Source organism: Ranitomeya variabilis, chromosome 2, assembly GCF_051348905.1.
Source record: "Ranitomeya variabilis isolate aRanVar5 chromosome 2, aRanVar5.hap1, whole genome shotgun sequence".
Classification (NCBI taxonomy): domain Eukaryota; kingdom Metazoa; phylum Chordata; class Amphibia; order Anura; family Dendrobatidae; genus Ranitomeya; species Ranitomeya variabilis.
In genome coordinates, this window is record NC_135233.1 from 602,400,245 (window position 1) to 602,688,602 (window position 288,358).

The window sequence follows — 288,358 nt, forward strand, 5'->3', positions numbered from 1 at the left end:
TTGAAATCAGAGCTAATCTGTTGTGCTCTTGTCCTCTGATCCTGGTTCCTGTTTTTCAATCTAAGTCTGCTTCTTTGCTTTTTGCTTTTGTTTTGTTTGGTATTTTTGTCCAGCTTGTTCCTATCTGTATCCTGACCTTTGCTGGAAGCTCTAGGGGGCTGGTGTTCTCCCCCCGGACCGTTAGTCGGTTCGGGGGTTCTTGAATCTCCAGCGTGGATTTTTATAGGGTTTTTGTTGACCAGATAAGTTATCTTGCTTTATTCTGCTATTAGTAAGCTGGTCTCTCTTTGCTGAACCTGGTTCATTTCTGTGTTTGTCATTTCCTCTTACCTCACCGTTATTATTTGTGGGGGGCTTGTATCTTGCTTTGGGGTCCCTTTCTCTGGAGGCAAGAGAGGTCTTTGTTTTCTTCTCCTAGGGGTAGTTAGATTCTCCGGCTGGCGCGAGTCATCTAGCGATCACCGTAGGCATGATCCCCGGCTACTTCTAGTGTTGGCGTTAGGAGTAGCTATTTGGTCAACCCAGTTACCACAGCCCTATGAGCTGGATTTTTGTATCTTGCAGACTTACACGTTCCTCTGAGACCCTGTCCACTGGGGTCATAACAGTATGCCAGGCCCGTATTAAATGTTTAATGCATTGCAGAAGTGGGATTATAAGAAAGAAAATTTTGAGGTTTTTTTTTCCCTCTCTCATTTTTTTTTTTTTCTTTTCCCCTTTACCTCAGAGTGGCTTAAGCTTGCTGCAGACATGAATGTCCAGACCTTGATTACAAGTGTGGACCAGCTTGCCGCTCGTGTGCAGGGTATACAAGATTATGTTACCAGAAATCCTAGGTCTGAACCCAAGATTCCGATTCCTGAACTGTTTTCAGGAGACCGATTTAAGTTTAGGAATTTCAGGAATAATTGTAAATTATTTTTGTCCCTGAAACCTTGTTCGTCTGGAGACTCTGCTCAACAAGTAAAAATTGTTATTTCATTCTTACGGGGTGACCCTCAGGATTGGGCTTTTTCGTTGGCGCCAGGAGATCCGGCATTGGCTGATATTGATGCGTTTTTTCTGGCGCTCGGTTTACTTTATGAGGAACCCAATCTTGAGATTCAGGCAGAGAAAGCCTTGCTGGCTATGTCTCAGGGCCAGGACGAGGCAGAGGTGTATTGCCAAAAATTTCGGAAATGGTCCGTGCTGACACATTGGAACGAGTGTGCACTGGCCGCTAATTTTAGAAATGGCCTTTCTGAGGCCATTAAGAATGTTATGGTGGGTTTTCCCATTCCCACAGGTCTGAATGATACCATGTCCCTGGCTATTCAAATTGACCGGCGGTTGCGGGAGCGCAAAACCGCAAATTCCCTCATGTTGTTGTCTGAACAGACACCTGATGTGATGCAATGTGATAGAAAAACCGCAAATTCCCTCATGGTGTTGTCTGAACGGACACCTGATTTGATGCAATGTGATAGAATCCTGACTAGAAATGAGAGGAAAATTCATACACGCCGGAATGGCTTGTGCTACTAATGTGGTGATTCTACACATGTTATCTCAGCATGCTCTAAACGTATATCTAAGGTTGTTAGTCCTGTCACCGTTGGTAATTTGCATCCTAAGTTTATTCTGTCTGTAACTTTGATTTGCTCACTGTCATCTTATCCTGTCATGGCGTTTGTAGATTCAGGTGCTGCCCTGAGTCTTATGGATCTCTCATTTGCTAAGCGCTGTGGTTTTATTCTTGAACCATTAGAAAATCCTATCCCTCTTAGGGGTATTGATGCTACGCCATTGGCAGAAAATAAGCCGCAGTATTGGACACAGGTTACCATGTGCATGACTCCTGAACACCGCGAGGTGATACGTTTTCTCGTTCTACATAAAATGCATGATTTGGTTGTTTTGGGGCTGCCATGGTTACAGACCCATAATCCAGTCCTTGACTGGAAGGCTATGTCAGTGTCTAGTTGGGGCTGTCGTGGTATTCATGAGGATTCCCTGCCTGTGTCTATTGCTTCTTCTACGCCTTCGGAAGTTCCGGAGTACTTGTCTGATTATCAGGATGTCTTTAGCGAGTCCAGGTCCAGTGCATTGCCTCCTCATAGGGAATGTGACTGTGCAATAGATTTGATTCCAGGCAGTAAGTTTCCTAAGGGAAGACTGTTTAATCTGTCGATACCTGAACATACCGCTATGCGTTCATATATCAAGGAGTCTCTGGAGAAAGGACACATCCGTCCGTCTTCTTCCCCTCTTGGTGCGGGATTCTTTTTTGTGGCTAAAAAGGACGGATCTTTGAGGCCTTGTATTGACTATCGGCTTTTAAATAAGATCACTGTCAAATTTCAGTATCCTTTGCCGCTGTTGTCTGACTTGTTTGCCCGGATTAAAGGTGCCAAGTGGTTTACCAAGATAGACCTTCGTGGTGCGTACAACCTTGTGCGCATTAAGCAAGGGGATGAATGGAAAACCGCATTCAATACGCCCGAAGGTCATTTTGAGTACTTGGTGATGCCTTTTGGGCTCTCTAATGCCCCTTCAGTTTTTCAGTCCTTTATGCATGACATTTTCCGGAACTATCTGGATAAATTTCTGATCGTTTATCTGGATGATATTCTGTTTTTTTCTGATAATTGGGACTCGCATGTGGAGCAGGTCAGGATGGTCTTTAAAATTTTGCGTGAAAATTCTTTGTTTGTCAAGGGCTCAAAGTGTCTTTTTGGTGTACAGAAGGTTCCCTTTTTGGGGTTCATTTTTTCCCCTTCTGCTGTGGAGATGGACCCAGTCAAGGTCCGAGCTATTCTTGATTGGACTCAGCCCTCGTCAGTTAAGAGTCTTCAGAAGTTCTTGGGTTTCGCTAACTTCTACCGTCGTTTTATCGCTAACTTTTCTAGCATTGTGAAACCTTTGACGGATATGACCAAGAAGGGCTCCGATGTGGTTAATTGGGCTCCTGCTGCCGTGGAGGCTTTCCAGGAGTTGAAACGTCGGTTTACTTCGGCGCCTGTTTTGTGCCAGCCTGATGTCTCGCTTCCCTTTCAAGTTGAGGTGGATGCTTCAGAGATTGGAGCAGGGGCCGTTTTGTCGCAGAGAGGCCCTGGTTGCTCTGTTATGAGACCTTGCGCCTTTTTCTCTAGGAAGTTTTCGCCTGCGGAGCGAAATTATGATGTGGGCAATCGGGAGTTGTTGGCCATGAAATGGGCATTTGAGGAGTGGCGTCATTGGCTCAAGGGTGCTAAGCATCGTGTGGTGGTCTTGACTGATCACAAAAATCTGATGTATCTCGAGTCTGCTAAACGCCTGAATCCTAGACAGGCCCGCTGGTCATTGTTTTTCTCCCGTTTTGACTTTGTTGTCTCGTATTTACCAGGTTCAAAGAATGTGAAGGCCGATGCTCTTTCCAGGAGCTTTGTGCCTGATGCTCCTGGAGTCGCTGAACCTGTTGGTATTCTTAAGGATGGTATTATCTTGTCAGCTATTTCTCCAGATCTGCGACGTGTGTTGCAGAGATTTCAGGCTGATAGGCCTGATTCTTGTCCACCTGACAGACTGTTTGTGCCTGATAAGTGGACCAGCAGAGTCATTTCCGAGGTTCATTCCTCGGTGTTGGCAGGTCACCCAGGAATTTTTGGCACCAGAGATCTGGTGGCCAGATCCTTTTGGTGGCCTTCCTTGTCTAGGGATGTGCGGTCATTTGTACAGTCCTGTGGGACTTGTGCTCGAGCTAAGCCTTGCTGTTCTCGTGCCAGCGGGTTGCTCTTGCCCTTGCCTGTCCCTAAGAGACCTTGGACACATATCTCCATGGATTTCATTTCTGATCTTCCGGTGTCTCAGGGCATGTCTGTTATCTGGGTGATATGTGATCGCTTCTCCAAGATGGTCCATTTGGTTCCTTTGCCTAAACTGCCTTCCTCTTCCGATCTGGTTCCTGTGTTTTTCCAGAACGTGGTTCGGTTGCACGGCATCCCTGAGAATATTGTGTCAGACAGAGGATCCCAGTTCGTTTCCAGATTCTGGCGATCCTTTTGTAGTAGGATGGGCATTGACTTGTCGTTTTCGTCTGCTTTCCATCCTCAGACTAATGGACAGACGGAGCGAACTAATCAGACTTTGGAGGCTTATTTGAGGTGTTTTGTCTCTGCTGATCAGGACGATTGGGTGACCTTCTTGCCGTTAGCTGAGTTTGCCCTTAATAATCGGGCTAGTTCCGCCACCTTGGTTTCGCCGTTTTTCTGCAACTCTGGTTTCCACCCTCGTTTTTCTTCGGGTCATGTGGAACCTTCTGACTGCCCTGGGGTGGATTCTGTGGTGGATAGGTTGCAGCGGATCTGGAATCTTGTGGTGGACAACTTGAAGTTGTCACAGGAGAGGGCTCAGCGCTTTGCCAACCGCCGCCGCGGTGTGGGTCCCCGACTACGTGTTGGGGATTTGGTGTGGCTTTCTTCCCGCTTTGTTCCTATGAAGGTTTCCTCTCCCAAATTTAAACCTCGTTTTATTGGTCCTTACAAGATATTGGAAATTCTTAATCCTGTGTCCTTTCGCCTGGATCTTCCTGTGTCGTTTGCTATCCACAACGTGTTTCATAGGTCCTTGTTGCGGCGGTACGTTGTGCCTGTGGTTCCTTCTGCTGAGCCTCCTGCTCCGGTGTTGGTTGAGGGCGAGTTGGAGTACGTGGTGGAGAAGATCTTGGATTCTCGTCTCTCCAGGCGGAGGCTTCAGTACCTGGTCAAGTGGAAGGGCTATGGTCAGGAAGATAATTCCTGGGTGGTCGCCTCTGATGTTCATGCGGCCGATTTAGTTCGTGCCTTTCACGCCGCTCATCCTGATCGCCCTGGTGGTCGTGGTGAGGGTTCGGTGACCCCTCACTAAGGGGGGGGTACTGTTGTGATTTTGCTTTTTGCTCCCTCTAGTGGTCATTAGTGATTTGACTCTGGAGCGTCTGTCTTTTCCTATATCCTCACCTGGGCCGTTAGTTCAGGGGCGTTGCTATATAAGCTCCCTGGACCTTCAGTTCAATGCCTGGCATCGTTGAAATCAGAGCTAATCTGTTGTGCTCTTGTCCTCTGATCCTGGTTCCTGTTTTTCAATCTAAGTCTGCTTCTTTGCTTTTTGCTTTTGTTTTGTTTGGTATTTTTGTCCAGCTTGTTCCTATCTGTATCCTGACCTTTGCTGGAAGCTCTAGGGGGCTGGTGTTCTCCCCCCGGACCGTTAGACGGTTCGGGGGTTCTTGTATATCCCCCATCCTGTCATATATGTCCCTTGCCCCATTCTGGTATGTTCCCGATCCTGGTATATGTCCCCGCAGTTCTTTAATGCATAGAAAAAAATAAACAATTCTCACCTTCCCTCCAATCCCCTGCCTTGCGGCATCCTCTTCTGAAGCCGGCTGTAATAATTATAGGGGATAACTCAGGAGACTCTTTGCGTGGAACAAGACAACTACAGGACACAGTTTTATAAGTGGTAAAGTCTATATTATCACACGGTGATTCAAACAGGTGCAGAGAGAAACTCAAGTCCACAACACTTGGTGCAAATAATAAACGCAGCTTAGCAGTCTATAGGAAACTTCAGAGGAATCAAGCAGAAAGTCTATGAAGCACAGTTATTCTTGAGGATACTTGACACGAATAAATCCTTGTCTTAGTCCAGACACAGATAGATATGTGTTGTGATTTTGCTTTTTGCTCCCTCTAGTGGTCATTAGTGATTTGACTCTGGAGCGTCTGTCTTTTCCTATATCCTCACCTGGGCCGTTAGTTCAGGGGCGTTGCTATATAAGCTCCCTGGACCTTCAGTTCAATGCCTGGCATCGTTGAAATCAGAGCTAATCTGTTGTGCTCTTGTCCTCTGATCCTGGTTCCTGTTTTTCAATCTAAGTCTGCTTCTTTGCTTTTTGCTTTTGTTTTGTTTGGTATTTTTGTCCAGCTTGTTCCTATCTGTATCCTGACCTTTGCTGGAAGCTCTAGGGGGCTGGTGTTCTCCCCCCGGACCGTTAGACGGTTCGGGGGTTCTTGAATCTCCAGCGTGGATTTTTATAGGGTTTTTGTTGACCAGATAAGTTATCTTGCTTTATTCTGCTATTAGTAAGCTGGCCTCTCTTTGCTGAACCTGGTTCATTTCTGTGTTTGTCATTTCCTCTTACCTCACCGTTATTATTTGTGGGGGGCTTGTATCTTGCTTTGGGGTCCCTTTCTCTGGAGGCAAGAGAGGTCTTTGTTTTCTTCTCCTAGGGGTAGTTAGATTCTCCGGCTGGCGCGAGTCATCTAGCGATCACCGTAGGCATGATCCCCGGCTACTTCTAGTGTTGGCGTTAGGAGTAGCTATTTGGTCAACCCAGTTACCACAGCCCTATGAGCTGGATTTTTGTATCTTGCAGACTTACACGTTCCTCTGAGACCCTGTCCACTGGGGTCATAACAGATATGCTTATTAGGCAGTTCAAATCATATCTTAGCTCAACCAGAGAGGCCTGGTTAATAGTCTCAGGTTATTGCAAAGCTGCAACAGCTTACATGTCCAGCAAGTGCAGATGGAAGTAAACACAAGCAGCAGATGAAGGAGGATTACTGGAAACTGGTGTATGCAGCAGGAACTCAGAGCAGAGTAGCAGGATCACCACACAGGTTCACAGGAGCAGGTATATAGCCAGGGAGTAATCAGAGGTCAGGAGCTGGATGCAAGGCAGAATACTCTAGACCAGACTGAAGACTGGGGTGGAGTTTTATAGCAGGAAGACACAGTGCACATGAGACCAAAGACGCCATCTTGGAAAAGGGCAGCAATGCACAAAAGGTAAAAAATGTTCAGAGTCCTGACACCGGCAGCTGACTTCAGAGTGCAAGCGGTGGGAGCTCATAACGTCACTGTATCTACAGTCACACACATGCCGGCTTCTGATTGGCTGTGTATTGCTGCGCACGGACCCGATGAGTCTCTGCACCGCAATACACTTCAGCTGAATGTACGTTCGAGGATGCACATATACTTGAAGTTTGCACTGGCGATGGCCAGCCTCTCGCCTGCATGGGTCAACGGCAGTAGCGTAGCTAATGGGGGGCAGAGGGTGCGGGCGCCCTGGGCCCCGCGTTCTGAGGTGGCCCACCCGGAGCTACGCTATCTACGCTATGTATTAGCGTGCACAGCGTGCCGATAGAGTTACATTCTGTGGCAGAGCAGGGAGACATGATCTCCCTGCTCTGCCGCAATGGGGCCCCTGAGCAGGCGGGGGGGCCGGTGCCAGCAGTGGGCCTCCTACCTGTCACTGCAGGGTCAACTGTATCGGCATCTAGCTGATACAGCTGACCGCATTGATGGGAGAAGGAGCGTTACGCTGCCTGTTGTGAATTCTGTTCTCGAACTCCCTCCTGTGGTCATGAATGGTACTTCGGCGAGTTCGGCCCATGGACTCCCTCTGGTGGCTGTGAGTGGAGCTGCTGGTTCTGAGGTTCCTTCCTCAGCTGACCTCGTTTGGTCCCACGCTGGCTGCTCTATTTAACTCCACTCAGATCGTTACTTGATGCCAGCTGTCAATGTTCTAGTACTGGTTCAGATCTCTCTTGGATCTTTCTGAGGACCTGTCTACTCCAGCGAAGCTAAGTCCCTGCTAGTTTATTTGCTTATCTTTGTTTTCTTGTCCAGCTTGCTATCATGATATTGCCTTGCTAGCTGGAAGCTCTGGGAGGCAGAGTGGCACCTCCGCACCGTGAGTCGGTGCGAACGGTCTTTTTGCACACTCTGCGTGGCTTTTTGTAGTGTTTTGTGCTGACCGCAAAGATACCTTTTCTATCCTCAGTCTGTTTAGTGAAGTCTGGCCTCCTTTGCTGAAACCTGTTTCATTCTTATGTTTGTGACTTTCATCTTAACTCACAGTCAATATTTGTGGGGGGCTGCCTTTTCCTTTGGGGAAATTTCTCTGAGGCAAGTTAGGCTTTATTTCCTATCTTAGGGGTAGTTAGCTCTTAGGCTGTGAAGAGGCGTCTAGGCAGAGTTAGGTACGCTCCACGGCTATTTCTAGTGTTTGTGTGATAGGATTAGGCTTGCGGTCAGCAGAGCTCCCACTTCCCAGAGCTCGTCCTGTGTGATAGTTTAACCATCAGGTCATTCCGGGTGCTCCTAACCACCAGGTCCATAACAGTACAGCTGGCCTCTAAAGTGTTAATGCATCTCAATAGAGGGATAAGAGAAGTTCTGAGACCATTTTTTTTTTCTGCAGTGTGTTTTGTCTTTCTTTTCCCCTTAATCTCTGGGTGGTTCAGGACACAGGTGTAGATATGGACATTCAAGGTCTGTCCTCTTGTATGGATCAACTCACTGCTAGGGTACAAAGCATTCAAGATTATGTAGTTCAGAATCCGATGTTAGAGCCTAGAATTCCAATTCCTGATTTGTTTTCTGGGGATAGATCTAAGTTCCTGAATTTCAAAAATAATTGTAGACTGTTTCTTGCTTTGAAACCCCGCTCCTTTGGTGACCCCATTCAACAAGTAAAAATCATTATTTCTTTGTTACGTGGCGACCCTCAAGACTGGGCATTTTCCCTTGCGCCAGGAGATCCTGCATTGCGGAATGTGGATGCGTTTTTTTCTGGCGCTTGGATTGCTTTATGATGAACCGAATTCAGTGGATCAGGCAGAGAAAATCTTGCTGGCTTTGTGTCAGGGTCAGGATGAAGCGGAGGTATATTGTCAGAAGTTTAGAAAGTGGTCTGTGCTTACTCAGTGGAATGAATGTGCCCTGGCAGCAATTTTCAGAAAGGGTCTTTCTGAAGCCCTTAAGGATGTTACGGTGGGATTTCCCACGCCTGCTGGTCTGAATGAGTCTATGTCCTTGGCCATTCAGATCGATCGACGCTTGCGTGAGCGCAAAGCTGTGCACCATTTGGCGGTATCTTCTGAGCAGAGGTCTGAGCCTATGCAATGTGATAGGACTTTGACCAGAGCTGAACGGCAAGAACACAGACGTCAGAATGGGCCGTGTTTTTACTGTGGTGACTCCACTCATGCTATCTCTGATTGTCCTAAGCGCACTAAGCGGTTCGCTAGGTCTGCCACCATTGGTACGGTACAGCCTAAAGTTCTTTTGTCCGTTACTCTGATTTGCTCTTTGTCATCCTATTCTGTTATGGCATTTGTGGATTCAGGCACTGCCCTGAATTTGATGGACTTGGAGTTTGCCAGGCGCTGTGGTTTTTTTCTTGGAGCCCTTGCAGTATCCTATTCCATTGAGAGGAATTGATGCTACGCCTTTGGCCAAGAATAAGCCTCAGTACTGGACTCAATTGACCAGGATATTCGCTGTCATGATCTCTGCAGGCAGAGATCATAGCAAGCCTATAGAGGGACAAGCTCTCGGAAGATGGAACTATACTGACCATGAACTAAGCCTGCCGCGCAACTAGAAATAGCCAGGTAGCATTTCCTATTTATTGCTAGATGCCCAGCTCTGGCCTAAGACCTAAATAGCTAGCAGAGGGAAATATAAGACCTGGCTCACCTCTAGAGAAATATTCCAAAGAAGACAGTAGCCCCCCACATATAATGACGGTGAGTTCAGATGAAACAACAAACGCAGCAGGAAAATAGTCTTAGCAAATTTGAGGTCCGCTTACTAGATAGCAGAAGACAGATAGTATACTTTCATGGTCAGCAGAAAAACACTAACAAAACACCATCCAGAGATTACCTTAAACTCTGGCATTAACTCATAACGCCAGAGTAGCAATCCCTGATCAACGAGAGCTTTCCAGACACAGTAACAAAACTTCAGCTGTGAACTGGAACAAATAGGCAAAACGAAACATGGACAAAAGTCCAACTTATCTAGTAGTTGTCAGAAGCAGGAACAAGCACTGAGAGGCATCAGATAACATTGTTGACCGGCAAGAAACCACCAGAGAAATGAGCTTAAATAGCGACACCCACTACTGATGGAACCAGGTGAAACAGGAAAGAGGATGACAAGTCCAATTCCACAAGCGGCCACCGGGGGAGCCCAGAATCCAAATTCACAACAGTACCCCCCCCTCAAGGAGGGGGCACCGAACCCTCACCAGATCCACCAGGGCGACCAGGATGAGCCCTATGGAAGGCACGAACAAGATCAGAAGCATGAACATCAGATGCATTGACCCAAGAATTATCCTCCTGGCCGTAACCCTTCCAGTTGACCAGATACTGGAGTCTCCGTCTGGAAACACGAGAGTCCAAAATTTTCTCCACAACGTACTCCAACTCACCCTCAACCAACACCGGAGCAGGAGGCTCAACTGAAGGTACAACAGGTACCTCATACCTGCGCAATAACGACCGATGAAAAACGTTATGAATGGAAAAGGACGCAGGGAGGTCCAAACGGAAAGAAACAGGATTAAGAATCTCCAATATTCTATAAGGGCCGATGAACCGAGGTTTAAACTTAGGAGAAGAGACCCTCATAGGGACAAAACGAGAAGACAACCACACCAAATCTCCAACACAAAGCCGAGAACCAACACGACGATGACGGTTGGCAAAACGCTGAGTCTTCTCCTGGGACAACTTCAAATTGTCCATAACCTGCCCCCAGATGTGATGCAATCTCTCCACCACCGCATCCATCCGAATTACAGAAAAACGGGGACACCAAGGTGGAAGAGCTGGCCCGATTATTGAGGGCGAACTCTGCCAATGGCAAAAAAGCAACCCAATCATCCTGGTCAGCAGAGACAAAACACCTCAGATATGTCTCCAGGGTCTGATTAGTCCGCTCGGTCTGGCCATTAGTCTGAGGGTGAAAAGCAGATGAAAAAGACAAATCTATGCCCATCCTAGCACAGAATGCCCGCCAAAATCTAGACACAAATTGGGTACCTCTGTCAGAAACAATATTCTCAGGAATACCGTGCAATCGGACAACATTCTGAAAAAACAGAGGAACCAACTCAGAAGAAGAAGGCAACTTGGGCAGAGGAACCAAATGGACCATTTTAGAGAAACGGTCACAGACCACCCAGATGACAGACATCTTCTGGGAAACAGGCAGATCTGAAATAAAATCCATCGAGATGTGTGTCCAAGGCCTCTTAGGAATAGGCAAGGGCAACAGCAGTCCGCTAGCCCGAGAACTACAAGACTTGGCCCGAGCACAAATGTCACATGACTGCACAAAGACTCGCACATCTCGTGACAGGGAAGGCCACCAGAAGGATCTTGCCACCAAATCCCTGGTACCAAAAATTCCGGGATGACCTGCCAATGCAGAAGAATGTACCTCAGAGATGACTCTACTGGTCCAATCATCCGGAACAAACAGTCTATCAGGCGGACAACGATCCGGTCTATCCGCCTGAAACTCTTGCAAGGACCGCCGCAGATCAGGAGAAACGGCCGACAAAATTACTCCCTCCCTAAGGATACCTGTGGGTTCAGCATTACCAGGAGAGTCCGGGTCAAAACTCCTAGAAAGGGCATCTGCCTTAACATTCTTAGAACCCGGTAGGTATGACACCACAAAATTAAAGCGAGAAAAAAATAAAGACCAGCGCGCCTGTCTAGGATTCAGGCGCCTGGCAGTCTCAAGATAAATCAAATTTTTGTGGTCAGTCAATACCACCACCTGATGCTTAGCCCCCTCTAGCCAATGGCGCCACTCCTCAAACGCCCACTTCATGGCCAAAAGCTCCCTATTCCCAACATCATAATTCCGCTCTGCGGGCGAAAATTTGCGAGAAAAGAAGGCACAAGGCCTAATGACGGAGCAGTCGGAACCTTTCTGCGACAACACTGCCCCAGCTCCGATCTCCGAAGCGTCAACCTCAACCTGAAAAGGCAGATTCACATCAGGCTGACGTAACACAGGGGCAGAGGCAAAACGGTGCTTAAGCTCCTGAAAGGCCCCTACAGCATGAGGGGACCAATTAGCAACATCAGCGCCATGTCTGGTCAAATCAGTCAGTGGTTTAACGACATCCGAAAAACCAGCAATAAATCGGCGGTAAAAGTTGGCAAAGCCCAAAAATCTCTGAAGACCCTTAAGAGAGGAGGGCTGAGTCCAGTCACAAATAGCTTGCACCTTGACGGGATCCATCTCAATGGAAGAGGGAGAAAAAATATACCCCAAAAAGGAAATTTTCTGGACCCCAAAAACGCACTTAGACCCCTTCACACATAAAGAATTAGACCGCAGAACCTGAAAAACTCTCCTGACCTGCTGGACATGAGAGTCCCAGTCATCAGAAAAAATCAGAATATCATCCAGATATATTATCATAAATTTATCCAGAAAATCGCGGAAAATATCATGCATAAAAGACTGGAAAACTGAAGGGGCATTAGAAAGACCAAAAGGCATGACCAAATACTCAAAGTGGCCCTCGGGCGTATTAAATGCGGTCTTCCACTCATCCCCCTGCCTGATCCGCACCAAATTATACGCCCCACGAAGATCAATTTTAGAGAACCACTTAGCACCCTCTATACGAGCAAACAAATCAGTAAGCAATGGCAATGGGTATTGGTACTTAACAGTGATCTTATTCAGAAGCCGATAATCAATACATGGTCTCAAAGAGCCGTCCTCTTTTGAGACAAAGAAAAACCCAGCTCCCAAGGGAGAAGAAGATGGACGAATATGTCCCTTTTCCAAAGACTCCTTTATATATTCCCGCATAGCAGCATGTTCCGGCACAGACAGATTAAACAAACGACCCTTTGGATATTTGCAACCCGGTATCAAATCTATGGCACAATCGCACTCACGGTGCGGAGGTAACGACCCAAGCTTGGGTTCGTCAAAGACGTCTTGATAATCAGAGAGGAACTCAGGGACTTCAGAGGGAATGGACGACGAAATAGAAACCAAAGGTAAGTCCCCATGAATACCCTTACATCCCCAGCTCAACACAGACATTGCTCTCCAGTCCAAGACTGGATTGTGAGACTGCAACCATGGCAATCCCAGTACCAAATCGTCATGTAAATTATACAGCACCAGGAAACGAATAATCTCCTGGTGATCCGGATTGATACGCATGGTTACTTGTGTCCAGTATTGTGGTTTATTATTAGCCAATGGGGTGGAGTCAATCCCCTTCAGAGGAATAAGAGTCTCCAAAGGCTCTAAATCAAAACCACAACGATTGGCAAAGGACCAATCCATAAGACTCAGAGCGGCGCCAGAGTCAACATAGGCGTCCGTAGCAATGGATGACAAAGAGCAAATCAGGGTTACAGACAAAATAAACTTAGACTGAATGGTGCCAATGGAAACAGACTTATCAAGCTTCTTTGTACGCCTAGAGCATGCTGATATAACATGAGTAGAATCCCCACAATAGAAGCACAATCCATTCTTCCGTCTAAAATTCTGTCGCTCGCTCCTGGACAGAATTCTATCACACTGTATACTTTCTGGCGTCTTTTCCATAGACACCGCCAGATGGTGCACAGGTTTGCGCTCCCGCAGACGCCTATCAATCTGAATAGCCATTGTCATGGACTCATTCAGACCTGCAGGCACAGGGAACCCCACCATAACATCCTTAACGGCATCAGAGAGACCTTCTCTGAAAGTTGCCGCCAAGGCGCACTCATTCCACTGAGTAAGCACAGACCATTTACGGAATTTTTGGCAGTAAACCTCAGCTTCGTCTTGCCCCTGAGATAGTGCCATCAAAGTTTTTTCTGCCTGAAGTTCCAAATGAGGTTCCTCATAAAGCAAGCCCAAGGCCAGAAAAAACGCATCCACATCGCGCAACGCAGGATCCCCTGCTGGCAATGAGAAGGCCCAATCTTGAGGGTCACCCCTGAGCAAGGAAATCACAATCCTAACCTGCTGAGCAGGGTCTCCAGCTGAACGAGACTTCAGGGACAAATAAAGCTTACAATTATTTCGGAAATTCTGGAAGCTAGCTCTATTCCCTGTGAAGAACTCCGGCAAAGGAATTCTCGGCTCAGATACTGGAGCATGTACCACAAAATCTTGTAAATTTTGTACTTTCGTGATGAGATTATTCAAACCCGCAGTTACACTCTGAAGATCCATTATTGTCAGGTGCACACAGAGCCATACAGAGATTAGGAGGAGAGAGAGAAAAAAAAAACTGCAGCAAGGCAAACTGGAGGAAAAAAAAAAAAAAAAAAAAATTCCAGCAGACTTCTTATAACTCTCCTTTCTCAACCTGGGTCTTTAACACTTTATTGGCCGGTCAAACTGTCATGATCTCTGCAGGCAGAGATCATAGCAAGCCTATAGAGGGACAAGCTCTCGGAAGATGGAACTATACTGACCATGAACTAAGCCTGCCGCGCAACTAGAAATAGCCAGGTAGCATTTCCTATTTATTGCTAGATGCCCAGCTCTGGCCTAAGACCTAAATAGCTAGCAGAGGGAAATATAAGACCTGGCTCACCTCTAGAGAAATATTCCAAAGAAGACAGTAGCCCCCCACATATAATGACGGTGAGTTCAGATGAAACAACAAACGCAGCAGGAAAATAGTCTTAGCAAATTTGAGGTCCGCTTACTAGATAGCAGAAGACAGATAGTATACTTTCATGGTCAGCAGAAAAACACTAACAAAACACCATCCAGAGATTACCTTAAACTCTGGCATTAACTCATAACGCCAGAGTAGCAATCCCTGATCAACGAGAGCTTTCCAGACACAGTAACAAAACTTCAGCTGTGAACTGGAACAAATAGGCAAAACGAAACATGGACAAAAGTCCAACTTATCTAGTAGTTGTCAGAAGCAGGAACAAGCACTGAGAGGCATCAGATAACATTGTTGACCGGCAAGAAACCACCAGAGAAATGAGCTTAAATAGCGACACCCACTACTGATGGAACCAGGTGAAACAGGAAAGAGGATGACAAGTCCAATTCCACAAGCGGCCACCGGGGGAGCCCAGAATCCAAATTCACAACAATTCGCTTTTTGGTGTTGCATAATCTGCATGATGTGGTCGTTTTGGGTTTGCCATGGCTACAGGTCCATAATCCAGTATTGGATTGGAAATCAATGTCTGTGTCCAGTTGGGGTTGTCAAGGGGTACATGGAGATGTTCCATTGTTGTCAATTTCGTCTTCCACTCCTTCTGAAGTCCCTGAGTTTTTGTCGGATTACCGGGATGTATTTGATGAGCCCAAGTCCAGTGCCCTACCTCCTCATAGGGACTGTGATTGTGCTATTAATTTGATTCCTGGTAGTAAGTTTCCTAAGGGCCGACTGTTCAATTTGTCTGTGCCAGAGCATGCCGCTATGCGGAGTTATATAAAGGAGTCCTTGGAGAAAGGGCATATTCGCCCGTCGTCGTCACCATTGGGAGCAGGGTTCTTTTTTGTGGCCAAGAAGGATGGTTCTCTGAGACCTTGTATAGATTACCGCCTTCTTAATAAAATCACGGTCAAATTTCAGTACCCTTTGCCGCTACTGTCTGATTTGTTTGCTCGGATTAAGGGGGCTAGTTGGTTCACCAAGATAGATCTTCGAGGCGCGTATAATCTTGTGCGTATTAAGCAGGGCGATGAATGGAAAACAGCATTTAATACGCCCGAGGGCCATTTTGAGTACCTGGTGATGCCATTCGGGCTTTCTAATGCTCCATCTGTGTTTCAGTCCTTTATGCATGACATCTTCCGAAAGTACCTGGATAGATTCATGATTGTATATTTGGATGATATTTTGGTCTTTTCGGATGATTGGGAGTCTCATGTGAAGCAGGTTAGAATGGTGTTCCAGGTCCTTCGTGCTAATTCCTTGTTTGTGAAAGGGTCTAAATGTCTCTTTGGAGTTCAGAAGGTTTCATTTTTGGGCTTCATTTTTTCCCCTTCTACTATCGAGATGGACCCTGTTAAAGTTCAGGCCATTTATGATTGGACTCAGCCTACTTCTGTGTAGAGCCTTCAGAAATTCCTGGGCTTTGCTAATTTTTACCGTCGCTTCATCGCTAATTTTTCGAGTGTTGTTAAACCATTGACTGATTTGACCAAGAAAGGTGCTGATGTGGTCAATTGGTCCTCTGCGGCCGTTGAGGCTTTTCAGGAGTTGAAGCGTCGTTTTTCTTCTGCCCCTGTGTTGTGTCAGCCAGATGTTTCGCTCCCGTTTCAGGTCGAGGTTGATGCTTCTGAGATTGGAGCAGGGGCTGTTTTATCTCAAAGAAGTTCTGATGGCTCGGTGATGAAACCATGTGCTTTCTTTTCTAGAAAGTTTTCGCCTGCTGAGCGCAATTATGATTTGGGCAATCGAGAGTTGTTAGCTATGAAGTGGGCATTTGAGGAGTGGCGACATTGGCTTGAAGGAGCCAAGCATCGCGTGGTGGTCTTAACGGATCACAAGAATCTGACTTATCTCGAGTCTGCCAAGCGGTTGAATCCTAGACAGGCTCGATGGTCGCTGTTTTTCTCCCGCTTCGATTTTGTGGTTTCATACCTTCCGGGTTCTAAGAATGTGAATGCTGATGTCCTTTCAAGGAGTTTCGTGCCTGATTCTCCGGGAATTCCTGAGCCGGTTGGTATTCTCAAAGAGGGGGTAATTTTGTCTGCCATCTCTCCTGATTTGCGGCGGGTGCTGCAGAAGTTTCAGGCTGATAGACCTGACCGTTGTCCAGCGGAGAAACTGTTTGTCCCTGATAGATGGACTAGTAGAGTTATCTCTGAGGTTCATTGTTCGGTGTTGGCTGGTCATCCTGGAATCTTTGGTACTAGAGATTTGGTGGCTAGATCCTTTTGGTGGCCGTCCTTGTCACGGGATGTGCGTTCTTTTGTGCAGTCCTGTGAGACTTGTGCTCGGGCTAAGCCCTGCTGTTCTCATGCCAGTGGGTTGCTTTTGCCCTTGCCGGTCCCGAAAAGGCCCTGGACGCATATTTCCATGGATTTTATTTCAGATCTCCCTGTCTCTCAAAGGATGTCGGTCATCTGGGTGGTTTGTGATCGCTTCTCTAAGATGGTCCATTTGGTACCCTTGCCTAAATTGCCTTCCTCCTCTGATTTGGTTCCATTATTTTTCCAGCATGTGGTTCGTTTGCATGGCATTCCGGAGAACATCGTGTCGGACAGAGGTTCCCAGTTTGTTTCAAGGTTTTGGCGGTCCTTTTGTGCTAAGATGGGCATTGATTTGTCTTTTTCTTCAGCTTTCCATCCTCAGACAAATGAACAAACCGAACGAACCAATCAGACTTTGGAGACATATCTGAGATGCTTTGTTTCTGCTGATCAGGATGATTGGGTGTCCTTCTTGCCTTTGGCTGAGTTCGCCCTTAATAATCGGGCCAGCTCGGCTACTTTGGTTTCGCCTTTTTTCTGTAATTCTGGTTTCCATCCTCGTTTTTCTTCAGGGCAGGTTGAGCCTTCGGACTGTCCTGGTGTAGATTCTGTGGTGGACAGGTTACAGCAAATTTGGACTCACGTAGTGGACAATTTGACATTGTCCCAGGAGAAGGCTCAACGTTTCGCTAACCGCCGTCGCTGTGTTGGTCCCCGACTTCGTGTTGGAGATTTGGTTTGGTTGTCATCTCGTTATGTTCCTATGAAGGTTTCTTCTCCTAAGTTTAAGCCTCGTTTCATTGGTCCTATAAGATTTCTGAGATTCTCAATCCTGTATCATTTCGTTTGGCCCTTCCAGCTTCTTTTGCCATCCATAATGTGTTCCATAGGTCGTTGTTGCGGAGATATGTGGCGCCTATGGTTCACTCCGTTGACCCTCCTGCCCCGGTGTTGGTTGAGGGGGAGTTGGAGTATGTGGTGGAGAAGATTTTAGATTCTCGTATTTCGAGACGGAAACTTCAGTACCTGGTCAAGTGGAAGGGTTATGGTCAGGAAGATAATTCCTGGGTTGTTGCCTCTGATGTTCATGCTGCCGATCTAGTTCGTGCCTTTCATTTGGCTCGTCCTGATCGGCCTGGGGGCTCTGGTGAGGGTTTGGTGACCCCTCCTCAAGGAGGGGGTACTGTTGTGAATTCTGTTCTCGAACTCCCTCCTGTGGTCATGAATGGTACTTCGGCGAGTTCGGCCCATGGACTCCCTCTGGTGGCTGTGAGTGGAGCTGCTGGTTCTGAGGTTCCTTCCTCAGCTGACCTCGTTTGGTCCCAGGCTGGCTGCTCTATTTAACTCCACTCAGATCGTTACTTGATGCCAGCTGTCAATGTTCTAGTACTGGTTCAGATCTCTCTTGGATCTTTCTGAGGACCTGTCTACTCCAGCGAAGCTAAGTCCCTGCTAGTTTATTTGCTTATCTTTGTTTTCTTGTCCAGCTTGCTATCATGATATTGCCTTTCTAGCTGGAAGCTCTGGGAGGCAGAGTGGCACCTCCGCACCGTGAGTCGGTGCGGGGGTCTTTTTGCACACTCTGCGTGGCTTTTTGTAGTGTTTTGTGCTGACCGCAAAGATACCTTTTCTATCCTCAGTCTGTTTAGTGAAGTCTGGCCTCCGTTGCTGAAACCTGTTTCATTCTTATGTTTGTGACTTTCATCTTAACTCACAGTCAATATTTGTGGGGGGCTGCCTTTTCCTTTGGGGAAATTTCTCTGAGGCAAGTTAGGCTTTATTTCCTATCTTAGGGGTAGTTAGCTCTTAGGCTGTGAAGAGGCATCTAGGCAGAGTTAGGTACGCTCCACGGCTATTTCTAGTGTTTGTGTGATAGGATTAGGCTTGCGGTCAGCAGAGCTCCCACTTCCCAGAGCTCGTCCTGTGTGATAGTTTAACCATCAGGTCATTCCGGGTGCTCCAAACCACAAGGTCCATAACAGCAGCCTCTCCCATCATCCCCCTACCAGCATCTGACGCAGACACTGACAGCGGGCGCGCTGACATCACTACCCGGCGCCCGCTGTCAGCAGATGATCAGGTCGGAGCAGCGGAGGAAGCAGGAGGAAGAGAGGTGAGTATTTTTTTTTTTAATGGAGCTGCATTACAATAGAGAGGTTGCCTATGGGGGCTGCATTATAATAGAGAGGCTGCCTATGGTGGGCTACATTATAATAGAGAGGCAGCCTATGGGGGGCTGCATTATAATAGAAAGGCTGCCTATGGGGACTGCAATTTAATATGCTGCCTTTGAGAGGGCACTGCTTTATAATAGAGAGGCTGCCTATGAGGGGCTGCATTATAATAGGCTGCCTATGAGAGGGGGCTGCATTATAATAGAGAAGCTGCCTGTGAGAGGGGGGCTGCATTATAATATATAGGTTGCCTGTGAGAGGGGGGCTGCATTGTAATAGAGAGGATTCCTATGAGAGGGCTACATTATATTACAGAGGCTGCCTATGAGAGGGGGGCTACATTATAATACAAAGGCTGCCTATGAGGGGCTGCATTATAATATATAGGCTGCATATGAGAGGGGGGCTGCATTATAATACAGAGGCTGCCAATGAGAGAATACAGAGGCTGCCTATGAGGGGCTGCATTATAATATATAGGCTGCATATGAGAGGGGGGCTACATTATATTACAGAGGCTGCCTATGAGAGGGGGGCTGCATTATAATACAAAGGCTGCCTATGAGGGGCTGCATTATAATATATAGGCTGCCTATGAGAGGTGGGCTGCATTATATTACAGAGGCTGCCTATGAGAGGGGGGCTGCATTATAATACAGAGGCTGCTTATGAGAGGGGGGCTGCATTACAATATATAGGCTGCCTATGAGGGGGGGCTACATTATATTACAGAGGCTGCTTATGAGAGGGGGGCTGCATTATAATATAGTATCTGCCTATAGTGAGTGCATTATACTATAGACTGTTCCCCGTTCCCCAACTCCGGTCCTCAAGAGCCACCAACAGGTCATTTCCTTAGTATTGCCCAGGTGATCATTGCATTACCTGCACAGGCAAGCATTCAATCACCTGTGCAATACTAAGGAAATCCTGAAGACATGACCTGTTGGTGGCTCTTGAGGACCGGAGTTGGGGAACACTGCGGGAGTGCATTATACTATAGACTGCCTATACAAAAACCGCAGCTGTGGTGGTATCGAATCCCGCGTTGTCCAGGTAAAATGTATATTATATATATTGTAACTACCTATGGAATATCAGTATAGTTACCTGTGACTCCAGCTTGTAGGATTGCATTTGCTGTATACACTATGAGCATGATTGTTATATTCCTCCTTACATCCGATGCCACTGCATGGGTGTGCACCCTTGCGTTTCCAAACGTGTGAAACGGCATGAGCCTTGTTTTCCCTATGTCTCCTATCCTGGCAATTTCTAATAAAGTTTTTTCATATTTATAAATACATAAATTTCTTGGGTGTATTTTTGATCGCGTTTTTGCTGCGGTTTTTGTATTTCAGAGTTGCGATTATCCCAAAATATCCTGTGATATTGCCCTTAATATAATGTAATATTCTCTAATGATATTCAATTAATTTGTTGTGGGCATGTGTCTTGTGAAGGTGTTATGGTATAGACTGCCTATGGGGAATGCATTATACTATATGAAGACCTATGGGGAGTGCACTATACTATATGGAGGCCTATGGGGAGTGCATAGTGCAGCGCCCCAGAGTCCTGGTCGTTGCAGTACTGTGGCTCCGCCACTAAGGGGAGCTATGGTGCGTCTGATGGCACTGAAGGAGTTCATCTGATCAGGTATCACAGACACCAATACATTTCACAGCCGGGCCTCCGGGGGGAGCTAAGGGTTCTATTCACTAGGCCACTCCCCACCATAGTGGGTAAACTGGGGGTCAGGCAGGAAGTTAGATCAGAAAGCTGACTGGGTTGGAACCAGGCAACACCTTGTGGCAGAGGGTGTTGTGGGGGAAGATACAGTAGGGTCTCTGTCAGGGGTGGGATCGTGACAGAGGCTTGGCAACTTGAACGAACGTAACGGGACCGTGCCTGCTCAGCATAGCGGCGGTGCCCAAGGAAGGACTAGAAGCGAGATAGATTGTGCTGAGTGAGAAACGAGATCACGCAAAAGGAGAAATACCAGTAGGGGTCGTGCTGTAAGACCGATGCAACATCCTACTGAGGCGCACTACCGGTGGCCGGAACGCCGAGGGAGTATTATAACATTCAGCTTCAAGCAATACTTCAAACAGCGGCAGGACAGTCAGTCTAAGGCGGGCTGTCTAACTTAAATCACCTATGCAGTCTTGGGGGGCAACTTGTGGAGAGGGGCTACTCTAGGGTCCCGGAAGAGCTCCGAGCCTACCCGTCAAACGGGTGCCGTCCCAACCAGAACACCAGGGAGGGACGGAGAATTAGCAGAACATCATCTAATTGAGTTGTGAGGGAACTTAAGACACAGACACAACAGTTGTGGGGACTTTCCGTAAGCACAGCAGGGAAGGACCGCAACACATAGCGCTAGAAGGAAGGCACCGATTTCCACCTGTGAAGAGAACTCTGGAGGTGCCATTGGACCGGCCGGACTTGCGCAGCCTGGTGAACCATATTCTGGACTGAGGACCCAGAGATCTTCAGTAAAGAGGTAAAGAGACTGCAACCTGGTGTCCTCCTTATTTACTGCACTGCACCACTACAGCCTCATCACCATCATCCGTTATACCTATTACACTGTGCACCCCACGGCAGGGTCACGGACCGGGCCTAGCCACCGTGACAACCCCAGAGCAGAGACTCAGAGGCCCGGCACCGGGTACCCCTCGGCCCTGCGGCAGTGGGGGCGCTACAATTATACTATAAATTCTGCCTATGGGGGCTGCATTATACTATATTGAGGACTATCTGGTGTATTATACTATATGGATGCTATCTAGGGGGGCAACATACAGTGTGGAGATTACAGTGAGTGGGCCATCATACAGTGTTGGAGCCATTAAATAGTTTGGGGGATATTAAGGGATAAGCATTATACTGTGTATAAGAGAGCATCCTACTGTGTATAGGGGAGCTGAACAGGGGGGAGACTCGGAACATTATGAAATCTAAAGTGGGCACTTATTGTTATAGGAGAACTCAGGTTACTGTGACTGTCAAAGGGGCACACAGGGCATTATTACTTTTTAGGGGACAAAATATGGGCACTGTTTTCTAGGACACTTCCACCCGGCATTACTATATGTTAGAGAGTTGCTTTAGAATTTAGAGGGCACAGAGAACGACACAGCAGGGGCAGTAATAGGGTCACATAGGGCAGCAGCGGCTCAGTATTGGGGTATCAGGGGCAGTAATAGGGACACATACGGCAGCAGCGGCTCAGTATAGGGGTATCAGGAGCAGTAATAGGGTCACATACTGCAACAGTGGCTCAGTATTGGGGTATCAGGGGCAGTAATAGGGACACATACGGCAGCAGCGGCTCAGTATTGGGATATCAGCAGGATGAGCAGTTTGTGCAGGTTGGGAATAGATGGTGATGGGGCTGGAATATGAGAAGTGAAACAGGTCTCTGTTGTATTCTCTGCAGCCGAGTCGTGGCTGGAAGAAGTTGTCATGTCGGTCTGGGCCAGATGGAAAAGACGGGAAAAGTGAACGATTCCATCAGGAAGAACGTCAGCGGTAAGTCATTATCTGTAACTATGCAGTAATCACTTATAAGTTCCGTAGGACTGGTATTATTTACCACTGACCATATGGCGGTAATATCAATGTTGCTCTTTGTATAGAGATTATTTTCAGCAACATCCCTGTCATCTGCTGAGGTTCTCCTCCACTATTAGGGTGCGTCACCCAGTTGTAATCAAGGTTATCTGGTTAGAGGCCCACTCAGAAGCTTCGCCCCCCTGAACCAAAACCCTAGCTACGCCTCTGGTCAGGGGCGGATTATAAGAGGGTCAATCTGGGCGGTAGCCCAGGGCCCAGTGGTGTGGGGGGGCCCTGGGCTACCGCACAGATTGCCCGCCTCCATTCAGGACATTACTGCCCGAGTGCCCCCGTGCCCTTACTGGCGTATCATTTATGGGCCCGGTGGGCAGAGAGAGGGGCCCCATCTCATCTGCTCACCAGGCCCCTACCGGCGCTGCGGCGGTTTCCTATTGATGTGCGGGCGCGCGCCCACACGTCAATAGTTAACAACAGCCGCCAGCCAATTGGAGGCTGGCAGCTGAAGTCGGCCGCATGCGCAGCGCACACGTCGCCGGCGTCTGACGTCATTGTCAGTCGCCGGCAAGTCCACGCTGCTGAAAGGAGCTTGCCGCTGGAGCGCCGGTCAGGTGAGGAGAACTCGTTTTGTTTTTTTGCGAACGGCAATCCGGGGGGCCCGGGGCAATATGCTGGACACACTGGGGCAGATTGCTGGAAACACTGGGGGCAAAACTGGAGACACTGGGGGCAATGCTGGAGACACTGGGGCAGATTGCTGGACACACTGGGGGCAACGCTGGAGGACACACTGGGGCAGATGATTGCTGGAGACACTGGGGCAATGCTGGAGACACTGGGGCAGATTGCTGGACACTGGGGGCAATGCTGGAGACACTGGGGGCAATGCTGGAGACACTGGGGCAGATTGCTGGACACACTGGGGGCAATGCTGGAGGACACACTGGGGCAGATGATTGCTGGAGACACTGGGGCAATGCTGGAGACACTGGGGCAGATTGCTGGACACTGGGGGCAATGCTGGAGACACTGGGGGCAATGCTGGAGACACTGGGGCAGATTGCTGGACACACTGGGGGCAATGCTGGAGACACTGGGGCAGATTGCTGGACACTGGGGGGCAATGCTGGAGACACTGGGGCAGATTGCTGGACACACTGGGGGCAATGCTGGAGACACTGGGGCAATGCTGGAGACACTGGGGTAGATTGCTGGACACTGGGGGCAATGCTGGAGACACTGGGGGCAATGCTGGAGACACTGGGGCTGATTGCTGGACACACTGGGGGCAATGCTGGAGGACACACTGGGGCAGATGATTGCTGGAGACACTGGGGCAATGCTGGAGACACTGGGACAGATTGCTGGACACACTGGGGGCAATGCTGGAGACACTGGGGCAATACTGGAGACACTGGGGCAGATTGCTGGACACTGGGGGCAATGCTGGAGACACTGGGGCAATGCTGGAGACACTGGGGCAGATTGCTGGACACACTGGGGGCAATGCTGGGCACACTGGGGCAGATTGCTGGACACACTGGGGGCAATGCTGGAGGACACACTGGGGCAGATGATTGCTGGACACACTGGGGCAGATTGCTGGACACACTGTCTGGGGGCAATGCTGGACACTCTGGGGCAATATGCTGGACATACTGGGGCAGATTGTTGAACACACTGTCTGGGGGCAATGCTGGACATAGGGGCTAATTAAGGGATATTATTACTGCAGTGATGTATTTATTTTATTTTTTGAGTATACTGTTTTAAATGGGGGGGCGGTCCTGTTACTGTGCAGAGTGACACTATGTCGCCTTTTTTTCTTCATGTGATGTAATGTAGAAGTTGGGAAAAATTAAGTAATGTGTTCTGCAAGCGGAGCTCGAGATAACTGTGTTATTTCCTGCAGAGACAAGTCCTGGCTGGAAGAAATGATGGCGGTCTGTGCTGGATGAAAGATGAAGGACTTAACCTAGAGACGTCACTGGTGAGTCAGTGTTACCTATACACTGACACTATACACTGTATACTATATACAGAGGTCCTGTGTACAATGTCACCAGTGATCACTGTATTACCTATACATTATATACAGAGCTCCTGTGTATAATACCACCAGTGATCTCTGTATTACCTCTACACAGACACTGCATACTAAGTACAGATCTCCTGTGAATACTGGCACTTATGGTGATAGTATTGTGTTGTTGTTTTTTTATTACTGATCAGTATTGTAGTATTCAGTCACTATGTGGTGGTAATATGTGGTCTGGAAATGGTGTTGCGGTATTTGTCCCTTGTATGTGCTATTTGGTCACCAAGTGGTGGTAATATGTGGTCTTGACATGGTGCGGTGGTATTTGTTCCTTGTATGTGATATTATTCGATCACTGTGGTTGTAATTTGTGGTCTGGTCATGGTGCGGTGGTATTTGTTCCTTGTATGTGATATTGTTAATTTTAAAAATTGAAAAATAAATCAAAATATAGCTAAATTGTATTGCATATTTTAACAAATATTTAATAAGTTACAGTAGAGTAGGGCCCGGCCATTTTTCTGGAATAATCTGGTTCAGGTATAACATGACCCCCCGTCACATGACCCCCCCGTCACATGACCCCCCGTCACATGACCCCCGTCACATGACCGGGGGGGGGGGCCACAGTGTCTGTACAGCCCGGGGCCCTGGCTACCCTTAATCCACCCCTGCCTCTGGTCCACGGTCGTTAATCCCCTGGGTGGAGCCCATAGTCATAAATAGGCAAGTCTCATCCGATTTAAAGAAAAGACTAGTGCATGCTGCGATTTTTTTCACACACAGATCGGGTCAGAAAAAAAGGCTCATTTGTACTGCTGCATTGAATAACATAGGTCCGTTTTTTTTACGGACAGCACCCGGACTGAAAATACGCTTACGTAAACAAGCCCTAACAGTGAATATGTGTGAGAAAAAAATCGGATGCCACAGTATGACAACTAATTTTTATGGATACATTAAAATTTTGTAGCATAGGGAACTGTAAATGATTCATAGCGACTGAGTAAAAAATAATGATTGCATACAAACAGCACACGATGAAAAGTGAGGACAAAATTCATCCCAATTTTCTTGATAAAAGTTGGACCGATTTTTTTTATATGCTTATGTGATCCTCGCCTCTAGGTAATAATTTGTTGTTTTCTGCGTGTCCCTCCTCTGGGAACCTCCACCATCTCCGAGAACAGCTCTCTAAAATACCCAGTTTATAAAGAGTGATGGGTGCGTATGTATGCCCCCGCTCCATTCATTCTCTATGAGACTGTTCGAGGTTAGTGTCGAAAATAGAGAGGTGCCGCACATTCACAGCCACTTCTTCATTCGAAAGGAGCATTTTCCATTCTTGGGAGCGGTCAGGATCCTGTGATAGGTGATAATGTGTCAAGCTCGGCTTCCATCTGTCCTCATCATCTGAACCTCATGTCTAAAGCCCCCCACACATAGTAGAAAGCTATCTCTCCTGAGTCCCCCATACACAGGACCAGTCAAGAGGTCTTAAGTTATCTATGAGAGATCCGCTACCAGACTTCTCTGACGTAAGAATGAAAGGATCGGTCATCAAAAATACAACATGACCGATCTCAAGCTCCTACGTTCTCTATGAGAGAGCCGCTGCCACACTCTTCTGACCTGAGAACGAAAGGATCGGTCATCAAAAATCCAACGTGACCAATCTTAAGGTCCTAAGTTCTTTATGAGAGATAAGCTGCCAGACTCCTCTGACGTAAGAATGAAAGGATCTGTCATTAAAAATACAACAAGATAAATCTCAAGGTCCTACGTTCTCTATGAGAGAGCCGCTGCCACAATCTTCTGACCTGAGAACGAAAGGATTGGTCATCTAAAAACCAGCATGACTGATCCCGAGATCCTACGTTCTCTATGAGAGAGCAGCTGCCAGATTCCTCTGACCTAAGAATGCAAGGATTGGTCATCAAAATCCAACGTGACAGATCCTGAGGTCCTACGTTCTCTATAAAAGAGCGGCTGCCAGACTCCTCCGACCTAAGAATACAAGGACCGGTCATCAAAAATCCAACATGACCAATCTCGAGGTCCTAAGCTCTCTATGAGAGATCCGCTGCCAGACTCCTCTGACCTAAGAACGAAAGGATCGGTCATCAAAAATACAACATGACTGATCTCAAGGTCCTACGTGTCATGTCGGACGCTGTTCAGACCAGGTCGTTCGACAGACAGCGGTAATTCCGCTTTTGACCACTATTTGCTCATTGGCGTCGACTAGATTTTATCTAGCTGTTCCGGGGTTAATTTACCTGATCCTCGGATTGGTAGCTGGGCCATGCCCATTGCCTTTAAATAGTTCTCCTGATCATTGGGCGTCGCCGATTATAGCTTCTGTCTTGTGCGTTGTTATTTCGGTCTGGAGTGGAGAGCTGGTTGTTGGAGATTCGTTGCTGGTGGTGTATTTTCCTTAGTCTTATTTACTCCTTCCTATATTTGTATTTATTTTGCCCTGCACATTTATAGTGTATTCCTGAGTGACTGCGGCGTGGTGTATATTTTTCCTTTATCCTTTTCTGTGCTAACTGTGGGTATTGGTGTATTACCTCTTCACTGGGTGGTGGGAGGAGGTTTCAGCCTAGGGTTGAAACAGGAGACAGGGTGAGGTTCGAGGCCTGGACATGCACACCATCAGTGTAAACTCCAGGTAGAGGGTCAGTCAGGATTTCCCTAGTCTGAGGGAAATTGCAGGGGCCCGGGTTATTAGTTCTCGCTCACCTAGTCTCCCCGTGACACTACGTTCTCTATGAGAGAGCCACTGCCACACTCTTCTGACCTGAGAATGAAAGGATCGGTCATCAAAAATCCAGCATGACCGATCTCGAGGTCCTACGTTCCCTATGAGAGAGCCACTGCCAGACTCCTCTGACCTAAGATCGAAAGGATCGGTCATCAAAAATTCAACGTGACCGATCCCGAGGTCCTACGTTCTCTATGAGAGAGCCACTGCCAGACTTTTCTGACCTAAGAACAAAAGGATCGGTCATAAAAAAATCCAGCATGACCGATCTCGAGGTCCTACGTTCTCTATGAGAGAGTTGCTGCCAGACTCCTCTGACCTAAGATCAAAAGGATCAGTCATCAAAAATTCAACGTGACTGATCCCGAGGTCCTACGTTCTCTATGAGAGAGCCACTGCCAGACTTTTCTGACCTAAGAACCAAAGGATCGGTCATAAAAAATCCAGCATGACCGATCTCGAGGTCCTTCGTTCTCTATGAGAGAGCTGCTGCCAGACCTTTCTGACCTAAGAATGAAAGGATCGGTCATCAAAAATCCAGCATGACCGATCTCGAGGTCCTACGTTCTCTATGAGAGAGCCGCTACCAGACTCCTCTGACCTAAGAACAAAAGGATCGGTCATCGAAAATTCAACGTGACCGATCCCGAGGTCCTATGTTCTCTATGAGATAGCCCCTGCCTGTCTCTTCTGACCTAAGAAAAAAAAACATGCAGAATTTTTCTAACCATTTGTTAAAAAAATTTGGTCCTTTTAAAAAAAATCTACGTAAGCTGATAACAAACCTGCAGAGAGAAGGAAAGTTTTTCCACCATGACCTTAGAAATACCTGTAAGTAATCTGATTTCTTTTACCAGTGTTTGTCGGTATCTCGGCATCTACTTTCCCGACTGTTCTTTTCACGTCGGAACAACTTGTTTACAATAATTTTTCTTAAATTTCCAATATCTCCGTCGCTTGTCCTTTGTCTTGATCACCCTGACATTTGTTAGGAACACAATTGTCAACAGGATCCAACCACCAGGGTAATTTTCTGAGCGTCTTTCCCCTGCATACTCCTCAAACAACCGTCATTTTCGAAAATAGTCTTATTAGACGGCGCTTTGCAATAAAGTGCCTGTATTCATTCATCTAGGAGAATGCCGCCCTGTCTGCTCTCCGATGTTCCTTCTATTCAAGATCTCCTGGAAGAACGCTCAGACGGTATTAGGGGCAAAATGCTCGATAAAAGCAAAAGAAAAATGCTTTCTAATTTGCTGCAAATGTTTACTTCTCTTAAAAATCAAAATAAGGGGGATTGATATGAAAACTTATTTTCGGAACAAAGTGCCATGGGAAAAAAAATATTCAAAGCAGCACATACCAGCGAAACTAGAGAACCATCTGTAGAAGGTATAATCGTGAGGAGGGCTGGCTTGGACTGACCGGCAGCAGAACAGGAGAATCCTCCGGTGGGCCCCTGTACAATAGTGTGCCACAACCCTCTTATATGAGCAGTACTTGGCACAGTGTCTTGAATGACAATGTAAAGACAAAGGCAACATCTTATTTATTTATTTAACAATCTACCGAGATCATTATAAAATACATTTGTGATTGAGAATAATGTCACATTTACTTGGAACTGAAAAATGGGGCCCTGGAGTTAGTTACTGGAGGGCCCTTAGCAGCCCAGTCCAACACTCAAGGAGGGTATGGTTGGCTAAATTAGATACTCCTTTTTGGGGAATTTGACTTTTGAAGAATTTTGGAACTTTTTATTCTGAATCACTTTTTGCTGAGTTTTGATTGGTCAGTGCCTTGTGTGAAGCAGATTCTATCAGGATCCACTTCAAAGAAACAACATACACTTATTTTTTTTGTTAGCCAGAAACAAAAGAGAAGATCAGCTCACCTGAACAATAAAGCAGTCCAATTTTACGGAGACATACAGTACCGCAAGATCCAAGGAGAAGCAATAATCCAGCAAAATGATCTTTAAAAATTCTCTTTTATTAGAACATTCATGTAGAAAAAAATCCATCCAACCCCATAGGAAAAGCAGACGGGTTTCAGACACAGTCTTTGGTTATTGCCTTTAACCACTTTATTTTATTGTACCAGGTGTTTTTCAAAACCTAGAAGTTCCTACAGTGAGTTTTTGGTGAGTTTTTGACGCTACAGATTTTCGTCGCTCCAAAAATGCAGCGCCATACGGTTCTTGCAAAGTGAATCGGATTTATAGAAATCTAATGCCCAACTTTTTGCATTGGAGACATTCTAGAAGGCCCCTTTGTATTAGCCAGAACAGGGACTTACTGCGCTCCCTGACACATCGATGGCCCGTGTAATGCCTCTCTTCACCTGTAGTGTTGCTAGTGAGCCTACTGCAGCAGGACAGACCCTTATTAAAGGCCCAGCAAGCAGCCCCTGATTATTGTGATCATTGAATTTCTAGGTTTTCTGTAGAGTTAGTTTCTAAATTAATGGTTATTCCAAATTTTGTTTTCCTTATAGTTTCCCCTTTAAAAGTAATATAATAGGATAATAGGATGCTTCACACAATATTCTTCCTGTCAAGACAACGAAAACAAAGTAATTTTTTTGAGACAAGTCTCTTAATCACAAATTATAACTATTATTGGAAGGGCAGAAATGGTTGGAGACGGCGATGCATTAGCACAGCGGAATATCTTCATTGTATTAATCTGTCTAATTTGCAGGAGATTAGACTTTCATGCAATTTAAATTATAATGTGTGTCCCAATCATTCTTAACGACTATGAAATGCCATTATATTTCACCCTTTTCTCTGATATGGGAGAGAATATTACAGACACTGAACGTGAAGGGTTGTATCCTGCTAAGATCTCTGCTCAAGACCGGACACAGAAGACGTCCCCGTGCAGGAACAATGTACGGGCCCTTTGCAGTCCAATCGCTCACTATAATCCCCAATTCCACCTGCTTTGGAGGTCGTTACCTCTTGGGCCCTTGGGTAGCTGCACAGGCTGCACCAATGGTGTGTCCGCCCCTGTACAGTCTTGATCGTTACAGTCTTTGAAGAGGTGCGGTGCTTGGAGGTTATTCTCACACTTGCCTGTTCCAGTTCCAGAACCAAACGTTGCATTATTTGCCCTTTCTGGCTGATCCTGTCTCTTCTTCAGCACTATGGGTTACAGCAGTAACCAAACACTCACCAATGACATCATTCACTTGGGTCTTTTAAAAAGTATTCTGGTAGTGTGTGTCGCTGCTGGTACATCATATTTCCGCTCTTCTACATCATAGTTCCGCTGTGCTACATCATCGTTCCACTCAGCTACATCATCGTTTCGCTCTCCCACATTATCGTTCCGCCCTGTTACATTATCTTTCCACTCTGCTACATCATAGTTCCGCCCTGCTACATCATAGTTCCGCCCTGCTACATCATAGTTCCGTCCTGCTACATCATCATTTCGCTCTGCTATATCACAGTTCTGCTCTGTTACATCATAGTTCCGCTTTGCTACCTCATGGTTCAATTCTTCTGCATCTTAGTTCAATTATTCTGCATCATAGTTCCACTCTGCTGCATCATACTTCCACTCTGCTACATCATAGTTCCATTCTGCTACATCATAGTTCCACTTTGCTACATCATACTTCCACGCTGCTACATCATAGTTCCACTCTGCTACATCATAGTTCCACGCTGCTACATCATAGTTCTATTCTACTATATTATAGTTTCCCTCTGAAATGTCATAGTTCCGCTATGCTGCATCTTAGATCAGCTCTGTTATGCTACATGATGGTTCCGCTCTGCAACATCATAGTTCCGCTCTTCTACATCATAGTTCCTCTCTTCTACATCATAGTTCCTCTTTGCTACCTCATAGTTAATTTCTTCTGCATCTTAGTTCAATTATTATGCATCACAGTTCCACTTTGCTGCATCATACTTCCACTCTGCCACATCATAGTTCCATTCTGCTACATCATAGTTCCATTCTGCTACATCATAGTTCCACTTTGCTACATCATACTTCCACGTGGCTACATCAGTTCTATTCTGCTACATGATAGTTTCGCTCTGCAACGTTATAGTTCCGCTCTGCTACATCATAGTTCTGCTCTACTATATCATAGTTCCGCTCTTCTACATCATAGTTCCACTCTGCTACATCATAGTTCCACTCTGCTACATCATAGTTCCACTCTGCTACATCAAAGTTTTACTTTGCTATACCAGCCCCATATTTCAGCACTTCTTGAAACCTTCTATATTGTAGTAACAACTCTGCCATTCATGGTTACAGCACTGCTACACCCTTATGACAACTCTGCTACATAATACTATCAACTGTGCTGCATCATAATGACAGCTCTGATCTATCGTACATTACCACTCTGCTACATCAGTTACCATGCTTCCAATTCTGCTACATTTGTTGCCTTAGTTCCACAGCCCTGCTACATCTGTTGCTGTGGTTCCAACTCTGCTACACCAGTTTTTCTTCTTCCAACTCTGCTACATCTGACACTGTTGTTCTAAGATACAGTACACTCGATTGATTACACTTGGAACAAACTCTAATGAAGTCCGATCAAAAAATTAAATCTCCTTTTCTCGTATGTTGAAAATATTGATGTGTGAATGAGGTCTTAGAGATAGCAGCAGGGAGAGGGATGTACACAGATCTCCTAATGTGGAGAGTAGACAAAGTATCTACAGTCTCAGAGAGGGCAGAAAGGATAGAATCTGTGCTGATATATGAGCTAATAAAGACAGCAACGCCCTGGAGACACACAGACATCACATCCAGCCTAAGGCCGGTTTCACACGTCAGTGGCTCCGGTACGTGAGGTGACAGTTTCCTCACGTACCGGAGACACTGACACACGTAGACCCATAAAAATCAATGCATCTGTTCAGATGTCATTGATTTTTTGCGGACCGTGTCTCCGTGTGCCAAACACGGAGACATGTCAGTGTTCGTGGGAGCGCACGTTTTACACGGACCCAATAGAGTCAATGGGTCCGCGTAAAACACGGACCTCACACGGACATTCTCCGTCTGGGGTCCGTGTGCGTGCAGGAGACAGCGCTACAGTAAGCGCTGTCCCCCCATGGTGCTGAAGCCGGTATTCATATCTTCCCTGCAGCAACGTTTGCTGTAGAGAAAATATGAAGAATAGTGTTTAAAATAAAGATCCATGTGTCCGCCGCCCCCCCACCCCCTGTGCGCCCCCCCGCTGGTCAGAAAATACTTACCCGCTCCCTCGCTCCTTCCTGGTCTGGCCGCGCCTCCTACTGTATGCGGTCACGTGGGGCCGATCATTTACAATCATGAATAGTCGGCTCCGCCCCTATGGGAGGTGGAGCCACATATTCATGACTGTAAATGATCGGGCCCACGTGACCGCATGCAGGAGAAGCTGCGGCCAGACCAGGAAGCAGCGAGGGAGTGGGTAAGTATTTTCTGACCAGCGGGGGGGCGCACAGGGGGTGGGGGGGGCGGCGGACACATGGATCTTTATTTTAAACACTATTCTTCATATTTTCTCTACAGCAAACGTTGCTGCAGGGAAGATATGAATCGCAGCTTCAGCACCATGCAGAGTGGGTACCACACGCTCCGTGTGGTACCCACTCGCCATACGGGCGGCACACGTGTGCCGCACGTATGGCCTCCGTGAGTTCCCAGGCACACGGACACGGATAACTCCGGTACCGATTTATTCCGGTACCGGAATTATCTGGACGTGTGGGACAGCCCTAAGAGAGATTTAACCCTCCGTCACATACAATATTCGGACTAACGAGTTCACATACAATGTGCCTGTCAGGCGCCTGCTGGAAAAATACCTATAATATCTAATGTTTGCAATTTCAGTGCTCTAAAAGTGATCAGTGACCTTCATAGGGATGTAATAAAAGAGACTACACATAATCAGTTGCAAAAAAAAACATTTACTTAACATAAAACTAATAACTATGAAATACAAACTTTTCAAAACTCCCGCCAAATAGTCTGAAGCAAGAGAAGGAATATGTTAGGGAACTACTGTATATGCCTGAGCAGCACACTTTCTTTTATAAAATCTCCCTTATTTCTATGAAATATCCTCACATTTTGTGCTATACATTCATAAAACAAGCTAAATAAACTATTGTGATGAATAAAAACATAAAATACCAACCTTACTGAATGTGACGTATTCACATACAATGAGCCTGAGAGATCTGTGCAGCTATATCCTCTCCCCTGAAGCTCTGAAATCCAACTGTGATATCAGGTTTCACAGACCTTCAAGAGACAGGAAACTACCTGGAGGGAGGGGCTTTCCTCACAATCTGGTGAGGAAGGAGAAATGAAAGTAAAAGAGAAGCGCCTGTCAGATCAGTTGTATGTGACGGAGGGTATAACAGAGCTATATGCCTATATATTGTCTCAGTTCAATAATAGATGGACAAATAAATCTAGAGGCATCAGTGTCCTCAAATGATAAGTGCCTATATATTGTATCGCATAAATCAGCAGACTTAAAGATGCAATAGAGCAGTCTGTATCAGTAATCGTATTTATAAAGCTCAGGAACATAGCGTCATTATATGTCCCAGAATGCCCACAAATAAGTGCCTATATATTCAACAAAAATAGAGTTAAATGGAGCAGAAAATCTGCATCTTAAAAATCATAATAGGCACACACTGCACTTCAAGTAGCTCAATAGTAAGCAGACAATAGAGATAATATACCACAGATAATTTAACTCTATGTGTCTCTCCCAGTAATATAGGCTGGATGTGAGGTCTGTGTGTCTCTCCCAGTAATATAGGCTGGATGTGAGGTCTGTGTGTCTCTCCCAGTATTATAGGCTGGATGTGAGGTCTATGTCTCTCCCAGTAATATAGGCCGGATGTGAGGTCTGTGTGTATCTCCCAGTAATATAGGCTGGATGTGAGCTCTGTGTGTCTCTCCCAGTAATATAGGCCGGATGTGAGGTCTGTGTCTCCCAGTAATATAGGCTGGATGTGAGATCTGTGTGTCTCTCCCAGTAATATAGGCTGGATGTGAGATCTGTGTGTCTCTCCCAGTAATATAGGCTGGATGTGAGCTCTGTGTGTCTCCCAGTAATATAGGCTGGATGTGAGGTCTGTGTGTATCTCCCAGTAATATAGGCTGGATGTGAGCTCTGTGTGTCTCTCCCAGTAATATAGGCTGGATGTGAGCTCTGTGTCTCCCAGTAATATAGGCTGGATGTGAGATCTGTGTGTCTCTCCCAGTAATATAGGCTGGATGTGAGATCTGTGTGTCTCCCAGTAATATAGGCTGGATGTGAGCTCTGTGTGTATCTCCCAGTAATATAGGCTGGATGTGAGCTCTGTGTGTCTCTCCCAGTAATATAGGCTAGATGTGAGGTCTGTGTGTATCTCCCAGTAATATAGGCTGGATGTGAGATCTGTGTGTCTCTCCCAGTAATATAGGCTGGATGTGAGATCTGTGTGTCTCTCCCAGTAATATAGGCTGGATGTGAGCTCTGTGTGTCTCCCAGTAATATAGGCTGGATGTGAGGTCTGTGTGTATCTCCCAGTAATATAGGCTGGATGTGAGCTCTGTGTGTCTCTCCCAGTAATATAGGCTGGATGTGAGCTCTGTGTCTCCCAGTAATATAGGCTGGATGTGAGATCTGTGTGTCTCTCCCAGTAATATAGGCTGGATGTGAGATCTGTGTGTCTCCCAGTAATATAGGCTGGATGTGAGCTCTGTGTGTATCTCCCAGTAATATAGGCTGGATGTGAGCTCTGTGTGTCTCTCCCAGTAATATAGGCTAGATGTGAGGTCTGTGTGTATCTCCCAGTAATATAGGCTGGATGTGAGGTCTGTGTGTCTCTCCCAGTAATATAGGCTGGATGTGAGCTCTGTGTGTCTCTCCCAGTAATATAGGCTAGATGTGAGGTCTGTGTGTCTCTCCCAGTAATATAGGCTGGATGTGAGATCTGTGTGTCTCTCCCAGTAATATAGGCTGGATGTGAGGTACAGTATATGTGTCTCTCCCAGTAATATAGGCTGGATGTGAGCTCTGTGTGTCTCTCCCAGTAATATAGGCTGGATGTGAGCTCTGTGTGTCTCTCCCAGTAATATAGGCTGGATGTGAGCTCTGTGTGTCTCTACTAGTAATATAGGCTGTGTGTGGTGTCTGTGTTTTACTCCCAGTTAAATAGGCTGGATGTGATGTCTGTTTGACTCCAGGGTGTTGCTGTCTTCATTAGCTCATATATCAGCAGATATGCTATCCTTTCTGCCCTCTCTCACACTGTAGATACTTTGTCCACTCACTGTATAATCTATAATTTGGGTCCTATTAGGAACACGTTAGGAATACTATTTTTTCATAACTCTCTGTGTATGCATATACTAGCTTCTGTCCTAAGAATTGAGACGTGCTGCTTTTATAATATTTTTTCTTTGAATTTTTCAAAATTCTTTTAACAGTATTTAATAAAAGATTTTTTTTTAGGGTTTTTTCTTTTTTTTGGTTGATATCTTAAGATATACCCTAGCAGAATCTTTTTAGTTTTTTTCCTGAGAGGCATAAAAGGCCTTGGATAAGACTGAAAACTGCAAATATAAGGATCTAAAATAAATGAAGGACTGAAGATTGCACTAAAAGAAGCTTAGTACAATTGGATTAGCTAAAAGTAACTACCGTACTAACATATGTAAAAATTATTTTTTCCATGTCAAAGATGTCCATTGCCTTTAAGACCAGGGTTCTACATCGATTCATCATGCTCCACAATCACACATGTGCATACCAGAAAAAAAAAACTATTGTCCGCAAGTCCTTGTGGTGCAAATTTGTATTTTTTATAGAGAAACACTGGGATTCTGTATTTAAAACGCCTATAAAAAATGCACCAAAGAAAGCACAGACCAGCAGTCTTTTAATGGGGGAAAAACGCAACTTGTACGCTACATGGGAATATGGCCTAAAATATTGAAAAAGGGTGAAGGTGTCCCCTTCTGATGCCCATAATCCCCTCTATAAAATTATTGTGGAGTGCCAATGGCATTGTCATGGCAGACCGGAGACTATTGAACGTCCCAATGTCTGCCATGTTTGTATAGGTAATGTTACAGTATATTGCAGTATTATACAAGCAATCAAGTGATCCCTGGTTCAGCTGCTTTAAAAAGACCAATGAAAAAAGAAAAAAAAAAGTAAAATATTTAAAAAAATTAAATTAAAATTATATCACGGAATCTCCTGTAATATGAATGAAAAATTTAAAAAAATGGCGTATTTTGCAATCCAACTGTCGGAACCAATAAAATATCATCATTTTTATCCTATATGGTGAACGTCGGAAAAATAAAATAAAAATTAAAATGGAAGAATGGCTGGAATAAAATGGAATAAACGTCCTCCAGACCCCAAAATAATAGTAATAAAAACTACAGCTCGTACCACAAAAAAACAAGCCCTGATACAACTCTATTGAACAATAATTTACAAAAAAAAAAGTTTATCTTTTGGAACATGAAGAGGAAACATCAAAAATGAAAAGCGGCACAGTGGTACTCTGTCATCCCCAAAGGGATGCTGAAATCCGGAGAAATCCCTGCAATCAACTGTGTGAAAATATAGAAATTTCCATATAAATATAAAACTCTTAATATTATATTGTTTATATCTGCGTTTGCTCTTTATTTGTAAATAGTGATGAGTGACATTCAGCTGCGGGGTCTTGAACATAATATTCAAGCTCACCGAAGACCTTCTATTAACACACGAGCGCTCGAATAACACCTTATCTGAGCACGCTCGCTCATCACTAGATATAATGATATAAAGAAGTGAAAGGGTTAACCAAGGCAAATTGCCCAGAACACAAGAGGTTATAAAAGGAGACCCTCCCACAATCAGCCTCCTAATCAGTGATTCCTGGAGGGTCTTTGTTGGGCCAGGTCAGTGAGAATTTGGATTTACAGGTTGTTGTGTGTTTTTTAGTACTAAGGGCCCCTTCACACTGTGCAATCAAAGTCTGAACGAGCGTTCGATTTGTGACGTTTATCCGTCCTCGTTCCGAGGTTGCAAAGTGTGACATGGCGTTACGATTTGCGACGCAGCCCAGCATCGTACGATGTGAAAGAAAGAGCAGAACTTTCTTTCGTCGTAAATGTCTCGCTGTGGCGGTCGAAATCGTAGTATGTGACGGCGGTCATACGAGCTCGTAATGCGACTACGTGGGTTGGGCTTCCGCATACCTGTCTCCTGATTGGGCGTGACGTTTTAGCACGCCCATGCTGGTAATACGTCACGCTCGGAGTCGTAGGACTATGGCGGTGTGAAGGGTAGCGTACGATTGCGACGCGTGACGTTCACATCGCAACTACGTCAGAAAAAGCGTTAACATCGTAGAGTGTGACCGCTGGCTACGAGCTCGTACTGCGATGTCGAATATGACGCAAATGCGTCGTAATCGTAGCAGAATCGACCAGTGTGAAGGTACCCTTAGGTTACGTTCACATGATGAGTTTTTTTTTACTCTGCGTTTTTCAGAAAAAATGCAAATATCCTGTATTACTGACGGAAAATCTGCAACAGCAAAAACTCATTGCGGGAACCTAGAATTAGGCTATGTTCACAGATTGCTTTTTTTTCTCTGCACCGAAAATCAGAATGTTGGCAGAAAAACCTCTGCATATGATGTGTGTTTTTAAACGCTAACACTATTGATGTACGTCTTGGCGAAAACCGCAGCAGAGCTCAAAATGAGTGCAGATAAGAAAAAATAGCAGCAGGTGCGTGAGGTTTCAGAAATCTTTTGCTGAAAAAATAATAATAATAATAAAAATAATAAAAATAATAAAAATAATAAAAATAATAAAAAAAATAATAATAATAATAATAATAATAAAAATAATAATAATAAAAATAATAATAATAAAAATAATAATAATAATAATAATATTATTCCGCAGCACTTTACATTTTAGAATAATGCACCAAACCTACTTCATACAAAAAATGCTACAAAAACGCAACGTCTGAACATACCCTAATGCTCCATCATCCTTGGTATAAGATGGTGTCTATTTTAAGGTTTTGATTTTTTTTTTTTTTTTTTTCTTCCTATGTATAGGATTTATGTAAATGGGAAGCATGTGGACACTTTATTATTATTATTATTATTATTATTATTATTATTATTTATTATAGCGCCATTTATTCCATGGCGCTTTACATGTGAGGAGGGTTATACATAATAAAAACAAGTACAATAATCTTGAACAATACAAGTCACAACTGGTACAGGAGGAGAGAGGACCCTGCCCGCGAGGGCTCACAATCTACAAGGGATGGGTGAGGATACAGTAGGTGAGGATAGAGCTGGTCGTGCAGCGGTTTGGTTGATCGGTGGTTACTGCAGGTTGTAGGCTTATCGGAAGAGGTGGGTCTTCAGGTTCTTTTTGAAGGTTTCGATGGTAGGCGAGAGTCTGATGTGTTGTGGTAGAGGGTTCCAGAGTAGGGGGGAAGCGCGAGAGAAATCTAGTATACGATTGTGGGAAGAGGAGATAAGAGGGGAGTAGAGAAGGAGATCTTGTGAGGATCGGAGGTTGCGTGCAGGTAAGTACCGGGAGACGAGGTCACAGATGTATGGAGGAGACAGGTTGTGGATGGCTTTGTATGTCATGGTCAGGGTTTTGTACTGGAGTCTCTGAGCAATGGGGAGCCAGTGAAGGGACTGACAGAGGGGAGAGGCCGGGGAATAGCGGGGGGACAGGTGGATTAGTCAGGCAGCGGAGTTTAGAATAGATTGGAGGGGTGCAAGAGTGTTAGAGGGGAGGCCACAGAGCAGGAGGTTACAGTAGACTAGGCGGGAGATGATGAGGGCATGGACTAGGGTTTTTGCATTTTCTTGGTTTAGGAATGTATGGATCCGTGAAATATTTTTGAGTTTAAGGTGGCAGGAAGTGGAAAGGGCTTGGATATGCGGTTTGAAGGAGAGATCAGTGTCGAGGATTACCCCGAGACAGCGAGCTTGTGGGACTGGGGAGAGTGGGCAGCCGTTTACTGTAATGGATAGGTTCATTGGGGGGGGGTCGCGTGAGATGGGGGGGGGGGGGGGGGGAAGACGATGAATTCTCTTTTGTCAGTGTTAAGATTTAGAAACCTAGCGGAGAAGAAGGATGAAATAGCGGACAGACATTGAGGGATTCTGGTTAGTAGGGTGGTGAAGTCCGGTCCAGAGATGTAGATCTGTGTATCAGCATAGAGATGATACTGAAAACCGTGAGATTCTATGAGCTGTCCCAGGCCAAAAGTGTAAATGGAGAAGAGTAGGGGCCCTAGAACTGAACCTTGTGGGACTGACAGATAGGGGGCGAGGTGAGGAAGTGGTGTGTGAGTGGGAGACACTGAATGTTCGGTCAGTTAGGTATGACAAGATCCAGGATAGGGCCGAGTCTGTGATGCCAAGGGATGAGAGGGTCTGTAGTAATAGGGAATGGTCCACTGTGTCAAAGGCAGAGGACAGGTCCAGGAGGAGGAGGATAGAGTAGTGTCGCTTGCTCTTGGCGGTTAATAGGTCATTGGTGACCTTAGTTAGGGCAGTTTCAGTGGAGTGGTGTGACCGGAAGCCTGATTGTAAGCTGTCGAAGAGGGAGTAGGAAGATAGATGGGAGGACGGTTCAAGATGGACGTGTTCCAGTAGTTTTGAGGCATAAGGGAGAAGTGATATAGGGCGATAGCTAGATACAGAGGAAGGGTCAAGAGAGGGATTTTTGATGATAGGTATGATTAAGGCATGTTTAAAGCTTGAGGGGAAAACACCAGTTGTTAGTGATAGGTTGAAGAGATGGGGTGGTGAGATGTGTTCTTCAGAGTAGAGTGGAGAGTCGATCTTCTGTAATGGTGGAGAAGCTGGTTTTGGAGGTGGAGGGCTGGGTAGTTGGGAGAAAGGGCTCTGGGGGTTGTCTACTAAAACTGTCTCTGATGATCTCAATCTTCTGCTTGAAAAATGAGGCAAAGTCTTCAGCTGAGATGAATGGGGAGGGAGGAGGTGCTGGGAGACGGAGGAGAGAGTTGAAGGTGTTGAATAACTGTTTAGGTTTGTGAGACAGGGTGGATATGAGAGATGAGCAGTAGGTTTGTTTTGCTGTGGCGAGTGTGGTCTTGAAAGTAGTGAGGAACTGTTTGAATGTGATGAAGTGCTCATTGGAGTGGGATCTTTTCCATCTCCGCTCAGCAGCCCTGGAAGCTCTTTGTCTATTTTTATACTTGTTGTTACTGATGTCTATATGTTCTCTAATAAAATTCATTATGGTTTTATAATCTGATGGGTGTTTATACTCCGTAGCTCTTTTTGTAGGATTTATATATCTAGTGGAGTTTGCCCTGTTATATCATATGTCCAGTATAGGGTGTTTCCCGTTCTGATATCTGATATGCATCAGTGGTATCTGTATTTAGTAATTCTCTGTGTATTCACAGCTGTCCACACTGGTGTAATGGACTTTAAAGCACGTGAAAAGACGTGGCTAGCGCAATTAGACAAGGTGTTCAACGAGAACACATGTACGGTTTTAGATTCCAGATCCAGGGATCTGACGGACCTGACCAACAAGTTTAAAGAGCTACTACAGAAAAAAACCCGGTTATGGTGGAATAAATCTTTCCTAGAACGATACATAACATGTGGATTGATCCCTAGAGGACTACGCATCCAAGTGTTCCCGTCTTTTAACATAGACAGTGAAGCATTCAAGAATGAGTGGGAGGAAGTTGCAGCGACATGCTCTAAAGGGTTTATGACCCTATTGATTAAAGATAATGAATCAAATATTGATGACCTGGATAAGGAATTAGAATGTATCCAGGAGGAGATAAATAAAGCTCTTACACCAGAGAATAATATCTCCTTCAAAAATGAACTTGATATAGAGATTCAAAAATGGGAGAAGGAAATTGTATCCCTAAAAACTAAAAAATATCAACGCGATGTCGCAGACGCAAAAAATAACAGAGTATATAGATGGAGGACTAACGGATTTAATAGGAGATCAGCCTCAAGAACTCGGTCCGTCTCATTCTCTTCAGTATCGTCAAGTGACGAGAAAAGAGAGGAAAGGGGAAATCTAGGAGCAGAGAGGAGCGACATATCTAAAGATCGCTGGCAGAAAGTAACCAGATTTGGTAATAAAAGGAAAACACCAACATCCCCTCAGAAAGACAAGAGACCTAAGAACTCCACACTTGAGGTAATTAATCTGTCACATCATACTCTTACAGAGACCCAATGTGAAGTCCTTGGTCTCGGCCTTTCTTTTTCCCCATGCAATAATTATGATTATTTCACAGCACTCAAAGATTTGAATTTATTTTCACGAAAACTTATCCTGAAAAAACTACACTCTCGTCCCTTATCTGAGGGTAATACAGTGACTGAACAAGAGACTCTTGCCATTTTGGAAGAACTGGAAATGGAAGCTGCTAACCCCTCTCCAGGTATGCCTCCCCCACCCATCTATGCCAAGTCAACCACGTTCCCTCCTCTATCACTCTGCCCACAGGTAGAAATTTTTACCAATTTGGTTGCTGCGGAGTTAAAAACTATTACTAACAGCAACAAGAAAGACAACCTTACACGTGGGCAGAGAAGAGCCCTGCAAGAAATACGTGATCTGCAGGATGTGGTAATAAAACCTTCAGATAAAGGGGGGAATGTGGTTGTTTGGCCTATCGAGAAATACGAAAAAGAGGCATTTAAACAGCTGCGGAATAAGGAGACATATACTTTGCTTTCACATAACCCCCTACCGAAATTTGGGAGGGAACTCATAGATATGCTGGAAGAGGCCTTATATAGGGGCACCATCAGTAAAAAAACATTTGATGGATTGGTGGTGGAATGTCCTATTATGCCCACGTTTTACCTCCTCCCCAAGGTCCACAAAGACTCAATTAATCCCCCAGGACGTCCGATTGTCTCTGGCATAGGGGGGTTATGTGACCCAGTATGTAAATACATTGATTATTATCTTAGGTCACAAGTAGAAACTTTACCCTCCTATGTCAGGGACACAACGGACGTCCTGAGGAGACTGGATGGACTTTCGTTGGAACCACACATGCTGTTGGTGACAGCTGATATCGAAACACTCTACACCTCCATACATCATGATGATGGGATGGAGGCAGCAACTTTTTTTCTTGAATCAAGCAGTATTGACTCAGATGTGGTGAGCCTGGTGTTGGGGCTTTTGCGGTTCATCCTGACACATAAGTGTTTTACGTTTAGGGACCGATACTACCTCCAGAGTCGCGGGACCGCGATGGGGGCGGCGTGTGCGCCCTCGTATGCAAATTTGTTTTTGGGATATTGGGAAAGGGCTATATTCGGGGGCGCACACCCCGCCCCCCAAGTACTGGGGTGGTATCGGTACATTGATGATATTTTGTTTATTTGGCAAGGGTCTGTAGAACACCTTCATCAGTTTATGCAGGATTTGAACCGTAACAGCCTCAACATCAGGCTTACGTACAATTTTAGTAGAGTGAGTATATCTTTCCTCGACATCATGCTGTACGTTCAGACCGATGGTTCCATTGTCACGGATGTGTATAGGAAGTCCACCTCAGTAAATGCACTCTTACATGCCTCCTCATCCCACACTGGCTCCACTATTGGGGCAATCCCCATAGGGCAGTTCTTAAGGATGAGGAGGATATGTTCTACTGAGGAGGACTTCTTGAAACAGTCTGTGGACCTTGGGGAGAGATTTAGGTCACGTGGATACAGCAATAGGAGTATAAAAAGAGGATATGTCAGAGCTAAAAATCAAAAAAGATGTGATCTCCTATCATGTGCACCTAAAACTAATAAAAAGAAGGATGAAAAAATTAGGTACATATCCACTTTTAACCACCAGTGGGGAAAAATGAGGAATATTCTTAGGAGACATTGGCCCATATTGAGGACAGAACCAGTCTTGGCCGAATATCTCTCGGAAGAACCCCTTATGACAGCAAGGAGGGCGAAAAATCTGAGAGATATTTTGGTCAAGAGCCATTACGTAGCTAAGATCCCTCCCATTTTCGGTGCTGGTAAAAGAAAGTGGGGCTTTTTTCCGTGCGGCGACTGCCTGGCGTGTCGCAATCATGTGAGAACATTATCATTTGCCTCTGTGGATGGGAAACAGTTTAAAATCACAGATTACATTTCATGTAGTACCACTTTTGTGGTCTACATGGCAAAATGTACATGTAACCTATCCTACGTGGGACTGACCTCACGCGAACTAAGGGTCAGAACGCGAGAGCATGTCAGGGACATAATGGCTGCTAGAGAGGCAAAGGATGATGTACCTCTTAAGTCTATACCTAGACACTTTAAGCAGCATCATAGATGTAATCCGAAGGAACTGAGGGTCTTTGGGATTGATCATGTGAGGGGGGGAATAAGAGGCGGGGATCTAAAGAAAAAACTCGCACAACTTGAATGCCGATGGATTAGCATACTAGGTACATTGTCCCCACATGGGTTAAACGAACAGGTTAGCTTTACATCTTTCTTATAAAAGTTCGAGCTCCAGGTCCGGTCCGATAACCCTGCTTCTGGATTTTAATTTTGTGTGTCTTCGTTTTTTGTCATTTTTTAGTACCTTTACACGTATCTCTTTCCATCACTGTCGGTTGTCTGGGCGTGCTGTCGACATCTGGATATTTGATCGATCAAATCTTCGGACAGGTGAAGAATCTGGAAGAATTTTGAAACCAGTTATGGACTACGGCATATATAAACTATACAGATGATTATGAGCCATATGACAGCAGCAATATATTGACGTTTTAGACTAGAGCACTTCTTTTATTTGTATTTATATTGGAGCTGTCTATGCGGGATTGTTATGACTGCTCTTTTCTTTTGATGTTTATGCTGTTTGTCTGTGATTGAGTGCATTATATATACAAGAGATGTAGGGTGTAGGAGGGATTAGGAACTAGATGGTGTCTATATATTGGGTTTTTGGCACAATTTATTTATTATTATTTTTATGGGTGTTGAGTTAGCACTCATACCCAGTATTAGGTAGCTGAGTATGTTATGAATTATTTTTGGATCCTATTTTGGATATTTCACTCTTAATTGTTTTAAAGATGCACTTTGAGCACTTTATGTCACCCATTTAATGATTGGGATCGAGTCTCTCCACCTTCGGTATATAAGGAAGGTTTTATATGATTGTTACCAAAGGTAATAGGTCTATTAATCTGTCGGGATTTTCGGCAATATGAGTATTAGTTAGCACGGTATACAAGTCACTTTGCACTAGTTTCACTTTAATCACATTTATGGGATTTATGGCACCTCGTTTTACAACCTATTTAATGTTATGAGGGGGTGGTATATCACTCCTTAATAAGAATTTGATTACCCCATTATTTCATACCCTATTTTAGCAGCGTTGCTGCTGCCCTTACTTGTTCCCTCAAGGAAGATGGCCGCGTATGTATGTGCGCATGCGCGCCACAGCGGTGACGGCGCATCACTATCTCCGGCGTCCATCAGCGGTGGAGCAGGAAGTGACGTCCTGAGGGTTTTCCCTCTGCCTGCTCTGAGCACCGCGGGCTCCGGGGATGTGATGTGCGGCTTGCCGTACATGGCGGCGCGCATGCGCCAATCAATATGCGCGACGGCCGTCACAGCTGTCCAGTTGTCCTTAAATAACGCCTAGTCAGACACACAAACATGTCCCCCCGAGGAAGCCCACGCGAATCGCGCGTCGGGGCCATCGGACACACACTGGCACCATAGGATATTGCGGGTAAGAATGGCAGAATTAACTTGACATTTGTACTATACCTTCTGATGTAGGATTCATAGATGAAGTTCACTGCTGGGCATAATGGCCTCTCATATGTAGCACTATGCACTTTACAGCTATATACATTAGTTATTGAGTGACCATTATGTTCCTTGTAGTTGTCTGCACGTGTTACTTCTGAACCCGAGGTGCTACCTTTTCAGTGTGGTTGTGCCGCCATATATGTGTTCATACGTGTACCTTGTCTATTTTTATACTTGTTGTTACTGATGTCTATATGTTCTCTAATAAAATTCATTATGGTTTTATAATCTGATGGGTGTTTATACTCCGTAGCTCTTTTTGTAGGATTTATATAGCCCTGGAAGCTCGCCTCAGTTCTTTGGTCAGGCTGGTGTGCCAGGGCTGTCTGTTGATTTTACGAGCTTTGGTATGTGTGAGAGGGGCAAGAGATTCCAAAGCTGCAGCTATTGTGGAGTTATATAGAGCGGCAGCGTCATCCGCATTGTGTAGGGAACTATATGAACTATATGAACCTGCTGCAGGAAATTGAAGTATTGCACATCTATATTTTTGCAGTTATTAATCATTGTGCTCCCGCTGTCTACGGTCCCATAATTGTGAGTCCGCCATGCACAAAAGATCATGCCAAGGCTCTGTACGCATTGTACTTTGGCCATACATTGCATAGATTGAAAACAAATCCTCAGTCCATTAAGTTCAACCTTTCTCCAGTGTAAATATTTGTGTAAAACTTGGTAACTTTTGAAAAAGTTGCAATTGATAAATCGGCTGAAAACATATGGAAACTCCTTACTGTGCCCACAATGATGGAACAGTGAGAAAATAATAAAAAGAAATGCATGTAAAATACTTTAAAACATGCACAAATTTAAAACAAAAAAAGCCAAAATCTAGATCAAAGGGGGCAAATGCAATAATGGATTGTGCCCTATGTGTCTTACATGACGAATGCTGCTCCTCCTTGGCTTCTCTCCTTGTTACCCAAGTTTCTTTCTAGCTAGCCATGTGGAGAGAAGAAGCAGTCTGGGACCTGCGCCTTGGTCTTTGTGCACACTAGTGTTCGCAGATTTTTTTTGCAGGAAAAATGCGTAAAATATGTTCGTTTTGATGCATTTACTCCCCCTCCCCATTTATTTGCATGTATGAGATTTAATAAGTCACTGGTGCAAATCTGCCAGGAAAAAATAAGCATCGTATGCATGAGATTCAAAGGATCTCATTGCTGGAACTGCTTTATTTTTTCATCCTGCTCAAAAGTGCAGAAAGTGTGATCAAGCCTTAAGACTAGTCATGCAAGACAGTATTTTTTTTTTTTTTTTTGGGGGGGGGTTATTTATTTGTTTGGATTGTTTATTTGTTTGGATTGTTTATTTGTTTGGATTGTTTATTTGTTTGGATTGTTTATTTGTTTGGATTGTTTATTTGTTTGGATTGTTTATTCGTTTGATTGGTGGTTTTTGTTGGATTGTGTGTTTTTGCTTTGATTGTGTGTTTTTGCTTTGATTGTGTGTTTTTGCTTGGATTGTGTGTTTTTGCTTGGATTGTGTGTTTTTGCTTGGATTGTGTGTTTTTGCTTGGATTGTGTGTTTTTGCTTGGATTGTGTGTTTTTGCTTGGATTGTGTGTTTTTGCTTGGATTGTGTGTTTTTGCTTGGATTGTGTGTTTTTGCTTGGATTTTTTTGGTTTCATTTTGATTTTTGTTTTTTTGTTTTTTTCCGTTTTTGTTTTTCTTTGTTTTAAGAAAACCTGCAGTATTTCAAAATACAAGACTGTAATAAAACAGCCAGTGTCTGATTCCGGCTGGTTGTGGCATGGTGCCAGCATGAATCTCGCATCAGGATCCCTTTAAAACAAAACTTTTCTTTTTGATTGACTGCCTCTGCATCCTGAAATGGCCGAGTCGATAATTCTACCGAATGGTCATTTCAGCCCTGTCTGTTCCCAAAAAAACACCAAGAAAATCCACTAACCTTTCTGACCGAATATGGATTTAATGAGAAATCCTGTGAATTTCTGTGCGCTTCAAGGATATTACCGGTAATCAGGCTGCCGGAGCGCTGTTCTTAGGGTGATTGCTGTAAAGTTATACCATTTTGATAATGCTATTTGTGATATTGCGGGTAGATCCGGGGTCATTGCTTTAAAAGGATTGTGAATGGTGTCAGAAGAAAAAAAAAATTATATATTTATATGAAAGGTTTAGAAATGAAAGTCTCTGGCTTGTAGTAAAAGGGGCTGTCTGTCCCCAAACTCTGCATCATCGTTCCTTTATGCCGCTGCTGGATTTTATGTGCAATGATGATTTTCCATTTTTTTGGGGGGGTAATTTACTTTTATTGTGCTCAGAGTAATGTGACTGCCTATGCAGAGCTCAGCAAGGATGCGTTTACTGATAATTCTGATCACTTTATCATTTCAGTTACTGCCTATGCATAGCGCAGCAATGATTAGTTTTAATGATTATTCTGTGGGCTTTCTCATTTCATTTACTGCATATGGAGAGCGCAGCAGCTGATTGCAAAGTCATCTTGAGAGGATAAAGGGTTCAATTTCTGGACAGGGGAAAAGCAAGGGCGACTTACGGGGCCGGAAGAGGTAATGGGACCACATCCAACTCCAGAGAAGATGGATTGATGAGCTATTGACCAACGAAGGGCCCATATATTATTCTGCCCAGGGACCCTCTTCTGTCCATGGCTTGGTCCATGGATACTTTCCTTGCCCCGGGCGCTTGCCATGTACGCTGTGCCGCTCGCTGGGTCACTCTTGCACGTTATATCACCTGTGCTATAAAATCTGACTTGTAAACGCGTCATCCCCAGATAATTTCCTCCTGGCATTTTGTCCTGATGCAGAGTGGGCATTTACACCATAATGACACCGCTTACTAAGCGACAAGTCTGTGTGCCAGCGCTGGGCACAGTGCTAGCCCCAGGTGACATGACTAGCCCTGGTATTTGATGCCATGTCTAATCTCCCAGATACAGTGAATAACTTTATTTTTTGGCCCTAAGCTAATTACCTTCAATTATGTCCCAGCTAATTAACCCTTTAACACCTTCATGACCCAGCCTATTTTGACCTTAATGACCTGGCCGTTTTTTTGCAATTCTGACCCTTTGAGGTAATAACTCAAAAACGCTTCAAAGGATCCTAGCCTAAATTATCCTAAATAACATTTCCCACATGTTTACTTTACATCAGCACAATTTTGGAAACACAATTTTTTTTTGCTAGGAAGTTATAAGGGTTAACATTTGACCAGCAATTTGTCATTTTTACAACAAAATTTACAAAACCATTTTTTTTAGGGACCACCTCACATTTGAAGTCAGTTTGAGGGGTCTATATGGCTGAAAATGCCCAAAAGTGACACCATTCTAAAAACTGCACCCCTCAAGGTGCTCAAAACCATATTCAAGAAGTTTATTAACCCTTCAGGTGCTTCACAGGAGCAGAAAAAAGGAAGGAAAAAATGAACATTTAACTTTTTAGTCACAAAAATGATCTTTTAGCAACAATTTTTTTTATTTTCCCAAGGGTAAAAGAAGAAACTGGACTACGAAAGTTGTTGTACAATTTGTCCTGAGTACGCCGATACCCCATATGTGGGGGGAACCACTGTTTGGGCGCATGGCAGGGCTCGGAAGGGAAGGAGCGCCATTTGAATTTTTCAATGAAAAATTGGCTCCAATCTTTAGCGGACACCAAGTCGCGTTTGGAGAGCCCCTATGTGCCTAAACATTGGAGCACCCCCACAAGTGACCCCATTTTGGAAACTAAACCCCCCAAGGAGCTTATCTAGATGCATAGTGAGCACTTTGAACCCCCAGGTGCTTCACAAATTGATCCGTAAAGATAAAGTACTTTTTTTTTTCACAAAAAAATTATTTTAGCCTCAATGTTTTTCATTTTCACATGGGCAACAGGATAAAATGGATCCTAAAATGTGTTGGGCAATTTCTCCTGAGTACACCGATATCTCATATGTGGTCACAAACCACTGTTTGTGCACACGGCAGGGCTCGGAAGGGAAGGAGCGCCATTTGACTTTTGAATGAAAAATTAGCTCTAATCGTTAGCGGACACCATGTCGCGTTTGGAGAGCCCCTGTGTGCCTAAACAATGGAGATCCCTCACAAGTGACCCCATTTTAGAAAGTAGACCCCCCCAAGGAACTAATCTAGATGCATAGTGAGCACTTTGAACCCCCAGGTGCTTCACAAATTGATCCGTAACAGTGAAAAAGTACTTTTTTTTCACAAAAAAATTATTTTAGCCTCGATTTGTTCATTTCCACATGGGCAACAGGATAAAAGGGATCCTAAAATTTATTGGGTAATTTCTCCTGAGTACACTGATACCTCACATGTGGGGGTAAACCACGGTTTGGGCACACGGCAGGGCTCGGAAGGGAAGGAGCGCCATTTGACTTTTTGAATGAAAAATTAGCTCCCATCATTAGCGGACACCGTGTCGCGTTTGGAGAGCCCCTGTGTGCCTAAACATTGGAGCTCCCCCACAAGTGACCCCATTTTTGAAACTAGACCTCCCATGGAACTAATCTAGATGTGTGGTGAGCACTTTGAACTCCCAAGTGCTTCACAGAAGTTTATAATGCAGAGCCGTGCAAATAAAAAATCATTTTCCCATTACGTCCCTCAGGACAGCACAATGGAGGACGTCCTTCCTTTGACCTATAGCGGGACAGGATCATAGAGAGGTTAAAAGGACCCTCCCACCTCCACCCTCCAGTGTTTTTCCTGTCCCTACAGGGGACGGTTGTATGAGAGGTTGCTCCTAGAGCGAAGATAGCCTGTGGATTCTCTCACCCCTGTCAAGTGGACAGTGGCCGACTCCTCTTTGAGGGGTTTCCTCAACGAACAGTCAGCCTGTGCAATGGGCTCAGGGGGATCGTGCGGCTGGTCCAATCCTTCCCCCTGTCAAGTAGCCCAGGGTGGAAACTCCCCGGTGGGGAGTCCCTCAGCCCCAGAGACCAGTCGAGCGGACGGGCTCCTGGGTAGAGCCGCTTCCTCCCGGTGGGGGGCTCTCGGCTCGGACGCCAACCGGCAAAACACCTCTACGTCCGAAAGTCGTGTGGTGGAGAAGGCCGTGGCGCTTACAGTGATGCCAGAGAGGAGCGCCGGCACATAGGTTTGGCGTGCGCTCCACGATGAAACACGGAAGGGGGCACAGGAGAAGAGTAATGGGGACGCCACTTCCTTCCACGGTAGGCTTTCGGCGTTACCAGCTCCCCCTGTCTACTAGCAGGTATGGAGCCAGCACAGGTGAGTGCATGGTTTAAATGTTGCATTGATGGCCTGGGCCTCTGGGCTGACTCTAGTCTCATGCCTTTGTGTCAAAGCTGTACCTGGAACCCATTTGCAGCTAGGCCTTGGACCTCTAGGCTATGGTAGGGCCATATGTCCAGGCTACATCTCATGACTGGACTTCAGTTAGTTGCAGGTTTTGTCTGCACTGAGCCTTATGATTGGGCTTCAGAGTGATTTTTTTGGAAGTATGCTTTCCATTTTTTGGTTCAATAAACAAGTGTTTCACTTTTCTTTGCAACTTAACTACTCCGTCCGTAGGAGGACACAAAAGTGTAGATTCAGCACATTGTCTCCATGAAGTCTGCCCTCCAGCTGCAGCTCATTAATTAGCTCCTTCGGGTGGAGTCAGTCTGACAAATGAGAGGTACTGTTCAGAGTGGAGATATATCTGGACCTCTGATAGATTGCTCTTTTGCTTAAAAGTGTAGGCCTGGTCTCTTGTTTGGCACCTTCAAGCATGGCCTAGTCTTTCTGTGCATCATATCAAGTGCCTCCGTGCATAATACTGCATCATACTGCTTTTATGCATCATATGGAGGGTCTCTGTGCATGATACTGAATCATAGTACATCTATGCAACATATTGAGTGCCTCTGGGTTATCATACGGCATCATATTGCTTTATAGTTCCTATATGCATCATAGCGCTTCATAGTTACTTCGTGTATCATATTGCATCATATTGCTTCATGGTTCCTTTATGCATCAGAGTGCTTCATATTGCCTTTCTGCATCATATATTGCATCTCTGTTCCTATATGCATCATAGTGCTCATATTGCCTTTGTGTATCATATTGCTTCATGGTTCCTATATGCATCATAACGCTTCATATTGCCTCTGTGCATTAGATTACAGCATATTGCTTCATGGTTCCTATACACATCATAGCGCTTCATATTGCCTTTGTGCATTATATTACAGCATATTGCTTCATAGTTCCTATACGCATCATAGCGCTTCATATTGCCTCTGTGCATTAGATTACAGCATATTGCTTCATGGTTCCTATACGCATCATAGCGCTTCATATTGCCTCTGTGCATTAGATTACAGCATATTGCTTCATGGTTCCTATATGCATCATAGCGCTTCATATTGCCTCTGTGCATTATATTACAGCATATTGCTTCATGGTTCCTATACGCATCATAGCGCTTCATATTGCCTCTGTGCATTAGATTACAGCATATTGCTTCATGGTTCCTATACGCATCATAGCACTGCATATTGCCTCTGTGCATTATATTACAGCATATTGCTTCATGGTTCCTATACGCATCATAGCGCTTCATATTACCTTTGAGCATTATATTACAGCATATTGCTTCATGGTTCCTATACACATCATAGCGCTTCATATTACCTTTGAGCATTATATTACAGCATATTGCTTCATGGTTCCTATATGCATCATAGCGCTTCATATTGCCTCTGTGCATTATATTACAGCATATTGCTTCATGGTTCCTATACGCATCATAGCGCTTCATATTGCCTTTGTGCATTAGATTACAGCATATTGCTTCATGGTTCCTATATGCATCATAGCGCTTCATAGTGACTTTGTGTATTATATTACAGCATATTGCTTCATTGTTCCTATATGCACCATAGTGCTTTATATTGCCTTTGTGCATTAGATTACAGCATATTGCTTCATGGTTCCTATATGCATCATAGCGCTTCATAGTGACTTTGTGTATTATATTACAGCATATTGCTTCATTGTTCCTATATGCACCATTGTGCTTTATAGTTACTTCATGCATCATATTGCTTCATAGTTCCTATATGCATTATAGTGCTTCATTGTTCCTATATGCACCATAGCGCTTCATAGTTACTTCATGCATCATACTGCTTCATTATTCCTATATGCATCATATTGCTTCATTGTTCGTGTATGCATCATAGTGCTTTAGATTGCCTTTGTGCATCATATTTCTTCATAGTTGCTATATGCATTATAGCGCTTCATAGTGACTTTGCATCATATTGCATCGTATTGAATCCGATTACTTAATCGTGCCTTTGGACATCATATTGCATTATATTGCTTCATAGTTCCTATATGCATCATTTTGCATCATAGGGTTTTGGTGCCCTGTGCCTCAGGGGGTATCATTAGTGTGTCAGGCTTGGTGCTTTTTCCGCCTCTGGCGGTGAACCACTGTGTTAGACCTTCTGTCTTGTGCCTTGTGTGGCTGCACATTGTATCATCGGCCTACCACTTCACATTTTTGTCTTGGGCCTCAACTCTGGATATAGAGTCCTTGTGTTTTTGGACCCAGATCCAGCTTCTGTTACTTCATTCTTTACAACAGGGCTTAGTCAAGCAAACAGATATGCTTGAATTGTCTTAGTAGAATTTGCATTTCTTCTGTTTGGAACAGATCTGTCAGGTAGATTCTACCTTGAGTGCTAAAGGCAAGTCTATTACATAATTAGCTTTAAAAGATGACATACGTCATTTTGGTACATCCTATAAAAGGACATACTACTGTCCTGGGAATGGGAAAAATCCCACGAGTTGAAAGGAAGGATTCCTTCCTCCTTGGAATGATTTGCCCTAAAATATTAGGACCATCTACAATTTGCATAGTTTTGGGCACTCCCTCAAAACACATTTGTTCAGAGCGGCCTATCACGTTCCCTAATCAGTCATTTTGTGTTTGTGTGTGTGTACCCCATTCACTATCTCCATCTATCCCCCACCCCCTGAAGATGGCTGTGCCATCATTGTTATACAACATTGTAAGGCTACGTTCACATTTGCGTTGTGCGCCGCAGCGTCGGCGCCGCAGCGCACAACGCAAACAAAAACGCGGCAAAACGCACGCTAAAACGCTGCGTTTTGCGCCGCATGCGTCGTTTTTGGCCGAAAGTTGGACGCAAAAAAAATGCAACTTGATGCGTTTCTTGCGTCCAACGCTTGCGGCCATGCGGCGCTAAACGCAGCACAACGCATGTCCATGCGCCCCCATGTTAAATATAGGGGCGCATGACGCATGCGGCGCCGCTGCGGCGCTGACCGCAAATGTGAACGTAGCCTTAATACACACTTGTACATTGTATCTTCCCCGCCTCATTGTAGATTGAACTCTCACGAGCAGGGTCGTTTTATTTTGCTTTAATTATTATATGGTGGTTACTTATGACTGTTGCGTTTGAAACTGTCTAGCTGTAAAGCGCTGCGGAATATGTTGACTTTATATAAAGTTTATTGTTATTGATCCTTCCCAAACTCTACATTCGTCAATCAGACAGATTCTTGTCCCATAAGTCTGTTGCGTTATGTTTACCAGAGACATCCGCACTGCCTTCTGTACCTTGTGGTGAAGCAGCAGTACTGTCGTGTGGCAGAGGATCCCATACTCACGGCTCTGACAGCAGTCACGGCTCCTAAGATAAATGAAACTGTGTCCAGGGCTCTTACTGTTAAGACCCCATAGTCTCACTGCCTCACAGTAGATAATCTCCCTCCGTAATGGGGAAGAAACCTACTTTTCTCTAGCCATGGAATATGGTTACTCCCACAATGGCAGTCTGAGTGTATAAAGATCCCTGAGAAGATTGCCTCTTGGGATATGTATGTGCGTATATGCATATATGGACAAATAGTCGACATACTTATAATGTCTGGACTAATGACTCGTATAAATGCAGTTTCGAATAATTTCAAGTGTCGGAAGATTTTTAATAGCACCACCACATTCATTGATTCAGAGTCCGGACTCCCTGTGACTAACATCAAGGAAAACAGGAGTGATGATCCACGTTTCTCTTTCAGCGCTTCTAATAGATGGTGGATCCCTTAGTTTCAATAATATCCAACCCTTACTTGGGATTAGACATCTAAGGATTTGGAATAGACGTGATCTCCTGGATGAGTAATGTGCGTACACCCAATGCTCTGCCATTATCCATGTACTAACTGTTATTGGTTTGATCTTTCCGCAGTCCAGGACCTCTGTCCTGCAGGTCTCCTTGTAGTACGGTAAGCTGGTCTGTAACCAAGGCTTAACCTGAGCCCAGAAGGTCCGATGAAGGAACAGTCCTGTTATAAGCACATGCAGCTTATTATTGGTCGGTACAGTCCTCATTGTGTGGTGGCTGTGACTTTCACCATATTTTGCTGGGCAGTAAGGTTCTCTAACCATATTCTGGGGCTGCGCTGTCTATAAGTATCTATCACAATAAATAACTTGCTGTGGTTCATTATTGGTATTGGAGTACAATGGGTGAATTTCCCTCTGTTTCTGATGCTTATTTCATTTACCACATTCATACTGAAATTGGCCATTATAGATGTATATCAGACACTCACTACGGTGATTTTCTTTGCGGATCTCTTTAGATATCTATGGTTTTTCTGAACTTTCAGATCATTTATACATCTAGTCTGGTTTTAGCCTGGGACTTTGATTCCTGGGCTTCTGTACCCACCCTGGGAGAGTTTCTTTGGTATTCTCCATTGTGCTGTCCTGAGGGACGTAATGGAAAAAGGGAATTAGACCTACCGGTAATTCGGTTTCCAGGTAGTCCCTCAGGACAGCACCCTTAGTTCCCTCCCTTATGTTTCTCTTTTTAGGCTTGTACGGGATTAATCTACCGGCAGATCGTTCGTCCTTTGAGTCACCATGGCTCAAAATTAAGATGAAGCCGTTAAATGGATTATAACACACGTGTTTGTAAGGGCATGTTTAGACCATTTATTTCCATCCTTCTGTGGTACTTTGAAAAAACACTGGAGGGTGGAGGTGGGAGGGTCCTTTTAACCTCTCTATAATCCTGTCCCGCTATAGGTCAAAGGAAGGACGTCCTCCATTGTGCTTACCTGAGGGACTACCTGGAAACCGAATTACCGGTAGGTCTAATTCCCTTTTTCTTTCCTCAAAAATTATTTTTTAGCAAGCAATTTTTTATTTTCACAAGAGTAACAGGAGAAATTGGACCCCAATATTTGTTGCCCAGTTTGTCCTGAGTACGCTGATACCCCATATGTGGGGGTAAACCACTGTTAGGACACATTGGGGCTCAGAAGGGAAGCAGTGACGTTTTGGAATGCAGACTTTGATGGAATGGTCTGCGGGCATCACGTTGCGTTTGCAGAGCCCCTGATGTGCCTAAACAGTAGAAACCCCCCACAAGTTACCCCATTTTGGAAACTAGACCCCCCCAAGGAACTTATCTAGATGTGTGGTGAGCACTTTGATCCCCCAAGTGCTTCACAGAAATTTATAACGCAGAGCCGTGAAAATAAAAAATCTTTTTTTCCACAAAAATAAGTTTTTAGACCCCCATTTTTTATTTTCCCAAGGGTAACAGGAGAAATTAGACCCCCAAAGTTGTTGTGCAATTTTTCCTGAGTACGTCGATAACCCATATGTTTGGGTAAACCACTGTTTGGGTCCACGTTGGGGCTTGGAAGGGAGGGAGCACCATTTGACTTTTTGAACGCAAGATTGGCTGAAAATCAATGGTGGCGCCATGTCGCGTTTGGAGACCCCTGATGTGCCTAAACAGTGGAAACCCCTAAATTCTAACTCCAACACTAGCCCCAACACACCCCTAACCCTAACCACAAGCCAAACCCTAACCCCAACACACCCTCATCTTAACCCTATTTCCAACCCTAATCCTACGGCTATTGCCCACGTTGCGGATTCATGTGAGGATTTTTCCGCACAGTTTTTGAAAAATCCGCAGGTAAAGCGCACTGCGTTTTACCTGCGGATTTAACACGGATTTCCAGTGTTTTATGTGTGGATTTCACCTGCGGATTCCTATTGAGGAACAGGTGTAAAACGCTGCGGAATCCACACAAAGAATTGAGTGCAGAAAATACAACGCAGCATTTCCGCATGGTATTTTCCGCACCATGGGCACTGCGGATTTGGTTTTCCATAGGTTTACATGGTACTGTAAACGTGATGGAAAACTGCTACGAATCCGCAGCAGCCAATCCGCTGCGGATCCGCAGCCAAATCCGCACCGTGTGCACATAGGCTAATTCTAGCCCTAGCCCTAACCCTAGTGGAAAAATAAAAGTAAATAATTATTCTTTATTTTATTATTGTCCCTACCTATGGAGATGATAAAGCGGGTTTTATTAATTTTTTTTTTATTTTGATCGCTGTGATAGAACCTATCACAGCGATCAAAATGTACCTGGAACGAATCTGCCGGCCGGCAGATTCGGCGGGCGCACTGCGCATGCGCCCACCATTTTGGAAAATGGCGGCGCCCATGGAGCAGACGGACGGACACCGGGAGGGACACCTGAGGTCAGTAAGTATGAGGGAGTGGGATCGGAGAGCGGACAGGAGGACGGGGGGAGCGGAGGACAGCAGATGACAGGACGGAGGGGAGATCGGTGGCGGGGGGCAGATCGCGATCTCCAGCTATGGCTGATGCTATTGCAGCATCGGCCATGTCTGGATTGTAATATTTCACCAATTTTCATTGGTGAAATATTACTATCGCTCTGATTGAAAGTGAAACGTCACTTTCAACAGCCAATCAGAGCGATCGTATCCACGGGGGGGGCAAAGCCTCCCCCCCTGGGCTCAAGTACCACTCCCCCTGTCCCTGCAGGTCGGGTGAAATTACAGTTAACCCTTTCACCCTGCCTGCAGGAGCGCGATCCGACCATGACGCATATGCTGCGTCACAGGTCGGATTGGCACAGGTTTTCATGACTCATACGCTGCGTCAAAGGTCGGGAAGGGGTTAATGATCAGCTCAGTTTCATTAATTTTTGGTTCAGGGTACAAAGTGCAAGTCTCCTGTGCCCAGCTGTATCCCGTGTCTGACTTGCAATGGCAAGTGAGGATTTCAGTAAGGACCATCGAGTGTTTACATCTGGCATGGTGGTTATGTGGGCACTGCAGAATGGCTGTGATAAAGATCGATTATTCCGGCATTATTATGTGGCTGGCATCAGAAACAACTGGGACCTTAGGGGTCAACATTAATGTTACTATTGGGTAATGGTCCTTCAACTTCAATTAAAACAGGCTGGGGAACCTCCTGGCCACAATGACCCTTTTCTGTGACCCCTAGGCAGATTCACAGGGACCGCAGTGCTCTGACCGGCAGTCATGTATTGCCGGCTGCTGGCCCTCCATTTGCTACTGAGGATGTACTTTGTGGGTGTAGTTAGAGCGCGATGCACTCCCATCCCACAGATGGAGGCCAGCAGCCTCCTGCCAGCCTGCCCAGTTATGGATATGCTCCCCAGTGATGTCTATGCCTCCCAGCCCTGCCCAGTGTTGTCCATGCCACCAGCGTCCCAATGATGTATATACTCAGCAGTGATGTCTATGCCCTCCCCATTGATGTCTATGCCCGAGCCCTCCTCAGCGATATATTAGACCCCAGCCTCTCATGTTACGTATATACAGCAGTCCCTGCATCTCCTATGTTATGCATATACAGCAGCTCTTATGTCTATGTGATGGTTATACAGCAGCCCCTATGTCTCCTATGTGATGGTTATACAGCAGCCCCGGCGTCTTCTATGTGATGGTTATACAGCAGTCCTGGCGTCTCCTATGTGATGGTTATACAGCAGTCTTGGCGTCTCCTATGTGATGGTTATACAGCAGTCTTGGCGTCTCCTATGTGATGGTTATACAGCAGTCCCGGCGTATATGTGATGGTTATAAAGCAGTCCTGGCGTCTCCTATGTGATGGTTATACAGCAGTCCTGGCGTCTCCTATGTGATGGTTATACAGCAGTCCTGGCGTCTCCTATGTGATGGTTATAAAGCAGTCCTGGCGTCTCCTATGTGATGGTTATACAGCAGTCCTGGCGTCTCCTATGTGATGGTTATACAGCAGTCCCCGCATCTCCTATGTAATGGTTATACAGCAGTCCCAGCGTCTGTGATGGTTATACAGCAGTCCCAGCGTCTCCTATGTGATGGTTATACAGCAGTCCTGGCGTCTCCTATGTGATTCAAATTGCCCACCTCTGATTTTAAAGTGACAAAAATGTCTGCTCCTTTCCCTCGTAGAAACCGCGCCACTCCTGTCCATTGGCTGCTTGTGGTATTGCAACTCCAAGCCAAACTAACATCTGTAGTGCTGATTTTAATCTCCGTTTTCCTACGTCCCCTTTGTAGTCGAGGCAGCTGCAATGTTTTCTAAAGAAGCCAACCCAACAAGTTGTTACTCCCTGTAAATTACCTGAAACTAAAGGCAGTGCTGGTTAAAGGGTTTTGTTCCCATTGTACCAGTAATAATCCAGGTACCTGTGGATGAGGGATGAAACGGTATAGGCTTTTAACGTATTGTCCATCTCTATGTATGAAAATAGAAAATGGATTTCCTTTTAGCATCCACGTCAATGTCTAAAAAGACACTGGAAGCCGTATTCGCCATTATCTGAATATCCCAATAATTTTTTACCCACTCATTTCTTTTTTTTTTTCGTTTTTATAATGTTAAAGGCAGGAACATTTATCAGGGAGGCTGAGGGGCAAACAATCACCCCCCCCCCATACTCTGCCGGGATGATTAGGTTATAATGCTGCTGTATGCTTTTAGCTATTGTGCACCAGTACATATCCTCCTGTACTGGAAGTGCTGGGTCACTGGCGATGGTGGTAGCTAATAGAAGAAAAGGAAAAATAAGTTTGCCTTAACATTGCCGTAAATGGCTTCTGCGCTGATTATACATTGTGAAACCTGAATGATAACTTGTATTATAGTCCTAGATTCTCAGAGGAGGAGTCTTCACTGCATTTAAATGGGTTTTTAATCTATTTTTAAAAATTGAAAAGTGCGCATAAAAACAAGTAACTTTGCAATATATTTCATGTTAAAAATCCTTTTTTTCTCTTCGCCACGACAGCACCCACTGAGAGAAGGGATCCACCCCTAGGAACAGGAAACCTACAGAGATAAAAGGGGCGGGCCCCACTCGCTCCTCAGTTGGTTTCCTCTTCCTAGAAGGGAACCTGCAGAGATTGTACTCTGAAGATTTGACTAAGAGGAGGATGCCTGGGCTGGATCGCTGTCTGTGCGCGTTCTTATACAGCGGCAGGGGCTCCAGTGCCAGGGTTGGGGGAATGGTCTTTTATAGCTCCCTCCTCCTCTGAGCGGAGTGATATCCGAGCCCATCCTGGCTCATACTACAGCAGTGCCACCTGAGGTTTCTATTCCAAGGGGCACGGTTCTCCCGTTGGCGGTACCCCTAATAGAAGCAGGAGGTAAGCGGGCGTGATGTAAGTGCCCTACCTGAAAGGCTGCAGTAGTGGCGGTCTCCAGTCTGGGATGCGGGCACTGCAGTTGGGGGACGTGGCGGTGAGTAGGCCATACGCATGCGCGATCACCAGAGCGCCCTGGAAGTGGTTGGGTATACTTCTGGGGCTGTGTGGGAATGAGGTGACGCGATTCACAGCGGCCGCAATATCGACAATAATGCACAGGTCCCGGAAGTGAGGATTACTTCCGGGAGACAAATAAAAAAGGAGAAATTGCCTCTAATATCCAGTGCTATATAAGTACAGACCAGTGGATTTGTTGGTGCGCTACAATGTCATCCCCAAATTACCCTGTTTCGCGCCCACTGGAGGAGCTAATGTTGTCTGCTCGTGGCAGTAGCAAGAAAAGTGCAAGTGGACACTCTAAAGAGTGATTCCACGGATAAGGCTGGAAAGGATAAGAAGTCGGCTTGTTCCACACCTCAACCTGTGCCTTCATCCCCACACCCTGTAGTTTACTGACAAGCCGCTTTGGTGAGCGAATATACTCGTTACTCGAGATTTCTCGAGCATGCTCAGGTGACCTCCGAGTATTTTTTAGTGCTCGGAGATTGTTTTCATTGCCGCAGCTGAATGATTTACTTCTGTTAGCCAGCATAAGTACATGTGGGGGTTGCCTGGTTGCTCAGGAATCCCCACATGTAATCAAGCTGGCTAAGAGATGTAAATCATTCAGCTGAGGTGAGGAAAACTAAATCTCCGAGCACTAAAAAACACTCGGAGGTCACCCGAGCGTGCTCGGGTAATCTCGAGTATATTCGCTCATCACTAGCTTTTTACTCCCCCTTATTTCTGGTCCCCAAACCTGATGGTTCTTTTAGAACCATAATTATTCTGAGAAAACGAAATACCTTTTTAAGATCAAAAACCTTCAAAATGGAGACTATACGTTCAGCCTTAAAAATTTTATTTCCCGAATGTTATATGGCTGTGTTAGATCTTAAATGAGTATTACCATCTCCCTATACATATTTCACATCAGCGTTTTCTCTGAGTAGCAGTCACATTGGGGGGTCATTTCCATCATCTACAATTCATGGCGATGCCCTTTGGGTTGTCTATGGCACCCCGTGTTTTACCAAATTGATGTTGGAGGTAATGTCTCATTTATGGGTTAGACACCCTGGTTGTTCCGTACCTCGATGACCTTCTCATAGTAGGAAATTCCCCCCTCCAATGTGAACAGACTGGTGGAAATAATCTCTTCCTTACAGACTCTAGGCTGGTTGATCAACTGTGAAAAATCCAGACTACGCCCTGTAACCTGCCAGATGTTCCTAGGCCTTCATCTGGACTCTGTAAACCAAAAATGTCTATCAGAATCGAAAAGGTTATCTATAATTAAGTGGAGCACCCCAAAGGGCTATGGGGTACTCGGTACCGGGCCTTTCGGTTCTCAAGGGGGATGTCACGGTGGCTGACTCGGTCCGTGGCCCTCGGGAGGTCCGTTGAAATAAGGGGAAAGGTCTTAAAAGGGGAAGTGTTCGTGACGCCACCTGTGGTATTCGGTCAGGATGACCGACGCTGCTTTAAGGGGTCCGCTGGGGTGATGTTATGGCAGCTAGATGGTATACCTTCCCACAGGTGAAGTATGTCCCCAGGGCTTCCCAGTGTGTAGATGGTGGATGGTGAAAGGCGCAGTGAAGAACGAGGATACAAGGTTGCAGTCTCTTTACCTTTTTACTGTAGGCTTCAGCATCCACAGTCCAGAGCACCAGATCACAGGGCAGGCAGAGTCCGGCCGGTTTGGAGGCAAATCCAGAGTCCCCTTATCCAGGTGGAAATCAGTAGCCTTCTTCTAGCGCCTAGGTGTTGTAGTACCTTACTGCTGAGCCTCTCATAAGGTCCTCACAACTGTAGTAGATGTTCTAGATGTTGTCTCTCTCTGTCCCCCGGATGGATAGGACAAACCCGTATGACCGGTGGCGTGAGGCTTTTTACAGGGACTCTATCATGCCCCAGCCTCTCGTGGATGCCACCTTGCCTCCTGGGTATAGGGCGGGCAGGTAACGTGAAATTAGCTGTCCTGACGGTCTCTGAAGCAAGGCATAAAGGACTGTTGCTCCCTCGGTGTTCCGGCTACCGGGATCCTGCGCCTCAGGAGGCAGCCTGTGTAGGGCAGAACTCCTTCTGGTTTCCTCTCCTTTTGCTATGACTTCTTCTCACTCTCTACAAGACAGTTCTCCTTCAGTGTCTTTCTAGAAGCTGTCGCACGTGGGGCAGGCGCAGCTCTGTGGCCTTCTGTCTAGGCCTCTGACAGGATCCCACCTGTCAGGGGCTAAATAACTGAGCGGAGCTCAGCTAGCAGCTGCCTGAGCGGAGCTCAGCTAGCAGCTGCCTGAGCGAAGCTCAGCCAGCATCTCCCTATCTTTCTATCCAGACCACCAGTTTTACCTTATTGTGAAGAGTGCCCTAATAAATAGGAGCTTAGCTCCCCCTGGTGGACTGGAGTATGAAGTTAGTGTTACCAGGTAGTGAGATCTCCTTTGTCTCCAAACGTAACATCACTCCCACTTAGAGGAGAATGACATTACTGCAACGACCAGGACCCTGGGGCACTGCATAAGAATAGCATGTCCTTGAGCGAATGTATCATGTATTCCTGCAGTTCAGTGGGCTCAGCTTCATACTAGGAAGTTAAAAAATTCACTTTGCAGCAGGATAGAAGACTGCTGGGACATTTGGAAGGTAGACTATCCCTGCCGTCAGATGTAGTCAACTCCCTTAAATGGTGGTTCAACCTGATTAATCTCTCGGGAGGAGTACCTTGGGTTCTAGTCCCCTCAAACATAATTACTACGGAGGCAAGTCCCTTTGGGTGGGGGTCACATTTCAGGGACAAAATAGTCCAAGGTCGGTGGTCTAGGGCAGAGACTGATGACTCTTCAAATGTGAGCGAGTTAAAGGCTATATATCATGCCATATCTAACTTTCTTCCGCAGCTACTAGGATCTCATACGAGAATTCTGTCTGACAACACCACCTCAGTAGCTTATCTAAACCACCAAGGAGGTGTGCGATCAAACACTCATGTCCATCACAGCAGACATTCTGGAACTAGACGAAAAACACCTCTTGTCCCTGTCTGCCCTGCATGTCAGAGGCATAGACCACTTCAGGGCAGATTTTCTCAGCCGCTACACCCTGCACCAGGGGGAATGGGTGCTCAGTAGGCAAATTTTCAGAATAACGGTTATGTGGGGCTTGCCACAAATAGACTTATTCGTCACGAGAGACGACTGGCAGGTTGAAAGATTTGCTTCATTGTACAGGATGGACAATCCGGACATATTTGACGCCTTGCAGACCCCATGGACATTTCACTTGGCCTATGCCTTTCCGCCTTTGATGCTATTACCAATAGTCATCAGGAAGATAAGGAAGGAAGGAGTAAGAGTAATCTTAATAGCCCCGTTTTGGCCCAAGAGGCTGTGGTTCTCATGGCTGAGAGCCATGTCAATCTCCGATCCATGGATACTCCCGGAGGTTCGAGACCTGCTCACAAGGCCCTTTCTTCCACCCTCAGGTCAAAGGCCTGCACCTCACGGCATGGAATTTGAAAGGCAGCTACTAAAACTTAAAGGATTCTCTGATAGTTTAATTAATACCCTCTTAAAAAGTAGGAAAGAGTCCACAACAAAAATCTACACCAGAGTCTGGAAAAAAATTTCTACAGTTTCATTATGTAAACCTATCTACCGAAGTAACTAAATCTCCTATATTACAGTTCCTACAGAAAGGACACGAATTAGGGCTTTCAGTTAGTACTCTAAAAGTTCAAATTTCAGCTCTGCGAGCCTTTTATAATTGACGTTGCAGGCAATAGATGGGTATCTCGATATATATCAGCATGCCAGCGTACAGACCCGGTCCAAATACCGCAGGTTCCTCCATGGGATCTGAATTTAGTCTTAGATGCCTTGACAGAGACCCCGTTTGAGCCCCTCCTCTTAGCCTCGATGAAATGTTTCATTGAAGACCATCTTATCAGTGGCCTTGGTGTCAGCTAGGAGAGTGAGTGACCTCCAGGCTCTATCAATAGGTCCTCCTCTTTTTGTCAATATATCCTGACAGAATAGTCATAAAAACAGACCCATCCTATCTTCCCAAAATGACTACTAAATTCCATAGGTCCCAAGAAATCTTCCTGCCTTTGATGATCCCTCAACACCAGAGGAGGAGAGACTCCACAACTTGGATGTAAAAAGAACTGTTTAAGCCTATTTGGATAGGACTAGGCCCTGGAGGCAGAGCAGGCCCCTCTTTGTATCTTTCCAGGGTAACAAGAAAGGATCCATGGTCACGAAAAATCTGCTGTCTCGCTGGCTCAGAGATGCGATTTCACTGGCATATAAGGCGAAAGGAAGAGCACACTCTGCAAGGGCCATATCTTCTTCCTGGGCTGAAAAAGCGGATGTCCCGATAGACCTTATATGTAAGGCTGCAACCTGGTCTTTGCCTTCTACATTCTATTGGCACTATAGGCTAGATTTATCTTCTTTGACTGATTTGGCCTTTGGTAGATTAGTTCTTGACAGGTGATTCTCTGAAAATCTCTCAGTGGATGCTGTCGTGGCGAAGAGAAAAAAACGATTACTTACCAGTAATGCTCTTTTATAGAGCCCACGACAGCACCCACTCACTTCCCTCCCTTAACTATAGTTGCGTGGTGTGGTGCATTCCGGTGGTGAGGGGTCAATTGTATATAGTAGATTGTACATAACTTAAGATTGTAGATATGTATATATACTTTTTTATGGAGCAAATTAACTAAAACCCAGTGGCGGTTCCTCTCATTCTCTGTAATGCAAGTGATGAGCGAGGGGGCCCCCCCTTTTATCTCTGTAGGTTTCCTGTTCCTAGGGGTGGATCCCCTCTCTGTGGGTCCTGTTGTGGGCTCTATAAAAGAGCATTACCGGTAAGTAATCCGGTTTTTCGTTCTCAAGCACAGGGATTTATAAAGTGAATCTGCAAGCAAGTTTAACCCCCTTTAACTGGCTATATAGGTCTATGGAAGTTGACTGCATTGATACCTGTCTCTATTTTTCGGTCTATTGCATTATTCCTGAGAAATTAACGATTTTGTCTGGGGAGCAACATGCTCCTGCAGACTGAAAGCGCAACTCTTCCGCAACTCTTCCGCAACTCTGCCGCAACTCTGCCGCTCAGTCCATTTTTCATGTATGTGAGAAAAACTGTCATGCGAATGATGCCTAATGCACCTGAACGGAAGAGCTCTATACATGGCATAGTGGCCATTCTCAGGTACTGCAACTTAGCACCTATTGAAATGAACGGGAGTTGGGCTTCAGTACCAGAAAACAGCTGCTGCGTAGTTTATGAAGCTGGGATGTTTCAGCTCTGCACATCTGGCCACAACAGAAGCTGCAAAAGAGCTGTTCAGTGGGATGCTGGTTTTTGGACCCCCATCGATTTTTAACTTAAAAATACTTTTATTTTTGTACAAGTAGCCCTATAAGGATCAACATTCTGCTGCCATATTTAAATGCCATTATTAGGGATGCAACATCCACTCCTTCTATGGCTCTACTGAACCAAGTCTGTAGCACGAGGTCTGGCAAGAGATTGAGGAGGTAACACCGCCATTCGCAAAGCGCCGCCTTAGGCACTGGCCCTACAGTTCCTAATTGTAAATACAGGTTTGGATTAAAACAAACTGCCATTCAATAGTTAGATATATTATATGGAAAGTTAATGAGTGCAATTAACCTTTCAGTGGTAAAACCAATGTTCCAATGGGAATATAAAGAAGCCGACCCCACTGTACAGGATTTATGGTCGCAGAATATGTTTTATATTCATAGGTATGATGAGCACCATTGCAGAGTACATGAATCCAGGGTGGGCTCCAGATGACGCGGAGGTCTAGGGATATTACAGAATAGTCACCCAACCGCACCAACACTGCTCGTGAAGGGTGCTGGCCGGTGATACACTATTCAATGCACAAGCTGCCAATAAAAAAAAAATAATAATATTGAGCTTCAATCTGAGAAATGCCACAGTGACGTGATCTTGGAACAAAGCCTCAATTTGGAGTCGAAAATAATAAAAGATTGAGTTTAACGAGAGTATGACAGAGGAGCCACATCCATATAGCAAAACCTTTTAAAAATGCTGACAATTTAATTAAAGTGCTCATTGGAATGGGACAATTATGTAAATTAATTTTTATGGTTGCAATTTGCAAAACTAGCTTTGTAATCGGTCTGGAAAGTGCTAGAATTAAGAGGGGAACACAACTTTTAAAATGCACTTATGAATCTGCAATTGGTCCGTTTTATACGTGGATGATCCTTGGCTCTATAGAAGCTTTGAGGCTGAATTCGGTGGGATGAGAATGACCAACGATCTTGTGTTTTGGAATTGTTCTTTCTTTCTCTGCAGATACTGTTAAAAAAATGGGTCAGGCATATTTGTTTTTGACATGCCCAATCTTTTGTTCTCATGGTAGATAAGCCACCATCGGAAGTGATTGGGTGCATCTTACTCCCTTCTGCTCCACAAACCTAATTTATCACTTATGTTCAGTGGGGTCGGCTGACCACTGATTATATTATAGGTGGTCTCTGGGTCCTGGCTAAATGGAATGGTGGTGCTAAGCTGTGTCCACCACTCCAATTCACCTACTTCCATAGACAGCAAATTAAGCTGTGATCATGCACATGTATGACCATCAGTCATGATTGATGGATATCCTCCCCCCCCCACAATAAAACCTCCATGATAATACATTCAGGCTATGTGCACACGTCAGGATTTTGTCAGGCTTTTTCCTCAGGTTTTGTAGCCAAAACCAGGAGTGGAACAATTAGAGGAAAAGTATAATAGAAACATATGCACCACTTCTGCATTTATCACCCACTCCTGGTTTTGGCTACAAAACCTGAGGAAAAATCCTGACAAAATCCTGACGTGTGCACATACCGTAATTATCCAATGTGAATAATTTTTTTAGTCTGATAGTGTTTTTCAGTACACATGCACGCTCAGCTAAATTGAGCGTGCATGTGCATTAGTGAGGCAAGAAAAATAGCTGTTGGGCTAACAAGCATTTGGAGGAAGGAGTATAGGTGCTAGAAATGGACAAAAAGATTTTCAGGAGTCCGATCCGGCGTCCTCGTTGATCAACCATGGGCATGAAGTACCGACGTAGACTCTCAACCATGGTGCTGCAAATCTATTTGCTCTTCTATAGGCACCTTCAAAAAGAAAGAGATGTCTGAATCCACAGAGTTTGGTATCAGTCTTTTAAAGGTTTTCTTTTGTATTCTTAGGATAAGGGGCAAAATAAGTGCTGTTTTTGAGTGGGGCCAAAAAATGCTAAGGGGTGTGCTTGCATTTTTTGCTTTAAAAATCTAGTCTTTTCTCCATATTATGATATTTTGGGATACCCATTTAAATGTATCTAAAAACCTCAGTCTGCAATATAGATACTGCAGAATTACAAAAACAATAATGCTAAGTATCTGTTACTTTGGCGCCTCTTGCACCACTCAAACGCTATCAACCTCGGAGACGAGATTCATTTTATTCCATCTAGAAAATTGTAATTGCTTTTCGGAACCTTATCGAATGCAATGTGTCGCCGGGCCGGTGAGGCTTGATAATATGATCACTGTGCTACAATGCCAAGATGGTCTTTCGCTTAATAGTTAGAAAATGAAAACAACATAGTAGAGGATTATGGTGTGAAAACAAAACATTATGGAAAGTCTGTAAACTGGATCAGCACAGAGGAATTCGAAATCTAAAAATTGCATCGAAGCTGAGATAAAAGTAGCGAATATCCCAGAATTACACGCGACTACAGTGGCCACAAAGTGGCAGAGATGTTCTTTTTGGATTTTATTCTTTGCAGCACTGAAATCTTCAACAAAAATTGCAGTTTCTTTTTTTTTATTTTTTTTAAACTTTTTTTTTTTTTTTTTTTTTACAGCTGTGGATTTTGTATAGGTCCCATGTGAATATCGCCAAAACCTGCATATTTGCTGCAGCTTTAGCTATGTAGTACAGCACCAGATAAATAGGAGATTTAAAAAAAAGTGAAAAGCTGAAAGGGACCATTTTTCTCATCACTTTTTAAAGATAAAGTTCGGCTAAGAACCTCTCTTGTGATAGTATCCAGCCTCGTATTAAAGTAGGTGACATTGTAACTTTTTTATTATCTTCCCAGCGCAATGACACAAGATACGACGAATCAGGATTTGAGTCACTTTAAAGAAGTCTCTAAGAAAACCAAAGACAAGAAGAAATGGAAAACCACCCTGGAGCAGGAGGAAAAAGCGGCCAAAAAGAGAGAAAGAAAGGAAAAGGATGGAAATGGTGAAAACAAGAGCAACGCGGAGAACAAAGACCATACCAAGAAGGGCAAAGAGAACAAGAACAAGGTCTGTGACCATCCTAAACTCCTCCATAAAGGAGCCGGAACACTTCTGTTTTTTCTTTAGAGAGTCCATTCACACTGGATAGATTAGACAGGTTTGGAGACAAGACCAGAATTAATGTTTCCAGGTCGTCCCTTATGACAGCACCACAAGGAGGTTGCTCTTCATATCCTTGATAGGGACAGGAACACAGAAGAGGTTAAATAGCCCCTCCCCACCTCCACCCTTCAGTGTTTTTCCTGTCCCTATCAGGGACAGAAGCAGGAGAGAGTTCTCCAGAAGATTTACCTGATATCGGTGTCAGGTCTTGGAGCAGACGCTCCTGACTGCGGTCCCATCCTCCTGTTAGGGGGCTCTGGCCGCGAGGGTCTTGCGGAGAAGACTCCTTAAAAAGTTGCTGGAGACCGACGGAGGTACCTCCGCAACAAGGTTGAGCTGTGTGCTCCCAGGGCCTGTCTCACCCCCTCACAAAGGGGCTCTGAGACAGCGGCTGCGGTGTCCGGCGCTCCCTCAGGCTCCACGTGCGGCCGGTGCTGGCGTCGTTCCCCGGACTTCCGGTCCAGCGCCCGGTCAGTGACAACTTCCGGGGGCGTGGCCGGATTCCTGGGGTCGGCGGCGCCGAAGCATTTCCGGATACGCCGGAAAGCCTGTGGGGGAAAGCAGTGACCGGAACAGAATGGCGGCCGGATGGTGCGCCAGAATCCAGGTCCCAGGCTGATCGGCGTGCGTTCCGGAGGACGCATGCGCAGTACAGCTGGGCACCTGGAATTACCGTGGAAGCCGGCAGCTGAGCTCGGAAGGAGGACGAATCAGATGTCTTGAAGCAGGGTAAGATTGACTACTTAATGACAGACATCTGACAGCACACTTGACTCAGTAGAATGGAAGGTGCTAGTCGTCCAGTCGTCCAATCCTTAGAGCCGCCCACGGACCATGTGAGTAGTACGTGGTATGGGAGACATTACATTACCTTAGATCCGTAGCTACAGGGGTCTCCCTTACATTTACAGGATAAGGACGTCCCTGAAAGGCCGGCGGTAAAGAAAAGGACCAGATGTCCGTTATGCACCGTCAAGCTCCCAGATGGTTATAAAAAGAAGTTATGCGAAAAATGCATCACTAAACTTCTAAAGGATGAGCAGGCTTCGTTACTAGATAATATAAAGACCATGATTCGAGACGAAGTCCAAGCTACGGTGTCTACAATGGTGCCACCCCAGTCTCCACGGTCTCCACGACCTAAAAGGCCCAGATGGGACATGGATCTAAGTTCCGAAGAAGGAGAGGTCTCGGGGTATTCCGATCCAGGCTCAGAGGAACAGGGTCCGTCGGCGGTATCACCAGAAAAACGGAAAAGATACCGGTTTTCATCCGAAAATACGGACATACTGCTCAAAGCAGTTAGAAGCACCATGAAGATAGAGGACTCGTCTGAACCACTATCGGTTCAAGACGAGATGTTCGGAGGCCTGAGAACTCGCAGAAATAGAGTTTTTCCGGTCAATAACCACATTACAGCAATGATAATGGAAGAGTGGGAAGACGTGGGAAAAAAACTAGTAGTCCCGAGAGACTTCAAGTACCGTCTTCCCTTCGATCCAGAAGAAACTAAAATCTGGGAATCAGTTCCAAAGATTGATATTCCTGTGGCTAAGGTCACAAAGAAAACGGCTATCCCCTTCGAGGACTCATCAGGATTAAAGGATCCGATGGATAAGAGGTCAGAAGATCTTCTCAAAAAAGCCTGGGAGTCATCGGCCGCCATTATGAAAACGAACATAGCGGCTACCTCTGTTGCAAGATCTATGAGTCTTTGGGTAGACGAGTTGGAGAGTCATATTACAGACAGAACCCCAAGAGAAGAGATCCTAAAATCTTTCAGTGCTGAAAATGGCGACTGATTTTATGGCGGACGCTTCCGCGGAATCTGTGCGTTTTGCTGCCAGGAACAATGCACTGTTGAACGCAGCAAGAAGAGCCTTATGGCTGAGATCATGGTCGGGAGATACCCAATCCAAAAACAAGCTGTGTTCGATTCCATTCTCAGGATCTCACGTGTTCGGTCCAGTTCTTGACGAGCTACTCGAGAAGGCGTCCGATAAGAAAAAAGGCTTCCCTGAAGAGAAGCCAAAAAAGACACAATTTTTTCGTAGAACTCGCTCTCACCCAAGACAGGACTACAGAGGAAAAGGGAAGTCCGGTAGATGGAGCTACCCTAAAGGGGGCAGAGGAAGAGGTTCCTTTCGAGACCAGTCATCAGGACCCAGCAAACAATGACGCCAACAATATAGGAGGAAGACTACAATACTTCCTGGAGGGATGGCAGAACATTACTCAGAATCAGTGGATTCTGCAGACAGTGGCACAGGGGTACAAGATAGAGTTTACTCATCTACCCCCCAAGAGATTCTGTTTGACACAGACGAAGTCATCAGCAGTACATCAGAGACTGCTAACGGACATACAGGAACTCTTAGAGTTGCACGTCATAATACCGGTACCCCATCATCAGCACTTCCAGGGGCACTACTCCAGTCTGTTCTCCATAAGAAAACCGAGCGGAGAATACCGCACAATAATAAACCTAAAACCATTAAACAAATGGGTGGCGTACAAACGCTTCAAGATGGAATCTCTCAAGTCAATCGTACCGTTAATAAAAAAGAATTCGGTAATGTGCACGCTAGACCTCAAACATGCGTACTATCATGTTCCCATCCATCCATCACATCAAAAATTCCTCAGATTTGCAATAAGAAGTCACAAGGGGATTCTGCATTTCCAGTATCAATGTCTACCTTTCGGTCTCTCCTCTGCCCCAAGAATATTCACAAAGCTCATGACAGAGATCATGGCCCACTTGAGGGAAAAAGAAATTCTCATTACACCCTACCTGGACGATCTGTTGCTGGTAGCAAATTCATCCCAACAGATGGAAGAATCCTTAAGAGTTACCATGTCACTCCTGAAACATCTGGGGTGGGTAATAAATTTAAAAAAGTCGAGTCTCGAACCAGAGACACACAAAATATTTCTGGGTGTACTTCTAAATTCCGAGCTGGAATACTCCTTCCTACCAGACCAAAAACAACGGTCAATCAAAAAAGAATTTCAACCGATAAAAAAACGGAAATACATTTCCATCAGGAAGGCCATGAGGATCCTAGGACTAATGACCTCGTGCATTCCCAGCGTACAGTGGAGTCAGTTTCGCTCCAGAACGCTCCAAAAGGAAATTCTTTCGGTATGGAATGGAAAGGAAGACTCCTTAGACAACAGGATGCAGTTATCCAGCGAAGTAAAACAGTCCCTCTCATGGTGGATCGATATAAAAAACCTCAAAAGAGGAAAACCATGGAATATATCTCCATGTGTAAACATAACGACCGATGCAAGCTCAAAGGGCTGGGGAGCCCACATAGAAGGATGATACCTTCAGGGGACATGGCCGCCATCGGTACGCAACAGTTCCTCCAATTACAGGGAACTCAGAGCGGTCTGGGAAGCACTAAAGGGGTGCCAACACGAAGTGCAGGGACACCATATCCGAGTCTTCTCAGACAACTCGACCACGGTAGCCTTTCTCCTACATCAAGGAGGACCGAGGCACCGTCCACTTCAGGCGCTAGCAGAGACAATATTCTCCTGGGCAGAGGATACTGTGAAGTCCATCACAGCAGTTCATCTAAAAGGCTCGCAAAACCAAATAGCGGATTTTCTCAGCAGAGAGAAATTGTAACTGACAGAGTGGTCTCTAAACGGAGAAGTCTTTGCTCAGCTAATCCAACAATGGGGCACTCCGCAGGTAGATTTATTTGCCACAAAGGACAATACAAAAACAAAAGAATTGTTCTCATTAAATCCAGGAGACAATCCAACTGCCATAGATGCCTTGGCTCAACATTGGAACATGGAACTGGCATACGCGTTCCCTCCCCTAGCTCTAGTTCCCAGAGTTCTGAGAAAAATTCAGGAAAGTCCAGCGGTAGTGATCCGAATAGTGCCATATTGGCCCAAGAGGAGCTGGTTTCCTCTGCTGAAGTGGATGGCGATAGAAGACCCAGTGCTACTACCGCTGAGGCGGGATCTTCTAACGCAAGGACCGCTGGTCCATCAAAATCTAAAAATGTTACAACTCTCAGCATGGATCTTGAGAGGGAAATCTTGAGATCAAAAGGACTGTCGGACTCGGTTATCTCAACCATGAAGAAAAGCAGAAAGCCGGTAACCTCGGCTATATACCAAAAAATTTGGAAGAAATTTTGTACTCATACCAATACTTCAATATCTGTTCTACAAGAACCAGATATCTCTCAAATCTTAAATTTTCTCCAAACAGGCTTTGATATGGGCTTGAGGCCTAGTACGCTAAAAGTACAAATCTCAGCGTTAAGTGCCTTTTATGACTATCCATTAGCAAACCATCCCTGGGTAATGAGATACATCAGCTACGCAACGTATCAGACCGACAATAAGTTCAGTACCCTCATGGAACCTCACATTGGTACTTAATGAATTACGGAAGGCTCCTTACGAGCCGCTTGATCAGTCAGACCTAAAATCCGTAACATTCAAGACTGTCTTTCTGGTCGCAATAACGACAGCAAGGCGAATAGGCGAAATTCAAGCCTTGTCCATAACGGATCCATATTTAAAGATACAGGAAGACTGCATCATTCTAAGGTTGGATCCTTCGTTTCTTCCGAAAGTTGTGACGGACTTTCACAGAAGCCAGGAAATAATTTTGCCTACGTTCTGTCAGAACTTTAACAACGAAAAAGAACGTTCTCTCCATTCCCTGGATGTTAAGAGAACAGTTTTGCAGTATTTGAAACTTACAGACGGCTGGAGAATTGATCCAAATCTCTTTATACAGATGTCGGGGAAAAATAGAGGCAAAAAAGCCTCAAAAGCAACTCTAGCTAGATGGATTAAATCTACTATTTGCGCTGCGTATACTTCAGCCGGTGAATCCCCTCCAGAACACCTAAAAGCCCACTCTTTGAGAGCAATATCTGCTTCATGGGCAGAGAGTGCGGGTGCATCCATGGACCAAATTTGCCGGGCGGCAACTTGGTCTAGTTCAAATACCTTTTGTAGACACTACAAACTAGACGTTCTGTCAAAACAACAGACCGGCTTTGGGAGGAAGGTCCTCCAAGCTGTAATCCCGCCCTAAATAGGAGTTATTTGGTATTTCTCCTTGTGGTGCTGTCATAAGGGACGACCTGGAAACTAGGAGTTAGACATACCGGTAACGGTATTTCCAGGAGTCCATTATGACAGCACCCATTATTTACCCTCCCTTGAACTCCTGTCTGATGTGTGATATAAACATGTATAGAGAGGAAGTTCAATAAAATTGCGTTGTATCCATCCTGGTGTGGTACTTTGTAAAATCACTGAAGGGTGGAGGTGGGGAGGGGCTATTTAACCTCTTCTGTGTTCCTGTCCCTATCAAGGATATGAAGAGCAACCTCCTTGTGGTGCTGTCATAATGGACTCCTGGAAATACCGTTACCGGTATGTCTAACTCCTAGTTTTTCGGTCACTGATCACCAGTTTAACATCAATGGCTCATCAATGACCAATCTCTGGTGTTCTCGCCTTTCACTAGAAATTCACGACTCTTCATTTTTGGTTTCTAGACAAAGAAGAAATCTGAATCCCAAAAACCTGATGATGGCTTCTCAAGGTACGGTGACATCTCCTCTTTCTGCTCCCAAGCCCCCTGCTATTTATATAAATGCTGATGTGAAGGGGCCACGAAGTCCCCATCCCTACAGCTAGCACTACAGCTTTATTTCGGCCTGCTCTTCTCGCTGCCTAACGTATCACCATTTTTGTTTTTAGTTCCATTACTATAAAGATGGAGTCTGAAGATGAAGACTTTGTGTCTTTAAAGAAAAAGGTGGCTAAACAAGGGAAAAAAAGGGCAAGAGATGAGGCGAATGATGATCCTGACATCAAGTAAGTGTTATCGGTGGTTTCCAGTAAAATCAAAGTTTTTTGTAAATGAAGCTGAAAGTTGTCCTGGCACCACCTCCGCATTGGGACATGAGTGTCTCTGATGAAGTCTCATCGACAGACACCTGCCAGTTTTGCACTTCTACTCAGTCACATGTCAGCAGGACGTCATCAGCGCCACACACCTGCCAATGCGGAAGTGAGCACTGCCGGAGCGAATCTTTCAATATTAAGTGAAGACTGGTTATAGCGAGCACCTCTCACTCTGGAGGACCTTTTCTGTAGTGCATTATTGACTAGACAAGGTGTAATACCCAGGGTCAGACATACTTGTGCCTAAGATGTAGGAAGGGACCACTTATGTAAGCAGCTTCTGTCATAGATACATTATTAAACTGTTTTTGCAGAAGGCTCCTTTTTTTTTTTTTTATTCTGGTAATACTTCTTTGCTCCTGTGGAGGTGCTGCAGGGAAACGGAGTACTTACTTCCAGGCTAAGTACTTTTCTGCAAGTAGGGATAGTCCAAAGTGCCCAAATTGCCTACCGTTTTGTTTATACAGCTCCAATGCTGACTTATGGTTAGATTACAAAGACGGACTTGATTTATAGCCACATAATCAAGTGGACTTGATTATGTGGCTATAGGTTGGCTTTCCTGCCTTAATTCTGTATCTAAATACCCTGCGTAAGACCATCTTTTGTGATCTGTATACAGACCACAATTTCTGGGCTGGCCTGGGGTCGACTGGCCTGGGGGCAACATTTCAAAGTATCACAAATACAATTCGGACCCCTAAAAGGCTCAATAATACATTGTAGATGATCCATTCATCTGTAACATAACCATGCAGGATAAAATTGGGTTAATAAATTTGCCCACACGGCTCGTATCGAAAAGTTTGTCTGTTCTTTAAATCTGCAGCCTTAATGACAAAAAGGCAATTGTAGTGATTGATCGCAATAACGCTATATAAACACACAGGATTAGCCGTCTAATAGCAGAAATATAATAATGTGAGATTAGAAAAAGAAAGGAAACAAGTGTCACCGTACAATATACAGCAAATCAATTCTAATTTATCTTGGAAGTTCTGTTTTGAGAGAAATTCTGTCATCAAACATCGGAAAACGCCTGAACGGGATTGAACGTCGCGCTCTGATTACAAACCACCCGATACATTCATCTTTTTAATTTAACAATATTACGACACAGGATTTTTAATCCGTTCCATACGGTCTGCTAAAATGATATTGAACAGGAGAGAAAATATTACAAATTGCCGACACAAAGAAAGAACACTTATTACATTTTCTCCGCAGGTCGAAAAAGAAAAAAATAAAGACAGAGAAAGATAAAGAGCAGCCGGCAACGGAGGAGAGCAAACTAGATGGAAAGGTGGGTGGCTTCTTACTGCTGGAGTACACTCCCTACTAATAAAGATCTCAGAAGTTAATGTTCACCCAACCTTTAAAGGGGGTGTCTATATTAATGTATACCTGTACTGCAGGTGAATGGGGTCACATTCGGATCCACAGGGCAGGGTGCAATCTTAGTCACTTGCATTAGGCTACAACCCAGAGACCTGACAGCTCCCTGCAATGCAATACATGACGCTGGCCAGTCAGAGGCTGGCGGCAGATGTCTGTTTGCCCATGATGGACGGCACATGGCAGTGAGGTCATGTGCTGCCAGTGTCGGCACAATGAAGTCAACTGCCTGCTTCTGTACTGGCTACAGAGGAGGACTTCATGAGTAAGAATAATCATTAGTTTCTTTTTAAAATGCGCTGAAGAAGAACGGAGAGACCCAGGATGGGGGACACTATACCAGAAAGGACCCCAGGGTGAGGGACATAATACCAGAAAGGGGCCTAGCATAAGGGACATTATACCAGGAAGGGACCATTATTATAGAGAGGGACCCAGGATGGGGTACAGTATAACAAGATGGGGGACAGTATACCAAGAAGGGGCTCTAGATGGGGGACAATATACCTGAAATGGGCCCAGGATGAGAGACACTATACCAGGAAGGGGCTCAGGATGGGGGACAGTATACATTAGGAAGCGACATTATACCAGGATGGAGCCCAGGATGGGGGACGGTATATAATAGAAAGCGGCCAATGATGGGGGACAGTATACCAATATGTGGGACATTATACCAGGAAGGGGCCCAAGATGAAAGGACATTATTATAGGGAGTAGACCAGGATTGGGGAGGTTATTAAAAGCAGCTGCCCGGGATGGGGGACATTATACTAGGAAGGGGCCCAAGATTGAGAACATCACTGGCAAAGCCCAGGATGGAGTACATTATTACTGGAAGGGGTCAGGATGGGGGATGAACCCGTATGTCTTCATAGGATCCAGAAGGGCCTTTACATCAGGCCAACATGCAGGTTGGGGGTCCAGGTCTACATTTTGCGTAGAGGGCCCATAAGATCAAGTCACACCACTGGTTGTGGGGTTTTGCAGCTCGGCTCCATTCACTTTAATAGAGCTTCAGCTGCAGTACTACCCACAACCTCTTAAGGGTGGCGCCATATTTTTCAATTCCTGTATCTTAGAATATTGATATTCTAAACTAGACTCTCACTTAAAATTTTATATGGATGACCCCGATTTTCTTTTTGTTAGTGCTTTATCCTGGCATTTTGAAAGAATACTTGCAGCAGTAGGAAAGATGTAAATATATTTGCACAAATTGCTTTTTTTGTTCATTTTAGCAGAAAACCTCTTCACTTTACAGTACAGTGTATGAGATTGCCAATTTAACCCCATATCTACGTCCATAACCCCTTTATAAAGCAGCGTTAGAAGTTGTGCCCCGGGTAGAACAATGCACAACTCAGGACGTTGAGTTAAATATCACATTACCATTTCCATCCCTCTACACAATATGTGGTTAAGTGTCGCAGGTTCATGAAAGCGAACAACGGGCAAACAAGCGATTGTTTGGTGCCATCATGTGAAACAAAGGGAACAGAGAAAAGAGAAAAATCGTACGTTTACAAATCCATCAGTAGAGTCGGACATGTAATTGGGCTGGTGGTGGAGCACTTACCGCCGGCAAAAAGCTTCCGTCCAGGATAAATTGTGCCTCTATTAATGCCCAACCTACAAGGCGCAGCCATTACGGCTCTGGCGTTTTGTGCAGAATATTCTTTATTTTTACCTTTTAAACTAATATTGTGCTTTCAGTTTTCAACACTTTGGATTTATGGCTGCGTGTTTGCAGGTATTCATGTAGCGAGTACAAGCCGGACTGACTGCATTAGGGAAGCAATGGTGGAAAAAAAGATTGTAGTGCACAATAACGGTTTATATCCCGTAATGGGTGGAAGCGTGACTCTACAGACTGGCACTCGCCATTTTTCCACCTTTTATAATGCTTTTTATTCACTAGAGCAGAATGCGTAAAAAAAAAACACATTTCTTAGGGCGCAGTCAGACGGCCATATAAAATGGACCAAGATCAGACTACAATGCACAGACTGGCCGGCGGCCCTCCTGACCTGAGCGGCGGCTCTCCCAACCAGAGTGAGGGCCAGTCCATGCACTGTGGTCTGATCTGTCTTCGAACTGTGCCCTTATGGTGAAAACATGTAACAAAGAATTAAATGTGGTGGAATTGCAGAAGATTTACATGGTGCTCATGGGCCCTAATGCAAAATGGTCACAAGGGCTCCCCTTCCTATCTTGTGTTTTTTTTCTATGGGGACTTGTAGGGTTAACCACAAACAAAATGTATTACCCATCCACAGGATAAGTGCTAAATGTATTATGGGTGCGTGTCTAACCATCGGGACTCTGCCGATCCAGAGATTGAGGATCCCGTGTCCTCTGTGGGAATGGAGAGGTTGTCTGTGCACTGTGTATGGGAGTAGTGGTCACTCATGTGCACTACCGCTACCATAGACCCATAAATGATTGGAGAGGGCACACGTGTGCACTGCTGCTCCCATAGACCCATAATTGACTGGGGTGGTCACACATGTACACTATTGCTCCCATAGACCCATAAATGATTGGAGTGGGCACACGTGCACTACTGCTCCCATAAATGGTTGGGGTGGTCACACGTGTGCACTACCGCTCCCATAAATGATTGGAGTGGTCACACGTGTGCACTACCGTTTCCAGAGAAGTGAATGTAGCCATTTCTGTTGCAAAAACTGTGCATGGAGCCTGTTGTCAATTTCCATGAATATATTGGTAATATACCGTACTATTGCGCCGTTCAGCTACACTTTAGGAAATAAGAGAAAATGAATATTACCCCACACACACACCGTCCGCTCGAGTAATTGTTCGTCGCTCCTGTGGTCCCGGGCTGTCAGTCTCCCTTCCAGATCACGAAGTTGCTTTTCCCTTGTGAATAAAGATTGATGCCGGCGTCTCCAGGGGCCGTACAGTAGCAGAGATCCCTCGCTTTAACCAGTCACCTTCAATTTTCCACTTTTCACAGAGAAGGTGACCTGTATTCTTACCTCTATAAAAAATGTATTGGAGACGGTGGAGGATGGAGGGGATGCTGAAAGTGACCAGTTAACGGAAACCATTAAGATATGTAGCAGTCGGAAAGTCTACCCGCTCCATCCATTACACTCCTTAATACAGCTATTTTTAACTTATTTTTAAGAAAAATATAAAGAAAGAAGTGAAGAACGAGGGTCCGAATAAGCTGACGAAAACCAAAGAGGAGAAGGAAGCAGCCATTGCTCTCAAGGTGAAGAAGAAGGAAGAGGAGGAGCAGGCGCGATGGAGATGGTAAAGACCATAATCCAATTATGTAGAAAATGGGGAAATTGCAAATTATAGACTTCCCAAAGTTCCCATCTAGCCAAAGGGTTATTGTTTTTATTTGTGTGCCGCCGCTAGCTCTTTATGGGCAAAATTAGATTTATGGCACATCTCCTTCCTACTCCGGTCCTCCTATCCTGCCAAACGGGAGAACTGTCCGGCACAACACCGGTCTACAGCAGCCATAGAGCACCCCACAGTCTGGAATCTAGCTACACCTCTAGGCTCTGGTGTCTGAGGGCCCCAAATAAAGACCTCAAAATTATAAATATATGGGTTTTTTTGTACAGATATTACAAAATGACTGTTCCAACCAAGCACGTGCGCTCAGTGCACCCTTGGTATGGCCAAACAACTGATAGCAACCATGTGTTATCCATCTATCTGTGCCCTCCTCTTCCTTGATTGACAGCTCCGACTTTACAGGAGAAGAGGGCAGAGATGGATAGAAAAGAAGTAGGTAGGAATGTGAAAACAATGGCTTGGCAACACCAAGGGTGCAATGAGATCATGTTTGGTTTGAACAGTCATTTTGTCCTGACAGTCTCTTTAAAGTTCTTTGGCCCAAGTGATTTGTAAAATGCCTCATATATTACACAACATTTAGGGCCTGATTCATCAAAAACGGGCGCACCCAGCAAATCATCAGAATTCACTCTGAGTGTCATAGGTTACGAGTACGACATAAATGTACACCTGCCCCTGGGGAAGATGGGGCTCTAAGTTTAAGGCTAGGGCCACATGATGACTTACGACTTGGGAGTCATACAATAAAAAACACATCTGTTTTGTCAGTTTTTCATCGATTTATTGCAAAATGTCAACAGGGAAAAAATTAATAAAATGTTATCTTTATCAGTTTTTAAAAACTGGGGGTAAAAAGTGATGTAAAACTGATTGCAAATGGGTGTGAAAAATGGTCATTTTGAAGGGTTGTAAAAACAGAAACAGACGTGTAAATGCTGTCGATTCGTGGAGACCCTAAACCTGTTGAATTTTTTGCTAGCAAATTGCAAGCGACTTTTCCAGTTTAATGCAAGTTATGTACGACAAGTCAATATTTTAATATTTTTTTACATTTCTAAGTCTCCTGCAATTCATAGCCAAATCCTCAAAAATGCTCTCTGGGAACTAGAAAAATCATTATTTTTTTGGATGCGTGACTTGTTTACAAGTTCAAAGTCGGTGCAATTTTTAGGGTGTTTTTGACACTCCAAAAAAAAAAAAAAACAATCAAACTGATGACCACCTAGGAAGAATGGCTCCTGTAGCCAAACACTTTATTTTCATTTTTATGGTCTCAAAGAATTGGAAATCCTCGTCATGGTCAGATGTTGTGGACTGTAGTGACGAGACCACATTTTTAATCGCCGCTTGAGAACCTGCAAAATTGGTGTCATGTAGCCAAAGTCTCCACACAGCGCTGGCCTCAAAATGTCAGGGCTCCAGTCTCTCCCCTGCTGAATAATTGACAAAGAAGCCCCAAACATGGTCTCCGGGACTAGAAAAGGTCTTCTCTTTGTCTTGATAAGGAGAAAAATTGGTTGGAAGATGTCTGATACATGCACAGTAATATCATCTTCTAGGTCTTGTAAAACCAGGCAAAGAAATAACCAGAATTGTTCTATTTCGTCCCACGGTACTTCCCCCTTTAACCGTTCTAATCTGCCGATCCCCCGGGTGCCGTATCTGACGCACAAGCAGCTGCCAGGTTTCCAGCATCGAAAATTGAACTGGCATTACCTGGCAAGTGAATGGCGCACACATCCAAAAATCCAGAAACTTGTCTGGCACCAACCTCTATTGTCTCAGCAGCTGAGTAAATCTCGTCCAAGAAATGACTGCAGCTCACTAATGTCTCAATGGCGGCTTCTTATGGGATTTGTTTCCCTAATTAAATGTTTTATTGATAAGTTGGGAAAATATTATGGTCATGCTTTTGCAATATGCCTACCTGTTGGCATTTGGAAACTTAACTCTTACCTATGCAATTTATGCCCTTTGCTGATTTCGGCTTTTAACCTTTTTTTTTTTTGTGATTTATTGGCCTCCGTTCACATCCGAACTACCGTTCAACACAAGTCCAGGAAGGTACCGAGGTAATAAGACATATTCCCCATATACCACCAAAACCTCAAAGAAATAAATGCCTATGGAAGATTTCCTGTGCGGTGCCAAAATATTCCACCTCCAGAAGAGCCACCTTGTCCACATGCACATTCAAAGGGTGGGAAATGGAGACCTGGAAGACCGTGAGGAAATGAGGCTTCTAAAAATAAAAAAATTAAAAAAAAACAACTCTATGGACAGTACATTTTAGCATTATACTAGACAACTCCATATAATAACATCAGCAAAAGTGGTCATGATGGCCGAATGGGAATTTTGTGGGCATCCTGGTGGTGCCGCCAAATGTGCCCAATTTTGCTGCTGACATTTGAGCATTCTTCTGAATGATCCAACTAAATTTGCTCGTCAAGAACTTATTTGAAAGGGATGACTGCCGAAAATGTCAAAGGCATGATCAGCCATCGCAATCTTGAGGTTCATGGATTGATGACCAACTCAGGTCATGTGGATATGGTTTGTCTTCATGATACAATCCTTTTAATCTGATTTTCATAGGGTAGAAGAGTAAAATAATCAGTGGAGAAGGACATTGTGGCCAGAAGATAGAAAGAGCAAGGTGAAGAGGAAGACCAGCAACTCGATGGCTTGATACTATCAAGCTAATGGTGAAGAAGACCATGGTGGACCTATCTATGCTTACACAAAATAAATCTTCCTTCAGATCGTTCATCCATCAAGTCACCATGGCTCGAGAGCACAAGGTTGTAAAAATTAAATGCTAAAGGTGGTTATGTGACATGGAGTAAAACAGTCACTGAAGAAGGACATTGTGGTCAAGAGAGGAGCAAGGCATAGAGGAAGACCAGCAACCCGATGGCTTGATACTATCAAGATAACGATGGAGAAGTCCTTGGTTGATCTATCTAGGCTTGTACAAGATCCATCTTCCTATAGATCGTTCATACATCAAGGCTCTGAAGGCTGTTAAATTAAATACATTTTCTGTTGAGAAAGAGTTAATTTCATCCGAGACTTGAAAATGATTACTTTGCACAATTTTTTGATTATTCTTTGATTCATCAGTCTGTTGTCTCCGGGTTATAAAGCCAATGCATCTGGCCCTCCGCTGTTTTGTACCACAGACAAACTAGGTAAAAAGAATCGCTAACTACTGTAAAACCTGACGAGGAAGAATCAGATGGACGTCATACAGGTCGAGAAGGACTGTTCACGCTTATATCCTCTAATAAGGACTGAGCATTGGGCAGAAACACGAGTTCTTCATCTAGAACCGAATACTCGGGAGACCGAGGCCTGAAAATGCAATGCAAAAAAAGAGCGATGAACACTTGTACTCACGGCTTGATTGCATTTGTTTACAAAATCCAATTACGGTATACTGATGAGCTGATTATAACATTCTCTTATTTTTACAAATAGTACTGTACATGTAATGAGACCGCAAAGAAGCACAAACATGTTTTGTTATTTTATGAAGAGGAATGAACTTGCAGAAAATAATTTCCCGTGTCTGAGACCCTCGTCTCACACTTCCCACCCTCAAATGAACACCCTGGAAATTGGCTGATAACTGTGGGAACCGCTACTCCGACCCTGAGTAGTCAGGTGTAATTCCTTAGGGGTGGAAGTAGTGCAACTGCTCACTTAAATACATGGTGCTCGTTCTTATCAACATGGTCGGTGTATTGCATGATCGCACCATGAGCAGAAGCCGTCCTTTTGCCATAACTCTCCAACTGGGGAGAAGATGTTTTGAACACTCCCTTGTAGGAGAAGGCTTGGGGGCAACGTAGCGACAGGTTGCATGGCCAAAGATCACCGCTACAAGGGAATAACATTGCTTTATCTACAAGGTAACGTGACCACAAGCAAGTTTCCAAAAATTCGGCATGCAATGGATTTTTTTTTTTTTTTTTTAATTGCTTGTGTGGTTCCTTGCAGTTTTGCAACGTGACTCCTTTAACTCTTTTCTGCGATGTAGCGTAAAGTAATTTTTGACCGCACGACCTGTTTTGCAGGCAAATTGTAATGTATAGGGTTGAGCGACCTTTAGTTTTTTAGGGTCGAGTCGGGTTTTGTGAAACCCGACTGTCTTAAGTCGAGTGAAATCGGCCGACCACCGTGAAAAGTCGGGTTTCGGCCGAAACACGAAACCCAATGAAGGAAATTTATTTATTTTTTTATTTAATTTTTTTTTTTTCTCTCTCCCCCCCCCCCCCCCTCCGTCCCAGCACAGAAAATTTCGTTTTGCACATTCCAAATCCCTACTGCGCACAAGCGATAACATGACGATAAGCGTTCACTCCCCTAAGACCTATGTCATCACTCTGCCCACGCTCATTCATTGGCTGAAAAAATGGCGCTAAACGCGTCATACGAAACGCGACTTTGGCGTCAAGATCGCGTACCGCATCGCCGACCCCGCACAGGGATCGGGTCGGGTTTCATGAGACGCCGACTTTGCCAAAAGTCGGCGACTTATGAAAATGAACGACCCGTTTCGCTCAACCCTAGACTAATGTACCTCTAGCCTAAGAGTGGGACTACCCTGCAACATGTGTTGCACAACATTAAAATCTCAGCCTACTATTTCCAATGGTGTCACACAGACTGATCGTTGCTCATGCACCTTGTCTTTCCATTTCGGCTCTATGGCACTGAACCTCCCCCAACACATCGGCTATTTTAATGAGTGCCATAGTGATTAAAAAGTGAAATATGGCGCATGCGCAACCAGATGCTCCATTCTGTAAATCCTGGCTGCCATCTTGCAGCCAGGAAAGAATGGGAAGTATCAGTCCATGGTTGTGGCAGTAGGAGGGGGTATCTGCAGTGAGATTTCTATAAACCAGATGTGTCAAAAGTGCTGACAGATCCTCTCGTTAAATAATGAGGTCATCGGGGAGCTGGCGCTGTCGACAGGGAGCAGACGCCGCTATTTTATACAGATGCTTTTTACATTTTTATAGATAAAGATAAATGCCTGTCAACACCACGATGATACTTCTGTATTGTATCTGGTAAATGAAAAATACAATGTCCGTGAATTATTGCGATGACTGATACCGAAGCCCTGGGTGACGCCATGGTTAATGCACCAGGTCCTGTGAATTTGGCTTTGGGAATTTTCTTAAAATAAATATGTATATGCCAGACAAAAAAAAGAAAAAGCTACCACCGGCCAGTACAGAACCTGCCAATGATCTGAAACAATATCCCGCGGATGTGTCTGCGGAATGAAGGCTTTAGCACCGTCCAAATCTATCTTGTCTTTGTGAGAGGCTGTTTGTCTTCTAGATGTGTCCCAGCAGGTGTTCAGGGAAAAAACAAAAAAAAGCAATAATGCTTTTCCCATATTATTCATTGCAGGTGGGAGGAAGAGAAGTATGAAGACGGTATCAAATGGAAATTTCTGGAACATAAAGGCCCGGTGTTCGCTCCACCGTATGATCCGTTGCCAACAGATGTAAAGTTTTACTATGACGGTACAAGGCTTAAATTCCTTCCTTTCGACATTTAACTGGGGATTTCATGCTCGGAGTGAAAGGTTTCACGTTTTTCTTCATTTCTACAGATATAGATTTCTTGGTCCAAGCTCGGAAACCATTTATGTAATTAATCTCCGTTGTGAATTTTCAGCAGTAGATGTTTTTTTAGGATGGGTCAATGTTGGCGGACAAGTCTGCACTTTCGTCTCTGGAAGGTCAGATATGGGCAGGTATCGCTAGCACTTATCGTGGGTTAAGACACTTCCTTGAATAAATATAACAGGAAAAGAATAATTGTTTCATTGCGCAAAGATGTCATCCAATGTCAGAAAACCCTTTTTTTACTAGTTTAGTAGAACAATGAACTTCTCTGTATCTGAGGGCAAAGGGTGACACCTGCACTTTGATGGATACTTTTGTGCACACGCACCAGCACTTGTTCTTCCACACTCCTCCAAGCAAGCAACCTTACAAATGGGTTTTTACAGAAAAATATGCTATCCCCCAGTTTTTTTTATTTTTTGCTTATGAGATGGTCAGGTGCACTGTTCTCACATGCAGAAAAAAACTCTAGGATATTTTTCATCTGTCCCGTAGACTTGAATGGTGTTCTAAAGCGCATGCGCTATCTCTTCTCCTTTCAAATTCCTCCACATAAGGTACTATGTAAAAGGTTTTTATTTAAAAAATATACCACCATTATTTTTCTGCGTGTGAGCTAGCTGAACATTGCACTTAGTGATCTCATAAATTCCAAGGACCATGTATGGGTCTACACTGCGCATATGCCACCACTGCTACTTTTAAAATTATGCAGTTGGTTTCAATTAAAAAAATATATATCCTGCAGTGTTTTTTTGTTTTTTTTCAGCAGAAATGGCTGAACATCATTCTTGTCTATTTCTCAGTCCTACAGACTGCATGCGCCACGTCTCTTACTTTTCAAGCATTCGGCATATTGTAGGGATTCACTCTAGGCTAGCTTTCACATAGGCAATGCTATTTGGTCCAAACAGGTGCAGTTTTATTGTCTTGATAAAACTACAACCAATTAAAAACCAAAAAAAACAGCCTCTTCCGGGCACAAAGGAATAGCAGCAAACTGTTAATTCAGCAGGCACTAAAATGTCAGTGTGAGCTCACCCAAAAAGATTACAGTCCTTACTCGCTGAGCAAACTTCACATACAGAAGAGGCACAATCCCACCACAAGGTATCCCCTTCATCGTGAGATTCAGTAGCTTCCAGTGTCAAACAGAAGTGTTTAACTCCAGACACAGTTCACGCTGAACAGGCTGCAGCTTCCACACGACTCTCTGCAGCTCCAACACAGACTACTCAGCTTTCCTAGCTCCGTTTCGATAGGGACGACTGCAGGTCTCTCAGCTCGAGCTCAAATCTTGGCTGGTCACGCACCAGCAGCACACTTGACTCTGCTTCATTCAGCAGACTGACACACCTACCTAGTGAACACACACAGGCCATGGTTCTAATAAAAATCTAGGCAAGCACATCTAATTAAGACCTGCAGTGCTATAAATTAACCCTGTACTGCCTGGCTTTGCTGCGTAAGTAACCTATTTGCAAATAATCTTGATTAAAAATATCCTACAGATTCCTTCTGCAGCCAAGATGGCTGATCTTTAATTTGTACTTATTGGCATGAATAGGAGTAGAGCTGCACAAATGCAGCCCTGTAAATTTTGCTCCGTAATACTCCAGCATTTCAGAAAAAAATCACTTTAAAGATCTTGCTGGGAATTGCAGCTGGAGATTAGACTTGTCTGACTCTTTCCAGCGCCACTGCAGGTGATTGACAGGTCTTTCTGTATGTACACAATAGGGGGTGACTTGTCAATCAGCTGCAGCACTCCTGGGAAAGAGCCAGCCCTCTGTCCCTCCCTTCAGCCTGACCTCCTACTTCTTGGTAGTGCAACGATAGAAAGTGAGAGCTGAGCTGGAAGGATTTAAAGGGAGTTATTAGAATCATAATAAAGCAACTTTTCAAATAGAGCAATGGTGTTGCCATGGTAACAAACTCTGATACTGCAGTTTTTTTGTGACTGCTCCAGGATCATATTGATGGCACATCCTCAGAATCTCCAGGGTGCAACTGTTTGCACCGCTTGGGTGAAATGGGCTGCAGTCTTTTAAACTACAGTAAGGATAAACAATCAGTGTCTGTGTTGAGATCGCAAGGTCCGTTTATGATGTGACTGCAAGATCAGACTGCACAGGGCTTATCATGGTGATACACTGGTCTGCATAGATGCTGTAGACCAAAAATGATAAGATTTGATCATGGCTATTTGCAAGGTTATAATCAATGTATAATTAAAATACATATTACTAGTTGAAGAGCCTCACATTGCCCAGGCATAGTAACTAACTGTGGTTAGTTATAACAAACATTGCACATCATATATTCAACACTACAGATTTGCAACACAAATTAACTAAATGATTACCCAAGTATTGACAGTGAGCACCTCACTTCTCTCATTTTCCCATCACGCCTCTCATTTTCCCCCTCAAATCTTTTCCCCCCTTCACACCTCTCATTTTCCCCTCACACCTCTCATTTTGACCTCGCACCTGTCACTTTCCGATCACTTTCGCCTCGCTCCCCTCATTCCCGCCTCGCTCCCCTCATTCCCGCCTCGCTCCCCTCATTCCCGCCTCGCTCCCCTCATTCCCGCCTCGCTCCCCTCATTCCCGCCTCGCTCCCCTCATTCCCGCCTCGCTCCCCTCATTCCCGCCTCGCTCCCCTCATTCCCGCCTCGCTCCCCTCATTCCCGCCTCGCTCCCCTCATTCCCGCCTCGCTCCCCTCATTCCCGCCTCGCTCCCCTCATTCGCTCCTCTTTTCATCATATGTGCACAGCAACTTCCTGTTATGACCACAGCTGTGTAATCTGAGGCTCCTCCCTTGGACTTATTACTAATCCTATGGTTGTATTGTAAATAAACACAGCAAGTATAAATTCTTATATTTGAAAAAAACTTGTCCTTTTATTTAAAAATAACAGTTATACTCACCTAACACCCATTCTATTGAAGCCATCGTCTCCTGTAATAAAACAAAAAGAAAAAAACAACCATATCCCCCGACCTCTCCGTCGTTCTGTCTCCCACTGTAATCCATATTTGGGGATTAAGTTTTCAACTTGCCAAGATGTGACTGTCAAGGCTGAGAACTACTGATGAATGAGCTGCTGTGAGCGAGGCATCAGTGACCTCATTGAGGTTACTGCCGGTCACTGAGGCTGCGCTCCCAGCCTGGCTGAACTGTGGTGACCTCAGCAATGTGAGAGTCAGTGAGTTCACATCAGTACAACTCTGTGAGTTCACTGCAGATCACCATGAAAAATTTATCACAGTGCAAACAGGGGAGAATGATGAAAGCGGTCTTCAGCACCCCACGCCGGGGAACAGTACTGCTGATTCCCAGTCGCCGGTATGTGTCCCACTAATAACACATGGATAATCAGTGTGCACATGTGCAATACGTTTTGCAGACCGCGCTACTGTTAAAAAGCGGACATGTGAGCATGTTTTGCCCATGGATACACAGTCCGTGTAAACACACTGACGTGCACAGACCCATTCACTTGAATGGGTCTACATGTGCAAATGTCTTCGGTACGTGTGAAAACTGTCACCACATGTACTGGAGACATGGATGTCTGAAAGAGTCCTAACAGATATTACCTAATATATTGGATGATATTTTCTCATATGGGGTTATATTGCCTGATATATGGGGACTATATTACCTCATGCAACAGATATTGCCTCATATTGGATATTTCGTCATATATTCGATTATATTGCCTCAAATATCGGATACTGCCTCATAAATGGGATTATACCACATCATATATCGGATATCACCTCATATATGAGATTATATTACATCACATATTGGATTATATCACATCATATATGGGTATCACCCTATATATTGGATTATATTAAACATATGATTATTTCACCTCATATCAGATATTACTTTATATATGTTTATATTACCTCATATCTCGGATTATATTTCCTCATATATTGGATAGTTCCTCACATATCTGATTATATTATCTCATATATTGGAAATCAAATCATATATTGGATATTACCTTATATATTGGATAATATTACCTCATATATGGGATATATTGCCTCATATATTGGATATTACCTCGTACATCGGATTATATTGCATCATTTGGGATTGTTACTTCATAACAGATATTACCTAATATATTGGATTATATTATCTCATATAAAATAATATTCCCTCATATACGGAGATTATATTACCCCGAGCAACAGATATTACCTCACATTGGATATTACCTCATATATCGCCTCATAAATGGGATTATATTATCTCCGATATCACATAGTATATCAGATTATATTACCTCATATATTGACTTACCTAATATATGGGATTATATTACCTCATATATGATATCTCGCCTCATATATCAGATTACATAACCTCATATATTGGCAATTTCCTCATCTTTGAGATATTACCTAATATATGGGATATTACCTCGCATATCGGATCTCACCCCATACATCAGATTATATTACTTAGTGGGCATTGTGGACGGAGCTGAGTATGGCTATGTGGAAGGGGTGGGGCTATGTGGAGTGGGCGTGGCTTGATAAATACACACAATCAGATATAGATCTATATAGATCTATAGATATATACACATATATATACATATACGTGTGTATGTGTATGTATGTATGTGTGTGTATGTGTATATATATATATATATATATATATATATATATATATATATATATATATATATATATATATATATATATATATATAAATTTTCCTATAAAAAGTATATATATTATAGTACAATAATATAAGGTTATAATCATTGTGTAATTAGTAGTAGTAGTTGAAGCAGAAAAAAAAAATGGCAAACTGTACAAAAAGGCTCCTGACGCACAAGCGGCTATAGCCTCAGTGCATCCAGTGGTTTAACTGCCTGAAATGCAGCCCTCCTTCTAGCCCCCGGAGTATAGGAGTATACAGAGCCTGAGGCTGCCTTCAGCAGGCAATCTTGAATGTTGTTTTCCTTGCTGCTTAATTACTAGCCAGTGATCAGCTCAATTTACAGCCTCATTACACAGATTAATATAAATTGACGTCTTTAGGGAGGATTGCAGCACCTCCATTTAAAATGCTGATTTATGCAATCGCCAGTGACTGTAACTTCCAAAGCCGGAGGAATAGCTTGCGGTAAAATATGCAGCAGCCCCCCAAACCATTACTTAAATCACTCCTAATAATGCCCTCTTGTGTGGCAGAAAGGCAATAGAGCCCATTCGCGCACCGGAGCCTCAGGACTACTGCACCCCCCTACAGCAATGTCAACGAATTTCCTTATGCATGTTACTGTCTTGAGAGAACTGCAAGGCCGGCCTCAAAGCAGATGATGTGGAAATAGCTACAGGCCTGCTTCTTGAAAAAGGCCATGGGTACGTTGCACAGTATCCTCGCAGGGGTTTCTCAATCTTCTCGTTGTGCTGAATTGAGGCACCATACCTTACGGATCTGTACTGTAATAGTCGTAGGGTCTAGTCTGCCATTTTGCCTTCAGTGGGTCTTCCCACCTCATAAAGTGATGGCATATGACTGAGAGACCATAACTTAATGATCTGAGACTTCCACTGATCTTGGGGATGAAGAGGGTGCAGCACTGATTTGGTGCCCCAGCTATCATCCTGCGCAAAAAATGGTGTGACCCCATTCAAGCGAAATGTACCAACTGCAATAAGCTCATCGGCTAGTAGATCAACGTTGATGTATCAAGTAGTTGGCTTTGCGACACCATCATTCTCTGGATCAGTCAGGGTCTCCTATATTGGACCTCCCACCAATCATAATGGAACTATATGCAAGATCGGAATATGCCATCATTTTATGGTCTATGGGGTTGTGACTACGGGGAGTTCCATTGCTATAAATAAAAGGGGCTGCAACATTCGATGACTCCCCAGCCACCCCTGTGTGTAGGGGACCATCAGCGTTTCCTTGAACAATCAACAGCCTGGGGGGAAAACTTAGAAAAGGACATATCAACAAATCTGCACTATAGCCTCTTAATTTCAGGATTTTTGGGGCTTCCAAACGTTATCATAAAGTGGCGGAAATATCCTAGTGACTTAGTCTATCCATATAAGGGGAGACTGTGTATGGAGACCCCCTTGGCCTGGGATTAAGTCATTTTGACTACGAACATAACTAAACCTTTTTTTTTTGTCTATATGAGCATGCATGACTTATGGGACCCCCTCTGGTATAAATAAAGATAAAAGGGGCTGCAACACTGGATGGCTCCTCAGCCTGCCCGTTGTGCAGAGGACTGGCTGCATCTTCCTGAACCGACAACAGCCTAGAAGTGTTTCCCAAACTCCAGTCCTCACGGACCCCACGGGTCATGTTTTCAGGATTTCCTTAGTATTGCTCAAGTAGTGGAAGTATCATCAAGGCATCAGGAATTGTCTCACCTGTGCAACACTATGGAAATCCTGAAAACATGACCCGTGGGGTCCGTGAGGACTGGAGTTTGGGAAACACCGGCCTAGAAGAAAAACTTGGAAGAGGACGTTTCACCAAATCGGCACTATGGTCTCATTTTTCAGTATTCGTAAGGCTCCCAGAGGAACATCCACCAATCATAAAGTGGTGGCATATCCTAGAAATGTGATGGAAGTACCCTTTAAGCTGACCATACACATGTGAAAAATGTCATCTGAATAAGAGGAGTCTGCATATGGAGACCTCCTTGGCAGATACAGACGGGAAGCTGGTCACATTGACATCCAACATGCCTGGACCTTTAATCTCATAGAATCATGCTAGACTTTTGGGGTAGTCAAAACAGATGACGACAGCTGACAACTTTACACATCTTTAATGTAGCAAATTTGGATATTGGAATAATTCATTTGCATTTTTGATTTTGTGGTGTGAAGGAACAAAGTATGAAAGGTTCTCCATTTTGTGCTAGATTCTCCATTTTGTGTTTTTGACTCCATTTTCTTGTTGCTTAAAGATAAATTCTGTTATTTAATTAGGTAAAAGGTTACAGCTGCCATGAAGTAACTTTATCTTGTTGTTCACAAGCCTGGTATGCAACTAGGCTATGGTTCATAATTGGTATAAAGACCTTGAGTCTTCTGACTCAAGCCAGATAATAGATTCGGGGGTGTATCACTATACAAGACTGAGGCATCTGTTAGAAAAACACATACTATGCCAAAAAGACATGACCATATCTGTAGTTTCCATTTTTACTGTATTCTTATGGGTTAAGTTTTTCCTGCATTCTTATAGGTTAAAGAACTGTGAGCGTGTTCTTATGCTGATTGGTTGAAGTATAATTTCTATGACTATCAAAATTCATACACAATAAAAACGGGGCCAGAGATCAGCTCGATCCCCCCATACAGAGACACATGTCTCCGTCTGGTCATTTTCAGTTGCCGGCAACGCCCTGTAGATTAATTTGGAAATCACTGAGTTAACCGTGAAGGATCAATTTAGATCCTCCCTCAACAGTGGTTTTCAAGATCCAGCTTGTTTTCGGTTCTTGATTTTTGCAATATATTTGCAAAGTGGGAAAAAATATGTTTTTTGTTTTTTTACATGCTGTTGTTTTTGTTACTTTTTTCTTGTATTTTTGAACCTCGCTATGTACTCCCATTTATTATGGTCTTTCCACTATGTTACAGGAAAACCTTTCCAGCTCAGCATTCAGGCAGAAGAAGTGGCCAAGTTCTTTGCCAGCATGTTGGACCATGAATACACCACAGTGGAAATCTTCCGGACTAACTTCTTTATGGATTGGAGAAAGGTAAATCCTCAGGATCGCAGGGTAATATAAAAGACTTTAGGTGGACTGGACCTCACCATCAATGAGATCTTTGTTGGTGAAGGAGGATCCATTGACCATCTCTTGTCTATGGTGATAACATGAAAGGGCAGCATACCTACCAATGGTCCCTTATTTGTCACAACTGCACCTCAGAAGCATGTGCCATTTCCCAGATGTTTTGGAAGTATTCCAGGGTTGGAATCAATTTGGTGTCTGAAAGAACCACTTAAATTTTTCCTTGTTTCTCCAAAGAGAAGTTGTTAAAAGTATCATACATGCAAGGCAAGAGCTACATTGTGACGTTACGTGGCCAAACATTTCACTATGCCATTGTTACAGCGCACCATGACCTAAGTGGATTCGAGCACGTTGAAAACGGCAAGTTGGTACTGGAGCGCCCCCACGTTAAGGGCAATGGGGTACTCGGTACCGGGTCCTTCGGTTCTGCGGGGAATGCCACGGTGGCCCGACCCGGTCCGTGGCCCTTTGAGGGGCGTCCAATTTAAAGGTGTAGTTTGTACAGTGTTCGTGACGCCACCTGTGGTATTCGGTCAGGGTGACCGACGCTGCTAGGGGTCCGCTGGGGTGATGGAGTGGTAGCTAGATGGTATACCTTCCCACAGGTGAAGTATGTCCCCAGGGCTTCCCAGATGGGTAGGTGGTGATGGTGGGTGATGCAAGGCGTGGAGGATAACGAGGACACAAGGTTGCAGTCTCTTTACCTTTTACTGGAAGCTTCAGCATCCACAGTCCAGGGTGCAGACCACAGGGGTAGGCAAAGTCCGGCTGGTCCGAAGGCAAATCCAGAGTCCCCTTATCCAGGTGGAAATCAGTAGCCTTCCTACTAGCGCCTGTGTGTTGTAGTACTTCCCTGCTGAGCACCACGGGATAGTCCTCACAACTTTCGTGGATGTTTCTGATGTTCTCTCTCTCTGTCCCTCAGATGGTGTGGATAGGACAAACCCGTATGACTGGGATGGCCTGAGGCTTGTTTATAGGGACCCTAGAGATGCCCCGACCCCCACAATTTGCCACCGTGTCTTCTTGGGTATTAAGGTCGGGCAGCCAACTTGGAATTGACTGTCCTGCCGGTCTCTGAAGTAATGCGTAGAGTCAATTACTCCCTCAGTGTTCCGGCTACGCGCCTCAGAAGGAGGCTGCCTGTCTCGGGGCAGAACTCCTCCCGGTGTTTTCTCCTTGTGCTGTGACTTCGTTTCTCACTCTCTACAATACACTTCTCTTCGTGTCCTTTCTTAGGATGCTGCTGCACGTGAGGCAGGCGCAGCTCCGTGTCTTTCTGTCTCGCTAGGCCTCTGTCAGGATCCCACCCCTGACAGGGACCCTCTGTCTGCAGCTCAGATGTTCCTCTTTCTCCCCCTGTCTGCCTGACAGGTGTTGCCTGGGCAAAGCCCAGCCAGCATCTCTCGCTTTCTATCCAAACCACCAGTTTTACCCTTCTGTGAGGAGTGCCCTACTAGATAGGAGCATGGCTCCCCCTGGTGGATTGGAGTGTGAAGTGTGGTGTGATGCTGTGCTACCTGGAAAGATGGACTCCTTTATTACCTTCAGACGTAATATCACTCCCCCAGGTGGAAGAATAACATGAATGCAGCAACCAGGACTCTGGGGCACTGCAGTACAATTGCAACGCAAGTTACAAAAAGCCAAATGTTGGAAATTCTCTGGTCGTCTTCTGGTGCAAACTTTGGCTAGCTAGAGTGGGCTGTCGAACACTTTCAGCCCGTGCATGGTATTTTTTTTTTTTTTATGTACGATTTGTTCTACACACAAAGAAATAATAATAATCTTGTTTCTGGTAAATCAAAAGTTGTCAAACTCTAAATACCTTTCCTAAATGCCATTGTAAAATTCTTCCGCGCTCCATATGTGAAGCTTCATCGTACTTTGGAGAGACTTAAGCTGGCGAAGCAGCTGCGTGATTAATAATGAAATGGTAATTAGCTCAGGGTGGCAGGAGCAAGCTGTTGCCGGTTTTGTGCTATATAGTATTTCTGCACACTTTAAGGACCAGCAAACTCATTGCAAATGCTTGGCATGGATTAGCTGGAAGGGTAGGGTAGAAAGGTTGGAATTTTTTATTATAATAATATTCTTATCATTATTATTATGTTGACAGCAACTGATCAATAATTCCATTGACTCCTCCTTTCGGCGCACTTTCTCCTCCTCCTTTCTGCGCTTCATCTCCTCTTTGCAGCGCCCTTTGATTCTCCTCTTTGCGGTTCCCTTTGGTTCTCTACTTTGTGGCGCCCTTTGGTTCTCCTCTTTGCGGCGCCCCTTGGTTCTCCTCTTTGCGGCACCCTTTGGTTCTCCTCTTTGCGGCGCCCTTTGGTTCTTTTGCTTGCTCGCTCTCGTGCACGTTTCCATCTACATCCATAATTGCTGGATATATATACAGTATATCTCAAGATCCTGTGCAAAATCTCAGCCCAGGCAATTTACATTGGGAAAAGGGCAGTGGAACGGTTATTATTCCAGTCCATTTGTACAGATCACTATTGAAACGGATAATTTTCTTATTTCTGAAGTGGAAGGAGTCTTTGATCTGAGCTTGAGGGACGGCTGGAATTAGCGAGCTCTCTCCCAACTGAGCTCTGAATGTCAAGATGCCATTTTCTTTTTACATCCCCGTAACATCTCAGCCTCAGTATCCTGACCTGTGCCGGGGTCTCTGTCTTTGCTGTTGCAGTAGAGCTGATGCTTTTGTCAGTGCCAGGGCTGAATTTCACAGCACGCCCCTGGCCAGACATCTGCTTTGTTAAATCCTGCTCATGAAAAATGCATGTGCAGAGTTTCCTTGCTGCCTCTCCACTTCTGTACTCATATATTTTTTACATCTCCCCTTACATCTTAAAGGACGTAACACTTGCCAATTAGCACCACCATCAGCCAAGCAGAAAGGGGATGTATAATGCAGAGCTATTTGAAGTTTTCTGCAAAGTCTCACTGTAGCAACAACTCTGTATCTGGTGGTGCGGGGCCCTGGGCATCTAACCCTTCACACGTAATGAAGATAGGAAGGAGCCGGGCCGTTCAGGAAGGATTCTTTTCAATAGTGTTTTGTTGAGTTTTTCCTGATAAATAGGGAGAAAATTGATTGTACTAGAGCAAGGCAGACAATTCACTAAGAAAGTAGTTCCAGGTATAAATATTCTTCTGAGTTATATTCTTGTACATGGGAGCAGTATTATAGTAGTTATATTCTTGTACATAGGGGCAGTATTATAGTAGTTATATTCTTGTACATAGGAGGCAGTATTATAGTAGTTATATTCTTGTACATAGGGGCAGTATTATAGTAGTTATATTCTTGTACATGGGAGCAGTATTATAGTAGTTATATTCTTGTACATAGGAGCAGTATTATAGTAGTTATATTCTTGTACATAGGAGCAGTATTATAGTAGTTATATTCTTGTACATAGGAGCAGTATTATAGTAGTTATATTCTTGTACATAGGGGCAGTATTATAGTAGTTATATTCTTGTACATAGGGGCAGTATTATAGTAGTTATATTCTTGTACATAGGAGCAGTATTACAGTAGTTATATTCTTGTACATAGGGAGCAGTATTAGGCTACTTTCACACTAGCGTTAACTGCAATACGTCGCAAATGCGTCGTTTTGCCGAAAATACGCATCCAGCAAAAGTTCTTGCTGGATACGTTTTTTCGTCATAGACTAACATTAGCGACGCATTTGCGACGCATTGCCAAACGTTGCGTCCGTTTTGCGACGCTTGGGCGTGTGGTAGCGGACCGTCGGGAGAAAAAAACGTTACATGTAACGTTACATGACTCCGCCCCCACCTCCCCGCACTTCCCCGCACCTCACAATGGGGCAGCGGATGCGTGGTAAAAATGCATCCGCTGCCCCCGTTGTGCGGCGGAGACCACGCTAGCGTCGGGAACGTCGGCCCGACGCACAGCGACGGGTTGTTCCCGACGCTAGTGTGAAAGTAGCCTTATAGTAGTTATATTCTTGTTCATAGGGGCAGTATTATAGTAGTTATATTCTTGTACATAGGAGCAGTATTATAGTAGTTATATTCTTGTACATAGGGGCAGTATTATAGTAGTTATATTCTTGTACATAGCAGTATTATAGTAGTTATATTCTTGTACATAGGGGCAGTATTATAGTAGTTATATTCTTGTACATAGGAGCAGTATTATCGTAGTTATATTTTTGTACATAGGGGCAGTATTATAGTAGTTATAGTAGTTATATTCTTGTACATAGGAGCAGTATTATAGTAGTTATATTCTTGTACATAGGGGCAGTATTATAGTAGTTATATTCTTGTACATAGCAGTATTATAGTAGTTATATTCTTGTACATAGGGGCAGTATTATAGTAGTTATATTCTTGTACATAGGAGCAGTATTATCGTAGTTATATTTTTGTACATAGATAGGGGCAGTATTATAGTAGTTATAGTAGTTATATTCTTGTACATAGGAGCAGTATTATAGTAGTTATATTCTTGTACATAGGGGCAGTATTATAGTAGTTATATTCTCGTACATAGCAGTATTATAGTAGTTATATTCTTGTACATAGGGGCAGTATTATAGTAGTTATATTCTTGTACATAGGAGCAGTATTATGGTAGTTATATTCTTGTACATAGGGGCAGTATTATAGTAGTTATATTCTTGTACATAGGGGCAGTATTATAGTAGTTATATTCTTGTACATAGGAGCAGTATTATCGTAGTTATATTCTTGTACATAGGGGCAGTATTATAGTAGTTATAGTAGTTATATTCTTGTACATAGGGGCAGTATTATAGTAGTTATATTCTTGTACATAGGGAGCAGTATTATAGTAGTTATAGTAGTTATATTCTTGTCCATAGGGGCAGTATTATAGTTATATTCTTGAATATAGGGGACAGTATTATAGTACGGTAGTTATATTCTTGTACATAAGGGCAGTATAATAGTTATTTTCCTATCGCCACGACAGCACCCACAACGAGAGAGGGGATCCGCCCACCTTCTGGACAGGAACCTACAGGTTAAAAAGGGGCGGTCCCCCTCGCCCTCCAGTTTGGGTTCCTGTCCGGACGGCGGGAGCCTACAGGTTTTTCGTTCACTTACCCGGGTCCGCCAAGCCTCTGTGCAGTGTCCAGGTGAGAACGGCAGAATCGGGGGCCCGGAAGCAGCGTCGGGGGAAGTCCTGTGTTCAGTTTCCCCCCTCGTCTGGCAAGGAGCGGCATGACCGAGTGGTCGAGGGTGGCGTTCCCGGGGGAAGGCACGTCGCCCCGGGTCGTCCACGCGCGCGCGACGCTGCAGGAGCAGGTCTGCGCTTATGACCCGGAAGTGATCTAATGACTTCCGGAGGAGACCGGGAGGAGGAGCGCGGGACCTTTGAAAAGATGGCAGCGCTTGGTGAGTGGTGTGCGGCAACATGTCTTCCACAGGAGACGCCGAACACCGACAGTTAGAACAGAGGAGCAGCAGCAGATCTCGTAGTGGAGATGTGGCACGCGGGCAGCAGGATCCTGGCAACCCGATGTCACGTCACACCTCACCCCCTCAGAAACCGGTACTCTAATTTCATCAGCAGTGGTGAGTTTAATATCTGAGCCTTTGGCTGATGCAACTGTCTTCTATACTGTGCTTTGTTATAGGGGAAGAAGGTCTCAAAGTCTAAACATAAGCAGTGTGCGTTATGCACGGAGCCACTACCTGACACCTATTTAAAGAAATTATGTCAGTTGTGTATATGCTGTACGTTAGAGGAAGAGGCCCCCCTCCGTGTATCAGATTTGAGAGAAGTAATAAGGGAAGAAATAAAATCGTCCCTTAAAACTAGACGGCATGAGAAAACTACTATGGAAATGGTATCCGATTCCAGCCCTTCGTTGCAGGAGGGTGAGTGCTCGGAGAGTTCATCACCATCCTCCTCAGATGAGGAAAGAAGGCCTTGCTTTTCCACCGACAATATGGAGGCTTTAATTAAGGCAGTCCGTGCAACTATGGGTGTGACAGAGTAAAGAACCGAAAACAACCCAGGAGATCATGTTCGCAGGGCTGAGTCAGAAAAGTCGCAAAGCTTTCCCGGTGGTAGATACCATTAAAGATCTGGTCAGACGGGAGTGGGACAAGCTGGATAAAGGGTTCTTACCTTCGGCCGCAAAAAGAAGGTACCCCTTTGAGGATGACACCTTATCCCAGTGGATGAAAATCCCGAAAGTAGACGCGGCAGTAGCCTCTACCTCGAAAACAGCCTCGCTACCATTAGAGGATGTAGGACTCCTTAAGGATCCTTCAGACAGAAAGGCTGACATGCTCCTTAAAAAGGTGTGGGAAGCATCGTCGGGAGCCTTTAAGCCCGCAATCGCAGGCACCTGTATGGCAAGGTCGGTTATGGTCTGGGTAACCCAGCTGGAAGAACAACTTAAAGCTAAAGTACCTAGGGATAAATTGTTTAACTCCCTGTCTCAAGTCAGAGAAGGAGCAGCTTATCTGGCGGATGCCTCGATTGATTCCCTGAAATTGGCTGCAAGATCGGCGGGTCTCTCAAACGCAGCCCGACGGGCACTTTGGCTAAAGACCTGGAAGGGGGATGCTCAGGCAAAAGCCAAATTGTGCTCCATTCCGTGTAGGGGTGAGTACCTATTCGGCCCGGTGCTGGATGACATCCTTGCAAAGGCAGAAGACAGAAAGAAGGGATTTCCTAAAACTTTTAATCCCACTTTTAGGAATGCCTTCCGGAGACGCATGCCCTTCAGAAAATTCCAGTCAGATCAACAGGGATACAATCGTGACTGGGAGACGTGGGATCAAAAGAAGAAAGGTGGATACTATAAAAACCCTTCATCTTTCTCAAGACGTAGATGTAATTACAAATAAAACAGATCTACCAGTAGGGGGAAGACTAAGGTTCTTCTCAGCGGAATGGAAAAGGATAACTTCTAGTGCCTGGATAATGGGGGTAGTTGAGTCAGGATTAAAATTAGAATTTTTGAGAACTCCCCCAAATCATTTTGTTATCACATCACTGGACACTCCGGCCCAACAACAGGCCTTAGAATTAGAGATTCAACAATTGCTTACAAAGCGAGTTATTGAAGAAGTACCAGAACATCAGGAGAAGACGGGGTTTTATTCCCCGCTATTCTTAATCTCTAAACCTGATGGGTCCTTTAGGACTATCATAAATTTACGTAAATTGAATAAATATCTTCAGTACCACGCTTTTAAGATGGAGTCCATTAAATCAACAACTAAGCTTTTATTTCCTAGGTGCTACATGTCGGTTTTGGATCTAAAAGATGCGTACTACCATCTTCCAGTTCACAGAGATCACCAGCAATTCCTCAGGATGGCAGTATGGGTAAACCATCAGATTAAACATTTCCAATTTTTAGCAATGCCCTTTGGCCTGTCCATGGCACCTAGAGTTTTTACAAAAGTTGTGTCGGAAGTAATGGCCCATATCGGGGAAAAAGAAACCCTTGTAGTGCCCTATCTAGATGATTTTTTAATAGTTGGAAATTCAATTGCTCAGTGTACGTCTAGGGTAAATGCCATAATATCATCCCTACAGGAACTCGGTTGGATAATCAACTGGGAAAAGTCAAAACTGGAACCCACAAGACGTCGTCAATTGTTCCTGGGAGTTCTTCTAGACTCCGAAGATCAGTCATCCTTCCTACCAGAAGAGAAGAAGCAGAAGATCATTCAAAGGATCACGGCCGTAAGAAAAGCTCCAAACTTAAGTTTAAGAGACGCAATGTCTCTACTAGGATCTTTGACTGCGTGTATTTCGGCGGTGAGATGGGCTCAGGCTCATACCCGAATGCTTCAATACGAAGTTCTCCAAGCAGAAAAAGATCTTCACGGTGCTCTGAGCAGAAAGTTCAGTCTATCGCCTGCCACTCTTCACGATCTGAGATGGTGGCTCAATCTTGCACATTTATCAAAAGGAGTTCTCTGGACCATCACTCCGGACAACGTAGTTACAACAGATGCCAGTCCGTTCGGTTGGGGAGCCCATATGGGAAACATTCTAACCCAGGGGTGTTGGTCGATTCAAGAGTCCCAGAATTCCTCAAATCTAAGAGAGCTTGCTGCAGTCAATCAGGCTCTTCTTTGCTTACTACCTTCCCTGAGGAATTCGCATGTGCAGATACAAACAGACAATATGACTGTAGTAGCCTACATCAGTCATCAGGGGGGGACAAGATCACGATCCCTAATGACCACTACAGCACAAATATTGTCTCTGGCCGAGAATCACTTACAATCCTTGTCGGCAGTTCATATAAAAGGGGAACTCAATACAGAGGCGGACTACCTCAGTCGCCATTCCCTTCGTCAGGGAGAGTGGTCCTTAAACCGACACATATTCGATCAGATAGTCAAGCTGTGGGGATTGCCGATAATAGATCTGTTTGCTACGAGGGAGAACAGGAAGGTCAGGAGGTTTGCATCCTTACACATAGCAGACCAACCATTCATAGTGGATTCCCTTCGTGTCCGTTGGGACTTCCAGCTGGCATACGCCTTTCCCCCTATGTGTCTAATTCCGATAGTTCTCAGGAAGATCCGGGAGGAAAGAGCCAGAGTGATTTTAATCGCCCCCTTCTGGCCCAGGAGGCCTTGGTTTTCTCTCCTCAGGACAATGTCTGTGACCGATCCCTGGGTATTGCCAGTGGTTCCAGAACTCCTTTCTCAAGGTCCATTTCGTCATCCAAATTTGGAGACTCTTCACTTAACGGCTTGGAACTTGAGAGGGAGCTTCTGAAGGAGAGGGGGTTCTCTAGTGCTTTAATAGATACCTTATTGAAAAGTAGGAAGGAGGTTACTACAAAGATCTATACAAAAATTTGGAAGAAGTTCCTTATGTTTTATCAGCAACCATTAGGAGATAATGCTCCAATTTCAGCTATTTTAGAATTTCTTCAAAAAGGCTGGGAATTGGGTTTAGCAGTCAACACTCTAAGAGTTCATGTTTCAGCCTTGGGAGCTCTATATAATAGTGATATAGCTGGTAATAGATGGGTTGCTAGGTTTATTAAGGCTTGTCAGCGTTCTAACCCAATCCATATTGTAAGAATACCCCCTTGGGATCTAAATTTGGTGCTTGAGGCGTTGACCGAACCTCCCTTTGAGCCTTTAGACTCTATTTCGATAAAAAATGTAACCTTAAAAACAGCCCTACTTTTAGCATTAACGTCTGCCAGGAGGGTCAGTGATATACATGCGTTATCAGTAGATCCTCCTTACCTAATAATTCTCCAGGACAAGATTGTCTTAAAACCTGATCCTGCATACTTGCCAAAAGTAGCAACTAAATTTCATAGAAGTCAGGAGATTTATTTACCATCTTTCTATGAAAATCCAGGTTCAGAAGAGGAGAAAAAATATCATACCCTAGATGTTAAGAGGGCAATATTAGAATACCTGGATAGGACACAAAGCTGGAGACAGAGTAGGGCTCTGTTTATTTCTTTCCAGAATCGGAAAAAGGGTTCTGGTGTCACGAAAAACTCTATCGCCAGATGGATTAGAGAAGCGATATGTCTTGCCTACTCTGCCAGGGGAGTAACACCACCAGAAGGCATCAGGGCGCACTCCACTCGGGCCATGGCTTCATCCTGGGCGGAGAAGGCAGATGTTCCCATTGAAATGATATGTAAGGCGGCAACTTGGTCATCACCTTCCACCTTTTATAAACACTATCGCCTTGATCTATCTGCTAATTCCAGCTTACAGTTTGGCCGTTCAGTACTTAGTGCTGTGGTCCCTCCCAGTTAATAGTCTTTGAAAGTCTCTCGTTGTGGGTGCTGTCGTGGCGATAGGAAAACCGGTTTTTACGTACCGGTAATAGGATTTTACAGAGTCCACGACAGCACCCATACATTCCCCCCCGTATTTAGTTACTTATTCCTGCACTCTGTTGGAAGGTGTGCCTTAGAGATCACTCTATAGAGGTGGTGGTATTTAGAAGTGGTTAAGATAATATTGTCATGTACTGATTCATTGGCGGTATCCCTTGTACTCTGGAACACAAACTGGAGGGCGAGGGGGACCGCCCCTTTTTAACCTGTAGGTTCCTGTCCGGAAGGTGGGCGGATCCCCTCTCTCGTTGTGGGTGCTGTCGTGGACTCTGTAAAATCCTATTACCGGTACGTAAAAACCGGTATTCTTGTACATGGGGCAGTATTATAGTAGTTATATTCTTGTACATAGGAGCAGTATTATAGTAGTTATATTCTTGCACATAGGAGGCAGTATTATAGTAGTTATATTCTTGTACATAGGAGCAGTATTATAGTAGTTATATTTTTGTTCATAGGGGCAGTATTATAGTAGTTATATTCTTGTACATAGGGGCAGTATTATAGTAGTTATATTCTTGTACATAGGGGCAGTATTATAGTAATTATATTCTTGTACATAGGAGGCAGTATTATAGTAGTTATATTCTTGTACATAGGAGCAGTATAATAGTAGTTATATTCTTGTACATAGGAGCAGTATAATAGTAGTTATATTCTTGTACATAGGGGCAGTATTATAGTAGTTATATTCTTGTACATAGGAGCAGTATTATAGTAGTTACATTCTTGTACATAGGGGGTAGTGTGACGATGCCAGATAATGTAATTCCGTATCTTCCTTCCTGAGTGAGCATTTTCAAACTTCATTTCAGGAATGACTTGCAGGCTTTGAATCTTGAGCTTTGTCATCCAATGATGCATTTGACAATGTTCTCATGAAAGAGGACGGTGTATTTTACTGGGTTATTTACGGGATTGAACAATGTGTGGAGAATGGAAGTGAGCAGCTTATAATTCGTTCCATCAAGCTACTTTTGATTTATTAAGTAGTTTGGCAAATGTGGACAAAATGATGTACCGTATCTAATTGTATTCTGGCATTGTTGTGTATGCAGATAACAGATGCGCACAGGGTCTGTCCAGGAGGCACGTTCAGATCGTCAGTCGGGGGTGATGGCTGCTGAATACTGTAGTCTTACGGTAGAGACATCTCACACAGGGTGTTAGTGTGCTGTTGCAAAACTATAAACTCCCAGCATGCCCTGACAGCATCAAGCCTTATAAATTGGGGTTACGTTGTCTCAATCTCTTTTTACAGAGGGCAACATGAGCATTATAGTTGACAACAAAAGGTCTTTTTTGTAGTTGTAAGGTCTCATGCAGATGTCCGTACAACATGATTGAAGCACAGACTGGGTAGGACCTATTCGACAGCTGTAAAGTTTGGAAGATAAGAGTTGTAGATGGTTATAAACAGTTTGCTGCTTTTTTTTCCCTGCACTGATCAGCCATAACTCTTGTGTACTTTGGTCTCTTACCATGAATCCAATGGTCTTTGGCTCCGCCATACACTGCGCTGGTCCCTTTGGTACTACACGTGGTTACTACGACAGTGCTCCCTCTTCCTCTTGATGCCCTCCTGCAGGCCACCTTTTAGCCAACTCTCCTGGCAGAGTTTGGCATAACTGCTGTCATGGCTCTGTTGCAGGATATTCCCAGAGCTTGGTACTCCTTCCCTATCACTAAAGCTAAGGGGCACCCTAATCTATCCCTGCTCCCCTGATTACTTCTGATGGTGACAACGCAGGGGACACGTGCCTTGCTGAGCTTGTCCTAAATCAGCCCTTATCTGTCCTCTCCACCACCCAGGGAAGTGAGGAGTTGTAGTGTATATGAATACACAAACTAGACTAAAAAGGAAGATGCACAGGGATAAATGAAAATGACAATTATATAAATATGCACTCACAAACAGTGGAAAACTGGGAAGTAAAGGAAGGAAAAACCAAAAAGGAGAGGATGAGGATATGTACACTGTCAAATCACCAAGCAACAATCTTCTGAACAACATTCCAAACACCTCCTCATACAATCAACGCCTCCTACTCCAGAACCAAGCAGTTTGAAATTAACACTGGCAATCCCATATTGCCAGAGGCGAGTTTATATAGCAGAGAGGAGTGGCCAACACTGAACAGCTGAGACCATCAAAGCAGAGAAGCTTCAGAAGCTCTCAACTAAACAGATTAACCCATGCACTGCTAGCAGAAACATGCACTGCTTAATATGGAGTGTTTCTAAACAGTGCAGCAGTGTAAGAAATCAGACAATGTGGTCTTTTGGCCACCTTATTGCGGTAAACCTGTGACAACTGCCACGTGCAGCGGCTCAGCAGATATCAGCAACAATGGGGCAAATACCCAAAGGCACCAAAGCAAAAATGTAAGAGGCGTGTATGGAAGATGAGAGAAACTAGTTTTGGGCTATTGGTTTCCATCTACTGTATAACGTGGCCATGTCTTCTGTTAGCTGCATTAAGCGAGACCCAGGTACAACACATCCCTTGTAGTACAATTAGCCCTTTCCTGCAGATGGCTTGCTATTTGGGGTTACAACGTTTTGGGTATTTTCCGAAATTTGTTCTGTATGTCCTCTAAAGACTAAGTTACAATTTTCTCCAGCTGGGCCCAGATAATGTAATACACAGCAGAAAATTGAGTTTCATTCATCTGTGAAGTTGCCTCCTCTGCAGCGCTCATCAGGTGTTTTGCTGCCAGTCATTCTCATTGTGGAGCAAATTCAAATTTGCGTCCAGGTATTGGCAAAACACTAATGGCCTCCGGTCCGGCTGTCCAGGAGCCATCACTGTCTTGGGTAACATGGACAGCTGCATTCAGGAGCGTGTGATTGAGTTCAGCTCCGCAGAGACCCAGAGATGGACCTTCACATGAGGCAACGGATCACCTCTGGCACGAAAACCCGTATTCAACACAAATGCACAAACTTTCATTTTTTATTTTTTTTTCCTGTCTGTCAGCCGCAGGAATGTTCGGTACAAAGTGGAAGATTTGTAATTGCAAACATCGCTGCTCGGCTTTTTCCTTGGGAAATCATAAAATGGTGAACACAAGACGATTTATGCTGCTCATCTCAGCCAGGCCACCAGAGTCTCAATGCTCCTGACTCTGCAAACATATATCTCGCTGCTTTGCCTTTTTACGTAATTATGAAGTTTCTTAACGCTATAAGCAATCATTATAACGGATGAACTGAGCAGGTTGCATTCACTTCTTTTATGGGAAAACATATGTCAGAATGTATCAGATGGGAGGATGGGAAAATGAGACTAAGCAAGATAAAAATATTATTCTATTTCTTTCATGCATCTCTCTAATTTGTGCCTTTCCTGCTTTTGGGCCCTCCATTGTGGCTCTCCCGCTTTTGGGCCCTCCGATGGGCCTCTCTCACTTTAGGGCCCTCCATTGGGCTTCTTCCGCTTTAGGGCCCTCCGTTGCGCCTCTCCCGTTTTTTGGGCCCTCCGTTGCACTTCTCCCGCTTTTGGACCCTCTGTTGCACATGAGTTACATAGGGGAGATTAACTCTGTGGCTGACTCTGGCACAGTGTCACGGCCACTAATGACTGAAATTGAATGAGGGCGCTGCAACAGATTGTACCTAAGGGAGTAGACTGGAACTTTTGAAAGGAGTACAAGTGTATGCTGCCAAAGCCAGATGAGGAAGGTCTCAGCGCAATAGAGATAGGAGGACCATTCTGTGACGCTGGCTACTTGTTGGGACCAGTGCAATATACGTGTTTGGCTACAGAGGAAGCTTTGCTTCCAATTTCTGCCTCCTTGTCTCTTGGGTGTCCTCACTATTCTGCATTCCCCTGCGCTTTTGCACACTCACTTGCGCCTCCCCTTGCTTTTGTGCTCTATCTCCTGGTTTTGCATATTAAGAAAACCTCAGCGCCTCTCTGCCCCAAAGTGTAGGCTTTGACGAAGGCGGATTTCTGCTCCAGGCGTTTGCTGATCAGCGGCATCATACATCAGATGGTATTAGTCCCAGATTAACATGCACCAGTCCTCTCCAGCGTTAAATTAGCATAAATTTTATTGTATTCTTTTAGAGAATTATAGTCCAGTGGGTGGAGACTCCCAATGATTGACAATCTTTTACGTGATCGTGTCCGCCCACTGGACTACTAAGCTCAGAATTATCAGGAATATTATGTCATCCAGAATCTGTCGGCGCAAAGTTGTATATCGATCTGCTCGTCTCCTTTTCCGCATGGCACCATTTTATTGAAACTTTTCTCCACGACTTCTTCAGAACTGAAGGTCCTTTATGGACGTGTCACCTGTCCCGCATGCATTCGCCACTTAACAAAATTTACCCTATGGAGATAAGTGTTGTCTTCAGCTATTGTTAGTGCTCCGTCCTATGGCTTAATCCCTACCTAAACCTTATTTCCAGCGCAGCACGGGCACCGGCCGTGCAAATTCACATATTTATAGGTCGCCCTGTTTAAAGACAACTGAAGAGCGATTGCTTAAACAGCAGGAATCCTAAAAAAAAAAAAGCAAAACCTTTCCAAAGATTAAAGGCAGCTAAATCGTTACAGACGGACGTGGTGGTGAACATGAGGTCTGCACGTGGCGCAATCCTCTTATCACAGCTTGCTCCCCTTAGTAAAGCCTTTCAGAATACATTAAGTCTACCTGGTACAAGGCGTATTCTCCCCTCCCCCGTGTGTTTCTTTCTTGGTTTTTTTTCCTTAATTTTCTCTTCTTTCCATACTTTTTGAAGCAATAGGACGCACTTTGAGTGGAAGAAAAAGCCATTACTAGTGGACTGTAATGGTGGTACCAACTGACCACCAAAAAAAGTTCTTAAGGATATGGACTTTTTTTGGTTAAAAATAGTTAGCAATTGGGTTTTATTACATTTTCCACCGTTTGACTACTGTCTGTAGAATGAATTAATTGAGAAACCAGCAGTGAGCTTGGTCTGACATAAACTTTATCTCCTCTTCTTGAGCTACTCTCCATATAACATTAAAGTTAAGCTCAACTTTGTAGTCCTAAATCGGCAGAGAATAGCTCAGAAGCAGGAAGAGAAGGTAAACTCCTCTATCAGAGACATCTGCCTTTTTCACATTTGGAGCATTTTCCCTTCAACTCTCTTGACTTTCCCTTTTAGGTAGGTCTCTTACCTTTCTGGCAAATAACTCCGTACCTTCCTCGTAGGCTTCCTACCCAAGACCCCCGATTCTTCTTCCTTTGCGTTCTCACTATTTCTGTCCCGACTCTAGACTGCTACTCAAATTTTCTTCCAGTTGTCTCTTCTCTACACAGTCTTACTATCTGGATCCTTTGTCTCCCCCTTGCCACAGGGACACCCACTCCATGTGGTTCTCTAGCCAGCCAAACCTGAGGTCTGTTAATCTTGCAGGCTAGGTACTATCTGAGCTTCTAGCAGGAAGTCTTCCTGTCTTTCGACACAGCCCCTCTCATTCTGGGCTAGTCACAACTGATAACTGATGCCTGCTCACAACCTGTTGCTGGGCAGAACACCGCTTCATCACATGACAATGCACAAAATAATGCATTACATCAACACAGATTCTGCAAGGGGTGTGTGAGCAGCATGTCCACCTTCTTACACACCCTCGGTCCTCTGAGAACTGTGAACACATGTTTAGACAGTAGGTCTTATCCAAATATTGTTGCTGATCAAGTTCCTCCCTGCATGACAGCTGTTTACCCAATGCACCAGTCCACCATGGTCGTATAGTCAGATTGCTGATGGTGAGTTTTGGTTGCTTTCTTGGCCTACAGTCCCCGGAAAAGACCATTCTGAATATGTCCCTACTTCAGTCTTTGTGGAAACGGCAATAAGCTATCCTGTCCACGTGGGCCGATATTTCTACAGAACAAATTTATGGCAAAGTGATATCTACGATGAATTGATGCAGTTTTCACAGCCATAGGGGTCCAACCTGTAGCTAATAAGGTGACCCATCCATAAATATGCTTGAGGTTTGGACCCAGTAAAGTTTGAGGATCTGTACATGTTGGTGCTCTTCTATGGGTAGACCAAAATGTTAAGTGGTTGGGTACCAGTTCGGTTTTTGGAGATTCCCTAGAGAAGTCCTCCATGGCCGCCTCTCCATTCTCTGCCCAGATTTTGCAGCCAGTAGACTGGGTGAGACTAGAACCACCAATATCTGTTCCTTATTTTGGAATACTTAAAATATATGATCTGTCCAATATTAGGCTATGTGTCCACGTTCAGGATTGCATCAGGATTTGGTCAGGATTTTCCATCAGTATTTGTAAGCCAAAACCAGGAGTGGAACAATTAGAGGAAACGTATAATAGAAACATATGCTCCACTTCTGCATTTATCACCCACTCCTGGTTTTGGCTTACAAATACTGATGGAAAATCCTGACCAAATCCTGATGCAATCCTGAACGTGGACACATACCCTTAGAAAGTTTCTTTACCTGTAAAAGCACCACTCCGATCCGTTGGATGTGTCTGGTATTAGTCTTACCCCAATGGAGGTGTCAAAAAAAGCCAGATGGTAAAGCCTGTAGGAGCAGTCATGTCTTTTTAAGCCATGAAAACAATGAACTTTGGACACGCTAATAAGTCCAATTATGCATAAATTATGACTCCATGCAAAGCGCTTGGATGTGATAAATTAGCATTAATTTGTATTGACAAAGGAAATTAACCAATGGCCAGTAAGGAATAAAAGCTTGTGAAAATACAAGAGTCTGAAAAACTCGGAACAATTACAAATCATAAGCGGAGATCAGACCGGCTCAGTCAAAGGTCCTGTCCTCCATAAAGGTTTTAAAGGGTGCACAATTCCATTTATTTCACATTATTCCTCTTGGCTTGGCTATAATGAGATTATAATTCTGAGCCAATGACTATTGTTAGGGCCAATTGATTAAGAAATGGAAAAGAGCGTGAGGGGAATTAATGGGGCATTCGACACATGAATGAAACGAGAGGATTTTTCTTGGGCTGTCACAGACATGACTTTATTATAGTCTGCGTCAAGTGAAGTATTGAGATTTGCTTTCCAGACTAATTAATCTGTCTTCTAAAAGGGTCTCGGTGATGCTCTGTGGAGGGATTGTCACCACTCTACAATGGCTGGGTTGTATATTCTAGCAAAAGCCAACTTTTGGGAGAATTACGTAAAACTTTTACCTAAAAAAGAGCGCTGATATGTATAGATCCTCAAGTGTCTCCAAAGGAGCCATAGTGTCAGAGGAGCCATTTTTCAATACTAAGATGAGCAGCATATTGCTCATTCTCAATAACGTGCCACCAAGGTCTGCGGTATCTCCAGTCTTGTCTACCATTTGGAACATGATTAATCGAGGACTGCAAAATGAGCTGCGAGCAGTGGATCTTGATGATTTGCCAATTGAAGCTTTCTCAGATGACCATTAATTACTTCAATGATGGCAAAAATAGACGGTTTGGTAAATTTTGATTCCCTTTTTTTATAATAAATTAGCAAATCAAGAACATGTCTGCATCAGGTGATTTCTAGAATTCCACCACTTTTCCTTTTTGGAGTTTCAATTTCAATGTTGTGCATTTTTTATTAAAACCTCCTTGAACACTTTACTCTCGGGATCTTAGGGGAGTTTCTAGACTGAAACCTAATAGACTCCCAAGTAGACGGTTACTCTACTCTGTTCCTGGCGAAACCAGATAATTGTATGTTATTTCTTCTAGGAAATGACCCTGGAAGAGCGCATGGTGATTACTGATCTGGCAAAGTGCGATTTTACAGAAATCAATAATTACCATAAAGTTAAAACGGAGGAAAGGAAAAATCGCAGCAAAGAAGAAAAACTGGTAAAAATGAATTTACTTTCTAAACTGCTATTGATAAAAAAAAGACTGTAATCTTTTATAAACAAAGTTCTAGGAGTTTGAGGTTTACTCAAGATTTGTTTGTGGGCCTGGTTTCCATTATTCGCATGTTTTTAGTTAATTCATCTTTTGCAATATTCTGAAATGTTGCAAAACTTTCACTTTTTTATCCAGTGAAAAATGTTGAAAAAAAAATTGGCATTTTTGCAGAATTATAAAAATGCTTTAAGGCTACGTTCTCACTGATGTTGCCGATTTTCTGCACCTATTATGTAAAATGGGTTACTTGCATTTTTTGCATACACACTTCTGAACTGTGCTTGTATTTAAAGTCTGAGAAAATACATGGATAGAAAATGCAAGTGCGTTTTTTTTGTGTAAAATTCCAGCATTTTATCTTCATAGTCTGTGCACTGAAAATTGTCGTAAAGGTGTCTATAGCTTTCTGTGTTCAAAATCTATCACGTTTACTATGTTTACTACGTTTAGCACGCTTATTTTTTTATCCATAGTTCGGGTTTTGGAATGGCTAATGATACTGAAAATCTTAGTCCATCTCAGAAACTTCAGCAACTGAGATTTTATTTAAAATTATTCCTTCTCTTCCATATAATTATATTTCAAAACATTTTAGTAGTTTACTGTATAATCTGGCATGTAAGAATCACTGTTGTACGCTGACTGGGTCGGTTGCAGAGTTAACCGTCCAATGCCTAGCCGCTACAGAGGACATGTCGTATTCTAATTGATGGGGCACATGCATGATATATCTACAGATTTGGGATTTTGTGACCTGTTCTCCTGGCATGCACCAAGGCTCTTCGTTCCCTGTGTGTCACGAGTGTGTCACGTCCTCCTGGGAGATCTGGGTTTAGAAGATCACTACGTATTGTCAATTGCAGATCTTCCAGTTAGCCTGTGTTTGTGTCCCATATTATATGTATTTGGTTTCCTTTGGTGCTGAAGAGGTTAACGACCCTTCCTATGCTGGCCAGAAACATGCAGCTCCATTTCAGCTGCTTCTGATCTGGTCATTTCCTTGCTCCTTGGAGATGCTGTGCTGAATTGGAGTTCGTTGTTGCTACTGGAGATTGTTGTATGCTGCTTTTTGGTGTATACTTTCCTCATTGTCCTATTCACAGTTGTTTGGTACATAACTATCCTTCCCTATATACCTCTATACCTTTGGTGAGTGTTTTGTATATTAGTTGCTTTTTGTTATCCCTGTCTATCTTACGTGTTGATACACTAGCATTTCTGTCCCAGACTTCCTGGGATAGGGACAGGGGACACCTTAGGCAATAACAGGAGAATAGTAAGGCTGGTGGCCCAAACCTCCTCACCTTTAGATGTACCTTTGGGAGCAGGATTAGTTAGGGCCCCAGTCCTAGGGACTGTTCAGGTCCCCTTTCACTAATCACGAAAAGTCAGTGTGTGACTCTAATAAAGAAGTTGTGCAGCGCCTCATCTTACCCAATGTTCTGCTGCATCTTCTACTCTAGTCACATCCAGAGCTGCTTTATCAATTCTCCGAGCCTTTGGCAACCCCCTGTAAATTGGTGGTTTGATGTTTTATTCCTGGAGTTACAGTACCCGATATTGACGTCCTTATGAGGTTTGGATAATCAGACCCCCCATTATGTTCTGGGACGATCAGTGACTGGCTGTTTTGTAGAACAGAACATAAATCGCTTCCAGATAAAGTTTCACGTAACAGCGAAGAGGATTTTACTTCTAACCCAGAGATTTAATTCTAATAATGGCAACAAGTGCAGCAGAATAGAACCTGCTAATTAGTAAGACAATGGCTTTTTAATTACACATTAATTAAGGAATTAAATCAGAATGCTCGAGTTCTAATAGAGGTTCTGCAGCAGGTGGAGGTTTATTTATAAGCCCGTTCAGTTCAGAATTGGAAGTTGGGGGACTTGTCTCATGCATCGGTGTATAAAGGGGATGTGCAGGGGCTTCTCCTGGGCAGTGGTAGACACCCAGAAGAGGGCCACTGTCAAAAACAGTATATGGGCCCCCTTTTTGTGTCTGTGACCAAAGCGGTTTTCTGCTTTTAGAGGTAGAAGTGTCCCCATAACCCCTTAAACCCCACAAGTTGTCCACCCATTACTCCTGGGCCCTGGTGTCTGATGTGGCCTAGAGGACCATAGTCCATGCTGGATAACCAGACATAACACATATGGCGATGGCTACTGTTTTGCATCAAGGCCATAAATTTACAAATTGAGCCTGCAAGGGTTGAAGTGATACCCAAGAATTAACCTCACAACTCTTCCAGTGGGACAATCCCAGTGTTGAGGAGTTATCCCGGGAGGTCAGTGTTTTTTTTTTTTCTTTTTTTTTCAACTTTAAAAGCATTCTCAGGATGCAGTTTAAGTATAATAGTGGAGGAGAGAGCCGGCAGATCCCTGCTCCACCGTTCAGTCTGAGCCTTGGCACAGCACATGCTATAACATCACTAGATTGCACCTTCTGTGAGGAGCTATCCCAAGAGGTCAGTTATAAGTTTTATTTTCAACTTTTAGCATTCTCAAGATGTAGATGCATTTGAATAGAATAGTGGAGGAGAGAGCCGGCAGATCCCTGCTCCACCGTTCAGTCTGAGCCTTGGCACAGCACATGCTATAACATCACTAGATTGCACCTTGTGTGGAGCCACAAACCGCACAGACCTGAGCAGCTCACCATTATTGGGGCTGGTGAGTAGTGGGAAGGGGAGGCATCCTCATGTGTGGGTATCAGTGGTGTACATAATATATTGTGGGGGCATTACTGTTAGGGGCACGGTGTCGAAAGGACTCATCATGCTGTGCAAGTGTGTCTGGGTTTTTGTGGGAGTCCCATAATATTGTGTGTGTTTGGGATACTGTGGGAGGCATCATACTACATGTGTTTGAGGTGCTGTGGGGGGCACCACAATCAGAGGGACCTCTAACGGACTCCACTAGGAGCAATATTTCTGTGCACATAAACGTCGCAACTATAGTCATTTATCAACAATGCTGTAAGGAATGGTGGTTGCCTGTCACGTCCCTGGCAGCCAAGCAGCAGTCAGTCTGTTTCCCACTTGTGAAGGAAGAGATTGCACTAATAAATATATATCGGGGCCCGGATGTTCATGTGGCTCCATGATGTATTAGCAGAGTTCTGCTGCAGATCACTTGGGTGGGGGGGAGTGTTATCTTTAGATATTAAAGATACAAATCTTTCTCTCATCTGATTTCTTTCGTCACTCGTCAGAAACTTAAAGAAGAGAATGCAAAGCTGGTGGAGGAATACGGCTTCTGTATAATGGATCACCACCGGGAGAGGATCGGGAACTTCAAAATTGAGCCCCCGTCGTTGTTCCGAGGGAGAGGTGACCACCCTAAGCAGGGAATGCTGAAAAAGCGAATCCTCCCGGAAGATGTGATCATCAACTGCAGCGAGTAAGTGTCTTCTGCTGGAGGATGTTCATCCAGGGTTGGTATGTTTCCTTGCAGAGATTGGTGTGGTTACACCAAGTCCACCAGCGAGGAGGCCAGAAACACTGACAAAAACGTGAGTGGAATGAAGCTGTAATGAGCTATGAAACTAAGCACAGCCACCAATAAATATGCAGAACTGTGCCAGGTAAGCAATGAGGAAGACGAGGCACATGCCAGAGTACTGCTGTCCTTGCTACAAAGGTGCTCTGTAGAGGTGCCGAGAGTTGGGCCGCCACCTAATATTGATGGCCTGTCATAAAGATAGGTCATCAATTTTACTTCCTGTAATCAATTTGGTTCAATTTTTTTGAACCTCTTGACTCCATTGCCACAAGAGTTTAAAGGGTTTAGCTCACAATTTTTCTTCAGGAGTGCACCGCTCCCCTCCCGACTTCCTGCTTGCCGGAGCGCAGTGCGTTCCTGATGATCGACAGTTCGGTACAGCACTATGACTGCATTTGTTGTCAAAATAGCCATATTCAATATGTTATTAGTAATTAAATAAAGTTGAAGTGTTCTCAGTTCTCTACATTCAGGAGCACACCGCTCCCCTCCCTGCTTGCCAGAGAAGTGCGCTCCTGATGATCAACAGTTCGATACAGCACTATGGCTGCATTTATGGCCAAAATAACCATATTCAATTAATTGAAAAGCATTGGGGTGTTCTCATGTTTTTGTCCAGGAGCACACCGCTCCCTCCTGCTTGCCGGGGCGCAGTGCGTTCCTGATGATCGACAGTTCATACAGCAGTATGGCTGCATTTGTTGCCAAAATAACCAAATTCAATATGTTATTAGTAATTAAATATTGACGTGTTCAAGTTTCTACATTCGGGAGCGCACCGCTCCCCTGCCTCCTGACTTCCTCCTTGTAAGGACGTAGTGTGCTACTGATGACTGACAGTTATGGGCAGCAGTATGGCTGCATTTACTGCCAAAATAACCATTTTCTATGGGTTATTGGTAATTAAATAATATTGGGGTGTTGGTTTCTATCTTCAGGAGCACACCGCTCCCATCTCCAGGCTTCCTGCTCCTGAAGATTGACCGTTCTGGCTGGCAGCCTGGCTAAGCAACTGTAAAACTTAAAATCCCACCTATCTTTAGTCATACAATTTTTTGCATTTTATTTTTTGTTTTTTTACTTGTTTAAATAATATGAGAAAACCCTTCCCATTCCCAACCGCTAACCCTCTTAGACCTTTGCAGCACAAGATGGCCGTACGAGCCGGAACAATATGCAAACACAATAATGTAGTCTGCTGTTCTGCATGCAGGTAGTTGGGTTCTGTCTCGAGTACCATATTAATAACCTGCGCGGACCCCAGGTGTACGATACGTCTTCTGGGGTTCTTTCCATGGAAACTTGGCTCATCTTAACAAACTTTGCACAATGTGAACTTATTTTTTTTTTTGACGAGCGAATTCTAAGTAATGAGTTTCTACTGCGGGTGGAAAGCGGTCATCGAGGTCAATGTGGGAAAAGTAGTATTAAAAAAAAAATAAGGGGGGGATGCCGCCATTTATCAGAGAGGAGGAAGTGCAATTAAATAAGACTACAAAGAAAGCGGAGTCTGTGAACGCAGGCAGCTCCAGTGATGGACCTCTGAATAGGAGATCACAGTTGGATACTATAGAAATTCTGGAAGCCACTTAAGTGGTTCGGTAATTATTGCCAATGCGGCTACAATAGTTAGAAAATTAGCCCTCACCCTTCCATAGACCCTCCAATCTGTAAAGTAAAGCGACTGACGTTTTCACGTCGGCATAATCCTACAAAATGCTGCTGTGACTGAAGGGAGGACGATACATTCAGGACCAAGGACGGCTCCTAGATCAGGTTATCAAATATCCACAGGATGGAGACCCCTAAGGATCTCAAGAATAGAGCTTTGTATATTGATATCTGCAGTGGTGAGCATGTTATGGGACCACTGGAGATGGTCTCGTACAGTGCTTGGCTTTCTCCATCAGGTCCTGTTTTCGTCACCAATGGGGGACCCCCAGTAATCGGGGCCATCCCAGCTTGGTGCAACTATTTTAAAGGAGATTTTATAGAATTATCTAAGATTTCGGGAAAAATTGACTAAAAGTAGAAAATATGCTAAAATAACCATGTCTTTCCTACACCATCAATGGTTGCTGCTCTTACGGTTTCCACTGGTTCCGCAGCAAGGACGTCGCATCAGTCGTTCACACGATTGCTGCAGCCAGTTACATGCCCGTTTCGCATACTGTGATTGACTGCAGCGGTCATCTGAATGACGGTGGGGATGTCATCACTGCAGGGTCAGAAGAAATGGGTTATTAAAATAACCATTACTTATTTTTTGCTCTTGGCCATTTTTTTTTTTTTTAATCCGGGACAAATGAAAAAACTTCTAAAACTTTCTACTTTTTTTATTTATTAACACTAAAAAAACACACAAAACTTTAAATCCGATTACACGACTGAAGCGTGCAATTTCTGTTGTGTTCTGGTTACCCCATGACAACACTTCCTGTCCATGTATGTGCTTTCTCAGGAATCCCCTGCAGTGTAGAAATGAATCAGACTTCAGCGTTTATTGCTCTAGAACAAGATCTGATTGTTTTACCTTGTGGTAAAGTGCCCCGTTAATAACACTGGGATGTTGGAGCAAGAATAGTTGCCATAGCAGCAGTTTCGGGGGTTCCTACATCAACTTTAACTTCTGATAACTATATATATATATATTTTTTTTTTTTTAACAAATTTTTTTTTAACTTTTTTAGTTTCTAAAGATAACACCTGATTGTAAAGTTAAATCCCATCTTTATAAATGGTGCATTGCCAGATTGTGCTTATGAAAACAAGCACTTTTGCAATTTACTGTTTGTTAAAATTTGCAGCCGTTCTTGAGATATTAACACTTATCTTTTTGTTTACAGATCGTCGCCTAGGAGACAGACCACTGCTGCTGTCTAAATTATAAGCATTGCTCTCATGCTGGCCATGATTAGAAGGTAAGAGCGTTCTCTATAGATCCTGGCCAGCTTCAAAACAGCGCTTACAAGCGCCTGTAAGCGCTGCACATGTTCTGCTGTCTAGCAGGAGTGGTCTGTCTCCAAGACGACGAGGAAACAAAAGACAAATGTTTATCTCAAGAACGGCTGGGAATTTTAATAAGCAGTAAATTGGAAAATTGCTTGCATTTATAAGCTCTATCCAACAATACCCTATTTATGAAGATGGGAAATAACACTTTAGGACAGCATCAGAAAAATCATGGTATGGCTGATACCCCTTCTCTTCTATGTGAACAGTACCATTTAAGCTTTGGTCTTTGCAGACAGACCAAGCATCGTTTGTGCCAGTCAAGCTTTTCAAGTAGATACCCTATGATGTACAATGGGGGGGACAGGTGCTTGTGTTGCAGACTTTTTGGGTCCCCAACTGTTCCGAAAGGGAAAACTTGGGAAGTAGCGCTGGGGTAGCATGTTGTCCCCATTTTGCTGCTCTTTGCAGTGCAACTCCAATCCCCTGCACAGTTAAGTGGCCGGGAATGCTGCCCTTCAGGGCAGGGGGTGCAGCGCTTGCGCTAGAGTTGGGCACCCTTCATTTTCAGTTTGAATGAGGTCCTAAAAGTTGGATGTCTCCTGATCATAGAGGGACGGTACATCCTATCGATATGAGATCGGAGTACCCCCTTAATACTAAACTAAATCTAACTGAAATGACATCTAGGACTCAGCCGCACGTCTGATTTTGTGGCCTCCAGTAACACGTAAGGACGGTGTGTGTGTGGGGTTTGGGTGAAAGATTATAAAATTTGAACTGCAATACCAGACAAAGCCTATCGGCGAGAGTGGCGCTCTTTTATAGATTAAGGATGTTTGGTTTTTTTTTACCTAAATTTATGCAATAGTAGTAGTCTTGGCGCATCCCAATAAGGTGTCTGGGTTAAAAGTCACTATCAAAGTAAATCTCTGCAGCGCTGGTGAGATTAGTAGCAAAAAATGTTGTTTCCATTCAGCATTCTGCTGATAACACAATACTGAGCCTCTGCTGCCATATGTGTCCTACAACACCTGATATCCCAATACTGAGCCCCTGCTCCCGTATGTGTCCTACAGCACCTGATACCCCAATACTGAGCCGCTGCTGCCGTATGTGTCCCTATTACTGCACCTGATACCCCAATACTGAGCCGCTGCTGCCATATGTGTCCTACAGGACCAGATACCCCAATACTGAGCCTCTGCTGCCGTATGTGTCCTACAGCACCTGATATCCCAATACTGAGCCTCTGCTGCCGTATGTGTCCCTATTACTGCACCTGATACCCCAATACTGAGCCGCTGCTGCCATATGTGTCCTACAGGACCAGATACCCCAATACTGAGCCTCTGCTGCCGTATGTGTCCTACAGCACCTGATACCCCAATACTGAGCCGCTGCTGCCGTATGTGTCCCTATTACTGCACCTGATACCCCAATACTGAGCCTCTGCTGCCGTATGTGTCCTACAACACCTGATATCCCAATACTGAGCCCCTGCTCCCGTATGTGTCCTACAGCACCTGATACCCCAATACTGAGCCGCTGCTGCCGTATGTGTCCCTATTACTGCACCTGATACCCCAATACTGAGCACCTGCTCCCGTATGTGTCCTACAGCACCTGATACCCCAATACTGAGCCGCTGCTGCCGTATGTGTCCCTATTACTGCACCTGATACCCCAATACTGAGCCGCTGCTGCCATGTGTCCTACAGGACCAGATACCCCAATACTGAGCCTCTGCTGCCGTATGTGTCCTACAGCACCTGATACCCCAATACTGAGCCGCTGCTGCCGTATGTGTCCCTATTACTGCACCTGATACCCCAATACTGAGCCTCTGCTGCCGTATGTGTCCTACAGCACCTGATATCCCAATACTGAGCCTCTGCTGCCGTAAATGTCCGACACCTGATCCCCCCCCCAATACTGAGCCGCTGCTGCCGTATGTGTCCTACAGCACCGGATACCCCAATACTGAGCCTCTGCTGCCGTATGTGTCCTACAGCACCTGATACCCCAATACTGAGCCGCTGCTGCCGTATGTGTCCTACAGCACCCGATACCCCAATACTGAGCCGCTGCTGCGGTATGTGTCCTACAGCACCCGATACCCCAATACTGAGCCTCTGCTGCCGTATGTGTCCTACAGCACCCGATACCCCAATACTGAGCCGCTGCTGCCGTATGTGTCCTACAGCACCTGATACCCCAATACTGAGCCGCTGCTGCGGTATGTGTCCTACAGCACCCGATACCCCAATACTGAGCCTCTGCTGCCGTATGTGTCCTACAGCACCCGATACCCCAATACTGAGCCGCTGCTGCCGTATGTGTCCTACAGCACCTGATACCCCAATACTGAGCCGCTGCTGCCGTATGTGTCCTACAGCACCTGATACCCCAATACTGAGCCTCTGCTGCCGTATGTGTCCTACAGCACCCGATACCCCAATACTGAGCCCCTGCTGCCGTATGTGTCCTACAGCACCTGATACCCCAATACTGAGCCGCTGCTGCTGTATGTGTCCTACAGCACCTGATACCCCAATACTGAGCCTCTGCTGCCGTATGTGTCCTACAGCACCTGATATCCCAATACTGAGCCGCTGCTGCCGTATGTGTCCTACAGCACCCGATACCCCAATACTGAGCCGCTGCTGCCGTATGTGTCCTACAGCACTTGATACCCCAATACTGAGCCTCTGCTGCCATGTGTCCTACAGCACCCGATACCCCAATACTGAGCCGCTGCTGCCGTATGTGTCCTACAGCACCTGATACCCCAATACTGAGCCTCTGTTGCCGTATGTGTCCCTATTACTGCCCCTGATACCCCAATACTGAGCCGCTGCTGCCGTATGTGTCCCTATTACTGCCCCTGATACCCCAATACTGAGCCGCTGCTGCCATGTGTCCTACAGCACCTGATACCCCAATACTGAGCCGCTGCTGCCATATGTGGGGGGAACAGTAAAAAATCAATCAGAATCAAAACATGGGAGAATTGCGGACCATAAAATAAAGTGAAATTATACTGCTGCTTTCTAGTAAATGTTTCACACCTCCAGTGCTGTATTCGCAGATACACTGCTCAGTACTGCTGTATGTACTGCTTCTGAAGATGTTACATACAGATGGAGAGCAGGACTCCCACACGTCTGTGTGTACTGCTGTGTATGGGAGATACCATAACAGTATGTCTGTACCCAGCAGCTCAGACAACTGAAAATAGAGAAGCTGCAAAATGATGATTGGTGAAAAATACAAGTGATATAATTGGCAAAAATGGTTTTCTCATCTTACTCTAAAACTTCAGGGGAGGTGATGACTACATTGGAATACAATGTAACCATATGCAACATATTATGGATTTTGCACTTGTCACTTCTCATATTTTTGGAGGGGTTACGTTTGGTAGCTGTGCCACCTAATTATTGGGGCGAAGTAATGAGTTCTGATGGATGCTGCAATGATAATCTGATCCATAGACAAGAGAGACTTGATACATAGTATCGGGAGCCATTCAGCCATAGCGTTCGTCTCCCAGTCCTGCAGATTGCAGCATCGTTGCATTGTCGCTTTGCTACTAGAAATGCAGAGGAGGAGGAGAGTGCAGAATCTGCAGGAAAGTATTGATTGCGGAGATTAACCAGACTGATACATCTGAAAGCTTCCTATGCAGGTTTAATCTCCGTGCAGCCGGGATGTGTGAACTGTAATATTAACCAGGGGGTCTGGGGGATATGGGGGGAGGGGGGGATCAGGAGAGCCGTTCCCTGCACCATAATCCTAGGAAATGGGCAAGAATCTCGTCTATCAAGGACTGAAGGATGCTACGTTGTCTTATTGTACCAATTAAAACGGTTTCCTGTTTTTGCCTAAAAGTCTTAATTGGCACATTCTATGGAAATGTTGATGCTGAATTGCACGAGTAAAATCCGCAACGGTCTACAGTAGCAGACATTAAGATGAGCAGAAAATGGATCCATGGTGTTGATTTTGCAATATTGCTTTTATGGAAAGAGCATGTTTGTTTGTTTTTTGTTTTTTTTCAAATTTCCATGCAGTTTGGTGCAGATGTGACATGCAATCTTTATTTAAAGGGGACTTATCACCAGCTCAAATGTCACCAATTTGTACTCGTATGTTATTCCCTCTGTTCCCCTGAGTATTCTGTTTGTTTTGTTTTTTTAATCTGCCATACGGTTCCAGAGATATGGCCCTTTGTATTTAGAGCAACTTTTTATGGCCTTAATAAGAGGGCGTGTCTCTTAGCATTCTCAGGGGGCGTGTCTCAGACTACTGTGCATTAGACCACACCCCATTATAAAGACCATCAAAATTGCCACTAAATAAAAAGGCCCATATCTCCGGAACCGTATGGCGGATTTAAACAAAAAAACAAAAAGTGAAACAATCAGGGAAGCAGTGAAAATAAAATAGGAGTAATAGCTGGTCACTTGTGACCTTATGATAGGTCCCCTTTAAAGGGGTTTCCACAAGTTTCAACCCCGATCTCTGTAATGATTGAAGTCCTAGCAGTCAAACCCCCCAGCATTCATAAATTATCATCTATCTTATAGATACGTAGTTATTTATTTCATTTTTTTGTGGGAATATCCCTTTTAATTTACCAACACACATTCTTCCTACAGAATATTGCCTATACTCCGTTATTAAACCCTCACTTTCCCAGTGCTTTTATATTTTCCATTTTCATTTCCCTCTGCCTGAAATAATCAGAACTGCAGTCCGCAGCGATCGCAATAAAGCGTAGAAATCGATCGTCGAGCCATTTTATATCCAACAGCGCCACCTGCAGGGGAAGGCGTTTACCATTTATAATGCCCATAAAGTCTAATACAATAGAGCAAATCATTTTATTTATTTTTCTCCCCTTTTCTAGAACTCATTTCTTACTCCTTCATCCAGATCGTGAACTTGTGACCCGCCAGGTAATTCGCAATTCACTCGCTCCTCGCTCTGAACTTCCGACACGTTGCTCTGAGCCGCGAGGTTGAATTTGTTTGAAATTGCGGCTCTTGTGTTCTGTGGAGATTTAATAACCTGTGATACGACTGAGAGATTACATTATGGACTGTGAAGCGCCGCTCCTGTTTCATTTAGATAAAGGGAATGTTTATCTTTACGGTTAAGGTGAACATTTGGCAAATTCTTCCGACTCCCGGTGTATATTACATTTCCTGTGCGCTCAATAAGCGAACTTTATGGGGAGAGCGGTAGATCATGCGCTGAGCACCTCTTAACTCAAACCACTGGTGATTGTAGCGCATGCTGGGACTTCTAGTTCCACTACAGCTGATCTTTCAGATGCCTGCACCATATGTTAAATGCACGGCTCCACTGACATACACACTTTCGCTTTAACACACCCTATAGTGCCGCCATATAGTTGTTTTTCGACTTTAATCGATATTACAGCATGCTGGGACTTCTAGTTCCACTATAGCTGATCACGTCTCAAATGCCTCAACCAAATGTTGAATGCACGACTGCAGGGACATTGGCACTTTTGCATTGGCACACCCTATAGTGCCGCCATATAGCTACCTTTCGACTCCAATTGATGATATTGGAGCATGCTGGGACTTATAGTTCCGCTATAGCTAATGTTTCGAATGCCTAAACCAAATGTTGAATGCACGGCTCCAAGGACGTTTACGCCTTTACAATAGCACTCACTATAGTGCTGCCATATAGCTGCATGTTACACAGGTGTTCCCCATAATGACCGTTCCGCCATATAAATGTAATGCGGTCGTGTCTAGGATGACTGACGTCCGCAGATGTCGTACAACTCCGTAGGCGGCGCAAATCCAAGTGTCCGCCTCTGATTTTTGCACCATAGGCGAATCTGCGAGATAACCGAAAAGGACCTCATATATATTAAATGGACTGGGTGGTCTCTGATGATTTTTATTTTTTCTCTTATCCGCCCCCCCCTTTTTAATCCAGAGACTCAAGAATTCCTGTGCCCCCTAGTGGCCATCGATGGAAAGAAGTTCGGCACGACCATTCGGTCACCTGGTTGGCCTCGTGGACTGAGAACGTGCAGGGGTCCGTGAAATACGTGATGCTGAATGCCAATTCCAAGTTAAAGGTACAAAATAATATAACGTTTACTGCCCAACATATTCCAAAATGCCCCTGCACTGGGTCGTCAATGCCCAACTCGGGCACGTCCAACTATCTGGTTACCTGGGCTTGGTCAGTAATTGCCCTCCGATTGGGGATCCATAACCATTAGCGGTGCAGAGAGGAGATTGTGTTCTGAGGACATAGAGGCATCCAAGAAAGCAGACCTCTCTAAGTCTTAACACATGATGCCTTAAGGATCAGGACCCCTACAAGGACTTTTTGTTTGTATTTTGGGCTAAAAATCACTTTTGCAATTGGGTTTCATTAAAACTTTTGCACTGTTTTCATTCCTCTGCACTCTGCTGGCTGCTGCATGAGTGTACTGAGGATCAGTCAGTAAGCTCGTTCTGATGGGGGAGTCATATTACTATTATTTCTTTCTGAACTCCTTTGTGCAGTTCTCAGTCTCGGCCGCCTATCCGTGCAAGGAGCTGCAGCCGAAATAAAAGCTATGGGGCCATTGCACTGAAGAGGCACTGCTGCCCTTAATTGAGGATGATGAGGGGGGGCAGGTGGGTCTCAGATTGCCCCCCCCCCAGCAACTTTTTAAAGGGATTTTCTACTTTTTTTTTTTTTATGTATTCGTAGCTAAAAGCATATGTTTGGAGGGGCCGTTCCAGGGGTCACTATTGGAGTGGTACGTAACCCGGAGAGGATTGGTGTGAAGGGGGGGGGGGCTGTATGCCTTTTAGCTGTTTCGCTAGCAGCGGCGTTCTCATTAACTCTTCCAGTTCTCCATAAATATCATCCCTGGTGAAATTCTTCCTTCTCTGTTTTATATCTTCCCGGAGATGAGATTTTAATACCCAACGCTGTGCTGTGCCCCCGCTGCTCCCCATGCTCCACAGAGCACATGCTGTTCATTCCTCAGCCCGTTGAGACCTATAGATTGATAATGAAGCCATATTTCCAATCTGCAGCCAAACCCTAACATTAGCGGAGAAGGGTTCACATATTCCCTAGGCAAATAACTGCAGCGAGCGCTGGGTTTACAGAGAGAGCGGGGCCCGCACGTGTGGGACCTCATCAACCTGGTATTTAAGGTGTGGAGATATTATATGAAATTGGGTTAATGGTTCAGCATCCATTCAGTTATACCTGGGCCCTTACTATTGGGGCCCCTCTGTCATAGAAGAATGGCAAGGAGGGAGTGATGGGGCAACTACTGTAAGCCCTGGATGGTGCGTCTCTACAGGGCGCCCCCCAAGTGTAGGATTTAGTGGCCATTTTGAAATATTGATATTTGGGTTGTGTATGCCATCATTAAAGGGTTGGTCTCGCCTCGAACAATGGTGGCATTACCCCGTACATACAGGCCACCACTGATGGAACCCACATCATTCTTAATAGGGCAGCCATAACACTCCACCTTCACTGCTGATGGGTGCGGACATGCACTGCTCTTAAATTGTGAGTCCAGACCACTGACTGTCGCTCTATGGGTCAATGTTCTCAGTGTGTGCCAATCCCACCAATAAAACCTATCATACATTTATGGCTAGTGGCGTGGGGCAAGGCAAGTATGACACTCCTCAAAGCAAATACAGTACCCAAATAATTCCTTCTGAGGTGCCGCCTTAACCAATAATATTCCCCTGAGGTGCCCCCTTAATCTTTAATGTCCCTCTGAGGTGCCCCCTTAACCAATAATGTCCCTCTGAGGTGCCCCCTTACTCTACAATGTCCCTCTGAGGTGCCCCCTTAACCAATAATGTTCCACTGAGGTGCCCCCTTAATCTATAATGTTCCACTGAGGTGCCCCCTTAATCTATAATGTTCCTCTGAGGTGCCCCCTTAACCCATAATGTTCCTCTGAGGAGCCCCCTTAACCAATAATGTCCCTCTCTAACCAAATAATGCCCTCTGGGTGCCTCTTTTAACCAAATAATGCCCCCTTAAAATGTTAAGACAAAATAGCACCTTAATTCAAACGCTCCTTGCCCCCTCCAAAAGTAATAGTGCCCCACAATACCCCATACTAATCCGAGCGACCGTGTCCTCTTCTACCTGTACAGAGCAGGTCAGAAGTTGGGGGTACGAGCTCTACCCCAGATGTTCAGTCCTACCTATACAACTGTAATTATTTTTTTCCTGTTTGATCTCGTGTCTCTAAGAATTTTGTGCCCAGTGCCATCGCCTCTGTTCCCCTCCACCCTATTGTTCAAGGCATATTCTGTGGCTATCCCTCCAATGTACGAGATGGGGGGCAGCCCTTCCTTTATTGTTGGCCTATGTATCTGTAGCTGTGGTTGTCCGTCCTGGCCGCCATTCTGCAGGAGGCCGGTCATACACGGTCATTCCTGGGTGGAAACCAACATTTGGTGGAGGACACGGGTGCAGTGGTGGTGGACGGTAATGGGAAGGTTAGTTAATACCTTGTATGTCTAGTGTTAGGTGGTATCTGCACTTGCTGGGGTCGGGTCCTAAGTGAGACACCAAAAGGAGAGCTGGATCAGAGAACAGTCTATTGTTCCATGTTATCAGCCACTCTGGAGAAGCAAACGGTAGCAGAACCACTGCTTTATTGTAGTCTTAGTAAGTGCAGAGGTTCTTGTCTGAACTTGCCTGCACAGCTGAATGCCAGGGTGTTGTGTGTTGGCACGCCGGTGCCCTGGGCATTGTCTCCTCTGAATGTGATGAATGGCTTCACCCTCTGTACACGGGTGCTGGTGCCATACATCTGAAGCTCCACCGTGCCACGGCTGCAGCTGATGGACATTGTACCCATCTGAGGGGCAATGTGCTGTCGTTTTATCACCACTCATGAATGCCCATGGCTCATAATTAGAGGAAATCTCGGCACAAGGAAGAACGGTGAATTAAGTCTGGGAATGAGAAGATCTGGCTTCAGAAGCTGGCGGCTACGGAGAAGCTTTCATTTTGCTTAGCCGCAGGTAATAAAAATGGAAAAACATTTTATAATTTTGTTCATTTTGTGAAGATCGTCCAGAATGGAGATGAAATGAGATTGAGCGCGGATTGTAGCTCTGGCCGTCCAGGATAGGCCATTAGATCATTTCTCTGCACAGCCGGGAGATATCTCATCTGCAGAATCTAGGTAGCAGCCTTATGTTCTTCAGATGACTCCTCAACAGTTTTCTGTGTGGCGAGGGCCATTATCCTGCTGAAATAGGCACTGCCATCGGCATATCATGGCCACGGAGGGATGTACTGGGTCCTGGCATCATGTGGGTACTGCACGTACCACCTACCTAACATTGTGCAGACCAAGGTTTCCAGCAGAACATTGCCCATCACACTGACCCGGAGGTCTTGTCTTCTTGCCATAGTGCATCCATCTCTTCCCCTAAGTGATTCCACACGACTGGCCGCATAATCTGGCCAACTTCTTCTCATGATTGATACCTGGCCATTGAAGACACTATCAGTGATGGGAAGGGGCCCGTCATGGGCGTTCTGATAGGTCAACAGCAACACATCCCTATATAAGCTCTGATGCTCTACGTCTTCTCATATCCAGCAGGAACTTTTTCAGATATTTTTGCTACTCGGTATTCATTGGGATCCGGCCAGATAAGCTAGATCTTCCCAGGTGCATTATCGAACCTTTTGAGCCTATGAACCTGCTGCCACCTGTCCGTCGTTGGACTACTGTTTTGATGTACATACCACTCCTCACCTGGAACACTGTCACAAGGCCCACCCTGTACGGGGAACCCCCCCCCCAGACCTTTTGTGTTCTGGAAACTCCTCCCCCCACTTGACCTAAAGTGTACCAAGAGCCCCCCCCCTCCAGGTCCGCCGTGTAGTGGAAGAATACCCCACCAGGTCCGCCGTGTACCGGGAGAGTACCCCACCAGGTCCGCTGTCTACCGGAACAATACCCCACCAGGTGGTCCACTGTGTACCTGGAGAACACCCCACCAGGTGGTCTGCCGTGTACCTGGAGAACACCCCACCAGGTGGTCTGCCGTGTACCTGGAGAACACCCCACCAGGTGGTCCGCCGTGTACCTGGAGAACACCCCACCAGGTGGTCCGCCGTGTACCTGGAGAACACCCCACCAGGTGGTCCGCCGTGTACCTGGAGAACACCCCACCAGGTGGTCCGCCGTGTACCTGGAGAACACCCCACCAGGTGGTCCGCCGTGTACCTGGAGAACACCCCACCAGGTGGTCCGCCGTGTACCTGGAGAGCACCCCACCAGGCCCACAATTTGGAGATATTCACACCCACTCAAATCATTACATTTGACCATTTTTCCTGCTTCCAACACAATTTCAGGGACTTGACTGTTCATTTGCTGCCTGATTAGATCTCATCACATGACAGGTGGGAACTGCATGAAAGCCCCTTTAGTGAGTGAAGTTTTCTCCCCCTTGGAGCGGAGTTTGATTTTTTTTTTTTGGAACACTTCTTATAAATTTCTTTTATTCCCAAGGGTGAGAAAGACTGGGAGAAATACGAAGTGGCCAGGAAGCTGAAGAATCATGTCGACTCTATTAGGAGAACGTATCGGGAAGACTTCAAGTCCAAAGAGATGCGGATACGACAGAGGGCGGTGGCTTTGTACTTCATTGACAAGGTGATTCAATTATAGTCAGATTTGCTTCTCACTTTCCGACACAATCTTATTAGGGGACACAAAGGCTTCACCACGAAGCTACAGAGCACACTGAAATGTGGTCTTCAATATCCTATGAAAGGTATCTAAAGACTAAATTGGAGTCCCCTCTTAATTTCCCCTCGATGTCCTTGCATTTCAGCTAGCTCTGAGAGCGGGTAATGAGAAGGAAGAAGGGGAGACGGCTGACACGGTGGGTTGCTGCTCATTGAGGGTGGAGCACATTAAACTTTACTCAGAACTTGATGGAGAGAAACACGTGGTCGAGTTCGACTTCCTGGGTAAAGACTCCATCCGATATTACAACAAGGTTCCAGTGGAAAAAAAGGTAAAGGATTCCCTCTAAGCAAATGTCATTTCTACATGGTCATTGTGTCCTATACTACAATCTGTGGTATAAGGGGGTGTCAAATGGCGACAAGTTTTCCACTAGGAAGTTCCCAAAGACTGGACCAAAGAGGAGATGGTATTAAGGACCCTTTTCCCAACACTTTTATTTAGGCATTGTATGGTGGTATTATTTAGAAGCTGACCATATGGTGTGAATCCTGAATGATGGCTCGGTTGTGGGCACTAAGCCTGGGTTTGTGGTGTTGGCATCTGATGGTGGTGTTGTGGGTGCATGGTCGTTGCAGTGTGTAGGGTCCAGTGGTGGCTTGGTGAGTGGGAGCTCAATGGTGAAACGGTATGTGTTTGGGGGCATTGTCGTGGCACGGTGTGTGTTTAGAGTACAATGGTTGCTCTGTGAGATGGAGCCTCATGATGGTATGGTGTGTGTTTGGGATCCAGTGGCAGCATGGTATGTGTTTAGGGTCCAGTGGTGGCTCGGTGAGTGGGACACCGATGGTAGTACTGTGTTTAGGGTCCAGTGGTGGCTTAGTGAGTGGGAGCTCAACGGTGACACGTGTGTTTGGGGGCATTGCTTTGGCACGGTGTGTTTAGGGTGCAGCGGTGGCATGGTGAGTGGGGCCTGATTTTGGCACTAGGTGTTTGGGGACCAGTGGCGGCACATTGTGTGTTTACAGTCCAGTGGTGGCATGGTGTGTTAGAGGTCAAGTGGTGGAGCATTGTGTGTTTGAGGAGACCAGATGGCAGCATTGTGTTATGAATATTTCGATAAATTAGTTTGTGAGTATATTTTATATATTTAGACTGAGACCTTTATGAATTCACAGCATCCGGGGACCCAGTTTCTTCAGTGCCCAGGGCCCCGTTTTCCTTTGCTGTCCTTTTCAGTATGGTCGACCCTGGGGCTCGTTCTTTGATTCCTTGCCTTATTCTGTCTCTCAGGTGTATAAGAATCTGCAGCTGTTCATGGAGAATAAGCAGGACGAAGATGATCTATTTGACAGACTGAACGTGAGTGTTAACCTTTCTAGCCCTCCTTGGGTAGCCCATTACCAGAGATCTATTGGAGCTGGCAACTCCTGGCCGCTCTATTGTCACCAGCTGGAGGAAGAAGTCCCAGAGAGGAAGGAGGTTGTCACCACCGTGTGCCATTGTCTCGCCTCCTGGAAGAGTTAGTGGGCACAGAAGCCGTGCCGTGCCAATGATAAAACCTAAAGAGACTGCAAAAAGGCAACGGCTGCTTATAACTCAGAGCCAGAGTATCCATGAGAGCAAGGAGCGCTGTCATGGCTGCTCACAGATAATCGCACGTGGCAGTCCTCCAGATCCTGGGAAATATGCTTTGTTCTGCAAATTAATTGTCGTCCTCCTGGTGCGCGAGAAATATACAATTGGCACAGACCAGAGACACTGATAAGATGGAGCGAGGCGTACGATCATGCCGTTATATTGTGCTGTATACCTCTCTGCCTCCCCTGTCACTTGCCATAAATATAATTTATGTACCTGGTGTAAATGCCGCTGTTCTCCTGAATCCGGTGATATTTTTCTTTTGTTCCTGTGCTTCTCTGTTCCCGAGATACAGCCCTATCTTCCTTGTATAGAAATCTACTCTTGTTAGCCAAGTGGGTGTTTTCTTTTAGGACAACACCTACTTAATAACAAGACTAGATTTGCATACAGGTAAGAAGGGGCCATATCTCAGGAATGGAGAGGCGCAGGAAGATGAGAAAAACTGCGCGGGATTCAGGAGAAAAATGGCATTGACACCAGGTAAAAAAAAAAAATATATGGCAAGTAACACATCTCCTTTAATGACTGGAAGCTAGAAATATTTGTGTTCTCGAAAGGAAAGGAGGAGTAGGATGATCGGTATGTAAAAAGGGGATGTAAATGCAACCTACGGCCCTCACTTTTGCAAATTATAAGAGTTGGCAGGCTGTCAGGGGATGCTGGGGGTTGTAGTACTGCAGGAGGCTGTGAGCCACGGCCTGTTTGGTTCTGTTGCTATGCATTTGATAAGTGGTCGTGTCTATTCATAGATTTGGTAATTAATGTAGGATTGCCTCTCTTTACAGACACCAATGCTGAACAAACACTTGCAGTCCCTGATGGAAGGACTGACGGCCAAGGTTTTCAGGACTTACAACGCCTCGGTCACGCTGCAACAGCAGCTGCAGGAACTGACAGACCGTAAGATGCCAACACATCTGTAGCCAATCCGTCCTGTACAGGTCCCCAAATACAAATATTATGCCTAAAAAAGCTTTATTTGCAATAGGAACCATTTTGGATTCTACAGCCTCAATGTATCAGTGTACAATGCAGAATGAGTTATCAGTTACTGTAACCCCTATATATCTTCTCCTAAACCCTCTAATTTATGACCAGATGAAACCAGCTCACTGACTGATTCAGCGGTAACTCATTCTGCAGTCTATGTACTGTGATACATAGCGGATGTAGATTAGCTCAACTTGGTCCTTTCCATACAATCTCATGAATCTTAGGAAGGTGCACTGACGCGTATGCCATGTGTGCGCCCTTTGGATAGGCTTTATCCTTTTAATACACTGGCTTCGGCCCCTTCATTTTAGAAATTTATATTGGGGGGGGGGGGCTCAGCAAAACTTCTGTAGTATCAAAGGTTTTGTAAATTTCTGTAAAGTCTGTCCAGGCTCTGCCCCAGGACTAATAGCAGGTCAGCGTTACTATTACCTTCTCTGTTCTGACCACTGATAAGTTTCCATTTTTTTCCTCCAGCGGAGGACACGGTCCCGGGAAGGATCCTGTCTTATAACAGAGCCAACAGGGCGGTTGCTATACTTTGCAACCATCAACGGGCTCCACCGAAAACATTCGATCAGTCCATGGCTAATCTGAGATCCAAGGTGAGAATTACGAGGAAATGGGAGTCCCTCATAGCGCCCGATGCTGGATCGGTCATCCTTAACATGTTTTCTCTAGGTGTATTAGGCTTTAGCCTCTAATCACTAATTGCAATGATAAAAGACAGTCAGCAGATTTTCAATTAATAAACCACAGCGCTGATGCTCTGGGGATCCGCAGTAGTGCTGCAAACACAACTACAAGCACTGGTCTCAAAATCACACCCTTGGTGCCTCTCGGGGCTCCCCTCTCCTTGTCCTGGAGGGTGTGCAGAGCCTCTCTGGGGGCCCCCTTGTCCTGGAGGGCGTACAGACCCTCTGGGGGCTCCCTTGTCCTGGAGGGCATGAAAGGTCTCTCTGGGTTCCCCCTTGGTCTGGAGAGCGTAAAGAGCCTCTCTGGGGGCTCACTTGTCCTGGAGGGTGTGCTGAGCCTCTCTGGGGACCCCCTTGTCCTGGAGGGCATGCAGAGCCTCTCTGGGGTCTCCCTTGTCCTGGAGGGCATGCAGAGCCTCTCTGTGCCCCCCCTTGGCCTGGAGGATGTGCAGAGCCTCCCTGGGGGCCCTGTTGTGAATTTGCTTTTTGCTCCCTCTAGTGGTTACTAGTTTTTTGACTCTGGTTTTTCTGTCATTCCTTTTATCCGCACCTGGGTCGTTAGTTAGGGGTGTTGCTATATAAGCTCCCTGGACCTTCAGTTCAATGCCTGGCAACGTAGTTATCAGAGCTAGTCTGCTGTGCTCTTGTCTACTGATCCTGGTTCCAGTTATATCAGCTAAGTCTGCCTTTTGCTTTTTGCTATTTGTTTTGGTTTTGTATTTTTGTCCAGCTTGTTCCAAATCTATATCCTGACCTTTGCTGGAAGCTCTAGGGGGCTGGTGTTCTCCCCCCGGACCGTTAGACGGTTCGGGGGTTCTTGAATTTCCAGTGTGGATTTTGATAGGGTTTTTGTTGACCATATAAGTTACCTTTCTTTATTCTGCTATCAGTAAGCGGGCCTCTCTGTGCTAAACCTGGTTCATTTCTGTGTTTGTCATTTCCTCTTACCTCACCGTCATTATTTGTGGGGGGCTTCTATCCAGCTTTGGGGTCCCCTTCTCTGGAGGCAAGAAAGGTCTTTGTTTTCCTCTACTAGGGGTAGCTAGATTCTCCGGCTGGCGCGTGTCATCTAGAATCAACGTAGGAATGATCCCCGGCTACTTCTAGTGTTGGCGTTAGGAGTAGATATATGGTCAACCCAGTTACCACTGCCCTATGAGCTGGATTTTTGTATTCTGCAGACTTCCACGTTCCTCTGAGACCCTCGCCATTGGGGTCATAACAGTTTGCCAGGCCAGTATTAAATGTTTAATGCATTGCAGAAGAGGGATTATAAGAAAGAAGATTTTGAGTTTTTTTTTTTTTCTTCTTCTTCCCCTTTACCTCAGAGTGGCTATGCTTGCTGCAGACATGAATGTCCAGACCTTGATTACAAGTGTGGACCAGCTGGCTACTCGTGTGCAGGGCATACAAGACTATGTTATCAGAAATCCTAGGTCAGAACCTAAAATACCGATTCCTGAACTGTTTTCCGGAGACAGGTTTAAGTTTAGGAATTTCGTGAATAATTGTAAATTGTTTTTGTCCCTGAGACCCTGTTCATCTGGAGATTCTGCTCAGCAAGTAAAAATTGTTATTTCGTTCTTACGGGGCGACCCTCAGGATTGGGCTTTTTCACTGGCGCCAGGAGATCCGGCATTAGCTGATCTTGATGCGTTTTTTCTGGCGCTCGGTTTACTTTATGAGGAACCTAATCTTGAGATTCAGGCAGAAAAGGCCTTGCTGGCTATGTCTCAGGGGCAGGACGAGGCTGAAATGTATTGCCAAAAATTTCGGAAATGGTCCGTGCTGACACATTGGAACGAGTGTGCACTGGCCGCTAATTTTAGAAATGGCCTTTCTGAAGCCATTAAGAATGTTATGGTGGGTTTTCCCATTCCCACAGGTCTGAATGATACTATGGCACTGGCTATTCAAATTGACCGGCGGTTGCGGGAGCGCAAAACCGCAAATTCCCTCATGGTGTTGTCTGAACAGACACCTGATTTAATGCAATGTGATAGAATCCTGACTAGAAATGAGCGGAAAATTCATAGACGCTGGAATGGCTTGTGCTACTACTGTGGTGATTCTACACATGTTATCTCAGCATGCTCTAAACGTATAGCTAAGGTTGTTAGTCCTGTCACCGTTGGTAATTTGCAACCTAAATTTATTCTGTCTGTAACTTTGATTTGCTCACTGTCATCTTATCCTGTCATGGCGTTTGTAGATTCAGGTGCTGCCCTGAGTCTCATGGATCTCTCATTTGCTAAGCGCTGTGGTTTTACTCTTGAACCATTAGAAAATCCTATTCCTCTTAGGGGTATTGATGCTACACCATTGGCAGCAAATAAACCGCAGTATTGGACACAGGTTACCATGTGCATGACTCCTGAACACCGCGAGGTGATACGTTTCCTGGTTTTACATAAAATGCATGATTTGGTTGTTTTAGGGCTGCCATGGTTACAGACCCATAATCCAGTCCTGGACTGGAAGGCTATGTCAGTCTCAAGTTGGGGCTGTCGTGGTATTCATGGGGATTCCCTGCCTGTGTCTATTGCTTCTTCTACGCCTTCGGAAGTTCCGGAGTATTTGTCTGATTATCAGGATGTCTTCAGTGAGTCTGAGTCCAGTGCACTGCCTCCTCATAGGGACTGTGACTGTGCTATAGATTTGATCCCAGGCAGTAAATTTCCTAAGGGAAGACTGTTTAATCTGTCGGTACCTGAACATACCGCTATGCGTTCATATATCAAGGAGTCTCTGGAGAAAGGACATATTCGTCCGTCTTCTTCCCCTCTTGGTGCGGGATTCTTTTTTGTGGCAAAAAAGGACGGATCTTTGAGACCTTGTATTGATTATCGGCTTTTAAATAAGATCACTGTCAAATTTCAGTATCCTTTACCGCTGTTGTCTGACTTGTTTGCCCGGATTAAGGGTGCCAAGTGGTTCACCAAGATAGATCTTCGTGGTGCGTACAACCTTGTGCGCATTAAGCAAGGTGATGAATGGAAAACCGCATTCAATACGCCCGAAGGTCATTTTGAGTACTTGGTGATGCCTTTTGGGCTCTCCAATGCGCCTTCAGTTTTTCAGTCCTTTATGCATGACATTTTCCGGAAGTATCTGGATAAATTTTTGATTGTTTATCTGGATGATATTTTGGTTTTTTCTGATAATTGGAATTCGCATGTGGAGCAGGTCAGGTTGGTCTTTAAAATTTTGCGTGAAAATTCTTTGTTTGTCAAGGGCTCAAAGTGTCTCTTTGGTGTACAGAAGGTTCCCTTTTTGGGGTTCATTTTTTCCCCTTCTGCTGTGGAGATGGACCCAGTCAAGGTCCGAGCTATTCTTGATTGGACTCAGCCCTCGTCAGTTAAGAGTCTTCAGAAGTTCTTGGGCTTCGCTAACTTCTACCGTCGTTTTATCGCTAATTTTTCTAGCATTGTGAAACCTTTGACGGATATGACCAAGAAGGGCTCCGATGTAGCTAACTGGGCTCCTGCTGCCGTGGAGGCTTTCCAGGAGTTGAAACGCCGGTTTACTTCGGCGCCTGTTTTGTGCCAGCCTGACGTCTCACTTCCCTTTCAGGTTGAGGTGGATGCTTCGGAGATTGGGGCAGGGGCCGTTTTGTCGCAGAGAGGCCCTGGTTGCTCTGTTATGAAACCTTGTGCCTTTTTCTCTAGGAAGTTTTCGCCTGCCGAGCGAAATTATGATGTGGGCAATCGGGAGTTGTTGGCCATGAAATGGGCATTTGAGGAGTGGCGTCATTGGCTCGAGGGTGCTAAGCATCGTGTGGTGGTCTTGACTGATCACAAAAATCTGATGTATCTCGAGTCTGCTAAACGCCTTAATCCGAGACAGGCCCGCTGGTCATTGTTTTTCTCCCGCTTTGATTTTGTTGTCTCGTATTTACCAGGTTCAAAGAATGTGAAGGCCGATGCTCTTTCTAGGAGCTTTGTGCCTGATGCTCCTGGAGTCGCTGATCCTGTTGGTATTCTTAAAGATGGAGTTATCTTGTCAGCTATTTCTCCGGATCTGCGACGTGTGTTGCAGAGATTTCAGGCTGATAGGCCTGAGTCTTGTCCACCTGACAGACTGTTTGTCCCGGATAAGTGGACCAGCAGAGTCATTTCCGAGGTTCATTCCTCGGTGTTGGCAGGTCACCCGGGAATTTTTGGCACCAGAGATCTGGTGGCCAGGTCCTTTTGGTGGCCTTCCTTGTCAAGGGATGTGCGGTCATTTGTGCAGTCCTGTGGGACTTGTGCTCGAGCTAAGCCTTGCTGTTCTCGTGCCAGCGGTTTGCTCTTGCCCTTGCCTGTCCCGAAGAGACCTTGGACACATATCTCCATGGATTTCATTTCTGATCTTCCGCTATCTCAGGGCATGTCCGTTATCTGGGTGATATGTGATCGCTTCTCCAAGATGGTCCATTTGGTTCCTTTGCCTAAGCTGCCTTCCTCTTCCGATCTGGTTCCTGTGTTTTTCCAGAACGTGGTTCGTTTGCACGGCATCCCTGAGAATATTGTGTCAGACAGAGGATCCCAGTTCGTTTCCAGGTTCTGGCGATCCTTTTGTAGTAGGATGGGCATTGATTTGTCGTTTTCGTCTGCTTTCCATCCTCAGACTAATGGACAGACGGAGCGAACCAATCAGACTTTGGAGGCTTATTTGAGGTGTTTTGTCTCTGCTGATCAGGACGATTGGGTGACATTCTTGCCATTGGCTGAGTTTGCCCTTAATAATCGGGCTAGTTCCGCCACCTTGGTTTCGCCTTTTTTCTGCAACTCTGGTTTCCATCCTCGCTTTTCTTCGGGTCATGTGGAGCCTTCTGACTGTCCTGGGGTGGATTCTGTGGTGGATAGGTTGCAGCAGATCTGGAATCATGTGGTGGACAACTTGAAGTTGTCACAGGAGAAGGCTCAGCGCTTTGCCAACCGCCGCCGCGGTGTGGGTCCCCGACTACGCGTTGGGGATTTGGTATGGCTTTCTTCCCGCTTTGTTCCTATGAAGGTCTCCTCTCCCAAATTTAAACCTCGTTTTATTGGGCCTTACAAGATATTGGAAATCCTTAATCCTGTATCTTTTCGTCTGGATCTTCCTGTGTCGTTTGCTATTCACAATGTATTTCATAGGTCCTTGTTGCGGCGGTACATTGTGCCTGTAGTTCCTTCTGCTGAGCCTCCTGCTCCGGTGTTGGTTGAGGGCGAGTTGGAGTACGTGGTGGAGAAGATCTTGGATTCTCGCCTCTCCAGGCGGAGGCTTCAGTACCTGGTCAAGTGGAAGGGCTATGGTCAGGAGGATAACTCCTGGGTGGTCGCCTCTGATGTTCATGCGGCCGATTTAGTTCGTGCCTTTCATGCCGCTCATCCTGATCGTCCTGGTGGTCGTGGTGAGGGTTCGGTGACCCCTCACTAAGGGGGGGGTACTGTTGTGAATTTGCTTTTTGCTCCCTCTAGTGGTTACTAGTTTTTTGACTCTGGTTTTTCTGTCATTCCTTTTATCCGCACCTGGGTCGTTAGTTAGGGGTGTTGCTATATAAGCTCCCTGGACCTTCAGTTCAATGCCTGGCAACGTAGTTATCAGAGCTAGTCTGCTGTGCTCTTGTCTACTGATCCTGGTTCCAGTTATATCAGCTAAGTCTGCCTTTTGCTTTTTGCTATTTGTTTTGGTTTTGTATTTTTGTCCAGCTTGTTCCAAATCTATATCCTGACCTTTGCTGGAAGCTCTAGGGGGCTGGTGTTCTCCCCCCGGACCGTTAGACGGTTCGGGGGTTCTTGAATTTCCAGTGTGGATTTTGATAGGGTTTTTGTTGACCATATAAGTTACCTTTCTTTATTCTGCTATCAGTAAGCGGGCCTCTCTGTGCTAAACCTGGTTCATTTCTGTGTTTGTCATTTCCTCTTACCTCACCGTCATTATTTGTGAGGGGCTTCTATCCAGCTTTGGGGTCCCCTTCTCTGGAGGCAAGAAAGGTCTTTGTTTTCCTCTACTAGGGGTAGCTAAATTCTCCGGCTGGCGCGTGTCATCTAGAATCAACGTAGGAATGATCCCCGGCTACTTCTAGTGTTGGCGTTAGGAGTAGATATATGGTCAACCCAGTTACCACTGCCCTATGAGCTGGATTTTTGTATTCTGCAGACTTCCACGTTCCTCTGAGACCCTCGCCATTGGGGTCATAACAGGGCCCCCTTGATCTGGAGAGCGTGCAGAGCCTCTCTGGGGGCTCACTTGTCCTGGAGGGCATGCAGAGCCTATCTGGGGACAGCATTGGTCTGTAGGGCGTGCAGAGCCTCTCTGGGGGCCCCCTTGGCCTGAAGGGCATGCAGAGCCTTTCTAGGGGCCTCCTTGGGCTTTTCTGTACCCTGGTCCTGCAGGTGTGAATAAATGGCATGATGACATCCTCCGGCCACGACCTACATTGTGCAGGGATCTCCTCTACCCTCCAGCGCCCCCAGCATGGCTCCGAGCAGGCGGTTTACATGTTGACATATTCCTTTAACCCCTTAGTGACGGAGCCAAATTTTTGAAATCTGACCAGTGTCACTTTATGTGGTAATAACTCTGGAACACTTCAACAAATCCCAGTGATGTTGAGTTTGTTTTTTCGTGACACATTATACTTTATGATAATGGGTAAATTTAGGTCGATATGTTTTGTGTTTATTTATAAAAAATATCAGAAATTTGAGAAAAATTTTAAATTAGCAATTTTCAAACTTTGAATGATTATCCCTTTAATCCAGATAGTCATACCGCAACAAAACATTAATAAAAAACATTTCCCACATTTCTGCTTTACATCAGCACCATTTGTACAATGTTTTATTTTGTTAGCATTTTAGGAGGTTTAATAATGTAGCAGTAATTTTTCATTTTTTCAAGGAAATTTACTAAATTTATTTTTTTAGGGACCTATCCATGTTTCAAGTGACTTTAGGTATCCTATATATATTGGGAAACCCCACAAAGTGATGCCATTTTAAAAACCGCACCCCCTGACATTTTGAAAACTGCTGTCAGGTAGTTTATTAACTCTTCAGGTGGTTTTCAGGAATTAATGCAAAGTGGAATGACAGAAATTAAAATGTGTATTTTTACCACCTAAATGCCTCTAACTTCTGAACAGATTACTACAGCTGTCAGACTCTAAGGCCGCTATTTGGACGTGAATTGCCATGGCAACCATCAGGACCACAAAATCATGATCTGAGGGCACCGATTGGGATAAAGAGGAAGCCCCCACACTCTGTTAACCATTTATAATGATGTAGTCACTATTGACAGCAGCATCTAAGGGGTTAAACAGATTTGGACGGTGCAAACACGGATCGTGGCTGATACAGCAAGTTGTCAGCTATAGTGAACAGCCAGCAGCTGCTGGATTGTCACCTGTATGGGGAGGATATTCTCTTATATCTTAGGTCAGGTAAAAGACATATTGGCTGTCATTAAGGGGTTAAAAGTGTTTTTTTCACATTTTTATGTCGAAAGCACTTATTCTATTTCACCAGATTGAAGCCAAAAAAGAACAGATTATATTGGCCAAGAAGGAGCTAAAAGACGCCAAGAAAGAAGCTAAAGAAAACGACACTGAGAAGCCGCGGAAGTAAGTGCACCCCCCCCCCCCCCGGGGGACCGAAATGTCATCATCATAAGATCAGGGTTTAATCTGTTAATTTGTCAGGGATGTGTCCTGTTTCCCCCCGGAATATTATTTCACCTGCAGTCAGACAGGGGAATTGTGGAGATCTTTTCAATAAAAGGTCATCCTTGTAATAGAAGGATCAATCAGGTCCAGCGGAATGGGAGTGGGGTCCTCAGGGGCGGGACTAGGACTTATAAAAGGGAGACTACCCCTGATCATAAGTGATCACAATTCTTATTGGCTATTTAAGAGCTCCATCTCCCCCCATAACACATGTGCTGGGTTTTAGAGCCACTTCTGAGTAATATTTCGCCCACTTTATGGACACATGGGCGGTGAGCGCCATATCTTTCCTGTATCCCGTAGAGTTGTGGAAAGCAAGAAGAAAGCCGTCATGAGAGGTGAGGAGCAGCTGATGAAACTGGAGGTGCAGGCGACGGACCGAGAAGAGAACAAGCAGATCGCCCTGAGCACCTCCAAGCTAAACTATCTGGATCCCAGGATTTCAGTGGCCTGGTGAGTAGCGGAGGAACACTGACGGGTCACGTATGGGAATTCTGTGTTTTTTCACTAAGGGTATGTTCAAATATGGAACTTTTTATTTTTTTTTTATTTTTTTTTCCTGCAGCAAAAATCAGACTTCGCAGCAAAAAACACTTCTTAAAATATGCGCGTTTTTCATTGTTTTTTTAGGTTTTTTTTCCATTTATTAGACTGGAAGAAAAAAAAATGCACAAACACTAAAAAATATATAAAAATAGGTATATCTGCAGCATGCATTTTTTTTTCAATTTTTTTTAAATTACTTTTTAGAAGTGGCTCTAAACGAATTAAAAAAAAAAAAAAAAAAAAAAAAAAACTTTACAAAAAAACCTCGCTCCCCTATCTCCCCCTCCACAAAAAAAGCTTTACCAGAAGCCGTTTCTGCCTGAAAAACGTGTAATCATGTCCTTACAGCCCATTATCTGGAATAGGGATTGTAATACCTCAGTTCCCCTCTGGAGGCGCTGCAGGGAAACTAAACACTGCTAGATGTAACCATATCCACGGTTTTCTTATAGGTGTAAGAAATGGGACGTCGGCCTTGAGAAAATCTACAACAAGACCCATCGGGACAAGTTTGCTTGGGCCGTTCACATGACGGACACGGACTTCGTCTTTTAGCGCTGACTGTTCAGACTGATTTTATTTTGCACTTAAACAGCTGATTTTAATGACATTGAACAGGACCACAAGGCTTTTGTGCCGATTTTATCTGCATTTTTAATTACCTGTATTAAAAATTGATGGAACGATTAATTAATGTTTTTACAAATATCTTATTCTTATTATGACTGCTTCTATCTGTTGTGGTTGAGACTGCTTGTCATTTGCCGATATGTCCAGCAGAGGGCAGTGTGCACTGTTAACACGGAAGTAACATGTTCACATGGCTAGGTTCACATTGCGTTAGGGCAATCCGTTTAGCGCTAGCGCTTGCGGATTGCGCTAACGCAATGTTTTTGTAGGGGCCGCGTTTAGGGGTCGCGCTAACGTCCCCGCTCTCGCAGATCCCCGATCTGCAAGAGCGGGGAACGGACCTCGGGCGCGCCGCGGACGCTGCAAGCAGCGTCCGAGGCGCGCTACAAAAGAACGGCACATCGCTAGCGCGAGCCGAAAAAGGCACGCGCTAGTGATGCGCTACAGGCAAAATTTACATTGCTGTCAATGGGTGCGCTAACGGACCCGTTGCATGGCGTTAATTGCGACATTTTCGCCGTGCAACGCTGTCCGTTAGCGATCACCCACTAACGCATTGTGAACCTAGCCTAATAGCTATGGGGCAGTTCATGGCTCTTAACTCCAAGTAGAAGTTTTACTTACCCCTTTGACTTTACATTTTTTTTTGGGTGGGGGCGAAGCTGTAAAAAAAAAAAAAAAAAAAGTAACATGAAACATCATGTATTTTACATCTACTTTGCTTGAAATGTTAAATTCCATGTAAAAAAAAAACCCACTGCATTTATTCTAGGTGTGTACATAACCATATGCCTTGTTGCACCACAGACTGTCCAGGAGTTGACTGGTGCGGTAATCCAGGTCTGGGAGGAGATCTATCAGGAGCATGCCCAGGCATTGTACAGCAGGGAGGTCATACAGGCACATGGAGGTCACACACACTACTGAGCATCATTTCCTTGTCTTGAGGCATTTCCACTGAAGTTGTATCAGCCTGTAATTTGATTTTCTGCTTTGATTTTGAGCATCATTCCAAATCCAGACGTTCATGGGATATTAGTTTGATTTCCATTGATCATTTCTGTTTTATTATTCTCAGTGCATTCTGCTATGTAATGATTAAAGATTTGAAACGGGAATATTTCATTCAGTGATATCTAGGATGTGAGATTTTAGTGTTCCTTTTTTGAGCAGTGTATTACAGAATAGGGCTCATTACACCAGGATGGGGTTCAGGATAAGGGGCATATACAGTTATATGAAAAAGTTTGGGCACCCCTATTAATCTTAAGCTTAAAGGGAACCTGTCACCACGTTTTTGGAAGATGGGATAAAAATAGCGTTAAATAGGGGCAGAGGTGGGCGTTACATTAGTGTGTTTGTTATGCGTTTATTACCCACCTAAGTTGCCGAAATACCTTTGCAAAGTCTCCGTTTTCGCCTGTCAATCAGGCTGGTCTGGTCAAAAGGGCGTTGTCTTCCCCCAGATTTTGCGTAGTTTTCCGTTGGTGGCGTAGTGGTGTGCGCATGCCCAAGGTCCCGAATCCTCTGCCAGGGGATTTAAAAGAGCGCGCTGTTCGTTATTTCATTGGTGATCAGTGGGCGCGGCCATCTTCCTTTGGCCGCGCGTGCGCAGAAGCGGCGCTCTGCTGGCCGCGGCTTCAGGAAAATGGCCGCGGGATGCCGCGCGTGCGCAGATGGATATCGCGGCGGCCATTTTCCTGAAGCCGCGGCCAGCAGAGCGCCGCTTCTGCGCACGCGCGGCCAAAGGAAGATGGCCGCGCCCACCGATCACCAATGAAAACGAACAGCGCGCTCTTTTAAATCCCCTGGCAGAGGATTCGGGACCTTGGGCATGCGCACACCACTACGCCACCAACGGAAAACTACGCAAAATCTGGGGGAAGACAACGCCCTTTTGACCAGACCAGCCTGATTGACAGGCGAAAACGGAGACTTTGCAAAGGTATTTCGGCAACTTAGGTGGGTAATAAACGCATAACAAACACACTAATGTAACGCCCACCTCTGCCCCTATTTAACGCTATTTTTATCCCATCTTCCAAAAACGTGGTGACAGGTTCCCTTTAATGTTTTAGAAAAATTGTTTTTTTTTGCAACAGCTATTTCAGTTTCATATATCTAATAACTGTTGGACACAGTAATGTTTCTGCCTTGAAATGATGTTTATTGTACTAACAGAAAATGTGCAATCTGCATTCAAACAAAATTTGACAGGTGCATAAGTATGGGCACCCTTATCATTTTCTTGTTTTAAATACTCCTACCTACTTTTTACTGACTTACTAAAGCACTATTTTTTGTTTTGTAACCTCATTGAGCTTTGAACTTCATAGCTAGGTGTATGCAATCATGAGAAAAGCTACTTAAAGTGGCCACTTGCAAGTTGTTCTCCTGTTTGAATCTCCTCCGAAGAGTGGCATCATGGGCTCCTCAAAACAACTGTCAAATGATCTGAAAACAAAGATTATTCAACATAGTTGTTCAGGGGAAGGATACAAAAAGCTGTCTCAGAGATTTAACCTGTCAATTTCCACTGTGAGGAACATAGTAAGGAAATGGAAGAACACAGGTACAGTTCTTGTTAAGGCCAGAAGTGGCAGGCCAAGAAAAACATCAGAAAGGCAAAGAAGAAGAATGGTGAGATCAGTCAAGGACAATCCTCAGACCACCTCCAGAGAGCTGCAGCATCAACTTGCTGCAGATGGTGTCACTGTGCATCGGTCAACTATACAACACACTTTGCACAAGGAGAAGCTGTATGGGAGAGTGATGCGAAAGAAGCCGTTTCTGCAAGAACGCCACAAACAGAGTCGGCTGAGGTATGCAAAAGCACATTTGGAGAAGCCAATTTCTTTTTGGAAGAAGGTCCTGTGGACTGATGAAACCAAGATTGAGTTATTTGGTCATACAAAAAGGCTTTATGCATGGCGGCAAAAAAACACAGCATTCCAAGAAAAACACTTGCTACCCACAGTAAAATTTGGTGGAGGTTCCATCATGCTTTGGGGCTGTGTGGCCAATGCCAGGACCGGGAATCTTGTTAAAGTTGAGGGACGCATGGATTCCTCTCAGTATCAGCAGTTTCTTGACAATAATGTTCATGAATCAGTGACAAAGTTGAAGTTACGCAGGGGATGGATCTTTAACCCCTTCACCCCCAAGGGTGGTTTGCAATTTTACAATTCTGACCACTGTCCCTTTATGAGGTTATAACTCTGGAACGCTTCAACGGATCCTGGTGATTCTGACATTGTTTTCTCATGACATATTGTACTTCATGATAGTGGTAAAATTTATTTGATATTACCTGCATTTATTTGTGAAAAAAAGGAAATTTGGCGAAAATTTTGAAAATTTCGCAATTTTCCAACTTTGAATTTTTATGCAATTAAATCAGTGATATGTCACACAAAATACTTAATAAGTAACATTTCCCACATGTCTACTTTACTTTACATCAGCACAATTTTGGAACCAAAATTTTTTTTTGTTAGAGTTATAAGGGTTAAAAGTTGACCAGCAATTTCTCATTTTTACAACACCATTTTTTTTTAGGGACCACATCTCATTTGAAGTAGTTTTGAGGGGTCTATATGATAGAAAATAACCAAGTGTGACACCATTCTAAAAACTGCACCCCTCAAGGTACTCAAAACCACATTCAAGAAGTTTATTAACCCTTCAGGTGTTTCACTGGAATTTTTGGAATGTTTAAATAAAAATGAACATTTAACTTTTTTTCACACAAAATTTACTTCAGCTCAAATTTGTTTTATTTTACCAAGGGTAACAGGATAAATTGTACAACATCTTTTGGGGTCCATTTTCTCCTGAGTACGCTGATACCCCGTATGTGGGGGTAAACCACTGTTTGGGCGCATGAGTGCTCGGAAGCGAAGGAGCGCCATTTGACTTTTCAATGCAAAATTGACTGGAATTGAGATGGGACGCCATGTTGCGTTTGGAGAGCCCCTGATGTGCCTAAACATTGAAACCCCCCACAAGTGACACCATTTTGGAAAGTAGACCCCCTAAGGATCTTCTCTAGAGGTGTGTTGAGCACTTTGACCCACCAAGTGCTTCACAGAAGTTTATAATGCAGAGCCGTAAAAATGAAACAAAAATTTTTTCCCACAAAAATTATTTTTTAGCCCCCAGTTTTGTATTTTTCCAAGGGTAACAGGAGAAATTGGACCCTAAATATTGTTGTCCAATTTGTCCTGAGTACGCTGATACCTGATATGTGGGGGAGAACCACCGTTTGAGCGCATGGCAGAGCTCGGAAGGGAAGGAGCATCATTTGGAATGCAGACTTAGATGGAATGGTCTGCAGGCGTCACATTGCGTTTGCAGAGCCCCTAATGTACCTAAACAGTAGAAACCCCCCACAAGTGACCCAATATTGGAAACTAGACCCCCTAAGGAACTCATCTAGATGTGTTGTGAGAGCTCGGCCGCGCTCCCCCCGTGAGTGCGGCCGATCGCGCTGGACGTACTATTCCGTCCTTGGGAATTAGGGCCCACCCCACATGGACGGAATAGTACGTCCAATGGCAGAAAGGGGTTAAGTAAGACAATGATCCAAAACACAGCTCCAAATCTACTCAGGCATTCATGCAGAGGAACAATTACACTGTTCTGGAATGGCCATCCCAGTCCCCAGACCTGAATATCATTGAACATCTGAAGGGACCATTTGAAGAGGGCTGTTCATGCTCGGCGACCATCAAACTTAACTGAACTGGAATTGTTTTGCAAAGAGGAATGGTCAAAAATACCTTCATCCAGGAACTCATTAAAAGCTACAGGAAGCGACTAGAGGCTGTTATTTTTGCAAAAGGAGGATCTACTAAATATTAATGTCACTTTTCTGGTGAGGTGCCCATACTTATGCACCTGTCAAATTTTGTTTGAATGCAGATTGCACATTTTCTGTTAGTACAATAAACCTCATTTCAAGGCAGAAACATTACTGTGTCCAACAGTTATTAGATATATGAAACTGAAATAGCTGTTGCAAAAAAAAACAATTTTTATAAAACATTAAGCTTAAGATTAATAGGGGTGCCCAAACTTTTTCATATAACTGTATAGCAGGATGGGGGCTAGAATACAGGGCATATATACCAGGATGGAGGACATTATGCCAATAAAAAGACCAGGATATGGGGACATTATAGCAGAAAGTGGACCAGTACGGTGTAATTCTAGTTAGTTTTTGTTTTCACATCCAGCGTCGGACTGGGGTAGTTTGGGCCCACCAGAGAAAATCATTCTTGGGGTCCACCATGCCTAAGGTGTACTAGCTGCAGAGTCTTCCCTTAGCTTCCATCTTGTCAAGCTGATATATAGTTGGAAAAAATTCCCTGATTATCTGTCCAAACAATCGCCTGACAAACAAGCAAGATGCTCATATGTTGGGTGCAATGATTTTTATGCTTGGTTTAAAAACATCCTTATCGGCAGCAGATAATTTTGTGTAAACAAGTCAAGTGCTGCCGAGAACAATTATATTTGATAAGCACAGAAAGATTGTATTAATTAGACATGTGCCACATACATGCACACCAGTCACACGCTAGAAACAGGACACATACGCACCAGTCACACACTAGACACAGGATTAGAGCTATGCGGACCTCTGTATATTTGGATCTGGCCAGTCCGTTAAAAAAAACAAAAAACTAAAAACTTTGGGTTCAGGTACCAGAACAGGACCCAGACTCCATTCACTTTGAATGGGGGTCTCGAACATCAAGTGTATGCCATGACGGTGCAGCAAACATCGCTTCTGATTGGCGGTAAAATCATTACCACCGGTCAGACAGCCGCGATTCATTTGACAGCGTGAGCCTGCAGCAGTGATTGTAGGTATAATGTTTACTTCTGGTCACTGGCGTCAGCTAATGGGGACTACTGCTCCCATCAGCCTACGCCTGCTGCTAATAACGGCAAGAGCAGGAGCGGCTGATGGGAGTATTCATCAGCTTGCACTTTAAATAATTAGAAATAAAAAACGGCATGGGTTCATCTATATTTTTGATAACCAGCCAGGCAAAATTGACAGCTGGGGGGCTGGTGTTCTCAGGCTGGTAAGGGGTCATTGATATTGCTCCCCCCTGCCCTAAGAATAGCAGACCACAGCCGCCCAGAAAAGGTGCATCTATTAGTTCTGCCAACTCTGGCCTTTACTCCATTACTAATCCTATAGTTATATGGTAAATAAACATACAGCCAGAATAAAGTCCTTTAATTGAAAGAATGACAGACTCCTTTAATGAATCTAAATTAAACCATACTCATGTCATCGTCGCCCATTCCATAGAAGCCACTGTCACAGTCCTCTCCTCACACGGCTCCATGGTACAGCCCCTCAGTCCTCTCCTCACACGGCTCCATGGTGCAGCCCCTCAGTCCTCTCCTCACACTGCTCCATGGTGCAGCCCCTCAGTCCTCTCCTCACACGGCTCCATGGTGCAGCCCCTCAGTCCTCTCCTCACACGGCTCCATGGTGCAGCTCCTCAGTCCTCTCCTCACACGGCTCCATGGTGCAGCTCCTCAGTCCTCTCCTCACACGGCTCCATGGTGCAGCCCCTCAGTCCTCTCCTCCTCACACAGCTACATGGTGCAGCCCCTCAGCACTCACCTCGTCACATAGCTACATGGTGCAGCCTGTCATTTTACGCCTCAGCACAGCGCTGCTTCCTGCTCTAGGGTCTTCACTGGACTGAAGAAGGCCCCGCCCCTTCCCGTGACGACATTCCCTCCAAAAATCAACTCCGTTTTAGACGCACTGTGCTGCGAGTGTGCAGTCTCACAGTGTGACGGAGCCAGCTGTGCTGCGAGTGCGCAGTCTGTCTGTGAGGGAGCCGGCTGTGCTGCGAGTGCACAGTCTGTGACTGAGCCGGCTGTGCTGCGAGTGTGCAGTCTCGCAGTGTGTGAGGGAGCCGGCTGTGCTGCGAGTGCACAGTCTCTCAGTCTGAGGGAGCCGGCTGTGCTGCGAGTGCACAGTCTGTGATGGAGCCGGCTGTGCTGTGTGTGCAGTCTCGCAGTGTGAGGGAGCCGGCTGTGCTGCGAGTGCGCAGTATCGCAGTGTGGGAGGGAGCCGGCTGTGCTGCGAGTGCGCAGTATCGCAGTGTGTGAGGGAGCCGGCTGTGCTGTGAATGCGCAGTCTGTGTGTGAGGGAGCCGGCTGTGCTGTAAGTGAGCAGTCTCAGTGTGTGAGGGAGACGGCTGTGCTGTGAGTGCACAGTCTGAGGGAGCCGGCTGTGCTGCGAGTGCGCAGTCTGTCTGTGATGGAGCCGGCTGTGCTGTGAGTGTGCAGTCTTGCAGTGTGTGTGGGAGCCGGCTGTGCTGTGAGTGCACAGTCTGTGATGGAACCGGCTGTGCTGCGAGTGCGCAGTCTGTCTGTGAGGGAGCCGGCTGTGCTGCGAGTGAGCAGTCTCAGTCTGTGATGGAGCTGGCTGTGCTGCGAGTGCGCAGTCTCAGTCTGTGATAGAGCCGGCTGTGCTGTGAGTGTGCAGTCTTGCAGTGTGTGATGGAGCCGGCTGTGCTGTGAGTGCGCAGTCTCAGTCTGTGATGGAGCCGGCTGTGCTGTGAGTGCGCAGTCTCAGTCTCAGTCTGTGATGGAGCCGGCTGTGCTGTGAGTGCGCAGTCTCGCAGTGTGTGATGGAGCCAGCTGTGCTGTGAATGTGCAGTCTCGCAGTGTGTGATGGAGCCGGCTGTGCTGTGAGTGTGCAGTCTCACAGTGTGTGATGGAGCCGGCTGTGCTGTCAGTGTGTAGTCTCACAGTCTGTGAGGGAGCCGGCCAGAAGCTGGCTGGCAAATTTTAGCCTGGGGGGAAAAACACAAAGCACTGGCCCAGGAGTGGTGGATCATATTTATGTTAAGGAGTCTAAGGGTACCGTTACACAAAACGATTTACCAACGATCACGACCAGCGATACGACCTGGCCGTGATCGTTGGTAAGTCGTTGTGTGGTCGCTGGGGAGCTGTCACACAGACAGCTCTCCAGCGACCAACGATGCCGAAGTCCCCGGGTAACCAGGGTAAACATCGGGTTACTAAGCGCAGGGCCGCGCTTAGTAACCCGATGTTTACCCTGGTTACCATCGTAAATGTAAAAAAAACCAAACAGTACATACTCACATTCCGGTGTCCGTCAGGTCCCTCGCCGTCCGCTTCCTGCACTGACTGAGTGCCGGCCGTAAAGTGAAAGCAGAGCACAGCAGTGACGTCACCGCTGTGCTGTGCTTTTACTTGCCGGCCGGCAGTCAGTCAGTGCGGGAAGCAGACGGCTAGGGACCTGACGGACACCGGAATGTGAGTATTTTCCTTTTTTTTACATTTACGATGGTAACCAGGGTAAACATCGGGTTACTAAGCGCGGCCCTGCGCTTAGTAACCCGATGTTTACCCTAGTTACAAGCGAACACATCGCTGGATCGGTGTCACACACACCGATCCAGCGATGACAGCGGGAGATCCAGCGACGAAATAAAGTTCCAAACGATCTGCTACGACGTACGATTCTCAGCGGGGTCCCTGATCGCTGCTGCGTGTCAGACACAGCGATATCGTATGGATATCGCTGGAACGTCACGGATCGTACCGTCGTAGCGACAAAAGTGCCACTGTGAGACGGTACCCTAAGGTCTCACATACCATTCAGCGTGAGTAGTGCGCATCCGAGTTGCAACTGATAAGAATCCATTTCATACATACTATACGTAAATGGTTTTTGTAGTAGAGTTGAGCGAATTTTTCAAAAATCAATTCTGATTATTATCAGAATATTGTATTTGCAATATTCACTGAACGCAGCTGAACGTCATTGGAGGCAATGGGAGTCGAAATGACCGAATATGTTGGTACCAGTATGGCACAAATATGGCAATTTCAGATTCGGCCATCGATTCCAAACATATTCACTCAACTCTACTTCTCAGCAGCCATACCGTAAAGTGTTACACACAACAAATGCTACCTTAGATGCCAGCCTTAACCTGTTTATATCTATAATCGTATGCCTCCTTGTAGGAACACTCCAGTGTGCGCAGTCACAATGTAAGACTGATCTACACTTTAGTTTTATTTGTGTACTGAATTGACTTATACACTTAGGCCACATTTCATCTAATTATTTTTGCTAGAATTCTGGCATAATACACTTTGAAAATGTGTGCACATCTTGAATTTGTTAAAAAATTTTGTGGCTTTTGCCATTTTCACCCAGTGTTGGCCAGATACAGCAAAGTAGTAAGAACATGGGCGGCAAGTATTATGGCAAAACCAGTCAACCAAATTCGTCAAAAGTTACCACACTTTAGTGGCTTAACTTAAGCTCCGGTACCTATAATGTCCTTTGTAAATGTCTATCCTTACACCCTAAGGCTATGTGCACACGTCCGGAATTACCGCGGAAATTTCGCAACTCCCTGCTGCTGGAAATACGCATGCGGAATTGGCATGCGTATTCCCTCTAAACACTAGTGTGGTGCCCCAGGGTCCTGGTTGTCACAGTAGCATTGCTTTCCTCACTGGGAGAGTGATGTTGCGTTTGGAAGCAATGAAGGATATCTTTTATCAGGTAACCACAACGCATACAACATGTTCACACTTCAGGCCAGAAGGGAGAGTTCTAAGCCTAGTTTAGGGTGAACTCCCATATAAATATATTCTGATCTGGAGGAAAAGGAGTTCAGTTTCAGTAGATTGTCAGAGAGATAGAAGAAAGCAGACCGACAGAGTGTCAGGAGGCCTGAAGGGGCCGTGTAGTCTGAAGCACTACAGCTCCTGGAAAAGGGACATACAGAAAGCCGAACATTGTTCAGTGAGCGTAGCACAGGAGAGTAACATCAGGGGAGACCAGCTAAGAGCAGGCTGCCTCCTTCTGAGGCGCAGATAACCGGTAGCCGGACCACCAAGGTTGTAAGGACTCTACGACTTACATCAGAGACCGGCAGGACAGCTGAACTGCAAGTTACCTCTCCGCCACACACACGAGACACAGTAATACATAGAGCCCGGGGCGTGCTAGAGTCCCTGTAAAAAGGCTCGAGTTACTTGTCATGCAGGTATTGTTCTATCCTATAAGGGGGGGCAGAGAGAAGAACTGTGATGACCTTATCTGAAGCCATAGGCAGTACGGGACTACAACACCACCGCGCTAGAGGAAGGCTTTTAACTCCACCTGGTAAAGGGGACTCTGGATTCTCTTCCAAGCCGGCCGGACCCTGCCTACCCTGTGATCTGGTACCCTGGACTGTGGCTGCCCGAAGTCTTCAGTAAATCAGGTAAAGAGACTGCAAACCTGTGTCCTTGTTTTTTACTGCGCCATTCACCATCTTCCATCTACACACCGGGAGCCCAGGGGATAGACTTCACCTGTGGGAAGTTATACCATCTAGCTGCCATAACATAACCCCAGAGGACCGGGTTGCCACTGTGACATTCCCCTGTGAACACCGGACCCAGTAATGGGTAACCCACGGCCTTGGCGGGCGACTCACTAGCGTTTTGCAAGCGTAATAAGCTTGCAGAATGCTAGCGTTTTCCAAGCGATCTGCGGCATATGCAGCATCAATAGTAAAAAGATACAATGTTAAAAATAATAAAAAAAATAAAAAAATCGTGATATTTTCACCTTACGGCGGCCCCCGCAGCCTTCCCACTCCTCGCGATGCTTCCGTTCCCAGTAATGCCTCGCGGCAATGACCCCAGATGACGTAGCATCATGCGAGACCGCTACGTTATCACAGGTCATTGCCATAAGGTATTACTGGGAACGGAAGCATCGCGAGGAGCGGGAAGGCTGCGGGAGCCGCTGGAAGATGAGAATATCACAAATTTTTTTTTTTTTAACACACGTATATGGTTCCCAGGGCCTGGAGGAGAGTCTCCTCTCCTCCACCCTGGGTACCAACCGCACATGATCTGCTTATATCCCGCATGGTGGGCATAGCCCCATGCGGAAAGTAAGCAAATCAATGAATTCCTATGTGTGCGGAATCCCCGCGATTCCGCACAAAGAATGAACATGCTGCGTATTTTTCTGGAATGCGATTTCGCCCTGCTTAAAAAAACGCAGCATGTGCACAAAAAATGCGGAATGCATTCTAATAATAGGATGCTTAATGTATGCGGGTTTTTTTAGCTGTTTTATTGCGTTTTTATAGCTGAATACCACCGAAAAACGCAAAAAAATCCGGAACGTATGCACACAGCCTAACCGCTTTGTAGTGAGCTTTATTACACAACTCCCTACACTTCTCCCCACTAATGATGAGCGAGCATGCTCCGGTGCTCTCTGAATATTTTGGCGTGCTCGTAGATTATGTTTTTGTCTCCACAGCTGCATGATTTGTGCCTGTTAGACAACCTGAACACATGCAAGGATTGCCTGTTTGTTAGGGAATCCCCACATGTATTCAGGCTGTCCAGCAGCTGCAAATCATGCAGCTGCGAAGACACAAACATAATCTACGAGCACGCCAAAATATTCAGTGAACACCCAAGCATCTTGCTCATCACTACTCTCTACCTATCTAATCTCTAAAAGTATTTTTTTTAATTCATTTCCTGTGGCGTTTTGTTTAAAGGGAACCTGACTGCAAAAAAACGCTATTAAACTACAGCCATGGGAATAATCTGCAGGTTAATAGTGTTACTAACCTGCCCAGCGCCCGCATTTAGCCGAACGCTGCAGGGGAGAAAATGAACTTTATTCCCCCTTCAGTGTTTGGGTTTCAGTCACGGGGTGGGGGTAGCACCGGTTCAGTCACCGCTCTGAGTATACAGAGTGATGGCTGTAACTGCACCCCCGGCCCTGAATGACAGCACTCCCCAATGCAGAGTATCAGTCAATGAAGGGTGCGGTTACAGCCGCAGCTCCGTAGACTCAAAGCGGTGACTGAACCTGTGTTAGCACCATCTCCATGATGAAGATGTGAACGCTACATGGAGAATTAATTTAATTTTCTTCCTGCAGCATTTGGCTAAGTGCAGGCGCCGGGCAGGTTAGGAACGCTATTATCCTGCAGATTAACCCCGAGGGTGGTTTGCACGTTAATGACCGGGCCAATTGAGGTTATAACTCTGGAACGCTTAAACGGATCCTGGTGATTCTGACATTGTTTTCTCGTGACATATTGTACTTCATGATAGTGGCAAAATTTCTTCGATATTACCTGTGTTTATTTGTGAAAAAAACTGAAATTTGGCCAAAATGTTTAAAATTTCTCAACTTTCCAACTTTGAACTTTCATGCCCTTAATTCACACAGATATGTCACACAAAATACTTAAGTAACATTTCCCACATGTCTACTTTACATCAGCACAATTTTGGAACCAACATTTTTTTTTGTTACGGAGTTATAAGGGTTAAAAGTTCGCCAGCGATTTCTCATTTTTACAACACCATTTTTTTTTTAGGGACCACATCTCATTTGAAGTCATTTTGAGGGGTCTATATGATAGAAAATAACCAAGTGTGACAGCATTCTAAAAACTGCACCCCTCAAGGTGCTCAAAACCACATTCAAGAAGTTTATTAACCCTTCAAGTGTTTCACAGGAATTTTTGGAATGTTTAAATAAAAATGAACATTTAACTTTTTTTCACAAAAAAATTACTTCAGATCCAATTTGTTTTATTTTACCAAGGGTAACAGGAGAAAATGGACCCCAAAAGTTGTTGTACAATTTGTCCTGAGTATGCCGATACCCCATATGTGTCACGGGGATACAAGGAGGGCGAGAGCTAATAACCCGGGCCCCTGCAATTTCCCTCAGACTAGGGAAACCCTGTCTGACCCTCTACCTGAAGTTTACACTGAAGGTGTGCATGTTCAGGCCTCCACCCTCACCCTGACTCCCGATTCAGCCCTAGACTGGACACCACCGCCCACCACCCAGTGAATGCAATAGACCAATACCCACAGTTATAACAAACAAGGATAAAGGAAAATATACACCACGCCGCAGTCAATCAGGAATACACTATAACGGTGCAGGGCAAAATAAATACAAATTTAGGAAGGAGTAAATAAGACAAAGGAAAATACACCACCAGCAACGATTCTCCAACAACCAGCTCTCCACTCCGGACCGAGATAACTACGGATAAGACAGAAGCTATAATCGGCGACGCCCAAAGATCAGGAGAACCATTTAAAGGAAATGGGCATGGCCCAGCTTCCAATCCGAGGATCAGATAAATTAACCCCGGAGCAGCCAGACGAAAACTAGCCGACGCCAATGAGCAAACAGTGGTCAAACGCGGAATTACTGCTGTCTGTCAGACGACCTGGTCTGAACAGTGTCCGACATGACAATATGTGGGGATAAACCACTATTTGGGCACATGGCAAAGCTCGGAAGGAAAGAAGCTCTGTTTGACTTTTCAATGGAGAATTGGCTGGAATGGAGATAGGAAGCCATGTCGCGTTTGGAGAGCCACTGATGTGCCTAAACATTGAAACCCCCCACAAGTGACACCATTTTGGAAAGTAGACCCCCTAAGGAACTCATCTAAATGTGTTGTGAGAGCTTTGAACCCCCAAGTGTTTCACTACAGTTTATAACGCAGAGCCATGCAAATAAAAAATATTTTTTTTTTCCACAAATTATTTTTTAGCCCCCAGTTTTGTATTTTCCCAAGGGTAACAGGAGAAATTGGACCCCAAAAGTTGTTCTCCAATGTGTTCCGAGTACGCCGATACCCCATAGGTTGGGGTAAACCCCTGTTTGGGTGCACGGGAGAGCTCGGAAGGGAAGGAGCACTGTTTTACTTTTTCAACGCAGAATTGGCTGGAATTGAGATCGGACGCCAAGTCGCGTTTGGAGAGCCCCTGATGTGCCTAAAAAGTGGAAACCCCCCAATTATATGTGAAACCCTAATCCAAACACACCCCTAACCCTAATCCCAACGGTAACCCTAACCACACCTCTAACCCAGACACACCCCTAACCCTAATCCCAACCCTATTCCCAACCGTAAATGTAATCCAAACCCTAGCCCTAACTTTAGCCCCAACCCTAACCCTAACTTTAGCCCCAACCCTAACTGTAGCCTTAACCCTAGCCCCAACCCTAACCCTAGCCCTAACCCTAGCCCTAATGGGAAAATGGAAATAAATACATTTTTAAATTTTTTTTAATTTTTCCCTAACTAAGCGGGTGATGAAGGGGGGTTTGATTTACTTTTATAGCGGGTTTTTTAGCGGATTTTTATGATTGGCAGCCGTCACACACTGAAAGACGCTTTTTATTGCAAAAAATATTTTTTGCGTTACCACATTTTGAGAGCTATAATTTTTCCATATTTGAGTCCACAGAGTCATGTGAGGTCTTGTTTTTTGCGGGACGAGTTGACGTTTTTATTGGTAACATGTTCGGGCACGGGAGATTTTTTGATCGCTTTTTATTCCGATTTTTGTGAGGCAGAATGACCAAAAACCAGCTATTCATGGATTTTTTTTTGGGGGAGGCGTTTATACCGTTCCGCGTTTGGTAAAATTGATAAAGCAGTTTTATTCTTAGGGTCAGTACGATTACAGCGATACCACATTTACATAATTTTTTTTGTTTTGGAGCTTTTATACGATAAAAACTATTTTATAGAAAAAATAATTATTTTGTCATCGCTTTATTCTGAGGACTATAACTTTTTTATTTTTTCGCTGATGACGCTGTATGGTGGCTCGTTTTTTGAGGGACAAGATGACGTTTTCAGTGGTACCATGTTTATTTATATCTGTCTTTTTTATTGCTTGTATTTCCACTTTTTGTTTGGCGGGATGATAATAAAGCATTGTTTTTTGCTTTGCTTTTTATTTCTTTTTTTTACGGTGATCACTCAAGGGGTTAGGCTACTTTCACACATCAGATTTTCGCCGTCAGGCTGAATTCAAATACTTTTGGAAAAAAAAATGGATCCATTGCAAATTGTTAAAAACTGATGCGGCGGATCCGTTCTTTTTGCCGGACTAGCTGATATCCGGGCCCTAGCTGAGAGGGAGAGACTGCTACAGGGCATGCTCAATTGAAAAAAAAAATTGAATCCGGTGCCGGATTCATCATTTCACAGATCCGGCGCCATAGGCTTTCATTATAGCAAACTCCGGAAGCCGCCAGAGTCGTCGCTGTCCGTTTTTTCAACGGACAAAAAAAAACCATTACTCCAGGATGAAACGTGTGGCCATCCGTCACAATCCAGCGCTATTACAAGTCTGTGAGAAAAAAACGGATCTGGGGGCAACTTTTGCCGGATCCATTTTTTTCTAAATTCGCCGGATTAAGCCTGATGGATGTATGAAAGTAGCCTTAACTAGTGGGACAGTTTTATAGGTCGGGTTGTTACGGACACGGCGATACCAAATATGTGTACTTTTTTCTTGTTTTTGTTTTATTTACATAAAGAAATGTATTTATTGGAACAGTACTTTTTTTTTTCATTGTTTAGGAATTTAAAAAAATAAATTTTTACACAGTATAATTTTTTTTCAAACTTTTTTACATTTTCCCAGCGTGGGATCTGACACTTTGCACAGCAGTGTGTCAGATCAGTGATCTGACAGGGAGTAAAAGAGGCTTCTCAGGTCCTGCTCTCAGGACGCACTGACAAGCCACCTCCCTGCAGGACCCCGCGGCCATCTTGGATCCAGGGGCCTGTAGGAAGGGGACCCTCGGAACAATGTGACCACATTGCATTGGTCTGAGGGAAGCCTGCAGGGAGCCCCCTCCCTGCGCGATGCTTCAATATGCCACCAGAACGCTGCAATCTTGTATTAAAGTGCTGAGAGCAGTCCGTGAAAATCAGCTGACACCCGGCTGCGCTCACCCCCGTAATCACAGCCGATCACTTAGATGTACTATTCCGTCCATGGTCATATGTGCCCAGGTCACATGGATGGAATAGTACGTCTGATGTCAGAAGGGGTTAAGATTAGCCTCTGAAGAGGTCTTGCAATCATGGTGACAGTCTGTGGGAAATGTGCTTCATCTCTGCCATCACATCTTCTGTAAAACAAGAGGTTGTAAGGGGGCAGAGACACCAGTGACACCCCACAGCTTCTACCACCACTCTCCAAATACGCAGTGAAGCTGTATACACACACACCTCGGCTTCATTGTCGCTCTCCCTGCGCAGGGCCCGGATGGAGGACACAGCCAAACGCAAGATTTTCAAACTTGGCGCTAATGGCTGACAGAGTCCGGTGTCACCGCTGCTTCACTGTGAACACAAAGTGCGTTGATAAATCTGGTGGCCATACACCCAGCTACTGCGCATTAACAGAAATGTGCAGCTACACATCCCCACGTACACAGACACACACATCCCCACGTACACTGATACACACACACGTCACTACAGAGGCGTATATACTCACACGGCCCTATGCACATCACCATGGAAACGTATACATACGCCACCATGTACACAGGTCACCACACACACGGTTGCACACACTGGGGGCCGGCTGGGCTGTGAGTGCGCAGTCTCACAGTGTGTGATGCGCATATACACAGTTCACACACCCAGACGCACATGTACACATTTCACCACATACACACTTCACCAAGAACATGCATGCACACATACACGTCATCACACACACAACCATACACAGGAATACACTGACTTGATCCTGCATTTAATCACACAGAATGAGACAGAGAAACTTCCACTCCTATTTCTGCCTGCCCCACAGATATGTACCCCAATAACTGCCCTCCAGATGACTATCAACCATGAATCCCCCCCCCCCAAACAACTAAGAAGCAGACACCAGGCCTCCATGATTGCCTGCAGCTACTCACACACCTGAGGTAAGGCAGCACACTGAGTGACTGCAGGCTGACTGAGCAGGAACACTACAGTACAGCCTCTAGGGACGGCTTCTGCACCAATCACAGAGCTGGAAGGACATTACTGCTTCCAGTGACCTTGATGCTGCTTATTGGGAAGAGCAAATAAAGGTACAGTGCGGCTTCTAAAGTAATGTGTGGCTGAGCGGCCCAAAGCTGCCGCTAGGAGATCAGCCCAGGGGGCAATTGCCCCTCTCCGGCCCAGCCCACCCCTGGAGCCGACTGTGCTCAGTCTCAGTGTGTGATGGAGCCGGCTGTCCTGCGAGTGCGCAGTGTGTGTGTGATGGAGCCGGCTGTGCTGCGAGTGCGCAGTGTGTGTGTGATGGAGCCGGCTGTGCTGCGAGTGCGCAGTGTGTGTGTGATGGAGCCGGCTGTGCTGCGAGTGCGCAGTGTGTGTGTGATGGAGCCGGCTGTGCTGCGAGTGCGCAGTCTCAGTGTGTGATGGAGCCGGCTATGCGCAGTCGCACAGTGTGTGATGGAGCCGGCTGTGCTGCGAGTGCTCAGTCTCAGTGTGTGATGGAGCCGGCTGTGCTGCAAGTGCGCAGTCTGTGTGTGTGATGGAGCCAGCTGTGCTGCGAGTGCGCAGTCTCAGTGTGTGATGGAGCCGGCTATGCGCAGTCGCACAGTGTGTGATGGAGCCGGCTGTGCTGCGAGTGCGCAGTCTCAGTGTGTGATGGAGCCGGCTGTGCGCAGTCTCAGTGTGTGATGGAGCCGGCTGTGCTGCGAGTGCTCAGTCTCAGTGTGTGATGGAGCCGGCTGTGCTGTCAGCGCGTGATAGAGCCGGCTGTGCTGTGAGGGCAGTCTCACAGTGTGTGATGGAGCCGGCTGTGCTGTGAGGGCAGTCTCACAGTGTGTGATGGAGCCGGCTGTGCTGTCAGTGCGAAGTCTTAAGGCCCAGTCTCACACAGCGACGCTGCAGCGTCGCTGTGTGGTCGCTGGGGAGCTGTCACACAGACAGCTCTCTCCAGCGACCAACGATCAGGGGAACGACTTCGGCATCGTTGAAACTGTCTTCAACGATGCCGAAGTCCCCCTGCAGCACCCGGGTAACCATCGGGTTACTAAGCGCAGGGCCGCGCTTAGTAACCCGATGTTTACCCTGGTTACCAGTGAAGACATCGCTGGATCGGTGTCACACACACCGATTCAGCGATGTCAGCGGGACCTCAACGACCAAAAAAAGGTCCAGGCCATTCTGACACGACCAGCGATCTCGCAGCAGGGGCCTGATCGCTGGTACGTGTCACACATAGCGAGATCGCTACTGAGGTCGCTGTTGCGTCACAAAACTTGTGACTCAGCAGCGATCTCGCTATGCGAGACGGGGCCTTTAGAGCGTGATAGAGCCGGCTGTGCTGTGAGGGCAGTCTCATAGTGTGTGATGAGCCAGCTGTGCTGAGTGCACAGTCTCACAGTGTGTGATGGAGCCGGCTGTGCTGCGAGTGCTCAGTCTCACAGTGTGTGATGGAGCCGGCTGTGCTGCGAGTGCTCAGTCTCACAGTGTGTGATGGAGCCGGCTGTGCTGCAAGTGCTCAGTCTCACAGTGTGTGATGGAGCCGGCTGTGCTGAGTGCACAGTCTCAGTGTGTGATGGAGCCTGCTGTGCTCATACCAGATGCCGGCCGTCTGCACTTCTCAGTAATTTGTGACGTCCTGTGAGCACTCTCATCACCTGCTGATGCAGCTTCTATTGATCTCATCCAGCACTACGCAGCCGAGAGCAGTGAGTGCAATGAGGTCAACAGAAGCCGCAGCAGCAGGTGGTGAGAAAGAACTCACATCACTTGTTGCTGAGCAGTGCAGACGGGCACCGGGTATGGAATAACACTCACTGCGTGGTGCACGCGATCAGAATACAGGGCAGAGCATGCAAATGAAGGAGGCAGGCGTTGTGGGAGCCCACCGGAGGTTTCTCCAGTTTCCCGGTGGGCCAGTCCGACCATGTTCACATCACCCTTTCTTCACTACATAGTCTTCCCTTGTTAGATATTAACCCGTGGATCCCCCACTGCCATTAGACTTCGCCAAGTGAACCACACCTTGGTCAGACAGAATCTTCCTTAAAACTGATGGGATCAGGGAGATTGGTACTTAAGTGAACTCCAGAGACCATTTGTGGAGAAACGCATTCACCCTACAGGGGGATTCCCTGGGATCTAGGGAAAAAAAAAAACAAACTTGATATTGTCCTTTCCCTCTAGTTAAGGACAGATGATTATACTCCACCATCCGGGACTCCTGGGTGGACATAATGTCTCAGCTCCGATTCCTCATCAGACTGAACATTCTGGTGACTTTGGCTTATATTTTTTTCTGGAAGAAAGGATCTCTGCACGAATCCAGAAGAATTCCTTGGAAACTTTTGCATTTGTTCACATTTACCAACCATCCAAAAGGAAGCTAAGATGCTGGATAAGTGTTGTATCGCCTGACCACAGACTAACCTGGTTTTTCAGGAAGTTGTCTAGATATGGGATGAACAATGTCTTGGATAAGGACTAACATCTCTGCAGTTATCAGGGTGAGCACTCTCGGGACCATGACCAACCCAAAGGATAGAGCTTGGAACTGATAATGATGCCTGTCCCCCCTGGATATTTGCTGCCACTGATATTTCTTGAGGATTGGTACTTGTTACTATGCATCTTGGAGACTTATCACATGTAGAATTTCAGAAAAAAGTTTTACCATCGTTCCATCCATCTTGAAATGTTTGACCTTTGAACAATTTAGATCTTTCAGGTTCCCAATAGTTATGAAGGAGACATCTGGCTTTCTAAATAGAAGAGGACTACAGAATCCTCTCCCTGTTCTTCAGGTTCCAAAATGAGAAAAAAACCTCCCTACTGTGTTAAGGACAAGACTCCCTATTCTAAGGCCACCTGTTCCACTTTCGTGGACTTTATTTTTGGAAATATAATTCTTACTGGTGTCCAGGAGCTGAATTTTAGCTTCAATCCATTTGTTTTTTGAAATTTTTAACCAGGCAGGAAGAAGCCTTTTAAGCCTTCCACGTACCTGGAACCAGGCATCATTGTCTTTCAGATCTTATGTGGCATACCCACCATTTAAACGCAATGTGTAAGACAAGCCTTATTCGGCCAACTCGTGATCCGCAGGACCCAAACCCATGAAGAACAGAGCGACATCTGGTTTGTGATCCATTTATTCTGTAAACCGTTGTTTGCACAGGACAGGACAGTGCAAAACAGAACATCCAAGTGCTGGGGAGACGTAGGTCCACTAGCCTGGGCCCCGGTAACTATTATAGCGCCCCCTGCCATGGTGTTTGGAACAGTGCAGTTACATCTATGCAGTGCGTACAGGACAGCTCCATCGCTACCCCCCTCCGCTGACAACATGGACACGAGACAAGGACAGACTACAGTCAGGAAAGTGCCTTCTGCTAAAAGCTGAGACCAGGAGACATCAGATGTCGGGACGCTGAACGCCACCCTCGGTTCATAACCTGTGCTTCTTGTAGAAGTTAATCAGGCCGTTAGTGGAGGAGTCGTGAGAGGAGACGGCGGCATCAGACTCCAGTTCTGGCTCAATCTTCTTGGCCAGTTGCTTCCCAAGTTCAACACTGAGAAAAAAAAAAAAAAAGCAGAAAGTGATCAGCTGTCAAAGATGTGCAGGGATGAGAAGACAGATGTGACTGCCTTTTTCAGAAACTGCACCCCTGACCCATTTTTACTCACCCCCACTGGTCGTAACTGTTGATGTCCCACACGACCCCTTGAACGAAGATTTTGTGTTCATACATGGCTAGAAGATAATGAAGAAGTCTGGGTCAGTCAAAGCTAAAAAAACAAATAGTCAAAAGTACCAGGAAAGCCAAGAGAAGTGGCCATTGCTGCCGGCTACACAGCCCAAAACTCCAAGGATATATAGTAGACGCTCACCGATTAAAGCTCCCAAGATGAAGGGGCTGAGCTTGCTGAACACAATGGAGTTGGTTGGTCGGTTTCCTTCAAATACCTATAAAAAAAAGGATGTAAAAAAAAAAAAAAAAAAAAAGAAATTTAGAAACAGTCAGCAGACGGCATGCGCAAACGGTCCAATTACTTTACCTTGTGTGGGAGCAGTTTCTCCAGAGCCTCCCCAGACAGTCCAGACGCCTGTAGCTCTGCTTTCGCCTCCTCTGTAGACTTCCCCTTCATGAGCGCCTCAGTCTGGGCCAGGAAGTTAGCCATCAGGATCTAGGGCAGAAAGAAAAAAACCTAATCAATCTTCTTCTCTGAGCAAAACATTAATTGACTGGAGCCTCCTCCTGGTGCCACACCCCCCCCCCCCCCCCCCCCAGGACACTTCTAACCTGTCACTATGGGCCACATGCATGGTTTTGTTTTTTTCCCTCCTCAAGTTAATTTGGGTTTGAAGTGTTTTTTTGTGGGAGTCAGTATGGTTACCTTGTGATGAAGCCCGTCACGGATTGGGTGTTGGGTCTGTGCCGGTATCATGAAATCACAGGGGATCATGCGTGTTCCTATGGTGGAATACAGTTAAACAAATGTGTATTAACAGATATTGATTTGTTCATTAAGATGGAGAAAAAAAAGAAGAACAAGTACCAGCGTCATGGTGCAGAAATCCATTTATTTATATTTCTTAGTGTTGCATTTTGCAATTCAGCCACTAGATGGCGACATTACACCATCACTCGTGTTTGCACCTTCCCCAGCTGCTGAGTGTCCTCCTAATTCAGGTCTACCCATGGACCCCCAAAGTCAGGACCAGCTCTGTCATTACTGGAGCCAGACAAGGAACAAAGTGGCACATGTGCAAAGCAGCCCCATAGGAAAAGAATGGTGCAGCGGTTGAGCATGTGCACAGCAGATTGGGGATAAATAACCTGTTCTGCCAATCAGTGGGGGTCTGACCAATCAGTAAGTGATCACCAGATGGGAGATTAATTCTATTAGACAACCTCTTTAAGATCTGGCCCATAAATATCCCTGAAAACCCCTTTAAGTGTTGTAGCCTGTACACAGCGTGTGATATGAAAGGCTGCAGGACCCACCTTGGTGAATGAGCTGGTAGAAGGCGTGCTGCCCGTTGGTTCCCGGCTCACCCCACACTACAGGGCCGGTGTTGTAGTTGACCCGGGCTCCGGTCTTAGTGATGTATTTCCCGTTGGACTCCATGTCTCCCTGCGAAGGACGAGAATATGACAGTCATCTACCAAAGATGTTCTGCAGAAGGGAAGGATCGGTGCGGCACAGACCTGCTGGAAATAGGCTGCAAACCGGTGCATGTACTGATCGTAGGGGAGCAGGGCCTGAGTCTCGCAGCCATAGAAGTTGATGTACCAGACGCCCAGCATGGCCAAGATGACCGGGATGTTGTTTTCAAGAGGAGTATTGTAGAAGTGATTGTCCTGGAAAGCAAAGGAAAGGCTCAATATGGCAGCAGGGTGATCACAGGGGACAACAAACATGGAACGTTTCCTCCTTGTATAAGAGAATCAAGAGACCTCACCATCCAGTGGGCTCCGGCCAGAAGCTTCTCAAAGTTATCAAAGCCTGGAGGGGGAGGGAAAAAAATAATATTAATATATTTTTATTAGTGCATATTTAATCTGGAGTAGACATCTGGGTGACCACTTACCAACATGGAGGGCAATGGAGAGGCCGATGGCGGACCAGAGGGAATAGCGACCGCCGACCCACTACAGGGGAGAAGAGATAATGGATCATTGTTATATTCTGTCCTCTACAATCCAGATGTGACGCAACTAGAGGTCGGCGAGAACGACTGACATTGAATTAGTCAGTGACCTTTAGGTACAGTAGGGTGGCCGCCGAGTAAATGGCACGAAAGGTCGGACCCCAGAATAACCCAGCAGGGACGGGTCAGGTTACCATCAGCTGTCTGTACAGTGCAGACTGATCACCAAGTGCTGCAAACCCACAACATGCCCCGACATTACTGGGAGTTGTGGTTGTACGACAGCTGAAGAGAATTCCTGCCCGTCTGGCACTACCACTCCCATCAGATATACTTACATCCCAGAACTCAAACATATTGGCTGTGTCAATTCCAAAATCTTTCACTTTTGGCTGCAAAATAGAAAAATAAAGTTAATGCAGTGATATTTGACTGTAGCAAAACTACAACTCCCACCTGAAGGGTGTCAGGGCATACTGAGAGTTGTAGTTCTGCAACAAGGGGATGCATTGAAGATTAGAGTGCACTTACTGCGTTGGTAGAGAGGGCAACAAAGTGCTTGGCTACTGCAGATGGCTGAAAGAAAGGAGCAGGTTAAGGATCCAAACCCACGGCCGACAGAAGAGGTGGCACGGCGCTGGCCCACAAATACTCACATCTTTGGCGGCTTTCAGGAACCACTCCTTGGCGGTTTCAGCATTGGTGATCGTTTCCTGGGTGGTGAAAGTCTGCAAGAAGAAGGAATATTAAAAAAAAAAATGTAACGTCGTATCCTCAGAAGGTGGACTCCTCCTATGATGCGTTCTGCAGCAGCTGCACCAGTTGACATCAACATCTCCAATATAAAGTTTGAGACAAAAGCTCCACCCGGCTCCGCACAGAACAGATCTGCAGCGTCATTCCAGATCTGCATTTTCCCCACTGTTTGCACAGCGGTCGGCATTGGACACGACTTATCTCCACGTGCAGCCCAGATCCGAAGCCCCGAGGCTATGCAGGGAACGCAGCAGTCCTCACCTTGGAGGCAATGATGAACAGCGTGCTCTCTGGGTTCAGCTCTGCCAGGGTTTTGGCCATGTGGGTCCCATCGATGTTGGACACAAACCAGACGCGGGGGCCGCCTTTGGAGTATGGCTTCAGTGCCTCTGTGACCATCAGGGGACCCTAGGATTGGACAGGCAGGTCTTCTAGTAGCCAAATTGACAAGTCTAAAGCCAAATAGGTGCCATGCTTACCAGATCAGAGCCGCCGATTCCCACATTCACCACGTCAGTGATTGTCTTTCCAGTGTAACCCTTCCATTCCCCACCGCGTACTCGCTGAAGAAAAGCAAATGGCAAGTCATCCATAGAAAATGGGTATTGGAGGTAACCACCAGAACTGGCGCTGTACCTGGCAGAAAGCCTTCATCTTGTGCAAGACGGCATTGACTTCTGGCATCACATCCTTGCCGTCCACCTGGATAGCGGTGTTTGATCGGTTGCGCAGAGCGATGTGCAGCACGGAGCGATTCTGGGGATGCATGAAAACAAGAACAGCCATCATCCCCAAAAAACTATATGGAGATAAGTATGCGCCCCCCACGTTACACTACAGGAGCACATCTGTCCTCCCATCTTACACCCAGACATTAATATGAAGCTGAATGGAGTTCCGGGCCTGTTCTTCCACCAAACTACGCCCCCCCCCCCAATGTCTGTATGGACCTTGGGCACAGTTTTGTCACCAAGCCCAGACTCCTCCATCAGACAGATAGAGAAGTGAGATCTGTCACTGCCCAGAAGAGAGAAAGATGTAGTACATACACCACCAAAAGGACAATAAAATCCCCCAAAAAATTTTAATGAAGCAAAAAACAGTACAAGCCATATACACTGCTCAAAAAAAAATAAAGGAAACACAAACTGAATCTAACTCCAAGTAAATCAAACTTCTGTGAAATCAAACTGTCCACTTAGGAAGCAACACTGATTGACAATCAATTTCACATGCTGTTGTGCAAATGGAATAGACAACAAATGGAAATCATTTGCAATTATCAAGACACCCTCAATTAGGGAGTGGTTCTGCAGGTGGGGACCACAGACCACATCTCAGTACCAATGCTTTCTGGCTGATGTTTTGGTCACTTGAATGTTGGTTGTGCTTTCACACTCGTGGTAGCATGAGACGGACTCCACATGCCACACAAGTGGCTCAGGTAGTGCAGCTCATCCAGGATGGCACATCAATGTGAGCTGTGGCAAGAAGCTTTGCTGTGTCTGTCAGCGGAGTGTCCAGAGGCTGGAGGCGCTACCAGGAGACAGGCCAGTACACCAGGAGACGTGGAGGGGGCCGTAGGAGGGCAACAACCCAGCAGAAGGACCGCTACCTCCGCCTTTGTGCAAGGAGGAGCACTGCCAGAGCCCTGCAAAATGACCTACAGCAGGCCACAAATGTGCATGTGTCTGCACAAACGGTAAGAAACCGACTCCATGAGGATGGTGCCCGACGTCCACAGATGGGGGTTGTGCTCACAGCACAACTCCGTGCAGGACGCTTGGCATTTGCCACAGAACACCAGGATTGGCAAATTCGCCACTGGCACCCTGTGATCTTCACAGATGAAAGCAGGTTCACACTGAGCACATGTGAGTCTGGAGACGCCATGGAGAGCGATCTGCTGCCTGCAACATCCTTCAGCATAACCGGTTTGGCAGTGGGTCAGTAATGGTGTGGGGTGGCATTTCTTTGGAGGGCCACACAGCCCTCCATGTGCGCGCCAGAGGTAGCCTGACTGCCATTAGGTACTGAGAGGAGATCCTCAGTCCCCTTGTGAGACCATATGCTGGTGCGGTTGGCCCTGGGTTCCTCCTAATGCAGGACAATGCCAGACCTCATGTGGCTGGAGTGTCAGCAGCTCCTGCAAGAAGAAGGCATTGAAGCTATGGACTGGCCTGCCCGTTCCCCAGACCTGAATCCGATTGGACACATCTGGGGCATCATGTCTCGCACCATCCACCAATGTCACGTTGCACCACAGACTGTCCAGGAGTTGGCGGATGCTTTAGTCCAGGTATGGGAGGAGATCCCACAGGAGACCATCCGCCGCCTCATCAAGAGCATGCCCAGGCGTTGTAGGGAGGTCAAACAGGCACGTGGAGGCCACACACTACTGAGCATCATTTTCCTTGTTTTGAGGCATTTCCACTGAGGTTGGATAAGCCTGTAATTTGATTTTCCAATTTGATTTTGAGTATCGTTCCAAATCCAGGCCTCCATTGCTTAATTTGATTTCCATTGATTTGAGTGATTTTGTTGTCTGCACATTCAACTTTGTACAGAACAAAGTATTCAATGAGAATATTTCATTCAGATCTAGGATGTGTTATTTGAATGTTCCCTTTATTTTTTTGAGCAGTAGAGCAGCAGAGCAGTAGAGCAGCAGAGAGGAGAATAAATGCGGAGACATGCTGGTGCAGCAGAGGAGAAACCAGGGACAATAAAGTAACCAGGGGTAGGTCAGATCATAACTCATGTAAAAAGAATAGTATAAAAATACATACAATAGAAGGTGCAGAAAAGACCTGTGATAAATCAAGAGTACCAAATACAGAAGCCACCAAACTCATATGCACCCCTCTTTTGGTGCCAATATATATGGCTTGTATTTTAAGTAATAATGCTTCAATAAAAAAAAAAAATCAGATTTTATTATCCTTTTGGTGGTGTATGTACTCCATCTTTCTCTCAGTTGCTATATATAAATAGGAGTATTCCATCAGTTTACGTAAACTCAGCATTTATTCTGGGAGCGAGGCAGAAGCCTCCCTCGGCCTTGGTATTTTGTATTGCTTATTTCTATTTACTTGTTCCAATTGTGCTTGGTGATGTACGGCTGCATGCAGCTGCTCGGCCATGAAGCTCCTGGTGGGGGCGCAGTGTTTGTGCTGATGTTATACCAGAGGAGGTCTGCAGTTATGGGGTCAGCAGAAAGTTGATTACTTTTCTGCCCTCTCCTCCCACTCTAACATTACAGAGTATCCACTTCATGGCCGATTTGCTGCAGTTCATTCCACTTTAATAAGATCGCTCACAGGAGATGAGGAAGTAGTGTCATGAATGGACTGGTTACACTGGTGGCTCCCATTACTGGAATAAGGAGCTCCGCACCATTGGCCATTCAGTCACGTTAGTAAAGGCAGACGTCGTGAGGGGCTGGGTGTAATAAATTGGGGGAGAGGGGATGGAGGATATACACCAGGGGCTGGAAGAATAACCAGAGTTTAATGATCTAAGCGTGTCTGCTACTCCTGTCCCTGCAGTGCCAATCACACATGCCCTGTGGCGTGACCCTGCGCAGGAGGTGGATACGGCAGTCACTGAATACGCTGCATTCCTCCTTACCTGCTGGGGATCAGCCCAACTGAATGATTGGAAGAGAGATCACTGCCAAGAACAACAAGTCAACGCCAACGCATACAATACTAAAAAAAAAAAAAGTTGGCTAAAAGTGAAAGAAAATGTGGGGCGAGGCCGAACCCGAGCACCCTGCACACTCTATGGAGGGTGCGCCCTTGGGTGAACAGGCATGTGTGCTGCCAAACCGTTCAGGCGGCATCCGCTAATCGTACCAAGATTACACCGTCATGCAGGGTGAAGCAGTTTCCTTATCTGCTGGATGCCAGTACTGTAGCTCCTCAGGGCAGTAGGTTACACGGCAGGTTTTCTGCAGGGGGCGTAACAAATTAGGCATTGCAAAATAGAGAGAAGGACGCTGCAGATTTCATGATACCTAAACACGACAGCGCACAAGTGCAAAGTCATGGTAGAAAGAAAATTAAAAAAAAAAAAACAATCCCTACAGCAGTCGTGTAGGAATTCTGGCAGTGAAGGGGTTACAGCCGATACCTCGGTGAAGTTTATCTTCTCGGCAGAGAACATGCGCTTTCTGGCAGCCTCCACACCTCTTGACTGGGCCTGAAACATGTAAAAATAGAGTGTCAGATGACAGCCGAGGACAGGTCCCCCTCCCCGGACTGGAGCATAACCCCCATCCTCCTGTGTCACCGGTGCTGCTGCGGACAGCCATGCTCCGTCACTGATCACCAGGCAGAGATGTTACATGTAGTGAACAGGTGATCGCTGCAGCACCGACGCCACAAGCCAATGTCATGTGCACTTACTTAGGGGGCTCCAATATGCATGTCTGGGGTCCCCTATGTTAATCAAGGAGCATAATAACCCATACTCAGACTGGTAGATTAATATCAGCCAGAGGGTCATACTGGACCCCAGTCATGGGCAGAGACCACTCTTGGGCATCACTCCCAGGAATAAGGAGTTTGTGGTTGTTCTGTAACGTTCCTCTATGTTGCGCCATTAAAATTGAGAAACGCGCCTTTCGTATTTGCATCCCGACCACAACGATTGCGTTATAGACCGGAGATGAGCCAAGAGGAAAGCGCAGGGCGACAGGTCAGTGTGCTGGTGCAACAGCAGCACAGAGCATTACAGCTTACCAGTTCTATCAGCAGCTTGAACAAGTCTTCAGTGATCAGGTTCTTGGAGTAATCCACCAAGATGTCTCCTTCTCCGGTGGCGAGGGTCTTGCTGTGAAGATGTAGGACAATAAGTTTTAGGACACAACATTAGATCTCTTCAGAATGTTTTAGGCACTCATCGATCTCCAAAATCAGCCAAAGAGAGAGGGTGCACATTCTTATTATAACCAGGACAAGTCGTAGGATATGGGGTCTAAACTATGGGACCCCCCCCCCCACAGAGCGTGAGAATGACAGGTTTCTACTAGTTCAGTGCAAATGCAGCCAACCCCATTCGCTTGCACAGAAAGCTTAGAATGTAGAGAATGGGTCATCCCTTTAAGATGGGAATACCCCTTTAAAAGTTAATCAACGACTGTGCTGCAAGATGGAAGATGCAAAACTGCCCTGTAACGTAGCCAGGAATCTGATGGCATCTTACAGCACATGCTTGGTACAAATAAGCAGCAGTTTGACATTCCAGGGTCCATGGGATATAAGGGCAATGTGCCAGTGTGAGGAGGCTTATAAGCCAGCAATGCTCCTGAGAAATTAAATATGCAAGTTGTCCGTGGGTGCTTTTCTTTTAGCGGCGCTCTATAATCCTAGCACCCACAGCCATCCTGGACATAGTACCAAGTCATCTGTGCCCACTGTGCAAACCCCAGTGTCATCATGCCAGTCTTTCCCCATCCACCACCCAGAACAAGAAGTCGGAGACTTCTATGTCATATTGCAAAACGACGTTCCTCAACCGCTGTGCAAACTGCCGCCGAAAATAAGAGGTCTCCTGTGCACGGCCACCCCCCGCCAAGGGATCTCCACCCACAGAGAAAGGCAGCTGGGGTGAGGAGCTGCCACTGAAGGTTAGGGTAAATATAACCCTGCAGACAAGCCCTGCACTGACAGCAAAGACCCCGAGACTAGAACACTGCAGGGGCCGGACCCTCACCTTACCAGATACTTGTAGTTCTTTATCCGAGGGTCACCCACACATCAGGGGTGACGCTGTGGCTGAACCACGACCGCCCCGTAGACGGCTGCAGGGAAGGTACTGCAGGACCGAACCTAGGGCTCTGGGATTGGGGAAGAGGTAGAAGGGCAACCTGTGCCCACCAGAGACTGAGGGGGTCCTGCATAGTGGCCCCCGACCACCTGACTGCAGGAAATATAAGCAGGGCCAGAGCTGGGGGACAAAGGTAATTTCAAGAACAAGGCAAAAAGCTTGTGTGTCACCATCAGACATGGGGGCCCCTATAACACTCGGGGCCACCTAGTACAGGAGATCTGCAGAGCTTTAGGACAGAGATCAGACAGTGGCTCATTACACTGTCATCCCATCAGCAGCCATTAGGGGGCAGTATACAAGACACACCACACTACATAGAGGAATGGATGCAGCGGAAAGAAAACTCCCTCCCCCTATATAAAGCAGAACGCCTGCGCCCAGGAGCTGACACTCCACTCTCCCCAGTGCAGATCAGGCTACTGACACCACAGTCTTAAAGGGATTGTCCATCATGAAATACCAGGGACAGAGGCTGAGCAGTGCACAGGGGAGAGCACAGATCTGAAGACCACAACTCCCAGCATGCCACACCGGCCCCCCTACTGCAAGCAGAGCTGTACATCTGCGCTCCCTGCAGTCGGGGGATGTGTCACACTGCACGTACAGAACCACAAGGAGGAATGAAGGGCGCAGGATGACGGCTCAGATCACTGCTGCAGCCCACCCACTGCTGCACCTCCAGGGACCCCCACTGCCATCTACTAGCCATTAACCCCTTCATCAGCCCCAGCACTGGCCCCAAAGCCTGCAGAGTCCTAAAGGACAACTCCAGGGGTATGAATAGGGGCCCCCAGAGCTTCCTCTGCACCCAAATCTGCAGAATTGTTACATGGCAGCTATTAAGCAGCAGCAGAGCTGCTTTCATCAGGGAAGGGGTTAATTTTAAAGTGACAGCACAGTAGATTTGCACGAGTTAGCTAGCCCTTTAGACTAAGGAAAAGCAATAATTGTGCAGGCAAATGGGAAGAGGAGAAAAAAAATGGCACTTGCATTCGTTACGTCATGGTGACGTCACGTGACAGTACCTGAATTTGCAGAACCGTTCCTTGTCAGCAGCAAACAGCTTCCTGAGGTTGAGGGCGGAGTGGTTGGCCTCGTAGAACTTGACGAGCTTCTGGTAGACGGGGTCAGCGGTGAGCGCCATGGCGGAGCTGGAGCAGTGCACGAAAGACCCGAAGCTAAGGGAGGACGGAGAAAAGAAAACGGGGCCGGTGACGCCTCTTATATAGGGTCGTGTCTGCGTGCAGAGGGAGGAGACACGCCCCTCTGATGCGCACCACGTGTCTCAGCAGCAACCAATAGGACGCTTCGTTTTCTCTCAGGCCCACTCGCTCTGTCGCTAGGCGGCCGCGTCACGTGACCTCTTCTTCCCTGAAGGTGACGGTAGCGGCCATGTTTCCGTAGACCAAACTCCACTGCTAGAGGGTGGTGCATTGGCTTCACCAATATGGAGGCCAGAAAAGAAGGAGTGGCAGCCATTTTACTCACTGTGAGAGAGTATTGGAGCCCTGTCAGCACAAGTGTCATTGGCCGCAGCTATTTTTTGCTGCTTTACAAGAAGGCTTGCCTTTGGCGGGACTGGTTTTATTTCTTATCCCTGTTCCTGTCAGAGCCATTTTTAACTTTTTACGCTTCCATTTTTTCCCCCTCCTCTTCCAAGATTCATCATTTATTTACTTGTTCTTTTTTTTTTTCCAGGACAACTTGTAGTTGTGAATGAAGTGATGAAAAGGTAAAAAAAAAAAAAAAAAAAAGCAATTCAGCCATTTTTTTGGGAGGGCGAGGGGATTATTCTTTACGCCGTTTATTGTGACCCGAAAACCTTTTCAGGTGGTTCCGCTCTGAGGCCCTCCTGAAAAAGCGCTCAAAAGAAGGAAAAATATGAAGTCCTATGTAAAAACCTCTCGCTGTTCATACAGTCAGGCTTTTTTTGGAGCATCTTTTATCCGTTTCATGTCGCCCAAGGTGAAAATGAGTGACCTGAAGGTTCTGGCGGCTTCTGCTCAATAGAAGTCAATGGAAAGGCTCAATAGACGTCCAGGTGTTTTTTTGAGTGTCCTGCTAAGGGCTCATTTCCACATGCGAGGCACACGTCCGTATCTCGCATGTGGAGGCCAAGCTCTGGCGCCGGCACTTTGGAGCGGAGCGTGCAGCTCCATGTGTTCCTATGCGGCCGCACGCTCGGCTCTGGAGTGCCGGCTCCACAGCTTGGTTTCCACATGCGAGATACGGACGTGTGCCTCGCATGTGGAAATGAACCCTAATAGTCAGAAATTCGCTCAGGAAACAACCCCCCCCCCAAAAAAAAAAAAAAAAAAAAAACCTAACAAAAAGAGGGTTCAGGAAAAAAAATGGCAAAGTTTCCTGAAGTGTCCTATTGAAATACTTGGCAGATTCGTCCTCCTGTAAGAGGCGTTGTGTGCACCTACCACAATGAAGAATCACTAGGAATTATTTTTTTTGACTGCCTAAAAAAACTGTGTGCACAGAGCCTTAGTCAGATATTTTTCTATGATGCAAAAAAACGGACCCGAGTTTCATCAGTGATTTGGATCAGATTCTTCATAAATCACTCAGTGAAATCGCCTCCTGGGCTCCTATACAGTTTGCTCACAGCTCTGCAGTCTCGTTCTTACTTTCTGGAAGGAAAGTGGGGGTGGGCACTGCTCTTTGAGTGACAGTTCTAGTGTTTCGCAGAGATTTAGCATTAGTAGAACAATAAAGCTCAGCATAAGTTCTGCTGTAACACAATCTTTCTTTGTAATGGAGTCTACACATCTCTCACTGTTTTTATACATAGAGATAACAGGGAATTTGAAAATGCACACAGCTCGGAACACAGAGGTCCCTGATCCTGAGTATTGGGGATTGGATTATACAGAACTGGTAAGGAAAAGCTCATCAGGAGTTTGAGAGGGGGAGGGAGCTGAGCTGTTAAAGGGAACCTGTCACCTGAATTTGGCGGGACCGGTTTTGGGTCATATGGGCAGGGTTTTCGGGTGTTTGATTCACCCTTTCCTTACCCGCTGGCTGCATGCTGGCCGCAATATTGGATTGAAGATCATTCTCTGTCCTCCGGAGTACACGCCTGCGCAAGGCAATATTGCCTTGCGCTGGCGTGTACTCCGGAGGACAGAGAATGAACTTCAATCCAATATTGCAGCCAGCGGGTAAGGAAAGGGTGAATTAAACACCCGAAAACCCCGCCCATATGACCCAAAACCGGTCCCGCCAAATTCAGGTGACAGGTTCCCTTTAACTCCTGTATAGAAATTAATGGGTTGGAGGCTAGGATGCTAAGAGTTAACTCATCTCCTACAATGTAACTGTCACGCTGGTGGGTGTCGACCCACTCTGTCACAGGCTGGAAGTTCCCTGGACATTCATAACTAAACAGCTACCTGGTCTTCACCAGAGGCTCTGATGGTGAGGTTAGGCTTAGGCAGCAGGAAGTTGCCAGGTACTACTCCAGTGCAGGCTCCAGGGCTGCAGGCAGGACAGGATCAGGATCACTGGCTGAATGGATACCTTACCGCTGTTTCAGACAGAATGGATTCAGGAACAGGTTCGGACTGTAGTATGGGATAGCAGGATGAGTTTCGGAACAAACAGGTTCAGGATAGCAGTATGAATTCAGGGAGACAGGATGGACTCTGGCAGGGCTGGACTGGGACTAAAATTTAGCTCTGGCATTTGAAGTTACACAGGCCCACTTGTCACATGGCGACTGTATAATATCTTTGTACACTTGTAGGCAGGGCCGGTTTTAGGCAAAGTGGGGCCCTAGGCAAAGTTTAAAATGGGGCCCCAAATGCTAACATATTGCACATCACACAAAAGCATTTCGGTTGTATTTACAAGTGCTGAGTTCAGGCCGCTAAATGAGTTTGATCAACAATACTGAAGTTGTTCAACACTTGTTTCCCGGCCTCTTTCCACCAGCTGAGGAATAATGATGGGACAGAACGATCACTAATAGATCACTAACAGATCACCATACAGTATCATGTTATCAGCAGCACATCTACAGTTTACGCTGGCGATGTGCTGCTGAGAACAATGATTTTTGTTCCAGCAAAAACAATCTGAATATGCAGCATTTTACTTGTTTAGTAAAATACACCCCATAGTCCTTTATATATTATAATGTGCACCACAGTTCTCCATATAGCATAATACACTCCTCATAGTCCTCCATATAGCATAATACACTCCTCATAGTCCTCCATATAGCATAATACACTCCTCATAGTGCTCCATATAGTATAATGCACCACCATAGTCATCCATGTAGTACAATTCACTTCCCATAGTATAATTGACCCCATAGTTCTTCATATAGTATAACGTATTCCCCATAGTCCACGATACAGTATAATGCAGCCACCACCCTACAGTATATAATGCAGCTACCCCAGAGTATAATGCAGCCACCCCAGAGTATAATGCAGCCACCCCATAGAATATAATACAGCCCACCTCCCCATAATATATAATGTAGCCCGCATAGAATATAATGCAGCCCCCCATAGTATATAACACAGCCTCCCCCATAGAATATAATATACCCCCACAATAGTATATAACAGCCACATAGTATGTAACACGGCCTCCCCCATAGAATATAATATACCCCCCATAGTATATAGCACAACCCGCATAGCAGATAACACAGCCCACATAGCAGTATACAGCACAGCCCATACAGTAGTATACAGCACAGCCCACACAGTAGTATACAGCACAGCCCACACAGTAGTATGCAGCACTGCCCACACAGTAGTATACAGCACTGCCCACACAGTAGTATATAGCACAGCCCACACAGTAATATACAGCACAGCCCACACAGTAGTATACAGCACAGCCCACACAGTAATATACAGCACAGCCCACATAGTAGTATACAGCACAGCCCACATAGTGGTATACAGCACTGCCCACATAGTAGTATACAGCAGAGCCCACATAGTAGTATATAGCGCAGCCCACATAGTAGTATACAGCATAGCTCACATAGTAGTATACAGCACTGCCCACACAGTAGTATACAGCACTGCCCATATATTAGTATACAGCAGAGCCCACATAGTAGTATATAGCACAGCCCACATAGTGGTATACAGCAGAGCCCACACAGTAGTATACAGCACTGCCCACATAGTAGTATACAGCACTGCCCACACAGTAGTATACAGCACTGCCCACATAGTAGTACACAGCAGAGCCCACATAGTAGTGTATAGCACAGCCCACATAGTAGTATACAGCAGAGCCCACACAGTAGTATATAGCACAGCCCACATAGTAGTATACAGCACAGCCCACACAGTAGTATACAGCAGAGCCCACACAGTAGTATACAGCACAGCCCTCATAGTATACAGCACTGCCCACACAGTAGTATATAGCACAGCCCACATAGTAGTATACAGCACAGCCCACATCTCTCCTCCCCCCCTAGAATGGCCCCACAGTCCAGTAAAAAAAACACAATCTCCTTACCTCTCCTCGTGCCCGCGTTCCTCCCTGCTCCTGTCTCAGCAGCTACCGCTGCACTGCGCGTGCACCCGCAGTGTCAGAGGCAGAGCGGGGAGTGATGGGAGAGGGAGCATCAGGTGACGCTCTCTCCTTTATCATTGCATTCAACTGTACTGGCGTCATAGACTTCGGTATAGTTGAATGCGGCGGCGGCACTGGGGGGGAAGGGTGAGTCGGCGTGCAGCGGCCCACTACTGGCACCGGCCCTTCTGGCATTTGCCAGAACTGCCCGATGGCCAGTCCGGCCCTGGACTCTGATACAGGGTCGCAGGACTGGTTCAGGAACACAGCACGGACCTGACAAGAGACTAGTAGAATAAGACATACTAGATACTGAAGTTGCTCAGGCACCTCCCTAAAAGGGAAGGTGCCTTAAATAGTGGCTTCCAGTTATAGGCTGGGGACACTTCTGGAGTATGTGAGCTGCCCCTTTGAGAGACCGGGATCACGCGTGTAACCTAAGCGCATTGCCAGAAGACCTGCATGGAGAGTGCAGAACCTAGGAGCCAGAGCAGGAGGCACAGCTGAGTGGCGGTGAGCATGTCAGCGTCCCTGATGGATCGAGGGAGAAGGACCATGCAGGTATGTCGGTGTTACAGTAACAACAGCACACAGTCAGACAAGGTCTAGAAGCCAAGCTCCATAGAAACCAGCATCGCACTATAAAAGATAAAAGCTCTCATTCCAAGAGAATGACGGCAAGTAGCAAAAGCAAGTCAACTGCAAGTGTGCTTATCTTCATGCTAATTAAAGCTACTTCAGAACTTGAGAGCACCCCTTTAGGACTGAATTCACACGCTGCATATTTTTCTGCAAATGAAACAATTCAGATGAATGGAGCTGCAATAATTTCTACAGTGTGAGGTTTAGTCCTTAATCCCCCTTAACCACTTCACAACCTATGACGTATAGGTACTCTTTTTGATGCAGGCACCTGCGATGTTTTCCGGCACATTTCAGCTGATCTGATCAGCTGTCATGTGTCCCTGTCGCAGGTGGATCTTTCTTTTGTGCAGTAAGATCCAATTTGTAGCAAAGACGTCACGGACAGATGAGATTTTTGGCAACATCATCTTTGATGACAAATAAAAAGTTATTTTCAATTTAACCACTAGGTGGCAGGCAATCGTCTTATAAATCAGCGCTGCCCTAAATTCAGATCCCCTCTATACATTTTATCTGGAGGCTTCACTGCTTTTCTGCAGGTTCACAATTTATTAACATTTTCCAATGCATTCTACAAACCCAATTCTCCAAATGTTTGTCAGCAGTGTAAAATGTAAAGAAAAAAAGAATGTGATGATTTGGAAATCTCCTAATGCCAAATTTTATTCACAGCAGAACACAGGACATGGATCAGTAGGTGAACATTGGAAATTTTTCTTTTTTTACATGAGAAAATATCTAATTTAGAAATTGATGGCGGTGACACAACTCAAAAAAGTTATTACAGGGTTACCAAACTCCTGGAAAAGTAAATGTTACTAATGAAATACAGCCTGAGGGTCAATTTTCACCTAAGTCACATTAATGTGTATAGAAAGAGCATATTACAGAGTCAGAGTCTCTCAGAAACAAAGATGGTCAGAGGTTACTAATCTGGAAAACGAAGTCTAAAAATTGTTCAACAAATTAAAAAAAAAAAAAGTTCCTCAATGTAAAATTGCAAAGGCTCGTTATCGAGGAAAGGGACCATCCAGCTTGTTATCGAGGAGATGGACCATCCAACTTGTTATCAAAGACAGGGACCATTCAGCTTGTTATTGAGGAGATGGACCATCTAGCTTGTTATCGAGGAGAGGCACCATCCAGATTGTAATCAAGAAGATGGACCATCAAGCTTATTATCAAGGAGAGGGACCATCCAGCTTGTTATCATGGAGAGGTATCATGCCGTTTATTATGGAGAAGATGGTGCATCCGGCTTGTTATCGAGGAAATGGACCATCCAACTTGTTATCAAGGAGAGGGACCATCCAGCTTGTTATCGAGGAGCGGGACCATCCAGCTTGTTATGGAAGAGAGGGACTATCCAGCTTGTTATCGAGGAGTGGGAACATCCTTCTTGTTATTAAGGAGAGGGACCATCCAGCTTGTTATCAAGGAGAGGGAACATTCTGCTAGTTATCAAGGAGACAGACATCCAGCTTGTTATCAAGGAGAGGGAGCATCCAGCTTGTTATCAGCACACAGTTCTTTCATCTCTGATGAGTGGGGACTGCATCAGTGCCTATGGCTCAGGCAATGCACACTTGAAAGGTTCCATCAATGCTCAGCATTATATAGAGGTTCTAGAACAACATCTGCTTCATCTAGACAAGGTTTATTTCAGGGAAAGTCTCTTATATTTCAGAAAGACAATAGTAAACCACATTCTGCATCTTTCACCAAAGCCCGTCTCCATAGAAGAAGAGTTCGTATAATGAACCAGCCACCGGCAGTCCAACTTTTCACCAATAGAAGACATTTGGCGCTTTATTTTCTTTCCATTTTTTTTTTACTTCTGTCCAACTTTTTTGGAATTGAAAAGAGGAAGAGGATGGCTTCTACATATAGATAATGATCCTACACACACATCACAATCCACAATAGATGACCTAAAAAGGAGCAAGCTGAAGGTTTTACAATGTCCCTCACAGTCCCCTCATCTGAACATCATTGAAAATCTGTAGCTAAACCTCAAAATAGCAGAGGAAGCAAGACGATCCAGTAATCTCACAGAACGGGAAGAATTCTCCAAGGAAGGATGGAGGAAAAACCCTCAAACAAGAATTGAAAGACTCTTGACTGTTTACAAAAAGTGTTTACAAACTGTGACACTTGCAAAAGGGGATACTAACCATGCAGGGTGCCCAGACTTTTGCATCAGCCCATTTTCCTTTTTGCAATTTTTAAAATGTAAAAGGTGAAAATATACCGTATTTTGCGGTTTATAAGACGCACCGGATTAAAAGATGTACCACAAATTTTGAGGAGAAAAATTGGCCAAATTTTTTTTTTTTAATAAAATGGTGGTGCTACTTACAATCCAGCCATCTTATTGCTTACCGGGGGTGGTGGCTGCTTTGAAGTGGGGTCCCAGGGTTGCTGATGGTGTTCAGTGGTGCAGGCCGCAGTGGAGCAGGGTCCCAGGGTCGCTGCTGGAGGAGGCAAGAGTGGCACTGTGGGTGTCCGATGGAGCGGGGGGCTCCACCTACATTTTGTGAAAGCCCAGAGCCCCCGAACTGTTTACTATGCAATGGACTCCGGGAAAATGGCTGCCGGGGCGACGTATGCACAGATGGAGATATTGGTGCCGAGATCTCCATCTGCGCCTGCACCGCATCCGCGGCCATTTTCCTGGAGACATCGTATAGGGGGGCAGGCGCGGATGGGAGATTTAGTCTTTCCTCCATCTTTGCCTGTGCAGAGTTAGAAGCTGGACCCCGGAAGAAAAATGGCGGCCGCCATATGCCGCTGCCAAAGGGCTACCACTTGCCGCCGTACCACCCTAGCTCGCCGCCATACCACCACCGCACATCACACTATCACCGCACCACCACCACAATACCCCCAGCTCCAGGCCTGCAGCATTGCTCCCTCAGTAAGAACAGTGTTCGGTTTATAAGACGCACCTCCATTTTCCCCCTAATTTGGGGGATAATAAAAGTGCGTCTTATAATCCGAAAAATACAGTATATATTTTTTGCCTAAAATACAAAGGAAATGCGTCATCGTTAACTTTAGCCCTTTTAGAAATCATTTAATCTTCAACTTGCTTAACTGTTCACAGTAACAGTGATTTTGACCAGGGGTGCCCAAACTTTTACATGCCACTGTATTTACATATACATAACAGCCTTTAGCCATTTCACTATTAATCAATGCAAAGACTTTCTTATTAATTTCTCAATCTTATGTGTCTATACAGTAGAAGTGTGCCAACTACACCCCTGGAGTGATACTATGGTACCAATCCTAACAGTGCCCAAAAAAGTGTGCCAACTACACCCCAGGAGTGATACTATGGTACCAATCCTAACAGTGCCCAAAAAAGTGTGCCAACTACACCCCAGGAGCGATACTATGGTACCAATCCTAACAGTGCCCAAAAAAGTGTGCCAACTACACCCCAGGAGTGATACTATGGTACCAATCCTAACAGTGCCCATTCATTGTCAATGGGTTGGCCGAAACGAGGCCAGTAGAGCGTCACGATATTTCAGCAGTGCCATAGACAATGAATGAAGCAGAACGCGCTCACCTTCGCTCCATTCACGAAGGGGCACAGCGTCAATGGGGACATGAATAATGGGTAACCTTCAATTCTTCGAATACCCCCTTTTAAATAAACACACTCAATTTCCACAAGGTGGCAGCATATTCCTGATAGATAATTCCGTGCTGCGTATGTCTTCATTTCAGATGATAATTTGTATAGAAAACTATCTCTGGCCGCACTGATTGCTTCAATGCAACATTTGTAACTCCACTGTCCCCATTTGGAGTCTTCTAGTCACCTGACTGTGCAGCCCCGTACCATGCACTTGGGTTCCTAGAGATATGTCCTTTGTTTAAAAGATACAAATACGTCTTGCTGGATGATCTCGCATTCTATGGTCGATGATTGCAGAATAGTTTTTTTTCCATATTCTGGACGCAGTGAATTACCGTTCTGTTGTCCAAACTAGGACGGGTACGCTGAGCTGTCAGTGTGGTGATGGACAGCTGAGCCATCCAATCGGATGCTGGGGCATGCTGAGATGTCAATGGCTTCAGTTTATCCATCCAATCAGGGCCATGGCATGCTGGGGCTTCCTCCATGTGTCTCCTGTGCTTGGCTATTTAACCAGCTCGCTGCCTGTGATTGCTGCTAGTTGTAGCTTTGCTAATGAGTTGTGTGCTTTCTCTGTGCTCCTTGTCTGGTATTCTGATCTTTGTTGGTCAACCTTGGATTTATCTTGACCATCTGTTTGTCTAGCCCCTTTTGTCGTGATCCGCTACCTTCTTGGACTATTGACCCCTGACTGTGCCCTTACTACGCCTTTATCTCACCCCTCTTGGACTATTGATCCCGGTCTGTGCCCTGACTATGCCTTTATCTCACCCCTCTTGGACTATTGACCCCGAACTGTGCCCTGACAATGCCTTCATCTCATCCCTCTTGGGCTATTGACCCCGAACTGTGCCATGACAATGCCTTTATCTCACCCCTCTTGGACTATTGACCCCGGACTGTGCCCTGACTACGCCTTTATCTCACCCCTCTTGGGCTATTGACCCTGGACTGTGCCCTGACTACGCCTTTATCTCACCCCTCTTGGGCTATTGACCCCTAACTGTACCCTGACTACGCATTTATCTCACCCCTCTTGGACTATTGACCCCGAACTGTGCCCTCACTATGCCTTTATCTCATCCCTCTTGGGCTATTGACCCCGAACTGTACCCTGACTACGCCTTTATCTCAACCCTCTTGGACTATTGACTCCGGACTGTGCCCTGACTACGCCTTTATCTCAACCCTCTTGGGATATTGACTCCGGACTGTGCCCTGACTACGCCTTTATCTCACCCCTCTTGGACTATTGACTCCGGACTGTGCCCTGACTACGCCTTTATCTCACCCCTCTTGGACTATTGACCCCGGACTGTACCCTGACTACGCCTTTATCTCACCCCTCTTGGACTATTGACCCCGGACTGTGCCCTGACTACGCCTTTATCTCACCCCTCTGTCTATGACGTACCCTCCTGACTTTTGACCTCGGACCTCTTGACCACCCAGCCGCACAGTAGTGACTAGCATCACGGTTTTAGCCATTTTTACGTCACCTAATCATGCAATTTGATTGGATGTTGAAAAATATCGATAGTCAGTAAAATCTTCTAATCTGACCTCAGCCATTTAGGTACCATGTTATTAGATGATCGTGTGTAGCGTAGTCGCAGTGTGACATCCAGCTCTGGGAAAAGACAAAAATCTTATAGTTTCTACAGCGAAACCACCTTCTTCTCTTTTTTTTCCACTGCGTGAGTCTGGTCACACAGAGCATTTCTGTGGTTTCGTCTCTAATTCCTGGGGAATTGTTCACGGCAGAAAAAAAAACAGAAAAAGATTTCAGAAATGTGAGTCACATGAGATGAAACAAACAGCGAAACATGTGCTCCGAGGAGCAGAGAATACGCAGCTGCTTACCCCATGCAGGCAGTGAACAGTTACTTGTTTAAACGGGTTGTCCAGGATTGGGCCACTGATGTTTTATCGTTAGATCATTCACATCAGATCACATCAGCAGAGCTCAGAATGCTGAGCCCTGTATAACCCCGCCCACATCACTGATTAGCAGCTTGCTGTTTACACTGTACGTTGATAGAAAGCTGACAATCCATGGTGGGGGGCGTGGTTGGACTAGGAGACACTAGACAACTAGTCCTGTAGTGATAATATCCTGCTGATAAAACACTGATTGTATTAAAACTACAACAAGCAGTCCTGTAAGAGACAGGAATCAGGGTTTCTGCCTATACATCATGCTGCTCTCAGATTATATTGCAAAAAAGCATTGAAATCCAAACACGTCGCATGATTTTTATCATGTATGAAAAAAATTAAAAAATAAAATCTCATCCTCTTGCCCTGTGCTGGATCCGAGCTTGAATAGTTGAGTTTGATCAAAGACTTGGAAGAAAAACGAAATCTCCGTTTTCCATTTTTCTTATGATAGTTCTCAGAGGGTTAATACAGAGCGGTCCAGAGGCCACGCCGTTGTGTGAGTCACCGTGACACGCCGTGAGTCTACTTGGCTTTAATACATTGGACTCAATAAAATGAATGATCCAATATGATTTAAAGGCGCAGAACGTTCCAGCCAAATATCTCAATGTTGTGTTTCAATTCCTTCCCATTTTGAAGATCGCTTGCTGTCAGTGAATGGAAACCTTGCTTACAGGCAACGGCTTAAAATCAATATACGCTGTAGCTGAGGGTTTGCTACAATTGTATCCAGTGCAGACAATGATCTATGAAGGTAAACAGCCTGGAATCCAAACTGATACATTGTAGCAAAAATCAGGGCAGGAGAGATTTGATCTGATGAGTTTAACTGGATACAACTGTAGCAAACCCTCATCTGTAAAGAGGATTAGGCTACTTTCACACTAGCGTTAACTGCATTCTGTCACAATGCGTCGTTTTGCCAAAAAAACGCATCCTGCAAAAGTGTTTGCAGGATGCGTTTTTTCACCATTGATTTACATTAAGCGACGCATTGTGACGGATTGCCACACGTCGCACCTGTCGTGCGACGGATGCGTCGTGCAGTGGCGGACCGTCGGGAGCAAAAAACGCTACATGTAACGTTTTTTGCTCACGACGGTCCGCTTTTTCCGACCGCGCATGCGCGGCCGGAACGCTGCCCCCACCTCCCCGCGCTTCCCCGCACCTCACAATGGGGCAGCGGATGCGCTGGAAAAATGCATCCGCTGCACCCGTTGTGCGGCGGAGACAACGCTAGCGTCGGGAACCTCGGCCCGACGCACAGCGACGGGCCAAGCCCGACGCTAGTGTGAAAGAAGCCTTAAAGGGATCCCTTCCCAGGTCTGACGCTGAATCTCCGCAGCTGTCTGTTATTGTCTGCAGCGCTGCAGCCAGTCACTGAGCTCAGTTGCTCTAAACAGATTGTACTTTTGGGCGCATCTCCTGAGGTCACTGATTGTCTGCAGTGTTATAGATGTGTTGTTAGCGCTGCAAAAATAACAGACGCCAAGAGCAGCGGAGGAGACTCAGCTCTGGATTGGGGAGGGTGAAAAAGACTCGTTTTAAAAAAAATATTTTTTTTTCCAATGAGTTGGATCCAGGAGAACAAGAGTTTTCCAATACTTTGAGTTTTTTTAAGCCCCTGGATGTATAATGAATAGAATGTTCTCAGTCACTGACTGCAGAGTGAGGAACAGACATCCGAGACCTGGATCTCCTAGAACTAGAAATGCCAGCTGAGCCAGACCCCTCTATACATCTGAGAGCCCCCACAACCTCCACTCAAACATTAGGGAAAAGCACAATAGCTCCAGCCTTGTCTGATCCCAGGTTCTGGTTTCACATTACACAGCTTGTGTCCTGGTGGGAAGAGATGGGGTTATGGTGGGGTTAGTCTGAGACCATGCTGTAATGTGTGTCCTTTGGCTACATTCCCTATTTATACAGTTTCAGGGGCCCAAAGAGGGGACATTGGAGTGGGGAAGTGGTCTCCTCCATTATTTACACAGACGATTGGTTTCTACATACCCTACAAATGCTGTCTGTATGTCCAACCCAAGGAGAAGACAAACAACTCCAGTATGTCCTCCATGTAAATCTGTGTACATACATTACTTTCTGCACTGATCCTCAGTTACCTCCTGTATTATACTCCAGAGCTGCACTCACTATTCTGCTGGTGCAGTCACTGTGTACATACATTACATTACTGATCCTGAGTTAGTTACATCCTGTATTATACCACAGAGCTGCACTCACTATTCTGCTGGTGCAGTCACTGTGTACATACATTACATTACTGATCCTGAGTTACATCCTGTATTATACTCCAGAGCTGCACTCACTATTCTGCTGGTGCAGTCACTGTGTACATACATTACTGATCCTGAGTTACGTCCTGTATTTTACCCCACAGCTGCACTCACTATTCTGCTGGTGCAGTCGCTGTGTACATACATTACTGATCCCGAGTTACATCCTGTATTATACCCCAGAGCTGCACTCACTATTCTGCTGGTGCAGTCACTGTGTACATACATTACATTACTGATCCTGAGTTACATCCTGTATTATACCCCAGAGCTGCACTCGCTATTCTACTGGTGCAGTCACTGTGTACATAAATTACATTACTGATCCTGAGTTACATCCTGTATTATACCCCAGAGCTGCACTCACTATTCTGCTGGTGTAGTCACTGTGTACATACATTACATTAATGATCCTGAGTTACGGTACATCCTGTATTATACTCCAGAGCTGCACTCACCATTCTGCTGGTGCAGTCACTGTGTACATACATTACATTACTGATCCAGAGTTACATCCTGTATTATACTCCAGAGCTGCACTCACTATTCTGCTGGTGCAGTCACTGTGTACATACATTACATTACTGATCCTGAGTTACCTCCTGTATTATACCCCAGAGCTATGCTCACTATTCTGCTGGTGCAGTCACTGTGTACATACATTACATTACTGATCCTGAGTTACATCCTGTATTATACCCCAGAGCTGCACTCACTATTCTGCTGGTGCAGTCACTGTGTACATACATTACATTACTGATCCTGAGTTACATCCTGTATTATACTCCAGAGCTGCACTCCTTATTCTGCTGGTGCAGTCACTGTGTACATGCATTAGCGTATGTTTCCACGGTCAGGAAACGCTGCTTGTTTGACGCTGCGCAGAGCTGCAGCGTCAAACAAGCAGCGTCCAAATGTTCCAGCATAGTGGAGGGGATTTTATGAAATCCCGTCTCCACTATGCGTGGAAACCCGCACGCGGCGGCCCTGCGACTCCGGATATGCTGCGCGTCTTTTCAGATCGCAGCATGTCCGTACACCTTGCGGGGACGCAGCGTCCCCGCAAGGCATATCACAGGGCGCTATGGGAGAGAGCGATCATCCCGGATGTGAAGAGTTAACACATCCGGCATGATCGCGTCCCAGAAAGGGGGTGGGGCTTAGCGCCGAGCGGCTTCGCCGCTGCAGCGATACCGCCGGCCATCCTGAACGTGGAGACATAGCCTTACAGTACTGATCCTGAGTTACATCCTGTATTATACTCCAGAGCTGCACTCACTATTCTGCTGGTGCAGTCACTGTGTACATACATTACATTACTGATCCTGAGTTACATCCTGTATTATGCCCCAGAGCTGCACTCACCATTCTGCTGGTGCAGTCACTGTGTACATACATTACATTACTGATCCTGAGTTACATCCTGTATTATACCCCAGAGCTGCACTCACTATTCTGCTGGTGCAGTCACTGTGTACATACATTACATTACTGATCCTGAGTTACATCCTGTATTCTACTCCAGAGCTGCACTCCTTATTCTGCTGGTGCAGTCACTGTGTACATGCATTACAGTACTGATCCTGAGTTACATCCTGTATTATACTCCAGAGCTGCACTCACTATTCTGCTGGTGCAGTCACTGTGTACATACATTACATTACTGATCCTGAGTTACATCCTGTATTATACTCCAGAGCTGCACTCACTATTCTGCTGGTGCAGTCACTGTGTACATACATTACATTACTGATCCTGAGTTACCTCCTGTATTATACCCCAGAGCTATGCTCACTATTCTGCTGGTGCAGTCACTGTGTACATACATTACATTACTGATCCTGAGTTACATCCTGTATTATACCCCAGAGCTGCACTCACTATTCTGCTGGTGCAGTCACTGTGTACATACATTACATTACTGATCCTGAGTTACATCCTGTATTATACTCCAGAGCTGCACTCCTTATTCTGCTGGTGCAGTCACTGTGTACATGCATTAGCGTATGTTTCCACGGTCAGGAAACGCTGCTTGTTTGACGCTGCGCAGAGCTGCAGTGTCAAACAAGCAGCGTCCAAATGTTCCAGCATAGTGGAGGGGATTTTATGAAATCCCGTCTCCACTATGCGTGGAAACCCGCACGCGGCGGCCCTGCGACTCCGGATATGCTGCGCGTCTTTTCAGATCGCAGCATGTCCGTACACCTTGCGGGGACGCAGCGTCCCCGCAAGGCATATCACAGGGCGCTATGGGAGAGAGCGATCATCCCGGATGTGAAGAGTTAACACATCCGGCATGATCGCGTCCCAGAAAGGGGGTGGGGCTTAGCGCCGAGCGGCTTCGCCGCTGCAGCGATACCGCCGGCCATCCTGAACGTGGAGACATAGCCTTACAGTACTGATCCTGAGTTACATCCTGTATTATACTCCAGAGCTGCACTCACTATTCTGCTGGTGCAGTCACTGTGTACATACATTACATTACTGATCCTGAGTTACATCCTGTATTATGCCCCAGAGCTGCACTCACCATTCTGCTGGTGCAGTCACCGTGTACATACATTACATTACTGATCCTGAGTTACATCCTGTATTATACCCCAGAGCTGCACTCACTATTCTGCTGGTGCAGTCACTGTGTACATACATTACATTACTGATCCTGAGTTACATCCTGTATTCTACTCCAGAGCTGCACTCCTTATTCTGCTGGTGCAGTCACTGTGTACATGCATTACAGTACTGATCCTGAGTTACATCCTGTATTATACTCCAGAGCTGCACTCACTATTCTGCTGGTGCAGTCACTGTGTACATACATTACAGTACTGATCCTGAGTTACATCCTGTATTATACTCCAGAGCTGCACTCACTATTCTGCTGGTGCAGTCACTGTGTACATACATTACATTACTGATCCTGAGTTACATCCTGTATTATACTCCAGAGCTGCACTCACTATTCTGCTGGTGCAGTCACTGTGTACATACATTACATTACTGATCCTGAGTTACATCCTGTATTATACTCCAGAGCTGCACTCACTATTCTGCTGGTGCAGTCACTGTGTACATACATTACATTACTGATCCTGAGTTACATCCTGTATTATACCCCAGAGCTGCACTCACTGTTCAGCTGGTGCAGTCACTGTTTACACACATTACATTACTTATCTATAAGGTTGCTATGGGCAACTGCACATTTAAACTGAAGTAGTTGCTAATAGAAACCAATCAGTTTGCGGCTTTCACTCTCTTTAGAAAACCTGCAAAATGAGAGCGTGAATCTGATTGGTTGCTCTAGGTATCTGCTTGTCCAGTAGCATATAGCACTGATTAGAGGGACGCGCATGCGCGGCACATAATCTCCTATTGCGGTGGCGCGCACGTCTCTCTCTCTTTGGCGCTGTGGTCGCGCACGCCGGAGACCGAGCTTCATGTAACACTGGGGCTGTCCCTGCGAATCAGGCTCCGGAGGAAACTATGAGATTTACCCCGCTCTGTGGAGCCAACGGAGGGGAACATTCCGTGAGGGTAGAGGAGCCGTGACGTCACATCCGGCGGGCGGGGTGTCAGGGACTAGATGGTGAGAGCGGCCCCGGTGACTGGAGCACGGTGAGTTCGGGGCCGTGTCCCCCTTTCTGCTCCCTCCCTATGAGCTGTCGGTGTTACATAGTGGGAGAGGCCCCGCGGCTACTGGGAAACACGGGGGGAGAGGAAGACGCGTCCGTGCTGGGGGCGGCAGAGACTGGGGGCTGTAATACAGGGGGTGTCAGGGCGATGGGGGCTGTAAGACGATGGGGACTGTGGGACTGGAGGTGTCAGGGTGATGGGGGGGCTGTGGGACTGGAAGTGTCAGGGCGATGGGGGCTGTGGGACTGGAGGTGTCAGGGTGATGGGGGGCTGTGGGACTGGAGGTGTCAGGGTGATGGGGGACTGTGGGTCTGGAGGTGTCAGGGCGATGGGGGGCTGTGGGACTGGAAGTGTCAGGGCGATGGGGGCTGTGGGACTGGAGGTGTCAGGGTGATGGGGGGCTGTGGGACTGGAGGTGTCAGGGTGATGGGGGGCTGTGGGACTGGAGGTGTCAGGGTGATGGGGGGGCTGTGGGACTGGAAGTGTCAGGGCGATGGGGGCTGTGGGACTGGAGGTGTCAGGGTGATGGGGGGGCTGTGGGACTGGAGGTGTCAGGGTGATGGGGGACTGTGGGTCTGGAGGTGTCAGGGCGATGGGGGGCTGTGGGACTGGAAGTGTCAGGGCGATGGGGGCTGTGGGACTGGAGGTGTCAGGGTGATGGGGGGCTGTGGGACTGGAGGTGTCAGGGTGATGGGGGGGCTGTGGAACTGGAGGTGTCGGGGGCTGTGGAACTGGAGGTGTCGGGGGCTGTGGAACTGGAGGTGTCGGGGGCTGTGGAACTGGAGGTGTCGGGGGCTGTGGAACTGGAGGTGTCGGGGGCTGTGGAACTGGAGGTGTCGGGGGCTGTGGAACTGGAGGTGTCGGGGGCTGTGGAACTGGAGGTGTCGGGGGCTGTGGAACTGGAGGTGTCGGGGGCTGTGGAACTGGAGGTGTCGGGGGCTGTGGAACTGGAGGTGTCGGGGGCTGTGGAACTGGAGGTGTCGGGGGCTGTGGAACTGGAGGTGTCGGGGGCTGTGGAACTGGAGGTGTCGGGGGCTGTGGAACTGGAGGTGTCGGGGGCTGTGGAACTGGTGGTGTCGGGGGCTGTGGAACTGGAGGTGTCGGGGGCTGTGGAACTGGAGGTGTCGGGGGCTGTGGAACTGGAGGTGTCGGGGGCTGTGGAACTGGAGGTGTCGGGGGCTGTGGAACTGGAGGTGTCGGGGGCTGTGGAACTGGAGGTGTCGGGGGCTGTGGAACTGGAGGTGTCGGGGGCTGTGGAACTGGAGGTGTCGGGGGCTGTGGAACTGGAGGTGTCGGGGGCTGTGGAACTGGAGGTGTCGGGGGCTGTGGAACTGGAGGTGTCGGGGGCTGTGGAACTGGAGGTGTCGGGGGCTGTGGAACTGGAGGTGTCGGGGGCTGTGGAACTGGAGGTGTCGGGGGCTGTGGAACTGGAGGTGTCGGGGGCTGTGGAACTGGAGGTGTCGGGGGCTGTGGAACTGGAGGTGTCGGGGGCTGTGGAACTGGAGGTGTCGGGGGCTGTGGAACTGGAGGTGTCGGGGGCTGTGGAACTGGAGGTGTCGGGGGCTGTGGAACTGGAGGTGTCGGGGGCTGTGGAACTGGAGGTGTCGGGGGCTGTGGAACTGGAGGTGTCGGGGGCTGTGGAACTGGAGGTGTCGGGGGCTGTGGAACTGGAGGTGTCGGGGGCTGTGGAACTGGAGGTGTCGGGGGCTGTGGAACTGGAGGTGTCGGGGGCTGTGGAACTGGAGGTGTCGGGGGCTGTGGAACTGGAGGTGTCGGGGGCTGTGGAACTGGAGGTGTCGGGGGCTGTGGAACTGGAGGTGTCGGGGGCTGTGGAACTGGAGGTGTCGGGGGCTGTGGAACTGGAGGTGTCGGGGGCTGTGGAACTGGAGGTGTCGGGGGCTGTGGAACTGGAGGTGTCGGGGGCTGTGGAACTGGAGGTGTCGGGGGCTGTGGAACTGGAGGTGTCGGGGGCTGTGGAACTGGAGGTGTCAGGGCGATAGGGGCCTGTGGGACTGGAAGTGTCAGGGCGACGGGGGGCTGTGGGACTGGAGGTGTCAGGGCGACGGGGGGCTGTGGGACTGGAGGTGTCAGGGTGATGGGGGGCTGTGGGACTGGAAGTGTCAGGGCGATGGGGGCTGTGGGACTGGAGGTGTCGGGGGCTGTGGAACTGGAGGTGTCAGGGTGATGGGGGGGCTGTGGAACTGGAGGTGTCAGGGTGATGGGGGGGCTGTGGAACTGGAGGTGTCAGGGTGATGGGGGGGCTGTGGAACTGGAGGTGTCAGGGCGATGGGGGACTGGGGGTGTCAGGGCGATGGGGTGCTGTGGGACTGGGGGTGTCAGGGCGATGGGGGGCTGTGGGACTGGAGGTGTCAGGGCGATGGGGGGCTTTGGGACTGGAGGTGTCAGCTGTTCAGCCTGAGCCGCTTTACATGGTGGAAATCTCCTCCCAGCATTGAGGTGACTGTTATAACAATTGCTGAGAGTTGTAGTGTTTAAGAGGCTGGAGATGGGATTATAAAGGTCACTGGTGCAGACTTTTCGATGGTGATCTGAGCTCGGACCCCCGTACTGCGCCTGTGTAGTGGTCTCCGCCAGGCCTTGCGTACTGAAGCACATAGATACAAGTAGTGTGTAGTCCTGTCAAGGACGTACCGTGGGGTTTTCCACAATGGGGCTCAGAATGCAGAACAATTTAATATAAATCTGTAGTCCACGTTTTTCCTCACTGCCAGTTTCGGACATTGCGTTGCGGTCACGTCCCTTAGCCATGTCTTGATTGAAGTTTTCAGGACGGGGCTGTAGTTTATTTAGGTGGTCCGCTCCCTCAGTGGGAATATTTAGGAAGAGCAGGGTGGGGGCTCCTCTGCTTATGTAGGAAGTGGCAGGTTATTTAAGGAATGGGTGGCATTTAAGAATGACATGGCCTCTTGCATTTTTGAGGGGGAGGGGTAATTAAAGGGTCTTTGTTCACATTGTGAATGGAGCTGTTTTCAGTGATTTACTGGATGCTCTTAAATATGTTAGACCCTCATCTGTGACAGCATAGGTGGTCACATAGGCAATTACATAGGTGGCAGGCAGGAAGACCTTGCCAGTGCAGACAGTAGACCTCCGTCATATGCACTGATGTCTGGAGCAATGGCTCCTGCAGGACTTGGCACCGGGCGTTCTCCTGTCTTGGTGTTTGTTGGTGCAGTTTAGACGCTGGTCAGATAGGCTTGTGCCATCAGAATGGGGTAAAAGCGTCGTGGGCTCACGTGAATTTTCCCAGTGACTGATTTTTCGGAGCACTCAGACCTCTGCCCCTTCACCTTGCTGTTGCGATCCCTGCAATCAGATGACGTCTTATGCAATGACCCGGTATGGGGGTCTGCGTTTTGGTGCGTTTTATACTGTAGTCTAGGAGGGACAGACATTTTACATCCGGAGATGAACTGATAGGTCGCTTTTCTGCAACAGTTTAGCTCCAAGTGATTTGTCTATCACATGTTTGGTGCTGCAGGGATTGCTCCTGATGTACAGGCAGGATCCACACCGCCACTTCTGAATGCTACTACATAGGGAATACTGTAGTGATCATTGCAATATAGCCTAGGGTGCCGGATTACCACGAAAAGGACCTTGTAGGGTGTCGGATTACTTTGAAAAGTGCCATATAGGGTGCCGGATTACCGTGAAAAGCGCCATGTAGGGTGCCGGATTACCGTGAAAAGCGCCATGTAGGGTGCCGGATTACCGTGAAAAGCGCCATGTAGGGTGCCGGATTACCGTGAAAAGCGCCATGTAGGGTGCCGGATTACCGTGAAAAGCGCCATGTAGGGTGCCGGATTACCGTGAAAAGCGCCATGTAGGGTGCCGGATTGCAGGGGAAAGCGCCATGTAGGGTGCCGGATTGCAGGGGAAAGCGCCATGTAGGGTGCCGGATTACAGGGAAGAGCGCTATCTAGGGTGCCGGATTACAGGGAAGAGCGCTATCTAGGGTGCCGGATTGCAGGGAAGTGCGCTATCTAGGGTGCCGGATTGCAGGGAAAAGCGCTATGTAGGATGCCGGATTGCAGGGAAGAGCGCTGTGTAGGATGCCGGATTGCAGGGAGAAGCGCCATGTAGGGTGCCGGATATCAGGGAGAATCGCCACGTAGGGTGCCGGATTTCAGGGAGAATCGCCACATTGGGTGCCGGATTTCAGGGAGAAGCGCCACGTAGGGTGCCGGATTGCGGGGAAAAGTGCTGTGTAGGGTGCCGGATTGGCACACATAGTTGTGGAGATGGACACCCCCGTGCTGGCGAGCGGAGGTGGGATCTATATACCTGCTCTGTGCAGGACTATAGAATATAGTGGGGGCTGCTGACACATTGCAGCGCTGCCCGGCTGGATGCTTGTGGTCATCTGTAAAGCACATAATATATGTACAGGGTGGTCTTCTGTGGGATGACGGCGTGGGAACGTGCGAACTGCATTAACTCTATGGTTTTATTATATTAGTTGCTGGTTTTTCTGGGCACACTGGGCCTCGATAGCCCGTCCGATCCCCTTTACCGACCCCTAGATGCCACAATTGCTATTGAAGGGAATGCGGCCGGGATCGGAGTTATCTCCATTCCTGGCCATTACGTTCGAATCCTGTAAGGGCACTGGAGGTGCCGCCATCTCTTTTTACCCTGTGATTGTTGATAATAGTAGTAAATACCAGTATGACCCATCACTGGAGATTAGGATTTTATTCTCCTATCTGTGTTTTTCGCTGGATCAGATAAGTGTTGTCCTCTGTCCGATCACTGGACCCAAGCGTCGCTCTCCTTGTTGTCAGGCTCCTCGTCACGTCTCAGATTTTATCTATATTTTACCGTGTATTTGTGCAGTGAAATCGTCTCTTCTCGATGACTTGGACATTTTCCATCTACATGCGTTTCCACCAGCACGAGCGTTCCAATGACTGCAGAATGTTTGCACTGTTGCCACAGGAGGAGCTACGGTAGATATTATCATAGGACATGCTGGGAGGGATGGCCGGTGGCTGCGTGCTGACGACCTGGTGTCCCTGGCACAAGTCACCCTGCGGCCGTCCCCGCCTTTTTGATTTTTACAGCCTTGCTATTTTTTCTATTAAATGTGATTATCTAAAGTCTTAAGATAAGCGGATGATGTAGGGGAAGAGACCCTGATTTCAGCAATGTATCACTTATTAGGCCGCTTGCTGTATTTTTTTTAATAAAATCCCAGTTTTATTTGCTGAGCCATGTATAACCCCACCCTCATCAGTGATTTGCCAGCTTTCTCTATACACTGTGCATAGGCAGAAAGTTGTCAGTCAATGGTGTTGGGTGGGGTTTACTAGTGATCTCCTGCTTATCAAAACTACAGCAAGCAGCCCAGTAAATGATAAATCACTGGAATCAGGCTCTCTGTCTCTACATGACACTGGTGATGGGGTTTAACAAGCCTTGCAATGTGACTAGGGATTATTCCCGTACCCTTAGAAGAGAAGCCCCCATGTCCTTATGAAGGAATGCAGAAGGATCCCACCCTACACACGGAGAACCTGTTCCTTTTCTATGACTTGTCAGGTGGTAGGTTTCACTGTGATGATAAGGAATGTGAATGGCATGTGATGACCTCACGATGGAGAATTTCCCATGGAGAAGGCTAGCAATGCTGCCTCCTGAGTGCAGCCGCCTCCTGAGTGCAGCCGCCAGAGGGCATCACCATGTGCCCCGGCGTCCAGTTCTGCCCCCATCTGTGAGAGCCGCAGATTTCATCCATTCATATGCAAAGGACAGAATTTGCAAGGAATATACAAAGTTTTGAGGGTTTTTCTCCATAACTGTCTCCAATCTCGTCAGAACCAAAATGAGTAAATCAGGTGGATTATCACTTTCTACACGTCCACACTTAAATGTAATAGTTTATTTTTATTATCATAGTTTACTTTATTTTTCTTCTCCTATTTTATGGCGCTTCCATCCCCCCGCGCGCGTTTTACTTGGTGTCAATGAGCGGTCCTGAATAGCTGCAAGGAATAATGGCCGCTTATCCCAGACTTGTCAATGAGGGACTGGCTGCCGGTTTCCGCCCAAGCCACTAATGAGGACACTGTTTTTGCGTTTTTTTTTTTTCTTTCTTTTCTTTGGAGTTGTTGTACATTCTTGTGGGAACAAGTTTGGATGGAGGAATGGTAAACATCTGCGGGGGCTTTCGGGTAATCCTCCCGACTGTTCGGAGGAAATATGCGGTAATTTCTTGATTCTGTGGTCGTCATCCATCGGCTTTAGCCCCCGACCAGCGGGTAAGAGCGCGATGAGTGATGGAGAAGGGCCACAATTCTAGGTTATTACTATGAGAATACGTGGCCTCGCTACCAACAGCTGGTTTCCTGTAGGAAGTAGTGGGGTCTTCAAGTTATAAAAGTTTAGAGAATTTCTTAGATGTAAACAAGCCGCAGCGAAATATCACTATTATTCTATTATTATTTCATAAGGGAAGATGATAGAAATTAAAATATGTTTGTATGTGTATATATAAGTAGTCATAAATATTTTTTATTTATATTTTTATTATAAATAATGCGTATTTATATATTTTATAATATATATTTAAAAATTTATAATTATATATATTTCAACTTGAATGATGGTTTTACCGTACTTTTTAGATTATTTTATTTTGTATATTTTTATTTTTAATTTTTGTAATACCTTTTTACTTAGATTAGTATTCTCTTTATACACTAATTTTTATTATGCTTGTATGAAACATCTAATTTTTTTGGGGGGATTTTTTTCATTATGAAATTTTTACTTTTCTTATTTTTTTTTTTTTTTAGTTTGGTTAGTCTTCTAGATTTTGATTACTTTTTTTGCTATTTTATTTTTTAGTAGTATTTCTATATGATACACAGTGAATACTTTTACATTTTCCCACCCCTTCAACTTAGTTTATATATTTTTTATAGGCAATAATTATTATTTATTCTTTAAACTTGTGTACAGTAACCAGTGACGTTACCCTCTCGAAGGCGACATTCACTCGTGGCAGATACGTGCGCTTTTCCCAAATTATCAGCATATTACAATGGCTCCAAAGTCGTGTCCCTAGATTGTAAAAAATCTTATCCACCTGCTCTAGAAATTTGGCAGAAATGAATCAACGGAGCGAATTTTACATCTACTTCCTATAAATTTCCGCTGCAGGTTTTCAATGTGGATTTTACCCTTTGTGATGGCACAAATCTGCGTTGGAACGTGGCAAAAGTCTCCGCACTCCGTGGATGAAACGCGCCCATTAATGGGAATTTTTTTTTTAGGTTTGCTGTCATTATTGATGGGGATAAACATGGTGGTTATGGAATAATCCTGAAATGTGGATTACCACCTCCTAAGGGTGACTCGGGGCCCTGCCCAGTATACTCCATTGTGGATGATCCCAGTAAGGACATTCCCCAGAACTCCTCTGCCCTTATCCATGGTAGACCTGCATGTAAGAAGCCATGGCGGCCAGGTCTGGATCCCACTCGTCACACCTAGGATGATGGGGGCGCCGCTTCCTGGCTCCTATACTCTGCTGCTGGCTCCTATTGTTTCAGACTTGCTTGTTTTCTGACCCTTAGGGTACTGTCACACAGTGGCACTTTGGTCACTACAACGGCACGATCCGTGACGTTCCAGCGATATAGTTATGATATTGCTGTGTCTGACACGCTACTGCGATCAGGGACCCCGCTGAGAATCGTACGTCGTAGCAGATCGTTTGAAACGTTATTTCGTCGTCAAGTGTCCCGCTGTGGCGGCATGATCGCAGCGTGTAACAAAGGTGTGCACGATATTCCCAATGTCCCGTATGACTTCTATATCGCAACTACGTCATGAAATTATCGCTCCAGCGCCGTGCATTGCAAAGTGTGACCGCAGTCTACGACGCTGGAGCGATAATCAAGCGACACTGCAACGTCACGGATCGTGCTGTCGGAGCGATCAAAGTGCCACTGTGTGACGGTACCCTTACACTTTTTGGAAAAGTCACGTACGGGCTTTGACCTCCCTTCTTTCCACCTCCATACTTCATTTTGGCCAAAAATAATGGAGCAAAGAGAGGAAATGGCAGACTTGTTATGAATGGGGTGTGTTCGTGTTGGGAGACCCCCCCTTGCTTATGGTTGAGATTGACTGTCAGATTGCTGCCCCCCACCCCCACCCCAAAAAAAAAAAAAGTTATGCTTTACTTCATATAACCTCCCTCAAAAAAATAAATAAATCTGTGATGTGGCTACTATATGCCATGATTCTTTTTGATTAATCCCCCCCCAATTGTGTCCTCGGCCTGAGAAGATGGCGGTCTGCTGAATCCTCCGGCAATCTGCTCCATGTTTTCCATTGTTTCTGAGCCTGGCCGCGGCTCGGATCTGTGAAGTATGCAGACATTTCCTGTTGGCTTTAATATGTCAGAAAGCGATGAAACTTCTTCCCAAACTCTTCTGGTAACCTTCTGTCACCGAATTCCAAGTGACGATGGGATAAAGGGAAATGAAAGCCCCTCTGCCCCTTCCATAGTGCGAGCGCAGCTGCTCGGTCCCAGATGTCATGTTGTCTGACCAATGGCCGACTTCTAAAAATAATGATCTAAATATGTGACCCCCGACATACTACCTTCACAGGCCCCGGGACATTTGTGAAATGTCAGCACAGGACGGCCCTTGTGTTTTCTTAGGAGGTTTTCCAAAGTTTCCGGGGAAATTTCAGCTTCTTGGTCCCGATATTGCGGAGGACCCCAAATAAAATGGCCGCTCACGTGTCTTGCTGGTGGGACTGCCAGTGATCAGCTGACAAATCTGCCTACAGAGCCACCACAGGGGAGATGAAGCATTGCACCGTTTTCATTGAATATAAGACTTTATACAATCCAACACTTGATAACAGGTTGGATCTTCATCTGAATGACCCAGTAATGGCTGCCGGAGTCTTTTTCTCACCTTTCGTCCCCCATATAAGTATTTAGCATTAATTGTGGTTTGGGTCAGGACGGTTCATCGGGTCGGTTGCAGTAGTCTGTGTGGCTTTAGCAGATGGTGCACCGTCCGGGCCCAGTTGTCGCCGTGTCGTCACCTGTTCAGTATAGCTGTGTGTTTCTGTCGTCGTGCTCGCTGACACGTGTTCTGTGCACTCATGTGCGCTGCTTGGTCTGTGTATGGAGGACGCTTTGGACGCCTGCATTCAGAAGGGTAACGGCCTCTTGTAAAAAATGATGTTCCGTAACTTCGAGAGGCGAGAAATCAAATCTTTGTTTATAATGATAAAGTGTCTGCTTACCGTTGGTGAATATAATCCTAATTTTGGGGTCTGTCCCGGAATAGAAAGCAGAATGGGCACCACACATGTAAACAGACCTGAGCTACAATACCACACACGACCTGTAGGCAGAGGGGGCGCTGTTACAGATTGTTCTAATGCTTCTGTGCAACTTAAATGTATCTCATAGGATTGTCATAAGCATTGTGCTGATACATTGTTGTGATGTCACACCTCTGATCTGGAGAAGTGATAGGATTGCGCTGGTTGGTGTGCAGCCTGCCCTGGTCAACGACTGCCGTCACTCCTGACACTGTATACGTGCCCGACCATGGTGGAGTGAGCGGCTGCCAGATATTCCTGCCAGTGGCTTTTCTCCCCTAAAGAATAGAAAGTGTAGATGGGAAATTCAACAATATGGATATGGGCATCCTGTGGCCTGTGGTTCTCGGCCTGTATCTCTATGGCCATAGACTTTTACATAAGCAAAGACTTCAGGCAAGAAGGGTTCTAATTTTAATTTTCAGGGAGCTATATATAACCGAGCAGCCTCTAACAAAGGAAGCGCCAGCGAGATTGTGCGGCCGCTGTTTATTCTGCCGGTCATCAATCTGATAGGACTCTTACACAATGCCAAGCTTGGCTTCTGGTGTTTACGGAGAAACTAAACCAGAGCCGGGCCTGTCCGAGAGGAGACGTCCGGCCGCCTGGCTCAAGACGCCAGAGTTACCATCCGCAGATATCCCCCCCCCCCCCCTTAGTGCCACCTAAGGGTAGTTGCCCTGTAAGTAAGTTAGTTGCCAACCCCTTCTAGAGCTCTTGGACTTTGCCGTAGAGGGTATCTGCCCATAGAGAGACCACCAGGAGAGCTGCGGTTTGTTGGCACAAAGTGCTCCGTCACTAGTTACCCAGTAATCCAGGCGCTGCGATCTGCAGCACAGTCCCGTTCACCAACAATTGGGCTGTAATGCAGAAAGGTAAGCCCCTCCTATGGATAGATGGGGGTCCTGAGGTCCGACTGTTGAGGCATAGCGGGGCCGCAGCGTGTATTGAGCAGTGCCGCACATTTGTTGCAAATATGACCACGATCTCTTCCCGTAACCTGAAAAAATTAGCTTTTCTGCAGCAAAATCTGACGATGTAGCGGAAGACGTCGCTGCCGATTTTCCGATAAATGGTGCACAGCGCCGCTCACTGTCTTATCACTCCTCCTTATATAACTCGTCTGGGTGTAATCCGCCAATTGTACGAGCGCAGCTACTACTAATCCATCCTCGTAAGCCGTAATCTTAATCCGCTGACTAGCCTCATTTATCCGTCACAGTATTAAAGGGACGTGCTACCTATCTCAGAAACACCACTACTTCTGACAATGTAATATTATTACGAGCCCCCGATTCTACTTTGAGGTATCTTTTTTGTGTGTGTGGTGGGGGGGTAGTGGTTAGTAACTGTAGTATAAAGAAGAAAGACACCCCCTCCCTTTATGTCTCAGTGGTTTAGTCTTGTTTCCTAGTCCAGACTTTTTTGGATGAATCCACTTTGCGCTTTAGGGTAATTGCCTTTTAAAGGCAATTGTTCAAGAAAATGTGTTGTGCGGCCTCGCTGATACTGTGACTACCTCAAATGTTTGTTCACGGTGTCATTCCCAAACTATGCATGATCCGTTCCAGGAATGTCTTTCAATACGATTAGCCCTCAGTCCTTTTTTTTACATTGTTCCAGGCTTTAATGCGCTGCTTTAAGAGAAACCATCATAATAATGGCGCCAGTTATGTAATGCCATCTATCCATGGAAGCCATACTGACCTCCCAGAGGCTTTTATGTTTACACTTGGCAGGAGCGGTACGGTACAGCTGTTTAGGCGCTGGTGCCCCGATTAAAAATGAAACCTTTTTTGTAGAGATCCGATATACCAGCCGTGAGATATTGAGCTTAAAAGCCATAGGCAAATCAGTCTGGAAGTGCACTGGAGGCGTGTCATAGAAGCAGTTGTAGAGCAGTGACACGCCCCTGTGCACTTCCAGACTGATACTTCTACGCTTGATATCTCATAAGTGGCACATCGCATCTGTACAAGAAGGGTATAATTTTTATCGGGAGACGAGCGCCTCCTCAGCCGTACCCCTACTGCTGATTTTTCAAGGACTTGTTCACATTTACTGTATTCCCAGACCCCATAGCAGAAATCAGAAAACCTCTCCTAATCTTTCAGGTTGGATTGAATAAGCTGTAAATATTGCCAGTAACACACCGTGACATTGGCCGAGGGGCCGCCGACTTCATTCTATAAAGGGAACATAGTAACTTATTACTGCTACAAGGAATAATAGTTTGTATTCTTAAAGGGATAGTTCCACTAAAACCGCCATCCTCCAGACTTAGTAAAATTGTGCATGGAATAAGTCTCGGGGACTTGTTCCAGAAATGTAATAGTAGGTCTACATTTTTTGGAATTTTTTTTTTATGTCATTCTTAGACAAAGTTCTAAATCAGGTGAGGCTTCAGGGTCCGGCAAGCTTCTTTAATAACCGGACCCCCCCCCCCTTATAAACGGGGTGGTGAACAAATGGTGCATGCACGTGACCCTCCAAAGAACTCAATAATCATTGCATGCCGAAAAAAGTTTTGCAACTTCTTAAAACTTTTGTTTTCCAGTTTCTCTCCAAGTCTGTGAGCTCTGACGGCTGAGGTTTTGTTACATTGTATTAGTTTTGGTTGAAGTTCCTGGTTAAAGTGTAAATGTCCCTGACGACAGGACAATGGCCACTTTCGCTTTGTCCGCTGCCACCGTGCTCCTCCTAGCGAGGCTGTGTAGGAATGTCCTTGAAATAGCAAAAATGTAAAACCTTTTTTTTTTCTTTTTTCCTCTCTCTCTTTTGCCAGGAAATGACCTAGAGGCCTTACAAATACATGGTGTGCATTCTTTCTCCAGAGCAAGCGCAATCTGGGAGCTGCACTTGTTTCCGCTGTAACTAAACTACCTCAACAAAGCCAGAGAGGAAGACGAGGGGAGAGGACGAACGACGAGAGGAGGGGGGACGTCATCCAGCAGCAAATCCCGTCAGAGACCCCCACAGTATTCCAGGCGCAGACTGGATCTGCCGGACTGTAGCACCTACACAAATCCCTCCGGATCGCTTCATACCCACCAGCTGTTGATCAGTGTGTTGGTTGTTATTCTTTTTTTGTTTTGTTTTTTGCCGTGCTGACTTTATTTTTAGTGGAATTTTGTGTTTTGTTTTTTTTTTTCCTGGTTTGGAATAAGCAGAATTATTATTATTTTTTTTTTTTTGCTGCTGCTGGTGACGGAGAAGGGTTAACCGGAGCGAGGCGCACGTATATCAGCTGGCTTCCACAAGTTGTGAACTTGCAGCTGGGCTGCACTGAATGCTAAAAAAAAATAAAAATAAAATAAATCCCTAAGTCAGCGGATCTGCCGCCTCTGTGCTCCGCGCGTACACATTACACAGCCTGCCTTTTGGAAATGCCTTGTAGGAAACCCATGTTTGCCACCCTGCTGTACTATCTGACATAGCCAGGCATCCGGAGAGGTGGGTTCTGTCGGCACGGCTGTTTTAGGTACCTGTGGCTAGTGGGTCACCTATGTATTGCTGCAGTGCACAGGAAAGTAAAATGGACTACAAAAGGCGTTTTTTGCTTGGCGGGTCCAAGCAGAAGGTGCAGCAACACCAGCAGTACCAGATGCCTGAGCTCAGCCGGACTCTGAGCGCACCCTTGGCCTCCACCACCCCTTTGGTATCTCAGGCCAACGCCACCGGCTGCCCTAACCCCTCCACCCACACTACGCCCGTAGCCGACATCCAGCAAGGTATCTCTAAGTATTTGGATGCTCTCAACGTGTTCTGCCGCGCCAGCACTTTCCTCACCGACCTTTTCAGCAGCGTTTTCCGTCATTCGCACTACTCGAAGGCAGCTATGCAACTCAAAGACGTGCAGGAACATGTCATGGAGGCTGCCAGTCGGCTCACTGCAGCAATAAAACCGGAGATAGCAAAAATGCTAATGGAGCTGAGCGCGGGGGCGGCCAACTTTAAAGACCAGAACGAGTTCAGCCTGCAGGATATAGAGGTGAGCCGCGCTTTCTTATTAGAATTGGTAGATAAGGGAATTTGCATGTTTTTTTTTTTTTCTTCCCCTTTAAGAGTGGGGTGGTATTCCGGCATATTACTGGGGTATACCATCACTTTATCATCAGATGGGGGACACTTTGGCCACAGATTTCTAGGTAGAAACATCTATAGATGGTTCATTAAAGTTTTCAATATTTTGGATGCTACAGTTGTGATGCAGACCATGCGTCTCCGTGGTAACAGACTACAAACAAACTATATGTAGTCTGATTTTGCAGTCGCACACTTTTTTTTTTTTTTTTGTTTCTTTCCATTATGCTAATGTACATTTAGACGGTTAAGTAAAAGTAGTGGAAAGTAATAGGGGGATAAGACAGCAGGATTCAACCACAGATTGTCTGTTACCATGGAGATGCATAGGCAGCAGAGGAGCTGTAAAAACAAAACGGTAGGACATTTTTAATCAAGTCTCGTTTGTTGTGTTTTTTTTTTTTTATTGTATGTATATGAGAGTATTGCGAAAAAAAGTATTTGTGAAGGCGGATACATTAAGGGCTGCATAGTAAAATATGTCTTCAAGTGGAAAAGTTTCAGAAGGCTATTACTTGTTCCTTTAAGATCCGGGGAGGTGGGGTTTCTTTATGCGGCCCCTGTGGTCTGTTATCTGGGGTGTCTGTGTGTGTGGCTCCTGCGCTCTGTTATCTGGGGTGTCTCTGTTATTCGGGGTGTCTCTGTACGTGGCTCCTGCGCTCAGTTACCCGGGGTGTCTGTACGGGGCTCCTGCGCTCTGTTATTCGTGGTGTCTCTACGTGGATCCTGTGCTCTGTTACCTGGGGTGTCTGTGTACGTGGCTCCTGCGCTCTGTTACCCGGGGTGTCTGTGTACGTGGCTCCTGCGCTCAGTTACCCGGGGTGTCTCTGTACGGGGCTCCTGCGCTGTTATTCGGCGTGTCTCTGTACGTGGCTCCTGCGCTCTGTTACCCGGGGTGTCTGTGTACGTGGCTCCTACGCTCTTTTACCCAGGGTGTCTGTGTATGTGGCTCCTGCGCTCAGTTACCCGGGGTGTCTCTGTACGGGGCTCCTGCGCTGTTATTCGGCGTGTCTCTGTACGTGGCTCCTGCGCTCTGTTACCCGGGGTGTCTGTGTACGTGGCTCCTACGCTCTTTTACCCAGGGTGTCTGTGTATGTGGCTCCTGCGCTCTGTTACCCGGGGTGTCTGTGTACGTGGCTCCTACGCTCTTTTACCCAGGGTGTCTCTGTACGTGGCTCCTGCGCTCTGTTATTCGGGGTGTCTCTATACTTGGCTTTGTTACCTGGGGTGTCTGTGTACGTGGCTCCTGCGCTCAGTTACCCAGAGTGTCTCTGTACGGGGCTCCTGCACTCAGTTACCCGGGGTGTCTGTGTACGTGGCTCCTGCGCTCTCTTGTTCGTGGTGTCTCTACGTGGCTCCTGTGCTCTGTTACCCGGGGTGTCTCTGTATGTGGCTCCTGCGCTCAGTTACCCGGGGTGTCTCTGTACGGGGCTCCTGCGCTGTTATTCGGCGTGTCTCTGTACGTGGCTCCTGCGCTCTGTTACCCGGGGTGTCTGTGTACGTGGCTCCTACGCTCTTTTACCCAGGGTGTCTGTGTATGTGGCTCCTGCGCTCTGTTACCCGGGGTGTCTGTGTACGTGGCTCCTGCGCTCTGTTATTCGGGGTGTCTCTATACTTGGCTTTGTTACCTGGGGTGTCTGTGTACGTGGCTCCTGCGCTCAGTTACCCAGAGTGTCTCTGTACGGGGCTCCTGCACTCAGTTACCCGGGGTGTCTCTGTACGTGGCTCCTGCGCTCTGTTACCCGGGGTGTCTGTGTACGTGGCTCCTGCGCTCTGTTATTCGGGGTGTCTCTATACTTGGCTTTGTTACCTGGGGTGTCTGTGTACGTGGCTCCTGCGCTCAGTTACCCAGAGTGTCTCTGTACGGGGCTCCTGCGCTCAGTTACCCGGGGTGTCTGTGTACGTGGCTCCTGCTCTCAGTTACCCGGGGTGTCTCTGTACGTGGCTCCTGCGCTCAGTTACCCGGGGTGTCTGTGTACGTGGCTCCTGCTCTCAGTTACCCGGGGTATCTGTACGTGGCTCCTGCGCTCTCTTGTTCGTGGTGTCTCTACGTGGCTCCTGTGCTCTGTTACCCGGGGTGTTTCTGTACGTGGCTCCTGCGCTCTGTTATTCGGGGTGTCTCTGTGCGTGGCTCCTGCGCTGTTTTCCGCAGTGTCTCTGTACGTGGCTCCTGCGCTCTTACCCGGGGTGTCTGTGTACATGGCTCCTGTGCTCTGTTACCCGGGGTGTCTGTGTACGTGGCTCCTGCGCTCAGTTACCCGGGGTGTCTCTGTACGTGGCTCCTGCGCTCTTACCCGGGTTGTCTCTGTACGTGGCTCCTGCGCTCAGTTACCCGGGGTGTCTCTGTACGTGGCTCCTGCGCTCTTACCCGGGTTGTCTCTGTATGTGGCTCCTGCGCTCTGTTACCCGGGTTGTCTCTGTATGTGGCTCCTGCGCTCTGTTACCCGGGGTGTCTCTGTACAGGGCTCCTGCGCTCTGTTACCCGGGGTGTCTGTGTATGTGGCTCCTGTGCTCTGTTACCCCGGGTGTCTCTGTACGTGGCTCCTGCGCTCTGTTAGCGGGGTCATTTTCACTCGTGTGGCTATTGGTGGAGCGTGAGAATATAAATAAAACCTCTTTTACTGGGGACTATTTCCATTTTCGCCCGGTGATGGATGTAAAGTTAGAGGCGACTCGTGCGAGGATTTATTTTGGTTCCATGGCTGAGGTCCGGCCGCCCCCGTGGTGTCTTTTTGCCCCTATCGGTCTTATTTGATATCCTGCCCGAGAGCCGGAGCTGCAGGAAACATCACTTCCTGTCTCCCCAGACGTTTCCATGGAAGATGGTGAATGCAAAACAATCCGGTCCTGCCAAGAAACCGAGTTCGGGAAAATTCCTACAGGCCCCTCAGAAAAAGCTAAAGAAACAGAGAGCTGTGGCCTCGGTGCCCATTGGCAGTGTTGTCTGTGGATGATGGGAGTATCTAGCAGTGATGTCTGTGTATATGACATGTGGATGATGGGAGTATCTAGCAGTGATGTCTGTGTATATGACATGTGGATGATGGGAGTATCTAGCAGTGATGTCTGTGTATATGACATGTGGATGATGGGAGTATCTAGCAGTGATGTCTGTGTATATGACATGTGGATGATGGGAGTATCTAGCAGTGATGTCTGTGTATATGACATGTGGATGATGGGAGTATCTAGCAGTGATGTCTGTGTATATGACATGTGGATGATGGGAGTATCTAGCAGTGATGTCTGTGTATATGACATGTGGATGATGGGAGTATCTAGCAGTGATGTCTGTGTATATGACATGTGGATGATGGGAGTATCTAGCAGTGATGTCTGTGTATATGACATGTGGATGATGGGAGTATCTAGCAGTGATGTCTGTGTATATGACATGTGGATGATGGGAGTATCTAGCAGTGATGTCTGTGTATATGATGTGTGGATGATGGCAGTATCTAGCAGTGATGTGTGTGTATATATATGACGTGTGGATGATGGCAGTATCTAGCAGTGATGTGTGTGTATATATATATGACGTGTGGATGATGGCAGTATCTAGCAGTGATGTGTGTGTATATATATGACGTGTGGATGATGGCAGTATCTAGCAGTGTAGATGATGGCAGTATCTAGCAGTGCTGTCAGTGTATATGATGTGTGGATGATGGGAGTATCTAGCAGTGATGTCTGTATGACATGTGGATGATGGGAGTATCTAGCAGTGATGTCTGTGTATATGACGTGGATGATGGGAGTATCTAGCAGTGATGTCTGTGTATATGACATGTGGATGATGGGAGTATCTAGCAGTGATGTCTGTGTATATGACATGTGGATGATGGGAGTATCTAGCAGTGATGTCTGTGTATATGACGTGTGGATGATGGGAGTATCTAGCAGTGATGTCTGTGTATGATGTGTGGATGATGGCAGTATCTAGCAGTGATGTGTGTGTATGACGTGTGGATGATGGGAGTATCTAGCAGTGATGTCTGTGTATGATGTGTGGATGATGGCAGTATCTAGCAGTGATGTCTGTGTATGATGTGTGGATGATGGCAGTATCTAGCAGTGATGTCTGTGTATGATGTGTGGATGATGGCAGTATCTAGCAGTGATGTCTGTGTATGATGTGTGGATGATGGCAGTATCTAGCAGTGATGTCTGTGTATGATGTGTGGATGATGGCAGTATCTAGCAGTGATGTCTGTGTATGATGTGTGGATGATGGCAGTATCTAGCAGTGATGTGTGTGTATGATGTGTGGATGATGGCAGTATCTAGCAGTGATGTCTGTGTATGATGTGTGGATGATGGCAGTATCTAGCAGTGATGTCTGTATGATGTGTGGATGATGGCAGTATCTAGCAGTGATGTCTGTGTATGATGTGTGGATGATGGCAGTATCTAGCAGTGATGTGTGTGTATATGACGTGTGGATGATGGCAGTATCTAGCAGTGTAGATGATGGCAGTATCTAGCAGTGCTGTCAGTGTATATGATGTGTGGATGATGGGAGTATCTAGCAGTGATGTCTGTATGACATGTGGATGATGGGAGTATCTACAGTGATGTCTTTGTATATGATGTGTGGATGATGGGAGTATCGAGCAGTGATGTCTGTGTATATGACGTGGGGATGACGGCAGTATCTAGCGGTGGGGATGACGGCAGTATCTAGCGGTGCAGATGACGGCAGCATCTAGCGGTGCAGATGACGGCAGCGTCTAGCGGTGCAGATGACGGCAGCGTCTAGCGGTGCAGATGACGGCAGCGTCTAGCGGTGCAGATGACGGCAGCGTCTAGCGGTGCAGATGACGGCAGCGTCTAGCGGTGCAGATGACGGCAGCGTCTAGCGGTGCAGATGACGGCAGCGTCTAGCGGTGCAGATGACGGCAGCGTCTAGCGGTGCAGATGACGGCAGCGTCTAGCGGTGCAGATGACGGCAGCGTCTAGCGGTGCAGATGACGGCAGCGTCTAGCGGTGCAGATGACGGCAGCGTCTAGCGGTGCAGTCTCTGTGTAGCGCTATGAACAAGTCCCAGGGTTTCCTTGTGACTCCCTCGCTGTCCCCGCACATCAGATGCTCCCATACTCCTCTCCGTCTGCACCGTTTCCTCTTGGCTTTATCTTTACTAATCCAGACCTTCCTTCTCTACAGACACCGACCCAAAGATAAAAAAAAAAAAAAAAAAAAAAAAAGAAAACTTTATCCTCTGCTCCTCTGACATTACAGGGACCCTTCATGGAGCGCTCCGTGTGCAGTGAGCAGAGCGGCTTTATGGCAGTTCTTGCCTGTGGACTGCGGCAGCTCCAGCAATCCTGACAGTCCTGGACCGTGATGTAGAGACTGACTCACACCTCACTGTAGGAGACGGGACGGGTGCGCTCACTAAATTCACACCACACTGTAAGAGACGGGACGGGGGCGCTTACTACATTTGCAGACATTTTTCATCTCTTGATGTTGATCCTATTTGCTTTTCCTCCATTGCTGGTGGGATTTGGAGGGGGGGGGTCACCATTTATTTGCATCTGTTCCCTCCTGACATGTCTGTTTTACTATTTCTCTTTGAAATAACCTTTCTGGATGTTTTTTTTTCTTATGTTGTTCCTCTATTATTCCTCTTGGAAATTGACAAATTAACAACTGGGTGATAAAATAGCAGTTTGCCAAAGGGGTATGTCCTTGTTCAGTCTGGCACTGGATAGTATCATATTGTGTAGAAGACACCCACAACTGGACTCCACCCAGTTGCCAGTTTATTGATGCATTTCCAGGAGGAATAACCGAGGGATGGCGCACCATACAGTGTAATATAAGAAAGACTTCCCTTCACCTGCGAGAGGCCAAAAATCATTGAGAACAAAGGCACGCTCAGCCGAACTGAGCATGCAGAGGGTCATCAGAACTAGACGACAGTTATCAGAGGAGTTGGACTGCCGTGGGGTATAGTCCTATAAGAGGAAAATGTGCAGAACGAAAATTACTCTTATCACTGTGATTGCATACATCAGAGGTGGCCACTCATATTTCACCGGTGATCACGTCTGAGGCGGCCGCTCGCTCATGTTTACCCAGTGATCAGGCCGCAGAAGGTCACTTGTGTGTTTCCCCTGTGATCACGTCAGAGGCGGTTGCTCGTTCGCGTGTTTCGCTTGTGATCACGTTGGAGGCGGTTGCTCGCTCATGTGTTTCCCCTGTGATCACGTCGGAGGCGGTTGCTGGCTCGTGTGTACACTGCGATCATGTCGGACGCGATCGCTCTTGTGTTTCTCCCTGTGATCATGTTGGACGTGGTTGCTCTCGTGTGTTTCCTCCGTGATCACGTCAGAGGTGGATGCTTGCTCGTTTGTTCACCTTGTGATCACGTTGGAGGTGGTCGCTCGCTCGTGTGTTTTCCCCTGTGATCACGTCGAGGGCGGTTGCTCTCTCGCTTGTTTCCCCTGTGATCACGTCGGAGGTGGCCGCTCGCTCGTGTCTACCCTGTGATCACGTCGGCAGCGGTTGCTCTCTCGTGTGTTTCCCTTATGATCACGTCGGACGTGGTTGCTCTCTCCTGTGTACCCTGTGATCACGTCAGAGGCGGTTGCTCGCTCGTTTGTTTACCTTGTGATCACGTCAGACACGGTCGCTCTCTCGTGTTTCCCATGTGATCACGTCGGAGACGTTTACTCGTTTGTTAACCTTGTGATCACATTTGAGGTAGTCGCTCTCTTATGTGTTTACCCTGTGATCATGTCGGAGGTGGTTGCTCGCTCGTTTGTTTATCCTGTGATCACATCGGAGGTGGTCGCCCACTCGTTTGTTTATCCTGTGATCACATCGGAGGTGGACAGTCGTTCGTGTGTTTACCCTGTGATCACGTAGGAGGCTGCCGCTCGCTTGTGTTTCCCCTGTGATCACGTAGGAGGCGGCTGCTCGCTCGTGTTTACCCTGTGATCACGTCTGAGGTAGCCGATCGCTCGTGTGTTTACCTTGTGATCTCATCTGAGGTGGTCGCTCGCTCGTGTGTTTACCCTGTGATCATGTCGGAGGTAGTCGCTCGCTCGTCTGTTTACCCTGTGATCACATCGGAGGTGGTCGCTCGCTCGTGTTTACCTTGTGATCACATCTGAGGTGGTCGTTCGCTCTTGTATTTACCCTGTGATCACGTCGGAGGCGGTCGCTCGCTCGTGTATATACCCTGTGATCACATCGGAGGTGGTGGCTCGCTCGTGTATTTACCCTGTGATCACATCGGAGGTGGTCGGTCGCTCGTGTATTTAACCTGTGATCACATCGGAGGTGGTAGTTCGCTCTTGTATTTACCCTGTGATCACGTCGGAGGCAGTCGCTCGCTCGTGTATTTACCCTGTGATCACATCGGAGGTGGTCGCTCGCTCGTGTATTTACCCTGTGATCACATCGGAGGTGGTCGCTCGCTCGTGTGTTTATCCTGTTATCATGTCGGAGGTGGTCGCTCGCTCGTGTATTTACCCTGTGATCACATCGGAGGTGGTCGCTCGCTCTTGTATTTACCCTGTGATCACATCGGAGGTGGTCGCTCGCTCTTGTATTTACCCTGTGATCACATCGGAGGTGGTCGCTCGCTCGTGTATTTACCCTGTGATCACATCGGAGGTGGTCGCTCGCTCGTGTGTTTACCCTGTTATCATGTCGGAGGTGGTCGCTCTCTCGTGTGTTTACCCTGTGATCACATCGGCGGCAGTCGCTCGCTCGTCTGTTTACCCTGTGATCACATCTGAGGCGGTCGTTCGCTCTTGTATTTACCCTGTGATCACGTCGGAGGCGCTCGCTCGCTCGTGTATTTACCCTGTGATCACGTCGGAGGCGGTCGCTCACTCGTGTATTTACCCTGTGATCACATCGTAGGCGGTCGCTTGTTCGTGTATTTACCCTGTGATCACATCGGAGGTGGTGGCTCGCTCGTGTATTTACCCTGTGACCACATCGGAGGTGGTCGCTTGCTCGTGTGTTTACCCTGTGATCACGTCGGAGGTGGTCGCTCACTAGTGTTAACCCTGTGATTACGTCGGAGGCGGCCGCTCGCTCATGTGCTTCCCCAGTGATTACGCGGATCCTTCATTCATGTGTTTTTCTTGCTTGCACAAGACGTGACGTCTGCTTGTTTGACAAGCAGTGCGCTGCCAGACGTCAGGGGACCAAAATAGACATTTTATTTCCTCCCCATGTGAAGCAGCTGTGGACGGGACGCCGGCGCTCTCATCGCTCCTTGTCTGCACATGTCAGGAGGAAAATATTCAGAACTTCACTCCTATATACCGTAGTTGGGTGTTTGGTTTTTTTCTTCTTTCTGGATGTGCAGATAATTGTTACTGCGTCGTCTTCTTTCTGAATTTCTTAGAGGGATTCTCCGCTGAAAGAACTGACTTTAGATTTATTACAGTTAGAATGAAGTCCCGAATTTTCAGACATGGTCGGTCGTTGGTCCTGGGTTTCTTCTAGCTTGTGCTCACCAAGTGTGTAGTCAGCTCTGTGTATGTGAAGGGGGCTGGCCGACTGCCTTATTTTAATTGCTAAGCCAGCCCCCTTGCCTATCATGATTAGTGCATAGACGTAATGGGGGGCTGTCTTAGCTATTGTGCTTGTTATGGGGGCTGGACGGCTGCTTATTTTAATAGCTCTGTCTATGGCAGCGATGGGAAAAGAGGTTTAGTTATTAGACCATCAGCCTGCTCCCTTCAGCACATGATCGGTGCCGAGTGCGAAGTATGAAACCATCTCCCCATAAACGGGAGGTGGAGGGGCCTGGACTGGCACCAATATCCAAAAATCAAGATGGGAAAGAAGGATTGGGCATGCTGAATCCTTCGCATGCACGATCCGTTGTCCTTTCGGGAGATCAGGGCAGTTTGGTTGCAGCTTCCCCCCCCCCCACTTCCCATTGAGAACACACGCACGCTTTGCTGAGCTGAGTATGCATGTGTATAAAGAGGCCAGCAAAAAAGCTGTCAGCCGCCATGCTTAGCAGGACAGGGTCAGGTATATCTGATCCTGGGAAAGCTGTGTGCCGGCCAGTCACCGTTCTCTCCCACCAGCAGATCTGCTCAGTGGCCGGGGACTAGTTGCTCTGCCGTTCAGGCCTCTATGAAAGCTGGGTGACTGACAGCGTAAATGACGAGAAGACAAAGTGAGGTTAAGTCTTGGAAAATGTGAGCAGGATCCCTGCAGGGTCACACGTGTTATTTCCTCTGTCCCATCAGGTCACAGATTACAGATCAGTCAGGAATTCTCCCACCGGCGTGAAAGCCTCATTGTTTTATCTAGAAGTGATCTCGTGTTCTGTGGAGTCACCATCTCGCCTCACATGGAAGACTAGAGAACTTCTGCTTTGCCTTGTTTGCTGCTCCTGCTTGTCCTGCAGCGATGCTGTCCCATCCCATCAGTCACCTGACCGCTGCAGCCAGTCACAGACCTCAGCGGTCACCTGCCGTACACTCATACATGACCACTGATATTGATAAGCTGTCAAATGACGAGACGTCTTAGTTAAAGGAACTACTGGGGTCACCAGCATTTGGGTATTTAAAGGGTATTACTTTATTTCAGAACATTCCCTACTGCAGGGCAGAATTTAGTAAAATTCCAGAGGACCCCTTTAAGTATATCGTTTTAAAGGGGTTTTCAAAACTTTTATAAAACTGTATAAAATGCATTAAAATACCAAAAACAACTTGTCGGCTATATCCCCATAAGTCTCTCCATTCTATGATTTTTGGGGGCTGAAGACCCCTTTTTAAATGATTTCTATGCCTGCTCGGAGGATACATGTGGCCTTGTGTAGTAACCCACGCTCTCCTCCTCTCCACAGGTGCTCGGTCGCTGTTTCTTGACTGTGATGCAGGTTCATTTTCAGTTCTTGTCCCAGGCGTTGCAGAAAGTGCAGCCCTTTGCTGAAGCGATAGCACAAGAGCGCAAGAATGCTCCCGGACCGGGCGAGCTGAGCCCCAAGAGAGAGCTGGACGACGCTGTGCGGACCTGGCGAGGAGCTACCGAGGTGAGCAACCACTGGGCCGCCTTCCACCAGTCCTGAGCTGCACATCTCTATAGTCTTAAGACTTGTGACCGGTGAGGATGGAGGCCATCGTCCTGCCGCACAGTCATACGTGACTCATAGTGTCTGAGGATGTGCGGTGCAGGAATCCTTTCATCAACCCACATGGCCTGGACCGTCACCAAGTGATTCAAAGGGCAGGAGCCGCGTACAAGGCAACGTAGGAGATATGGCGCAATGACGAGACAGCGGAAAGTGTGACAGGCTGAGGCCGACCGATATAATGCAGGAGGTGGAAGCGTCCGCTTGGCCTTATCTACGGACCTTTGGTTCTTTTGTTTGTCTACAGTTTTTTAAAGAAAAATGGGGCAGGCGCATCAGAACGTTGAACACCCCCCTCCCCGCCCCATGGCCCATCTCTCCTCGTCGCCATCTGCACCCTGGCTCGCCGCCGCCTCCTCCTGTGCCCCGGCTCGCCTTTGCCGCCTCCTCCTGCGCCCCGGCTTGCCTTTGCCGCCTCTTCCTGCGCCCCGGCTCGCCTTTGCCGCCTCTTCCTGCGCCCCGGCTCGCCGCCGCCTCCTGCGCCGCCGCCGCCTCCTGCGCCCCCTCTCGCCTTCGCCGCCTCCTCCTGCGCCCCCTCTCGCCTTTGCCTTTACCTAAGCTCCCTCTCGCCTTCGCCTCCTCCTGCGCCCCCTCTCGCCTTCGCCTCCTCCTGCGCCCCGGCCCCGTCTCGCCCTCAATGCTACCAAAAAGTATGATGTCACTGACTCCTTGTGATGGCGTGTGGCATCGCGATGTGCTGCTGACAACTTATTTAAAACTGTTGTCAGACAACCTGTTTAATCCTTTTCAACCCACACTGACCGCTCTGCCTGAATAATCAATGGTGGCGCTCGTTAGTGATGCACGGCCCGGTGACCCCTGTCGGGAATACTTGTTAGTTACACAGCACGTTCCCAGGCAGCCATACTGTCCGGCAGGTACAGCAGTGCAAGAATCAGTCCACGGGAATTAAACATGCACTGATCGCGCTCTGCCACATGTCCACTACCAGGCAGAAGAGCCGTCCGCAGCTCGCTCCATGTTTCGTCTGTGTGGGCCTTTGTGCATTGTGTGCAGGGAGGACGTGTCCGTCCACACACTGACCTTTTTTTTAATTGGAGCGCTCGGTTGTGTAGGAGAGCACGGCGGTGCCAGCGCGGGTGATGGCGGGCCGCCTGTATAATACCGCTCTTGTCTTCTCACACCGGGTTATTTATAGAAAACGTATTGATGGGGAACTCCGAGCCGCGAGCGAGGACGAGGAATGTGGGGATGGAAACTCTGCCAATGGGCCTCTTATTTATTTACTGAAAGCTGCTCCTTAGGCCCCAGTTTCCATAATGTAAACTGTTGCCTACATCTGTCTAATATTGCCTGCAGGGACGAGGTGGGCGCATCAGCCCCCGATAAATCTTGGGATTTTCTTTAGTCAAGGTCTCCTCTCTCTGGGATTTTCCTTAGTGCTCTTGCTGCTGTGGGATTATAACTCCCAGCATGACGTGGAGTCATTGGTTGCAGCCCATTGCATTTTCCTGTATGTTATCCCTCGTTGTACAGGAGGATGAGGTGAGCTGTGACATCAGCTATTGTGAAAGGTGGATCCTGTGTTATCTACTGTATATAGAGGTGTTATCAGTCATTGTACAGGAGGAGGAGGTGAGCTGTGACATCACCTATTGTGAAAGGTGGATCCTGTGTTATCTACTGTATATAGAGGTGTTATCAGTCATTGTACAGGAGGAGGAGGTGAGCTGTGACATCAGCTATTGTGAAAGGTGGATCCTGTGTTATCTACTGTATATAGAGGTGTTATCAGTCATTGTACAGGAGGAGGAGGTGAGCTGTGACATCACCTATTGTGAATGGTGGATTCTGTTATCTACGGTATATAGGTGTTATCAGTCATTGTACAGGAGGAGGAGGTGAGCTGTGACATCACCTATTGTGAATGGTGGATCCTGTGTTATCTACTGTGTATAGAGGTGTTATTAGTCATTGTACAGGAGGAGGAGGTGAGCTGTGACATCACCTATTGTGAATGGTGGATCCTGTGTTATCTACTGTATATAGAGGTGTTATCAGTCATTGTACAGGAGGAGGAGGTGAGCTGTGACATCACCTATTGTGAATGGTGGATTCTGTGTTATCTACGGTATATAGAGGTGTTATCAGTCATTGTACAGGAGGAGGAGGTGAGCTGTGACATCAGCTATTGTGAAAGGTGGATCCTGTGTTATCTACTGTATATAGAGGTGTTATCAGTCATTGTACAGGAGGAGGAGGTGAGCTGTGACATCACCTATTGTGAATGGTGGATTCTGTTATCTACGGTATATAGGTGTTATCAGTCATTGTACAGGAGGAGGAGGTGAGCTGTGACATCACCTATTGTGAATGGTGGATCCTGTGTTATCTACTGTGTATAGAGGTGTTATTAGTCATTGTACAGGAGGAGGAGGTGAGCTGTGACATCACCTATTGTGAATGGTGGATCCTGTGTTATCTACTGTATATAGAGGTGTTATCAGTCATTGTACAGGAGGAGGAGGTGAGCTGTGACATCACCTATTGTGAATGGTGGATCCTGTGTTATCTACTGTATATAGAGGTGTTATCAGTCATTGTACAGGAGGAGGAGGTGATCTGTGATATCACCTATTTTGAATGGTGGATCCTGTGTTATCTACTGTATATAGAGGTGTTATCAGTCATTGTACAGGAAAAGGAGGTGGTGAGCTGTGACATCACCTATTGTGAATCCGATATTATCATGTAGCGGCTTTTGAAAGGATCATCGGACATTGATTTGTATCGTCTGCTGCGTCCCTGCCGAGTTGTGGGATAATGTGTACATGCCCTTTATGTATGGGGGGATGGGATGGCTGGAACATACTGGAATGTAGTTGAGTCTGTGGTTTCGATAAGTAATTCCATATGAGCCTGAAGTCGGATGAGTTTCCCCTCGATGTCCGGCTGTAGGACTGGGATCGCTCCTATTTGCCGAACAACAATGTGTCCTCACTGCAGAGCGGCTTATTACTTTGCTGCTCAGATCATTATAATCCCCGGTGGTTGTTCTTGTTCTTGTCTTTTTTCATACCAAACATGTTTGCTTTTGGGTTTCGTTTAGAAAAAAATCATCATTTTTCTGTTGCAAACTCCTTGTTTCCTGGCATGTCCAACTTTGTTGTGGTCTTGTGGTCCTAAGGCTATGTGCACACGTCAGGATTTCTTGCAGAAATTTTCCTGACAAAAACCGGACATTTCTGCCAGAAAAACGCATGTGGTTTTTTTCGCGGTTTTTCATGCGTTTTTGATGCGTTTTTTGTGCGTTTTTTTTTTCCAAATGCATAGAATTGCGGGAAAAACGAGGAAAATCCACAAAATTAATGAACATGCTGCTTTTTTTACCGCAATGCGTTTTTTTCACGGAAATAAACGCACCATGTGCACAAAACATGCAGAATGCATTCTAAATGATAGGATGCATAATGTATGCGTTTTTAATGAGTTTTTATAGTGTGTTTATCGTGAAAAAAAATGCGAAAAAACCTGAACGTGTGCACATACCCTGAATCAGCAGAGATGAGTTCAGAAAAAGGCAAATAGGGGTCAGAAAGTATCCCAATGGGTTCTTTAGTAAAGCTCACTGATGGCTTCTCAGTTAAGGCTACTTTAACACATCCGTCTTTTTGTTTCAGGCTAAATCCGGCTTTTTAGAGAAAAACCGGAAAAAATAAAAACCGGAAACGTCTTTTCCCCCATTGACTTGTATTAGCGCCGGATCGCGCCGCATGGCCCAGCGTTCCTTCCGTTTTTTTCCCGGATCCGGCTAAAATTCCGATTCCGGCGTCTGGAAAAAATGTCTACTGCAACGTTTTTTGTCTGCGGCAAAAAAGCCTGAAGCGCCGGATCCGGCGCTTCCGGCTGTTTGCTACAATGAAAGCTTATGGGTGCCGGATCCGGCAGCCTGATCTGTTTTTTTTAAACTGAGCATGCTCCAAATTTTTTTTTTTTATCCAATAATCTAGATAGGCTAGCCAGATCAGTCAACAAAACGGATCCGTCGCATCAGTTTTTCAAAATTTGCGCCGGATCGTTTTTTCTTAACATTCGCCGGGTTTAGCCTGACACTGAAAACCTGATGTGTGAAAGTAGCTTAACTCATCCTGCAGCTTGCAATTACAGGTGCTTCTCAATAAATTAGAATATCATCAAAACGTTAATTTATTTCAGTTCTTCAATACAAAAAGTGAAACTGAGTCATTAGAGTGATCTATTTCACGTGTTTATTTCTGTTAATGTTGATGACTATGGCTTACAGCCAATGAAAACCCAAAAGTTATTATCTCATTAAATTAGAATACTTTAGAACACCAGCTTGAAAAATGATTTTAGCATCCAAAATGTTGGCGTACTGAAATGTATGATCAGTAAATGCAACACTTAGGAAGCCTTTGCAGGTGTTTTTTGTTAATTATTCTAATTTACTGAGATAATGACTTTTGGGTTTTCATTGGCTGTAAGCCATAATCATCAACATTAACAGAAATAAACACGTGAAATAGATCACTGTGTGTAATGACTCTCTATAATATGAGTTTCACTTTTTGTATTGAAGAACTGAAATAAATATAACAAATAAATATATATATAAAAAATAATATATAAAAAATACCTTTTTGATGATATTCTAATTAAGTGAGAAGCATTTATAAGTCAGTGCAACACTGAATCTATAGAAGGCAAAAGGTGCAACATTTTTAATTACAAATTTTTTAGCCCTAAATAAATGCATTTAAGAAAAAAAAAAGTCCATATCCTGCTACATATCCGTCCACGTGAGCCACACACGGTCTCGGGAGTTGCTCGTTGCCTCCTCCTGCAGCGACGTCATCTGTTTACTCCTAGGAGATGTGAATGGGCTGCGAGTTTCAGGGTTGTCTTGCCAGAACCATTCCTCTTGCCCAGGGCTGCCCTCCTCCTCCTCCTCTTCCTCCTCCTCTGATCCATGTGATCCTTTCAGCTATTAACCTGCAGTAACACTTGTCAGCGCGAGGACTCTGATCCCAGAGACTGGTAATCTGCAAAACTGGGTCAGATCACTCTACTACAAGTCCCAGCATGCTGCAGACTCGTGTCTCAAGCTCTCAGCTTTACATATGTGCTTGGAAATAAACTGAGCAACGTCTTCATCCGCGTCCCTTTAAATATTTACCGCCGCCCAAATAAACATTGAAAATGCAAATCGCGATCCCACGTCGGAGTCTTTTCATTCAGTGCCCCCATGTTGGGACCCCCATCGGTGATCCCTCTCTGCAGCGCCACCGCTGGACATATTAATCATTGCTCTAGGATGAGAGGTGCCCATATCCCGCATTTACACAGTGCACTTTTTATAGGCTCTTGCCCAGCACCAACGCTCGCTGCAGACCCCCGAGGCACAGAAGGGGCACCTGCTGATCGGATGCATTATGTCTTCTGGGTTCAGAATTTGCTGATCTGTGCAAACCTAACGAGCGCCGCCGCATTATTCTAACACGCGGGTTTCTGCTGACAGGCCACAAGCCGCCTGCGAGAGAGAGGATGTGACGGCTCCCTGGCCGGGTTAGAGGTTCAGCAGCTCTTCTGCTCGCAGAGCTTGGCCATCCCAGAGCATCACCTGAAGGAGCTGAACCTGAAGATCGACAGCACCTTACAGGTAAGACTCTGCACCCCCCGCGGCTTCGTGGTCCCCTCCGGCTCTATATTAAATACATCTAATGCTAAATTTTCCTGTCGCTGGTGTTGTTGCAGGCATATCGGATGGCACTGGAGAGTTTAGGTCACTGTGAATATGCCATGAAGGCCGGCTTCCACCTCAATCCCAAGGCTATCGAAGACTGTCTGAAGGTAACGGCCCATGTACACTACAAAAGGGGCAAAAAGCAAGTGTTGGATCGGTTGGGTCCCCAATTCTCCCCACGGCACGGCTTGACTCCGCTCGGCAGCGCCAGTCTAAGTCTGCCGCACCGAAGATCTCAGACCACCAGGATCATGAGAAAATTACTTTTCTGTTCCCACAGGGCTGCTGCAGCGACGCGGAAGCACAACAGGCAGGAAGGAGGCAGACGCCACCGCAGCCGATCCAGTGCGAGCTCCCGACCATACCGGTGCAGATCGGCTCCCACTTCCTGAAAGGAACGTCCTTCAACGAGTCCTCAACCGATAACCTGAAGCTTAAAACGGTAACTTTCGCCAAGTCCGCGCCTGCCAGTCAACGTTTCGTTGTGCCGGGTTATCGGTTAATGCCGAATCTCCACTCCGTTCTTCTAGCACGCGATGCTGCAGCTGATCAGAGAGGCCGACTCTCACAACGGCATGACCGGCCGGGACGAAAGCGCCGTGACGGAAATTCTCAATCAAGTGTGCCCTTCCACTTGGCGGGGGGCTTGTAAAACTGCAGTGCAGTTGCTTTTCGGCCAGGCTGGTCTGGTAAGTGCATGTTGTAATAAATGGTCACCTTTAGCTATCTATTGTGTCTGGGGGGGCTTCTGCAAGGAGGGATGATTTCACCTGCACATTCTGACGTCCCAGAATCATTTTCATGCTCCGCGAGTCTCCGGATGGGCCCGTGTCCCTGCCGCCTCCTGGCACACCCTGCTCGACGAGTCGTCACTTGCATGCTTAATAGGAGACTCGTCTGCAGCCCACACACCTACTCACATCTGGACCACTTTTACCCCTGAATAGGGGCTTATCTGCAGTGTTATGTTCTGCAGGTACAAGGCGGCGGGGGGGATTTTAGCAGTGTCGGGGAAATGATCTCATCGGCGTCAGATAATAGGGGAGGAAGCACCTGTCGCTCAGTATCCCTCCCTCCATGGGCAGGAAGCCTCCCGCTTCCTCCACCGGGCTGGGTGTGAGAAACCAGCATTTGGCTACGATCGTGCCGTCGTCACTGAGAGTCTTGGAGCTAAGTGTAACTTTTAACCCTCCAACCTAGATTCCTGGCACGCCGGCCACCCCCTCCTGATTCATGGCCGGTGTCCAGCATTTCCCTTATTGCATGGGAGAAGTGCAAAACTCCCTCTTTAGGCCTCCGAGCTCATCTGTAACCTGGTGTCAAAGATAGGACATTCTGGAGCCTTTCTCACAGCTTAAGTTTTGCTACTCTTGGAGCTAAATAGGTCGGACTGCCCATTATCTGTCCTGACACATTGATTTGTGTCCCACTGTTGGGACCCCCACCAATCCCGAGACCGTGGGCTCTGGAAGGAGGGGAGGTTGAGCGTGTGGACCTCCACTTCTATAGGGCGAGTACAGTGTTCATATGTCTCCCCCTTAAGTCTATGAGAAAGTTACAGAAATGCTGATTATACAATGATCGGGGCTTTAATTCCAAAACTTTGCAGGAGAGCTGCGTACATAAAGCTACACTGTCCATTATAGCTGAGCTGAGAGCAATGGGAAAATCTCCGCAGCGTTGCTCACTTCCGACTGTAATGATTTGCTGGAGCTGTCGAAGCGGTTTCTAACCCATGCAACTAATGTGTTTTTTTTTTTTTTCCTTTGTTCTCCTCCCCAAAAATTAGGTGGTCGTTGATACAGCACAGATTGAGAATAAGGAAGCGTATGCCCCGCAGATCAGTCTGGAGGGCTCCCGACTCATCGTGCAAGTCCCATCCACTTGGTAATTCTTTTTTTTTGTTGTTGTTTTGTTATAGCTATGGGAATTAAAAGCAGAGCTTTACACTAGAGGGGCATTTACTACATACAGGTTGATGAGGAGGGCCTTATAGACGCCGCGATGCAAACTGCGTGGGGACAGAACCGCCATGACTACGATAGACCTGCCGCTATGCGGGATTCGGTGTCACATTCGCCCCATGTGTTTTGATACTGGAGGAACAGTTGCATCCGCTGTGCGATTATTGCAAACGATTTGGATTTCTGCAAGTCGTTCGTGACTTAAGTCTTAAGATCCGAAATGCTAAAGGTGCAACTGAAGACCACCCGATATCTATGGGAGATGGCTTCAGATTGATCGTGCGGGGTTCACTGTTCCGAATGGGACCTGGCGCCTTCTATCCAATCTTTGCCTCTTCTATGGATTTGTAGTAGTCCGTACAGCTGTCATGTCTTCCTTCTGTGTGTGAGATGACTTTTTATCGTGACCCTCAGGTGTTTAAAGGAAGACCCGGCGACAATGTCTCTGCTGCAGAGGAGCCTGGACCCAGAGAAGACCCTGGGGCTAGTGGATGTCCTGTACACAGCGGTGTTTGACGTCACCCGCTGGAAGGAGGGCCGGTACGTGTCTCATTATATTACTGTAGGTTGTATTGTGCGGTTTGTTTCTTTGGTTTTCTAGATCCCTCTTCCTGCAGAAAACCATTCCTGCTGTGAGACCCGCAGCTCAGCCCTATTCATGTGAACAGCACCGCTGCATTTCCCTGCAGATCAGGGTGACCGGGAGCAGGCGCTAAATCTGCACCGCAAGACCTCGCCGGTGTCGGCATACTGTAAACACGCCATCTCTTTAACGGTTGCTTCCTCCATAACCATCTTCAGCTAATGCGCTCCGGCAGAGACTAATGGCGGCTCCACTAATATACAATGTCCGTAGATGCATCCTGGTACCAATGTGTCAGCTTTACACTATTAATAGTGCTGCTTAAAGGGATTGTCTTTAGGCGCTCCCAATATTGAGCTTATGGTGGGGGAAGGGAAGTGTTGAGTTATCACCAGGTTAGGAGTCCTTATTTACCTTGCAGGGAATATCCAGCATCACACAGTAGACATTAAATGCCAAAAAAGTACCTTTCAAGACCCCCGGCTGCCACCGATAAGAACCCTCGACGGATGGATATAAACAGTGAATGGATATCAACAGCACAGCGCCACAGCTGTGTAGTGGTCGTTCTTAGTACTGCAGCTCAGCTCCTATTGGAGCGAATGGGAGGTGAACTGCAATACCAAGAATGGCCAGTACACAGTGTATGGAGCTGTGCTGTTTATATACGGCCCTCCTGGGGGCTCAGTACAGCTGATCAGTGGGGGGCGCCAGGTGTGCAATATCGATGACCTGAGTCCTGGACAACCCCTTTAAGGTTTTCTGACCACCAATATTGTGTGCCGGTCATCTGACCTCTTGCTTTGCTTGCAGGGAACAAGTATTGCCAATCATCCAGATTCAGCTGCAGAGAGAAACCTCCGAGTTCGGGAACCAGATCGATCTTCCGCACGGGAGCGGCAGCAAGTCGGCGGGTGGACTCCAAAAGACGTTCTCAAAACTGACTTCGCGGTTCACCAAGAAAGTGTCTTGTAGCGTCTCCGGTCACAGCGGGAGTTACTCCGTCCCTCAGACCCCCTCCAAACATGTCTTAACCACTAATCACTCAGATGAAAAGGGGAAACATCCCAACCACGCGGACTCCAAGCTGCAGAGCATGCTGACCCTGGGGAGCTTCTCCAGGTCCATGGATGGCTCCGGCCACAGCACCAACAGCCACATAGTCAATGGCTTTCTGGTCGACCGCCGAGAGGACTTGTTTAAAGGAGACGATTTAAAGGACGAGAAGGGGATGAACTTGCCCTCTGACCAGGAAATGCAGGACGTCATCGACTTCCTATCCGGCTTCAACATGGGCAAATCTCAGCAGACGTCTCCAGTGGTCAAGAGGAGAAATTCTGCTACGTCCTCCGTAGCTCCGGAGCCAAAACAAGGGACTGTAAAGCCACCGTCGCAGCCAGTAATGCACCCCCCTCCGATGCATCCTCCTCCAACGCAACCGCAGCAACAACAAGGACTGTTACAGCAACCACCGCCGCTGCCGATCTCCCAGAAACCGCAGCTGCAGTATTATCAGCACTTGTTCCAGCCCATCGGTCCGCAGCAGCAACAGTCGCCACACCCGTCTGGGAAATGGTTAAACAGCTCGTCCCAGCAGTCGTCACAAGCCGTCGGCAGTGGCCTGTCTCCCCTCGGACAGATGAGCCAGTGGAGCGGTCAGGGGGTCCCCGATCTGAGCTCTGACCTGTATAGCATGGGGCTGGTCAGCAGTTTTATGGATAACATGATGTCTGAGATGCTGGGGCAGAAATCGCAAGGCCCTCGAAATAACACTTGGCCAAACCGGGACCAAAGTGAAGGAGTGTTCGGCATGCTCGGAGACATTCTGCCTTTTGATCCCGCAGGTGACGACTCTGGTTTTTTAGATCCATGTATACACAATACATTTCCTAATATATATATGATTCTACTAGTGGGGTGTCTTTTGTTCAGGTGCCCGGCCCTCTGCCTCCAGGCGCCCGGCCCTCTGCCTCCGGCTCTGAATACTATTTAATAGGACTGATGCATGATAGCTGCCGGCTGTACACAACACGTTGCGACTGACATTGCTACACACATTGCTTGTTCATGGCCGTCCGCGCTCCTGTGTGCATGCCGGACCTACATGACTGTCAGCAGCAGAAAGTACAAGGCCTGAGGGGGCAAAGCACAATACAGGGATGTAGTGAGCATGAAGGAAAGAATCTGTCCCACTCCTGCCTCCTCAGGCGTCGCACTTTAAAGCGATATTTTCAATTTAGACATTTGTGCAATATCCATAGGATACACCATGATCGGGGCCTAGAACCGTGGCCCCATGCTCCATCCAAACAGAATAAATGGAGACATGCTTTATTATTGCTTCGGCCACTTTTGCAGAAGATAACTGAGAGCACTAGCTGTACGTCCACAGTCCCAGCTGTGGTCTTATCACCCTATAATATGAAATAACCCACTGGCCTCGTCTGCAGCCTGCTATTATTTCTAACTAATGGGTGGGATTTTGTGCCTGTAAACAGGGGCTTTAGCAGCTGCTGACTGGCATTGGTCTCCCATTGTGCTGTATTCAGAGGTAGAAGACAGGGAGGCTTAAAAGCTTAGTCCTGGGGGATGACACAGAGCAAACATCTGAGCCTGGCAACCACTGACTGTCCTTTTCCCATCTCTCCCGCAGTTGGTTCGGACCCGGAGTTTGCCCGCTATGTGGCCGGGGTCAACCAAGCTATGCAACAAAAACGGCAAGCACAGCATGTCCGCCGGCCAAGCACCACACGTAGCAACTGGCCCCATCCTGATGAGTCGCACAGAACCTGGCCATTCCCAGAATACTTCTCGGAGGGGTAAGAACATGGCAGTTTGTGGTCCTCCTGCACCCTGGACGTTACATTGCACTAAATGGAACGAGCAATCAATGATCACAGGTTCATGTCCCCATGGGGACTAACAAAGTGCAAGTCCCCAGTTTCACCGTGCGAAAGTAAAAAAAGCATATTGAATCGCTGCATCCGTACGTCAAAGTATTTTATCCATAAGGTAAACTGAAAAAAGGGAGGACCCCTGTAAAAAAAACACCATAAGAGGAAAGACCCCCCACTCTTCTAAACAAAAAAAAACACCAGTATACAGGCAGAGATGCTTACCTGTTCAGAGCCTCCAACAATTGCACTAACCAAGGTACAGCGGACCCAAGTTAAGATGGCAAATACACAGGTGCAATAATACCGATAATGCAGCCACCCTACAATCAGGAATTGGCCGCTTGGTGCACCTGTGCAAACAAATAGTCTGTATGTGGCGTGTTCACACAGGAATGCAAAGTATATGGCTCAGAGCCTATTAATGACGCCATGTAGTGGGCTCACCATGATGCATCCTGTGTGAAGAGAGGCCACAGTGTACAGAGCCATCTAGGGCCCAGCCGCACCCTGGCTGGGCCCTAGATGGCTCTGTACACTGTGGCCTCTGTTCCTCCTGAGTAATGACGGCGCCATCTGTGGCCATGCGTAGCATTTTTACTACTTAGTGCAGGACTTCAGTGTAAGTGTTTGGCCGATCCACTGCGGTCTGTTCCGGTGCGGTCTGTTCCGCCAGTGAGGATGTGTTGCACATTACCGTTCCCTTGCCTTCCAGAGACGGGATGAACAGCAGCTGGACGGGCGCTCAGGGAGACTCCGCCAGCTCCAGCGATGAGACGTCATCTGCAAACGGAGACAGTCTATTCTCTATGTTCTCAGGGCCGGATCTTGTCGCTGCCGTCAAGCAGAGGAGGTAAGTGACGTCCGAGAGCTGCTGACACCCAGAAATGAGCTCCTGCTGCGGAGACGGATGAGTGCGGGACGTTGTACTATGCGGGGTGCAGGACTATTATTAATTATTATTACTTGTTAACCCCCTTCTGTCCTGCTGTCTTTTACTAGGAAACACAGCAGTGGTGAACAGGAGGCGAACACTCTACCGTCACCACCACTCCTCTCAACAGTGGATGATCTCAACCAGGTGAGACGCTGACCGGGATATCGCCATTTATTGGGTTCGATAAGGCACAACCTCAGGTAGTCCAAATTGGGACAGGTCATCAATATCTGATAGGTTGTGGTCTGGCACCTGGGACCCCCGCCTATCAGCTGTTATCAGTGCCAGCGACAGAAAGTACTCCCTTCCCGAGCTGCTCCGTTTACTTGTATGGTCTGCGGCTAGTACTGCACATCTATTCAAATCAATAGGGGCGGATGTGTAATACCCGGCGGCGGTCACTATCAGAAGATGGAGCAGCTCTGCAAGTGAGCACTTCCTGCCGCCAACACCGATATCAGCTGATCATGGGAGTGACGGGTGTCTGACCCCGGTCGATCAGACATTGATGACCTTTCCCAAGGATCAGCCACCAAAGTAAATGTAGCAGACAGTCCCTTTAAAGGCTGCAATGCCGACCCGAACTGAGGCTGGGGGTCCGTGAAATACGCCCATCTAAAACCATCCTTGTGCGCTCCTTGCAATGGACCGAGCGTCTGATAAGTGTTTAATTTTCTATTTTCAGGAGAACAAAACCAAAACGTGGCCCCCGAAGGCCCCCTGGCAGCACTCGTCCCCCCTCACCAATACACTGCCCAATCAGAGTTCTTCTTTATACCACATGACGAGTCCGGGGAGCCAGTGGAACGACTCAATGCAAATGCTGCAATCACCGGTCTGGTCCACGGCCAACGACTGCGCTCCGCCGACTGGGATCTCCTCCACGTTCGCTTACGCGCAGCAGCCATCCCAGCAGGCAAACAAGGGCTTTAAATCGTTCCAGATGAAGCACGAGCGCCGGCCTTCCTACCTGCACCAGTTCTGACCAAGCTGCTTGGGGGTCCGTGTCGGCTGCGTCCCTGTGTTTTATTGGGGGGGGGGGGTTGTGTTTCCAGGGGGTGGGAAGGGTTTTGCAGTCTCATAACTTGTTGTGGAAAGTTTGGGTTGTCTGGTTCTGATCCTGTTTTTGTGGTTTCCACCGAATACGTGAGACGAGCAGTGTGGATTTTTCAGAAATTTTGAAGAGTTCCACTTCGTTTTTTGTTTTTTTTAATGGGAAACATACTAAACCCCCTCCCAACCCTGTGCCCCCCCATAAAAGAGCAATTCCAACATGGAGCTGGTTAATAACAAGGCCCGGCCTGGTTGAGGATTGTATGGTGGTGAGTCGAGCTGTGCAGTCCCCCCGACCCTGTGTGACTCTAGGCCCTGGTGGGCCGGGGTGTCCATCCAATGCTATTCTTTTCTATACAGAGACCACAGGGGCTCTCGGCCCCAGGGCTATATTTATATGGTGATGCTTATTGCGTCCCCATAGAAATGCATCAGATTTTGGGACGAGGGTCTGTTCAGTAGTTGTTCTCCATACTGGCCAGGGTTGAGGGGCATTTTCCCCCCCCCCTCCCCGATGCCCCTATGAAAGCCCTGGCAGAAAACCCGAAGGATTACAAAGGGCGAATGTTATACTTTGCCGTTATATATATATATATATATATATATATATTTTTTTTTTCTCTCTTCCTGGGAGGCCGAGGTCGGAGTATAACCCCCTCCACCTCATCCCCAGCAAGAGCGACAGAACCTGGTTGTGTCATAAAACAACCTCACTTTCTGGCAATTTATTTTTATTATTATTATTTTTCTACTTTTTATTCATCTGGCCAAAGGCATTACGCACATAACACTCCTGACGAGAGAGAAGGCGATTCTGGGATAGTAAAAGACTTTTCAATTTTTTTCTTTAAAATAAAACTAATAATATAGAATGAAAATAATATCTATGTGAGCTGGCTCCGACAAATATCTAACAAAATAGCAGGTAGACGACATTAAAGTCTATTTTTTACAAATGTCACTTCTCAGTGCCATGAATCTCCTTATTCCCCTCCGGAAGCGGAAACCCCAAACGGTGCGCCGAGTTTCTTCCAACCAAAGTGGCTGCAGAGATGCTTATATACATGGTGCTTACCACGAAATCCCAACCACCCTCCTTTTTCTGTACAGGTTGCCCCCCGAACTCTCCATTAATCCTGATCGATGTTACAAGAAATACTTTATATATAAATATTATTATATAGTTTATATGTATTTAAGTCATTTCATTTTTTTTTTTTGGCTGAAGCCCCTTATTGTTAAATCCCTTCCCTCACCCATCACTTGTATTTTCTAGAATGGAAAACGTACATTAAAAAAAGGCAAAAAATTTCCAAAACTTACTGACAGTATTAATCTTATTTTTGTATATATTTTTTATCAATATTCTGCGTTAATCGTTACCGTGAGGGAGATCGCGCCGATAGATGGCGACGGACTTGTTCCTCAAAGCACATTGAGCGTTTTTTTTTTTTTTCATTTTTACAAAGTTTATCTAAAATAAACCAAAAATATGTATAAAACACTAAACTATATATACAAAAAAAAGGGGGTAAAAATAAACCCCTCATCCGCTCCACTCAACCCTCCCTGTTCTAGCGGACCCTTTTGTGTTTGTCGCCCGTATTTATAGTTTTTTGGGTTTTTTTTTTTTTGCTTTCAAGTCTTCATCCTGTCTGTTTACAGAGACTTGTGTGCAGTCTAGAACCCCTTTCTATACCAACGCATTTCGGCACCGCATTTCGTGTGGTGTTTTTTTTTTTTAAATATTTTGTACCTCTTGTTTCCAAGACTGGCTCTAAACATTGAGTTGTATGAAACAATTCACATAGGGTCACCCCTTCCTACGACTAGCGCCCCCGTTCCCCATCCCCCGTTTTCGTTCCTTTGCACTTGACCTCTCCCGTATTTTATCAGAATAATTATGGTCTTATTAACGGATAGACGTATATATTTGTACCGAACAGACGTCTCAAAAGTGCCAACAATTGTTCCACAGGCGACATAATAAATATATATATATTTTTTACGTGTATTTTGAAGTCTTCTAAATTAAACGGGGGGAAAAAAAAAATTAAAAAAAAAAGTTGAGACCATTTTTTTCTTTTCTGTATGTTGAAGCTTTGACCATGTAGGTGCTATGTTTTTTGGCTTCCAAATTTTCTTTTTTTTTTCCGGATATTGGTCACCTCTAGCAAAAAACAAACAAAAAAATATATATAAAAAAAATGGGGTGAACCCACTCCCCTCTACGAGCATGTTCATTCTTCGCCAAGAGGGGGAGTGGGTTTGGCGCTGTGCGAGTGTGACCCCCTTCTCCCTCTCCTCCCCCAACGATCGCTTTTTTGTTTTCTCTCCAGCAAACACTCCGAAACTGGAACTGTACAGTTTGTATTTTACTTCTGAAGCTTCTGTAAGTAAAATGACTATTTGCTTTATTAAAGATACATTTAATAGTGTGACCTTTACTTCATGTCTTGTTGTTGGACGCGGCTTCGTCACTTTTCACTCCTATGTAAAGAGAATAGAGGGTAACTTACTGTACCGATTAAAGGGAGACGGGGTCAGACCCCGACCAATATTAACCACCCACCCTAGGGCATTGTCTGAGAACCCTTTAATAGTAAGTTTGTACCAAATTTATTCTGGCCTTTAACCTCTAACAGTCAATTTTTTGGCTGTTTGCCCCCTTTTTTGTGCGGGTGAGACGACTTTTAGTTTAGAATGACACCATTAATAAAAATGGAGGAAAAAAAAAATCTATGGGCTTTATTTTTTGGTACCATTTTGGAGTAAATGTATCACTTTTTGCAATTTTGCTGTATAGTTGCAGCAACTGTTTTGTTTTTTTGCAGCTTTTTATGCCTCATGGACAAGGCAATATAAAATGTATATTAGGAGGTAAAGGGGGTGAGTTATTTATTTATTTTTTTTTTAAGTTCCCTTTACCCTGAGATCATCTGTGTGTAGTATATGGAGACAATCATGGTCTCTTTAGAAGCTAAGCCGAGGTCTGGGCTTTGTAGACAGAAGTACGGACATGGCAGCGACATAATGTGCCAATTAGGAAAGTATCCCTCTCCCTGCTAAACAATGAAGAGGGGGTAATCATGAAAAAAGTGGGAAAGCAATGTTTCCTCAGTTGGACCTTAAAATAGTGGATATAAGGGGGGTCACAGGAAACTAACCCCACTCATAGTTATATAGGTTGAAAAAAGACCTAGGACCATCAGATTCAACCTTTCAGTCCCCTTGGAGCTATGGACTCGAGGCAGAATATCCGTCTCGTTTCATGATGTAGTGTATCTGGAGGAGCGATGACCCTAAAAGAGGGCGAGTTCAGGCCCCCTTTGTGGATCGGATTAATGTGACGTGCCAGGTGAGTGTCCCTATTGTTACGGATATCCCCAAAATGTTGGCTGATCAATACTCACAGCTGCCTTTCTTACCTATAAAGTTGTACACTTAGGAATATGTTTCCAGGTGTACCCCCTGCCTGTCACTGTCCCCTTAAGTGTTTTACATTTGAGTTGCATATCGACAGAAGCTACACGAGCCACAACGGGAGGTAACCAGCAGTTTTTGACAAGCCACATCCCGGTGGGGAGTACATAATGATTAAGGAATAAATGATCCCTTAGGGATTTTCCTTTCCTAAAAGTATCAGATGGTACAGGTGTGATGCATTTACCTATGTCAGGATCGGCCCCAAGAACACCCCAAACCCTTCTAGGAATTCCCATAACGTCGCCCGTTTGGTCATTGTACGTGTCGATGAGGCGCGTAATCTCATTATCCCGCATAGAGACCACCTATCCCTAGAAAAGGCATGACGATCAGCCTCATCAATAACATGTCTCGGGGTATCCTCTCCTGAACCCCTGTCAATTCCAAGCTATTATGTTGGAAATCCACAAAATCAGAACAATAATACCGTAGTGTAAGACATTGTCCTTCGGGGCTCTAAGGGAGAAGACACTCTCGTAGTAGCAAAATATTTGTTGATCTTTCTTTACGGTATATCAAGGTTAAGGGTCCATCACTACTTATTTGCAAGGGTAAGGTCCAAGAACGTAATATGGTCTCCTCCAACTGTGCAAAATGAATGTCAAGCCTACAGGTGATATTGGGATTCAAAGGATTGTTTGTCGCCTGCTCAAAGTACCAAAATGTCTATGTAGTGACATCATCCTCCTTGAACACGACAGTATCCTTGCACCAAATCAGGAGCAAGTTATAGCGTAAGTGGGAACACATGGTCTCTCCATCGCCACGCCCTTTGTGTTCTGTGTTATGGATTTTCCTGGAGGAAGAGTCTGGGGAAAAGTTTTAGTTTTAAATAATTTTATTAAAAAAAAAAATAAACAAACAACTTAATGCAACATGTACAGAAGCACAAGAAGATAAAGCATCAGATATGTCTTGATGCACTACAAGTCTCAGAAATGAATGGAGCTTCTAGTAGAAAAAGAAAACACTGGTACTCTAGCACCACCATGTGGCAAAAAATTGGAACTGCGTCGTTCTTTAACAATGTTATCACGGCACAATCGAGAATGGTGTATAAATCGCACGATGCTTATGGATTTATGTCGTTGGTTTCTCAGGTTGCGGTGGGGTGGCATCTGCTATTGTTGCCAAATAGATGAGGTTTCTGTGCAGAATCTGCTGGTACCTGGCACAGAAAGGAAAATGTGAGAGACCAGCCAACCACTGCGCAGTCCTATGTCATTAATAATGCTATACGAGGTGGTCTACCGTAAAGCCCACCCACTCCACTAGCAGCTACTTCCCACTGACCGGCTATTTTCTATAAGGATCATCTTTGCCAACCGTCCCTTTAATAAACATGACAACATATAAAAGGGTAACATATTAGAACTCCGGCACACTCAAAAGGATTTTTTTCAACTGAATAAAGTTTATTTAAATCATTTCTTTGTAATCTTCTTATTCTTATTCCAAAAATATATTATAATCCGCATACAGGAAATACAGGGTAGATGTACCAGGTATTATTTTAATTTCAACGTTTCGGCTCGATATGAGCCTTTATCAAGATACACCTGTTTCTCCAGTAAAGTGAAAGTCCGGGGTTAAATGTCCGTGCTGTGGACATTTAACCCCGGACTTTCACTTTACTGGAGAAACAGGTATATCTTGATAAAGGCTCATATCGAGCCGAAACGTTAAAATAATACCTGGTACATCTACCCTGTATTTCCTGTATGCGGATTATAATATATTTTTGGAATAAGAATAAGAAGATTACAAAGAAATGATTTAAATAAACTTTATTCAGTTGAAAAAATCCTTTTGAGTGTGCCAGAGTTCTTCTATGTTACCTATGCTATTTTTCCTCCAGAGCACCTATACTATTATATAGTGTATAGTGAGCACCCCTTCTCTCTATTTTTGCAACGTATAAAAGGGAACTTACTGTGAACACTCCACAGCTCGGCCCTTGTTCTGATATTCCACGATGCAGCGAATGAGTTGATCATTTTCGTCCAGCAGCTGAAGAAACAGAAATAAAAGGACAAGACATCAAGCAAAAAGAAGGTGAAAGGTACAGGGTGCGGGATTTAAAGGGGCAGTCCAGGGAAAGTCATGTGTGTATGTTACGCTGCACAAGTCCAAACCAGACCCGGGTACGCAGGCAGGTAGATGGTACTGATATGACCACTGAATCAGAGTCCTGCTAATGAATATACTCATCTCTAGTTAATAGACCTGAGCTGCAATACCACATGCAACCTGTAGGCAGAAGTTGAAGGAAGCAGCCATGTTTTTTCCTGCAGCCCTTTGTAAGGGTAGTGCACACTGTCTTTTTCAGGTGGATTCTAACACTGCCATGCACATTTAAGGGTTTGGCGAAGTGACATGCTCATTCTCTTGTGCTGCAGTCCGGCTACATATGGCCTCTGTGTCAGACTAGGGTACCAGGGGCCCACTAGTAACTCACTTTTAATGTGCATATAAATATTACACTACCCTTGTTCACAAATTTACCTATATCTCTATATAATAAACTGGACAGCGTGGTTAATGAACGATGAGATGCTGCTTTTTTTCTGTACAGAGTGAATCAAAAGAATTCTACCAAGTACTGCCCGTACCGTGGGGTTTGGGGCCCGTGTCTGCCCACCGGGGGAATCCTGTTACCCTATGGGCCTGTATGAACTCACTATGAATCGAAAATATTTCTAGGACTGCAGCTAAAAATTAAATTCTGCTACATACAGGTGCTTCTCACAGAATTAGAATATCATCAAGAAGTTCATTTATTTCAGTTCTTCTATAGTCATTACACGCAGAGTGATCTACTTCACGTGTTTATTTCTGTTAATGTCGATGATTATGACTTACAACTAATCTTAAAGGAACAGCACATGCCGAGGATGAAGCCGCTGCGGACCCCCTGAATGACACCCACATTTTTATCCTGAAACGTGACCAATTACGCAGACGTACACAGTGCTGGACAAGACGCCTTAAAGGGGTTTTTCGAAAACGCCAACTGTAGTCTGGGTTTTTGTTTTTTTTTTATTTACAGACAGAGTTGGACCCAAGACAAGGACGTTGTGGTATTGTCTGCAGCGCTGATGTCCCATACAATTAGTAAACAGAGGACTTCTTAAAGGGGTTGTCCACGGCGACCTATCTAGGAGCAGCGCCTCTATTTTGGAAGACTGATGACGTCACAGTATATCTGTACCGCCGCAGCCCCTCGAGCTCTTACCCGCTGCACGTTGTCCTCCGGGATCTGTACTCGGCCACGGAGCCTCTCCGGAACGAACACGAGAGACATTTTGCCTGGAGTTCTCTGCACATCCGGCGCACGCAGACTACGTCACAACACGGCCGGCGCGTTACTGACGTCCTCACTAAAGGCGGGGCGAAGTCACTGGTCACGTGATCGCACAGTGTTATAGAGCGGCTTCCGCTGCCCGTTGTGTCCACCAGTTACAGCGAGACCGTCACACGGAAGGAAACTAGGACGTGTCTGTAGTAAGAGGCGGAGAGCTCGCTGCATTGTCAGGTGACGCTCGGGCAGGAGTACTACAGCTCCCAGCAACAACTGACGAAAGCAGAAGACAAGGCTTAGGTGCTGATTCCATGCTTGTTCTTTGCTCCTCTCATGATTTTGACTTTAACATAACAGTCACTGAAAGTTTGTGCATAGGCGAGAAAAAGAAAATAAAATTCTAAGTGCCCATAATCTGCTCTGGGAGGGAATGTTTAGGAGGGCGGACGGGGAAAGGAGGGAGGGCGGGGAAGGGAGGACGGACGGGCGGGGAAAGGAGGGAGGGCGGGGAAGGGAGGACGGACGGACGGGCGGGCGGGGAAAGGAGGGAGGGCGGGGAAGGGAGGACGGACGGACGGGCGGGGAAAGGAGGGAGGGCGGGGAAAGGAGGGAGGGCGGGGAAAGGAGGACGGACGGACGGGCGGGGAAAGGAGGGAGGGCGGGGAAGGGAGGACGGACGGGGAAAGGAGGGAGGGCGGGGAAGGGAGGGCGGACGGGCGGGGAAAGGAGGGAGGACGGGAGGGCGGGCGGGGAAAGGAGGGCGGGCGGGGAAAGGAGGGCGGGCGGACAGACGGACGGGCGGGGAAAGGAGGGAGGGCGGACGGACGGGCGGGGAAAGGAGGGAGAGCGGCCAAGGGAGGGAGAGCGGCCAAAGGAGGGAGGGCGGGCGGACGGGGAAAGGAGGGAGGGCGGACGGGGAAAGGAGGGAGGGCGGACGGGGAAAGGAGGGAGGGCGGACGGACGGGGAAAGGAGGGAGGGAGGGCGAACGGGCGGGGAAAGGAGGGAGGGAGGGCGAACGGGCGGGGAAAGGAGGGAGGGCGGACGGGGGAAAGGAGGGAGGGCGGACGGGGGAAAGGAAGACGGATGGGGAAAGGAGGGCAGACGGGCAGACAGGGAAAGGAGGACCGAACCGAGAAAGTACAGACGGACTGGGAAAGGAGGGCAGGCAGACTGTCGGACAGGGAAAGATGGATGGATGGATGGGGAAAGGAGGGTGGACGGACAGGCGGGGAAAGGAGCGAGGACGGGCGGGGAAAGGAGGGAGGACGGGCGGGGAAAGGAGGGAGGGCGGACGGACGGGCGGGGAAAGGAGGGAGGGCGGACGGACGGGCGGGGAAAGGAGGGAGGGCGGGGAAGGGAGGACGGACGGACGGGCGGGCGGGGAAAGGAGGGAGGGCGGGGAAGGGAGGACGGACGGACGGGCGGGGAAAGGAGGGAGGGCGGGGAAGGGAGGACGGACGGACGGGCGGGGAAAGGAGGGAGGGCGGGGAAGGGAGGACGGACGGGGAAAGGAGGGAGGGCGGGGAAGGGAGGGCGGACGGGCGGGGAAAGGAGGGAGGACGGGCGGGCGGGGAAAGGAGGGCGGGCGGGGAAAGGAGGACGGGCGGACAGACGGACGGGCGGGGAAAGGAGGGAGGGCGGACGGACGGGCGGGGAAAGGAGGGAGAGCGGCCAAGGGAGGGAGAGCGGCCAAAGGAGGGAGGGCGGACGGACGGGGAAAGGAGGGAGGGCGGACGGGGAAAGGAGGGAGGGCGGACGGGGAAAGGAGGGAGGGCGGACGGACGGGGAAAGGAGGGAGGGCGGACGGGGGAAAGGAAGACGGATGGGGGAAGGAGGGCAGACGGGCAGACAGGGAAAGGAGGACCGAACCGAGAAAGTACAGACGGACTGGGAAAGGAGGGCAGGCAGACTGTCGGACAGGGAAAGATGGATGGATGGATGGGGAAAGGAGGGCGGACGGACAGGCGGGGAAAGGAGCGAGGACGGGCAGGGAAAGGAGGGAGGGCGGACGGGCGGGGAAAGGAGGGAGGGCGGACGGACGGGCGGGCAAAGGAGGGAGGGCGGACGGACGGGCGGGCAAAGGAGGGAGGGCGGACGGGCGGGCAAAGGAGGGAGGACGGACGGACGGGCGGGCAAAGGAGGGAGGGCGGACGGATGGGCGGGGAAAGGAGGGAGGGCGGGGAAGGGAGGACGGACGGACGGGCGGGGAAAGGAGGGAGGGCGGGGAAGGGAGGACGGACGGACGGACGGGCGGGGAAAGGAGGGAGGGCGGGGAAGGGAGGACGGACGGACGGGCGGGGAAAGGAGGGAGGGCGGGGAAAGGAGGACGGACGGGGAAAGGAGGACGGACGGGGAAAGGAGGGAGGGCGGGGAAGGGAGGGCGGACGGGCGGGGAAAGGAGGGAGGACGGGCGGGCAAAGGAGGGAGGACGGGCGGGCGGGGAAAGGAGGGCGGGCGGGGAAAGGAGGGCGGGCGGGGAAAGGAGGGCGGGCGGGGAAAGGAGGACGGGCGGGGAAAGGAGGACGGGCGGGGAAAGGAGGGCGGGCGGACAGACGGGCGGGGAAAGGAGGGAGAGCGGCCAAGGGAGGGAGAGCGGCCAAAGGAGGGAGGGCGGACGGACGGGGAAAGGAGGGAGGGCGGACGGACGGGGAAAGGAGGGAGGGAGGGCGAACGGGCGGGGAAAGGAGGGAGGGCGGACGGGGGAAAGGAGGGAGGGCGGACGGGGGAAAGGAAGACGGATGGGGGAAGGAGGGCAGACGGGCAGACAGGGAAAGGAGGACCGAACCGAGAAAGTACAGACGGACTGGGAAAGGAGGGCAGGCAGACTGTCGGACAGGGAAAGATGGATGGATGGATGGGGAAAGGAGGGCGGACGGACAGGCGGGGAAAGGAGCGAGGACGGGCGGGGAAAGGAGGGAGGGCGGACGGACGGGGAAAGGAGGGAGGGCGGACGGACGGGCGGGGAAAGGAGGGAGGGCGGACGGACGGGCGGGGAAAGGAGGGAGGGCGGACGGACGGGCGGGGAAAGGAGGGAGGGCGGACGGACGGGCGGGCAAAGGAGGGAGGACGGACGGGCGGGCAAAGGAGGGAGGACGGACGGACGGGCGGGCAAAGGAGGGAGGACGGACGGACGGGCGGGCAAAGGAGGGAGGACGGACGGACGGGCGGGCAAAGGAGGGAGGACGGACGGACGGGCGGGCAAAGGAGGGAGGACGGACAGACGGGCGGGCAAAGGAGGGAGGACGGACAGACGGGCGGGCAAAGGAGGGAGGACGGACAGACGGGCGGGCAAAGGAGGGAGGACGGACAGACGGGCGGGCAAAGGAGGGAGGACGGACAGACGGGCGGGCAAAGGAGGGAGGACGGACGGGCGGGCAAAGGAGGGAGGACGGACGGGCGGGCAAAGGAGGGAGGACGGACGGGCGGGCAAAGGAGGGAGGACGGACGGACGGACGGGCGGGCAAAGGAGGGAGGGCGGACGGGCGGGCAAAGGAGGGAGGGCGGACAGACGGGCGGGCAAAGGAGGGAGGACGGACAGACGGGCGGGCAAAGGAGGGAGGACGGACAGACGGGCGGGCAAAGGAGGGAGGACGGACAGACGGGCGGGCAAAGGAGGGAGGACGGACAGACGGGCGGGCAAAGGAGGGAGGACGGACAGACGGGCGGGCAAAGGAGGGAGGACGGACAGACGGGCGGGCAAAGGAGGGAGGACGGACAGACGGGCGGGCAAAGGAGGGAGGACGGACAGACGGGCGGGCAAAGGAGGGAGGACGGACAGACGGGCGGGCAAAGGAGGGAGGACGGACAGACGGGCGGGCAAAGGAGGGAGGACGGACAGACGGGCGGGCAAAGGAGGGAGGACGGACAGACGGGCGGGCAAAGGAGGGAGGACGGACAGACGGGCGGGCAAAGGAGGGAGGACGGACAGACGGGCGGGCAAAGGAGGGAGGACGGACAGACGGGCGGGCAAAGGAGGGAGGACGGACAGACGGGCGGGCAAAGGAGGGAGGACGGACAGACGGGCGGGCAAAGGAGGGAGGGCGGACGGACGGGCGGGCAAAGGAGGGAGGGCGGACGGACGGGCGGGCAGAGGGAGGGCGGACGGACGGGCGGGCAAAGGAGGGAGGGCGGACGGACGGGGAAAGGAGGGAGGGCGGACGGACGGGCGGACGGGGAAAGGAGGGAGGGCGGACGGACGGGGAAAGGAGGGAGGGCGGACGGGCGGGGAAAGGAGGGAGGGCGGACGGACGGGCGGGGAAAGGAGGGAGGGCGGACGGGCGGGGAAAGGAGGGAGGGCGGACGGACGGGGAAAGGAGGGAGGGCGGACGGACGGGCGGGGAAAGGAGGGAGGGCGGACGGACGGGCGGGGAAAGGAGGGAGGGCGGACGGGCGGGGAAAGGAGGGAGGGCGGACGGAGGGGGAAAGGAAGACGGATGGGGAAAGGAGGGCAGACGGACAGACAGGGAAAGGAGGACCGAACCGGGAAAGTACAGACGGACTGGGAAAGGAGGGCAGGCAGACTGTCGGACAGGGAAAGATGGATGGATGGATGGACGGACCGACCAGGAAGAGGACCAGGAAAGGTACACAGACAGCCCAGGGAGAGTGGACATCAGAACAAAATCTATAAAAGATAAAAAAAATTGAACAAGCAGAGTCCACCAACACAAACTTGTGGGATAAAGTACAACAGTGTTATATACGAATGTTTTTTCATTTGCTGTAAATTCATGAACCTTGTGCACCATGCTGTGGAATTTCAGGCAAAACCAGTCAATGAATACAAGGCGAAGGAAAAAATCCACGAATCCTGAATGTGCGCAGCATAAAGAGCACTGCCGCAGCATTGGCATCAGACTGTCCTCAGCAGTAGTGCCCCCTCTGTACAGCTTATGGGGGAGGCAGATGGATTGTTTTCTTTTTTTTAGGATTGGAGTAGACGGAGTAAACACTAAGGAGTAGAGTTCCATTGAGCGACATCGTCCTCGGACCACTTATCAGAACCATCACTGTACTGCAGAGGAGCACAAATATATATATATATATATATATATATATATATATATATCTCTCCATTTATACAGCAAGTGATCCATCCAGACCCCTATAAAGCTGAGGGTTCAGGTGGGGACTGCAGACTGTATACAGACCATGATTTACCACTGACCCACCCAAAAAATGTTTCCCACTATTGCAAACCAATAAGCGAAAACAAGACAAAAAAAAAGTAACTTTTTTTTTTATTTGAACTTTTATTCTGCCTTAGAATAAAAACATTTGCAGGGCTTTGTTCTCCAAAAGAATTACAATGTTATCCTTTGTACAAGTACAAAAAAAAAAATATATATATTTATATATCACCCTGATCAGTCGTCCACACTTCAGTAATATGCAATGAATAGTCGCCCAGCAGTTTGTGCATCACCCCCAGCCACAGACACTCCGCACTACACCCGTCATTCAAGTCACATTGTGTCCAGGATCTCTGTACATACCTTCCTTTTACATGTGGTCTCTGACTCCATTCACACCAGTCTGCTGCTACATCCCCCAGACACCAAGTCTCACTGCTCCCCCTGGTGGTCGTCATATGCACACACGGGCGGAGGTACACGAGACAGATAACGTCAATTCCCTAAATACAGCAGATTCTGGATGTAATGATTAATAGGACTGTGCAGTTGCCTACTGTAGCTGCACATTAGCGCCCCCTCAGGTAAACCAGTGTGAGGCATTTACAGGGCTTGTATTTTATTCCCCAGGACCCATCTATTCTAAACGGACAGACTGCAATCGATCGGACGCTCTTTGCTTCGACTGCCTGCACTTTTCTGAGCGGAGATAGGAGGGCAATGGCATGCTGGGAGCAGTAGTTTCCCTACGGCTATAAAATCAACACCAGTGGTCCCATGGCTACATATGGCAGTCTACGCCGGGACGCAAGACTCTCCTTATCAAGTGCTACTTAGAAACTGAATTTTTACCATAAAGTGCCATTTCCACCCCAAGCCAGGACCCTCTTGGTAGAACCATTGCAGGGTGCTGCCGCCTTGTAAATGAATAAATATCGGGAGGTGAACGAGACCACAAGTACTAATGTTATACATGTCCAGCATTCACACTGCTCTGGAGGTGGAGGACATAAATGCAGGGATTTAAAGGGGTCATCACCTACTTACAAGATTGTGGGGGTCCGAGAGCATAAGGGGGCACTTTAGTGTGTATGCCAGTCCGCTGCTCCATTCATTCTCTAGGGCGCTACGCTTTGCTTTTTTGCAGAGCGGGGGTCAGGCAGGCACACTGCAGACCTATTATAACAGTGCCCCCCCATCTGACATACCCCCACCATCAATTTCGTGATAGGTAACTTAAAAAAAGAAAAAAAAAAAAATTTCCCTCAGCGCTAAACAATGCTGGGGTCACAAGTCATCTTACATTGTCACTTATTAGGCTGTTTTCCCTGTACAGATAATCTGCCTTTCATCAGCAAAATGGATGCGACTTAATGAAAACTTGTTCCCACTGGATGTCTGGAGACTCTTTTGAACTTTCTTTGCAGGAAAATGCCACAAATTGAGAAGATCGCTATTGCCTATTTCAGTGCAAAATTGCAAAGACAAAAGCTTGTGGTTTTTTTTTTATGTATGAACACGGCACTACTCTAGTCACATCCAGAGCTGCATTCAAAATATTGAGCACAGGCTGCAGAATTGCACATCTTACTGCTGCCCCAATGTTAGCACAGACCACGATATGTCAAACTCCAGGCACTCGCTGTTCATTAGTCTCATGTAAGGTGCAGAAACAAATAAAAAAAAAAAAGTGGATGAGATTAAAACCTTCATTCCAGAGATAGCGTCAAGTAATAAAATTCGCCCTACACAGCTCTGGATGTGAATAGAGTATGAGATGTGTAACCAGGATCACACTGCAGGCTGCGGCCAGCAGGAGAGGCCAATAAATTAGGGTCGTGGACTCTGATCTACTTCTGTTTTGCTTAATCAACTTTTAAACACAAATGAAAAAAATCCCCAAAATAAAAAAAAAAAAAAATAGAAAAGCAAAATGTCTTAAAAAAAAAAAACTCCTATGACATCTTTGAATCCCTTTTTTCATCAGTCACAGGTGTAGGGGGGTAAGAGGCGCCGTAAAACGACTCTGCGGCATTTCTCCACTTCAGGTTTAGTAATCTCTACTCTTATTCCTCTCGTCTTTGGGCTACAATGCAAAAAACATTTCAGGGGGATTTCAAGGCGGGAGAGGAAAACCCACAGCCTCGGCCTGACTTCTGCTATTTTTAGGTTCACGTTAATAATTTTTGAAAAATAAGAAGATGCCATGGGGGGCCACCAGTGAAGTGGAGGACTCAGCCATTTTTTTTTTTTTTTTTTAATAGACAGGCTCTCTGTTTAGGGAAGGGGGTGCGTGGCAGGTCTATGGTTAATGGGTCCATGGTTACAAAAAACAAACAAAAAAAAAAAAAAAGACTGGTCACGTTCACACGGGTTTGTGGCCTCAGCCGTTAAGTTTGCACAAATGCTTTATCCAGTACTACTCTATTCACATCCAAAGCAGCACAGAGAATTCAGGTTAGAAACCTGCAGTAAAGGCCCCGTCTCACTAAGCGATTTACCAACGATCACGACCAGCGATATGACCTGGCCGTGATCGTTGGTAAGTCGCTGTGTGGTCGCTGGGGAGCTGTCACACAGACAGCTCTCCCCAGCGACCAACGATCAGGGGAACGACTTTGGCATCGTTGAAACTGTCTTCAACGATGCCGAAGTACCCCTGCAGCACCCGGGTAACCAGGGTAAACATCGGGTTACTAAGCGCAGGGCCGCGCTTAGTAACCCGATGTTTACCCTGGTTACCAAAAAAAACAAACCGTACATACTCGCCTTTCGGTGTCCAGGTCCCTTGCCGCCTGCTTCCTGCTCTGACTGACTGCCGCCGTACACTGAGAGCAGAGCGCAGCGGTGACGTCACTGCTGTGCTCTCACTTCTCACTGTACGGCCGGGAGTCAGTGAGAGCAGGAAGCAGACGGCAAGGGACCTGACGGACATCAGAAGGCGAGTATGTACTGTTTGTTTTTTTTTACATTTACGCTGGTAACCAGGGTAAACATCGGGTTACTAAGCGCGGCCCTGCGCTTAGTAACCCGATGTTTACCCTGGTTACCAGTGAAGACATCGCTGGATCGGTGTCACACACACCGATTCAGCAATGTCAGCGGGGCCTCAACGACCAAAAAAAGGTCCAGGCCATTCCGACACGACCAGCGATCTCGCAGCAGGGGCCTGATCGCTGGTACGTGTCACACATAGCGAGATCGCTATGGAGGTCGCTGTTGCGTCACAAAACTTGTGACTCAGCAGCGATCTCGCTAGCGATCTCGCTATGTGAGACGGGGCCTTTATACTTCCAAAGGCCAACCTGCAGATGGCTGAACGCAGCTCTGTATGTGAACGGAGACAGAAAAATTAAAAGGAAAAAAAAAAATAAAAAATTTAGAAATACAGATTAGTAAATGGTGAACCATAAAGCGGACTCTTTAGTTTACAGGCTCATCAGAAAGTTTAATGTTGCTGCACTTCAAAATAGGTTTTGTTTTTTTTAATCTCTGCGCCTAAAGAAAAAAAAAAAAAAAAAAAAAAAAACTTATCTAATGGAAACCTCTTAGAAGAATAAAATAAAACCCGCCACAATGAGATGATGGTGAACGCGCCACTAGATGCGCCAGATACAAAGGTTGTCATCTTTAACAAAGCTTGGGATATGGGGGGGGTTCTTTGGCAGTGGGATCAACTCAATCTCACAACTATATATATATATATAAAAAAAAAAAAAAGTGTCCTTTGTTTAAGAAAACGGTATCTCCCTGTACTACACCCGACTAAATGTGCTGCTATACAGAGTCTGAGGCAGGAAGAAGGGGCGGCCGGGACGTCAATTTAAAAAAAAAAAAAAAAAAACAACTGTTCAAAAACAGACAAAGTAAACTGCAAAAATGCAGGGGAAAAAAAAAAAAAAAAAAGTTCTGAGCTCCCGTCCCACGTCGTGTCAGACTTCACTCTTCTGTTTCAATAATGTTGAACAAATGGAAAGATTTGTCACTTTTCTGCCACCCGTTTCTAGTACTTTAGTGTTGCAGGGACCTCCCGAGTGTATGAAAAAAAAACCCAAAAGAAAAAAGGAGTTTCTGGCAGGACCCCGCTGCACTGAAGACGTTTTGTTACGTAGTCAAAATCCCCTTTCCCCTCCCCCCCCCAGTGCTGGTGACAAAATATACAGAAAGATAAATGTCATTCTTCACAAAAGACCGAACACAAGTTCTCCAGACGGACAAAAAAAAAAACCATAACAAACGAACACTTTCCATCCTGGACTAGGCGGCCACCTTGTTGTCTTTCTGCAAGAGAAAAGTAAAAAAACATTAGGTTGCTGTTATAGTGGTAACTTATCTCAATGATGTTTAATTATGGTTGGTGGTCTGACCCACCATTAGGAAAGTAGCGCTGCATTGCCTTAGCTCCGTGCTGCGTCAGGGGCCATTCCCTGCATAGCTTGGAGTACAGGAAAATCAAATGGGCAAGTGATAAAAACAGGAAAAGGAGCAGCGCCTAAATTCTCAGGGTCCATATTAAGGCCCCAAATAAATGCTGGCATCCCAGCATCTCTTATTAGGCAGCATTAAGATGTCACAGCACCCCAGCTAATCAAAAAAAGGAGCCCGAGATATTGACAGGAAGGAGGCGGTTCAAGGGGCTCCTTGTTCTGAAGCCAAGGATCCGGTGAATCACTTCGCTCCTCGCTAATAATAATAATCTTTATATAGCGTCAACATATTCCGCAGCGCTTTACAGTTTAACAGTTTCGCTAGGTTTCGGACGGATACTTTTAATCCCTGCTTTTCTCAGGTTACTCTGTTGATCTTACCCTGTATTCATAGTCTGAAAACTCTCTTCCTCCGCGTCCTCCTCTGTATGCACTGCGAAAACCTCGGGGAGGCCCATAATTGCTTCCTGGAGGGCCGCCTCTCCTCTCGCCTCCTCGGCCTCTGCCTCCGCGGTAACCCATCCCCCCTCCGCCTCCTCTACCTCGGTAGCCCCCGCGGCCTCTGGAGCGTAGAGGAAGTCCAAACGTCTCTGCATTGATCCTCCTTTCCTCCGCCCAGGTAGGTCTTCGATCTCTGAAAGGAGGGAGAATTTTATTTTAATTAGAAATGAATGAGAAAAAGCAAAATGAAGAAACCATTTCTGACAACATGTCTCAATCCAGCTCTACTGCAAGATGGAGTAAGTCAGAAACAGGACAACAATCCGTGGGAAGTCACCCAGACATTCCCTTGGATTAGCGCAGTACAAGCTGCCGCGTGTGCGATCTAGCATAGGCTCTTAATTGATCTTCTAATGCAAATGTGAAAAACCAATGCACAGAGATGACAGGTGCAGGAGTTGTACCTGTTATCGTCACAGGAGATGTTGTCGAAGAATGATTTGGTTTTGTCGTAGTAACAGCTCGCCGGCACTTCCTCCTCCTCGGCGTTTCCTTCGCTGTTCTGAGTGTCCACCCCAGAGTCGGCTTTATCTTCCCCATTCACCGGCTTCTCGGGTTTATCGTCTGGACGAGCATTGAAAAAATAAGGAATAGAAAAAGAAAATGTAAAAATCTGTGATAGACACTGTACAAAATAGTTAGTCTTTAAAGGGTCCGATAAAAAAAATTAAAAAAAAACAGAAATCAGCCCCTGAAAACTTCTCACCTTTAATTTTTAACTTATTGTGAAATTCCCTGTCGATTTCTTCTTTGTTGAATTGTGCATTTGCGCTTTCAAAGTCAAAGTCTTTTTCGAACTTCATCGGTCCGTCTCTTCTTACGTTAAATCTTCCACGGCCGCCCCGGTGGCCACCGCGTCCTCTTCTGGGCTGAGGTCCACCCAAAGGTGCTGGAAGGGTTAAAGGTTAGAGGTAAGGGGTCCAACTTCTGGGATTCACGTTGCCGATGGCTCCATTCTCAGGATCGGAGGTGACGCTCCTGAGCCCCCCCATGGCATACATACCAACGTGTCTCTTGTTGGGGTCCTGCTTGTCATTCCGGAGCAGATCCATTTCAGGTCTTGACTTCTGTACATCAACTGCAAGAAAACAAGGAATGAATGAAGGAGGTCGGTGCACAATGGGACGGTAATCTGTGCAGTCGGTGTTTTTCTCACCCTTTCTTTGCTCTAGACTCTCCAACGTCTTTTGGCTCGTGGATGGCAAAGATCTAGAAGATACAGGACTTCGCCTGCCGGTGCCCGCTGCCGCCGGAGCGACGGGTGCTGTCTGGACGCCTTGTTCAAGGGTTGGGCTCTTCCGTAAGGAATCTAGCAAGGGGCTTGTCCTCCCTAAATAGAAGAGGAGAACCATCAGCCCAGACACACAGGTTCCCATAGAACAGAAACACGTCAGGCGCATTAAAAAAAAAAAAAAATAGAATTTAACACCTTCATGACAGCTTTTTTCGTTTTTCGCTCCCAGAGCCATAACTTTTTTTTTTTTTCCCGTCAATATGGCAAGTGGTGAAAAAAAAATTCCAAAGTTTGCGGAAAAAAAATTAACTGCCCAATTATCCGATACCTGTAGGGTCAACATTTTTCGTGATCTCGGGTTGGGTAAGGGCTTACTTTTTGCATGCCGAGCTGACGTTTTTAATGATACCACTTTTGTGCAGATACGTTCTTTTGATCGCCCGTTATTGCATTTTAATGCAATGTCGCGGCGACCAAATAAGCTTAATTCTGGCGTTTTTACTTTTTTTCTCACTACGCCATTTAGCGATCAGGTTAATCCTTTTTGTTTTGTTGATAGATCGGGCGATTCTGAACGAGGCGATACCAAATAGGTCCATGTTTGATTTTATTTTTATTGTTTTATTTTGAAAGAGGGGTTATTTGAACTTATGCTTTTTTGTTTGTTTTTTATATTTTTAATCACTTTTTTTTAAAATACTTTTGGCATACTTCAATAGTCTCCATGGGAGACTAGAAGCTGGCACAACTTGATCAGCTCTGCTACATATAGGTGATGCTCAGATCGCCTCTATGTAGCAGAATTACTTGCTATGAGCACCGTCCACAGGGTGGCGCTCACAGCAATCTGGCATCAACAACAGTAGAGGTCTCAAGGAGACCTCTGGTTGTCATGCCAACACACCGCTGATCACGATTTCGTCCGCGCCTATTGCGTGCACATGTCAGCTGTTGAAAACAGCTGACATGTCACGGCTTTGAGGTGGGCTCACCGCCGGAGCCCACCTCAAAGCAGGGAATCTGACGTCGGATGTACTATCCCGTCCAACGTTAGGGAATAAAAGAAAAGAAAAAAAAAAAACGTTTACCCCAGAGAGTTCTGTATATAACAAATCCAAGTGTAAAATCGCTAATAGAAAGGAAGGTGCATTCATAGAGAAGAAAACCAAGCAAGGAAAGGAACAGACGTGCCCCCATTATCAGTGCAGCACATGGATGACCTGGAGAATCTGCCGCCTTCATACATGACAAGGATCAGACGGACGGACGCCGATCACGTCTACCTGGTGATTGCACCAGAAAATGCAGGCGACGGCCGTTACCTTGCGATAACTGCGTTTTCAGAGTCCTTGTTTCTTGATTAAATGAAGAACCCACAGCGGAGGATGGGGGAAGAGCAGCACCCGTTGTATTTTCAGCACCAAATGAGGTCAAGGTATTCCCTGCTTTTAGGAAAAATTAAAAAAGGGTATTAAATCAACGAATTAGAAAAATAAAACACAAACATATTTGAAGAAAAATGTGAGTAAACGTAAAAATATTGCATTGTGCACTGATCCATCGCTATAGCCTGTATTATACCCCAGAGCTGCACTCACTATTCTGCTGGTGCAGTCACTGTGTACATACATTACATTACTGATCCCGAGTTACATCCTGTATTATACCCCAGAGCTGCACTCACTATTCTGCTGGTGCAGTCACTGTGTACATACATTACTAATCCTGAGTTACATCCTGTATTATACCCCAGAGCTGCACTCACTATTCTGCTTGTGCAGTCACTGTGTACATACATTTCACTACTGATCCTGAGTTACATCCTGTATTATAACCCAGAGCTGCACTCACTATTCTGCTGGTGCAGTCACTGTGTACACACATTACATTACTGATCCTGAGTTACATCCTGTATTATACTCCAGAGCTGCACTCACTATTCTGCTGGTGCAGTCACCATGTACATACATTACTGATCCTGAGTTACATCCTGTATTATACTCCAGAGCTGCACTCACTATTCTGCTGGTGCAGTCACTGTATACATACATTACATTACTGATCCGGAGTTACATCCTGTATTATACTCCAGAGCTGCACTCACTATTCTGCTGGTGCAATCACTGTGTACATACATTACATTACTGATCCTGAGTTACATCCTGTATTATACTCCAGAGCTGCACTCACTATTCTGCTGGTGCAGTCACCATGTACATACATTACTGATCCTGAGTTACATCCTGTATTATACCCCAGAGCTGCACTCACTATTCTGCTGGTGCAGTCACCATGTACATACATTACTGATCCTGAGTTACATCCTGTATTATACTCCAGAGCTGCACTCACTATTCTGCTGGTGCAGTCACTGTATACATACATTACATTACTGATCCGGAGTTACATCCTGTATTATACTCCAGAGCTGCACTCACTATTCTGCTGGTGCAGACACTGTATACATACATTACATTACTGATCCGGAGTTACATCCTGTATTATACTCCAGAGCTGCACTCACTATTCTGCTGGTGCAATCACTGTGTACATACATTACTGATCCTTAGTTACATCCTGTATTATACTCCAGAGCTGCACTCACTATTCTGCTGGAGAAAGAAACTTACCAACTCCAACAGATCCGAACTGTTGGGGCACTAGAGAGCTGGCGCTGAACTGACTGTACGCCGGCATCCTGCTGAACGGAGCATAGGAGCCAACAGTCTGGAATGAAGATGCTGACGTAGACCCTAGAGACGACTGAAGAGAAACACAAATATGAGAACATGGACAACAGTAACGTCCAAAGTCTTAATTCCCCACATAAAGAAGTCACCCCCCAGCCATAGGACAACACAGGGAATAACTTGCTGATTGCTGAGACCCTGACAATTTTTTTTTTTTTTTAGGTGGGGGAAATAAGCCTTTACCTAAATTCAGACAGTCCTAAGAAGCAGCCCTGCTAACACAGTACAATTTTCACAAAGTCCAGTACTCCTCCATGCTGGAAGTCTTGGAATCGCCATATTCAGCGCAGGGTTGGTCTGAGCTGCCCCTTGACACTAAGGACTCCAGGGTGAGAAGTGGCAGCAAGAACAACAACAGAGGGTCAAAGCAAAACATGCTCATTTGAGGGAGCCGTCCCTGTAATGCCGCTTACCCCCTGCGGGGGAGCTGCAGGGAAACCAATCACTTTGGCTAAACAGATAGACCAAAAATCAGTATAACTCAACGCAATCTATGAGAAAGGATTAGGGAAGGCATCACCTACCTGGACTATCGCAGGGTCTTGAGGCAAGGAGCACTGGGGTTTTGGGGGTTCACAGACCGTAAGGTCCTTGATGTCGCTCCCCCTGAATATGATGTACTCGAACACTTCATCTCGGGGAGGAATAGGCCGCTCTGTAGGTCGGTCCTCTGTCCCGAAGGAGCGGACTGCCAGGGAGAAAGTCAACAAGGTAAGAGAAGGAGAAGACGGAGGTTAGAGCTGCGCAATCCCTAACCTGGACAAGGGGCGACGACTGGTGCGGTCAATATCCGGCACTACCATTGTGTACACTGCAGAAGATGACAACTCCCATCATCTGGCCAGTCGCTGGAACTCACTTCCTGTGGCCGCCGCCATCCGAACTATTCACGTATTGTTCGTATTGTATCCATTAGCTACTGGACATGCGCTAGTTAACAATAAAGCACTTCCCTCCACGATGACATCATTAGATAGAAGTATACCTGAACACGCCCCCTGTGCACTTGCAACCTAATTTGCATACGACTTCTGCAATAGATCTCTCATGACTGGCAGGTCGGACGGCTACAGTACAGGCACCATTTTTATTGCAGCACCAGCGCCTATAGTGCAGGACTGATACTGCCACATGTGAGCATGTGCAGACGGTTCACTTTATCTTACGGATAAAGCATATACAAGTAAAAAAACCATGATCACATTAATTGTTTCTATTCACTAGCAATCACCGAAAACAGAAGGCGGAAGGAAATAAACCCAAGCAGAAGGCGGGTGCCTGGCGGTGCTGCTGTGGGGGGCTCTGCCGACATTATGTCAAAGGCCAGAGCCCCCGCAGTGCCATGGTTTTGTGTGTGGTGGACTCCCGGAAAATGGCTGCCAGGGAGGGCGGCGCATGGGCAGACGGAGATCTCGGCACCAAGATCTCAGAGAGGAGATCTGAGCTCATCTCCCGATATCTTGGTGTCAAAATATCCATCTGCACATGTAACCCCCCCAGCGGCCATTCACAAAATGCCGGCAGAGTTCGCCCACAGCAAAGTGCAGAACATCTGAACACCCCCTCTTTCCAGCCTGCATTATCACCCCACTCCTGCCTCCTCCACCCCACTTCACCGCACCCACCACCCCCGGTAAGCAATAAGACGCCTGGATTATAAGAAGCACCACCATTTTATTTAAAACATTTTTCCCTATTTTCTCCTCAAAATATGGGGTGCGTCTTATAATCCACAGAATACAGTATATAGATGTGTGAGGAGTATACGGTATATACCGGGGGTGTATATACAGATGTGTGAGGAGTATACAGTATATACCAGGGGGTGTATATACAGATGTGAGGAGTATACAGTATATACCAGGGGGTGCATATATAGATGTGTGAGGAGTATACGGTATATACCAGGGGGTGTATATACAGATGTGAGGAGTATACAGTATATACCGGGGGGTGCATATATAGATGTGTGAGGAGTACACGGTATATAGCGGGGGGGTGTATATACAGATGTGTGAGGAGTATACGGTATATACCAGGGGGGTGTATATACAGATGTGTGAGGAGTATACGGTATATACCGGGGGGTGTATATACAGATGTGTGAGGAGTATACGGTATATACCGGGGGGGTGTATATACAGATGTGTGAGGAGTATACGGTATATACCGGGGGGTGTATATACAGATGTGAGGAGTATACAGTATATACCAGGGGGTGCATATATAGATGTGTGAGGAGTACACGGTATATACCAGGGGGTGTATATACAGATGTGTGAGGAGTACATGGTATATACCGGGGGGTGTATATACAGATGTGAGGAGTACATGGTATATACCGGGGGGTGTATATACAGATGTGAGGAGTATACAGTATATACCAGGGGGTGTACATACAGATGTGTGAGGAGTATACCCTCCCTGCTAACACTCTCGCACCCCTCCAGTCCATCCTTAACTCTGCTGCCCGACTAATCCATCTCTCTCCTCGCTACTCCTCCGCTTCTCCCCTCTGCAAATCTCTTCACTGGTTCCCATTCCCTCAGCGTATCCAGTTCAAATTACTAATACTGACCTACAAAGCCATCCGTAACCTGTCTCCTCCATATATCTCTGAACTAATCTGCCAATATCTTCCCTCACGTAATCTCCGGTCCTCCCAAGACCTCCTTCTCTCCTCCCAAGACCTCCTTCTCTCCTCCACACTTATTCGCTCCTCACCCAATCACCTCCAAGACTTCCCCCGAATATCCCCCATCCTCTGGAACTCTCTGCCCCAACACGTCCGACTATCAACCACAGTCGGATCCTTCAGACGGAACCTGAAAACTCATCTCTTCAGGAAAGCCTACAGCCTGCACTGACCCTGCTGCCTCCTTATCACTACCGAAGCTACCGCCTCACCAACACCGGAGCTCCTGCAACCCCCAACCTATTGTCTCCTACCCCACCATCCTGTAGAATGTAAATCAGCAAGGGCAGGGTCGTCACCCCTCTGTATCAGTCTGTAATTGTTAGTTTGTTTACTGTAAGGGTACCGTCTCACAGTGGCACTTTTGTCACTACGACGGTACGATCCGTGACGTTCCAGCGATATCCATACGATATTGCTGTGTCTGACACGCAGCAGCGATCAGGGACCCTGCTGAGAATCGTACGTCGTAGCAGATCGTTTGGAACTTTATTTCGTCGCTGGATCTTCCGCTGTCATCGCTGGATCGGTGTGTGTGACACCGATCCAGCGATGCATTCGCTTGTAAACAGGGTAAACATCGGGTTACTAAGCGCAGAGCCGCGCTTAGTAACCCGATGTTTACCCTGGTTACCATCATACATGTAAAAAAAAAAAAAAAACGTACATACTCACATTCCGGTGTCCGTCAGGTCCCTCGCCGTCTGCTTCCCGCACTGACTGACTCCCGGCCGTAAAGTGAAAGCAGATCACAGCGGTGACGTCACCGCTGTGCTCGGCTTTCACTTTACGGCCGGCACTCAGTCAGTGCGGGAAGCAGACGGCGAGGGACCTGACGGACACCGGAATGTGAGTATGTACGGTTTTTATTTTTTTTTTTACATGTATGATGGTAACCAGGGTAAACATCGGGTTACTAAGCGCGGCCCTGCGCTTAGTAACCCGATGTTTACCCTGGTTACCCGGGGACTTCGGCATCGTTGGTCGCTGGAGAGCTGTCTGTGTGACAGCTCCCCAGCAACCACACAACGACTTACCAACGATCACGGCCAGGTCGTATCGCTGGTCGTGATCGTTGGTAAATCGTTTTGTGTAACGGTACCCTAAGTGATATCTGTAACTTGTATGTAACCCCTTCTCATGTACAGCACCATGGAATCAATGGTGCTATATAAATAAATAATAGTATACGGTATATAGCGGGGGGTGTATATACAGATGTGTGAGGAGTATACGGTATATAGCGGGGGGTGTATATACAGATGTGTGAGGAGTATACGGTATATAGCGGGGGGTGTATATACAGATGTGTGAGGAGTATACGGTATATAGCGGGGGGTGTATATACAGATGTGTGAGGAGTATACGGTATATACCGGGGGTGTATATACAGATGTGTGAGGAGTATACAGTATATACCGGGGGTGTATATACAGATGTGTGAGGAGTATACGGTATATACCAGGGGGTGTGTATATACAGATGTGTGAGGCGTATACGGTATATAGCGGGGGGTGTATATACAGATGTGTGAGGAGTATACGGTATATAGCGGGGGGTGTATATACAGATGTGTGAGGAGTATACGGTATATACCGGGGGTGTATATACAGATGTGTGAGGAGTATACGGTATATACCGGGGGGGTGTATATACAGATGTGTGAGGAGTATACGGTATATAGCGGGGGGGGTGTATATACAGATGTGTGAGGAGTATACGGTATATAGCGGGGGGTGTATATACAGATGTGTGAGGAGTATACGGTATATAGCGGGGGGTGTATATACAGATGTGTGAGGAGTATACGGTATATAGCGGGGGGTGTATATACAGAGGTGTGAGGAGTATACGGTATATAGCGGGGGGTGTATATACAGAGGTGTGAGGAGTATACGGTATATAGCGGGGGGTGTATATACAGAGGTGTGAGGAGTACACGGTATATACCGGGGGGGTGTATATACAGAGGTGTGAGGAGTACACGGTATATAGCGGGGGGTGTATATACAGAGGTGTGAGGAGTACACGGTATATAGCGGGGGGTGTATATACAGAGGTGTGAGGAGTACACGGTATATACCGGGGGGGTGTATATACAGAGGTGTGAGGAGTACACGGTATATACCGGGGGGTGTATATACAGAGGTGTGAGGAGTACACGGTATATACCGGGGGGTGTATATACAGAGGTGTGAGGAGTAGACGGTATATACCGGGGGGGTGTATATACAGAGGTGTGAGGAGTACACGGTATATACCGGGGGGGTGTATATACAGAGGTGTGAGGAGTACACGGTATATACCGGGGGGTGTATATACAGAGGTGTGAGGAGTACACGGTATATACCGGGGGGTGTATATACAGAGGTGTGAGGAGTACACGGTATATACCGGGGGGGTGTATATACAGAGGTGTGAGGAGTACACGGTATATACCGGGGGGTGTATATACAGAGGTGTGAGGAGTACACGGTATATAGGGGGTGTAACTGCCGGTCGCCCTCCCCCGGCTCCGGCCCCCGGTACCTTTGGCCAGGGCCACCGTGGAGTTCTCGGTGTCGATGGTGTACAGGATGCCCTCATATCGGATCTCCGCCTTGGAGATGAGGCTGATCTTGCTGCCGATGTACGGCGTCCCGCCGCTCATGGTGCCGCCCCCGCCGGATGGACACGGATTGCCGCCGCCCGGAGATCTTCTCTCTCCTTCCGCTTCTTCCTTTCTGCGTTCTCCGGATCAGAGGCCTAAACTAACATGGCCGCCGCCGCCTTCGTCATCAACCCGCGCGATGCACGCCGGGAGCTGCCGCGCTGACTTCTCGCGAGAGCCGTGTGGTTGGCAGGAAGGAGCCGTGCTTCGCCAACCAGAGTCTTAAAGGGCCAGCGCTACAAGAAGCTTTAAAGGGAACCTGACAACATTTTGGCCGATATAAGATGCGGCCTCTGCCTTTCAGGGCCTATCTACATCATTCTATAATGTTGTAGATAAGCCCCCCCTATCAGACCTGCAAGATAACACAAATATGTTTTATTATACTCACTCGTAGTGTTTCAGTTCAGAAAGTGAAACTCCTATATTATACAGAGTCATTACAAACAAAGTGATCTATTTCAAGTGTTTATTGCTGTTACTATTGATGATTTTATAGTACAGCCAATGAAAACCCAAAAGTCATTATCTCAGTAAATTAGAATAGTTTATAACACCAGCTGGAAAAATGATTTTAAAATCCAAAATGTTGTGCCCCTCTGTGCATCCCACTTCACAGAGCTGTGTAAAGCGACATCTCCCAGCAGCACCCTGCTTCTCCTCAGTGCTGCAGGACCCTTCTTTTGCTCTTTTATTATTATTATTATTATTATTATTTGTTTATATAGCACCATTAATTCCATGGTGCTGTACATGAGAAGGGGTTACATCAAAATACAGATATCACTTACAGTAAACAAAACTAACAATGAGACTGTACAGAGGGAAGAGGACCCTGCCCTTGCGGGCTTACATTCTACAGGATTATGGGGAAGGAGACAGTAGGTCGGGGTTACAGTAGCTCCAATGGTGTTGAGGTGGCTGTGTGGTCTTTACAGGCTGTAAGCTTCTTTGAAGAGGTGGGTTTTCAGGTTTCTTTTGAAGGATCCAAAAGTAGTGGATAACCGGATGTGTTGGGGCACTGAATTCCAGAGGATGGGTGATATTCGGGAGAAGTCTTGGAGGCGATTGGGTGAGGAGCGAATAAGTGTGGAGGAGAGGAGGAGGTCTTGGGAGGACCGGAGATTACGTGAGGGAAGATATCGGGAGATTAGTGTGGAAATATACGGAGGAGAAAGGTTATGGATGGCTTTGTAGGTCAGTGTTAGTAGTTTAAACTGGATACGCTGGGAAATTGGGAGCCAGTGAAGGGATTTGCAAAGAGGGGAAGCAGGAGTGTAGCGAGGAGAGAGATTAATTAGTCGGGCAGCAGAGTTAAGGATGGACTGGAGGGGTGCGAGAGTGTTAGAAGGTGCTCTCCATCTTAAATCTGAGGTGCAGTCGCCAGAATCTTCTCTCACTTCATGAAGAATGCCGCCGTAATTTTTGCTCTCGTTTTCGTCACACTGTCTTTTCCCTATAGCTTCTAATAACAGAGAAGAATAAACGTGTTACTTCTTTCATCCGCTCCAGTGTTTCCACCCACTGCCATCCAACCATGCTGGGAGCCATAGTTTTGCGACAGCTTGGGAGCCACAGGTTGGAGACCGCTGCTTTAGATCCCATTTGCTAACTCTCCTAGAACATCTGGAAGGCTCCCATATACAATGGAGACCTTCCTGACTTTGTGGATGAGTTGGCAAATCTCCCACATGCCACAGATGCCAACTGGAACCTTCTGGAAATGTGCTGCTCCCCAAATGCTCATTCAGCATATCCATGCACATCGGTCCGAAACTGGACCACTAATGCATGGATCTGGCCACGGGTCTACCAACCAAAGCTGTCCTGCTCGACTCGTGAGAGCCACGGCCAGTCCGTGCATTGCAGCCAAATCTCGGACTGATTAGCCCGGATGTCTGAATGAGCCCTGTGGAGAGTGACACGGGGGGTCAGCGGGTGCCCTGATTCGCTAGCTGAAACCGCATAGACCAAGGATCACCTCATTGAAGGTCCGCTCTCCATTTACCATGGGCAATATGCTACTCAGACAACACAGGGTGAGGGTAAAACAGTGCGGCAATACTTTATTCAACCACGAAACAGGCAAATAACACATAGAACAGTCCCAGCAAATACCCAAGATGGTGCACATTACAGAGTCTCGCCCTCCCGCTCACTCGTCGGGATAAAAGCAGCTGTGACTTCAGAGTTTCGAGGGCCCACTACCCCACCTGTGGCACGCATACATAGGGGAGGTAACGACAAGTGTAGGAAGATGACAGTCCATTGAGGTACAAGGCCAGTTGATTGGAGGGTCACAACCTGGCTTCTTCGAACATCTCCATGGAGCCAGGCAACTGGTGGGTCCCATTCTTGGCCCCCACAAACGTATCCATCGGTCTCAAGTGACCGGTAGGTCCAAATCCTGACTACCCCAAATGTATGCATGGATTTGCGATGGTCAATGTAACAGATCTGCAATCTTTCAGCCGGTGCCATGGTCCCCTAAGCTGGCATCCTGTAGAATGTCAAATCTGTGTCCCTGGTGAGGGAGCCATGATGTCTTGGCTGTTGTCTTGTAGAGAATCTGTGATTCTTTGGATCTCTGGATTGCTTGGCTGTCTGGAGGTATATCTCTTACAGAGGGGCATCTACTATTTTTATATTTAACAACATACCTTTATCCAGTATTTACAGGTAAAGGGGAAGAATGCTGATAAGACCAACTCGCATTGTTTAATTATGTAATCTATTTGCATAGTTTTTCCTTCTCTATTTTGCAAGTCAACAAACTGTCTGGTCTGAACAATGTGTAACCAACATATCAGTAAACATCATTGTTCTATGACCCTGTATCACTAGTCATCCATTTAAAAATAAATGTAGTAACAGCACAGTTAAAAAGTAGTTGGGTGCCAAGCCTCCCCGGTACATACCAGTCCTTATGAATAACATCTTGAGAAAGATCCACACTTGGATCGAAACGTCGCCGTATGGGCCATTAAAGGAACACTTTTTTTCTAATTGATTACAGTGTGCTGTCTCAATCTGTTGGATGTTAGTCATTCATTTAAAAATATCAATTTAACCTACAAGAAGAGTCAACATTTCAGAAGCTTGACCAACCAGAAAGAAACACATCAATTCAAAAGTCAACATATAGATAAGAGTCTATTCCACCTGGTTTGCTGAAAATAGACCTGTGGTTAATTAAGATAAAATGTTGTGTTGTCACAAGCTTTTACAGTTTACTATTGGTGGCGCAGGAATGTTCTATCATCAGATGAAGCCTTGGCATTCAAATGCACATTCAGTGAGCAACTAACAAAGAATTCGCTTGCACCGTACTGCGTAACCTCCAGCCCTGCCATTTAAAAAAGTTTGCGATTTTGCTTTAGATTTAGTGCCCATGGATGAAGTCAGCTGGGCAATTTATGCGCACTCAGACCCATAACACGTTAAGGATTATCCCTTTATTTGTGGAGCAGTAGCATCTCCCCCCTCTCCCCTTCTTACCAAGAAGATATTAGTAAGCAAACCGGCACTGATGGAAACCTTTTGTCCCGAAGCTGATAAATTTGCGCCGTTTATAGAGCCGTTCCATAATGACAAATATTGTGTTTGTCGGCGGCGAACAATTGTTTTTAGCAGCGTTTTCTATGTATCTTATTATTCGTCCTGATAACTGATCAAAGCAAAATGATGCTTTACGCTAAAACAAACGGCTGTTTAGCATGCTGCGCATGGAGCAGGCAGCGAGATGCGAATTGTCTGCAAGCAAGACTATAATTGACAGAGGTTCTGGGTTTTTTTTCACAACCACAATGTATCCACATCTTGTCAGAAAGGGAGGGCTTGTCACTTAAACTGCCTCTTGTATCTTCTCCTCCGCTGTAGGGTCCGCACAATATATTCCTTTTGGGCATGATTAAACCAGAAAAAGCTCCATCCTCAATAATTTAATTCATCCCAGTCATCTAGATTTAGACAAATTGATATTGGCCCAAGACCATAACGATGTGAGTAAACTCTTCTTCCAGGGATGACAGGAGAAGCAGGAACTCTCTCACAGTTTATTAACTTCTTTTCTTCGCAAGATGTTCTTTTTCGGAGATTCATTGCAGGAATGAATTGATATTTAATTATTTGGAAGGGGATGCATCTTTCACAATTTGGCCGGCAGGCGACAGATAAAGTCGGAAGAACAAAACAACAGGAAGATAATTTAGAATGGTTTTCTCAAATTTTACTTTTTTTTTTTCTTTCCGTCCAGACACCCCCAAATGGCAACATTGAATAACTAAAGGGGTTGTCCAGGCTTGGGTCTCTATGGGACAGCAGACTTGTGACTCTTCACAGCATGCACACTGCGCGCTTTCAGGATTCTCCGGTGCCGACTCCAGGAGCGGGCGGCCATCTGATCACAAGCATGCATACTTCCGGCCACATTTCTACTAGACATGTCATGTCTCACTCAATTCACTTGTATCAAGAGAGGATGTGCACATCAAATCGGCATGTGACTATAACACAGGTGGGTGTGGACCCACTGCGTCAGTAGACACAAGGTACCACTCCAAGGCAGTCTCTGAAATTGCAGCAGCTGACCTGAGGGTCAAAGACTCAAGTACAAGGTTCAGGTGGGCAAAACAAAATTGTGGTTAGACGGTCTTAATTACGGGGCACAGAATCACGGGTTCACTATGGAAAGCCGGGATCAGGAGTGGAGAGGTCAGACAGAATGGGTAAACGAGCTGGGTCAGAAACAGATAAGGCGAGATGAGAAAACACGCACAGAAAGCTGGAGAGTAATAGGAACCATCATTCAGGTGAGGAGTGATGGGAGGAGCTGCCTAATAAGTCATGTCCAAAAGTGTTGTCACCCCTGAAATTGGTCCAGAAAGTGAAGTATTTCTCCTAGAAAATTATTGGAATTACACATTTTGTTATACACATGTTTATCTCTTTTGTGTGTATTGCAAAAACACAAAAATAGAGAAAAAAAGGCAAATTGGACGTAATTTCACGCAAACCCCCTAACGGGCCAGACAAAATTGTTGGCACCTTTCCAAAATTGTGGGTAAACAACTTTGTTTCAAGCATATGATGCTCGTTCACACTCACTGGTGGCAAGTAGCAGGTGTTGGCAATATGAAAATCACACCTTATACCAGATAAAAAGGGAGAAGTTGACTCAATCTTTGTATTGTGCGCCACACTAAGCATGGAGAACAGAAAGAGGAGACAAGAACTGTCTGAGGACTTGAGAACCAAACTTGATGAAAAAATATCAACAATCTCAAGATTACAAGTCCATCACCAGAGATCTTGATGTTCCTTTGTCCACAGGCCGCAACATAATCAAGAAGTTTACAACCCATGGCACTGTAGCTAATCTCCCTGGATATGGACGGCAGAAAAAAATTGATGAAAAGTTGCAATGCAGGATAGTCCGGATGGTGGATAAGCAGCCCCAATCAAGTTCCAAAGAAATGTAAGCTGCCCTGCAGGCTCAGAGTGCATCAGTGTCAGTGAGAACTATACATCGACATTTGAATAAAATTAAACGCTAAGGCAGGAGACCCAGGAGGATCCCACTGCTGACACAGAGACATAGAAAAGCTAGACTGCAGTTTGCCAAAATGTACATGAGTACGCATCTTATGGACAGATGATACGAAGATATAGCATTTTGATAAAGCACAGCATTCTACTGTTTACCAAAAACAGAATGAGGTCTACAAAGAAAAGAACACAGTACCTACAGTCAAATATGGTGGAGGTTCAAATATGTTTTGGAGTTGTTTTGCTGAAGATTTCCAAAGGATTTTGTGTCGCAATGTAGTGGCCAGTGTCAGAAAGCTTGGTTTGCGTCCTAAGTCATCGGTCTTCCAGCAGGACATTGACCCCAAACATACTTCAAGAAGCCCCCACAAATGGATGGAAACAAAATTCTGAAGTGTTCTTAAGTGGCAGCAATGAGTTTGGATCTAAATCCCATTGATCACCTGTGGAGAGATCTTAAAATTGCTGTTGGGAGAAGGTGCCTTAAAATATGAGAGACCTGGAGCAGTTTGCAAAAGAAGAGTGCTCCAAATTTCCAGCTGAGAAGTGTAAGAAGCTTGTTGATGGTTATAGGAAGCGATTGATTGTAGTTATTTATTCCAAAGGGCGTGCAACCAGATATTAAGTTGAGGGTGCCAGCAATTTTGTCCTGCCTATTTTTGTGGGACACACAAAATGTCATAAAAAGTGGAAGAAAAATAACAATGTATGACTTTTTATTTTTATAATGCTATGTCTCCATGTTGTGGTTGGCAGATTTTTCATTTCGAGGGGCTTGGGGAGGTTGTCACCCCTGCACTATTAGCGCCAAATTCTTGACTTATATAAGATGTATCTGTAGATAAAAGGTATATAGCGTGAGATAAAACATTATGTACAAGCTTTTGTGTTTACGGGCAGGGATTCATCTGCGTTAAGCAGCGCAGTCATCTATTTTATAGGCAGGAGTTGGAGCTGAGATTCATTTTATTAGCACACTTTGGAAACTTTTGTTTGTGATGCCAGACTGGGGTTATTAAATTGTGCTCAGGGGGAGAGGGAAGAAATCTCTTCTCATCGCTCGTCAGCCCCGAGCTACCCTGAATCCAGAACTGACAGATGAGCGGAGCTGTTCTGATCTGTGCAGCGCATGATGTTTTCTAGGTGCCCGGTATTCATCTGCTGCATCCAAACTCTTTTTCCACCTGAATTCCAATTTTGTGAAACATTAATTGTACGTATCGTCCGTGCTGCCTTGTTTGCCTCTGTGGTACAATAAGTCCTAGCCTGCCTTGGATTGTTAGGCTTAAAAATCTAAAAAGGTTTGGATTCAATGTAGAAATCAATACCTGCATTTGTTATGGTTTTTCAGATAAGATTCAAGTAAAAATAAACTATTTTTTTTACACGTACCCATTATAGCTCATGGTTACAATTCGCAGACCAAATTCACATATGTCAATGGATGGGACCGTGAAGGAACGGGTAGCACTCAGATGCCATCTGCATTTAATCAATAACAAATTACTGACATGAATTTAGGCTAAAGGCTCATTCAGACGTCCGATTTTCATGATATTCTGTGGGGCCATTCACATGCCTGTGATTTTTCGTGGACTGAACTGTCCTTGGGTAGTGCAGTATACTATATTAAGGGCTATGGGGACCACATTATTCTGTATAGGGGGCTATGTGGGAGTGTCCCGGGTTTACCGCTATAGAGAGGAGTTAGAAGACCGCAGTGTCTGGTTGCTCCTACTCCTGCGCTGAATAGAAACACTTTACCTTCTTTTTAAACGATGTAAATTTCTTTTGGCAGTACAGGGGTTAATCGGCCATGTTGGGAGCACGGGGAGCTAGGGCTCTCAACTGAGCATGGCTAGCCACTCCTATCCCCTATATAATCAGGGTCCTCACTGACACACATAGTCAGAGCTAGCTTATGCTGCCTGGCTGGGAGGATAGTAGTTGGTGGTTATAAGAGAAGGTGTTTGGTGTATTTATCGGTGACTGTTGCTTGGTTTAGTGAGTGTGATAATTCCATTTCCTTTTCCTACTTTGGTTTAACCCCATCTACTCCCCGGTGCATTCCTCTGTTATATGTCATTGTATATTTGTATGCCTGGCATTTTCCATTTCACTTGTTTGTGTTACCTTGTTCGTCTGGTTGGTGTACTACGGTGCACTGCTACTCCCCTCTTCCTTGGTTGAGGGAAGGGTACAGACTGTGGGTGGATTCAGGTGATAAGGCAAGGTACGTGGCCCTGGCACCATCATCAGAAGTAATCTTGGGAACAGGGAAAGCTAGGTCCCGAGACACCCAACAGAGTTGTGAAAGGGGGCCATTCAGGGCCAGACTGGCCATCTGGCAATTCTGGCAAATTCCAGAAGGGCTTGTCTGGTCATGGGCTTTGTCTGCTACATTATTAACAGAATTGTTGTTCTCAAGACACCCATACTGTTAAAAGTTTTGACAGAGCATTAAGTTGCTGACTCCGTCACTTACCCCAACAGGCCACGGGTATAAATAGAAATATTGGTCTTGCAGTAAATCTTGCTTTCCTCCATCCAGGGTAATATTAGAAATATATCCCATCTAGTGCTTTGGGACAGGGACAGCATGGGCCTGTGTGAGTCCGTACCTGGGGCCATTGTAATATTTGGACGCCTATGTGGGGGCCATTATAATATTTAGAGGGCTATGTGGGGGCCATTATACTGTATGCAAGCAGATATACAGTACAATGTGAAGGTTCTGTGGTGTCCATCATATTGTGTTGAGGGCTGTATGCTGGCCATTATACAGTGTGGGGGCCATTATACTGCATGGAGAGCTGTGTGGAGGTCACAGTTGAGGGATCATACTGTGTTGGGGTCATCATACTTTGCTGGGGGAGTTAACTGGGGTACTGTAGGGTCATCATACTGTGTGTGGAGGGTAATGTGGAGGAATTCACTGTGGGTTTTCACATGCTTTATCGGTGCAATGAAAGGTGAATATAGGGCTTCAGTAGTAGGAAAATTAGGCTGGGGTCACACTTGGCGTAAGACAATACGCCACGTATTATACGTCCGTACTACGGCCGTAATACGGAGAAATGTTCTCAAAATATTGATCCGTAGGCAGGGTGTGTCAGCGTATTTTGCGCATGGCATCCTCCGTATGTAATCCGTATGGCATCCGTACTGCGAGATTTTCGCGCAGGCTTGCAAAACCGACATCTAATGGATTTATGTGCTCAAATGTTCATTAAAACATATATACAGTATATATATATATATATATATGTCATTGAGACACATATATATATATATTCTGTATTTAGATTTCATTCAGCGCGATATCTGTGAAAAGTCGGTAATTCAATTGCCGGCTTTTCATTTCTCCTGCACAAACCCGACAGGATATGAGACATGGTTTACATACAGTAAACCATCTCATATCCCCATTTTTTTTGCATATTCCACACTACTAATGTTAGTAGTGTGTATGTGCAAAATTTCAGCGCTGTAGCTGCTAAAATAAAGGGTTAAATGGCGGAAAAAATTGGCGTGGGCTCCCGCGCAATTTTCTCCGCCAGAATGGTAAAGCCAGTGACTGACGGCAGATATTAATAGCCAGGAGAGGGTCCATGGTTATTGGCCCCCCGTGGCTAAAAACATCTGCCCCCAGCCACCCCAGAAAAGGCACATCTGGAAGATGCGCCTATTCTGGCACTTGGCCACTCTCTTCCCACTCCCCTGTAGCGGTGGGATATGGGGTAATGAAGGGTTAAAGTCACCTTGCTATTGTAAGGTGACATTAAGCCAGATTAATAATGGAGAGGCGTCAATTATGACACCTATCCATTATTAATCCAATTGTATGAAAGGGTTAAAAAACACACACACACATGATTTAAAAGTATTTTAATGAAATAAACACAGCGGTTGTTTTAATAATTTATTGCTCTCTCAATCCATCAACAACACCCTCGCTTGGCAAAATAATAAACGCACAAGATACATACCCTCAGCTGAACCGTCACGTCCCACGAGGTAATCCATCTAAAGGGGTTAAAATATTTTACAGGCAGGAGCCCTGCTAATGCAGCTGTGCTCCGTGCCTGTAATCCCCGGCGAATGAATGAAATGTAGGTCATTGACCTACATTTCCTTCAGTCGCGGTGATGCGCCCCCTGGTGGATGTCCTCATATGACCTGGAGCGTGGGAAAAAGTTCCCAGGCTGCAGTTCATGAGAACATCCAGCAGGGGCGCATCACCGCGACTCAATGTAAGTACAGATCCAGCTTTCCTTTCAGCACCCGGGGATTACAGGCACGAGCGAGTGGTTTATCGCAGCTCGTGCCTGTAATATTAGTTAACCCCTTCAGATGGATTACCTCGTTGGACGTGATAGGACATCAGAAGGTATGTATCTTGTGTGTTTATTATTTTTCCAAGCGAGGGTGTTGCTGATGGATTGAGAGAGCAATGAATTATTAAAACAACCGCTGTGTTTATTTCATTAAAATACTTTTTAATAATGTGTGTGTGTGTGTTTTTTAACCCTTTCATACAATTGGATTAATAATGGATAGGTGTCATAATTGACGCCTCTCCATTATTAATCTGGCTTAATGTCACCTTACAATAGCAAGGTGGCATTAACCCTTCATTACCCCATATCCCACCGCTACAGGGAGTGGGAAGAGAGTGGCCAAGTGCCAGAATAGGCGCATCTTCCAGATGTGCCTTTTCTGGGGTGGCTGGGGGCAGATGTTTGTAGCCAAGGGGGGCCAATAACCATGGACCCTCTCCTGGCTATTAATATCTGCCCTCAGTCACTGGCTTTACAATTCTGGCGGAGAAAATTGCGCGGGAGCCCACGCCAATTTTTTCCGCCATTTAACCCTTTATTTTAGCAGCTACAGCGCTGAAATTTTGCACATACACACTACTAAGTCATGAATCCCAATGGCTAGGGATAGCAAGGGACAAGCAAAGTAATACAAAATATCGGACGAGCTCTAGGGTGATGGAACCTGGGCTGACCGCTGCCCCACGCCTGACAAACGCAACTAGAGATAGCCAGGGAGCGTGCCTACGTTGGTTCTAGACGCCACGCACCAGCCTAAGAGCTAACTAGTACTGCAGAGAAAATAAAGACCTCACTTGCCTCCAGAGGAATGAACCCCAAAAGGTATAGTTGCCCCCCACATGTATTGACGGTGAAATGAGAGGAAGGCACACACATAGAGATGATATATATAGGTTCAGCAAATTGAGGCCCGCTGTAAACTAGAAAGCAGAACGATACAAAAGGGGTCTGAGCGGTCAGCAAAAAACCCTAATCAAAAAACCATCCTGAGATTACAAGAACCCATGTGCCAACTCATGGCACATGGGGAGAACCTCAGTCCACTAGAGCTACCAGCTAGCATAGAGACATAATAAGCAAGCTGGACAAAAAAACAACAACTGAAAATCAGCACTTAGCTTATCCTGAAAGATCTGGGAGCAGGTAGGCAGGAACCAAACAGAGCACATCTGAATACATTGATAGCCGGCAAGGGAATGACAGAAAGGCCAGGTAAAATAGGAAACACCCAGCCTCTGATGGACAGGTGGAAACCAAAGGCCGCAACCCACCAAAGTCACCCAGTACCAGCAGTAACCACCAGAGGGAGCCCACAAACAGAATCCACAACAGTACCCCCCCTTGAGGAGGGGTCACCGAACCCTCACGAGAACCCCCAGGGCGATCAGGGTGAGCTCTATGGAAGGCGCGGACCAAATCAGTCGCATGAACATCGGAGGCGACCACCCAGGAATTATCCTCCTGACCATAACCCTTCCACTTAAACAAATACTGGAGTTTGCGTCTGGAAACACGAGAATCCAAGATCTTCTCAACAACATACTCCAATTCTCCCTCCACCAGCACCGGAGCAGGAGGCTCAACCGAAGGAACAACGGGCACCTCATACCTCCGCAACAACGACCGATGGAACACATTATGAATAGCAAACGATGCTGGGAGATCCAAACGAAAAGATACAGGGTTAAGAATCTCCGAGATCCTATAAGTACCGATGAACCGAGGCTTGAACTTAGGAGAAGAGACCTTCATAGGGACAAAACGAGAAGACAACCACACCAAATCCCCAACAAGAAGTCGGGGACCCACGCGGCGACGGCGATTAGCAAACTGCTGAGTCTTCTCCTGAGATAACTTCAAATTGTCCACCACCTGATTCCAAATCTGATGTAGCCTGTCCACCACCACGTCCACTCCAGGACAATCCGAAGACTCCACCTGACCAGAGGAAAAACGAGGATGAAACCCCGAATTACAAAAAAAAGGAGAAACCAAAGTAGCAGAACTAGCCCGATTATTAAGGGCAAATTCGGCCAGTGGCAAAAAGGCAACCCAGTCATCTTGATCAGCAGAAACAAAACACCTCAAATAAGTTTCCAAGGTCTGATTAGTTCGCTCCGTCTGGCCATTCGTCTGAGGATGGAATGCAGACGAGAAAGACAAATCAATGCCCATCTTGGCACAAAACGTCCGCCAAAATCTAGACACAAACTGGGATCCCCTGTCAGAAACGATATTCTCCGGAATCCCATGCAAACGAACCACGTTCTGAAAAAATAAAGGGACCAACTCAGAGGAGGAAGGCAACTTAGGCAAGGGCACCAAATTAACCATCTTAGAAAAGCGGTCACACACAACCCAGATAACGGACATTTTCTGTGAAACCGGGAGATCAGAAATAAAATCCATGGAAATGTGCGTCCAAGGCCTCTTCGGGATGGGCAAGGATAACAACAACCCACTGGCCCGAGAACAGCAAGGCTTAGCTCGAGCACACACTTCACAAGACTGCACAAAGGTACGCACATCCCTAGACAAGGAAGGCCACCAAAAAGACCTGGCCACCAAGTCTCTAGTACCAAATATTCCAGGATGACCAGCCAACACAGAAGAATGGACCTTGGAGATGACTCTACTGGTCCAATCATCCGGAACAAACAGTCTTTCTGGTGGACAACGATCCGGTTTATCCACCTGAAACTCCTGCAATGCACGTCGCAAGTCTGGGGATACGGCGGACAATATTACCCCATCCCTAAGGATACCAGTAGGCCCAGAGTCTCCAGGAGAGTCAGGCACAAAACTCCTGGAAAGAGCATCTGCCTTCACATTCTTTGAACCTGGCAGGTATGAAACCACGAAATTGAAACGAGAAAAAAACAACGACCAACGAGCCTGTCTAGGATTCAAACGCCTGGCAGACTCAAGGTAAGTGAGATTCTTGTGATCAGTCAAGACCACCACACGATGTTTAGCACCCTCAAGCCAATGACGCCACTCCTCAAATGCCCACTTCATGGCCAAAAGCTCCCGATTACCCACATCATAATTGCGCTCGGCGGGCGAGAATTTTCTAGAGAAGAATGCACATGGCTTCATCACCGAGCCATTAGAACTTCTCTGTGACAAAACCGCCCCCGCTCCAATCTCGGAAGCATCAACCTCAACCTGAAAAGGAAGTGAAACATCTGGTTGACACAACACAGGAGCAGAAGAAAACCGGCGTTTAAGTTCCTGAAAGGCCTCCACGGCCGCAGGAGACCAATCAGCAACATCAGCACCCTTTTTAGTCAAATCAGTCAAAGGTTTAACAATACTGGAAAAATTAGCAATGAACCGACGATAAAAATTAGCAAACCCCAAGAACTTCTGAAGGCTCTTAACAGATGTAGGTTGTGTCCAGTCACAAATCGCCTGAACCTTGACGGGATCCATCTCAATAGTAGAAGGAGAAAAAATGTACCCCAAAAAAGAAATCTTCTGGACTCCGAAGAGACACTTTGAGCCCTTCACAAACAGAGAATTGGCCCGCAGAACCTGAAACACCTTCCTGACCTGTAAAACATGAGACTCCCAGTCATCAGAAAACACCAAAATATCATCCAAATACACAATCATAAACTTATCCAGATATTCACGGAAAATATTGTGCATAAAGGACTGAAAGACTGACGGAGCATTGGAGAGTCCAAAAGGCATTACCAAATACTCAAAATGGCCCTCAGGCGTATTAAATGCGGTTTTCCACTCGTCACCCTGTTTTATCCGCACCAGATTATACGCACCGCGAAGATCTATCTTAGTGAACCACCTAGCCCCCTTAATGCGAGCAAACAAATCAGTCAATAATGGCAGTGGATACTGATATTTGACTGTAATCTTATTCAGAAGGCGATAATCTATACAAGGCCTCAGGGAACCATCTTTTTTTGCCACGAAAAAAAAACCTGCTCCCAGAGGGGACGAAGATGGACGAATATGTCCCTTTTCCAAGGACTCCTTAATATAATTCCGCATAGCAGTATGCTCTGGCACTGACAGATTAAATAAACGACCCTTAGGGAACTTACTGCCAGGAATCAATTCTATAGCACAGTCACAATCTCTATGCGGAGGGAGCGAATTGAGCTTAGGCTCCTCAAAAACATCCCTATAGTCAGACAAAAACGCAGGGATCTCAGAAGGAGTAGATGAAGCGATTGAAATCGGAGGTGCATCATCATGAACCCCCTGACATCCCCAGCTTAACACAGACATTGTTTTCCAGTCCAGGACAGGATTATGAGTTTGTAACCATGGCAGACCAAGCACTAGTACATCATGTAAATTATACAGTACAAGGAAGCGAATCACCTCCTGATGAACGGGAGTCATGCGCATGGTCACTTGTGTCCAATACTGCGGCTTATTCATAGCCAATGGTGTAGAGTCAATTCCCTTCAGAGGGATAGGAACTTCCAGAGGCTCCAGACTAAAACCGCAGCGTTTAGCAAATGACCAATCCATAAGACTCAGGGCAGCGCCTGAATCCACATAGGCATCGACGGAAATGGACGACAGTGAAAAAATCAGAGTCACAGACAAAATGAACTTAGGCTGCAGAGTACCAATGGCAAAAGATTTATCAACCCTTTTTGTGCGTTTAGAGCATGCTGATATAACATGAGCTGAATCACCACAATAAAAACACAATCCATTTTTCCGCCTATAATTTTGCCGTTCACTTCTGGACTGAATTCTATCACATTGCATAGTCTCAGGTGCCTGTTCAGAAGACACCGCCAACTGGTGCACGGGTTTGCGCTCCCGTAAACGCCGATCAATCTGAATGGCCATAGCCATCGACTCATTCAGACCTGTAGGCGTAGGGAACCCCACCATAATATCCTTAATGGCCTCGGAAAGACCATTTCTGAAGTTTGCAGCCAGGGCGCACTCATTCCACTGAGTAAGCACCGACCATTTCTGAAATTTTTGACAATATATTTCCGCTTCATCATGCCCCTGAGAGAGGGCTAATAAAGCCTTTTCAGCCTGAATCTCCAGGTTGGGTTCCTCATAGAGCAATCCCAATGCCAGAAAAAACGCATCCACATTGAGCAATGCAGGATCCCCTGGTGCCAATGCAAATGCCCAATTCTGAGGGTCGCCCCGCAGGAAAGATATTACAATCTTGACCTGTTGAGCAGGGTCTCCAGAGGAGCGAGATTTTAAAGAAAGAAACAATTTACAATTGTTCCTGAAATTCAGGAAGGTAGATCTATCTCCAGAAAAGAACTCTGGAATAGGAATTCTAGGTTCAGACATGGGAGTGTGAACAACAAAATCCTGTATGTTTTGAACTTTTGCCGCGAGATTACTCAGGCTGGAAGCCAAACTCTGGACATCCATGTTAAACAGCTAATATCAGAGCCATTCAAGGGTTAAGAGGAGGTAAGAAGCAACTAGACAGCAATTAAGGGCTAGGCAGCAAAACTCTGAAGGAAAAAAAAAAAAAAAAAATTCCCTTAAACACTTCTTTTTCTCCTGCTTCAGCCCAAACAATTAACACTTTGTGGGCCGGCTATACAGTCATGAATCCCAATGGCTAGGGATAGCAAGGGACAAGCAAAGTAATACAAAATATCGGACGAGCTCTAGGGTGATGGAACCTGGGCTGACCGCTGCCCTACGCCTGACAAACGCAACTAGAGATAGCCAGGGAGCGTGCCTACGTTGGTTCTAGACGCCACGCACCAGCCTAAGAGCTAACTAGTACTGCAGAGAAAATAAAGACCTCACTTGCCTCCAGAGGAATGAACCCCAAAAGGTATAGTTGCCCCCCACATGTATTGACGGTGAAATGAGAGGAAGGCACACACATAGAGATGATATATATAGGTTCAGCAAATTGAGGCCCGTTGTAAACTAGAAAGCAGAACGATACAAAAGGGGTCTGAGCGGTCAGCAAAAAACCCTAATCAAAAAACCATCCTGAGATTACAAGAACCCATGTGCCAACTCATGGCACATGGGGAGAACCTCAGTCCACTAGAGCTACCAGCTAGCATAGAGACATAATAAGCAAGCTGGACAAAAAAACAACAACTGAAAATCAGCACTTAGCTTATCCTGAAAGATCTGGGAGCAGGTAGGCAGGAACCAAACAGAGCACATCTGAATACATTGATAGCCGGCAAGGGAATGACAGAAAGGCCAGGTAAAATAGGAAACACCCAGCCTCTGATGGACAGGTGGAAACCAAAGGCCGCAACCCACCAAAGTCACCCAGTACCAGCAGTAACCACCAGAGGGAGCCCACAAACAGAATCCACAACACTACTAACATTAGTAGTGTGGAATATGCAAACAAAATGGGGATATGAGATGGTTTACTGTATGTAAACCATGTCTCATATCCTGTCGGGTTTGTGCAGGAGAAATGAAAAGCCGGCAATTGAATTACCGACTTTTCACTAACACCGCTGCGTATTTATCGCAAGTCACACTGCTGGTCCGTGTGGAATCCGTATTTTTCTCGCCCCCATAGACTTTCATTGGCGATTTTTTTGCGCAATACGCTGACAAACGCAGCATGCTGCGATTTTGTACGGCCGTAGAAAGCCGTATATTACGGATCCGTAATATACGGCTGATAGGAGCAGCCCCATTGAGAATAATTGTGCCTTATGTAATGCGAGTTTTACGGATGTAGTTTCTGCGCTCTTACATCCGTAAAACACGCATGACCCCGGCCTTACTTTGTAAAGGTTGCAAAGACATGCTCTTTTGTGACTTTCTATGGTCCTGCACATACGCGAAAGCAGCAAATCTGAATATATCTGTTTGGGAATATCCAAAAAATCCCACCAATATTAGAGGAACATAGCTATAGTAGGAATTAAAACATAACCTTTATTGTGTACAAGGTAAAAACTAAACACCAACAAAAAAATAAATAGTGTCACCCCAAGAGAAGGTACTGAATGATATAACCTGTATGGTAAAGTACCATTAATGAATAGTACCAAAAGATTAAGTAGGAACAATCGCTACACACGCCAGGTGTGCTGTCCCAAACTGTCAAGATACCTCTAGTTTAGAACAAAAGCACACCTAAGTGCAAAAAATGCTTTACCAGGTAATCTTATTTATATAGGTATCAGCAGGTATCAAAGGCAAATTATAGACAGGCGGGATAAGATAATCAGGTAGACATCATATAAATGTTTAAAACAGGAATGATCTCACCAATTGCCGTAGACCAGGTAGGTGAAGCCCACAGTTTGCTGGAGCGGAGAAATCCATAAGTCAGCGATGTCGGGAGACAATACCCTGTCAATCCCTGAGGGGCTATCCGTAAACCTAGGTCCCGAGCTCCTGCCCTTACAAGGGCAGTCCACAGCTACCCCTGAGCAATATCATGCCCTGCGCTCTCCCTATTGAAGTGTCCCGACGCGTTTCTTAGCAGGCCTAATCATCAGGGGACTTGCCTGCCTGGGAGATAAAGTGCACGAGTGCTAAAAAGAAGGACATAAGGACCTGCCACCCTCCTTGTTGCACATACCCTTACAGAATGTATGTATGTGAGTATGCAAGTGTCAGAAAACGCTTACTAAAATGTTAATAAAAATGTCCATTACAAAGTCACAACAGCGTGCTATTCATATGTTCAATCTTTTTAAGCTTCTTTAAATTGCTTCAGGTTTAGAAAGATGCAAAGTGGCTAAAAGGAGTGACCCGACCATTTTTCATGCGGCTTCAGTCTGGAAGCCACGTACCATGTTATATGAGTCACCCGCCAGGGCCGTGGGGTACTCGGTACCGGGTCCGGTGGTGTTCACAGGGGGATGTCATGGTGGCTGCAACCTGGTCCGTGGCCCTGGGCGCTCATGTAAAAGGGAAAGGTCTTTAAAACGGAATAAAGTTTGTGTTCGTGACACCACCTGTGGTATTCGGTCAGTGGGGACCTGGGGTGATGTTATGGCAGCTAGATGGTATAACTTCCCACAGGTGAAGTATGTCCCCAGGGCTCCCGGTGTGTAGATGGAAGATGGTGAGGAGAGCAGTAAAGAGCGAGGATACACCTAGCATCCACATGGTATGTCTTTCAGCTAACCCCAGCTTTACCCCACCCGTGTTATTTATGACATTGTTTACTCTGACTTGATTGTATGCATCTGGTCCAGTCTTAATTCTCTGACCATGATGAGCAGAGACCACTCCTCTCTGCTTCACATCTGACTGCACTTAGTTGTACTTATATTGCATAGCTCAAGTCTGCACAGACTTCAGTCTGCAGTGTGATTCCTCTAAGTGTGTCCTAGAAGTGTGAAGATTACAGTAGATAGAATTAAAACCTGAATTGAACCTGAAGGGAACTGAAGGTAACTGGCCAGTCACTCTAAACAATGTTTCTGTTTATTTTCACTCTCACCCCTATAATCCTTCACTTTATGCTACCTCCCCTAATCCCTACACCAAGTAAGGAACTGTTTATCTCTGCTTCAATCCTCCCAATCCATCTCACCTCCTCCTCAGAACTGTTCCTTAACATACAATCCTCTGTCTCCAAGCACAGACAGCCCCCTCATGCCCTCTCCTGCTCCCACCTGCTAACACTTTCTTTGCTCCTTCTCACTGCTGGTGATATCTCTCCAAATCCTGGTCCTCCTCACCACATTCCCACAGTCATTTCTACCTCCCATCCACGCTCTATCACAAACTTCCGTAACCTCTCTAACCTTAAACCCATTCACCCAGCCCCCGCTTCCCCAGTCCCACTAACAGGAGCTCTGTGGAACACTCGCTCTTTCTGGAACAAGCTTTCCTACATCCATGATCTTTTTTTACTACCAAACTTTCCTTCCTCACCATCACCGAAACCTGGCTCACCCCTTCTGACACAGCCTCCCCTGCTGCACGCTCTTACGGTGGCTTCCACCTTTCTCACATACCCTGCCCCAGCAGCAAACATGGCGGAGGAGTTGGTTTTCTCCTGTCAGATAACTGCTCCTTCACCCCAGTCCCACTGCCACCCTCTGTCACCCTCCCTTCCTTTGAGGTGCACTCTTTGCGCATCTACTCCCCCTCCAACCTCCAACTAGCTGTCATTTACCGCCCCCCAGGGCCAGCCACCACCTTCTTTGACCACTTCACCACCTGGTTACTTCATTTCCTTTCTGTGGACATCCCCACTATCATCATGGGCGACTTCAACATCCCTATTGACACTTCCCTCTCAGCTGCCACTAAACTTCTATCTCTCACTTCCTCCTTCGGCCTCACTCAATGGTCTTCTACAGCCACCCACAAAAATGGTCACACACTGGACCTCATCTTCACCCACCTCTGCTCCCTATCTAACCTCTCTAACTCACCTCTTCCTCTCTCTGACCACAACATTCTCATATTCTCTTCCCTCTCCACTCCATGTCTACAATCCCCACCCCACAAACTTTCACACCCTCGCAGAAATCTTAAACATCTTGACCTACATTCATTCTCTGAATCCCTCCTCCCTCTCACAGATATAAGTTCCTTACACAATGCGGATGACGCTGCCGCTCTATATAACACCACAATAGCTGTAGCTTTGGAATCTGCTGCCCCACTTACACATACCAAAGCTCGCAAAATCAACAGACAGCCCTGGCACACCAGCCTGACCAAAGAACTGAGGCGAGCTTCCAGGGCTGCTGAGCGCAGATGGAAAAGATCCCACTCCAACGAACACCTCATCGCATTCAAACAGTCCCTCACTACTTTCAAGACCACACTCGCCACAGTTAAACAAACCTACTTCTCATCTCTCATATCCTCCCTGTCTCACAACCCTAAACAGTTATTCAACACCTTCAATTCTCTCCTCCATCCCCCAGCACCTCCTCCCTCCCCACTTATCTCAGCTGAAGACTTTGCCTCATTCTTCAAGCAGAAGATTGATAACATCAGAGACAGTTTTGGTCAACAACCCCCAGAGCCCTTCCTCCCGACTTCCCAGCCCTCCACCTCCAAAACCAACTTCTCCACCATTACAGAAGATCAACTCTCCACTCTACTCTCAAGATCGCATCTCACCACCTGTGCTGATCTGCTCCTCTACTGGGGGTCAGGATCACTTGTTGCGGTGCCTGGTCAGCGGGCTGCAGGGCCTTGTGCTGCGGCATTGCCATCTCCATTTGCAGCATCTCGCTTTCCGGCAGTGTCTTACTTTCTGGCTCCATCGGGGTTGTGAGCGATGGTGGTAAGTTTTGTCACTGTGCGGTCATCATCTTTTTGATTCGGGACTCCTTCCGTGCGGTCACCACTGTCATCTGAATCTGCAGGAGTCATTGGGCCAGCTCCTCCATCTCTCTCCGCAGGAGGTCTGGGCTCACCGTCGGTGACGGGTGCAGTTCTTGCAGGTCCCGGCTGGGAGAGTCCTCTTGCTCCATCCCACGCTCCGGGGTCCGCTCACCTCACTCCGTCATGTTGATTCCCGGTTCTTCCTCCTGTGAAGGAAGAAATTAAGAAAGATTCTCCATTTTGTGCTTTCGACTCCATTTTCTTGTTGCTTAAAGATAAATTCTGTTATTTAATTAGGTAAAAGGTTATAGCGGCCATGAAATAATTTTATCTTGTTGTTCACAAGCCTGTTATTCAACTAGGCTATGGTTCATAATTGGTATAAAGACCTTGAGTCTTCGGACTCGAGCCAGGGAAGGGACTCGGGGGTGTATCGCTATACCAGACTGAGGCACCTGTTAGTATGTGTTTTTCTATGCCAAGAAGATATGACCATATATGTAGTTTCCGGTTTTTCTGTATATTTATGGGTTAAGTTTTTCCTGCATTCTTATAGGTTAAGAACTGTGAGCGTGTTCTTATGCTGATTGGTTGAAGTATAATTTCTATGATTATGAAAAGCGATACACAATAAAATGGGGGCCAGAGGTCTACTCGATCCCCCATACAGAGACATATGTCTCCGTCTGGTCATTTTCAGTTGCCGGCAACGCCCTGTAGATTAATTTGGAAATCACTGAGTTAACCGTGAAGGATCACTTTAGATCCTCCCTCAACAGTTGGCGCCTGAAAACGTGGGGCCCCAAATAGGAACGCTTCTGCTCCCCGGAGGACAACAAGACAGAGGACCCTCTGACTGGACACAGGCACTGGAAAATTGGGACTGATCATCCCCCACAACAACCACGGTAAGTTGGCAGTTATACTGTCCAGACTGACCGTTTGGTGTGGTTTTCCAGTGTTTGTTGTTGCAAACAGGATCTGAGGTTTGTCCCCGATGGTGGGGTGATTTTTGGGTGGAATCATATAGAGGTGTAGTTCCGTTGGGAGCCCAGTGCTCGAACCGTACCTCATAAGGGACGGACACCCCGGATTGACCAGTGATGTAATTCTCTTTATAGTCAAAATATCCTGAATTCCTGATCACTGTTAGAATCAGGCGCGGTGAGGTGATCGAAGATTGGGTAGGATGCGTAACTCTGGAATTATATATATATTTATATATGTCCAGAAGTGTCCGGAGGGAAAGTCTAAGACGCCCTCCTCCTTTCACTGAGTACTGTGTTTTTGGGTTGTCCCAGCGGGGGACAGAGAGACCCAGTGGAACAAAACCGTAAGGCCGCTCGGTATTGTGCACAACTAAAGTAAGTATATTTAGCTCTAAAGGAGAATCAGTTTCCATGGAAGGAAAAGAAGACTTTGAATTTGTGTGATGAATCTGATATTGTTAGCCCAAAGATGGGGAAATAAATCTGTCAGGAATGCAGGAACAATATTCTCAATCACGGGTTTTTCTAAGGTGGTCTGGCATATGAATTGTGTGATGAAGGTTTTGTAGAAATTAATTAAGTCTGAGAACTGCTGTATTCTGTTTCTGTGCGTTATCTCTAAGATACCTGATGGGAGGGGTCAAACAGCTGCGTTATTGCTTTCTCTGTGTTGAGGAATGCTGTGATTTTCTTATCTCTACTGCGTCTCTGGTATAGAGGGGGCACGTAGCTGCGTTCTAAGTTTCTCTATATTTTCTGTCGCGCTGGGAGATTTGTGTTTAAAACAATAGTACAATATTGTATTGAAGTAGAAAGAAATATTGTAAGTTGGAAGTTGAAAGTGAAATATGGTACCTAGTTTTAGAAGGAAACTTGTAAGAGATTGTTTGATTATCAGTGTAATTGAAAGATTGGTAAAAGATTCACCTGCTTCAAGTTGAGTGGTTGATATATAGCAAACTGAGGATCAACAGAGGAAGTGAATTACGTTGAAAAAGGAAAGTTGTCTATTACTATGACAAAATACTGGATGTTTTGTGGTGCAAGAAGGAACTGAGAAAGTGACTGAGATTGTGTCGGGAAAGCAAACAATTAAAAATTGGGGACAGGGGGTCTCCCTGCTAGATAATATGGTCCCTCCCCAGGAAATTAAGCCTCTACTCCCGACTGTAAGCCCTATGCCCTTTAACCCCAAGGCACCAATATATCCTGGACTGCCGAGAAGTTCTATGGGCGTCTTATGGTAGTATTTAAAGATCTGTTATTCTCATTGTAAAATAAAGCCCATTCACACATTTTTGTGGCAGCTTTAATGTCCGGCCTTAAATCTGAATTGAAAGAGGCAATAATGTCAGTTAGACCCGATATTAAGACTTCCACTACGGATGATGCATTGAAAATAGTAAAGAGTTTTCAAAAGAACTTAGCCCGTTCTGCATCAGCAGGGAAATTAAAGGTTAAATCAGTAGCTGCAGCGATTTCTGCTCCAACCCTAGCCCCCACCGCAGCTACAAGCTACAAGGACGCAGCTCCGTTCCTTATCAGTGGCCCACGTAACAGACTCCAGCTCCAGCCCTCCCACCGTACACAAATCCAGTCCCAAACTCCAATATCCCTTTTAACCCTATGTCTGAGAATCTCACTCTCCAGCCCCGCCATGTCAATTCTCAGATCAAGAGCTTGTTTTAATTGGAGTAGATGGCAGACCCAATAAATATACTCTTACAAAACCCATCCCATTGGGATCCTTCCCTGAAGTCACGGCTCAGTTCGTAATCTCTCCTATATATCCGGGTAAATTTACTGGGGGCAGATTTATTATCACAGTTTCCCTCCAGAATACAATTCCAAGATGATGGTCAGATGGTACTTACGTTATATAACCCCTATGCAGATGAACACAATGATGAGATCTGTATCCTACACACCCTTCCTACGGTTATGATGGCCCTGATAGGCCCAGATCCACCCCCAATAATGCCTGTAGAACCAGTAAAAGTGTTTTTCAAACCTGGTGCCCCTTTTCCCAAAGTCCATCAGTACCCTTTGAAACATGATCAGGAGCAGGGCCTCAAGGGGCAAATACAAATGTTACTCGATAATGGTGCCCTGGTACCCTGTGTTTCCCCATGGAACACGCCCTTGTTTCCCGTTAAGAAGAAGACCCAACCCCCTGTGTACCGGCTGGTACAAGATCTACGGGCAGTTAATGCAGCTACTGTTCTGGAAACTCCAGTGCCTAATCCACATACTCTTTTGTCCCAGATATCTCAGGATGCTGCTTGGTTCACAGTCATCGACCTTGCCAATGCCTTCTTCAGCATTCCATTACACCCAAATTGCCAGTTTCTGTTTGCATTTATCAGGGACGACAACAGAGCAGGAAGCCATTGCTGCCACTGTTAGCATCCTCAAGTATCTGGCAGATCTGAACTGTCGGATTTCGGCCTCGAAACTTCGGTTCTGCTTTGGTCAAGTGATATTTTTGGGTCACTGTCTCCTTCAGGGTGTCAGACACCTCACAAAAGAAAGAAAAAATAGCCGTCAGCTCCCTTCCTTTCCCAAAAGATGAGACTGAACTCCAGCGTTTTCTTGGACTATGTACTAATTGTTGTCAGTGGATATCGGACGCATCCCGCATAATGCAGCCTCTCTACCATGCCCTGGAAGACGGTTTAAGATGTGCTGATGATTTGGCAGATTCCACACCGGATACGCTGTTACTACGGAAGACACTGTAGTGCACGCAGCTGCACTCCCTCCCTCACTGTCAGCACAAGAAGTAGAACTTCAGGCTCTGTCTACTGCATGTGTTCTGGCCAAAGACAGGACAGGCGGGCTAATATATACACGGACTCACAGTATGCATTTGGTATTGCTCATGATTTCGGAGCCCTATGGGCCAATCGAGGGTTTATTACCACTGCCGGGACTCCAGTGAAGAATGCTGAAGCTGTTAAAACCCTCATGGACTCAATCAAATTACCTACCCATGTGGCCATTATCAAAATTAAGGCGCGCGGTCCTAGGAAAAGTCCACACACTGTTGGTAACGCCTTTGCGGATATGCAAGCAAAAGCTGCTGCTTTCCTACCCGTTGAACTGACCATACCAACTATGGTGACCACACGCTCTCAGCGTAAACAGTTACAAGAAACACTGACTCTACAGGAACCTGATGATCGACAACAGACTGAGGTTTTCTGTCGGACCCCGCGAGACCGCTTAATGACGATGCAGAGAATGTCTCCAAAGGAAGAAGTGAAGCGGTGGAAGGCTGATGGAGCACGTATGGACATGGTCTCTGGAAAAAGGACCAACTTGTGTGTCTCCCTAAGCGGATGTACCCTGCTATTGCCACGTGGGCACATGGGCCCACACATAGAGGAAAAAAATGTACAAAAATTCTACTAGGCTCCAGGTATTTCTACAGTCCTGACAGCACTCAACCGTGCATGTAATATCTGTCAGACCTACAATCTCGGTCAACTTCAACGTGTACCCCCAAAGCACCTTGCTAAGCCCGACTATCCTTTCCAAAGGCTCCAAGTGGACCACATCACGTTGCCTAAGTCTGGAAGGTATGAATATTGTCTGGAGGTTGTCGACATATTCTCCAGTTGGCCAGAAGCATTCCCCGTTACCAACATGACTGCAAAAACCACAGCGAAGGTAGCCCTCCATACTCCGTACCATCCACAATCCAGTGGGAAAGTTGAGAGGCTGAACGGCACACTGAAGGGACAATTGACCAAAATGATGCAGGAGACTACGGCTCCATGGCCAGAGCTCCTACCCATTGTACTGTACCACATTCGTACTACCCCTAAGGCAAAACATGGCCTGTCCCCATATGAGATATTGTTTGGTGCTAGGCCCCCAGTTGCAAATTTCCAGCCTCAGTAGTTATCAGAGGAAACTGACTGTGCTGTTCCATATGTTATTCAGCTTAGGCTACTTTCACACTAGCGTCGGGCTCGGCCCGTCGCGGTGCGTCGGGCCGAGGTTCCCGATGCTAGCGTTGTCTCCGCCGCACAACGGGGGCAGCGGATGCATTTTTCCAGCGCATCCGCTGCCCCATTGTGAGGTGCGGGGAAGTGCGGGGAGGTGGGGGCGGAGTTCCGGCCGCGCATGCGCGGTCGGAAAAAGCGGACCGTCGTGAGCAAAAAAACGTTACATGTAGCGTTTTTTGGTCCCGACGGTCCGCCACAACACGGCGCAACCGTCGCACGACGGTCGCGACGTGTGTCAATCCGTCGCAATACATCGCTTAATGTAAGTCTATGGGGAAAAAACGCATCCTGCAAGCACTTTTGCAGGATGCGTTTTTTCGGCAAAACGACGCATTGTGGCGGATTGCAGTTAACGCTAGTGTGAAAGTAGCCTTAGTAAAAATCTTGCTAACACCCATGTTTTAGTTTTTTTCTTCCCTTCCAGATTCAGCAGAAACCAACACTTGTCACAACTTAAAGTTTGGTGGTTTTGTGGTCGTGAAAAGCCATGTCAGAAAACACGGACTAGAACCCTTGTATGACGGTCCCTACCAAGTCCTCCTCATTACTCCTATGTCAGTAAAGCTGGAAGGAAGGCCGACGTGGATCTACGCATCGCGATGCATGCTGGTTAAACAGACTAATAGCAAATAAGGGGACATAATGTTTTGGTTTTTCCTTTTGGGGAGACCACATGTAGTACAGATGGGTATAGCCAATAAAATTGTCAGTTCTGTTTTCATTTACCCTTTGATTACACAAATGTGGGATAAATTGGTTAGGGCAACAGATTATCTAGATGATCAAATTTGGGATATATTGGATATACTTAATACTACTGTTGTTGTCCAAAACCAGGGACGCCGCTACCATGAGGCGACTTGATCTCTTTGCTTCAGGCGGCAGAAGAGAGGGGGCGGCAGATTCTATAACTGGATTTGCGCTGCTAGTTTTTTTTTTTTTTTTTTAAACTCCGGGGTCAAGTGCCCGCCCCCCTCCTCCCTCCTGCCCCCCTCCCTCCCTCCCTGAAGACGTAATACTCACCTTCCTCCAGCGGTGGCTGCAACTGTGTCTCTGTCTTGTCTCAGCGCCGGCAGTGCGTCCTGTCTTCAGCGGTCACATGGTACCGTCAGTAAGGTCATGAATATGCGCATATTCATCACCTTAATGAGCGCTACCATGTGACCGCTGAAGACAGGAAGGAAGACGCTGCAGAGATGCCGGGAAGTTCTGCGCCGCCCGGTGAGAGGTGAGTATGACAGGGAAAAAGTATGGGGGAGCCATGCACGCAGGGGAGAAGGATGGGGGAGCCATGAAAGCAGGGGAGAAGAATGGGGGAGCCATGAACGCAGGGGAGAAGAATGGGGGAACCATTAACGCAGGGGAGAAGAATGGGGGAGCCATGAACGCAGGGGAGAAGGATGGGGAGCCATGAACGCAGGGGAGAAGGATGGGGAGCCATGAACGCAGGGGAGAAGGATGGGGAGCCATGAACGCAGGGGAGAAGAATGGGGGAGCCATGAACGCAGGGGAGAAGGATGGGGAGCCATGAACGCAGGGGAGAAGGATGGGGAGCCATGAACGCAGGGGAGAAGGATGGGGAGCTATGAACGCAGGGGAGAAGGATGGGGAGCCATGAACGCAGGGGAGAAGAATGGGGGAGCCATGAACGCAGGGGAGAAGGATGGGGAACCATGAACACAGGGGAGAAGGATGGGGAGCCATGAACGCAGGGGAGAAGAATGGGGAGCCATTAACGCAGGGGAGAAGAATGGGGGAGCCATGAATGCAGGGAAGAAGGATGGGGAGCCATGCACGCTGGGGAGAAGGATGGTGGAGCCATGAACGCAGGGGAGAAGGATGGGGAGCCATGAATGCAGGGGAGAAGGATGGGGGAGCCACGCACGCAGGGGAGAAGGATGGGGGAGCCACGCACGCAGGGGAGAAGGATGGGGGAGCCACTCACGCAGGGGAGAAGGATGGGGGAGCCACGCACGCAGGGGAGAAGGATGGGGGAGCCACGCACGCAGGGGAGGAGGATGAGGGAGCCACGCACGCAGGGGAGAAGGATGGGGGAGCCACGCACGCAGGGGAGGAGGATGGGGGAGCCACGCACGCAGGGGAGCAGGATGGGGGAGCCACGCACGCAGGGGAGGAGGATGATTCCCGGTTCTTCCTCCTGTGAAGGAAGAAATTTAGAAAGATTCTCCATTTTGTGCTTTCGACTCCATTTTCTTGTTGCTTAAAGATAAATTCTGTTATTTAATTAGGTAAAAGGTTATAGCGGCCATGAAATAATTTTATCTTGTTGTTCACAAGCCTGTTATTCAACTAGGCTATGGTTCATAATTGGTATAAAGACCTTGAGTCTTTGGACTCGAGCCAGGGAAGGGACTCGGGGGTGTATCGCTATACCAGACTGAGGCACCTGTTAGTATGTGTTTTTCTATGCCAAGAAGATATGACCATATATGTAGTTTCCGGTTTTTCTGTATATTTATGGGTTAAGTTTTTTCTGCATTCTTATAGGTTAAGAACTGTGAGCGTGTTCTTATGCTGATTGGTTGAAGTATAATTTCTATGATTATGAAAAGTGATACACAATAAAACGGGGGCCAGAGATCTGCTCGATCCCCCATACAGAGACATATGTCTCCGTCTGGTCATTTTCAGTTGCCGGCAACGCCCTGTAGATTAATTTGGAAATCACTGAGTTAACCGTGAAGGATCACTTTAGATCCTCCCTCAACACTCCTTCCTCACATCACAGTGCTGGCAGGGGCGGGCATGATCTTAGCGCCGCTCTGCTGGGCCCGCCCACGATGGCACGCGCTTCTTCTCCGGCGCTCCTCGTGGCGCTTTAATGGTGGTGGTTTTGGCGGCAATTTTGGCAGTCTTTCACAGTAAACAGTCTCTCAATATAATGTAGCGCCCCAGAGTCCTGGTCGTTGCAGTACTGATGCTCCGCCGCTAAGGGGGGTGTTGGTACGTCTGATGGCACTGAAGAAGTTCACCTGACCAGGTATCACAGACACCAATACACTTCACAGTCTGGCCTCCAGGGGGAGCTAAGGGTGCTATGTATTAGGCCATTCCTCACAATCTGGTAAAACTGGGGGTTAGATAGGAAGTTAGACAGAAAGCTGACTGGGTTGGAACCAAGCAACATCCTGTGGCAGAGGGTGTTGCAGGGGAAGATTCAGGGGGGTCCCTGTCAGGGGTGGGATCCTGACAGAGGCCTAGCGAACAGAAAGAACGTTACGGGACCGCGCCTGCACTTCATTGCGGCGGTACCCCAAGAAAGGACAAGTAGCGAGGTTTATTGTGAAGAGTGAGAAACGAGATCAACGCAACAAGGAGAAAACACCAGTAGGAGTCGTGCTGTAAGATCGAGGCAACATCCTACTGAGGCGCATAGCCGGTGGCCAGAAACGCCGAGGAAGTATTGAGCTCCAGGCCTTACTTCAAACCTATGGCAGGACAGTCAGTTATAGGCGGGCTGTCTCACCTAAATCACCTAAGCAGACATAGGGGGCAACAGTTGGAGAGGGGCGACTCTAGGGTCCCGGAAGAACTCCAGGCCTACCCGTCATACGGGTGCGTCCTAGCCATATCATCTGGGGGACGGAGAAGAACATCAGAATCAGTTGTGAGGGAACTTCAGAAACAGACACAACAGTTGTGAGGACTATCCCGTGGTGCTAAGCAGGGAAGGACTACAACACACAAGCGCTAGAAGGTAGGCACAGATTTCCACCTGCAAAGGGAACTCTGGATGTGCCATCAGACCGGCCGGTCTCAGACAGCCCTGTTAACCGTACTCCAGATTGAGGATCCTGAAGCCTTCAGTAAAGAGGTAAAGAGACTGCAACCTGGTGTCCTCGTTATTCACCGCGACCTGCACCACACCACATCATTCTCAACTTTCACTGGATGCCCCTCAGCAGGGTCACGGGCCGGGTCTAGCTACCGTGACAACCCCAGAACTGAGACAGAGAGGCCCGGTACTGGGTACCCCTCGGCCCTGCGGCAGTGGGGCCTCTCCAACTTCACGAACAGGATCTACTTAAGCCTGAAGAATCAGGTCATGTGTGCCTTGGAACTGTGATTTATTGTGCTTGGACTGTGACTTATTGCAAAGACTGTGTATTGCCGCTTGCCGCCAAAAATTCCCGCCAAAAACCGCCGCCATTGCTGTGCCGAAGAAGAAGGGCATGCCATGGGCGGAGACTACCAAAATGGGGCCAAAAGTGGTGACCACCCCCTCCGACTTCTGCTGCGAGATGACGACCTGCCCAGGAACAGAGAGGAATCGCCCCCTGGCTTGTGACGGCAAGAGCCGAGACCAGAGTGGCCTCGGCCTCGAAGGAATGGCGGAGTCAGGTGCATGCACAGCTGCCGATCTCGAGACAGCGAAGGTGACCAGCGAGTACCTGAGCGGCGACGTAGTGATCCAGGATTGTCCCCACCAGCGGGAGGCAGGCCCGAACCCACAGCAGCTGGAGGACCCGAACTCCTTGGAGCCGCCGGTGGAGGAGCTGAGCCCACCTATCCAGACTACGGAGCCAGCCGATGTGAAGCAATGGGGAGCGGAGCCAGACCAGGAGGCCGCCTTGGAGGAGACGCGGTCCGGGCTGCAGCCGATTCCAGTGCCCTTGTCAACGGAACTGATTGACATCGGTGGAATCACATCAGACGCAGGTATGGAAAACGTCCCGGCTCCCCCGACCGATCCTGCTCTCCTGACCGATCCCCCTCCCGCAACCGCTCCTCACCCCGACAGTGACCGGCTCCTCTCAGCGGAGCTGGTGGTGCTAACCCCCAACACGATGGAGAAGCTGGTGCCTCCGCTACCGACCAAGATGGGGGAACCCTTAGATGTGAGCTCAGAGGGGGTGATCTTCCAGTGGGACACCCCCCGGCTTGGGCCAGATGGAGCCCGGGAGGAGGGCCTCACCCTTGCTGTGCTCACATGGGAACAATATAAACAATGCTTAATTCTACACTGGAAAAACCGAAAAGAGACAGAACAAATTGACCCACCAAAAGTGCAACACTCAAAGCCTGCGCACGGCAGGAAAGATATGGTAAAGTGGGGAACTGTGCTGGCCTTTCACCCAAAGTGGGGTTGGGGCTCCATACAGGAACCGGGGCTACCGACTGACATCTTTGTTACCAGTTGCAATGTGAAGACCCCCTTCCGCAACCGATATGGTGACCCATTATTACAAAGAGGGGACCAGGTGACCTACACTCGCCATCGGAGTGCACAAGGATGGTGCGCTCGGAACGTTCAACGTTGTGGGCCTGCAGAGGTGTCACCTGCTGCCCCGAGCATGACCGATCCGGCCTTGACAGATCTTGCTACTATCGCCACAGTGCGCCTTGTTGCTGCTACCGAACTTGCAACCAGGGTTAGCCTTCGAATCCAGACACCGGGTGATCTACCTGCACCCGAGAGACCAACCACCGACATTGAAACCGCATCAGCCGGAGACCAGGGACCGAAGCCTCCGCGGTCAGGAGACGTCCACTATCGGCTGATATCTTGCAACTTACTATGAGGCCCTAAAGCTCGACATACTGTATATAGTTAACTGTTTGTCTTTCCATGTTTTTCTGCTGCTACAACCCGATTAGGGTTAACTCTTAAAGGGATCCCTTAGTTTACCCGGGATCCCTATTTTTGCCTTTTTTGTCTTGTTTCCTGTTTATCACTGTTGAAAAGAACTGCTGGATCATGAACACTGCATGATTACAAACTTATTGTAAATAGTTTGCACCTTCTTAAAGGTGCTCCCTACTGGTTTTACAAGGAAAAGGACTCTTTGCGAAGAAACTGTTCCTGGAAACAGTACAGGAGTCCCTGCCTTACACGAACTTGCAGCTTGAGAAGTTGCACTACCTCCAAGAGACTTGGTTCCCTCTTAAAGGGAACGTTTGCTAATAGCACTTAAAGTATAATGATGCCTTGAAAGAAGTAGTAATAACACTTATATGTAAAAGTTATATGTAGTCAGTTAGTTGATTGTAAGGAATGTTTAATAATGTGTTAGAGAATGAGGACAGGAAGTGAACCCGTACGGGGTTAGTCGGTGAGTCCTCCTAGGGGCCATACAGAGATGGCTCAGTGATCCGAGAGAAGGTTGATAAGTCCTATACTGTGTATAGAAAGAGAAAGGCAGTAGGCCCAGATGAGGAACGAGGCGGTCCTGCAGAAGAGCGAGAGGCAGTAGGCCTGGGACAGATAGACAGGCGGTCCTGCGAATGTAAAGTTGGAAAAATGAAGAAAAGTTGATTAGCATTATAGTGTTTTATAAGTAATTCTTTAGTGGGTTCAGCTTATACGCCCTTAAAGGAAAAGTTAGTTTTATAGTAGGTCTTTAGTGGATTCAGCTCATACGTCCTTAAAGGCAATGTTAAATTATTGTTCAGAAATTGCACTAAGTAGAATACCCGGTTGGGTAATAGAAGTTATTTATAGTCTGTTATTTAAAATATTTAACCATGTTTTTAACGTTCAAGAGTCCTCACCTCCCATAAAGGGAAGCACTGTTCTTATTACTTATTACTTGTTATTGCATTTCAAAAATTGTGTGTCTTTTTGCTGACATGTATTGTTGTTTTCTTCCCAGTCCAGGAGTACTGGATTTAACCGGGGGGGAGTGCAGCGCCCCAGAGTCCTGGTCATTGCAGTACTGATGCTCCGCCGCTAAGGGGGGTGTTAGTACGTCTGATGGCACTGAAGGAGTTCACCTGACCAGGTATCACAGACACCAATACACTTCACAGTCTGGCCTCCAGGGGGAGCTAAGGGTGCTATGTATTAGGCCACTCCTCACAATCTGGTAAAACTGGGGGTTAGATAGGAAGTTAGACAGAAAGCTGACTGGGTTGGAACCAAGCAACATCCTGTGGCAGAGGGTGTTGCAGGGGAAGATTCAGGGGGGTCCCTGTCAGGGGTGGGATCCTGACAGAGGCTGTTGTGGATTCTGTTTTTGGGCTCCCTCTGGTGGTTACAACTGGTACTGGGTGACTTTGGTGGGTTGCGGTCTCTGGTTTCCACCTGTCCATCAGAGGCTGGGTGTTTCCTATTTAACCTGGCTTTCCTGTCATTCCCTTGCCGGCTTTCAATGTATCAGTGTGTCTCTGTTACCTTTGCTACCTGCTCCTAAAGCCTTCAAGACAAGCTAAGTCTGGATTTCCCTGTTTCATGTTTGCTTTCATGTTTTTAGTCCAGCTTGCAGATATGTAATTCTCTGCTGCTGGTTGCTCTAGTGGTCTGAAATTACCACTCATGTACCATGAGTTGGCACATGAGTTCAAGTAATTTCAGGATGGTATTTTGAAGGGTTTTAAGCTGACCGCGCAGTTCACCTTTTGTATCCTCTGCTATCTAGCTTAAGCGGGCCTCATTTTGCTGAATCTGTTTTCATAACTACGTTTGTGCCTTCCTCTCATTTCACCGTCATTATATGTGGGGGGCTGCTATTTCTGTGGGAATCATTCTCTGGAGGCAAGATAGGTCTGTGATTCTTCTGATAGGGGAAGCTAGATCTCCGGCTGGCGCGAGACGTCTAGGGGCCCCCCAGGAACGTTCCCCGGCTACTGTTAGTTGAGTGTTGAGGTTCAGGATCGCGGTCAGCTCAGGTTCCATCACCCTAGAGCTCGTCCTGTTTTTGCCCGTTATGTTGACAAATTCCCTGCCATTGGGATCATGACAGTATAGCCGGCCCACAAAGTGTTAATTGTTTGGGCTGAAGCAGGAGAAGTGTTGTTTTTTTTTTTCCCTCAGAGTTTTGCTGCCTAGCCCTTAATTGCTGTCTAGCTGCTTCTTACCTCCTCTTAACCCTTGAATGGCTCTGACCTTAGCTGTTTAACATGGATGTCCAGAGTTTGGCTTCCAGCCTGAATAATCTTGCTGCAAGAGTTCAAAACATACAGGATTTTGTTGTTCACACTCCTATGTCTGAACCTAGAATTCCTATTCCAGAGTTTTTTTCTGGAGATAGATCTACCTTCCTGAATTTCAGGAACAATTGCAAATTGTTTCTTTCTTTGAAATCTCGCTCCTCTGGAGACCCTGCTCAGCAGGTCAAGATTGTAATATCTTTCCTGCGGGGCGACCCTCAGAATTGGGCATTTGCATTGGCACCAGGGGATCCTGCATTGCTCAGTGTGGATGCGTTTTTTCTGGCACTGGGATTGCTCTATGAGGAACCTAACCTGGAGATTCAGGCTGAAAAGGCTTTATTAGCCCTCTCTCAGGGGCATGATGAAGCGGAAGTATATTGTCAAAAATTTCGGAAATGGTCGGTGCTTACTCAGTGGAATGAGTGCGCCCTGGCTGCAAACTTCAGAGATGGTCTTTCTGAGGCCATTAAGGATATTATGGTGGGGTTCCCTGCGCCTACAGGTCTGAATGAGTCTATGACTATGGCCATTCAGATTGATCGGCGTTTACGGGAGCGCAAACCTGTGCACCAGTTGGCGGTGTCTTCTGAACAGGCACCTGAGACTATGCAATGTGATAGAATTCAGTCCAGAAGTGAACGGCAAAAATTATAGGCGGAAAAATGGATTGTGTTTTTATTGTGGTGATTCAGCTCATGTTATATCAGCATGCTCTAAACGCACAAAAAAGGTTGATAAATCTTTTGCCATTAGTTCAAGTTCATTTTGTCTGTAACTCTGATTTGTTCACTGTCATCCATTTCCGTTGATGCCTATGTGGATTCGGGCGCTGCCCTGAGTCTTATGGATTGGTCATTTGCCAAACGCTGCGGTTTTAGTCTGGAGCCTCTGGAAGTTCCTATTCCTTTGAAGGGAATTGACTCTACACCATTGGCTATGAATAAACCGCAGTACTGGACACAAGTGACCATGCGCATGACTCCCGTTCATCAGGAGGTGATTCGCTTCCTTGTACTGTATAATTTACATGATGTACTAGTGCTTGGTCTGCCATGGTTACAAACTCATAATCCAGTCCTGGATTGGAAAACAATGTCTGTGTTAAGCTGGGGATGTCAGGGGGTTCATGATGATGCACCTCTGATTTCAATCGCTTCATCTACTCCTTCTGAGGTCCCTGCGTTTTTGTCTGACTATCGGGATGTTTTTGAGGAGCCTAAGCTCAATTCGCTCCCTCCTCATAGGGATTGTGACTGTGCTATAGAATTAATTCCTGGCAGTAAATTCCCTAAGGGTCGTTTATTTAATCTGTCAGTGCCAGAGCATACTGCTATGCGGAATTATATTAAGGAGTCCTTGGAAAAGGGACATATTCGTCCATCTTCGTCCCCTCTGGGAGCAGGTTTTTTTTTCGTGGCTAAAAAAGATGGTTCCCTGAGGCCTTGTATAGATTATCGCCTTCTGAATAAGATTACAGTCAAATATCAGTATCCATTGCCATTATTGACTGATTTGTTTGCTCGCATTAAGGGGGCTAGGTGGTTCACTAAGATAGATCTTCGCGGTGCGTATAATCTTGTGCGGATAAAGCAGGGTGATGAGTGGAAAACCGCATTTAATACGCCTGAGGGCCATTTTGAGTATTTGGTAATGCCTTTTGGACTTTCTAATGCTCCTTCAGTCTTTCAGTCCTTTATGCACAATATTTTCTGTGAATATCTGGATAAGTTTATGATTGTGTATTTGGATGATATTTTGGTGTTTTCTGATGACTGGGAGTCTCATGTTCTACAGGTCAGGAAGGTGTTTCAAGTCCTGCGGGCCAATTCTCTGTTTGTAAAGGGCTCAAAATGTCTCTTCGGAGTCCAGAAGATTTCTTTTTTGGGGTACATTTTTTCTCCTTCTACTATTGAGATGGATCCCGTCAAGGTTCAGGCGATTTGTGACTGGACACAACCTACATCTGTTAAGAGTCTTCAGAAGTTCTTGGGTTTTATCGTCGGTTCATTACTAATTTTTCCAGTGTTGTTAAACCTTTGACTGATTTGACTAAAGAGGGTGCTGATGTTGCTGATTGGTCTCCTGCGGCTGTGGAGGCCTTTCAGGAACTTAAGCGCCGGTTTTCTTCTGCTCCTGTGTTGTGTCAACCAGATGTTTCACTTCCTTTTCAGGTTGAGGTTGATGCTTCCGAGATTGGTGCGGGGGCGGTTTTGTCACAGAGAAGTTCCGATGGCTCGGTGATGAAGCCATGTGCGTTCTTTTCTAGAAAATTCTCGCCCGCCGAGCGCAATTATGATGTGGGTAATCGGGAGCTTTTGGCCATGAAGTGGGCATTTGAGGAGTGGCGTCATTGGCTTGAGGGTGCTAGACATCGTGTGGTGGTCTTGACTGATCACAAAAATCTGATTTACCTTGAGTCTGCCAGGCGTCTGAATCCTAGACAGGCCCGTTGGTCGTTGTTTTTTTCTCGTTTCAATTTTGTGGTTTCATACCTGCCAGGTTCAAAGAATGTGAAGGCAGATGCTCTTTCCAGGAGTTTTGTGCCTGACTCTCCTGGAGATTCTGGGCCTACTGGTATCCTTAGGGATGGGGTAATATTGTCCGCCGTCTCCCCAGACTTGCGACGTGCATTGCAGGAGTTTCAGGCGGATAAACCTGATCGTTGTCCACCAGAAAGACTGTTTGTTCCGGATGATTGGACCAGTAGAGTCATCTCCAAGGTCCATTCTTCTGTGTTGGCTGGTCATCCTGGAATATTTGGTACTAGAGACTTGGTGGCCAGGTGTTGTGAAATTGGATTTTGGGCTCCCCCGGTGGCCACTGGTGGAATTGAACTTGTGTGCATCATCCCCTCTGTTCACCTGTTCCCATCAGGATGTGGGAGTCGCTATTTAACCTTGCTCCTCTGTCACTTCCATGCCGGTCAACATTGTAATCAGAAGCCTTTCTGTGCATGTTCCTGCTACCAGACAACTTCCAGCTAAGTCGGACTTTTGTCCTTGTTTGTTTTTTGCATTTTGTTCCAGTTCACAGCTGCAGTTTCGTTTCTGTGTCTGGAAAGCTCTTGTGATCTGAAATTGCCACTCTGATGTTATGAGTTAATACTAGAGTCTTAAAGTAATTTCAGGATGGTGTTTTGATAGGGTTTTCAGCTGACCATGAAAGTACCCTTTCTGTCTTCCTGCTTTCTAGTAAGCGGACCTCGATTTTGCTAAACCTATTTTCATACTACGTTTGTCATTTTCATCTAAAATCACCGCCAATATATGTGGGGGCCTCTGTCTGCCTTTCGGGGAAATTTCTCTAGAGGTGAGCCAGGACTGTATTTTCCTCTGCCAGGATTAGTTAGTCCTCCGGCTGGCGCTGAGCGTCTAGGGATAAAACGCAGGCACGCTACCCGGCTACTGTTAGTTGTGCGGCAGGTTTAGTTCATGGTCAGTTTAAGTTTCCATCCTTCCAAGAGCTAGTTCTTATGTATGCTGGGCTATGTTCTCTTGCCATTGAGAACCATAACAGTTTGACTGGCCCACAAAGGGTTAAATTAATTGGCAGAGAAAGGAGAGAAAAAAGAAGTCTGCTGAAAATTTTTTTTTTTTTTTCCTTCAGTTCTGAGTGTGCTTTCAATTGAATCACTTGCAAGTCTGCCTATATTGCAGCCTTCCTCTCTCTCTCTCCTTCTAATCCTGGAATGGCTCTGTGTTCACCTGTTTAAAATGGATATTCAGAGTTTAGCTGCAGGTTTGAATAATCTCACCACGAAAGTTCAAAATTTACAAGATTTTGTTGTTCATGTTCCTATATCTGAACCTAGAATTCCTTTGCCTGATTTTTTCTCGGGGAATAGATCTTGCTTTCAAAATTTCAAAAATAATTGCAAGTTGTTTTTGTCCCTGAAATCTCGCTCTGCTGGAGATCCTGCACAGCAGGTCAGGATTGTGATTTCCTTGCTCCGGGGCGACCCTCAAGATTGGGCTTTTGCATTGGCTCCAGGGGATCCTGCGTTGCTCAATGTGGATGCGTTTTTTCTGGCCTTGGGGTTGCTTTATGAGGAACCTCATTTAGAGCTTCAGGCGGAAAAAGCCTTGATGTCCCTATCTCAGGGGCAAGATGAAGTTGAAATATACTGCCAAAAATTCCGTAAATGGTCTGTGCTTACTCAGTGGAATGAGTGCGCCCTGGCGGCGAATTTCAGAGAGGGTCTCTCTGATGCCATTAAGGATGTTATGGTGGGGTTCCCTGTGCCTGCGGGTCTGAATGAGTCCATGACAATGGCTATCCAGATCGATAGACGTCTGCGGGAGCGCAAACCTGTGCACCATTTGGCGGTGTCTACTGAGAAGACGCCAGAGAATATGCAATGTGATAGAATTCTGTCCAGAAGCGAACGGCAGAATTTTAGACGAAAAAATGGGTTGTGCTTTTATTGTGGTGATTCAACTCATGTTATATCAGCATGCTCTAAGCGTACTAAGAAGCTTGATAAGTCAGTTTCAATTGGCACTTTTCAGTCTAAGTTTATTCTATCTGTGACCCTGATTTGTTCTTTATCATCTATTACCGCGGATGCCTATGTCGACTCTGGCGCCGCTTTGAGTCTTATGGATTGGTCCTTTGCCAAACGCTGTGGGTATGATTTAGAGCCTCTTGAAACTCCTATACCTCTGAAGGGGATTGACTCCACCCCATTGGCTAGTAATAAACCACAATACTGGACACAAGTAACTATGCGAATTAATCCGGATCATCAGGAGATTATTCGCTTTCTTGTGCTGTATAATCTACATGATGTGTTGGTGCTTGGATTGCCATGGCTGCAATCTCATAACCCAGTCCTCGACTGGAAAGCTATGTCTGTGTTAAGCTGGGGATGTAAGGGGATGCATGGGGACGTACCTTTGGTTTCCATTTCGTCATCTATTCCCTCTGAGATTCCTGAATTCTTGTCTGACTATCGTGACGTTTTTGAAGAACCTAAGCTTGGTTCATTACCTCCGCACCGGGAGTGCGATTGTGCCATAGATTTGATTCCGGGTAGTAAATACCCTAAGGGTCGTTTATTTAATCTGTCTGTGCCTGAACATGCTGCTATGCGAGAATATATAAAGGAGTCCTTGGAAAAGGGACATATTCGTCCTTCGTCATCTCCCTTAGGAGCCGGTTTTTTCTTTGTGTCTAAGAAAGATGGCTCTTTGAGGCCGTGTATTGATTATCGGCTTTTGAATAAAATCACGGTTAAATATCAATATCCGTTGCCACTGCTGACTGATTTGTTTGCTCGCATAAAGGGGGCCAAGTGGTTCTCTAAGATAGATCTCCGTGGGGCGTATAATTTGGTGCGAATTAAGCAGGGGGATGAGTGGAAAACCGCATTTAATACGCCCGAGGGCCACTTTGAGTATTTGGTGATGCCTTTTGGCCTTTCAAATGCCCCTTCAGTCTTTCAGTCCTTTATGCATGACATTTTTCGTGATTATTTGGATAAATTTATGATTGTGTATCTGGATAATATTCTGATTTTTTCGGATGACTGGGACTCTCATGTCCAGCAGGTCAGGAGGGTTTTTCAGGTTTTGCGGTCTAATTCCTTGTGTGTGAAGGGTTCTAAGTGCGTTTTTGGGGTTCAAAAGATTTCCTTCTTGGGATACATTTTTTCCCCCTCTTCCATCGAGATGGATCCTGTCAAGGTTCAGGCTATTTGTGATTGGACGCAACCCTCTTCTCTTAAGAGTCTTCAGAAATTTTTGGGCTTTGCTAACTTTTATCGTCGATTTATTGCTGGTTTTTCTGATGTTGTTAAACCATTGACTGATTTGACTAAGAAGGGTGCTGATGTTGCTGATTGGTCCCCTGCTGCTGTGGAGGCCTTTCGGGAGCTTAAGCGCCGCTTTTCTTCCGCCCCTGTGTTGCGTCAGCCTGATGTTGCTCTTCCTTTTCAGGTTGAGGTCGACGCT

At 46.5% G+C, this 288,358-nt stretch overlaps 5 protein-coding genes across 7 annotated transcripts; 2 read left to right on the top strand and 3 right to left on the bottom strand.

Annotated features, from left to right (window-relative positions):
* The first annotated feature begins 37,147 nt into the window (after positions 1 to 37,147).
* Positions 37,148 to 139,655, top strand: LOC143807261 (DNA topoisomerase 1-like). 2 transcript variants are annotated; one of them, XM_077288606.1, is made up of 19 exons: positions 37,148 to 37,236; positions 67,928 to 68,141; positions 73,787 to 73,833; positions 73,992 to 74,108; positions 75,426 to 75,501; positions 78,751 to 78,878; positions 84,372 to 84,487; positions 92,258 to 92,379; positions 109,994 to 110,116; positions 113,387 to 113,574; positions 122,614 to 122,758; positions 127,199 to 127,342; positions 127,524 to 127,709; positions 128,672 to 128,740; positions 129,808 to 129,922; positions 130,493 to 130,620; positions 138,207 to 138,301; positions 138,707 to 138,856; positions 139,402 to 139,655. In XM_077288606.1, exons 2-19 carry the CDS (start codon positions 67,932 to 67,934, stop codon positions 139,502 to 139,504), a joined length of 2,262 nt encoding a protein of 753 aa, XP_077144721.1. In that variant the 5' UTR covers positions 37,148 to 37,236; positions 67,928 to 67,931; the 3' UTR covers positions 139,505 to 139,655. The 2 variants fall into 2 exon arrangements, with proteins under 2 accessions (XP_077144721.1, XP_077144722.1); XM_077288607.1 differs by lacking the exons at positions 37,148 to 37,236; positions 67,928 to 68,141; positions 73,787 to 73,833; positions 73,992 to 74,108; positions 75,426 to 75,501 and adding an exon at positions 75,762 to 75,858.
* A 19,946-nt stretch (positions 139,656 to 159,601) lies between these two features.
* GPI (glucose-6-phosphate isomerase) lies at positions 159,602 to 169,982 on the bottom strand. Its single transcript, XM_077288620.1, has 18 exons — positions 169,738 to 169,982; positions 167,623 to 167,713; positions 167,012 to 167,080; positions 163,514 to 163,633; positions 163,357 to 163,440; positions 163,139 to 163,285; positions 162,778 to 162,849; positions 162,653 to 162,697; positions 162,460 to 162,513; positions 162,062 to 162,122; positions 161,933 to 161,976; positions 161,679 to 161,831; positions 161,475 to 161,604; positions 160,864 to 160,940; positions 160,525 to 160,653; positions 160,357 to 160,432; positions 160,153 to 160,219; positions 159,602 to 160,037 (listed from the first exon to the last, which is right to left on the bottom strand). Exons 1-18 carry the CDS (start codon positions 169,854 to 169,856, stop codon positions 159,914 to 159,916), a joined length of 1,662 nt encoding a protein of 553 aa, XP_077144735.1. The 5' UTR covers positions 169,857 to 169,982; the 3' UTR covers positions 159,602 to 159,913.
* Positions 169,983 to 186,170: 16,188 nt separating this feature from the next.
* On the top strand, positions 186,171 to 225,620 carry GARRE1 (granule associated Rac and RHOG effector 1). Its single transcript, XM_077288621.1, has 14 exons — positions 186,171 to 186,421; positions 198,606 to 199,811; positions 209,742 to 209,927; positions 215,527 to 215,667; positions 215,763 to 215,858; positions 216,032 to 216,193; positions 216,282 to 216,440; positions 217,541 to 217,638; positions 218,130 to 218,255; positions 219,112 to 220,142; positions 220,952 to 221,117; positions 221,908 to 222,045; positions 222,195 to 222,273; positions 222,815 to 225,620. The coding sequence occupies exons 2-14, from the start codon at positions 199,326 to 199,328 to the stop codon at positions 223,112 to 223,114; spliced, it is 3,168 nt and encodes a 1,055-aa protein (XP_077144736.1). The 5' UTR covers positions 186,171 to 186,421; positions 198,606 to 199,325; the 3' UTR covers positions 223,115 to 225,620.
* Positions 225,621 to 227,512: 1,892 nt separating this feature from the next.
* SS18L2 (SS18 like 2) lies at positions 227,513 to 230,058 on the bottom strand. The gene is made up of 3 exons (XM_077288612.1): positions 229,904 to 230,058; positions 228,602 to 228,678; positions 227,513 to 227,836 (listed from the first exon to the last, which is right to left on the bottom strand). The coding sequence occupies exons 1-3, from the start codon at positions 229,970 to 229,972 to the stop codon at positions 227,749 to 227,751; spliced, it is 234 nt and encodes a 77-aa protein (XP_077144727.1). The 5' UTR covers positions 229,973 to 230,058; the 3' UTR covers positions 227,513 to 227,748.
* An 8,466-nt stretch (positions 230,059 to 238,524) lies between these two features.
* On the bottom strand, positions 238,525 to 249,541 carry LSM14A (LSM14A mRNA processing body assembly factor). 2 transcript variants are annotated; one of them, XM_077288610.1, is made up of 10 exons: positions 249,239 to 249,541; positions 244,539 to 244,702; positions 243,895 to 244,027; positions 242,587 to 242,709; positions 241,187 to 241,360; positions 241,034 to 241,108; positions 240,737 to 240,919; positions 240,435 to 240,594; positions 239,911 to 240,163; positions 238,525 to 239,383 (listed from the first exon to the last, which is right to left on the bottom strand). In XM_077288610.1, exons 1-10 carry the CDS (start codon positions 249,357 to 249,359, stop codon positions 239,360 to 239,362), a joined length of 1,410 nt encoding a protein of 469 aa, XP_077144725.1. In that variant the 5' UTR covers positions 249,360 to 249,541; the 3' UTR covers positions 238,525 to 239,359. The 2 variants fall into 2 exon arrangements, with proteins under 2 accessions (XP_077144725.1, XP_077144726.1); XM_077288611.1 differs by having other exon boundaries at positions 242,587 to 242,706; positions 249,239 to 249,495.
* Between the last annotated feature and the right edge of the window lie 38,817 nt (positions 249,542 to 288,358).

Excerpts from the sequence above, each read along its gene's own strand:
- SS18L2 (XM_077288612.1), bottom strand. The coding sequence starts at position 229,972 with ATGTCTCTCGTGTTCGTTCCGGAGAGGCTCCGTGGCCGAGTACAGATC. Across the intron at positions 228,679-229,903 it reads CGGAGGACAACGTGCAGCGG|CTGCTGGACGAAAATGATCA; the intron begins GTAAGAGCTCGA and ends CTGTTTCTTCAG. Across the intron at positions 227,837-228,601 it reads CGAGCTGTGGAGTGTTCACA|GTACCAGCAGATTCTGCACA; the intron begins GTAAGTTCCCTT and ends TTTCTGTGCCAG.
- GPI (XM_077288620.1), bottom strand. The coding sequence starts at position 169,856 with ATGGCGCTCACCGCTGACCCCGTCTACCAGAAGCTCGTCAAGTTCTAC. Across the intron at positions 167,714-169,737 it reads GAACGGTTCTGCAAATTCAG|CAAGACCCTCGCCACCGGAG; the intron begins GTACTGTCACGT and ends ACATCTTCACAG. Across the intron at positions 160,038-160,152 it reads AACAGTTACGACCAGTGGGG|TGTTGAACTTGGGAAGCAAC; the intron begins GTGAGTAAAAAT and ends TTTTTTTCTCAG.
- GARRE1 (XM_077288621.1), top strand. The coding sequence starts at position 199,326 with ATGTATTGCTGCAGTGCACAGGAAAGTAAAATGGACTACAAAAGGCGT. Across the intron at positions 216,441-217,540 it reads TTTTCGGCCAGGCTGGTCTG|GTGGTCGTTGATACAGCACA; the intron begins GTAAGTGCATGT and ends CCCAAAAATTAG. Across the intron at positions 221,118-221,907 it reads CCAGAATACTTCTCGGAGGG|AGACGGGATGAACAGCAGCT; the intron begins GTAAGAACATGG and ends CTTGCCTTCCAG.
- LSM14A (XM_077288610.1), bottom strand. The coding sequence starts at position 249,359 with ATGAGCGGCGGGACGCCGTACATCGGCAGCAAGATCAGCCTCATCTCC. Across the intron at positions 244,703-249,238 it reads CACGGTGGCCCTGGCCAAAG|TCCGCTCCTTCGGGACAGAG; the intron begins GTACCGGGGGCC and ends TCTCCCTGGCAG. Across the intron at positions 242,710-243,894 it reads GTTCGGATCTGTTGGAGTTG|CAGGGAATACCTTGACCTCA; the intron begins GTAAGTTTCTTT and ends TTTTCCTAAAAG.
- LOC143807261 (XM_077288606.1), top strand. The coding sequence starts at position 67,932 with ATGACACAAGATACGACGAATCAGGATTTGAGTCACTTTAAAGAAGTC. Across the intron at positions 74,109-75,425 it reads AATGATGATCCTGACATCAA|GTCGAAAAAGAAAAAAATAA; the intron begins GTAAGTGTTATC and ends TTTTCTCCGCAG. Across the intron at positions 138,857-139,401 it reads CCCAGGATTTCAGTGGCCTG|GTGTAAGAAATGGGACGTCG; the intron begins GTGAGTAGCGGA and ends GTTTTCTTATAG.